At 41.0% G+C, this 248,743-nt stretch overlaps 1 protein-coding gene across 3 annotated transcripts; it reads right to left on the bottom strand.

The window, feature by feature from the left end:
- Positions 1 to 7,234: 7,234 nt before the first annotated feature.
- Positions 7,235 to 138,938, bottom strand: DLGAP1 (DLG associated protein 1). 3 transcript variants are annotated; one of them, XM_033154969.1, is made up of 11 exons: positions 138,814 to 138,938; positions 107,414 to 108,436; positions 88,419 to 88,633; positions 74,666 to 74,843; positions 70,086 to 70,326; positions 35,403 to 35,776; positions 32,429 to 32,517; positions 21,863 to 22,281; positions 14,287 to 14,378; positions 11,459 to 11,611; positions 7,235 to 7,606 (listed from the first exon to the last, which is right to left on the bottom strand). In XM_033154969.1, exons 2-11 carry the CDS (start codon positions 108,368 to 108,370, stop codon positions 7,397 to 7,399), a joined length of 2,928 nt encoding a protein of 975 aa, XP_033010860.1. In that variant the 5' UTR covers positions 108,371 to 108,436; positions 138,814 to 138,938; the 3' UTR covers positions 7,235 to 7,396. The 3 variants fall into 3 exon arrangements, with proteins under 3 accessions (XP_033010860.1, XP_033010861.1, XP_033010862.1); XM_033154970.1 differs by lacking the exon at positions 11,459 to 11,611; XM_033154971.1 differs by lacking the exons at positions 107,414 to 108,436; positions 138,814 to 138,938 and adding an exon at positions 106,482 to 106,837.
- Positions 138,939 to 248,743: the final 109,805 nt, after the last annotated feature.

The raw sequence follows: 248,743 nt of genomic DNA, 5'->3' as shown, positions 1-248,743 counted from the left end.
CTTGAAGATTGCGGCTGCAGTTATCTGCTCCTGCTGCTGTTGCACTTCCCTGTAAGAATAACTGGGTGGAATCTGATGTTACTGTGAGCAGAAGGCAAGTTCTTGCAATGGATAATTTCCATAGAACACAGTTCACTGTGTTCAGCAGATTCCTCCGACACTTTGGATATGTTTTTTTGGGAGCAGGGTACAGGGGGGCTGCAGTGGAAATGATGGGAAAGGAAAGATCCCTTGATGTGAGCTGTCGCCTGCTGCAAACAACCCACCAAATATCGTGAGTGTGCATCATAGAACAGCAAACCATAATATAAAGAAGCATTTATTGTATCTGTGCCCTCAGGAGACATTTCATACAGAATCCACCTTCCAACAAACTTGGTAGATTTCCCTTGGAACAGGTAAGTAATAATCTCTCCTGCTGGAAGTTTTGTAATTGGTAGTTGTCCTTCATGCAGCTTTGGGGAAATGGCATTGTGGGGATGGGGATGGGGTTGGGGTTAAGGAGGGGACTAATAGATAGAATTGTATTCACAGGGTGTCTTTGTGTGCACACAGGTATGTGTGTGCATAGGTATATCATAGTTGGGATTGTTGTAGATGGAGTAGGTATGTTACATTTTGAAATCCATTGTTGTGTGCAATGTATTGGAAGAAAGGGGGGAATGGTTGTGTTGTCAAAAGGTGGTTTCATCTGTGGTACATCTGAAATAGAAGGGGGGAGTAGGGTTTTTTGTGTGTGTGCTGTTGTCTGCCAACAGCCATTCAAGTGTCTAAGACTGAGTGCTGATGCTTCATTTCAATTCAGGACAAAGGTAAGTGGTTGGGGGGAGACAGGTTGGCATTTTTATGATATTGTGTGGATGTTGCAACAAGTACTATGTAAAGCAAAGCAATTTGAAACAGCAGCCAATAAAATAAAATCTGCAATAAAAGTGAAGCACATCCCAAGGGCACACACCAGAAGCACACTGCAAACAAGACAAGGGGCCCAATGGATCTTCATAGGAAGGATATTTAACAATCCTGCTCCTACCACTGAAAAGACACATGTATCAGCTCTCACATGGCAGTAGGACCGTGAGCACGCCAGTCTTAAGTGGTTGGCAGGCTCATGGGGGTGGGATGCGATGGTGTTGTAGGCAGTTCAGAATGCTAAACCTAATTTTAAGCATGTGCCACATTCAGCAGACCAGATACCCAAAGCTAGCTACTTGATTGCATACACAGATTTTTGTTAAAATCAATTTTTTGATTCATATTGTGAGAAGACTTCCAGTTTATATATCTGGAATATATTTTCAACAAAATAAGCATTTGCTCTGGATAAAAAAAAACGCTTGATGGCTGTGAACTGCATGACCAGACCACCCAGCCAAGCAGCCTTTTGTTGGGTGAGTATTTTCTGTGTTTGGATCATTCTCTTGATTGCTTCTTGCATATGATTTATGTGGTTGCTGACTCCCACTCAGATCTAAATCTTGAAGTTGTTCTTGGATGGGCTTAATTGGAGAGGGGGTTGATTTTCTAAGTGGTTCTCTACTGTGGGGGTAGATGGGTGGGTGATATCAAATATCACTTCCTAGAGGACAGTATGGTAATACACATTAGAATAAATGCACCAACACCACAAACAAGTAGAGGCTTCTCAGAAAACAGTCTAGCTTCTTTTGAATGATCCCCAACAAAACTTGTATATAAAAAGCTGATTACAAATGATCCAGTCATTTATCTCAGGGAGAACCTGTGGCCCTCCAGAGGTTACTGGACTACCACCCATTATCTCTAACTATTGTCCATGCTGGCTGGGATTTGACTGGAGTTGGGAGTCCAACAACATCTGGAGGTCCATAGGTTCTGGGATCCTAGCATATTTCCCATTATCTTGTCTATGGCCCTAAATAAATCCCTCTTCCTCATAATTAGCTTCAGTTTCCTGGGATATAATCCTAACCCCACATACCTTGAAGTGAGTCCCACTGAATACAATGGGATTCACTTCTCAGTACATTAGCTATATTAGGATGGAAGCCTGTCTGCAAAAATGTGAATAATGAAAAGGCAAAAGTGCAGAAAAGTTACCTCAACAACAATATAATCAGAAGTGGCCAACTCCCTCCCACCCCCTGCCAAGAGGAACACTCCACCCCCCCATCACTCCTAAGGCCTCAGGTTCAGGTTGCCCACGTTACAATAGAAATATTCAGCCACTTTGTTAAGTCATTGACCAAAATACTACCTGGACTTTATGACCCAAGAGTCAGTAACAATTACCCTGTAACATAAATCGCAAATAACACATGCAATGGGAACTTCTTGAAAAGATGCAATGCTGTGCAGTGTCCATGGAGGTGTTGTTGGCTTGAGCTACTCTCCCAAACGGTTCTGGTGATTTTGACCACATAATTGGAACCACATAAACTGCATACAGTTGCTTGTATCTTTGGATGTTATGATGACATCATGCTTGCCGTTTTTTACACTGTCATCAATACTAAGAGGCTGAAATATTTCTAGGGTAGGTAAAGGTAAAGGGACCACTGACCATTAGGTCCAGTAGTGTCTCATGTCACGTTACTAGCTGAGGGAGCCGGCGTACAGCTTCTGGGTCATGTGGCCAGCATGACTAAGCCGCTTCTGGCGAACCAGAGCAGCACACGGAAACACGGTTTACCTTCCCGCCAGAGCGGTACCTATTTATCTACTTGCACTTTGACGTGCTTTTGAACTGCTAGGTGGGCTGGAGCTGGGACCGAGCAATGGGAGCTCACCCCGTCACGGGGATTCGAACCGCCGACCTTCTGATCAGCAAGCCCTAAGGCTCTGTGGCACCAAATCAGCAAAGATGAAATATCTGAGCAGCTGTACACCCAAGGATACTCTGTGAACTCAGCACGACAGATCATGTAAGTGGCATTGTTGCTCATACAAGTCTTAGCAGAGTCAGTTGGAAATTCCACCCTATAATTGCCTCCACACTGTAATTGCCTCTCTGTGTTTTCCTTATGTCATTGTATATGACCTCGTCAAAAGGGCAATATTAATTTGCAAAGAGGGAACGAGAGTTTATATTGAAAAGCCACAGCTCTTACAAGCAGTGCATTATTTATTTTATTAATTTGCTCTTTTTTACATTATGGGAAACATTAATCTATTTACATTTTTTTTCTTGTCCACACACCAGATAAGTAGATAAACTTATGAAAACCCAATTCATAAAACCATACAATGCTCTCCATCTCTCCATCTAGAAGCTTTGCAAGTTGTACCACTTTTTTTTTCAAATAGAAAACATACTGATGATTATCATGATTGGGAATGCAGATAGAATGCATGTATGTCAGTGATTTACATTCTGGTTTAAATATGCATTATAAATTAGGGGGAAAAAATCAAACAGTAAGTTCACAAATACAATGTTTAAATTAAAGTGATAGTGCACACCAAAACCCTAATGGAGCACCCAATAAATAAACTGAAATATATTACAAATAACTTATTACCATTTCCCTTTTCACTATTAAAATGTTTAATCCATTTTCTCATTGGTCATTACAAAATGATTAACAGTATTTTATGGAAACATCTGCAAAAAAATATAATAAATACTTTTCAACTTTTGATGTAGGAAGCCATTTTTGTTCATATCCAAGCAGCCACAATACGCCCAACAATTTTGTAATTTAAAACCAAAGAAATCCTGGGAAGAACAGTTTCCCCACAGATTTGGACTTAAAGAACAAAAACAAAGCCAGCATGTCCAAATAAAATTAGAATAGGAAGCACTGATCCGGACAAAATTAAGCACTTTTAAATTCCATTCATTTCAGTGGCAGAAATTCAAAAACATGCTCAACTTTCCCATTGAAATTAATGGGACTTGAAAATGCTTAACATTGGCTGGATTGTGTCCTAACAGCATAATCCTATAATGCAGGCCTGGGAAACCTTTGCTCTCCCTTCCCAGTTGTTGCTTAACCACAACTCCCATCAGCCCCAACAAGCATGGCCAATAGCCAAGGATAATGGGAGTTGTAGTTCAGCAACACCTAGAAGGCCAAAGGTTCTCCACACCTGCTATAACATCTACCCAAAAGTAAAATCCCATTGAGCTTAATGGGACTTACTTCTTAGTAAGGATTCTGCATAGGATTGCATTGTAAATGTTATCACTGTAAGTTAACTTTTTTTCCTTCTGGTTTATGGTGCTCTGTAATTAGTCAAGTGATCAACGTGTGGCAACCATAACAAATATAACTTCACTTTCTAGCAGGTAGCCTGATCATAGACTTGAAATACATTGTCAAGATTGGGTTACTGCCCACTGTGCTCTCACACGCTCACAACATCCTCATGTTCTATGCAAGCATTGAGAATTTGGATGCCAGCTGAGTTTTGCTGAAAAACTAGGTAGAAGTTATTTTGGGTAGAAGAACCCATATAATATGAACGACCAGGCATAATGCTAACAGATTCTTTTGTATTTCATACCAAAATTATGATGTATAAATGCAACTATTCTAGAATAAAAAGTTCTGGCACCGATCCTCAACATATTTACCTAGGTGTAAACCCAAGGAAAATAATTGCATTTTACTAGAAAGTTCTGAGTGTATGTTCATAGCAGATGAAACAACCAGAATTATTGCATCGTTTTAATTATAATTATTTTCAAGCTGCTTGTCTTAATTCCCATTTCATGGGTTCAAATAAACAGAAATGTCGCTGTGAAAATGGCCTTTTGTTTGGGTGCTGTTGTGTGTACATTTTCATACAAAGAGTCCTCAAATCTTTTAAACAGAGAGCATGGCCATATATTTAAAGGTGGCAATTGGCACTATGTAGACTGAAACAGTGTGTGAGCCTTCATTGCTACTATAGTTTTAGAGAAAAGTGTTGTTCAGATAAAATAAAATTTATCCTAGCAAATACAATGTGATTGAAATCCGTGCAAGTCAGACTTTCCACGATCGGTTCCTGTGATGAGATACACTGGATTTTTTCATCCTACTGTTTAAAGTCTTTAAAATATTGAATTATTAGCCCTTTACTTGTAAAATATAGCAGTGATATTTTGTGCCCTGTTTATAAACATATAGCTTGGATATATCAATGGCTTTGAGAGGTAGCAAATTCTCTAGTGGCTTTATAAATGTTTTATGAAAGTTTTCCTTGCCAGAACATATTACCTCTCCCAAATTCTTGAATAAAATTAAAGCCCCTGACCAGGACACTGTGAAATGTGACACATCCTGATAGGATCATGTATATTTTAAAAAAAACTTTTTCCCCAATGCAAATTCTCATGTTTTGAAATGTGAACTATACAGTTATGTCAACCATGCAGTCAAGGATTCCACAGTTGGATTGTGTTAACGGTAAGGGCACTGAAAGCCAACTCTGGTAAGATGCAGAGTACAGATTATTAAGTCAATTGGGGTACTTTGTTACCGTACCATCTCTTGTTTGCAGAATGCAGAACTCTCCTGGTTTTGTGACAAGTGAGGGCCACTAACGGTAATGTTCAGTATGGGTGCCAAGGAAGATGCTCCAAAGACCAAATGGGCCAGGATTCTTAGCATGGCACATGGGAGAGCACTATGTACAGGCTAGATCCATGTTCTACTGACTTGAGTCAATAGATCTGAACACACCAGCTCCACAAGGGCATAATCAGCTAGCTCTATAATGCCTTATGGCAGCCTTTTTCAACCTTGGGTCCCCAGATGTCTTTGGCCTACAACTCCCATCATCCCTAGGCAGCAGGACCAGTGGTCAGGGATGATGGGAGTTGTAGGCCAAAAACATCTGGGGACCCAAGGTTGAGAAAGGCTGCCTTATGGCCAGGACTCATATCGTATCTGGTTTTCACCACTCCTCCTAGCAGGATATTGGATGCTAGCCTTAAAACATTGTGGTGCCTGGCAGGTCTTCATGCTCTCTGCTAGCATGATGGTTGGTAGTGGCATGGTCACTGTTGTTCCCACCGCACTCTGTTCCTGTTTCTGGGAATTGCTTTCTAGCCTTGGTTCCAAAGTGCCTACAATTAGGCATGGATCGCATTCTTAAAAGAATGCTCCACAGATAAAGAGATGTTCACCATCTGATGTGTTGCAACAATTCCTTGATTTTCCAGAATTTAAGTATTTTCTATTTGAAAGAAGAAACTAATGTAAGCAGTTTGATATGTAAGCAGTTTGATTCGTAGCATACAAATACAAATTTCATTTACAGCAGTGTTTTCAGCTTTGGGCCCCAGTTGCTGTTAGACTGTAATGCCCATCATCCCTGACCATTGGCTAAGCTAAGTGGGGATTATGAGAGTTGTAGTCCAACACAATCTGTGGACCAAAGGTTAAAGAACACTGATTTACAGCATTTCAACAGCAAATGTCTATGTGTATATGTGCAAGATCTGAAAGTCTTGTCAAGGCTTGGACATCAACAAGGCCAAAGGCTATTTTTGCTCCCCTTCTATAACCTGATATAATTCATATATTACCATAGGAGTTGGCAATATAGTACAATCATATAAATTTTACTAGTTAGTTCTAAGTTTTCTTTAATTTAACCTCCACCCATCTTTGCATCTAAGTTTCACTTTTATTGCCTTCCTTGGAAGATTGATTTTACAGTCTTCTGCTGATCCAAAAAAGGATTCTAAAGCAACACTGAGGAAATAAAAATCTGGCAGTTTGTGCAGCTGCAGGTCTCTTACATTTCATCTGAAAGGTTAACTTCAACTTTTACTGCAGCACACCTACCTCTCCAGCTCCTTCCGATCAGTCAGGTGAGAAGGTATGATTTCTTAGGAATGAAATAATGTGTGCCATCTTTTTTAAAATAATAATAATAATAATAATAATAATAATAATAATAATGGTAATAGCAAGAAGGGATTCTGAGCTAGATCTGCTTTCATCATTAATTAGGAAGACAACAGAATCCTAAAGGTTTACCCTGCAATACTGAATTTCCAAAATACTGTATAATTGAATATTGCTGTACACTAGATAACAGACTAGCTTTAAGGACCAAGAATGAATTAATTGGTGTATCTACTGTACAGAGGTGTGTGCATGTATGCTTGTTGTGTTTGTGTGTGACTTCAACTGTGTGTCTGTGGGAGTCTTTACATGAGGCAAGGTGGTAGCATCAGTACATGTGACAAAGCGTTAGGCTGACATGGGCAAACCTTTAGAAAGCAAGGGGAATTAGCGAAAAATCTCTTGGAGGATTGACAACTACGCCACAGAAGTGTTACTTCATTGGGAGAGAAGAGAGAGATAAAGGGAGAGGGGGATACAAATACTTATTGGTGTCTCTGAGCATGGACCTAGGAGGGCAGATTATACAAGAGATGTTTCTTGCCATTAAGAGTCCTCTTGGTTGGATCCCTTCATAGCCTGGTCTGGGCTTCGGGGATGTAAATCTCAATGCTTTCGGCGCTTTCAGTGGCTGAGTTCTGACGGACAGACGCAGCTCGTTTGGCAGCCATCAGCCGTTTCCGGGCCTCCTGACGCTGTGAGCTCTCCAAAGAGCGTTCCCGTATGAGTGGCACCTGACCTTTCGATGGCTTCTTTGGCACTGGAGGAGGGGCCCTTCTCTCCTGATCAAAGCAGAAGGTTAATGACATTATACAGCTTCTCAGGGGGAAAACAAAACAAAACAAAAAAAAAAGAGGTGGGTGTGGAAAAAAAACAAACTAGGATAGGTCAGTAGTTAGAACACACCTTTTTTTTTTTACCTAAAGTTTGTTAGTTCTTATCTGCATTTTTTCTTCTTCATTGAACTGACTTTTTATTGAAAGAATAACATAATCTTAAGGCAAAATAGGGAGGAACTGAGAGCAGTGCTAGTTCTTCATGGGTACAGTGTGTCAGCTACACACACTTGGTGCTGAAGCTCCCATCGCCTAAACATTGTGTGTGGTTCCCTCTGGGAAATCTAGACTCCTCTTCCTGGTACCAGAGACTAGAAAGGAGAGCATCTTAAGCAGGACTTGGGAACACTGCTTAAAGCAATACAATCTTAAGATACTAGATGCAATTTATGTCACCCAACAATTAATAAAAGAGTCTTGGGATTCTTAATAAAATTAACTCATCGTATTAGAATAGTGTGTAATAGGTATGAAAAGACACAAATAATGAGGTCCCCTCTCCCCCTTTATATACAATAAACATACACAAGACTAAATGGGCTTACAACACTGAGGACTTATGGATATATTTCACACAATCATATGAACTAGCAGCCTGATATTAGTTATCACAGCAAGAATTTTAAAAAAGGAAGAAAAAAAAAAGAGAGCATGTGCTTAGTGGCAGCTGACCCTGGTAACATGATACACTCTTTGGGTATTGCTATAAAAGTGCTTCTGAAAGTGTAGCATTGTGCTGAATTAGCACCATAAGTAAACAATTTAATTACAAACTCAAGAGTTAGTGGGGATTACTTAAAAGGTATTCTGAAAGCATACATTAGTCATTACTTTGGCATCCAAACAAGGTTAACAAGGAAAAAAAGGTGTATATATACACATGCTATATATACATATATACACACATATATATATATAAATTCAGAGATGGATATTTTCAAAGAAAAATGTATGTTACATCTAAACTTGCAGGGCTCTACAATACAAAGTGCATGTCTGCAGCCCCTAATTTTTAAACTGCATGGCCTTCCATCTTGCTCATGCTTTCTTAAAGAAGGGATTATTCATTCCATTACACTACATGAAGTTCATCCTAGCTTTTAACTTTACCATTGTTGATCAAAACAGCTTCAGTTGCTTACGTTGTAAGGTCATTTTAATTGAACTTAATTTGTTCAGAACATTCCATTTGTTTGGCATGCAAAAACTGATCTATGTTCTTTACCCAAGCTTAGGAAGTGGATGAAGGATAACAAGCACAAATACAAAATGAACTCACAAGTGTTGCCCATCTGTCTTTTAAATGCAGAAAATGAACCACTGTTTTAATTTAAGATCCTAAGCATTAACCTGCCAACACTATGGTTACTGTGTACCACAGAACCTCCCCCTGCCCCCATTACAGGTTGCAGAAACAGCCTCCTTTTAGGGAGCTTATCATTAAAACAATCATTTTCTTAATACTGTCAATAAGTACCGGTACCTTTTGCCTAATGTGTTATCTTGGCTTCTAATGACAAGTATTTGGTATGGTAGGAACACTAAGCTCAATGGGGCTTCTGAGTTGATGTCTCAATGGTTGTGCTGTAAGGAACTCATAGAGGCAATTGTTTGCCTCTATCTTAGTTTATCTTAGTTTATGAAAGAAATACTGGTAACCACTTGCAGTTAATACTATCATTTCAATGAGTAACTACTTTTTTTTGAAGGGTTCTCTTATAAAACCTGACTTTCCCCCAATGAAATCAAAACTAGCTAGCATCTTTCTTTCTCCTATTCTGCATCTGTAAGGGTTCAGCATTATTTGTCTTAAAAACGCAGCATGATGTTAGCCAACCACAAAACAGCAGAAAGGTTCCTGCATGAGGTGTAAAAATCTGAGCCTGCCTGTTATGTATATGGATATCATGCTCCTTCTCCCATTCTTTACTAATATTTTTTTCCTAGAAACACAGATAAATGTTCATTTTAATATTGAGTTTCTGAGGGAAAATCCCAGTTCTGAGAGGAAAACTAAAATGTTTGCAGTGTTTATTTGATGGCAATAATGAATATCCTTCAATAATAATATGTGAACATACCTGAATGCTATACTAATGACACCAACTTTGTTTTCAAAAAGAACAGACATAAGATGAAGTAACTGCAGACAAAACCGGTGGGAGTCTAGGTAAAGGTAAAGGGATCCCTGACCGTTAGGTCCAGTCTTGGACGACTCTGGGGTTGCGCTGCTCTTCTCGCTCTGTAGGCCGAGGGAGCCGGCATTTGTCCACAGACAGCTTCCGGGTCATGTGGCCAGCATGACTAAGCCGCTTCTGGCGAACCAGAGCAGCGCACGGAAACGCCGCTTACCTTCTTGCCGGAGTGGTACCTATTTATCTACTTGCACTTCACTAACTGAAGATAATTAAGAGCAGCTTCAAATGCCTTTTACAAATAGAGGGTGAGCAAATTGTCCTTCCTCTTCCAGAACTTGTTTAGAATGTGTGAAACTGAACCCCACTACATTTTCTTGTCTAAATGCAAATATACAGAACTTGTTCTCAGTTAGACAGTTGTGGTTTTTTTCCTAGAAGAACCCACAGCTCCCAGTTCTGAATTGCTATTTGCTGGTCATATACTTTTGAAAAGAAAGTTTTGAACACATTGAAATAAGCTTATCAACTGTTTCATATGTTTGCCTCTGCCTTAATTTTGTGGATAAGCTAATATTATTATGGCTATAAGGGCAAGAGTGTATTAGATATTTTATTTAAATATTACATTATTTTATGCCTTATTGTGGAAGAAAGTATTTTAGGAAAGAGATTCAGTTCTTTCCAAAATGTCCTTCCCTCCCCATTTTGGGCTTTGCGGGGTAAGAAGCAACATTTTTTTCACACAGAAGTTCTTCTATTTCTCCTCTACCTCTGCCCACATCACTACTTTTGTTGCATCATCTGAATATTTCTATTTTATATTAACTAATTAAATTTGTTCCTCTTTCACTGATGCCAATGTAAATTTGATGGGACGATGCCCAGCTTTTAAGTGCTTCTAGCGCATGGCAATAATAGATTTTTGACCAATGTCTTCTCTTGAAAACAAACGAATAAAAACAAAGCAAAGTGCCGAAGCACAATAAAAAAATAAAGCCCAACTTATTCTAGGAAACACAGCAGAACCTTCATTTACCATTCTGTTTAATGTTTCAGAACTAGATTGAGTTGAATTAAGTAAGGTGAACCCAGTTATGAGGTCTCCCTCGAGGTAAACAAACTAGATCAATGACATGAGAGGTTTACCATGTAACTTTTATGATGGTCCACTTTGAGAATACCCATACATTTATCCCTGGGAATGGGAACTGGTGATAAAGCCAGCAGTGATTACAGAACTTCCCTAGTTTACTTGCTGACACATTTCAGAGTGCATTAGTAAACAGAAGTCTTAGGCTAGGCAGTACTACGTACTGTCTATAGTATTTATTTAAAATTTAAGAATCAGTATATGAGGCAGTTCCTTCCAACAATTGATTATCTAATATGATTATACGTTAAGTATAATAAGACAAATGAGCACATTCCCGTAATTCAATTCACAGAAACAAGTTTGCCTGAAAAATATGCCTGAAACATATTACAGAAAATATCTCAGGTGATTATTATGTAAACATTGTTTTTCTTTTACAATGAGATTAATCTGATATGAGCTCCATTTCATGTTTTTAACATCACTGCCGTATGCAGAGGCCTATTTAATCTGTCCAGTATTTGTGCAGGGCTTTAAATGAAGCATACAAAATCGACAATGTTCTACCTTCTTGTCATGTGGATCCATCTGTTTCCAATTATTGGCCTTTAACTGATGAAGTTCATCAAATTTCATACTAATATTTTCTATGGACAACTGCAGCATATCCCAAAACCCTGCTAAATCCTGGGAGGCTGGTCTCGGATGAGCATTGGGATTCTGTGCAACAGAAAAGAAGAAAGAAAGCATGAAAGAAAATATTTTGTTCAATTTTGGGGGTGGGGAAAAACTTGAAAGAGCCCATTGGAGTATGACTTTTTATATTTGTCTAATGACTCTGAGCTGCTATCTCTGACTCACCTGGTTTAGTGAGATTGGCTAATTATGCTAACTAAACTGTACATTTCACTGAGATAGCCACAGTGTTTAAAGTTTGTTAGGATTTCAGATTATCCTAGATGCAGTTTAGTAAAGAAGGCTTGTGAGTCACTCTGTCTTCAAAGTGAATTCTATAACGGAGGGTATTGTTTGATTCATAATAAGTTATAGTTGTCTTTACTGTTTCACTAACAGTGTGATGGATATGCTTGCTGATTGTTAACCTGTGTTTTTTAAATCTACAGTCGTACCTTGGAAGTCAAACGGAATCTGTTTTGTAAGTCCATTTGACTTCCAAAACGTTCGGAAACCGAAGTGCAGCTTCTGATTCTGAAGCTCCTGCAGCCAATGGGAAGCCATGGAAGCCCCGTGGGACGTTTGGTTTACAAAAATTGTTCGCAAACTGGAACAGTAACTTCCGGGTTTGCGGCATTCGGGAACCAAAACGTTCGAGAACTAAGCTGTTCGAAAACCAAGGTATGACTGTATATGTAATGTTTCTGTATTTTGCCCTAGCTTCATACCAAGAACAAACTAAGTTGGTCTTTAAGGTGCTACTGGACATTTTTTTAAAAAAAAAAACATATTTCTATTGCCCTAGCCTCAGTCATGCATTACTAGCTCCTTTTTAAAATGACCCAGAAACTTCAGCTGGCACAGAATGTGGCTGCTTATGTGCTATTTGGGGGCCAGATGGTCAAATCATATTACACCAAATCTCTACTAATTGTACTACTTAAAGGTAAAGGTAAAGGGACCCCTGACCATTAGGTCCAGTTGTGTCTGACTCTGGGGTTGCGGTGCTCATCTTGTGTTACTGGCCAAGGGAGCCAGCATACAGCTTCCAGGTCATGTGGGCAGCATGACTAAGCCGCTTCTGGCGAACCAGAACAGTGCACGGAAACGCCGTTTACCTTCCCGCCGGAGCGGTACCTATTTATCTACTTGCACTTTGATGTGCTTTCGAACTGCTAGGTGGGCAGGAGCTGGGACCAAGCCATAGCTGTCAACTTTTCCCTTTTCTTGCGAGGAATCCTATTCAGAATAAGGGAATTTCCCTTAAAAAAGGGGGAAGTTGACAGCTATGGACCAAGCAATGGGAGCTCACCCCATCACGGGGATTCAAACCGGCAACCTTCTGATCGGCAAGCCCTAGGCTCAGTGGTTTAACCCACAGCGCCACCCACGTCCCCCCATACTACTTACAAGCCTGTTTATAAAATGCTGCTTTTTACCATTGAAGGTAGTACCTGCACCCGAAACAAACCTGTCTGTGCTTTCAGATCAGCATCATAGGCCCTGCTCATTTGGTCCATCTTTAAGATCAATTTGACTGCCAGGTACTAGGGACAGGGCCTTCTCATCAGTTGGCCCTGCAACATCCTCCCAATGGATGTACTGTTGGCCCATTCAGTTGTAGTGTTCAAAAACTAAAAAAAAACCCATACTTCATTTGGCTTTTCACTAATGTGATTTTTGCACATGCTCCCATGTTGGTGTTTCATTGTTCTACTGCTGTGATTCAGCAACGGTTTTGTACTTATTTATAATATATTGTTAATTGTGTCTGGGTCTCCACTTGCCAATATTATAACCATCTGTTAAGTTTGTCGAAAAAGGCTCTATCTGCACTATACATTTAAAGCATCGTCATATCACTTTAGATAGTCATGAATTGTGTTTTAATTGGCTAAAAATGGCAGCAGTGATGGTGAGAGTATCTTGCTTTGGGAAGAATGTTCTGGTGGCAATGGAGACTAGGTAGAGAACCATGGCGCCTGGTGCTCAGGCACCATGATGGGGGAGGAAATGGCTATGGCTTGCCTTAAGTAAACCTGCTTTGTTCCTTTAAATTTGTGTGCTGGCTGAGTAGGATTATGCTCCCCCCCCCAAAAAAAAGAAATAAGAATTCTATTTTCACTAGAGTGCAAAGCCAAAAAGGCTAACCAACTACCACTATTCTATCAAGGGTCTTGGATTTTGCATTCACATAGCAGTGTTCCCCTAACTCCTGACACAATTCAGTTGTTTTATGTTCTGCTGCAATCCATCTGCAGCCCAAACAGTACCATCAAGCTTTAAATGTAGACTTTTCTTTTAGTCATGCCCTCAATCAAATGAATTTCTGTTGCATGGTATGTTGCATCATGTATATTGTCAACTGCTCACAGAAATGCTGTGAGACACAACTAATGTCACTTGGGAACACAGAGTAAAAGGTGTTATTAATGTCACTTAAGAAAACTCTTGAGGGTGTAAAGTGGCAAATTTTATGGAAGGAAAATCTCATGTTGTTATTAAAGTGGGTCCCTAGGCTTCATGGTAGCAAAGAAAAGCATGGCTGCAGAACGCTGTGTAAGTTAAAAAGCCAATGATAACAACAAGAAAGCCGTGCGCTCTAATCAAATTACACATACAAGCTGTAGGAAACCCTTCCATCTCTTTGTTTGTACATAGTGTCAATGTCTGGATCTAGTTAAGGTGGTGAAATGGTGCCCATAATACATGTTACATACCAGATTTTCTTCACACAGTTCTCTGAACTGATAAAATTTCTGAGCCATGAGAAGCTGTGCACTGCCAACGGCTGCTTGAATTTTACCTAGAACTTGAAAAGAAAAGAGAACATGAGAAAAGGCTTTTAACCCCCCCCCCCCACATTTAAGCACTGGTTTAGTAGGGGTGGAACATGGGGAAATACAGGTCTAGGATTTTTCTCAGCACAGAATCAATGGTGCCACTTGGTGGAAAACCAGGAGAGCTGATGGGGCTCCTGCTGCATGCTAGCAGCTTAAATCCTAATACTTCTTCGCAAGATTGTTTTTAATTTTTAATTATAACCTAAAGTTTGCATTTCAGCTGGCTGAGTAACTTTTGTTAAAGCTTGATGTATTTTACAAATTGAACTTAGAAGGGAGCACCACTAAAATAAATGGAACTTATTCTCTGCTAACTGTACATAGTATTGCAGCTATGCTGATCCTAATAAAAAGGATTTTATGCTATATACTGCTGCTCTTCTGGAAGTGGATATATATAATGGATCAGCACAGCTACTTGCATCTTTTGAACTCTGCTTGGATACATTGCTATGGATTTTCATTGGATAGGTGGCTGTCAGGATGAGCTCCTGAACTTCAAAACATATCAGTACACCACTGGGTTTGAAAGAAATCACAAAGACACCTGTACTTAGGGCTGAGAGGCCTGTGCAAGGATTCCAGGAGAACCCTTGAGGCAGTGTATTTTTGGGGTGTTCCACCACACCTTTGGTAAGAGGTAGATTGCAGTGGAAGAGAAAGAAGGCCTAGCAAAATTGCTACAGATGCTGGGATGGAGTTAGAGGATTTCACTCTTGTGCTGGCAACTGTGGCATGCAATTCAATAGATGGGCTTCAGGGTACCCTGTGACATCAAGAGAGATCCTGGGGCACAACCCTTTGACTGCATCAGCTACAGCTGTTTACAGTGGCAAAATTTTAGGGGCTGCTTTTACCCCAAAATATGTACCCCACATTTTCTGGGTCCATACCCAGTGCCGCCTAACCCCAAGTCTCTAAGCTGAAATATGACACAGGGCTGCAAATATAGAAAACTCTTGTATTCCCTTGCAATAGATAGAACAACAAAGAGCACAATATAGAGAGCAAAGCTAGGCTGTACTTTTAGTCAGACTAAATATGCAAGCATAAATCTAAAGCACATTCTTAGCCCAGTGTAGCAAAGATCAGCTGCTGGGGGGCAATTTCAGTAAACACTGAACATTAAATGTGTGAAGCATGAGTAGGGAGCTCTGTTACAGTCCATCCTCAGGAACATGCAAGAAGAGACCGACCTTTTCAGTTTGCTCCCTTGCTTTGGACAACTGTGAACTGCAAGATTTAAGTGGAATACATCCACTGTGCCACTCAGGGTATTCTACACACTACTATTATTGTTTGTAAGGCTTGCGTGTCTAATTCCCTGTGCACTGTGCTGAAAATGTACCCCTTGGTGTGTCTAGTCCTTTATTCATCCTAATGCGCAAACCACTCAACTGAAAAGAGCCTTCAATAGTGGGGAGGAGTTATTCTGAGAGCTTTCATGTGGTTCCCATTGTTATGAAAACTCTTCCCACTGCTTCTACTTCAGAACAGCTGCCTCAGCTGGAGCTGGGCCATCTGACACTTCACAAGGCATCTCAAGGACTGAAAGGCAGGATAACGGGGGAACTGGAAGGAGGCTGTCTCTCAACTTTGCCTCAGGAGAGAGTTTTTGCATAAAACAAAAATTGCTCTGGTGTTCATAACGGTCAGACAAGTTGCTTGAGAAGGCATTGTTTGGTGGTGCAGCGTTGGTTATACTTCACTGAAGAATAACTGAATAATCTTGATTAGAACAATCTATTCCAAAACCATAGAGAGAGTGGGAGAAGAGAAAGAATGCCTTGATCAGTGACTGGTTTATGACAACATCCCAGCTGATTTTGAGATGAATGCTGAGGCTGTTCTTTACAGAGGAAGCTGCCTTATTACTGAGTTAGACCATTGGCCCAACTGGATGAGTATTGTCTAAACTTGGTGTGGCTGATCTTCAAGCTTGAGGGATCAGCTGTGCTTTCCCCTGGAACCCTGAAGTCAAATGCAAAGTAGAAAGAGGGGTGGATTTACACTTAAGATTAAAGGCACAAGGTATACCATTGAGTGAGGGACGCGGGTGGCGCTGTGGTCTAAACCACAGAGTCTAGGGCTTGCCGATCAGAAGGTCAGCGGTTCGAATCCCCGCAATGGGATGAGCTCCTGTTGCTCGGTCCCTGCTCCTGCCAACCTAGCAGTTCGAAAGCATTCAAAGTTCAAGTAGATAAATAGGTACTGCTCCGGTGGGAAGATAAATGGCGTTTCTGTGCGCTGCTGTGGTTCGCCAGAAGTGGCTTAGTCATGCTGGCCACATGACCCAGAAGCTGGACGCCAGCTCCCTCGGCCAATAAAGCAAGATGAGCGCCGCAATCCCAGAGTCGTCCGCGACTGGACCTAATGGTCAGGGGTCCTTTTACCTTTACCACTGAGTGCACGCTCCACCCAGTACCAGAACTGTTCTGCTTGCAGTCATTACACACACAATATCAGTTCCTGGTCACCCACTTCAGCAGCTCAATTTGGAAAAACAAACAAACAAACCCACAAACAACCGTACTTGTTGCTGTTGTTAAACAACTGGGAGTCAGAAATTATGGGTGATCCAACTGCAAACCTACTGTTTTATTTATCCATCCATCCAGACTATATCCCACTCTTCCTCCCAATGAAGCCCAGGGAGCCATTAGGAAATCCTTGGTTTAAATTGCCTTACAGAGAGTAGTTCTGCATGATTTCAGACAGGAGTCTTTCCCTGCCTTACCTGGAGATGCCATGGAATGAACTTGGGGCTTTTGGCATGCAGTGATTTATCACTGAGCTATAGCTCCCCCCCCCCACTCTTTTGAGGGATGTGCTTCTCTTTCTGTTCCCAGTGTAGATCATACTCCCAAGTGAACCAGAGCAGTCTTCATTGCATAACCAGGTCTGGTAACACTGAAATGGATCGAAATAATCTGTCTCATCCAGGAACAACTAGAACTTGAGATGCCACTACATCCTCAAGCAGTGTGGCTCAGGATGGACACTGGTAATTATCCAATATTTAAGGGATATTTAAGGTTTAAGGGAGAATTTAAAAACTACCAACAGTAACAGAAGAGGTCTCACCCATAACCACTTAGGTCAGTCCGCCCTCCTACCCAGCAGCCATCTAAAATGTTAAGTTGTCACAATGAGCTATCAAATCATCTTCATTACAATCTCACAGGCTAACATATAGCAAGTATTTTACCCCCCCCCAAAAAAAAACTCCACTGGATGCCTCTGGTGGTCAGGAAGGGCCATTTCTTCACCAACCATCATATCCATGCAATAGGCCTCCAAAGGGATTCTAGCCTGCACTTGGTCAGACTGACTGGGACATTTCTCCATTCTACAGATCAAGCAGAGCTTCAACAGAAGTGCCTGCCAAGACAACAGGCAAACCCGCAAGGGCCATCAAGAAACCAATTACCTCCATCTTTCTCCTGGGGTGTACAGTGGTACCTCTGGTTACAAACAGGATCCATTCCAGGAGCCCTGTTCATAACCTGAAAGGTCTGCACCCTGAAGCAGTGCGCATGGGCAAACCACCGAACCCGGAAGTAACCCGTTCCGGTACTTCCAGGTTTGGCGGGTTCGTAACCCGTGACGAACATAACACGCAGCGTTCGTAACACGAGGTACAACTGTACAATTTTAATTGTCTTATACCCTTTCAGCATATCTGGGGTTCTGTAACCCTATCAGGTCCCATCACAGATGTTCCATGCCCAGATCACTATCATTCCACCCATCAAAGAAAACAGAACCTATGCTTTGTGCGTTGAAGGATGGTCTGGAAGAGAGAACAACTGGAACATGGTTGAAGTTACTTCCCATGCAATCACCTGGCCATCTCCCAAAACCGTATCTCCCTCTTCTCTCCATTACTAAAATGGCCACTCACAGATTTGGCCATGTCTCCATCCGCTCTTAAAATGTGTATTTTGCACCAGCAGGGGATAGGAATAAAGTCCCAACTGGGCTGTGTATTAAGGAACCATCCAACAGGAAAGAGCTAAGAGTAATCATGGGAGAGAAATGGAAGCTGCTGTGCATAGTGGAAGGTGCAAATCTTGCAAGATTCAAGTAATTTAAGAGGACTTAATTAGCTTGGGTTGTGCCTGGTCAAAAAAGGGTATCAGGGTAAATCAAAAGAAGCAGGAAGAGAGCAGTATTACTAATTTCTCAACACGTAAAAGTTGATGTATAAAAATATAATGCACTACTACTGTTAAAAAATTAAATGGCAACAAGTGTGAATTAAATACAAAGTTAATGTATTAGTTGCTATAAATATGTTAAACAGATATGACATGCAAAAACAAAAGTATACAAAGCTCCACCCCTAAGTAGGTAGCAAAGTTGCAGCAAATTTCTATGCTAGCTAGCTAACTAATCTGTAATCTCTCTAGCTAGAGGACACCAGGTGAGCAATCAGAAATGTACCAATTAGGTGGTATCCTTAAATTCATTTGTAGGGCAGGGGATGGAAGAAAAATGTATACCTATTAAAAAGTGCCCCAGCTACGGGCAACTTAAGCAAAGAGGCAGGCTTCCATGTTGGAAATATACTAGTGTGAAGTTCTCCTTTCCAGTCCAACAGTGTGGCTGTGTGTACACCTTTACACAAAGCTGAAATCCTGACAATCAGCTGCTCAGGATGCTACTTTCAGCTCTCTTTCTCTCCTGCTCCCCCTTCTGTACCAAACGGACGATTAGAGTGGTTTCAGCTTTTAAATGTGTGTGCAGCTCCTGTCACTCTGTGCACATGCCCTTGTATCAAGAACAGATCCCTTCTTTTAATTCAATCATTTGCAAAGGTTCACACTCTTGCATGCACACAAATCCCAGGCGGTAGATTTGTGTTCATGAACAGATGTTGCAGTTTTGATCTTAACAGAACGATCTGCGTTCATATTGTTTGTGCAGAAAGACCTGGCTTTAATTTGCTTACTGCTCCTGTTACAGATAAGTGAATTTGGAGGAAACCAGCAAATTTTAATATAATACAATTCGTGCATAATTAGCTAAAGAAATATCTCCTGCTGTTACTGTCTCAGCCTGAAGCCACTGACAGGTCTAGCTTGTTTTTATGTGCAGCAGCAAATTGCATTCCTAACTAGAAACATTCAGTCCCATCTGACAGTGTCGTTCTCGGTTAGATAATACCAAACGTGTCTATGTAACATACAAGCCTCTGTCAAGCAGCCCTGAGACTTCTCCTCCAGACAGCTGTTCTAGACAAGGGAGCATTGTCTGAGTAAAGCTTGTATCATCTTACTTTTAGGAGCAGGGGAGCAACTGTTCTCTCAGCTGCCAGGATGTTGAGGAAACTTCAGCCTCTCTCTGCAGATTTCTCATTAGTTTATTATCTGACTAGTTAAACCTGCAAACATTCTGAAGCTGTGAAAATCATTTGTGGGCCCACTAACAACTCTCCACAACTTCAGCATAATTTGTATGGCAATTGCACATGCTGCTAAAGTTTAAAGCAACAGACATTTCAGCTGTCAGTGCTGGGCTTTACCATAAACTCTTATTTAGCTGCCCTTTCAAAATGATGTGCTTGTGGCAAGCATCCGTAATCCTACAGCTTCCTTGAGAAAGGAATTGGTTACCATAATAATTATTAAGTAGATAGGGAGTTGAAATGGTGAGCTGTATGGCCTGAGGCTAGAGTATCTCAAGGACTACCACTTCTCATATGAACCTGCGGCAGTGTATAATTACAGTGGTACCTTGGTTCCCAAATGGCTTAGTTGTTGAACAAACCAGTTCCCAAATGCCACAAACCTGGAAGTGTTCCAGTTTGCGAACACTTCTCAGAAGCCGAATGTCTGACACAGCTTCTGATTGAGTGCAGGAAGTTCCTGAAGCCAATCGGAAGCCACACCTTGATTTTCTAACTGTTTCAAGAGTTGAACAGACTCCTGGAATGGCTTAAGTTTGAGAACCAAGGTACCACTGTATACCAATTCAGACTATTGTTCCACCAAGCTCAGCATTCTTTACACCAGGGGTCAGCAAACATTTTCAGCCGTGGGCCGGTCCACCATCCCTCAGACCATGTGGTGGGCCGGACTATGCCCCACAGATAACCCAGAGGTGCATTTTAAATAAAAACACATATTCTACTCATGTAAAAACACCAGGCAGGCACCACAAATAACCCAGAGATGCATTTTAAATAAAAGGACACATTCTACTCATGTAAAAACATGCTGATTCCCAGACCATCTGCGGGCTGGATTGAGAAGGCGATTGGGCCGCATCCGGCCCATGGGCCTTAGTTTGCCTACCCCTGCTCTACACTGTTTGGAAGCAGCTCTTCAACGTCTATCCAGCTCCATGGTCTATGCCAGTGGTAGCCAAGGTACCTGGCAGATACTGTTGGAGCCCAGCTCCCATGAGCTTCAGCCAGCATGGCTAATGGTCAGCAAGGATGACCGGCAACATTTTGAGGGTACCACATTGGTATCATCGCTAATGTACACTGACTGTCAGTGGCTCTCTGGGGTATGAGCCTGCCCATACTGGAACTTCTGCCATTGTGGTGTTATTTGCCACTTCGTTAGCATGCCAAATACAGGATACAATGGGATAGAAATTTTTAATCATCATCTGGAGTGACTCTTCTTCATGTGTCTCTGCCAATGCATATTAGGTGACTGAGAACTGGGCATTCATAGCAGTGATGGCATGGACGTTGGGTTTTTATTTGCTGGCAGGTTTAAATGTTCACAAGTCTTCTCTCTCTCTCTCTCTCTCTCTCTCTCACACACACACACACACACACACACACACACACACAGTATTTGAAGTCATTGTTCTGTATTTTCCACCTACTTAGAGGCAACCAATCCCAATGTTGTATTTCATAACCATCGTAATATAATTTTAGGGGGACTTTCTCCAATTTATATATGGTCTTCTTGACAAGACTGCAAGTCTTGGAGTGTAGCAACAACCTAGATCAGGGGTCAGCAACCTTCGGCTCTCCAGATGTTTCGGACTACAATTCCCATCATCCCTGACCACTGGTCCTGTTAGCTAGGGATCATGGGAGTTGTAAGCCAAAACATCTGGAGAGCCGAAGGTTGCCTATGCCTGACCTAGATGAATCCTCAGATTATTTGCATGATTGGTTACAGATGTGAAATCAGAAAATATATGAAGCTGATGCCCAGTTGTTTTCAGCAGCCATAAGGAATATCTGGGAATTAAAAGTTTTTGACATTCAAATCATTAGACCAGGGATGTGAATGCTCTGCCCTCCAGATGTTTTCCAGCTATAACTCTCATAATCCCTGGCCATTGGCTGAATGGGTCTGGTGGGAGCTGGAGTCTAGCAACAACTTAGAGGGCCACATATTCTTTACCCCTATGATAGACTTAGATGGGGGGAAATGGCAGAATAAATGTCTCTTTGTATATCGGTATTTGAACTACTTACTTTCTTCAGGCAGGTGATTTTCTTGTTCTTCGCTCTCCATTTGTTGGCACCAACCTTCCATACGCTCTCTCTCTGCTTGAAGAAGCTTCAAGAACCAGTGTCCATCTCTGTGACACACTGACCTTTGAACAGCTTCAATTGGATCTTCTGTTATAGAGTCAATCCAGGGATCCGGAGGAGGTAAAATGGAAGGATCAAAATCTCCATCAAAGTCATCGTCCACTGCACATGCGTGATAATGGTTTCCAGAGCCCTGTATGCTTACAGTGGAAGTGCTGGCATCTCGAGAGTACTGTCTTGATATTTGCCCAGGATAACTATCTTCTTGAGGGTCCATAGACATTTCAAAGTTCTCATGGAAATCCATGTCTGCTTGAACGGCTGCTGTAACACTGTTTGACCTCGTGAACCTGCGGAAACTGAACAACACCATATAAAAAGCTGTGGGAGAAATTCAACATTGTGCTGTTGCAAATGATCCATCACTGCAAACATTTCTGCTTGCCTGGTTAAACAATTGCCCCCTTCCTCCCCCTGTTCACTGTTCTGGTGGTCTCTCCCAATGCAACCCCCCCCCCAGCCAACTGGGGGTGAGGGGTAAGCCCTACAGTGGTACCTCAGGTTACATACGCTTCAGGTTACATACTCCACTAACCCAGAAATAACGCTTCAGGTTAAGAACTTTGCTTCAGGATAAGAACAGAAATCGTGCTCTGGCAGCGCAGTGGCAGTAGGAGGTCCCACTAGCTAATGTGGTGCTTCAGGTTAAGAACAGTTTCAGGTTAAGAACGGACCTCCGGAACAAATTAAGTACGTAACCAGAGGTACCACTGTACTGTGCTAGCAGAAGCTTTTTGAGGTCTTCCACTAATGCCAACTGTTAGTTGAATCTGGCCCTTAGACAACATAGATAAAAACAGGTGAGAATATAGAACAATGTTAAAATTCTTTATATTCACATGTAGATTTGCCAGATGTTAGCAAAGAAATGTGCTGCTTTTTAAAGATTATTGAATCCATATCTCATCAGATTTGCAGGCTGACTTAATTTTGTGGAAGGTTTTGAACAGACAGGTACATAGCTCCTTTTTATAATCCCGCACATTTGTTTCATTGGTTAATAAAGGCAGTACATGTAACTAAGGGCATTTCCACATGGCAGTTTATTGTGGACTTGGTGTTGTTGGTGCATGCAACTTTTCTGCAGTGCCTACACAATATCACGCTCATCAAAATGTCATCTCACCTGTTTGCTCCCCTTTTAAGTTGGATGTATCATTTCCTGTGTTAGTTTTTTGTTTGTACATGTTGGATTTTTACGGACATGGCAAATCCGGATTAAACAGGGAACAAAGATATGGGATGGTGTTTTAATGAACATGATGTGTTGACACAGCAAAAGTCCTGCATTCATGAGCCGCACTGAGCCCGCAATAAACTCTCATGTGGAAGTACCATAAGTTCCAGTCTGGTCACAGTGATGTTCCTCCTGGACCTCCCAGCATATCAGATGATACTCCTCTTAGCAGCTTGTGTGTATGTGTGTGTGTGATTTTATCAGAGAAAGGGTTTAAACACCTTTTGCCAGGATAAAACATGGATCTTCTACCTTCCTCCAAACCTTAGCTTTCTGTTTGGTTTCTCCTGAAGTTGGCCAAGAATTGGAGTACTGACCTGCTTCCCCACATGAATGCTCTGCCATCATTAGTGCAACATGACAGCTGTGAAGATTACACACTCCATCCTTGTGCAGAAAGCCTCCACAGTCAATAGCTCCCTGTCTATGGATACACCCCCCCCCCAGAGTAGCCTTCTCCAGCCTGGTGCCTTCCAGACTACCAGCTCCCACCAGCCCTAGCTGGAGGGCATCAGGTTGGTGAAGGCTTCCCAAGGCTCCCAACACTGTTCAGCTATAGATGCCAACTGAAGCCCCACCCTTTCCAACAGGAATTTTGATGTTGGGGGGGGGGCGCCTAAATCCCAGGTGTTGACAAATTGCTTTCATTTTATTAGCGTTGATAGTTTTTTATTGCTTTACTGTCTATGGTTTTATATATTTATTGTTGTAACCTACCCTGAGGCCCTAGGATGAAGGGCAGGATATAAATTCTAAAAATAAATAAAGTACTCTGACTTTACTGATGGCCAAAGTGTTAGATTTGTGTGTGTGGCATCTTACACAGAACATTCTCTCTTTGCTGTGATTTGTTTTGTTCTGGGCACAGAAGAAACACTAGCACCTCTGCTCATTTTAATTTTTCATTTGAATACTAGAGTTATCCAAAGGCCGAAATAGCTCTTATTTCAGTGAAGTGCAATAGTAGATAGAATGTGTTTCTTCCCTTTGCCCTTATTTAAATCACACATTCAAAAGGAGAAGAAAGTTGCAGTGCAAAACAAGGGTAGGTTTTCCTGGAACAGGCCATTTTCACCTGAACAGGAGAAGTGTGACATGGAAGTACAGCATGTGTTCTTCCTTCTCAACTTGTTTTAGCTCTACAGTATGGAGAAATTCCAGGCTGGCCTAGGTGGGACAAAGAGGCAGTGCTGATAAGGGATAGATAACCTGGCTGTTTAGTTCTAGAGAAATAGTACAATGATAAGCGGCAGCAGGCCCAAAAGAAAGCCTTGCCTACTTTGAGGCATGACTCATCCTGCTGATGAAAAGCAGTATTGGCAGACTTCAAACGCTAATCTCACAGGGCAAAAGAGCAGGGGCCAGGAATGTGGATCTTTAGAGCTGTTGTAAACATGGAGCAATGCGCCATGGTGGTGGGAAGGAAGGAGTTACTGATCAGTATTGTACAAGGCAAGGGAAATCTCTGGCAGCAAAGCTGTTTCCAGCAGAATAAATGTATCAGACATACACAAACTCAGCCCCGCCCCCTTTGCTCAATAGCATAGACTGAAGCCTTTATCATGCTGCTGCATGCTTTGAAGCACAGTGTCAAGTAGTGCAAAAATAGATTATGTAACTTCCATTTGTACAGACATGCTGCAGGTTTGGCGTAGGAGGCTTCTCTTTGTTTCGTGTCGCTCGTATTTGTGGTGTGCTGCTAATGCTGCACTCCTTCCTCCTTCCCAGGATCCATAGGTGGTATGAAAACTCAGTGAACAATTATGTTTCTTTAATAACAGCAATCTTAAAAGAATTGGTGTGCATGCAATGCCTCTCACATAAAATGAACTCTTTTTGTGCCCCACCCCAACCCCCCCATTGTATATCTCGCAGTCTCTTTCTGTTTGACAAGTTCAAACACATAGTTTCTGAGTAAGCCACTCAGGGGTTCCTTCTCACAGCACCTATTCTTACAGAGGTTAATAATCGCGTTCGAAAAACAACATAGGAACGAGGTCTTGGGGGCTGCTTTCTTGGCATATATGCATGTACATTACTGGGCATTTTGCTTTTTCATCAAACCACAACTCCTCAGTTGTGAAACTATAAAGCTCTGCTTTAAGGAGGGGATGATACAGGGCCAAAGGCACTGCATTTTAAAGTTTAGGGATACACCCTCTCACTCTGTTCTAAGGCTAAATTAGTATTATCAAAGAAGTTTTTGTTCAGCACATAATAATGAGTGACCTAGTTTTTTTGTTCCTTTATGTTTATTTAGACAGCTCTGTGGTGCAACCTTGCTGGGTGGACTACTCTTGGCACTGGCCTGTGTAAACATATATGCCTTCAAAAGAAGCAGGGATCTACAGTGGAGATTAATGAATAGTTCAAAGGAATGGGAGTTCAATGACAATGTCTTCAGATGCACTGCCTTGGCAACCATAACGTTCAGAGCTCCTTTGCTCGCTAATTTATACTCCAAGAAAGCAGCAGTCCTCCAGCCACTTCTAAGATGGCCATCCTACACTGTTATTGCCATTTTATGGCTAAAAAAATAAGACAGTTGAGCAGCTGAATAAGAATCAGACAGCTGCTGCTACTTACAACAAGCTGCTATTTGAATTGCTCCACAATGACTTGCTCCCTGATCTAGAATTGTTCCTGAGCAATCCTACGCTGAGGCCAATGGTGAGGGAATTCAAGAGGCTGCTTAATGTAGAAAGCAACAGCAGCCCAGCACTATGCATTTCTGGGATTCGTTGCTGCCACGTTCCCCATCGCATCCCACCCCACTGCTGGGCTGCCCAATAAACCTAACACAGTCCAGCCTTCCAATATCTTTAAGAGGAAGGGGGAGAGTCAGGTGCTCAGCAAGGAGGAGGGGAAGGGGAGAGGGGGTATTGTGCTCAGCAGCAAGGATGGGGAGTAGAGGGGGTCAGCCAGGTCCCCCTGAAAGCTGGAGCTAGCCATGGCATAAACAGCACATAAATAGTTCTATGGGGAAGGTCCCTCAGTTTCCTTGCTTACGTGTGTTAAACCTCAGTCGCTTTGTGCTCATTTGTGCCCTGCAGGCACAAGGTGTAATAATTACACTCTCAGAGAACTATGACAGTTACCTGGCCTAAGGTGCACAAAACCATGAAACCGTAGACTGGCTGAACCAGTACACAACACAATACAGCGTCTGTTCTGAACAGCAGCCGCTGGTTTATTTGCATGTATTTAGTTCTCTGCCTCTCCTTTTGTATCCCTTTTGAGAACCTTGTTTACCTTTTTAGTCAAAGGAGATTTTCCTTTGCACAACAGGTGCTGAACAACTTGCAGATGGTTTTGATTGTATTAATTATACACTGTTTATCTTGTTACCTTGAAATTTTAATTATGTACAAATTTATGTAAACTGGCTATGGGTTATAGCTGAAACAAATACATTTGAACTGAACTGATCTTACAGATGGCAAGTAGGAATTGTACTGGAGGGTAGGATCAGCCTGCTTCATTACTACTTAGAACAGACGGTTGTTGCTGGATTGATACCAGATAATGAGAGAAACAAAACAGGTAATGCAAAACTTTTTATTGGGGAAACTTCAGTTGGTGAAAGATTTGCAAGCTGCTGAGATGTCTACAGTTCTTTCATTTGATGTAGCCAAAGGCCAAACTAGATGCGATGCTAAATGCAGAATTAAAAACACCAGCAGGTGTGTGTGTGTGTTTAAAAAATAAAAACAAAGGGCTCATGTGATATGTGTATATGTGATTTTTATCAGGATCAGAGCATGCAAGGAGGGGAGGTTTACCTCTTCTATCCTCAGCTGTGTGACCCAGTTTATTAACAAACAGGGAATAATATACTATAAACATACCTACTTGTACATCCACCAAATCATTGAGACTTACTTTTGAGGACTAGACTGTAAGATAGGACTGCTAAGCACACATAAGCACCTTAGAAACCTTTGGGACTAGATAGTTCAGTTGGTTCAGGGTGTCATTCTGTGATTCTAAGCACAGTCAATTGGAAGTATGTGCCACTGAAATGGAAGCACTGAGGGTCACTGGGAACTCAAGCTGTCTTGATTGCCCAGGAGAGCTGAAAGCAGGATATGAATGGAATAAATACATAAATTTGTCAGTGCAAAAGTACAGTGCAAAATATGGTACCAGCTAGTCATGACTATCTCACTTTCACAGATACTTTTTAAAAAAAGTATTTATGTGGTAAAACACTGTTAAATTGTTTACACTTTCAAGTGTTGAGATAGCTCTTATTTCCCTGAAATACATGGCAGTGGGAAAAGACTGCAACTAGATAGAAGGTATTTATATCCAGATAACTTGTAGCTGGTAGAAATAATTTATCATCTAATGAACTTAAGACTGCAGACGTACAAGTTTCAACAAAGAGGTGATATGCAAGAAGGTAACAGGTCACACTCTGACAGATTAACTCTTATGATTGAATCAGTATATGCAGGAAATAATTTAAGTCTTGTTCAGTGGAAGACTACTGTTATAAACAAAATCTGCTCTTATTCCCTTATGGGGTACACAAGAGCCCTTGTAGAGTCCTTTGCAGGTTCTCCATCGGTAGGAGTAAATAACAGAGGCCAACCAGAGAATATTTAGAAGCAAAGCAGCTAGTAAGCTTGATCTTTATTAAAGCTGTTGCAACAGGGTGTTTTTCCCACATACAGGAGAGCAGGGAAAAGACCCAGAACAAAGGAGCGCCTGCCCTTAAAAAGAAATTTGAAATTGCCCATGCTGCCATTCAAGACCACCCCCAGAAACATCACACATACATCACAGAAGGGGTGTAACCCAAGACCACCACCCCCAGATACATCATACCTACATCACAAAAAGGCGGTCTCCAACAAATTTCAACAGAAATATGAGAAGTTTGTTTTCCCCTACCTGCCAGTTTATATGATAATGCATTATCTGATTGCCTTTCCTGGGTAGCCCGGCCATTCCTTTAAGATGGTAAATACTTAGTTCCTGAATCTCTTACGCATATTGATAGTGTGCTCAGCTTAACAGATACTTGCCAGACTGCATTTACAGGGAGGTGTAAGTGCCAAAGAGATTTGGTAAGCTTTTCCTATTGTCTTCTCTCCTTGCAGAGAAATACTTGGTCAGCTGGAGTCCAAATGGTGCTGCTTCAGACATGTGGCCCATACATTCATGTACATGTTTGCTTGGTACACTTATGAACAATTATTATATACAGTATATATATAAGACCTTAATATTCTTACAGCACTACCAACATTTTTCATCAGAGATGTTCTTTTGTTCCAAGCAAGGTGTTTTTTTTAAACAAACAAACAAACCACCTAATTTTTAAATAAATAAAAAAAAACAAGGAGTCAGCAAGAAAACAAAAAGGAAAGGAAAGGAAAGGAAAAATAGAGAGTCCCACATTGATCACATGTGGGTGATCATACAATGGCCAACATTTTTGCTTACCTTTTGAAAATATATGTTTCCTAAAGTGTGATGTAGTGATTATATAGTGATAGACTAAGTCTGGGAAGATTCAGGGAACTTCCAGACAGTTGCTATTTTAAGGTGGGTTCCATCATACTCTGGGTGCACAATTAAAATTTATTGAGACGTCACCATTATACTGGTAATTTATTGGATGGTCTTGTGCAACCAACCTGCTTCCTCAAAAGATCAGATGCTTTTGTGAGAAGGAAAATAATGGGATCATGCACTGGAAATCTGGTGAAATGCCACCTAACCTCTACACACAAATGTAACAGAATGAATGCTCAATAAACAGATCATCTGGAAATCCCCCCCCCCACAGTTCAAATCTCCACTCTGCTATGAAGGTAACTGGATGACCACGAGTCATCCATTATCTGTCAGATTAATCTACCTCACAGGATTGTGGTGAGGGAGAAAACTATGTACACCTCCAGCACTGGAGGCATGGGAGAATATAAAAATCCATTGTGTAAGTTCTTTCTTTCTTTAACCATCAATATAGCTTGCCATACTCATCTTAACCAATTCTTTTTAAGGCTTACTTTTCTTCTTCTTGCCTTCAGCAAAAGGCTGTGTATCTTAGGAAAGGAAGTCTAGAGCAAACAGGACTGTTATTTTACTATGTCTCTGAATACTAGTTTCTGGGAATCCCAGTTGGACAGAGTGCTGTTGCTCTCATGTCCTACTTACCAGCCTCTAGTGGGCCACTGTGAGAATAGGATGCCTGAACATGAAAAGAAAAAGGACCAAAAGGGGCCTGGCTGAACAGCTCAGCTTCTATTAACTGGCCATTGACCCCTCCCCCGGCCGGCTGTACTTTGTCCTACCTGGCTGAGGGCAGGGCAAAGGGGGCCTACCTAACCTGGTGGATGGCACCCGCCCAGGTGACCCCCGCTTGGTGCTGCAAACCCTGCCCACCTGGGGAAGGGAGGGCGGAAATTGCCGTGATCCAGCAGACTCTTCCTATGTTCTTATGTACTACTTTGGGAAAGGGAAAGTCAAAATGAGCTAAGAAAAACTTGTTTTTCATCTGTAATATATGAAAATTAAGGTGGAAGGGTTGAATCAACTCATGATGATATCACCTCCACACCATCTTCAAAATATAGACTTAGGAATCAGTTTTTAGGCAGCCAGATGTAGGCTAGCCTGTAGCATCTAAAATACTTTCATTTCCTGGCTGAAGATCAGTAACACAGGAACCTCCAGGCCCGGCCCACCCATGAGGCAAGCTGAAGAGACTGCCTCAGGCATCAGGGTCCACCAGGGCAGCAGATCCTGAAGTTCATCTTTCTTTCCCCAATGTAAATATTCCCTCAACTCTTCTTCCCTGGCAGGAAGGAGGATGCCAAAATATATTGGGCTGGCACTGGGAACCTCCCACATTTCTGTTTAAGCACTTCAGTGCTCAGTCGTATGTACAATAAACAGTATCTCGTCATACCCAAGGTAGGTGTGATGGTGCATGTGGGTTGATGCAGTGTTCCACTGCATGGGCATTACACTTACACTTAAAAGCGATAGGGGAAATGTACAAAGCCACAGAACAAACATACACCATATTGCTGAAATTCCTCAAAAGAAGAACAGAGGCTAAGAAGAAGATGTGATAAGGCAGCCCGTAGGGGAGGACCAAGTAGAAAGCTAAAAATGGCAAAGCCTGTGAAATTATTGCATTGTTACCCTAAAGTTAAAATAAGACCAACATGGCTACCTTACCTGAACCCTAAAGTTAGACTGCAAATGCCTTGGTTACAGTAACCTGTTTCCTCCCTTGCTTCTGTTTGGTGATTTACATAGTGATTTTCTAAACACGGTTGTGTTTGGACCAAAGGCAACCTGAAGACCATTCTCTCTGGACCCATATTGATGGAATCTGGTTGTCATTACTGGGGCAGGAGGTGGACATGTATTCTACACATGTCCTAGGGCAGAGCCCAACACTTAAAGCAAATTCTGGAGCTAAATGCTGGCTCAATACAAGTCCCTGTTGGCAACTTTGTGCATAATGAAAAGCCACCTGATCAATATACGACTGTATTGAAACAGCGAGGTTTTCTAACATATTTCCTTTATTAAATATGCACCCAAAGTGGCCTTGCGCTGTGTCTGTCTGTACATGTTTTATTTGAGGCAAGGAAAATACATTCCACTTACAAGTCTATTATTTTAAGCGACAGTGATTTAAATTCATTCTGCTGTGCTAACAAAATGCATGAGACACCTAAGTGGCAATGATAAGCTCTCTGTGTACTGGAGGAGCTCATCTTCTGACAAGCCAGCTTCAGTCCCTCATCAATCAGTAGTTCCCTTATGGAAGTACATGGCTGGTTACAATTTGTCTCTGTGCTTAATTATAGCACTAAATCCCCCGTTTATCACCACTATCTAAAATAACAACTCTTTAAAGAGACTGTATAAAAACAAATCATTTTAAAGGGCCCAAAAGGCAGCTCTCGCTTCTTGAATTCATTACTTAAAACGTTATAAATAGCAATACAAAGAACACAAGAACAGGCCTGCTGGGTCAGAGCAAAGGCCTGTCTAGTCCTGCTTCCTGTTTCCCACAGCGGAGAACCAAATGCCTATGAGAAGCCCACTAGCAAGGCATGAGTACATGAGCTCTTTCCTGCTGTCATGCTCCACAGATGCTAGTTTCCAAGGCATACTTGCCTCTGATCCTAGTGGAAACATACAGATACCATGAGTAGTGTCCACTGATAGCATTTTCGTACAATAATATATCTAATCCCCCTTTAAAGCTATCCAAGTTAGTAGCCATCTCCACATTTTGTAGCAGCAAATTCTATAGCTTGGCTATGCCATTTGTGATGAAGTACATGTTTGTAATCTCCTACCCTTTAGTTTCCTTGAATAAGCGAGGTTTCTAACATTATGGGAGAGCGAGAAAAGATTCTCTCTATCCACTTCCACTTTCCCAACACCCCATAATGCTGCACGCTGCACAACCTTATTTGCCCTTTTTTCCCCTAAGCCAAAAAGAACAGGTGACATAACCCATATCATACTGCTAACTACACTGTATTTTTCTGTGTATAACATGCCTCTGTGTATAAGATGACCTCTATTTTTTGGGACTCCGAATTTAGGAAATGGGGGAGCTTTTTTGGGGGGGAATTCTCAGAGTTGTTGAGCTTTATGGGGGGGTTTTGACAACAATCACTTACCTGCCTGAGCACCACTGCCAATCACACACCTCAATGAAGCCACCAATCGTCTGCCCACTCGCTGCCAACAACCGCCAATCGCCCATCCATTTGCTGCAGCAGCAGCCAATCGCCAGTAGGCCACCAACCACCTGGCCAATCACTGATTACAATCTCCTGCTCGTGGCTGCCACCAAACGTCTCCCCTCTGCACTATCGGTGTATAAGACGACCCCCAATTTTTAATAATTATATTTAATTTTAAAAACAACAACTAATCTTATACATGGGAAAATACGGTATTTGGGAAGGGCTACAGTGTGCTTTCATTATGTATGTTGTGTCTTTGTTTCTTTATTTTACCATAGGATCATGTCACTACTTGCTTTTTGCCAAGGGTGCACATATTAAAGAATGTCCATCAGAAACTTATCGTCTTATGAAAGCACAGTTGATTAGTGTGTTTGTGTAATTTAACACCAACATTAAATTGCTTCCCACACCAACAATATTACTGAAAAGACAGTGGACTGTAAAATATCAAATTAATATTTTGCTTACCACTTCTCCTCCTCTACTTGAACACCTATGGATTGGAACTTACTGGTTGCTCTGTTTTCGCTTGAGCTAGAAGACTCCTCTCCATCAACCTAATAGAATAACCAAATGAAAACAAAATTAATGGCACGTGCATATTATTTTCCAAGGGCTTTAATGTGTTTCACCACTTTTCCCTCAAAGTATCATTAAAATTCCTTTAAAGGATCTCTGCATCAGATTGGCTGAAATCTATGAAAACTTTGGAGTAGCCCTCCTTGTCACGATCCAATAGCACCTCCAGAAGATCCAATAGCATCTTCACTCATTATCCTTATCTGTGTCAAGAGGCAGTATGGTTGGGCACCTGCGGAAGGCCGACACCACAGCAGGGCCCTACTGACAAGAGCTATCTGGAACTGCTGCCCCTCTGCTTCACCATTGCAACCTGTGCATTCACCTGCTTCTTACTCTGACCAAGAGGAAATAAAGAAGCAAATAACAGCAGTGAGGAAAAAGAGGAGGAGTAGCTGACACTGCCTGCTTGTTCATTTGCTCTGTCACACTTTGCATTTTGCTAGTATATTACTACCCTGTGTATTGTTTGTTGAAGTGATCATTTGCTCTGGCAGGCAAGCATGTGACAGAAATGATGTGGCAGAGGAGGGGAGGAGGAGCAGCAGTAGCTGTCAACAGGCATAGGCAAACTCCAGCCCTCCAGATGTTTCAGAACTACAATTCACATCATCCCTAGCTAACAGGACCAGTGGTCAGGGATGATGGGAATTGTAGTCTCAAAACATCTGGTGGGCCGGAGTTTGCCTATGCCTGAGGTAAACTCACTGAGCTCAGGGTGCCTTGCCCAAAGACCCCTACAACCCAGATCCATTACTGGTCTGTCTCCTGACGAAATTTGCTCAGAGACTGTACAGAACTTGTAGCAGGATCCTTAAAACTGCCTGGTACCTTTCTTAAAACTTATTTCCTCCACTCTGCTGCTTCCAAAGTCTGGGAGGGCCTTCTCGGTGCCTGCTTTCTCTAGAGAAGTAAGGCCTTGTTATCCTTCTGCAGGCAGGTGAAGACTTCCTTATTCCAACAGGCTTTTGGGAACTGACTGCTTTTAATTAAAGGGCAGGTGCTGTGCTATTTTTATGGCAATAGAGTTTTTTTCTACTTCCTTCTTTCCAGTGTTGTCACTTGTGTGCTACTGTAAAGCTTGGCTTAACTGGAATGCTGCAAATGGCCTGGAATTATGGGTTTATTTACCACATCTAATGCAAGGTGACACCCTTATTTAGTTATTAGTTAACATGAGAATTTTTAGTTAAAGAGCATCTCCCAACAGGTCACTTTCTACTGGTAATTGGATTAAGTCTAAACTTACATTTCCTGAGACACATATTCACCTTTCCCCATGAGTCATCTGCTGACAGTTCCCTCAGTCATCCAGCTGTGAATTCTGACCCCTGTGATCTCCCTGCCACTCTTCAGTGGTAAAATTGTGCTGTGGACAGTTCAGTACCCTGACCATTTGTCCCTTTAATGTTCCATCTATCCTATCCTCTCTTTTTAAACAAGATCACCCTTTTGTGTTACAGTGAACACACATCCTTACACGTGGGCACCATTCAGCACCCACTTTGTTCAGTTCTGTGGTTAACTGTGCTCACTAAACTGTTGCTTCTCCAAGGAAGCAAGAATTCTTCTTCAACGTAGCTAGGACCCTAACCATTTGCCTCCACAATGTACCAGTGTGCTTAGAGTCCCAGACTAGAACTGGAGAGACCCGATTCAAGTCCTCACTGAGCCATGAAACTCACTGGTTGACTTTGGCTCTGAGCTTATCCACACTTATTCCTTTGCCCTGCTCTTTCCAGGTTTTTGTTTGTTTGTTTGTTTTTTTGCTCTGGAGCTTTCCCCGTGAAAACTTGCTCTTTTGAATTGAAGCAAAAGTCAATTCGGTTTTTCCGTGGATTGACATTTGCTCTGTTGAGCTTTACAGAGTGAGTTTTTGTGGAGCAAAAAAGGGAAAAAGGAAAGGGTCCTATTTTCTAATACAAGGTTACTTTGGACGTGAAGTTGGAGGCAGGGAGGGGGAGGGGGAGGATGAAAGAATAAATAACATACTACAACCGTACCATGCAGGGGAAGAGTCCCATATATAAAAGCACCCCCAGGTGAAAACTGCATCTGACATTACAGCTGGCCACTTCGGAGAGAATGCTAGTCCCTGCACATTTATTGAATCATAGAATGGAAGCATTGGAAGGGACCCTGATCAGATGAAAGTTTAATTTATTTTAAACAAGGGTGAATCAGACAGATCTTATCCTTGTGACCTCCCCTGCTGATTTAACAGCTAAATGGAACAATGCTGCTGCATTCAAGTGAGTAACAGTTGTTATGTGATGCATGAATAAGCAGTGACAATTCAGCTAAACTGGCTGAAAACATTTCTCTGGTGATAGTGCAGTGTAAATCATTGTTCTACACATTCTCTTTCAGTGATTTCATTCATGCTTTCCTGACTCCTGCTGCGTTATGAATCAGAGCTTTAGGCTTCTGTGTGCTAATTCAAATAAGCAGTGTGTGTGTGTGTGTGTGTGTGTGTGTGTGTGTGTGTGTACAGTGGTACCTCAGGTTAAGTACTTTGTTCCGGAGGTCCATTCTTAACCTGAAGCACCACTTTAGCTAATGGGACCTCCTGCTGCCGCTGCGCCGCCAGAGCACGATTTCTGTTCTTAGCGGAGTTCTTAACCTGAAGCGTACTTAACCCGAGGTACCACTGTATTAAAAAACAACAACCCAGAAACCACACATATAAAATCCCTGCATCTTATATGCTTAAAGTTTAGTTAATCAGACCTGAAGGTTTGTAATGTCAGATGCAGTTATATAAAATACAGCAGAAATAGAAAAGGATTAACAGCTGAACTATTCTGCAGATCAAATAACGGCACTACCAGTTACGGTGCAAGCATCTGCATTTTATCTGTACCTGTATTCCAATGGATAGACATCTGTTTTTCTTGAAATGATCTCTCTTTCTGTCATCTGCAGTAACAGTGGCAACAGTGGTGGTGGTGGTGACAGTAGTGGTGTTGTTGCCCATATGCTGGCTGGCAGGGCCATGGATCTGTGCGTTAGCTGCTTCAATAGCAGCTGTCAGTGCCTTCATACTGTCCAAGCTTTCTGTAGAGTTGCTAAGTCCCGACTGACTGATAATATCTCCCCTTTGCCCATGTCCGTCCATGTAGGCATCTTGAGCAGATTCTGTGCTGCTCTGGGCTGTGATGGAGATAAAAGGTTTGGTGGAGGTTCTTGGTGGAACAGGAGGTGGTGTCTTCTTATAAGTGGTAATGCAAGAGGAAACTACACAAAATGAAAACAAATCATAATGTAGGTAGAAAAGCTAAGGTGCTAGTTATTTGTTCTCTTTCTTCATTTTAAACCCACAGTACTGACTCAAAGCAATCAAGCTTCACATCAGAAAGAATTTTGCTATTCAGTTTTAAGAAACAAAATTATTCCTAGGTTTATTTTTTTGCATCTGACCATATGAAAAGTTCCAAAGACAGACACATCATTTCCTTGGTTTAGCAGCTGCTTGTATTCCTATATAATTGGTTGATACAGTATTAAGAAAGGGAGAAAGCCGCAATCATTAAAATCCTTCCTCTAAATTATGAGTAGCTAACCTGTGCCCCTCTAAGATGTCATTGGACTCCAACTTCCTTCATTCCAAGTCAGCTGAACTCAATGGGTCTTACTTCTTAATAGACATGAATAGGATTGCAGTGTTAGAAGCGAAACATCTTATTTATTGGGTAGTCCAAGATATTACTAGGTTCAAGACCTAGCAGAAAAGAACTTGGTTAAATGTCAGGAATTATGGGAGTTGTAGTCCAATAGCATCTGAAAGGCCACTGATTCCCCATCTCTGAACCATAGCATTTATACCTTTTGTGTGCAAATTAAACTTAGATAGACATCATCTATACTGTATATATTGCTGGAAAGGAAAATTAAGTCTTGCATATTCATAAGTAACACACTACACAAATTGCAACACATCAGTACTTTTGAACATTGGGCAATGAATTAGCAGGAAAATCCACTATTGGGGAAATGGGTTGTAAGACTGTCAGAATGTGGCATGCTTTAACTTGCAAAAACAGGATTCAAGCCATGGAGCACTATGAAGAAAAGCTATCAGCACTGCAATCCTATAAATACAAACTCAGAAGTCAGTTTCATTGAGTTCAATGGGGTTTATTCCCAAGTAAATATGTCCAGGATTGCAACTTTAGATGCATAATTCCATGTGAGTGATGTGGTGGCTTAGAATTCTACACCAGCCTGGCCTCAGTCATGTGAGCAGATAGTTTAAATGCTGTAACTGGAAAAATATGCAGATGAGGCAAATTACCATAAATTTGTTGTAATTACAAAGGCATATTCATTTCCAACTCAAAATATGCCATGTAGGTGAAGGCCAGATACAGACAATTTTTGAATTCCATTCTCTGAATGTCCCCTGCACTCTCTGGAGAGTCTCCCACATTTTGCTCCTTCCACTTCTATTTTCATCTTCCACAACACTTTCCCCGGTACAAAAGCCTTGGTCAAATATTCAAAAGTAGAGAAGATGACCTTGAACTCTGGCAGTTAGCATGCATTCTCCCACCCATGGTAATCTTTCCCCAAAAGGTGGCTTTGAACTCACCTCCTCCTGCTAAAGTGTTTTCCTGGTTTATAAATTTATTATGACAAGAGTACAAGGAAAGGACGGAAAAAGGTGAATCTAACAGACTCTCCAGATTGCCTCTCAGCGATATAATCAGGCATGGATTAGCTTTCATAAATAATATGTTCAATAAATTTTACATGCTAAAACAAGGAAACAGGGAGGGGGAAGACACAAAGGAAAGATTGTTTGAAACAAGTTAATGCAAAACCTTTCTTTCCTTGGAGTCGAGTCACATTTGTGCAGACTGAACCAACAGCAGAAGCAGGCAGGCTGCGAATCATAGGTGGGTGGGTGGGGGGAGCCCCAGGCTCCTCATTACTGGAAATGATGTAAACTACTTGCCACTCCTTTGCTGAAACTACAACAAAACAAAGCTAAAGACAGGGCCTTCAGCACATGCTTCTAAATGTCAGCGCTAACCGGAGGTCTTAAAGTGTTCCTGGTGAGCCAGTGAGCTGCGTGCTTCGGTTTTATTTCCAAACACTCCAAGAGCCTAGCAACTTGAGACATGGCAACATGTCGGTTCTTTAAAAGGCATTTCGTTTTATGTTAACTGCAACATTTTGAGGGGAAAAATAGGGTTTTACCACAGAGACCAAAAGAAGAAAATATTTGATAACTTGACACTTTATGTTTCTGGGCCAACAGCAGTTGCCAAGTCCTGCAAGGCAATGTGCAGTCTGCAAAGAATAAAGAGTTTTATAGGGAAAAGACAGTGGCAACGGTGGTCAAAACAAATGCCAGCCAGACTGATTTGGCTATAACAGGTAGCCTCGGCAGAGAAAACTGGGTTCCACTTCAGTTTGGTATGTGGCCTCCAATTGAAGAACCTTAACCAATTCTGCCTCATCTCCTAATTAATAAATTGAGAACGTCAGCAGTCTGCTTCAGTGGTTGTTGCAATGATAAAAGAGGTTAGGAACAGCCCTTCAAATGTTGAAAAGGGGAGAGGGGTACACTTGACTTTGCCTCTGCTACCATGCCTGCCAGCCCTGCCCCCTCACCCTGCACTCTGAGCATGTTGGCCCAGGATTCTTCCTTCTTCATAGCTCAAAAATCTAGTTTGAGCTTTATTAAGAAAGATAATGTAAACATTAGCTTTGACTTAACGAGGAACCTTTGTCACACTTCTGTTACCTGATGGGAGAATATTTATCCCAACGGAAAAAGGGGAGAGGGTTTCTTTTAGCAACTAATGGTTGCAAAGCAATAAGTCATGGAACAGGAATTTAAAACAAGGAGTGCCAGCCATAAAGCAAAGAAGGAAGTGAAAGAGCAAACCACTTCCAGGCTCGCTTAATAGTTAATAACAAGAGTTAGTAACAAAGGCTGCACTGTAAGTGTGTTTCAGCATGTTGTACAAGCTCCAGGAAGTAAAGAAAAAATATGATTTTGGAGTCATATTTTTTTAAAATTATTTTTTTTAAAAAAAAATGCAGTGAAAATCTCCCAGAGGTAAGTATCACCTCCTTAATTCATATCTATACTTCTGTTGTAGCACAACTTGTTTCCTGATTGTGAGCTTAGGCTGGTATCCTTTCCTCAGAGATGTCCATCGAGACTTCTCTCGGGTTCTGACTGTGGTTGTGGCCAGCTTCACAGCCTCTATGAACTCAATATGGATAAGATAAGGACTGTGGGTTGAATCTAGCAATACCATATCTTTTTTTAAAAAAGAAAAAGTTCTGCTAATTAGCAAATCACTATTTGAAATATACTTTAGGCTTTTTTCATACAAACATTTCAGTTGATTTATGCATATCCAGTACTTGTAAAATCAAATGTGACTGGAATGCCTCCTTCCATCCTGCTTTTACAATACACATAAATTATACATTTCACACTGAAATAAATTCTTCCAGTCACTTGCAAAAACATACAAATGCAAGTGCATTTCCAGGTGGCTTCTCTCCCTATCCCCTTTAATTTACACCTAACACACAAGAACAGTCTTAAGGGTGCAACAAACTAGGCTCTACCTGAAATATTATCTCTATCTATCTATCTATCTATCTATCTATCTATCTATCTATCTTCATTTCAGAGTTCCTTCCAAAGAAAAGAGGAGAGGATGACTTCACAGCCAATCAGGGTGCAAGGCAAGAAGGCAATAGGAAACCTGTGTTCCTCAGGTCAGGAAAATATTATCTCTATTTTTGATCCATAACTTGCCTTCTGGAAGAGCAAGAGACTTGCTTTACTTTTATTTATTTTTTAAAATGAAAGCTCAGACTATGGGGCCCCTTGCAGCCATGGGCTGAGGTGCAATTACTCCAATTGTGCCATGGATAATCTGATGTTGTAATGAAACAAATGTAAGAAAAGAATTGAGACAATATTAGGAAAACAGATTTTGTCATGTTCTCAAGTCAAAGTTCCCTTGTGATGCATATCTGAAAAACGAAAAAAAAAAAAACCAACGAAAAATTGGAGCTTGATGTATTGCAAGGGGGAAAAAATGTTTACAGCATCTCTCCTATAAAGAATTTTTTGACCACTACTATTAATTTTTGTAGGCAATCCTGTTCCCCTTTCCTGAATAAGAAACATGCACATGTAATCATGAGTCCTGATGGCACAAAAATAAGTTGCAAATAGTTGCCAGGGCAACAAATTCCTAGCTATCAGATTGAATACCATCTGCCCCCAAAGGAGTCCTGTTGACAATACATTTACAATCACCCTGGGGCCCAGATAAAACCATTGCAATAAATCAGGGATACCAAACACCTATTGTCTAAAGTCTTTGGCTAATGCCAAGTCAGTAGCACTCATTGTTTCACAAAGTAAAGGATTAAGAAAAGGAAGGGAAAGGGGGGGAGGAGGAGGTCCTGGGATACATGAAAGTTGAGAGACTGCCAGGCCAAGCTTGTGCTTTAAACAAATGAACTAAGTGAAAAGCATTCTATTCCTCCCCCCCTTAGTGCCACATATCCCTGGACACAATAAATAAATGTATTTGGCCTGGGTCATGTAATGGGGTGTGAAGGTGTCTCTAAGGACAGTTTTGCTGCATGTGAGACTTCAGACATAGAATGTGCTGATTCTAGGGCATACTGTGCACAGTCAAGCCCTGGGCTCACTTTGTATGTTATTATGGGGCTTCAGATTACATTTCTTTACTTGAATTATTCTGGGCCTGTCAACAGCTTAAAGACTTCATAGCTGGACAACTGCCTGGCTTTTTAACTGTTTAATTGATCAATGAAATGATAAAAAAATTACTATACTAGTATCTCAGTGCAGGTGCTATTTTGAGGATAAAGAATTAAAGACAACATGTTTGCTTAGTTCAATAGCTACATGCCTTTCTTTTTTGGGATGGCAGTGAAGTATTTTGAAACGCATTCTTGACTTGTGTGATTTACTGTACAAAAAGTCCCCTCAGCAGTGAAATAAGTCCTGAATAGGCCTTCCATAGAGAAATATTTTTAATTACAAGCTGGTTACAAAATCTGCACTGTAAAAGTTGAGTCTCAAAAGCCTGGCACCCCATTTCTAAATCCCTCATTCTGCTATGGGTGCACTTATGCTTGAGGGGCATAATATAGTGTTCATAAGATTTAACATTTAGAAAAGCTGCACTGAAAGAATAATGGTAAATGAATGAATGAATGAATGAATGAATGAGCTATGTTGCTCAAGAAGAACACTGGCTAGTGGTAAGATAGGTATCCTAACAAAAACAAGGCAAAATACATTTCTTTGTTTTTAACTGGTAGACAGTAAAATAATTTGTTTGTAAAAAAAAAAAAAAAGCATGTGTGTAAAAAAATACATGATAGTAAATTTGTTGATCATGGTGCTCAACTCACAGTGGAGAGGTTTCATATTTATACAAATTTAAATGTGCCTTTTCAAGCTTAGTTGAATACTACCTGTAATATTTTGTCATTATTTGGAAGAGAGATCACTGGGTTTATAATCAGAATCTACCTACTCTTCATTGAAAAATGTCTTCTAAATTACATAAACCATTTTAGACTGCAATGCTAAGCATGGTTATTTAGAACTATGTGGGTGGTGCTGTGGTCTAAACCACTAAGCCGGTTGGCGGTTCAAATCCTCCCAACGGGGTGAGCTCCTGTTGCTCGGTCCCAGCTCCTGCCAACCTAGCAGTTCAAAAGCACGCCAAAAAGTGCAAGTAGATTAATAGGTACCACTCCGGCGGGAAGGTAAACAGTGTTTCCGTGCGCTGCTCTGGTTTCGGTGTTCTGTTGCGCCAGAAGTGGCTTAGTCATGCTGGCCACATGACTCTGAAAAACTGTCTGTGGAGTGGGCCTGTAAAGCAAGATGAGCACCGCAACCCTAGAGTCATTTGCAACTGGACTTAACTGCCAGGGGTCCCTTTACCTTTTATGCGATACTAACATGAGTTTGGGGACGTGGGTGGCACTGTGGGTTAAACCACAGAGCCTAGGGCTTGTTAATCAGAAAGTCGGCGGTTTGAATCCCCGTGACGGGGTGAGCTCCCGTTGCTCGATCCCTGTTCCTGCCAACCAACAGTTCGAAAGGATGTCAAAGTGCAAGTAGATAAATAGGTACTGCTCCAGCGGGAAGGTAAACAGCGTTTCCATGCGCTGCTCTGGTTCACCAGAAGCGGCTTAGTCATGCTGGCCACATGATCCGGAAGCTGTACGCCGGCTCCCTCGGCCAGTAATGCGAGATGAGTGCCGCAACCCCAGAGTCGGACACAACTGGACCTAATGGTCAGGGGTCCCTTTACCTTTACCTTTAATATGTGTTTGACCAAACTGCAGGAGACAGTGGAAGACAGGAGTGCCTGTCATGCTTTGGTCCATGGGGTCACGAGGAGTCGGACATGACTAAATGACTAAATAACAACAATAATGTGATACTGAAATCCACAGGACAAGTCTTAAGAATATATGTTTGTAAGCTTAAAATGTATGTACTAAAATAGCTTACATGAGAGTGGCATGTAACAATATTTTGACTGCAAACAATAAGAATGAAAATTGCTTCTTATAGTCAAAGTGTACAAAAATTTATTTATTACCTTTCATTGTTCCCTAGATGAGTGGAATACATTTTGTCAAGTACACAGCATCATGATTAACTTGCCATTTCCTGAACAGGCCTAAATGGTGGGATCACATCAGTGTGAGATGGATTCTGTTACTTTAAGAGAATTTACATTGTCTCTCAAGCTAGCAATTCCTTTTATCTTTGCTGAACAAAAGGAGAAAAGAAAGCCTACAGGAGGTCTTTACTACTTGGGTTTGTGCTCTTTACCAATTGAGTCAAGCCAGTACATATTAAACAGAATCTAAATTTCAAATGTGTAAAAATGTTCTCTTTGTGTTAACTAAAGATGATACTTATTATTCAGGCTTAGATCTCTATCAGATGATATAGTGAATGCAGGTTTCCCCCTTGAATTTCTGCATAATGGCTTTTTAAAGTATCTGCCACACAGTGGCTGGAGTTCCAAGGGCTGCATTCATATTCCAGCAAAGTTGTTGCTGTTTAGTCCTTTAGTTGTGTCCTACTCTTTGTGAGTACTCTTCAGTTTGGCCAAACTACTCTTCGTGAGTACTCTTCAGTTTGGCCAAACTGCGAGAGGCAGTGAAGGATAGGTGTGCCTGGCGTGCTGTGGTCCATGGGGTCACAAAGAGTCGGACACGACTGAACGACTGAACAACAACAACTCTTCGTGACCCCATGGACCAGAGCACGCAAGGCACTCCTGACTTCCACTGCCTCCCGCAGTTTAGTCAGACTCTTGTTGGTAGCTTCGAGAACACTGTCCAACCATCTCGTCCTCTGTCGTCCCCTTCTCCTTGTGCCCTCAATCTTTCCCAACATCAGGGTCTTTTCTGGGGAGTCTTCTCTTTTCATGAGGTGGCCAAAGTATTGGAGTCTCAGCTTCAGGATCTGTCCTTCCAGTGAGCACTCAGGGCTGATTTCTTTGAGAATGGATAGGTTTGATCTTCTTGCAGTCCATGGGACTCTCAAGAGTCTCCTCCAGCACCATAATTCAAAAGCATCAATTCTTCGGTGATCAGCCTTCTTTATGGTCCAGCTCTCACTTCCATACATCACTACTGGGAAAACCATAGCTTTAACCATAAGGACCTTTGTCGGCAAGGTGATGTCTCTGCTTTTTAAGATGCTGCCCTGTTCCAGTGATAGCCTCCCAAGTCCCCTGGAACACCAAGAGCCCTCCAAATAAGGCACAGGAGGGCCTGCTAGGAACAATTAAGTGTAGCCAGGTGGCAGTGCAGAGAGCGGTAAGAACATTCAGAGGAAGGAAACTGGGTTCATGACTGCCTCTGTCTATCACAGCCATACTTCTTCCCCAGGTGGCCAGAAGCAAAAGAGGGATAAATTGTGAAATTATTTGCATATTCGGGAGAATATCCCACTGATCTTACTGCCAGATTAATATATATATAGTCTTGAACTATTAAGCAGCAGCTCCTACTTGGGAACAAGTCCCACAGAAGTACATGGGACATAAATCTGAGCAAATATGGATGGGGTGAACGGTAATATAAATCAACTTAATAGTTTTTTGGCATGCTGGTTTGGCAGTCATGATAGGTGATGTGTGACACATTCTCCACACAGGAACAACAACAACTTCTTAATCTATTTCTCTGTAAATCTCTAGAGTCCACATAAAAGTTCATTTGTACTGTCCTACTGTGTGTGTGTGTGTGTGTGTGTGTGTGTGTACACGTGTTGAGAATTCTGCATTTGTGACAGATTTCAGTGTGCATTATATACTAGATAGGATTATAAAGTATGGGCTGTATATACTGTATATTCATCTGTACTGATTTTTCTGTGCATGTATTATTATGAATAATAATAATAATAATAATAATAATAATAATATACCGCTCTATACCCAGAGGTCTCAGGATGGGTCACAGAATAAAATCAGAATATAAAACCACAAAATACATAATCAAAATAAAAGTAAGGTAAAGGTACCCCTGACCATTAGGTCCAGTCGCGGAAGACTCTGGGGTTGCGACGCTTCGCTTTACTGGCCGAGGGAAGCCAGCGTTTGTCCGCAGACAAGTTTTTCCGGGTCATGTGGCCAGCATGACTAAGCCGCTTCTGGCAAACCAGAGCAGCGCACGGAAACGCCGTTTCCAATCAAAATAAAAACAACACAATAACCCCAAACTCCCCCATAACTACTTTATGAATCCCATACACTATGTTCTCATGAAAATTTTTCTAGGTTTATTGTGTGAAATCATGGGGAGCCTTATGCATTTGTGGAGACCCTGGTTTGTGGTGTTTGGGGACACTGAAGGGGGTTGCAGGTCCCTCCAATTCACTGAATTGTGTTTTCCATGGAGTACAGGGCAAATGTAAACATTGTAACTGGAGGCACATCCCATGGTAAATTTGTGGCAAACTGCCAGCTGCTTAAGCAGCTTCTTCTGAAGTTACAAAGTATACTGTATTGCCACATTGCTCTTTGTTTAAGAGCATGGGGTTGTGAAACTTAAAATCTTTGTGAAGTCCTCTCAAAAGGCAATTTTCAAACGGAAAGGTATCACCTAATCTATTTTGTGTCTTTTACTTCCTCCTCAAACAAGTAATACTCACTGACCTGCTAGATAACCTTCCAACTGAGCTAATGCAGCTGCGTCAACAGATAAGGACATAAAAGAACCCTGCTGGATCAGAACAAAGACCCATCTAGTCCAGCATCCCGTTCTCCCAGTGCCAACCAGAGGTCTATGGGATGCCCCAAAACAGGAGCTGAGAGCGACACCAAACTCCCAGTTTGTACTTCCCAGCAACCTGTACTTAGAGGTGGTGGCATTCATGATGCAAGGTCCTTTCCACCTGGCCTAGGGGGCGGAGCCCACACTCCCCAGCCCTACTATGTTAAATATGTATTCTGTAGTTGACCTATGTAAAAAAATTTTTAAAAAAATCTTTAGGATAATATTTTAGTTTTCTGTTATGTTGCTTTGACTGTATACTCCATATTTGACTTTCTTCATACAGTGGTACCTCGGGTTAAGGACCACTGTAACTTGAGCGGTGATATTGCACTTCTGCGCATGCGTGAACTGCGCAGAACATTTCTGCGCACGCACAGACCACACAGAACGCTTCTGCGCATATGCGCATGATGAAACCCGGAGGTAAACACTTCCGGGTTTGCTGCATTCAGAACCTGAAAAAACGCAACCCGCAGCTATCGTAACCCAAGGTATAACTGTATTGTTTTATTTATGTTTTATTCATTTAATATGCTGTAAACCGCTTTGAGATTTTTCTTAAAAATATAAAGTGGTATAGAAATTAAATAAATAAATAAAAATGATGTGTGATGGAAAAAAACTGATGTAATCTTAAAAGGGGGAGAACCACTTGAAACCAGGCAAATATTCAGAGATGCAATTTTAAACTGGTAGCACAAGATATGTGACAGCAACCCCTGCTTGTGGTTGTGAAATTTTACTTGTATTGCTTGATTTCACAGTATCATCAGTGCCAGAAACAATTTGGGAAAGTCTCCAGATGTTCAGCAACATCTGGGTCTTGGATCAATGAGCCCCTCCTGGAGCTCTTCACCATCACCTTCACTTCCCAAACCTACTTGTATGAACAATCTGGAGATTCCCAGAATTGCAGTCAAAGAAATTACATTCCTCATGGTTTCTGGTAGCCCTGGATATGCATGCAGCACATGCCTGAAACAGTATCTATGGCTGAAATGGGTGGTATGAAAGGGATTTATTTTGCGTAAAGCCTGGTGCCTGGAGGAGATTGGACATAATTTCTGTCATCATGCTTTTAGCATACATAGGCTGCTGTCTGGGATTTCTGTTGCAGCCAGTGGCAAACCTCTGGTTCAGTGCAGACCAACAGTGCCACCTAGAGTGTCAGGAATTGTGCGCCCTGCACAGTGCAGCCTTAATCGACAGCTATTCATTGCTTTGCTTCTGAATAAACACCAGCAAGATAGTCCCTTTCTCCCAAACGCTAGCTGGCTAGCTCTTTCGTCATGTAAGTGCAGAGTTATTACAAAGGTGGAGCTGGCCCTTAAGTAATTTTCTAACTGGATAACAAGCTGGCTAGCATGAGAAACATCTTCTCTCCTCAGTAGTACATACAACAATCCATCTTCGCAAAGGAGTAGACTTTTGCAAGCTGATTTCCATTAAACTGTGAGGATTCACTTTAGATGGTGCCAATGGATTGATACATAATCAGAAATCTGCTTTATCTGAGGATATCGTGGACTGGCTGGATGCAGAGGAGTGGTGGAGGCACCAGCTGGGAAATCCCCATGGGAACCCCCAAGGGAAGAAGGCTCAGAGCCAGGGGATTGGTGGTAGGATGCTGATGAATGATAAGAGTGAGAAGAGGGAGCAGACTGGGAGGAGAAGGTGTCAGAAGCTCAAGAGGTAACAGGGTTTAGTTAGCAGGAAGAGGCTGTGGCCGAGAGCAGTCCAGAATCAGAGGCAGAAGCGGAGACTGGAGAGGAAGGGGGCCAAGAGGCAGAGATCAGGCAGGCTGCTGAAAAAGCCAGGGAATTTTTCCTCCTGCTGTGACCTGCTCCCTTTCCCCCTGGTCTTCCAGAACCCATAGAGCAGGCATGTCCAAAGTCTGTTTCAGGGGCCTAATCCGACCCGCCAGTCAGTTTATTTCCTGGGGTAAAATCCTAAAAAAACCTCAACAACGCCAATCCTTAAGAAAACATCAATCCTAAAAAGAGGTCAACAACTTTCACTTCATCAAATCTGGCCCTCTTTGAAAAAAGTTTGGACCCCATTGCCGTAGAGGTATGAAGAGGGAAGAGCAGAGACAGGAAAGATTAAGCAGCCTCAGGTTGCTTGGGAAGAAACTGGGAGGGTGAGCCTTAGTGGGAAGGCGGGGATCTTCAGTCCTTGCAACTGCCTCATTGACTAAGATCTACTAGGAAGAGTTGCTGTGCTCACTAGGCCCGAGCTGTTTTGTTTCTTTCAATTAAGAGATAACTTCATTAGCGAGGAGTTACTGCTGACCTGCCCCTGACACCTGTCCTGACAGATTCTCTCTTCTGCAAGGAACTGTGCCACGTGCTCTGAAACCTATGACTCTGCTCATGCGGGTAACATGTAAGAAGATAAATTAGGGTGATTATTTTTTTTGAGTTGCAAGTCTCTCGGCATGATTGTTGCCTTCCTTTCCTCCTCCTTTTCCCACTGGTTCGCCAAACAAACATTATTTTATATTTGGACATTTGGCTTCATTTGTTTGAAAATGTTTTTTGTTTTTTTTTAAATACTAAAACTCTCCCCATCTGCTAAGGCTGTGTGGTTACACTACACCCATGTGTTATCAAAATATTTCACAAGGTTTTGTTAAGTACTGTGCCCTCTGGTAAAATAAATCCAAAGCTTCTCTCTTTGTTTAGAGTTGAGCTGAAGGGAGGAGCCCTTTGTAGTAGGGCTCAGAAGCTTCCCAAGCAGCTGAACAGCTTAGACTGCGGTAGGTACAAAGTTCACCGTGTCTGGTGGGAGCCTACTGCAGTTCTTTCTTTGGGGAAACTTTTATACAAAAAAAGGGGTATGCCAGTAACAGCCTTCCCCTGCCAGATGCATCACAGAACCCTAGGAGAAAGGCAGAAACTACTAGATGTCCACATTCCCACCACTGTAGTGATAGTGGGAAGAAAGGAGAAGCGGGCCACCATATTTTCCACATTGTATTACAGTCCTACTTGGGCCACATTTACACCATACATTTAAAGCACTATGGTACCACTTTCAACAGTTGTGATTCCCCCCAGGGAATCCTGGCAGCTGTGATTTCTTAGGGGTGCAGAGAGTTGTTAGGAGACCCCTATTCCCTTCTCAGAGCTACAATTCCCAGAATTCTTTATATATATATATATATATAAAATTTTTATTCATTTTACAAAAAATACTACAAACAAATCATAACATACACAAATACAAACACAAATACAACATATCAAAAAAACCAAACAAACATATATCCCTGACATAGTTCCACTTACATCTTCTCGGTGACTTCCCTCGATCTCCTCCCCTCTGGATTTCATTGTCCCATCTTTGTTGGCAGTTCCATATACATACTATCACCTCCTATTATCTTATCTCTCTATTTTATACAATTCATTTCAATACCGAAGACCTATAACTAACTCCCTAAGGGTATATCAATTTAAATAAAACAATATTTTTTCAAATAACAAATAACATCTAAATTACAATTCCCAGAATTCTATGGGAAAAGGGGTTAACTGTTAAACCACTCTGGGAATTATAGCTGTGGAAGGGAAATAGGGATCTCTTAACAACTCTCAGCACCGTTATGCTTTGGGGGAAGCCATGACTGTGGTATCATGGTGTACGCCGTGAATGTGGCCTTGGCGAGAACTTCGCCACAGAGGAGAGGGGACAGCTTCAGGTTCGAGCAGCCAGCTTGCTTATTGTGTGTGGGTGCCCACATAAGTTAAGATTTCTCTCTTACCCACACAAGCTAACTAAGGTTGAGGATAAGGATGTACTTAAAAGAAAGAATAATGGTAAAATAACAAAAATATACATAATTCTCTCCCCCCCCCCAAGTTAGTAGTAGCTTTGATGCTATATGGAACTAATCTGATGCTGCTCTTCCTCATCAGAAAACGGATGGTCAAATTCTGGCAAGGCACTCATTTTTGGAAGTGATATATTACAAGTTGGTTGGACCTGCTGCAAAAAGTCAAAGGAAATAACCTTTGTGATCTCATGACACCAGAGAACTGATTACCTCTGCTTGGACACCCCCACTTCACTTTGGTTTACTAAAATCTTGGTACACTGTATTCACCTATCTCTGAATTGTCTCTGCAATCCATGCATGTCCCCACAGATGATATAATATTTTTCTTCACAGGAAGCACACACTGCGTGGTTTATACACACTAGGATTTGAGGACAAAAAACACTGATCACTGGAAAGACTCAAACTTAAAAGAATTCACTAGCAGGGGCATCTGCCAATGTTTGCATCTCTCATAGTGAATACATCTGGCAGCATAACTCAGTTTTGCATGTATTATAATTGTACATATGGGATACTCTAATTTCTCTTCAGATCGTATAAATCTTTCGCCTTTTACCCTTCTACAGATGGGATTATCCCCAGTCACCTTTTGAGGTTACTGACAACTTCTAATCTACATGACAACTTCTAATCAAACCATTCCAGGAAATCAAAGAAACACTCAGACCCTTGAAGCTTGTGCTGGAATTTCTGCCAAATAGTTTATCTTGGTCGAGCCAAGTCCTCAATGGTACAACAAAATAGGCAGATGTGGTTAAGGCACATTTGTGTGTTTGTGTGGGGGGGGAATAATAAAAAGTAAGGGTTAAGCAAGAATTTTTAAAACCATTTTTATTCAAGTCTGCCTGAATGTAGCTCAATTCCTGTATTCACACACATTTTCATGAAAACAGACTAAACAAAACCCATCAAACGTATTTTATATTGGGAGTGGAGCAGAAACAGCCATGCTATTTGCAACCTTTTCTCTCTTCTCCCTGAGGACATGCAGGAAATAGCTCCATATTCTACACATGGCTTTTAGCTGTCACCAGTTTTGCTCCTTCCAGAGTATTGTAATGTTCAGGACATCCAGCACTGGGTCAACTTCCTTTGGAAGAGGCAGATCGCTAGAAACCCATGCTGAATTCTGAAATAAGAGGAAGTTTTGGGGGGCTTGCAAATTACTCATGAAGATTGGTTATAATCCGATAAAGTGCTAGGCTTAAAGCACACAGTTATTTTACGTTTTCCATTAACTTCAATAGAAGTTACACACAGCCAGCTTTCTGTGGACTGCATTCCTGACTAGTTGGTGTGATAAATACTCCATAGTATTATGTAGCATTATATAGCACTTTTCAGGTGTTCAGAGCACTTCATGTACATCATCTCTGTTTATTCTCACTGTAAGGGTAATAGACAAGTAATTAATATTACCCCTGTGTTACGGTTGGGGTGGCTGAGCCTGAGAACCAGGGCCTGCCTAAGGCAGAGGTGAGATTTATGCAGCAATGTCTTGATTTATAGCTTATCCTCTTTCCTAGAAGGACTGTAGCTCTGGGGTAGTTTACATGCTTGCATGCAAAATGCCCCAGGTTCAATCCCTAGCATCTTCAGGTTGAGGTTGGAAAGACTGTAGTGAGCTGTTGCAAGTCATTGTAGTAGGCCAGGGGTGGGAAATCTATGTTTCTCCAGAGGTATTGGACTTCCAACTACCATCTGTCCCAGCCAACATGATCAATGATGTGGAGGGTCACAGGTTTTCCCTTTCCTTGTGTAGATAATGCAGAGATAAAAGGCCTAATGGGCTGGACTTGTAATAAGGCAGTATCCTATATTCACCTTACAAACAGCAGCTCTTAGCAGGAGACTGGATTAGCCATATGACAGAAGTGATGAAATGTAACCAAAACACTGGCCTAGAAACAGCCCTACATCCCAATCAACAACTTTTCCTTCTGAGAACACTGTTTATAAATATTGCGACTGTGACATACAGAGGAATCAAAATCAACCCATATACCAAATAATTCTGTGACATAAAGACCGACCAGGCCAACCATAAAAACTGCTGCAACAGCAGAATCCTTTAGAAATGTGGGGATTGCATTAAAGAGAACACTTTGAAGAGCAGAGCACCAAGTACCAGCAGAAGGAAGATGCAGAGACAATTTAATAGCTGACATGGGAAGGAAAGGGAACCAGCTGGCTGCTGTCAGGGGAGGAAGGGGAAAAGGGGAGTAGAGATGCTGACAAGCTACTGGGCAGCTGCTCTTCCAATTGCACCATAAGCCAAGCAAAGAGCCTTTGATCTACTGACCAAGCCTGGGCTTGCAGCCAGGAGTCATATCCTTTCCACAGTAGTTGAAGCCAGTTTCCCCTCACCAGATCTTCTCCTGCTAGCTGATCACAGGACAGACCTTTAATGAAAGTTTCCCAGTCAGTGAAGAAATAAGATCCCACAGCCTTCCTATGCCTAAGCATTTATTTTCTCAGATGAAAAAGTACGACACACTGCTCTGCTTTCCCATCTTGAAAGGAGATGAACAAAGAAGACTACCCTGAAGTATGTGGATTATAAACTGGTGACTTCATATACAGATGCTGTATGTACAGTTGCAATACCATGACTGGATAAACAGCCCAGCTGAAAGCAGCAGACATTACGCTAACGTGGAAGGAGACTGATACTTGCAGATAAATCTTGGCTGGTGTTATAAACTGGATTCGACTCCCATTTCCAGCCAAAATTTCACATTATAAAGAGATTACTAAAATCTTATAAATAACAGCATTTCTCCACAGAGAATGTGGCTTTGGTAATCTCAGTGAGACAATATGGGCCACATTCTGAACTGTATTTCTGAATGGCACTGCCCAGGAAAAGAAAGGGGTCAAGGTGCATGCACACTATTGTGGACCACTTCAAAGTTCACAGAACATTCAGAGACCAGCCCTGGTGTTATTGTATTAGGAAAAACAGAAGCACAGAATAGTAAAAATGCTGTGAGCAGCTGTAAATTGCTCATAAAGTTTAGGAAAGAAGGCCAGCAATCTACACTTTCCAGTTATTCCTTCTTATTTTCTTTATTTTTAAAAATATCTACCGTATATACCCGAATATAAGCCGACCCGAATATAAACCGAGGCACCTAATTTTCCCACAAAAAACTGGGAAAGCTTATTGACTCAAGTATAAACTGGTTCACCTTTGCCGCTGTGGAGGAGGAGGAGGAACGAGCAGCCCGAAAGCAGCCCTTTGGGCTGCTCCTTCCTCTTCCTCCTTTGGCAAGTTTGCATTTATGCGAGCAGTTCAGGAATGGAACAAGCTGCCTGGGGAGAGTAAAGAACCGCTGTTCTTAAGGAATGGTTGACTGGGGAGAGCGGGTGGCAGCACGAGCGGAGAGAAAGGGCTTCTTTCTCGCCGCCGCCCCACCGCCTGCCTCACTCAAGTATAAGCCGAGGGCAGCTTTTTCAGCACAAAAAATGTGCTGAAAAACTAGGCTTATACTCAAGTATATAAGTACTTCTTCCCCTGAGAATTTTGTTGGGCTGCTGGGTGGGTGTGTTAGAGAAGTCTCACAGAATTCTTAAAGCCATATGAAACCACTCCTAGAATTATTAGGAGGGAAGCCATGACAGTTAAACTAAGATAAAATGAGATTTACATGTGCAATTGAGATTTGGCCCAACAATGCCTTATTGCAATTCACAGATACTGCTCCTTACAATAATGTGGGTGTGGGTGACACTGTGTGCATTACTATTGATGTTGGCACAGGGATGGGGAACTTCCTCATTTGGTCTGTGAGGCCATTTTCTTCAAACCATGTCCACCTTGCCCCAAAGCCTGACTGCATGTGTGACATCAGTTGTGGGGCACGTCGAAGCACAGCTAGATCCTGCTGGGAGAAAGCAGAATTGAACTCTTCCTGCTTCGGCTGATGGGTAACGAGTTCAATGCTGCTTGTTTTGGGTGCCTGGATGAATTCTTCACAGGAAACTTGCTGCCATACCTGAACCCTGTAGAAAGCAGGATTGAATTCACTGAGTATCAGCGGATGTGCAGGTAGTTGACTCCTGCTTAGTTACCACATTTTACTGCACACAGAATTCAGTGCCAGGCATAAAATGTAGATCAACAAGTGGGAAATGGACAGCCACACACCTTAGAAGGAACCCCCCACTTATCCTCCCAATTGACCAATTCAGAAAACACAAGCCACCCCTGTGCGGTGGTTGGGTGGGGTGGGGAGATTCAGAAAAGCCAAATCTTTTCAGTACCAAGAATTTAAAGCTGAAGAGCACTACTTGTGTCATTTTTATATTTTGGACTTTCAAAAGAAAAAAAGCAGGTTTTCAGGTAAAAGCAAACCACATCACACAGGACATGCCACCGTGTCAGTTCAAAGAGCTCAGTCAGCTCAGTTGCAAATGCTGTTTTTCATCATGTCTCTTGGAGGTCAGGCAAGGCACTGGAACTCCAAAAATAAACACATCCTGTATTCCAAAGGCTTTGGGCTTGTTTTGTTTCTTCCCTCTAAAACAATCTTCTGCTTGTAACATTATTTATTTATTTTTAAAAATCAAGTACAGACTTGGCATAGTGTAAGATTGAGCATGATTCATACATTAAGTACTTTCTTGAGAGTGGGTGTTCTGTGTGAATTATACGTTATGTGCAAACTTCACTTTACACTGCACTGCTGTCTTGGTGCAACAGATAATTATTCAAAGTTATTCATGAGTTCCATGAAATTTTTTATCCACGTTCCCTTGCCCCCTGCACTTTATACTGGCCCATAGTCTCCTGAAACCCTGGACCCAGCAAGTGTTAAACTATAAGCCAGGCTAGTTTCCTGCTGAGGTGATGTCTGGGTGATGGGCCATTAGGAGAACAAAGAAAGACTCAGAAGGCTGTTATAACTTGTGTACCTTTTTCAGGTACACTTCTCGAAGTAAAGAGACAGATTTTCCTGCTACTCTGAACCAAATGAAGTTTCTGAAACATCTTCAAAGCAACCCCATGAAGAGTTCATTGGATAGGTCAAGCCTGCTGGATTTATTGCGGTCACATGTGCCAAACCCCTGCCCAAGGTGCCCAACCCTTCACCAAGAACGTGAGACGAGACCAGAGTATGGGTTCAAATTGGCCACAACTTTATTGAACCTCAGAAGTGGGAAAACTTGGCATGGGCCTTGGCAGGCAACCCTCTCAGCCCGTGAGCTGAGGATATGCAGGATGTAGAGGCGGAGTGGGAGGGGACTGCAAAGCACACACTTACACAGCATGCCCACCCACTAGCCTCGGTCCGGGAGTTTGACTTACGTGCTGCCGCAGGTCAAGGGGCCAACCTGAGCTGGGGGGGGGGGAAACCCGCCCAGGTGATTGTGCCCGGTGCCGCAAACCCCGCCCACCTGAGGAAGGGAGGGCGGAAATTAACGTCGTGAGTTTTATAGGAGATATTGCATTGTGGCTCGAAATTTTATCTCATCTGTTACTGCATAAGCTTTGCCTATAAAGGTGATCTATACTAATTTTTCAAACAAATAGATAAGTAGCTAACAGAAACTGTAAGAATCCCATGTTTTAAATGAAAGGAAACAAATTTAAAGGAATCTTGCCAATCTTGAAACTGTAAAACACTCTGGAAGTCCTTTCAGTTTATAAGCAGGTGCACATTTAATTATTTTTTAAAAACCATATAGAGGTGTTACTTTTTCTACCAAGGAACTTAAATTCCTTGATCAGAAAAGGCAGACTTTGTAATGTCTGAACAGATAGACCTGTGTCTTTTTTACACATCTGAAGCCTAAACAAAAATTAACTAAAGAGCTAATTCTAAACATGTTTCTTTTCCACAATGAATCTTGGTGCAGATATGAACTATTTATCAGTATTCACCAGAGCAGGATCCCCCTCCCAATATATGGCATTGCCACAATTTCCTACATGTGCCAAGTATTTGGGACTGGCTGTGTCTTCTCTGCACCATGTACACACGGTGGAAACTAAATTTGCCTCTGCGTAATGTGTGAAGTTGCTAGTCTTTCTACCAGGAAATGTGAGCACAAAATAATTATGTTATGTTTGAAACAGAATCTTGTCTCCAAAGCTGTGCTATGAACATTATTTAAAAGAACAACATCACCCTCTAGTGTTCAACCACTCTCATTATTTCCATATTCATAATGCCTGGTGTTAAGACACCAATTGACGAAGATAAGTACTGTAACAGCAATTGCTTCCCATAACCTAGGAGTGCTTCCAGCAAACTATTCCATGTCTCCTCCATGAAATGTCGCCATCCAATTGTAAATGTCCCATGTTTTCCCATGACTTTTTGTGCCTTTTTTCTGACAGTAGAAATCCATAAAGGAGAGAAAGAGTGGGGAAATACCAAGACAATTTGCTTTACAGAGTTGGATTGAGGCATGGTGGGAGTTGTCCATGGGGGAGGTGGATATGGTGTTGAGAATGCCCCTCATTTCTCCATGGCTTGCTCTGTATTTCCCACCACTGAGCCAGTTTGTGCCCTTTTCCTGGAAATATAACTAGCCCCACTAGCTAATCGCTCCTTGGAATGAGATATCATCAATCCCACACTTCAATTAATTCTTTAATTAGGGAATTCAACTATGCCTTTTAAAAAAAGTTATTGTATACATTGTTTGGGGCTGCTTGGTAATGCCATTGAAAAATGCAGCAGTTCAACCTCAACCCGTTAGCTGCCATCCATCCTCCAACCGCCTCCAGACACTCACACAGGACCTTCACTGCCCTCACTGGTTCCAATTTATAAGAGGGGTAGAGCTGGGTATCATCCGCATATTGATGATCACCCAGCCCAAACCCCCTGATAATCTCTCCCAGAGGCTTCATGTAGATGTTAAAAAGCATGGGGGAGAGGACGGAACCACGAGGCACGCAGCTAGTGGTTAACGTCTCTCTTCCTTAAACTAGCAGCAACCACTTTCCTCCTCCAATTCCCTGCTTTAAAAGAGTACCCTACGGAATTTGACTGTATCTGGAGAAATGAAAATGTCTGAAGGGTGGGGGGAAATGACTGTATTTTCACTGGGAACCTGATTCTGAAAACTTGCTTCCACACATGTCAAATAGTACTGATAAGAGAAAAAATAATAATGTTGCCGGAGTGCAACAGTCTCCCTTGATGGTCAAACACTTACATGCTGCTTCACTCAAAACACTGACCACGTTTGGCCAGTTTCTCTCTCTCTCACTCATTAGAATAATTTGCAATAAACCTTAAATTGATGTACTTTTTTAGTATTCAAGCTTCACTTAAGTAGAACCTGTAGGGCAGGCTCACACGGTCACCCAGTCGGGCATCCACACTCAGGGCTTAATCTGTGGTCAGTTCAGACCCAGCTCCTCTTTGTGATGGCCAGGCTCAACTTGTAGCATATAAAGTAAGAGCACATGAAAATGTTCCTGAAGAGGCACAGAATGCATTTCCTTCACCACAGAGCGAATTTAGAGAGTTTTCACACAATAGTGATTAAGGGGAAAGCACTTTCAGATGAGCAGGTATTACTATTCCCCCCTCCCCCCCAAAACTAGTGTTTTTCTTCCATGTATGAAAACTATTTTGCTTTTGCTCTACATTTTTAGATTTTAACACTTTTATAAAGTACATAACAGATGAAGAATCTGGAGACAGATTGCTTTATTGCTGTCATTCTTTTATCATTTATTATTTAGTCTGCTTCAAATGCTGATGCATAAAGCTAAAAGTGCAGGACAAAAAGTTACGTTTTATGTTTAAAAACTTCTCCCAAATCCCTGCAGCTTAATATAACGATCTCTTTTGCAAATAACAGAGTAAACCTCTTTTATTGGGCCAAGAGTGCGACCCACAATGTATATACTGTATCAGATATAATATACTTCTGTATACTAAGTAACTCCCCTTAAATGTCCTGTGGGATCTTTTTTGTTTCTACAGTAACCATCTTTTCCATGTCCGTGTAATCTTTCTAAAATAATGCACATGCTTTCAAGCTCTTACTTCATATCCTACATGTCAATTTCCCTGGATCTAGTTCAAAGCACAAGTGGGGAATCTGTGGCCCTCCAGATGTTGTTGGACCACAACTCTCACCATCACTGACTACTGGTCATACTTAGTGGAGTTTACTTCTGAGTAACTATGCTTAGGATTGCACTGTTATTTCCATTACAAAGAAAATGATATAATATTTGTTTCCTTGAGGATGCTAATCAGCATAGCTCATAGTTAAAACTGCCTAGACTCTATGAAGTGCTTGTTGAACATCCATTGAACCAAAGTATTTACTTTTCATAGGCAGATAATGGTCTGGGTTCACATGTCACAGTAAACCCAGTTATGGCTTATGGGGACAATGCAAGTAAGCAGGCTCCCAAAGAGGAGTTTGCAGCACCATTGCTCCTTCCCAGTCTTTTTACCTCCCATGCATCACTGTGCTAAGTCAACTCTTTGTGCCATCCAAACCCAAGCTTGTGGTTAAGCCCTTTCCTCGCTAACCACGAGCTTTAAACTTTGGTCTTAGTTTATGCTCGGTATGGTATGCCATAGCATTATGTCTGTGTTGACAAAGCACACTACAGCCAATGCTCTTCTTCCAGAGGTTGCTGTACCATGGAGAAGGAGTAAACTGTGAAGCTCAGGGTAGAGAGGACATCAAACAAAAGTAGGCAAGGAGTTCCGTGTCATGGTATGCATTTTGTATGTCTGGAAGCTCAAAACACGCTTTGGGTTCTAAGCTATGGTTAAGACAAATCATTGTTTGGGGGGCGGCGGACTGAATCCTCTATTTCTGGCTTGTTGGGAAAGTGTCCTCAGGTTTCTAAGATGGAAGTAATTATGTACAGTTTCCATTTTCAGTTGAGCTATGCTTAGACTTTATACTATTTTCACTACTCAATATATTTGAGTATATCTTTCTGAAATGGGCTGTTTCTAGACCTCTTAATCTCCACTCTACAAGACAACATTCTAGTTTGTCAACTGAAGAGCCAGATATACACCTGCCGGTCTCCTGCATAAAAGTCTAATAGTTTCCACCCTTGTTCACATACACAATATATTACCATATATTGTTGAGCTACAGAAAGTGAAATGTTTGGCAAGCATAACTTTCCTATTCAGCTTTTTACTGGCAAGATGCCAGAGAAAGAGCCCAGATGTTTTGGATTAATGTTTATATTAATTTGACAAAGGAATAACATTTGTTTGCCTTTCTTTTTTATTGGTTTATTCTGTTTCAGATTAGGTCACACCCTAAACCACCCTAAGTTTGTAGGAAACTTCACAGCAGAACATTCCTTTCATTTATTTATTCACTCAGTTTATTTGGTCTACATATGCACCTATCTTTTTCCTTTCTGGGGGGAAAAAGCAGTGGCAGGGTGATGTTTGTTAGGAAAACTGCAGCAGACAAGAGTGAGAGAGAAAGAAGAAGAAGAAGAAGAAGAAGAAGAAGAAGAAGAAGAAGAGGAGGAGGAGGAGGAGGAGGAGTTTGGATTTGATATCCCGCTTAACACTACCCGAAGGAGTCTCAAAGCTCTAACATTCTCCTTTGCCTTCCTCCCCCACAACAAACACTCTGTGAGGTGAGTGGGGCTGAGAGACTTCAGAGAAGGCCCAAGGTCACCCAACAGCTGCATGTGGAGGAGCGGAGACGCGAACCCGGTTCCCCAGATTACGAGTCTATCACTTTTAACCACTACACCACACTGGGGGTGTACCAGTGACTAGCAAGACTGCTGCATCACTTTCTACAAAAGAGGCAAGATTGGGGTGGCAGGTTAGGGAGGGAGTAGCTCTGGAACACAAACACGGAACACAAACACCAGAATGGCTTAGTGTTTGTGTTCCCTGACCATTTTCTGAGAAAATGAGATTGTTGTTATTATGGTTGCAGTTAGTGCTACCTTTTCAGTGCAGTTAGCAATACCAATCTTCAGTTGTATTTGTTTTGAGTTCACAGCTCAAAAACAATTTAAGCAATAGCATTCACTACACAATTCTCTTTATTTCAGCCTCAAATCCATTTATAGCTACAGAAGTGGCCTGCTCCTTTCAAATTCAGCTGAAGTGTTTATACATATCCTGAAAGCCTTTTCATTGGCCTCAACCCTGCACAACAGCATAATAATAAGAAACAACAACTGTATTTTTTTATTATTGTAATCTACATGTTAATCTTTTTAAAACCATATATTATATGCTGCCATTGGAAAACCAATGTTTTTAGAAAGGTGTCAAACAAGTGCAACAAATAAATAAAAAGCAGCATTTCTAAAAGTTAATTTTTTAAAACCAACCAACCAACAAACACTAATGTATTTGATGGTTCAATATTTTAATTTTTTTCCATGATTTTTCACAATTGTTGCAATTGAGAATCAATGACAATTTTAAAATACTGACATTGGGTGATAGCCAATGTTAGTCATGCCTGGAGTGGACTCACTGAAATCAATTTGACTTAACTTCATTAAAGACATAGTCTCCTGTGACTTTGACTTAGTTGGGTTAAAGATCTTATGCGTGGACTGCAATCCATGAAAGCTTTTGCCACAATCAATTTCTTACTCTTTAAGGTGCTGCAAGACTCCAGTGTTGCTTATGGAATAAGTAGAACACCCTCCTTTCCTCAAACGTTACTTAACTTTTAAAGCTGTTTTTATATTGTCACAAACATAGTGACTGCAGGCACCTGCGTGCTCACCAGTACTTCCTATGACACCAGTGAAAGGCAACAGGAAATATCTCCTCAGAAATCCACACTGCATGAGAGATTCTTGCTCTTTCTTCTCAGTTCACACCAGCTTGGCCTCTCCTACATTGAAAACATGCCCTTTCACATAGCCACATTTCATTGGATGCCAGGATTGGATACCCGCCCTCCCATCTGTTCTGAATGGAGGAGAGGTGCAAAGGGTTTCACTCTCTGAGCAAGCCTGACAGTGGCTGATATTAAGTATCCTGCCCCCCCCCCCCGTTGATGTGTCAAGTTAAATGGGAGGCACGCCAGGACCATGTTTTAGCTCTATTGCCTTTTCGGTTCTTATAGATGTAGTAGTCAATTTGGGTAATGTTACCCCCCCCACACACACACAGCAGCCATTTTGCGACTGGTGCCTATGGCACTTTCTCAATACTCCAGATGTGTCTGTTTGTCCCAAAAGGTTTGTGTGAGAGAAAGAGACACAGCCAGTCAGTCCTTACCCAGAGGTGCAGTAGACTGCACAGGAATTTGGGTCTTTCAGGGCCCTTGTGACCTATGTGGAAGAGTCGACACACTGCCCTCCAAATGCATAAGTGAGACAGGGTTGCTTTGCAGTAATTATTAAACAAACTGCTCCAATTCTTTCATGCTAGACAGGTATTATTTATTTTTAAACATAAAGTGGTGCATGCTAATTCTGCATTTGGTATCTAAAACATTTAGAATACTGAGTGGATTTGAGAAGAGGGTGCTGCCTCTGGACAATTCAAGAGAGATGTGGAAAATCCACTTTAGCAGCTTTGCCTGCAATTACAAAGTTATGCCATTTCCCATTTGAGAGGCTGAGATATAAAAGAGGCTAGATGGTGCCGATATCAGATGACTATCTCCATCTCAATATTTTCTAATCTGAAAGTTGAAGGCAGGCAACCTTTGATTACTCTGCATTTGTAGCATCTTGTTGAGGAATCCATTTTCAGGGTAAAGCCAATCTAAACTTGGGCCTGTGCCAGTCAGATTACTGGCAAGGCTTTATGTAATGCAGGATGCAATTAGAAAAAGGGAAATCGGAAACTCACAATACCAGGGATAACTGACCCTCTCTAGCTCAACTTGATAGGGATTAATGGCAATTTTGCAGCTGAAGTCTGGGTCAATCACATACTACCCTTCAGGATGAACATGAAAAAGGGACGATGAAGGATATTAAGGTCCCCCCACATATACCAAAACTATGCAGATTCTTGTGGAAAGATGCCACACTGTCACTTCCTCTGTGGCTTTATCATTAGAAAAAAAAATCAACCTAAAGTTTTAAGAATAATTTACATAAGCAAGCCTGCAGTTCAATACTTCTCCAGACAGAGTCACTAAGAAGAGGGCACCGTGGTTACTGATGTTCCAGACTCACAGTCAGCAGAGTCCTCAGATTCCTTCCCTCAGATTCTCTAGCCCTCCTAGAAGGAAAGTTATGAAGCAAAATGTGCAGGTACCCTTCTAAGCGATTTCTGTGAGATGAGCCAACCTGGCTGCTCCTGCCTGTTAAGTGAGAGCTGTGACTGATGAGTGAATTGTTTGGACACCAGCCAATAGGAATCCCTGCAGTCCCAAAGAGCTGCTGTTTCCCCCCTCCCCTTTAGTACACTTTTTTTTTTGCTTCTTTCTCATTTTCTAGACCTTGGAATATATATACTTTGCTCTTCCTTTTAGCCCAGCAACCAGGAGGCTTCTTTCCTCTGGTGGGTTTGCTTGAGATCAAGTACTCCTTAAATGTTTTCTGCGAGTCTTACTACATAATATGCGTGGATGGATGTTAAAGACCTTCCCATGCCAGGTGCATTATGTAAAAACTTTTTGCAAAGAGGCTTAGGCATGTCTACTCAGAAGTAAGCCTCTTTGTGTTCAGTTGGGCTTACTTCCAGGTTAGTGGGTACAAGATTGCAACCTCAGCTTTGGTTTAGGGTTGGCAGTGAGAGCAAGCAGGTTTCTTGCAAAATAAAATAAAAAATTCCTTCCGAAGTGTGCATGCACACCAAAGCTCATACCAAGAACAAACTTAGTTGGTCTCTAAGGTGCTACTGGAAGGAATTTTTTATTTTATTTTGTTTTGACTATGGCAGACCAACACGGCTACCACTACCTGTAACTACAGCTGTTATTGGTTATGCCTTTTCTAGTATGGAAATATAATGGGAGGGGGGAAGCATTACTTGTTCATTTTCTGTCTGTTACAGACAGTATTATATGCATGGTCACTGATTTATTTTTGGGTCCTCCACTCCAGTTGCAAAAGAGGACATAAATTTGCATATGACACAAAGCCCAATCCACATACAGTATGCTGAGCCTGGAAAATCTTGTTAGCACCCCTGATCAAAGTCAGTGCATTTCAACTCAAGCTGTGTATTCTAGCCTTCCTCTTTAATGCACATAAACTCTTGAAATTGCATTGAAAAACATTCAGTTAACAGAGACTTCAAGAAAAAGAAGTATTTGGGGACCATTTCTGTGAACAAGGTCTCTCAGAGTAGAGACTTGGGTTAAACATTCTCCACTAGATTAAAAGCATTCTGAGTAAAGCTAACGATAAGGTTTCCCTAGATGTACAGAGTATTATACACTGACTAAGTGGATGGCTATAAATTTAGCTAAAAAACAACACTAAGAACAAACGAACTGTCACAACATTTTGAATTAGCCCTTTGGACAATTCCTTCATATTGAAAATTAACTGACATCAGAGGCTTGTAAGCACAGAGTAAGTCTCTTTGTGGGCCTCGTAGTTCTTGGAGACAAATTTAGAAGTAGCAAGTTGCCACTCACACCCGGCACTGCCTTTTCAATGGGGCTAACACTGCTGCTGAACTGCATATTTCCTGTCCTGGAAATAGAAATGCTTGTGGGCTCACAACACTCTCGCCAAGACCCAAAGGTTATTCTCTGCCTTAAGACTGAAATGTGAGCCAGAAGATAATACAAGCCAGTGCACTGAGCCTCATTCCAACCTAGTCCACTTCCCTCATTTCCCAACTCCCACTAAGCTTTGCTGATGCAATGGTGAAGGAGGAAAAGAGCGAGGCTTCCCCCTTCCCCTCTGTGACAACTGAGCTACTGATGGTTTCCCATAGTCCCTGGTGCTTGCTATGCTGCCTTAAGTTGGGGAGAGACTTCCTTCTCCACCTCCATCCACTACTGCCACAGCAGAAATAAATGTAAATGGGAAAGAAGATATTTGGAGATAGGGAAGCAGGCAGGGTTGGTTTGGAGGCTCACTGGGGATTTGCAGGTAGGGCTCTGACCCTGCTGAGGTCCCGGTGATATCAATGTCTGAGTACAAGAGGGGCTGATTCAGGGTTGGATTTGTGAGTTTCTGAAGCACAGTTTAGTTTGCCTGACTCTAGCTTGGAATGTGGTAAGGGTACCCTCTTTCTACATACATGAAAGTTATATGTAGAATGATTATGAGCAGCGACACCTCTACAGTATTACCGCAAACAACCTATTAAGCTCTCATCTGTACATGGTCACATCGAGGCTGGAACTACACAACTTTGTGTCCTTGCCATCTTCTGCAGCCTTTTCATTTGCACAGTGCTGGTTCATGGCACATACCTTGTCCTTCACAAGACTCTTAACAAGAAAAGGAAAGGCATTTATTTTGAGAAAGATGCAGAGTGGGTAGTTAAACCCTTAGCTCTGTCAAAGGATACTTCATACTCAAAAATCACCCTTATGTAATCCAGACTACAGTATGTCTCAAGCTAAGAGAAGAAGGGCCAAGCTAAGAATGCCTGTGGCACAAGGAATATCCTTTTTTAATGACAAGACTTTGAGAAAGCAGAGATTTTAAGTAGTGGTACAAAACTATGGTAAAACAATGCTCAAAAAAATTTGCTGACAAGGAAACAAATGACAGCTTACAGCTCGCCTTTTGAGATTTAAGCTTTCATTAGCGCAAGAGCCGCAATTGACATTTATATGAGAAGGATATCGAAAGGTGGCCTATATAGACTCCAGTTGTTTGATAAGTTCCCTTCCCATTCTCAAACCACCTGCAGCTAGAGAGGAGGAGAATGTCTTTGTAACACCAGGTGCAAGCAAATTATGTTCCAAGCATGTACAGCTGGAAGTTAAGGACACTCAACGTATTCACTAGAACAGCATAATTTGCAAAAACATAAAAACACAAAACCAGAAAAACCCAACAGAACAAAAACTTCACCCGCTCTGCCAAAAAGAGAGACACACACCAGAGAATGAATAAATAGTTATACAGTAACTGGTTTGAGGACCAGAAGGTGGAGGCCCTAATGATTTCAGTCTCAGGTATGTTTACGATCTTGGGGCAAGATAAATAGACCTGCAGCAACTATAGCTTCCTCCAGCCATAGAGGTCATCTTGTTGACTGGCTACATTTAATATAATAACAATTTTACTCCCTCTCAAACAAATACCCAGCTCAATGCAGCAGTTATCATGTGGTTCTGAGAATGAGGTTAACATCTGCAGAAATCAGATGAACTGGTTAATCAAAATTAAGTCTATAGCACACAACAGATATTGCTGGTATCTGCCTGTTACGACTTTAACTAGGGATGCTTCCAGCTTTAATAATAATGCTACATTTTCCTGCATAAACAATAACTTGAGAGGATTTCCTCCATGCATTAATTAAAAAAACAACCCACCACCTTGTTATGTCTTTTTTATTGCAGGGATCCGAAACAGCTTCAAAATTATACTTGAGTACTATGTTGCAATTTCAAGGCAGGAGAGTAGGGACACATTTATCATTTCTGGGATGTAGAATAACGGGTTTTGTTGTTGTTGTATGTTTCCTCTGAGTTTTCTTTTATGGCATAAGAAAAACAAATGAAAATGTTTGCTCTGAGAACTGCTTAATAATGCATGGACCCAATAGCCCACAGCATCTCATTGGGGCAATTAGTGTTATGGACTGTTGCATAAAGTCATATTTAAGTGGTCTGAAAATCTGTGGCATGCCCTGTATCAGGTAAATAAATATGTAACATGGGAACTCTGAATTGGGAATTGCTGACGTGATGAAACAGTGATAACTTCAAATGTATTATTTGTGCACAGGAAAGCAATGCAGAAGCGTTGAGTGCATTAAATCTACTTCTTTAAAAAACTCACAAAATTTTTATTTCAATTACAATGTTATCCACCACCAAAGTGGTCCTAAGTATGGTACTACTATAATTATGGATACTGAGCCCAACCTCTTTTTCCAAACCCTGGTTCCCCAAAGGCTAGGCCCTTCTGTCTGCACAAAATTGAATTTTGGTTGTCCACTGCTAAGTCTACAGAGCTGACTGCTTTTGGGAAATTGCTCTTGTTGCCATCTTATAATATGTATCATTTCATACATCACTGAATTGGCCCCAGGATTCCTGAACTGGGTGTTTCTGGAGTGATTTTATGACATGTTAAGCCATGGCAGGTGCTTCATTAGGAGGAAAAAAAGAAAAGAAACCTTTCCTGTCTGTGGCTACAATTACAAAGAAAAGAAAAGAAAAGAAAGCCATTCAAAGAAATACACTAAGAATAGTCACTGAATATGGAATGCTATTATGTGAAACCACTGATACACTTTTGTCTTGAACAGAGTGTTCTGTTTTGGAACACAGGAAACATAAAGGTCAACAAAATCAATTAAGAGTCTGCCCTGAAAGATGAAATTGAAAAAGTACTAGCTTGCAAGAATTATCTCCAGAGGAAGGACATTTTCTGAAACCGGAGTCCTATCAGAGCAGAAACTTAAGAGACACTTTATGTTGTGCATGTGCATGATTACTCAAAAGGGGGTGGTTCATTAAGGAATATGTGACTTAACCAGCAAAAAGTAATGTATTTGCTGCTATGTGGAGAGGTATGATTCTGTCCGTGGTGCTGGAACACCTGCAAGTTGTTGCTTGATGATAAATATGCAGAACATATGGGGATTCTCAGCCACCGGGACCAAATATGCCCCTCCAAACCTTTCCCCTACTGATGGCTTCTCCCAAGGCCACACTCCTCACCCAGCCTGCTCTGAACTCTTGAGTGCTTTTGCCTGGCTTGAAAGTGTCCTAGTACTGTGATAATGCATTTTGCTGCCTAGATGAGGGGTAGAGAATCTCCAGTCTATGGGTCTGATCTGATCTGCCAGGCCTCCCAGTTTGGCCTGCTAGGCTATTTTAGACAAGCCACACCCACCCAGTCGACTCCTGACATCAAATATGATGCCATGTAAAGATGGCTTGGTCAAAAGGAGCTTTGCAGGCACTGCAAAAAACAGCTGGCTGTCAGGTGCTTGGGAAATGCTGCCCTACCAGTCAGCACTGCCTTGTTGTGCAGCATTTCCCAAGCACCTGACAGCCAGCTGTTTATCTAGCACTTGAGAACTGCTCTGCAAAGTTTTTTTGCCAGCCCTATGCTTAGCTGGCTGACTGTTGTGCATTTTGGAACTTTGATAGCTGTCAATCACCTTATGTTATTATGCCTTCAGAAGATTGGCAGGTTGTGCCGTGTGAACTATCACTGCCTCCCACTGGAGATGTCAGAACAGAGCCTAGGCCTTCCTTTGGCAACTATCCACATTTCCCAAAAGAGCCCCAACTCACACTTTGACTCTACCAGATTCAATAAAGCTAGTTGTGTTCAAACTAATAGACTTTGAAATACAATTGCTCCACTCAGTATCTGTGGCCAGCTCACAGTAGAGTGTACCAAGCAGGTGGAATACCCAGGGAAATAAATTATTATTATTATTATTATTTTGTACCCCGCACATCTGGCTGGGTCTCCCCAGCCACACAGGGAAAGAGAGGGCATAAAATAGTTTATTACAGCTTTCATGCAAAGTAAGGGTAAAACTTTAAGATAAGTTCAGAGGAAGCTGAAAAACTGTTTGTCAAAAGAGTCTGCATGGTTCAGTTGCTCCTGTCTTTTCATGTAAGTCCAAGAAGTGATCTGCTCCGTGGGTTCATTATATAGTTGTTTCAAACTATATTTGAAAACGCATTCCTCCTTACTAATGAGTAGGTGACCTTGGAAAGGTCGTTCTATTTTAGATTCAATGGCAACACATTGTAATCATGATGGATAGTTGCTGAAAATCTCTCAGTTCAGGAAATTTGAAACTTTGTCTTGTTTATCTCCAAAAGCCAATGTATGTCAGTTGGGGGAGGCTACCACATATAATCTCTCTCAATTTTGTGTTATTTTAGCTAGACCTGTATAAAACTTTTCCTGCATTCATTTATATTAAGTCTCAGTGGACACAGATAACTATTTTGTTACAGGCTCGAGCCCAAGTTCCTTTTATGCTTCATTGTAAACCAGATGCACTTCTCTGCTGCTGCTGCTTACTCTTCAACACTGAAGCAGTAATGATGTCAAGACCACTAGGACTAGTACTATAGCTTTGCCTGCTATATTCCTAGAAAGCACTTCCTTGGAGCAATTATGCAGAGCCTAATGTTGCCAGCATTTTCCTGCACAGCTTCTGTGTCACAACTCATTAAAAGCCTGCATGGAAATGCAGTGATGGGGAAAACTGCATCTGTTGATTCCCCACTCCTCACCTGTTAATGAAGAAATTAAAAGCGCCTAAAAATAAAAAAAAGTGGTAGTCTTAATGGGGTCCTTAACTGAAGGTAGAATCAGTGGAGATAGCACCGGGCAAGCATGAGTCAGTATGACTGAGCCTGTATGCATGTGAGAAAAGGCAACTAAACTGCTGTCCTTTCTTTCAGATGCAGACATTATGTGCCTTTGCCACTTCTGGCCTGAAGTACTACAGCAAGCCACATGGGGATGCACTTGAAGCTCGTTCAGCAATCACATCTGGTTCAGATTGCAGCTGCCACCCTGCTAAGTGGTGCTAGGAAGCTGAAGGTATTAAGCTAATTTTTCAACAACTGCATTGACTTCCTATTCCCTCTGAGCCAAGTTCAACATGATGAGTTTAGTCTATAAAGCTCTAAGCAATTTCAGTTTGAGCATTTTCTGCCCACAGGAGCCTGGAGCAAAACCTATGCTTTTCCATTTCCAATTATATTTCTACAGTAACAGGCCAATAATCCTCTTCTTTCCAATTGCTTTGATGTGGGAAGAGCAACAAACGTTTTAGGGTGATGACCGCCTTTTGCACACACCCATATGGCATCACACACATTTTCTTTTGAACAGCAACAATGGAGACTTTATAGGTGCTTTGTTGCTTAAAGATATAAGCAGTGTTTTACTATGTTTTTTTAATTTTTATATTGCAAAAGGTCTTTCACCGAAAATCTGTTGCTGCAAGGCATCACTGAATCCAACAAACCTCGATAATGTCAGAAATCTGTTGCAAAGCTCATCAGCCACAACCTCTCTCCCAAACCTGGGAACAATTGACCAGGAATGTAAATGGTGCCTATATGTTTAAGGGCTCTGAGGCAGTGATACTGCGACTGCCCCATTGAACAGCCTCCTGCTGAACCTGCTATGGTAGAAAATTAAGAGTCTTGCTGACCACGGTAGATGGGGAGGAAAGTAGGGGAAAGGACTGTTAGAAGAACAAGGCACCAGAGTACAGCAGTGACATCATCTCTTTGTGCTTCAGCACATCTACAAAGTAGATCTCCAGGTAAGGCACCAGCACTGATGGGACTGATGCCTGTGGGTTGATAGTGTGCATGGTTCCTCCCCACTTCCTGACTCATCTTCGCTCATGGGCGCATTTCCCCTTGCCTTTTATCCTCAGGATGTTATTGTCATTATACTGTGGGTGGAATCCACAGCACAAGATCTGTCTTCAGATCTGTGTTGAGAAACGTTCTCAAATCACTTTCATTGCCGTGCAAAAGAGCAATTCCAGAATGCACCTAAACACAGAGGGTGGAATTCAACTAAGCTTCACTCAGTCATTAATTTAAATGTGTCTGCTCTAAGTTACCGGTAGGTCCATTAATTTAAGTAGGTCTACTCTGAGTAAAACTTAGTTGACCACCACCCAGAAACTTATTTTCCTTTTCTCTCTCTCCTAACAGGAAAGAAGCCAAGTGGGCACCATGTAGATGTTGTGATATTATTACAAGCTGAGCTGCGAACGCTGCAGCAGCGAGGTCAGCATGACTATTGTGTCTGTTTTCATCCTGTGGGAAAGCTACCAGTCCTACCAGCTTTCTCACACACGTGATGTTTTGTTTGTTTGTACTATTGTACTTTACTTTCAGTTCTGGCTCGAGAGATGCCAGACGCCATTACAGACAGCTCTGAACTCATGAGCTGGCTAGCAGAAACATATTCTGCATTTTAACTGCAATAAAGTAGTTTTAGCCTTCATGGCTTGTGTGTGTTGTTCTTCAAGCTGGGGAACAATCACATATTACTAATGTGCCCCTGGACTCGAGTAGCCAGGAGGGCACGCAAGCTTCGTTCCTGCCTGGGGGTCAGTCTAACAACTTGCCCCCCCCCCCGGGACGTATCATAACAGTAGCAACTCTGCAGTGTAGGTTGTTAGAAGACATTATTATTATGACTTACTAGTCACTTTTTAAACAAAATGTAAGCTCAAAGCAACTTGCAACACAACACAAAAATTAAACTAGAATATATTCTAGTTTATATATCTCAATCAGTCTAACACAGGCATAAGCAAACTCCGGCCCTCCAGGTGTCATCCTTAGCTAACAGGACCAGTGGTCAGGGATGATGGGAATTGTAGTCCCAAACATCTGGAGGGCTGGAGTTTGTCTATGCCTGGTCTAACATATCCTTCCCACTAAAAGAGGCCACAATATTTAAACCTCTCTAAGTTGAATGCAAAAAGCCTGGATGGAAAAATGCACCATGATGATAATGCGTACCACGTACCTTACAATGAATCTATGAAGTGTCATTATTGAATGATGAAATCACGCAAACCTTTTTAAATTCTGCATTTGTATTTGAGTTTCAAAGAGCAAGGTCATTGCCAAAGTGCAAACTAATTTATCCCACATATAAAAGTTACACAAGTGTGAGTACTTCATGCATTCCTACAGCTGAGTAGAAAGACAAACAAACCCTTTCTTTTGTTCTGAACTATCATTGTTTTCTGTTCACCACAACAGGCTCAATTTTTGTCTGAAACAATCTGATTTGAAGGATTTGTACATACCAAACACAGGCTTGCAATGCTGAGAATTGATTGGGGGGGTGGGATAACTGATATTGCTGTCACACACTCTGTACAGTTTTCACATGCATTTGTTGGGCTAGTCAGTGTGAAAATTTCTATATATTGCACATTTCCAAACTATACAATAATCTGAAATTCAGTCTGAAAGGCATTTAATGCACAGCAGTACACAGAGAGCTACAATTCCTATATTGTACATACAATGTGGGCATTCAGAAAACACAACACTAAGTTTGTGTGCCAACAGCACGAAGACGCAATCTGGAACTCATCATATATGGAACGTGTGTTATGAAAGTGATAGGAAATTGCCAAGAATAAATGTGTATTTATGAAATGTTATTAGTGAGAAATACTGTTCCAAGCAAAACAGTGGAAGGCTGCAAGCAGTCTCCAGGGGCAATGCTGGGAATCAGTGTTAAATGGTATCTCAGTTCAACCCACTTCTGTCTTGTTTATTTCGTAAGTTACTCACCAGTGCTGCTTTGGATGGTCCTCACAGTGGTGGTTGTGCGTGGGGGGGACGAGGACCTCAGTGACAAACATTCATCATCTTGGGAACAGCCCTTTTCGATGGCTCTCACATAGCTGTGGCTCCTCATGCGGAAGCAGCCTGGCATTGGCAGATCCAGGGCCTCTACTGCTTGAGACTCTAGCTCACTGAATACAGACTCGCAGACTGATTCAAACTGACCATTTACTTCCATCTCACTCACCTGTAGGCAAAGAGAAGGCAGTTTAATTATATCCAACAGAGCCGTCTAGCTTGCGTTACCATCTAATACCAAAGGGAAAAAGACAGAACAAAACTTTACATCCCCATGATAAAGCATCACAAAACAGGTAAGAAGATATATTTTACCAGACTCATTTCCACTTGGATCACTCCAGCTTTCAAAACATACATACATATCAATGAAACACTTGTATGATCCAGCACCAAAGAGTATAAGCTTAACTATTTTGCATTTTTTATTCTCTAGTGTCTAGAATATGGTGGAAACTGCCTATATCAAGCACAAAAGATCTATCCTGGCAAAGTAGCAAAGAACCAGCTGAAAGCTTAATTATGCAAAGCCACAGTTAAGTCCCCCAAGCTTTTAAAGTCATATTCCAGCACTGGTGTCAGCTTTAATTAAATTAAAAGGATAATTTCTAATATGAAATTTGTAGAGAATAAAATCTCAAAGCACCATCATGTGAGAGAGGAGGAGAGAAAAGGTTCTTTAAAAGTTTCTTTTTTTAAAAAAACAAACAAACGGAGTATCATACTTGGTTTCTAAGATGCCTAAATAGCCTGAATTTTATTAAAGCATTTGACACAACAGCATGTAAAGTTGCTCAGTCAGCTGTTTATTATGGTGAAACAACCAATAAGACAAAATGCAAAGTATCACAGCTTCAGTAAAACAAACTGGGTTGTATTGAGCAAAGTCACCCTGCTAGTGTAAGGTCTTCTGCCTGTGCAATGGGACTTCCTCTTCCTCCAATCTGCTTTGGAGGGTTGTGGGGAAACCCAGAACTGATTTGGGGTGTGTGTGTGCAGGTGGAACGAGGAAAGGAGAGGGAGATGTCCTGTTATACACGCAGAAGTTCTTGAGTTAATGGGATGTTTGTTGGATAAAACTTGATTGTACATAAAAAAACGACAAGCTAAGAACTAAAAATCATACCAGATTTAAGAGACATTATAACATTCACATATTTTGCTACCTGCACTGGCTACTCAAGGAAGAAGGGTCTCTCTTACCAACTGGTAAGAGATTGTGCTTGTTTTAACTCCCTGATAAAGGCTGTGTACACAGTACTCCATCAGCACTGTCATTGGAGGTTCAGGTGGCGCCAGTGGCTAGGAGTGTCTTTTTTCTGCTCTTGCTGGTTCACCAGCAAGAGCAGAAAAGAGTGGTAACATGGACAGCAACGTCTTTTAAAGAGAACTCTGACTTAGCTAGTGGTTCCTTTGCAATACAATTTAGTAGCATATAAATCTATTAAATAAGTGTAATTAAAAAGGGAACTGATAAGAGGGTGAAAGAAAGGTGACTATGCATAGTCTTTTTAGGAAAGTTGCTGGTGGACTTCATTATATATGCTATTCTGTTATCACATTCATAGCCTCACAACAACCCTATGATTTAAGTGAGTCAGCTTCAATATGACTCAGTGGGGATTTGAACATGGATTTACCACATTCAAGTCAAGCATGTTAGCCACAATGGCTCATGACTCTGTCCTGATGAACACATTATCTTGGCCTTGTTTCATTTCTCATCCTTTCACTGTCTACTGCAGTGTGCAAATGTTTTACTCAGATACACTCCAGTCTTTAATTGCCTGCCCGTTAGCATTTTCCTTTGCCATAATTTGCACGTTATGGGTTCTTCCTGGGAAGGAATTGGGGTTCTTTTGCCTCTGGGCCCAAATTTCAAAGCAAGCAAACAAACAAATAATAAAGGGCCAAACAGGATGTAATGGAAAACGCATATCTGCTGCTGAAAATCACTGGCACACATCCGTTTCTATATTTCCCATCTGTAACATCTAGAAATGTTGCTTCACCACAAGAACCATGTCTCACAGCAACATCACTATCAGCCTATGTTGTGATGCAGGAGTGAGGGACACAGAATGCTGTGATGTTACAATGGATATAACATCTATCTGTTACCTAGTGGTAGAAGGAGAATGAAATGCAATGCAATGTGGTTGCTTTTGATGATACATTTTCCATAACATCTATCTTGGCCCTAAATCTAAATGCTTGATATCAATGAAAGAATTTCTGACTGCTCTGCTAAGACCCACTAGTGATCCTCTAAAAACCCACAAGCAAGCTAAAAGCTGCCAACCATTGCCACTAGTGACACAAACAGCTATTAAATGACTGAGTTTTGAGCTGACAGATGGTTTCTATTCAAAGAAAAAACAGAATTCAACCATTTAATAAGTCGTTGTGTCACATTGTGTTCAAAAAGCAAGGCTGGCAACTACATTGTGGCCCCAAAGGTTTACAGGTAGGTTGTAGCTTAGCAGGGAAAAATTATCCTGCACCATCATAGAAGAATCCATTTGCGAATATGTATGTGCACACACACACACTTAGATTCCTTAAATAAAAATGCCTCTCTCTTCAGTGTTTTGTGCCAGCTGGCTTTCAAGCTTCCGCCTTCTACACTAGCAGTGGGTGTATTGGTAAAGTAGGAATGAATTCATTTAGTACTGCCAACTTTAAGTACTCAGAAACCATGTGTCAGCCTACCCAGAGAGAGAGAAATGGTCTTGATGATAAGGTTTGAAATATACATTTGAATCATTTATCCTCTGACTTTTAAAATGTAGGAATCTTCTTTTCCAAGCCTCCAGTCATAAGTGAAAACAAGCTTGTTCTGTTTAACATGGAAGTGAATGAATCATATTGCAGCCATAAGAAAAACATACAGATAATATTATAGTATTCACACATAAAATCACAAGTAACTGTACACAACCACAGATAATAAACAGGCTACTTATTTTCAAGCTATAAATGTATTGCAACTGAATACCTTTAAAACACTCATTTTACTTAAGTCTTTTATTTTTATCATTTCTTTACATTGGGGGTGGGGTAAGAAATTAACAAAAACAAAATAGTTAAAATCTAGACATAAAACAAGCACAACAAGGGTGAACAATGATGAATATGGCACATTGTTATGAAAACTTCAGATAGTGAAAGTAAGCCACACAAAATAATTGAGAGGGAGAAATCACAAGGCTTCAACATTTATACTCTTGTAGTTTTGGGCTTGTGCTGCTGGCATATCAAGATCCCAGGTATATTCCACCTTGGCTGTGAGTCCTGAAAGACCTGCTCTCTGCCTTGCAGGCCTTTTCCCACCTGGCGTGGGAAGGCAGGGCCCTGACTGACTCCAGCTACAAAAACTGAGGCTGCTGAACAGACTTTTAGGTTGGCTCTGTCCACAGTAACTTCAACTGGGCGCATCATTTTCTCAAAGAGAAAAGCTCATACTTCGGGAGGAAGTCTCAAACATATTTCAAATTACCCAGGGATGGGGTGCTGGGTTGTGTATGTGTGTGATCACAGGGAGAGAATCTGCAACTCACTCCATGGCTGAAACAGTTCATTTTTCCTTGTAAAGTTGGCGACACTTACCCACGCGGCCAGTGTTGCATTGACCTTGGTTGTTGTTTTTAGAAACAATAACTGTGGGAATATTTGTGACATCATTGCCCATTCCGCTAATGTGAGAGACTGAACAGATCCATGCATGGAATTTTTTCACCTTATATTATACCGATCAAACATGCATGCAAATCATGCATCAGTCTTGAAATGGGCTACAAATGGAATAAAGAAGCAAGTTATCTAAAAGATGAACAAATGGAGGGGGAACCAAATATATTACCTATTTCCCTGGAGCGCCACCACCTGTGGCTTCTCCTGCACCAACTACAAAACTTTTCTTCAAAGTGGTTTACTTTTCTCAATACCTTGGATCCCAAATGCCTTGGTACTCGGACGTTTTGGCTTCCAAACACCAGAAACCCAGAAGTGAGTGTTCTGGTTGGCAAACGTTCTTTGGAACCCGAACATCCGATGGGGCTTCCACGGCTTCTGATTGGCTGCAGGAGCTTCCTGCAGCCAATCAGAAGCCGCACTTTGGTTTCCGAACGTTTTAGAAGTCAAACGGACTTCCGGAATGGATTCTGTTCGACTTCCAAGGTACGACTGTAGATGTAAATGGCAACTGTGAACATTTCAAAGAAAGTAAAGGGGGAAATAGTGAAGAAGCACAATTATGAACTACATTCAGATGGTGGTTAAACCTCTTTGCTGCCCCTGGTCAACCCACCCATTGAAATCCAGTCTGTTTGTATCAGCATACCCCCATCATGAGAATGGAAAAATGTGGATTTGGTTTTAAACAAGTGTTTTTTTTTAAAAAAAATCAAGCCATGCAATTAGTCACATATTTGCTTTCACTTGAGAACTACACAGGCTGGCAACTGATGCCAACCTTGTTTTCTCAGTTTTGCACGCATGTCACTCACCTGACTAATAGTGCTCATGGCCCTCATGTAGCTCTCATTCCGGGAACGGAATTTGGGAGAAGTAAGCAGAGCTGCAGGGTCCAGGCTATCCAAACTCCTATTGATTGAAACTTCGCTCACTGCCCTCAAGTAACTGTGGCTCCGGATCTGAAGCTTTGGAGAATGTTCACTAGATATCCTTGAAGGAAAAAAAGCAGGAAGAAGTCATCCCATCATATCTACATTTCTAACCGCTGATCAGCACTGACAATATTTTGCAACATGAGTGAACATAGATAGGTTCCAAGCAAAATAATGTGCAGCCCCCCAACACACACACACACACAGCACACGAAATAAACAAGTATCCCCATGTCATTTATAAATTCAGCACAGTACAGTAGAGGAAGTGGGCTGTTCCAGTTCGTTTGCTCAAGTCATCTTCCTTCTAATTCTAAGGACAAGCCTGTCACAACAGCATCATCTGCATTACACTTATTGACAGCACAGTCTAAAGCAAGGCTTCTTGTTGTAATAACCGCCCAAGTGGTTAGTTCCATCATGGCATCTTGACAAGCAGTGCAACAGCATCAATTTAACACAAGGAGACTGCAATAGGTGCCTCTTTTTTTAAGCGAGGGAAGTATAAAAATAAACTGACTTTTTAAAAAGCATTATTTTTTTAAGTTTTTGAGAAGCGAACTGTATTCAGTTCTTAAAGTGTGATCCATCTTCCTGTGATTTTGATCACTGCTCTGAGAAAATAAAGAGGAGCACAGTTGCAGAAACAAGTCATGAACCCTTAAAGAATATGATAGAGGTAACTTCCATGGAATTCTGAACTGATGGAACGGGATGCAGTAGAACTGAGCAGCTAACGGAAACTGTGGCATATTAAGTCAATTCCTGAAGGACATGGGGCAGAAATAGACATTTGGTAGCATATATATGGAACAGCCAATCCTGTGTTTTATAAACATTATTAATATAAAATATTAATGTTTCTAAAGGCTATGCCATGAATACTTGTCTTGCTGAATACCTTTTTATTATTTCTTGGCACTGATGTAGCAAGGTCATTCTACGCTAGAGAAGCATCCTTTTGCTAAGTTCATGTCAAAAGGCTCGTGATGTACTTATCTACGCCCTCACAGCAGCAGTCGATGGCACATACCTGCAAAAATTTTGTAGCTATACTTGCATATGAATTGTAGCTTATATAACAGATGCAATTATTTGTACAGGTAGCAGATGGGGTCTTTGCTACTTATTGATTCATTCTGTTCTTAAATTATGGGATACATCCTAAACAGAAGAATCAATAAGTGCTGGAGATGGTGATCATCATCATCATTTTATTTGTAATCCGCCTTTCCACAGTTAAAACAATGCTCAAGGCGGCTTACAATATGAAAAGATTTACATAATTGCAAACATAGCAATGCAGTCATAAAAATAAATAAAACACATTAAAAACTACATAACCAAACTGAACAATGATACCAGTTATCACAGGTGAAATGATGCCCATGACCAAGTAACTTTGTCTGGTAAAGTGTCTCATTAAATGAATTTGGTAAGAAACCAATGTGTTTCTTGGATAGGTTCTTCTGACAAGTATACAAGGGACTGAAGTGGAGATAATCAATATGCTTCTATCTGCAGGGAAATGTAGAGCGCAGATAATTGTGAGAACCAAGTTTTACATGAAAGGGAAAGCTTCTAGATGAGGATGAACTTCCTCGGGAAAACATCAAAGCTGATTGGCACATGCTAATCCAGAGGTAATCCACAGGTAGTCCTTAGAGATAGTTACTACAAAACAATGATCCAAGACCACTGAGTGAAACCTGGCAAGTGCATTTGAGTGGGGCTCACTCTATTCTTTAAGCAGAGCCCGTCTGCCCTTGAGCCAAGGTAAAGTGAGGTGGCTGTCCTGCAAGGCAGGATCCACAAAGCGGGTGGGCACATCCAACCTCCAAGGAATGCATTGCCCGCAGGCAGTGCCACACATTCCCTGGAGTCCAGAAATGCCTCCTCAATTGCATCCCCACTGTCAGTGCAGGCACACCAGCACTGCAGTGGCTGGCCTGTGCTGTGGTGGGTTATGGGGAGAGATGGGGAGATGGCACAGGTGGAAGGCACTACTGCAAGGGATGATGAGAAGGCTGCAGGGAGGGAGGAAGTGAGGGGAAAGCACCTCAGCCTCAATGGATCCTGTCCCCATTCGGCTCTAGCCTCCTCCCCCTCAGTTTGCATTGGAAACGGAGCATAGGAAAGAAATGCTGAAATATTAGAAACACTTTTGTTTTTCTTAAAAACCTTTTCTCTGCATCTTGGTTAAAACTTGGTAGGGCTGCAAAATGGCAGGCTAAAACAGCTACCCCGTAACTCATTCATCAGCTTTATCCATCTTCCCTATGTTCCAATGGCTTTGTTTTGTTTAGAACATATTTGGGTGCAATCATGACGGTAGATGGTAGGCTTGGTAGAGCTCCTGCATGGAGGCAGGATAAAGTTGCCACATCTAGCCTGTGGCTATTCGTCACCTGTTGGTCATACCCCATTCACCATTAATGATGGAATTGTGGCTGGAAACGACCCAAATATATTCTAAACAAAAAAGGATTGCCACTGATACAGAGGGAGGATTCAAATCTAAGCAATTTTAATCGCTGATTTAGTTTTTGTTTTAAATCAAGTTTTCCATTTGCAATTCATATATTTCCGGAACAAATATGCCTACTAATTGTACATTTTAAAATGTGCATACTAATCAGTGGCCATGACAAGTAAAAACATGTTTGTTTGCAATGCATTTCAAAAACCGTTGATCATTCTGCCCACTTGTCTTTTCCGCTACAGAATTATATCTGGTTGGGGAGAAGAGGGGGAATTAATTGATTTCTGTTTGTCTCTCTCTCTCTTCCTGTGCACACATGCAAGGATCCAAAGAATTAAGATAGGCACTGTATTAAGTATTATGGAGGTGGTCTGAACACATTTTATCTCTCTTGAAATGAAATCATAACACAGAAAATGTACAGTATATTCAAACTACTCCCAACTCACTTTAAAATGACTGTCTGCCTTCACCCCAGGAAAATTGTCAAGTAATCATTTGAAGAGCCCAAAACTTTCCAGAAGTGCAGAACTTTCAAGAGCAACAAAAGACACAACAGCTGGAATAAGCCTAAAGTTTACTAGTCACGCTGGCTTCATACAACAGAGTGATCAAATGAACTCCCTTAGGGATTGAGGGAGAAAGTGGGGTGATGTCAAGTGATCAGGCCCTCAGCCAATCAATTCAGCAAATATGAGAAGAGGATGCCTATACACAAGAGCTTGACTATGCAAAGGGACTTCTATGGAGGAAGTCTACATGCATGTCAATATGCGCACAGGACCCCTTTGCACAGGTGGCTGAGGATAATGGCCGCCAGTTGCATCAGCGATGGGGTGAGCCCATGTTATGCTCTCTTACATTATTTTAACATGTGCCTGGGTTCCTCTGACCCCCCTAACTTTTAGGAGAACCAGTGTGAAAAAGTTGGGCTTGAGAAGATGATTCACACCCAAGCTCATGACTTGAAATCCAGTTAAGGAGAACACTCTCCTCTAGGAAGAAGTCTGTGCAGTATGATGAATATGTATTCCACCGAATCTAATCACTGAACATACTATTCATTGAAGTCCTGCAAGAAAAGAGAGGCTAATGACTGATCCGACACTCAACAAAGGAAGAAATGCAGAGAAGAACCCTGTACAAAGGGTTTATGGAACAACCCTTGACATTCAACTAGTATTTTGGGTTTTTTGTTCTTACCATATTACTACAGCAACAAATATTAGACTAATTTCTTCAGTAGCTGCTCAATAGTCAAATGTTTAGCCCAAAGCTGAGCCTCAAGGGGCATCTAATGTGAATTGTCAAGAGGCAACAGCCACAGATATATGCCTGAATAATTCCCTGCTGTGGGTGTCTTTTGTGGGAGCCAATTACAAACATGCTGTCTAAAAGTATCCAGAGAGAAAACTGTTCTTGAAGCAGGAACATCACACTTTTGTTTAACCTTTAAAATCTGTTCTGTCTATCCTCCCTGGAATTGCAGGGGACCATCTGCTCATGTCTTAACTGCTCATCCTTTCAACACTCAGTATGCAGGTCAAACTATGGCAAACGCAGAATATGCCTCACAAGCACTTTAAAGGTATGCAGAAGAGGAGCATACTGTCCTGAATGTAAATAATGTAAACAAACACCTCAAAAGGAATGGCGAGTGTTACAAGGGAGCGTTTACATTAAGGGCAAAACTACATGCAACTAAAGGCTGCTTTTCTATCCAGAGATGATATATGATATGATATAAAATAAAATAAAATATAGGGACTTGTATCTTTTATCTCTCAGATAAAAATAGTTTTGGAGAGCTCTCTCCAATATGAAAGAACTCTGTCTCTCTCTCTCTCTTTGCATATCTGGCAGTTAGTACTGCAAATCTTCAGCAATAATATTTTGCTCTGATGCAAGTATTTCTCGAAAAGCAAGGTATAGATTTACAAAATAAAAAATGTTTTTTTTATTCTATAATTTTGTCAGTAACAAATGAAGGGAGAGGATTAATGGCTGCCAATGGCCCTCCTGCAATTTGCACTTGAGGTTAAAGAACCTCCATTGAACTTCTGAAAGCAATCTATAAACTCCTCTATATGAAAACATAAGAGATCTTTATCAACCCTCTTGGACCTTGACACAGACTTGTACTACACAGGTGACAACTTGCAACTTACATGCATTTAACTTGTGCACATTCAGCTTTATGCACTTGGCAATTAAAAAAAGGAAAGGGGGCAGGGTTCTGGGGAAAATGACTTTGGCAATTCCACCCAACATTGAAGCTAATGTGTTATGACCATATGCAATTTTGGCTTCATGCACAATCCCTGGAACATAACCCCTGTGGAAGTTGAGAGTCGCCCGTATTGCTATTTCACAAGAGAAATAAAAGCCCCACATGGAATCACCTTCCCTATAGTTGCATGGGAGATTTCAAGGAGAGAAAAGAACAGAAGGGAAACAAAAGTCTTTCCATTTGTACCCCTTTGTTCAAATCAGTCTTTCCACTTCTCTTGTTTTATGCTACGTTCAAAATCTAGGTGTATTGCTTCTGCTCTTTTTAAGATGTGGCAGATGCTGGGCAAGCAAACTCTACCTTCTAGTGCTCTTACACTATAATTAACTTTGGTGGATCGTTTTATGGAACAAGTAGCTATTAAAGTTGCTTGCAATGAAAAGAACAAACCCCCCCAATATTATTCTCTGTGTGATTTGGCCAGTGGGGGGTGGGGAGTGAAACAAGGATATTCAATATCCCAATCCCTTTTCGAGTTAACTTTTTGTTTTTTTAACAATCCGTACTTTTACGGTTTTCAAGTAGTCTTCCCCAGCCAGATGCCTTTCAGGCATGTCAGCTGGGACTGACAGCAGTTGTAGTCCCAAACATCTGAGGGATGGGAAAGGCTGTACTAAAGGAAATTATATGATGGCCATAAAGAAGCTCCTGTATAAAGTGCTATTTCAGCATTTAATTAAGCATTTAATGTATTTATTTCAAGTAACATTTTGTAAAGTATATCTGATAACACACACAAAAAAAAATTATTCCATCTTCTTGGCAACATGAGGAAGATAAAAACCCAAGTTTTTATTGCCCGGAGCACTACAAAAACCTGCAAACATGCTTGACCAGAGATCACAGAGCAGGCCAGTTTCTAAAAATCATTGTCTATATAATACCTTAGAGAGTCTGTACTGAATGATACCCATGTTCTTCAAACAAAAACTTTTCATGCCCCACTGCTAAAAACATTGCTACTTATTCATCTATTGTTTTGGTGTGCCTTAATAATTCAGCTGCATTATTTATGGCATTATTTATTAATTATTTAAATATTTTACGTCAATGACAAATGCCATTTTGAAACTCCTTCTGAAAAGCATTATATTTGTTGAAGTAAAAAAGAAGCAGCCCGGAACCAAAAATTATCTCAGCATACCAAGGGGAAATGCCACTTCAGTTTTAATTTTGGGAGGAATGAAAGCAAGATGCATGAGGTCCTGGGAGTTATTTTACACTTGCAATTCTTCAATTTTGCCAAGCAAAAGATCACAAGAAGATTCTGAATTATTACTGGAAGGGGAGTTTGGCAGGCAAGTGCCTAATTTAACACAGACTTCATTATCACTATTTTTGTGTGGAATAATAATAATAATAATAATAATAATAATAATAATAATGTCCTTGAATTTAATTCCAGGATTGTTTGCAGGGTAGTATTCTTGACAGGGTAAAGGTGAGCATGCATTAAGACATTATTCAAAACTGCATCAAAGCAAAATATTATTGCTGAAGATCTGCAGTACTACCTGCCAGATATGCAAAGAGAGAGAGAGAGAGAGAGAGAGAGAGAGAGAGAGAGAGAGAGAGACTGAGAGAGAGTTCTTTCATATTAGAGACAGCTCTCAAAACATGTAATGTACAGAGAGCTTCTCTGTCACCCTGCTGAGTAAAAAACAAACATGGTTGCCAATCTGGTTTCATTAAAATAAAAAAGAGGTTTCAGGGATTGTTCTGGACAAGACTACAAGCACTCACAGATGACAAAGTCAATTAAAATTAGCTGGACTCTGTGGACTCCCATAGGCATAGCTTTGGGGATCACAAGCAATAGCCTTACCAGGTATTATGATATGTCAGGATAATAGCCCTGACAACCGAAGATTATTTACAGTTTCATTTCTTTTCAAAGCCAGTTTTTAAATCCTTTAGACAACCAATAATATTTTTTTGTGATCTTTGTTTGGCAATATCAAGGAATTTTCTAGTTTGTATATGAAGTGGGTGTTTACTGTATAATACCCGCATCATATACAAACTAGAAAATTCTTGAATATTTTTTTAAACTCTATTTAAAAAGCAAATAACAAATACCACATGCCACTCTGCAAAGAACACAAATGTATTACAGTGCTTGGAAATTAATACTGTGCCTGCTGCTATGGTTGCTAATCAGAAAAATACATTTATGGTCAGATAATGTTTTCAGCGCAGCCACCAATGCTTCACCATGTAAAAACCTTAGAAATCAAAATTTCCAGCATCCTGTTTTCTTGGATCACAGCTGACATCTTGATCTCATTGTATATCATTCTATATCTGCATATTGTTACAGATCTGTGGGTGCTAAATGTAAAGATTTAATTAGAACTGGTATGTTAGGACTTACTTGTAACAGCCAAACTCATGTGGATTTGAGATGTGTGTTAAAAAGGTAAAGGGACCCCTGACCATTAGGTCCAGTCGCAGATGACTCTGGGGTTGCGGTGCTCATCTCGCTTTACTAGCTGAGGGAGCCAGCATACAGCTTCCGGGTCATGTGGCCAGCATGACTAAGCCGCTTCTGGCAAACCAGAGCAGTACATGGAAATGCTGTTTACCTTCCCGCCGGAGTGGTACCTATTTATCTACTTGCACTTTGATGTGCTTTCGAACTGCTAGGTTGGCAGGAGCAGGGACTGAGCAACGGGAGCTCACCCCGTCGCAGGGATTCGAACCGCTGACCTTCTGATCGGCAAGGCTCTGTGGTTTAACCCACAGTGCCACCCGCGTCCCAATGAACAACCAATAAATGTAAATAAATGTTTAATAAATGTAAGGATTTAATTAGAACTGGTATTTAGGACTTGTAACAGCCAGACTCATGTGGATTTGAGATGTGGGTTAGCCACTGTTAATATGTGAATAACCTAGGCACACTTCCTGGGTTGTGTGTTGGACATTATAATCCCATAGAATCAACAAGTGTAGCTGCTAATTAACTCAGGTAATTTCCTCGTGAGGTGACACCCTGGAGATAAGCCATTTAGGCAATGCAAAGGGATGAAAGGGGCAAATCTCATTTGCAAATGTGTTGGTTTCTTCCCTCTCTCAAGGGCTAAGTGTGAATAGGTGTGACAAGCTAATCCACTTTGAAGTAATGAGCTTTAGCACATAAAAGGAGGGACATTACCCTGGGTTAAAAGAGAGACCAGAAATTAGGCTAGCGCAGAAGCTATGGGGTTAGGGTTGGGGAAATATAACCAGCAAGCACAGAGGGAACCATTATGGTGGGTAGTGCCCCTGCAGTGCAAGAGAGGTTGCAGAGAAAGAATGGTGCTGGGCTTATTGTTGCCGCCATGATTTCCTCCACTGAAAGCTCCAGGTTGTATATATGTGTAAATAAATCATATATCAGAAAGACACTAGCTTCTGCATAGTATTTCGAAGGAAACACTAACCCTCGGTAGCATGCCTGCAACCTCTGTAACTTCATCCAGCTGCTAGGCAGCTATTGGGGTGGCATGTAACGCTATGTTTGTATTTGCTTGGGCAAATACAGCAGCATCTCCATGGAAACATATACTTCACAGTGTATTTCTCACAAGCAGAAGACTGAAGAAGTAAACTCTTGCATTTTCAGAATTTCAATAACGCATAAATGAGCAGGGGTGTTGCATGCCACGCAGCTTATGCCTCACTGCCTCAAGAAGCCCTGCCCACAGCCACAGCCTGCTTAAAGATCTCCCTGCCCAACCCTTTTAGTTAATTGCTAGAGAGATGGTGGCAGTAGAAACAGAGGATTCCTATTCACTTGGCCCTGCAGCCTCTGCTACCCCCTAACCCCCAAGCCAACTAGTAAGCATAGGGATTTTGGCAGCCATGCTTTCCCCTCCTGATGGATTCATTAACATTTTCAGTCAGGCTGCTAAACTGGAAATGTCTCTCCAACTTACACTAGGCCCTGCAAATCCTAAAGAAGCCCTCCTCATAGTGTTGGTTCACCTAAGATATAACCTAATGCTAACACAAAACATAGCATCCATTTCTTTAGTACCTTGCCATAAATGGGGACATCTGCCAAGGGGTGATAATCATTTATAATCATGGGTCCAGTGAGGTCTCCTTAAGGAGAATTCTTCGGGGGAAGACATGTACATTAAATGTACTGCATAATATGTATGCAGCCCATGTCTTTTCAGATGGTCTGTTGGCAACCAATCTGTTGCCTTTTGCATAATTATCAAGAATTCTTTTGACCGACTTTGTTCATTGCATCCAAGAAGCCATTAGTAGCCATGATTGCCCTCTAAAGTGTTCTGATTTTGTGGGATGGGTTTTAATGGGTAGGAGAGAATACATTAACTGCAATTTATCCCTCCAGGCACCCATGTGTGTGAGTTGAACAAGAGTTTCAAAATTCCATCCTTGCAAGCAAAATTAAAAACATAGGAATTAGGTTGTAAAACCTTATTCTGAGCAAGTCCAGATATGAATTAAGATGGCTTCTGCCTTCTTACCCCACTTAACAAAGAATCAGACAACAGCCTGAGAAGTAAGTGTAAAAATATGACTTACGGTAGGCTACTTCCTTATAACCTTGCATTGCTCCTAGGGCCGTCGTAGAGGGATCGGCTGCCGTGGCATGGCGATCCCTCAGCGCCCCCGGCATGCCGCCTCTCCGCCCACCTCCCTCCCTGGCCGCCCCTCGGGAAGGGGGTGGGCGAGCGGGGGATGAGGGGCTTTGCGCTGGAGCGGCGTGGGGCTTTGCACGCCCTTCCAGCGCTCCAGCTGGGGCTCTGGGAGGCGAGGGCGGCCGGCTTGCAGCCCGCTCGCCCGCCAGCGTGCGAGCACCCGCCCGCCCGCCCATGGGTGCGGGGACGGGTTGGGGAGGGGGCGCCCGGTATGCCGGTGGGCTCGTGGGGCACCCCTGGGAGGCCCGGCGCCCTGGCACGCCACGCCACCAGCCCCTATGGACGAGACGGCCCTGATTGCTCCACAGCCATGACAGCAGTAAAAACCATGCAGGTAAAATACTTATATTTACAGTATAACAAACTTCAGGCATGTGCTGAAAGCTGGAGCAAATCTACATCCAATGCTGGTCAAAGGAAGAGAGAGAGGAACAGAAAGTTCTACATGCTCCTTCCTCTCCAGGAGAGGAGGGGAAATTACATCACACAGAGCCATCTATGCCAACTGGATTTCTATGGTCTGAATATCTGCCTATCAGAAATACAGTTCTGTGGACTTAGTCCCTTCTCATGCTAACTAGCAAGTATATAAATTTGTTAGGTTTGGCTGCTAATCTCCCAGAGATTTTTATGCTACTCCTATAAATTGGTATATATTAATAGAGTGCCTTTTTTAAAGGAAATACCGGTAGTTTTAGACATAATTTTGTTAATACTGGTTAACATGCTTTGCTCATCTATTTATATAATGATACCCCACCCCACCCCCCACCCCGGTAACTAATTTTTGAATCCTGGACAGATTTTTTTTTACAAATCAATTTTAATTATAACAGCTTTCTTGTTTGAAAAACATTTTTAAAAACCCACCACAGGCAAATTTTGCCAGTTGAAAGAAAGAAACAACTTCTCATTTCCTAGTAGGATAATAGGAGCAGAGCAGCGGAGGTGTGGATTTCATGATCAGAGCAAGCTGTGTTTTATTCAGAATTTTAACCACAACGTTCAAAATGTGTTCTTTAACCACATGGAAACGATGGCATGGTGAACAGCTTGTAGGAGGGAGATTGTGAGGTAGGATTAGAAAGGGATGGGGGTGAAATTCAGGAGAAACAGCTTCTTCTTATATAAGCTGACTATTGCAGAGCTGGTTCTATAGTTTGCTACTCATATATAAAGCAGCAACAATACAGGAATTTTCTGTTTCCCCACCATTCCCCAGAAAAGAATGAACAAGAAGAACAACAACTGGATTGGGGGGGGGGGTGAAAGCATGACATTTAGTACCTTTATGGGGCAGAAATTCTTGTAAGAACAGGAGAGAATATTCCTACAGTGGATGAAAAAAAAATGTGGGTTCTTTACTCATGGCTTAATTATTATTTTTTTTAAAAAGTATTAAAAGGACAGAGAGGGCAGTGTACAATAATACACTTCCCATCCAAAGTTTTACAGTAAATATACTTAAAACAAAATAAAAAATAAAAAAATCCTTCCAATAGCACCTTAGAGACCAACTAAGTTTGTTCTTGGTATGAGCTTTCGTGTGCATGCACACTTCTTCAGATACTTCTTCAGATACTTGTAATATATCTAATACAGTGAGTTCTAACTAGGAAAGTAAGATCCAACCCCAGTGGATTTAGGAAGTTCTGTGAACAAATGATAAGAGCTATGCATGATTTGTCCCCTCTTTTGAGATCAAGAAGGGATGCTCCATTTGTATGTGGCAGAATCTTCTCAATGGAAGCCCAACTCATAAGGAATGAGAACCAGAAAAAGCATTCAAGTCCAAACAGAGTATAGAACATGGGTCGGCAAACTAAGGCCCGGGGGCTGGATCCGGCCCAACTGCCTTCTGGATCCGGCCCCCTGATGGTCCGGGAATCGCCGCGTGGATTGGCATGGGGATTCTGATCGGGCTGTGTCATTTCCCCCCCTCCTTCACACACACCCCGGCGGCGCCTCCTCCCTCCTCCTGGCTTCTCCCCGCACTGCCTAGAGGAGGAAGCGGGCTGGGCTTTGTTGAGCCACGGTTGGCTGAGCGCCATTTTAAGCAGCCCCTCTCCGGAGCCAGCCCTTTCGCGCTGCTCATCATCCCGCTGCCGCCAGCCCCTGCCGCTCGCAAGGCACAGGTAAGCAGCCACCGGGGCTCATCCGGTGCTCCCCCAAAAATATAGTCCGGCCCCCCACAAGGTCTGAGGGACAGTGGACCAGCCCCCTGCAGAAAAAGTTTGCTGACCCCTGGTATATAATATAGTATAAGGTTTCTGGAAGTATTCCCTCCATGCTCATAGCTGCAGAGTATACTTCTGTTCAGCATAGCCATCTTTCCTAGAATCTATTCTGGACACCATGTGCTTCACTGTTTGGCAATGGCAAACTAGAAATTAAACGAACAAGCACACTTTTATTAACCTGAGGCTTGCTGATAGAACAACTTGACACTGTTTCTGGGAAAGACAATTCACCTACTGTAGGACTTGTTTAACCAGCAAACTACTTTATTTTAAACACTAGAGTAGGTATATTGTGGAACACTGAAGAACACAGACCATATCCCGTTGCTGTGAGATTATATAATTGTGATAACACAAGGATTTTGCATCTACCTTTTTGCTGGGCATTTTTGATTACTATCTTTTTCAAAATGAACAACTTTGGGCCATGCAAAAATGACCCGAATAACATTCTGCTTTACTCTATTTTGGGGGAATACCCAACCTGAAACGTGGCAGAGCCTTATGGCATGCTTCTTAATCATTAGGTAGAGTGAGAAGGTCGGGGAGGTGCTGGAAGCCATCCATCCAGACCGTGCCCTCTAAGCTAGTCTCTGCCCTCAGGAAGATGTTGTCTTGTTGCTAATGTTGAAATAAGTTTCAAATGCCAATCTGATCAGCTTCTGTACCTGGAATGTGGGGAAGGGATCTTGTCCATTGCTCAAGGCAGACAAAATGTCTCGGGTCAGCCATGCCCAAGAAACTAGATAGACAGCTGTCAGCAAGCAGCTACCTTAACTCATACAGCACAAACTAGAGAAACAAGGTTAGCAGTATAAGGCATGACAGCCAAATTTAGCTTCCTAAAGTTTCCTCCTCAGTGGGCTGATTCAGCAAGGGCTGATTCACTTCAGTCTCATGGTGAAAAGAGGAAAAAGCAGGGATAATCTGAATATACAGGCCTTGTCTTGCTTAAATTCCTCCTACCAGAAGAGGGAAGCTGATCATCCTGAACATTTGTCTCTAGGGTCAAGGGTACAACAGTTGTTTTTTTTAAGTGCTTCTGCCTACAGCCTACTTAAACCTAAAATGTGAAGTGTTACCGGTAATTTTATTCATTTATAAAACGAGCTCAGGTGGATCCTTTGAGGCAGCTTACAGTCACAAATTGAAAAGATAATGCAGCCATCTACAAACATAACAGAGCAACAGAGGGGAAGATTAAACCATTTCAAAAAGCTATGGAGGGGGTTGTCCACCAGGTCTTTCAAGGTAGGAAATTCTACAGCCTGAGCGCTGCAAAGGCCTCTATCAACTGCTACGGCCTCTATTCTGATTCCCAGGCAACTTGCCTTGGACAAATGATAATAGTATAAAAACGCATACACAATTGAACCAACCTGTATATCATTTATATGACTTATCAAGGAGCTGTGATTCGATGTAACCAAGCTGGGTGCGCATACAAAACATATACTATAACACTCAAGGAAGAGGTAATTTTTAGGGGTGGTATGCTGCTGTCTAACAGGCCTAGAATACATATGATTAGGTCTAATTTCACATTCCTTACTCATGCTAAGTGCTGCTAGAATAGTAGTAGAAATGGTATTTAAGGGTTTCAGAATGTGGCAGACCCCACCTCCCTATCTCTGCAAGGTATTATGACACCTAGTCTGAAATATACTGAAATGTACGGTATTGGTAAGGGAGGCATACCAACACATAGTTGGGACACCATAGTTGATACCTCCTACTCACATGGGCATAGCCAGGACTTTTTTTGGGGGGGGGCAGAACTGATGTGATTGGTCAGTTAGTTAAATATTTCTATTGTTTTACTTCATCTATGGGGACAGCTGCCCCCCCCCCCCCAGTTACGCCCATGCCTACTCAATCCCTATTTGTTAGTGCAGAAATGTTGAATTGGTCATAGTTTGAATTTCACTATTGTTAATAATGGTTCGTTCTTAACATGTCTCACTTGAGAGTGGTGAGTTCTGTAAGCGATGGCTGGGTGGCCTTGAGATAACTCTCCCTTCGCGCAGCAATCTTTGGAGATGGCTTTGGGCTCGTGTCTGAGTCCCCGCTGTCTTCATCTCCCATGGCTTTGATGTAACTGCCACTACGCATTCGCCGGCATGGGATCTCATCATCTTTGCCATGTGGAGTATACCCAGACCATTCATCTTGAGGAACCTGTAATACAAACAAAATGCAATGCTTTTAAAAAAAATCCCCCATATTATATGGATTTTTTAAAATTTTGAAATAAAGTTAAAAATACAGGCAACAAAAAGGAAGAGCACACCTAACAGTATATCAAGTTAACTAATTTAGGGGAGAAAGAGAACTGACTACAGCCCTTAATATATCATGAGGGAGCTTGTGCAGCATTTAGAGCAAAACCAAAGAGAAGCGCACTAAATGTGGGGTATTCACTTGTATAAATAATGTAGCCAAATAATATTAAGGAAAAAATGTACATATAAGCAGTTGTATATAAATGGAACATGATCATATGCTTGAAGTGCCTTTACACAGGAAAAAAACAAAAACAAACTATAAACCCTGGCATTATAACATCTTTAAAAACTGGGAGCAAGTTTATTTATATTACTCTACTGCTCTTTAGAAGGTTGTTTGGGAGTCCTCTAATTGTGTGCTCTACATGACTGCTGTTGTAAACAATTGCTTCAGAAAGTCTTTATGCAGGAATCCCATGTCATTAGATCCAAAATGATGAAGAAGCATAGTTTTATTAGAAGTTAAAGAGAACGTGGAGAAATTCCTCACAGTAAAAAACAACCATGCACTGTTGGACATTCCCACCAAAAGTGAAAGTACGAACCTATCTATTCACATACCCTTCCAACAATACTGATGGTAGTTTGGATATATTGGATGAAGCCTTGCAGGGCTAATGTAGCACCTACTGGTGACCTTGTACTGCTCTTCCTTCGTATTTTTATTGATTGATATGTCTGCAAAATAGGTGCAGATACAACACCAACCATCTTATTCCAAAGATTCACTCAAGTCATTTCCCTATGCTCCCACATAGGATGGATTGTCATCTGCAAATGGCATTTGGAGGGTATTATAAATAGATTATGTCAGAGCTTTAGCTGAAGAAACAGCAGCTTCTGGGAAGGATTCAAAAGAAGTGAGTGGGTGCTTGGTTGCCTGCTGGATGCGAGTCTAGCTAAGAAAGTGACGTAATTGCAGGTACTGCTACAAAGACAGAGAAAATTGGCTTAGCTTTTCTCAAGACCTGTATAGGAGAGATTTCCCTTTATCCAATAAATCAAACAATCCTTATCCTCTCACAACTATTCAAGTGTGACGTACTTGGAGACTGTTGTGTGCTGCACGGGATGATGCAGAACTGACATTAGCAGAGATAATTCCTCTTCTTTCTCAATTTATAACAAAATTCAGTCATATTGAAAGAAGAGCTACTCTGTAAGCAAGAGGAGTGCTTGCAAAATATAGGCTCAGTTTGCAAATAGGTCTAAACCAAACCATGGCTTAACACAAATGAGGAAATGTGTGGGTGCTTCCTCCAGTCCTGCTGCTGCTGCTGCTGCTCTGTCTGGGTCTATGCCACAGTTTGGCTCAGCATCATGTCGAAACCAGGGCTCATGAGCCTGGCAGCACTGGGTAGCACAGTGGCAGGGGTATGGGAATGTGCTGCAGCTGCAATCCTAAATCCAGGAATCTACATGTTTGCTCATTTGTGCTAAGCCATGGTTTGGCTTAGTGTTACCTGTAAACTGTAAATGTTACAGTTCTGGATGCACTCAAAAAGCTCTAGATGAAGAGTGGTTGCCCTGTTCCTTGGAATTATAAAACATGCAATTCTTGTACAATATGACTCTCCAATGCATGCGTGGAAGATTTCCTTAAAAAACAAAGGAATTGAGTAGCCGCAGCTTTCATTAGCCAGTCCTTACATGGAGACTTATAATGCTCTTTACACAAAATAGTTAATTTATAAATTTTTTGGTTAAGCAGATATCTAAGATATGAAGATTCTACTAATCCAAAAGCTACATCAGTCTGGCATTCCAATATCTTAGTTGCTGCTTCTATTAGCCAGGAACCACTTCACAATCTTGGAGAGGCTATGGAGAGGCAATGAGATGCTCCCTTGCAGCTGTAGCCATCACTACCTCCATTGTCAGGGAGAAGCGCCGGCTCATCCTCCTGCTGTACTCAGCAGCAGCAGCACTGGTGGAGGAAACAGGGACATTCCTGGATCAAATCAGAAGCTGGGGTGGCTTTTGTAACTCTGGGACTGTCCTTGAAAAATCAGGACACTTGGAGGGTATGCATTTCTTCTCACACGTTTTCAGCTTACAAGGCAACTAAAGCAAACTCATGGTAGTTCACAAAGAAAATATGCTACTTCATCTTTTGATCAGAGGGCAGGAGAAAGGTATGCAAAGAGGTCCTTGTGCCGATCAACATTCAGTCACTTCTGCAACAACTGTGCTAACCCTTTGAGACAACATTAGGTGACTTCTTCTTCTTCTTCGTTGTTTACTTTTCTAAGAATCCCAAAATGAACAGCAGTGGAAACACGGACACATCTTTGTTTCCTCTAACTTGAATTTTACAGTTATCTTATTTGATTTACACTGCTGGGATTAAAGCAACAACACTTGCAATAAACTACCCGAAGCAGGGGTGGGGGAAGACAGACAGAACGGAAACCTGTTTTTCATCGTCTCTGATTCCTTCTCCTTCAGGAACTACTTGTTGGTAAAGTAGAGTGGAGTTTTCTTGGCAGGGATACTGGGGTGGCTTGCTGGTTCCTGCTCCAGGTGGATCACGTTTAGTCAAAACTCTCCACTATGACCTGTCCATCTTGGGTGGCCTGCATGGCAAAGCTCATAGCTTCTCTGAGTTATTCAAGCCCCTTTGCCATGACAAAGCAGTGATCCATGAAGAGTCCCATGGACTGCAAGAAGATCAAACCTATCCATTCTGAAGGAAATCAGCCCTGAGTGCTCACTGAAAGGACAGATCCTGAAGCTGAGGTTCCAATACTTTGGCCACCTCATGAGAAGAGAAGACTCCCTGGAAAAGACCCTGATGTTGGGAAAGATGGAGGGCACAAGGAGAAGGTGATGACAGAGGACAAGATGGATGGACAGTGTTCTCGAAGCTACCTATATGTGTCTGATCAAACTGAGGGAGGCAGTGGAAGAAGGAGTGCCTGGCGTGCTCTGGTCCATGGGGTCACGAAGAGTTGGACATGACTAAACGACTAAACAACAACAACGAAGTAGATTACCTCCTTTCAGGCTTTTACTTCCTTATGTTACATGCACATTAATGCTTTTAAAAAACCTGAATCAAACCTCTCAAATGCTATGTTATTCTTTCATTATTAGTAAAGCTGGGTTTGTTTTAAATTTAGCAAAAAGATTGGATCATAGAGTTGGAAGGATAATCTAGTCCAACCCCCTGCAATGCAAGTATACGCAGCTGTCCCATACAGGGATCAAACTTGCAACTTTGGCATCATCATCAGCATGATCTAACTAACTGAGATATCCATATTTAGCCTTTAAGTTTTAGTTATGTCTCAAGAACAACAGACAAAGTCTAAGAAAGGCAATTGGCCTTCTTGATAGTCGAGCCCACCCTATAGAACACCCTCCCGTCAGATGTCAAGGAAATAAACAACTATCTGACTTTTAGAAGACTTCTGAAGGCAGCCCTGTTCAGAGAAGTTTTTAATGTTTGATGTCGTATTGTGTTTTAATTTGTTGGAAGCTGCCCAGAGTAGCTAGGGGAACCCAGTCAGATGAGTGGCATATAAATGATTGATGATGATGATGATGATGATGATAATAATAATAATAAGTCCAAACTTCAGTAGCTGCATGGCAACCAGAACAAAACAATTACATTTGTGTGTGTCTTTGTGTCAATAGTTTTGCTTACGGGGGGCTAAAAAGCAGGTTTGGCTTAGCAGACAAGCAATGTCAGCATTCTGGACTTTTGTTGCTTTAAACTTTGGGCCTATGCAAAGACAGGATGTTACCATGCACATGAAGAGGAAAATATTGAGACAAACTTGGGTTTTGGCTGTATTACTTTCACAACTCAGTGGCATTCTAGAGCCACTGGTATAGGACAGTGCTTCACCATCCCATAAAAAGGTAGCTCTGTCTCAGTATCTATTTGGAGAAGGCAATTTGTGTGGAGAAGCCAACTGAGGAGAAGCCCTAGCAGAACCGAGAAGACCAAGAAAACCAATTGGAAACAGATTACAATTCACAAAAAGGATTACATTTCAGAGATTTATTTGAAGTTTTCACTGTCCTCCATATTTTTGCTTGTTACAGGATCCCTAGCCCGGTTCCTTGGTATGTGTACTTGTATGAGTATACATTTTGTGTGTGTACTCTATGAAGAAAGGTTTATTGGTAGGATTATTCCTTCATTCCAATTTCTATTCCTCATTTCCAGGGTCATTCATTGGGGAGAGATCACCCTTGCTGTAACACTTTGGCAGTAAATAAAGCTTTGAACCCTTATTTCTTGTCTGGTATTCTTGCTTTCCCTTTTTGCAAAGAAAGGATCCTGCACTAAGTGTCTCAGACCTGGTCAACCTTGGCATGCATAGCAAGCCTGTTGTTTAAAGTTCACAACCCAATTCCACTACAAACTGGGTCTGTAACAGCATGTGCTAGTAGTGTTAACCTGTTGGCTCCATCTTGGCCATAGGTAAAACCTATACTCAGAATGGCTGTGTCTGTCATGGGATACCTTGCCTTTTTATCCTTTCAACCAGAAGTCACACCAGACTGTTTCTGTACACTGCTGTAATTTATTCCAACATACACAGTAGCTACCTGGACCAACATACACAGTAGCTACCAACTCCAACATACACAGTAGCTACCTGGACCAAATGTGGACCATTCCAAAATAAAGCAGAGAGTATGGACAGCAAGTGATGGAATTTATTTGTGGACAGCTCTCATTTTCAGTTGGTTTTTGAAAAAGCCCTGACGGCAAAATCATGAAACCAATGGTTGCTAATGAAAACCACTGTCCAGGCTTTATAAGCCAGGCCCACAACACTGGAGAGCAGAAATAATGGGAAATGGGGATATAGAGAGGCCCAGGAGGCAATGCACTGGGAATGACTGTGTTTAATTCTGGTCTGAATGAAAAGCAGAGAAGCCTGCAAAAGAGGAGACATGCAAGGCCTCAGCCCTATAAAAGTGGAATCGGCTGATTGTCAGGAATCACCAGCCTCTTTAAACTACCTGAAGCCTGTAGAATGGCATGGAAAATGGCCCCAGTTTTATGGATTCCTATGAGGATACCCCTTCAAGCAATAATAAAGGCTAGTAGCTAGAAGCTACCAATGTAACATGGTCACAGCAGCCAGCTGTTGGATGTATCTCTACACCCCCCCTCACAAACTCAGTTCTGTGATTGTTACACTGCAGAACACAGATCTATCTAAAAGAGGCTACTGTGAGCAAATTATGGATTTCATTGTACATCCGTTGTTGTTGTTGTTGTTGTTGTTGTTGTTGTTGTTGTTGTTGTTGTTGTTGTCTTTTATTAGCAGGTCCTGGCCCTGGCTATGACCCTTGACAGACATACCCTGGTTATCCTCACCCTGATACAGGCTAATTAAAGCAGTGACTGCTGTAAAACCAATAGACAAATGGGGAAAACAAGCCGCTTAACAGTGGCTGAATTTAGGATTCAATGTGTGTATAACATTTTAACCTACCCTTCTTCTAAAGAGCTCATGGGTTTCACCTCCCATCTTTCATAAGGATCATTATGAGATAGATTAGGCAGAGAAAGCATGAATCTGGGTCTTCTTGATTCTAGCTCAACACTCCTATACTAGCTCATTAGAGCAAGAATGAAATTAAAATCAGAGTACATTACAAGAGGGCTATAGCACTGCTGGCAGAAAAAGAGAATTAGAAAGAGAGAGAAAAGTAAGGCTAAAATTAACAGATTAAATAGCTGTATTAAATTTAATCTATTTCAAAAATGAATATTGGCAGCTTTATTAAAATATTGTTTTGATCACTTATTAAATTGCGTTGAGACTATTCCGGTTTCCCCTCAAGAGATCATTAATAGAAATTGATGTGCAGTCTTCTTGTGGTGTTTTCTGACTCATTGTAGAGTTAATGTACCAGCATATGTTTTAATTCAACCAAAGCATTTAATAGTTCACATTTTCCAAAATAAAAATTGGTCACTTACTGTAAAACCTTTTCCATAGCATACACATACTGATAGATTTATAATATACTTCACAAGAATGAAAATCGTAAAAGGAATTCTCTACTGCCTGCTCAAATTATCTATTTGGTTTCCTGTTACACACAATAGACAAATTACCATATGAAATATCATCAACAGCCAATGCCTTAATAATATCCCCAGGAGAACAAGCATGGACTCATCTTCCACTATTTCATGTTGGTTTAGTGCAGATAAAATCAAATAGTTACCTGAGAACAACAAAAAAGTATATACATATACATATATTCACTATATGCAAGCGTACATTTAATAAAGTCACATAAATGAAATGTATAATACATAGTAACGTCTTCTAATTTTTTAAAAAAGTTGTCCTAGTCTTATGATCACTATGAGCTTACCTCGTAAGGTGAAAAAGCAAATAGACTGTCCTTATGGCAAAATACATTCATTATTCATCTCATTTTTGCCATAGTTTATTGCAGCCGAGAGCATTTAAGCTTCTTTGGGGCTTTGCCTAGGCAAATGTGGGTGAGTTTACAAGTAAACACTAGGTCTGGGGAGGGAGGGAGGGAGTGGTTAGCCATCACTCACAATGGGAGACATGTAACCAAAGCTTCCTATTAGTATGCAAATACTTAATGAAATGAAATTACACAAGTGAAGAACAATGCTTAATGACTGCTCTGTGCAGATCTTCAAACTTATGCAATTTGGGATTTCTTAGTTGATCTTATGGCTGCTTTACATACCACTACAACACCATTCATTTGCTGAATTTCACTTGCTATGGTCTTTTATCATGAACATACATTAATTCAGCCAAATAGAATGGCTATGATTTATGCTTACTGCTAAGATGCCAAAAGATCCCAAAGGGGCTGAAGAAACATAATTTTAGACATGTGTATTTGGTCACTGTCAAAACAGGAGATTTTTAAGTCATGTGAGCCAAGAATTTAAGAAAGCACATGTAAGTGCATGAACGTGATCACCTTCTGAGAAATAATGATCAGAAATGTCTGACTGATTATAATTATTGTATGATGTGTGCAAGTATGAGGTGCTTCCTATACAACATTTTAAAACTAGGGCCGTCTTAGAGGGATCGGCTGCCGTGGCGCGGTGATCCCTCGGTGCCCCCAGCGTGCCGCCTCTCCGCCTGCCTCCCTCCCGCGCTTGAGTTTTGTCAACTATCACAGGTGATAATCACGTCTTGTAGCACATGCAAGCACTCTTTAGAAGCCTATACAGGATGTTTCCAATTAAAACACATCAACATTTTAAGTATTTCTAAAATCTGTCATTAACTTTTGTGGAATTTTAATGGTGATCTACTTCAGCTTAGTCAATCTGACTGATAATTTCGAACATATCTTTATATTCTGGTAAGATAAATTTTAATGTCCAAGAAAAGTTAAGTTTTATTTATTAAAGGTATTTATACTCTGCTTTTCAAATTGTTTTCTGTAAGGAGCTTATGTTAAAAGGAACACAACAATAAAAAATAGAACATTTGGAAAAGCTCTGAAATAAGACTCAAGGATAGAACAGATTGGTTTGGATCCATGGATCTGCCCACGGAGGGGAGTGGGTGGAACATGAGCTTCCTAACTCTTCCCAGCATCCCCCAATGAGAGAGAGAGAGAGAGAGAGAGAGAGAGAGAGAGAGAGAGAGAGAGAGAGACTGCTGCATGTCTAGTGACTCTTCTGCAACAGGTAGCCTGAAGTGTGGGGCTGGAGGAAAAGGGTGCAAGTCATTAAAATTAGGAATAGGATATTAGAGCTGTAATATCATCTAGTTTGATAACCTGGTTCATGTTATCATCCTGGCAGCCTCTTTTTATCAATTGTAATTTCTAAACTGCATTTAAAGTCAGCCACCTGTAGTGAGCATTGCAGAGGCAGATTTAGGGCAGCACGACCAGTCCACTGCACTGAGTCTAGGGGACACCGCATGGCATCACAACTACAACATAGTCAACTGAGCAGAACAGAAAACAAAAGGCACTCCTTCCTTCACCCAACCACCTGATCTTGGCACTACCCACCCTGCCCCACCTTTGTGCTCCTTCGCTCACCCAGCCACCCACCATATCTCTGCACTACCCGCCCCATCTCTGCACTTCTTCCTTCACCCCCCCGCCCCATCTCTGCTCCTTCACTCATGCTGCTCACCCCATCTCCTGCCTTTGGCTGCAACCACCTCCTCCTCTGCTGGCCCAGCAGACCTATTTCCAGAAGCCAGCTTCCGGAATTGCTGTGACAGAAGGAGGAAGAAGAGTAGCGACACAAGGGGACATGGTAGGCTTCGCAGCTGTTTTCTGGTTCTGTGCTCTGGTGTGAGCCAATTGACTCATGTCACAGCGAGGAACCAAAAAGCGCCCGTCTTTGTGTCCCACGCTCTGGCATAGCTGGAGCATGGAAGCCAAAAATAAATAAAAAACTCTTCCATTATCTGAATAAAAAGCCAGATTTTGGACATTCTCATCCTCTTTGCAAATGGTATACTGATGGCATTGAGACAGAGCAAATCCAGAAGGTTTAAATAGGCACTAAATTTCCATAGAAACATTTGAATTCTCTTTAAGTTGACCATAAAATTCAAAAATATTAGTAGCATTCCTGTTCTAGCTTTTAAGAGATAGAAAGGACAATCTGGTTTCACCAGCATTAAAAATATCCAGAGAAAAGTCAATTGCTTTTTATTTGGCAGCATCATGATAGGGAATTCCTAGAATCAATCCAAAATAAATTAATCAGATATATTAGCTTTTCTGCTTAATGCTCCAGCTTGATAATTGGGTCAGAGGTACGTCTTTTATCTTTTGCCTTTGAAAAATATTAGATCATTATGAAGTGTTACTGCAAGCTTACATGTAATGTATAACAAGATTGCCAACATTAAAACATTGCCCCATCAAAATGTGAGCAGTTAAATGATCTCTGTTGTTTTGCTCAATCAAGTTTATCAACTTGGATTTTGTTACTTGTGGCAATCTTATCCCTTGGCCACCAAAATTCAAATCAATTACTAGGTTGATTGTTTTATTATCCCAAAATTCTTTTGTAAAGGGTGGCTGTACTTCTTTTATATACATTTTAGCTAATTTGCTACAAAATGTTTTAAGATTATCCTGTATTAAAATCCCCAGGGAAAAACTAGTCAACATGCAGGATAGAGTTTTTCAGACCCAGTGATATATTTGTAAATTTGTAAACCACAATGTTGTGTCACAGCCAATAAAGTAAACTATGGTAGGATTCTTATTCCAAACAAAAACCTTTATTTCTGGCTTTATTTGGCACTTGGTTGTTGTGTTGTGGTTTATTATATTTGTTTTACTATTTTATAATATAGTTTTTTTGTTTAAAAAATGTAGACTTTAACAATAGCTAAAATTGGGTATTCCTTGTTTAACTAAGACTGAGGGACTTGTATTATTTAAAGAAGTGTTTCTGAATGCTAATATTGCTGTGTTACACATTTATTACCGGTATATTATATTCCTCTTATAATTATAATTATTTTTTTCTTAATTTTTATACCTACCCAGATGTCTGTAGATCTACTAGCAATATGTAGTGATCATTAACTTTCCACATGCACAGCACAGTTTTTTAAGCTTTTCATACATATTTTTCTATGCATCTAAATAGGGTTCACACCATACTTACTCATATGGAAGCATATCTAATATAGTGATGACATCTTTTAAATCTTTTAACATCTTGTAAATGAACGACAACAACAAAATGGTACAAGGTTACTTGCTGCCACAGAACAATAACCAAACACTTAAAAGACTGATTTTATTCTTCTTTGACCTGCGTATGCTATCTTTCCCCAGTGTGTCTAAGGTATGTAATGAAGGTGCTAGGTGAGAATCCTTGGGGAGAGCATTCCAGAAATGGGGAATCACCGCAGAAAAGACCCATTATTGTGTTTGATGGATAATATGGGCAAGGCTGGTCAATATTTCTTGGCTCATTGCAGAATGAAGATAATCGTTTATCAACTTAAGTTTGCTAAAGCTGCATTCACAAAATGCCACAATCACTACTAAGGTTACATAATTTGAAGTGCAGTCTTGATATTTGGAGAAATATCATCCAGATAGTACTCTTGTATTGACAGTGCTCAGCAAATCCAGGGGAGCTGCTGACTCTGATTCCTTGTTCAGCTCCTGCACTTGTGCTTTGAACACTTCCAATTCAGACACATGCTTCACAATGTCTATAATGAGTAGTGAAGTCCAAAGTCAGCAGCACTTTTTCCCAGCTCACTTAAACTCAGATTCTTCAAGTTCTTTCCAGACAAAAAAAAAAGAGAGAGAGAGAGACTTCTGATGATAAAGCTGACATGGCCTCATATCATGGCTTCATTTCTGTTAAAATTGTGTCATAAACTGTATCTATTTCTTTTCTAAAGCTCTGTTCAGGAGGAATATACGGGCCTTCGTTGGATGCACTTTCGTGAAACCTTTTAAATTTCTTTTTAACTGGCAGAGTTCAGTCAGTTAATCCCATCACTGCGCAAGGTGAAATCTCTGGCTTAACTGACTGAACTCTGCCAGTTAAAAAACTGGGGCAAGATTATTGGGAAGATGGAGAAGACATGGGGGAAGGGAAGAGAAAGGGTGTACTGTTTGCGTCCAATACACACTTGCACCCTTCACTACAGAAGGGTAGCTCAGGGAGCAGGTGGAGAAAGAATTAGGTACACACCCACACTCACACGTGCAAATGGGGAGAGTAGAAATGCACTCTTCTCTCTCCCAGCCCCGCATTTAACAGCAACAAGAACTCCTTAGAGAAAGAAAGGTGGAGAGGCCCATCACTCCTCCACCATTTCATTTCTCTCTCTCTCTCTCTCTCTCTCTCTCTCTCTCTCTCTCTCTCTCTCTGCCTCTCCCTCCCTCCCTCCCTCTCTGTCTGTCTGTCTGTCTGTGTCATCAAGATGGGCTTGGAGGAGTTAAAAGCCTCCACCACTGCCTCCAGGGTCCCCTCCCCTGCACCCAGTTGGCAAGCGGGCATCAAAAAGATGGTGGTAGCAACACCTGCCATCCAGTCACCCAACCCCTCCACACCCTAATCTCAAATTCTTCCAAGGCAAGTGTCATCCAGGCAATCTCTATCAGCAATCTGGGATGATTTCTGCATCCTCTGTGGGCCTGCACCCTTGGGGGGGGCGTTTTGCCAACCCCCAGGTACACACCTGGAAGTACCCCTAAAGTATGTACCCAAGCCTTCAGAGAGAGTGTAACCCCATCAAGAGCAGACTATCTCCCATCCATCTGGGAATCACCCACTTACAGTGCCTCAGTGTTATCCGGCTTGAGCTGCACTTTGTTGGCTCTCATCGATTCCATTAATGAGGCAAGACAATGGTCCAGCATATCCACTGCCTCAACTGCAGATGTAAAGGTGAAGTAAAGTGGTGTGTCATCAGCATATTGCTGACAACATATTCCAAAACTCTGGAATACCCCACTCAGTGGGTTCATGTAGATGCCAAACAGCATGGGGGATAAAATAAAACCATGTCTAAGTTTTCAGTGGTTCCCCAGAGCATGTAGGGCCCTGTATATGGGCTCTACTGGTAGGGGAGGAACCTGTTTTAAAGTAAACAAGCTGCAACTTGGTCAAAGGCCAAAGCTAGGACAGAAGGAAATCAGCCCTGAGTGCTCACTGGAAGGACAGATCCTTAAGGAAATCAGCCCTGAGTGCTCACTGGAAGGACAGATCCTTAAGGAAATCAGCCCTGAGTGCTCACTGGAAGGACAGATCCTGAAGCTGAGGTTCCAATACTTTGGCCACCTCATGAGAAGAGAAGACTCCCTGGAAAATACCCTGATGTTAGGAAAGATTGAGGGCACAAGGAGAAGGGGACGACAGAGGACGAGATGGTTGGACACTGTTCTCGAAGCTACCAACATGAGTCTGACCAAACTGAGGGAGGAAGTGGAAGACAGGAGTGCCTGGCGTGCTCTGGCCATGGGGTCACGAAGAGTCGGACACGACTAAACGTCTAAACAACAACAAGGACAGAAGCAGTTCAGAATGGAAAGGAGGCAGCAATGTTCCCTCCGCTCTTTTCAACATGGCTTCATTCAGCACCAGAAACATATTGTCCCTTTTCCCACAGCACCTGGAGTTGTCTTTAACTGAAAGAGGAGAGACCTGCTCCCCACCATAGTGCTCCTATCAGTGGCTTAGATAAAGAAGTGATAGAGGTAATGGATGGGAGTTGCTCCACAGCAATATTATCCACAAAGGTCAACACTTTACTTTTCCTGGTAGGAGTTTATGCTATTCATATAGTTGGGAGACACCATTATACTTATTTAAGTTATTAATATATAGCTTTTTCCTGCCAAGTTTTCAGAGTGGTTTATAACTGCTACATTATAAAAGCTGCATTTCAAAGTTAAAATAGCAACAACAGGAGGGAAAAGTGTTCCGAAAAATAGAATAGGGGACCAACCCCCCCCCCACAAATCAGCACTAAATGAACGTTTCATAAGTGGCCAACACACATCTTTGGTTGCCAGCCTTCTCAGCTCAGGAACACCTGAAGAAAGACCTCAGAAAAGGCTTTTAACTAAGGAAGAGATTTGTATGGTCCTTTGTATGGAAGATTTGTATGGAAGACAGTAATGAACTTTTAACACCAGTTTGATATGGTCAGACTAGCAAGTTATTATATTAAAGCAAGCAGCCATATTCTGAAGCGGTTCCCTTACCCCTGGCTGTAACAGATTATTTATTGAACAGATTCATAAGTTGCTCTTCAAAAGACATTTGACACAAAGCAGCATTATAAAATACATGGCAAAACATAAACAGAATGTAAGATACAAAATATTAAAGGTCTACTAAAAGTAGGCCAACTGGCAGGTAAACGGTCACAGTTGCTCCCTGTTGCCAAGGGGATGGCAGAAGTATACATGCTTGGCTTTTGTTTACGTAAGAGCTGTAACAGCCAAATGTCAGTTTATGATTGGCCATTTGGTGAACATTCCATTCACAACTATTGGTCCATAACAATGGCTTGGAATTCTTTCAGAAACAAATAGATTGGTTGGAAGATCCTGGCTGAACAGTATATAAGGCCAGGTTTTCCATTGTTTGGGGTCAGTTGAACAGTCTTTGGTGGACTATGAAGAGGACTGGCAAGGGACTCAAGAAGAGGCTATAAGGGCAGAAGGAGGGACAGGGACAGGCTAAAGCCAAAGCAGCAATGGTGGCAGGCATGTGAAGAAGACTGAGGAGCACATCAGAAAGTTAAAATCAGAAGAACGGCAAGAGAGTACCCTAACCAGCTATCATATTATCATGGTATATAACCTGTATAGTACTTATTTAGAAAACTGTATCATTACACATGTGTAGAGTGCCACTGTCTCCTCACATCTATGAATGGAAGAAGAGCTTCCATGTAAGGAGGGCCAAGTCAATTTTTTATATAACACTGACACCATATGATACATTTTATTTAGAAATTAGTCCATACAACATGACATACATTTTTTAATTCATGTATTGTTTATACCTACACCAGTGTTTTTCAACCACTGTTCCGCGGCACACTAGTCCTACACAATCATTGCTAAAAAAAACTAAACAAACACATCCTTTTTAATGTTAGGAAAACTTGCTTCCAATTGTATGCAGTCTCCTCTGTCCCACCCCCTTTTTTTTAAAAAAAAACTATTTTTCATTATAAAAATAATGTTTTTCCTTTAAATTAAGAGAACAAATTGTTCCAACCAATAGACAAAAAAGTGATTGTTTCATTTGAGCCAGGGCACAGCAGAACATATTTGCAATGCATGGTGCAGTTCTGAAAACATGAAGCAATAATCTGTGCTCATCTTTAGAGTACATCACCCCAGACTTATCATAATCAGCCTCTGTTATGTCTGAGATGAGGGAGAATATCTTCCAGGTTTGGGGAAGGATGTGGAGTGATAGCTAAACAGCCAAAGGGCCCAAATTTTTCATTGTAGAAATTCACTAACAAACTCACAAAAAACCAGCTAGAAATAATAGTGGCAGCATTTTTTCCATCCCAAGATATACCAAATTAAAGCTAGGGAAGGGGTTTCTTGGAAGCAGATCCAGTGGCGGAGGAAGCCTCTCCGGCACCCGGTGCGGTGCAAAACGCCCATAGGGGTGGGGCAAACTGCTTGGTGGTGCAACACAGCGCCCATACGGTGGGCGGTGCTTGCATCCCCGGTGGGCGGATTTTTGCGATTGGCTCGATCGTTGTCATGAAAATCCGCCTACTGATCGCACAAATACGCCTGGTGTGCCGCGCTGCCGGGCAGGGTGCGAGCACTGCCTGCCAGGGGTGCCAGCGCTGCCTGCTGATCATGAAAATCCGACCGCCGATTGCATAAAACTGCCCACCAAGGATGCAAGCGCCCCCGTTGGGGGGTGCCAGGCTGATCGCCGGGTGTATTTGCTCGACCAGTGGGCAGATTTTCACCACGGCAATCGCACCAATCGTGAAAATCCACCCACCAGGGGTGTGAGTGCCACCACACTGACCTGCCCAGGGGTATTTTGTCACACCCCCCCCCCAAAGCATGACACCCAGGGCGAACTGCACCCCCCTTGTAATGCCCCTGAACAGATCCACACAAGTTTTCTGGAAATACTCTAGGAAAGTACCCTGGAATTGCTCACGATTCAGATCTACCTGCCCTGCCTCACCCAGCAGTTCTTATTGAGTGAATGCAGGGAAATGGTTTATATAGAGTCTACTGTAACATACACACAAGCCATCCACTATTGCACCTTCTAATTCCTCAATTAAAAAACAAATAAATGCAAAATGATTCAGCAAAACAAATTTTGGAAAGAGACTCACAGTTGCTTGCTAGCAAGGTCTCACACACACACACCCCTAAACAGAATGAAGAAATTCCTAAAAGTAGGAACCACTTCCTGTTGCTTCTCTGATTACCTGTGAGATCAGGGAAACAGCTCTGAGCATTCTTAGAACCAATGTAGTCTAAGTGAATTAGACGAATATGTTCTATGTGGGGCTGCCCTTGGGCCTAGTTCAGAAGCTCCAGTTGCTGCAGAGTGAAGTAGTCGGGGCGGGGGCATGCTGCCAACAACATGTGGCACCATTGTTAAAACATCTGCACTGGCTGCCCATCTACTACAAACCAAGGTCCAAGCTCCTTGTATTAACCTACAAAGCTCCAAACAACTTAGATCCAGGGTACCGCAGGGATTGCCTGAACCCTTATACCTCAGCTCAATCACCGATATCATCTACAGGAGCACCATTGGCCATTCCCTGAATTGGTGAGGCTCATTTGACAGCAACAAGAAATTAAGCCTTTAGTGTCATTGGCCCAGTTCTGTGGAATGTTCTGCTAATAGAGATTCAGCAAGTTTTAAGTGCCTGCTGAATTATTTTCTATTTTGCCAGGCTTATGCAGGTAATGAACAATACATCTCATAATAGTTACCGGTAGTTGATTTCTGATTTTTTTTATTTATTTTTATTGCATTATGTATAACTGTTGTGAACCACTCTGTTCTCCTTTTTTTAATTAACAGAGGTATATAAATATTTTTATAAATAAAATAAAAAAGCAAATAAGAGTGTGTGTGGCTTTGAGATTTTTGAAAAGGAATTTTTCAAAAATTGTTTGACATTTTCAGTGGGAGGGCTGAGCCCCAGCAGGTCCAGTGGGTGAGCCTCCACCGACTAGAAGACTTATCAGAGATGAACAATACACACATAAGCACACACAATTCTTCTCTCTTTATTTTAGATTATAAGGTTGCATTCCTATTCACTCTTACTAGGGAGTAAGTATTTACTCGAATGTAATGTGCATCTATTTTGGCCAAATGACGTCACAAAAATTAGGATGTGCATCAGATTTGGTGGTGCATATATATGCACCAGCAAATACTTTTTTTGGTTTCAAGGTTTTGAAATTTGAGGTGCACATGAGGTTTGATGGCACATTAGATTTCTGTAAATACAATACTTCAGAATGGATGCATTTAGGACTGTGCTATCAAGCGTTGTTGGTATGACACATTGCCTTAGTCAAAGGTAAAAGTGTTCAGATCTTAGGTAACATTTAGCATCCTTTGCAAAGTCTGCCTAACTATTTGTATTTTGGATTGTATGCAAAACGGAAAGCAGATTAGACCTTGAGCGTAATGCAGTGATTTCTGTAATTTCTACTAAAGACATTCTCCAGAATGTTATAGCTAGCTTCTTGGTTCTTGCCCTAACCAAGAGGTCACACCCTCTTAAACTTTTAAATTGATTCATAGTTTTGCATTGTGCTGAAAAGTTATCCAATTTAGATGTTACCCCCTCCAGGTGAATTACGTATTGTTTGAAAAATTAATAATTCTCATTGATCAACACATTTTATGTAAGCATTGGATGGCATTCAACTAAGTTAACAACAACAACAACAACATTTATACCCCGTCCATCTGGCTGGGTTGCCTCAGCCACTCTGGGTGGCTTCCAACACACATATAAACAATCAAACATTAAAAACTCAGAGTAGACCCACATAAATTAATGAACTAGGTTAGGTCCATTAATTTCAACAGGACTACTGAGAGGAAAACTTAGCTGATTACAACCCATTGCCATCATCTGTGCATCATCACTGTACACATGGGTCAGCACCAAGAGGATGAGCGATGCATGAGTTTTTAAGTGTGCACACTTTACGTTTGTATAGCTTTTTAAAGAATTGGTGGGGGGAAACTATGCTCATGTAACGCCTCTTCAACCTGGTATTTTTATTTGACTGAAATTCAGGATTTAGTAGCATGTATAATAGTATTAATCACATTCAGGGCATTTGTTTGGTTCTTTTTAAAAAACAATCTTAATATATCGACATTATGGTGATTTGTTTCAAATTTGGCAAGTGCTAATTTAAGTCAAGGTAGACATAGCATGATAAATATGTAAGAGTATACTTAGTCATTCTGCATAATGTTTTAGAGGACTGATGGACATTTATCCATGCAGACACTGATAATGCCCTCTAATTCTACTTCACAAGTCTATTCCTGTCAAATATTATCTGCAAAGTCCCTGTGGAAGGGCTCATGCAAGGATGAAGCTGGTATAATTTTTTCACTTCTTTTCCCACCACCTGGTCACATATTGGGTCAAGAGTTATTTAAGTGCCAAGTGCCTGCTGTTAGAGAGCTAATAAAAAACAACAAGAATCTTCCAATCTTCTTCTGACCTGACATCCAAAACATCGTTCTCCCCTGCTACGGTACCATTATTTTGCTACCTTCAAGTACATCTCCCTAAATTTCCACTTTTTAATGTATAGGAATCCTATATGAACACAGAGATATGTGCAGGGAAGCATTCATATTTACTTTTTAATGTATAGGAATTTTGTATGAACAGAGACACATGTGCATTATTACGTGAAATAATTCTTATTTGGATGTAAACTGGTGTTCAAAGTATATATTAAAAGCAGAACCTCTTAAAGACTTGGTACCCCAGATTCATTTGTAGGTCACCTGGGTTTCAACTAAGCTGGACATCTTCAGAGGACAGTAGAATCCTCCCCTCTATCTGACTCTAGACTCATCCAAAATACCCCATAAAGCTGAGCACAAGAGAAAACTACCCTGCAACATATGATGCATAGAAATAGAACTAAATAGCAGGTAAACCAAACAGCAGAGCAATCATTCACTATTTTTTAAACAACAACAACAGCAAGAAGAAGGATATCTTGGATCAAACCTCTTTTTTCCTCATGGTCTTTTCTCTTCTTTGTTTGACATTACTCCACTGTCCATGCACAGTCAGATGTGCCATTTCTGCTTCAAAATAAAATTCATAAAAAGCAATCCACAGATCTTGCAAGCTTGAAACTGTGTTAATTTTCTGATCCACGTTCTTGCCACAAACATTAACCGGCAGTATGATAGCTCCAAGAGCAGACATCTGATTCTTGACATTTAAAGATACAATACTGATGAAAAATAGTGACGCTTTATTAACTGCAAACAGCTTGTGAGGGAGTCAGTGATGTACTCTTAAAGAGTATAATCGGAACATTCAATAATTTCAGTCTTTCAACTTTGCGTCCCCCCCCCCCAGTTAGAGCTTTCTCTTTTTTTAAAGGAATAACAGCTAGATACACCAATCTGGTCACTTCATGTAATTATTTCGTAAGGGTTTTCTATATGTGACAAAAATGGGATAGTAGGTTGGTTCACAGTGTACAAAACAGAATTGCATTACTAAGTGTTCCAAGGGACTCCAGTTTTCATCACAAAATAATAAAATGAAGGCAAATCCTAAGATTATAGAAGCTAATGAATGTCTGTTCTGGTAATATCAGGTTCATTGAGATTGTGGTGCTAAATGAAAGCTTACTACCTCTAGCTCCCTTGTGACCCTGCTGTGCCTTATTGTGTGTCTTGAGTGCCTTTTTAATCCCCAATTATTCAGAAAGCTCTTGTTCTTTTCACATGTTAAGAAAGTGAACCAGTTCGTCATTGTATCCATTCTTTTAACACTGACTCTTAGCAACCAAAATGCAGATTTATTCATAATTTGCATTAACTCCCACCTTCATCTCCCCATTTGGAGTCTCATCTCAGTGTAAGGCATATGGTATTTGGAACCAGAGGCAATGTAAGTAATGCAAGCAATAACACATACGATACCTGAAGATACTGGCAAGACCGCTCTTGTTGACAAGTCTCTGCTTTCACCACTGTCTGGTCCATGTTCATGGAAGCCTTTTGGTAGACCTCACGGGCTCTGCTCACCGTCAGCGTAGAGGACCAAGAGCTTTTTTTCATTAACTGAGCATCCAGATTTACTGGCAGGTTTGCACAAGTGGAACATTTGACATCATTATTGCTTCTGGAAGGCTTCACCGCATGTTCACTTAGAGTGTTGTAGGCTTCCATAAAGTACTGAGAAGCAGAACGGTCAGGGCATCTCCCCATAGTCATAACCCCACTTGGTCCATGGTAAATGCAAACATCATTGTCTAGGTTGTCATCTGAGCTCCACCACCCTGAAGCATTTGACCTGGATTTTCCTTCTGACCGCCGGTCTTTGCTCTTGCTACGTTTGCCATACCTCATAGTCTGTGTCTCCTCTGGGCTTGATTTGCCTCCATTGATGCTTCCTTTTGATGGGCCTTCGAGAGAATGAGACTTTGTGAAAAGCTTCTGAACAGAGTGAACCAAATGACGGATCCTCCCTGGACTATCGCTACGATGTTCTACAGCAGTCCTTTTGTACTGTAAAGTATGGTAGCCATCTCGATTTAGAGGAAGCTGCCTTTCAAACTGGTCCAAAAGATTGGCAGGAATGCGATTACTTTTACTGGCTGTTCCGTGCGGCACCAAAGCACACTCATCTTTAAGCTCATTATGGGAATTGTAATGTCTCCGAGGGAACGTGCTGCTAGCAATCTGATCGTTGTAGGGAACCATGCATTCTCCCTGAAAAGAGTTCCTCTGAGTGTAGTAAGAGTGATCTGCAGGATGATGTTCCACAGGATTTAACAAATATGGCTTCCTGTCAGAGTGATGTACCAGAGAGTCACATGCTGGTTCACACGCAACCCCATGATGGTGGCTGCGGCTGCTAGATAATCCTTTCATCATTGAAGTGAAAAATTTCCCAGAGTCATCTGAATATGCTTATGTTACTGAAAGATCATCATGAAAGACCTAGAAAAATGGAGAATAAAAAAAAATGTGAAATGGTTTGGTAATGCACATTTGGTTGGGGGTTATTATAATTGTTGCTACTACTGAATGGCTGGCTCCAGACTAAGTCAATGAGACTTATGTTAGTCACTACTAACTTTTCACATTCATTTCAGTGGAACTTAACTGCAACTAACGTAATCTGATCTGACCCACTGAATGCTGTGCTGTGCTTCAGTTAGTGGGTAAGGTAGAAACAGTCCAAATAAATACAAAGTCATGCCACAACTGGATACAACGTGTTAAAAATGTATATTCCTGGGATTTAGTCATAAGTCATACATATATTTTGAGATGGTCACCTTTGTAATTTGGAGCAGAGTGGGAATGGATGGGAGGGCAGGAGCTAACAAACAGCATCTGCAGAGCATGTTTTTGAACCCCTTGCTAGGAGACACTTGAAATGCCTGTTACACTCAGTTTTCACCCTTATTACAAAGCCATGTCTTTGTTATAGTTTAATCACTAAAACACAATCTCCTAATAGAAATTTGGGGACTGACAACAAATGGCAATGCTGGGCTGATGTCTCCCTCCTGCTTCTTCCTGCTAATACCGGCCTAGGGGGCTAATTCCTGTCAAGCCATAGGCATACTTGAACTCTGGGTCAACACATAAACCTAGTGGCAGTGCAACAAACATTGGTGCTATGGTTACTAGCTGAGAGAGTCACAACGGCTCCTGACTTCCAAGGCAGCACCAGAAGCTTGTGATTCTTTGGCTACATGGAATTCTGACTTCTGCCACAGGTTACAGTAGAGTTAGAGGCTGTTTCTTGGCTGTGGGATGTCTAGACCCTAGGAGTGTCTGGTGCCAGGAGGATTATAGCACAGTGCAGTGTATCAGGTTTGCAGATCACAAAGGCACTATACAGAGAAAACAACACACTAAAGTCTCATTGAACATCTAGTTCAGCCTTTAAATCTTATGGGATAAAATTGGATTGAACCAAGACTGCACAGTGATATTTCCAAACAGTTATTTGCTTCCGAAATTTTATATCTACTTGCTCCTAAATTTTATATTTTCTCATGATAGCAACATATGCCTTGGTATATTTATTTGGAAATAAGGTCCACTGAAATTGGAATTGAAGGTAAATATATTAAAAGACGCCTGCTTCTTGGGAGGAAAGCAATGACAAACCTAGACAGCATCTTAAAAAGCAGAGACATCACCTTGCCGACAAAGGTCCATATAGTTAAAGCTATGGTTTTCCCAGTAGTAATGTATGGAAGTGAGAGCTGGACCATAAAGAAGACTGATCGCCGAAGAATTGATGCTTTTGAATTATGGTGCTGGAGGAGACTCTTGAGAGTCCCATGGACTGCAAAAAGATCAAAGTTATCCCTCCTTAAAGAAATCAGCCCTGAGTGCTCACTGGAAGGACAGATCCTAAAGTTGAAGCTCCAGTACTTTGGCCACCTCATGAGATGAGAAGACTCCCTAGAAAAGACCCTGATGTTGGGAAAGATGGAGGGCACAAGGAGAAGGGGACGACAGAAGATGAGACGGTTGGACAGTGTTCTCGAAGCGACTAGCATGAGTTTGGCCAAACTGTGGGAGGCAGTGAAAGATAGGCGTGCCTGGCGTGCTCTGGTCCATGGGGTCATGAAGAGTTGGACACGACTGAACGACTGAACAACAACATATCTAAGACTAGAACATCATTAACTTAAAGAAAGAAGTATGTCTCAGGAGTTAAAATATAACCAACTCAAAATTATTTTTCCAGTCTTTAATGCAGTGTTTTTCAACCTTTTTTGGGCAAAGGCACACTTGTTTCATGAAAAAAATCACGAGGCACACCACCATTAGAAAATGTTAAAAAAATTAACTCCATGCCTATATTGACTATATATAAAGTAATTCTTTTGAATTTTTCAATTTTTCCCACGGCACACCAGGCAACATCTCGCGGCACACTAGTGTGCCGTGGAACAGTGGTTGAAAAACACTGCTTTAATGCATGTCAATAACTGTAGAATGTGTGGTTCTCTGCTTTTTACAAGACATATTGCCAAGTAAGCTAAAAAAAAAGTATTTTATTTTACAGTGAATAGCATTTGGAACATACAATCAAGTTGAACTCAGTGCTTTATCCAAATAAAAAAAACAGAATTGTATAGAATTGTAGAGCTGAAAGGGACCCCAAGGGTCATCTAGTCCAAGGATGGCCCGAAACACTTAAGAAACATTGTAAAGTGCCATAGCAATGAGTCAGATTTTGCCATATACAGAGTACTTAGTGTTTCTGGCAGCGTTGAAAAATATTTTACAACTTTACAAGTTATTCTGGAAACACGGGGCTGGATTCAGCTCCCCCATTCTGTGAGCAGAAGCCATTGCAAGGGTTTCTGCTAGCAAAACAGGGCTCCCCCTGCTGCTTCTTCCCCAAAGCCACTTTGGAAGAACCCCCAGGAGAGTGCATGGGTGGAAGAGAGAGCGGAATGAGCAAGCAGAAGTGCTGGCACTGACAGAATGAATTCCACACATTCCATATTATGCCGAGGAATAGTTCCTATTCCAAGAGAAGTGCAAGTGTCTATATTACCTGAATCGTTTTGGCTGCAATCCTATAAACCCTTAGCTGAGAGTAAGTCCCATTGAACTCAGTGGGATTTAATTATGAATAGTCATGCAAAAGATAGCACTGTTAAATTTTTTATAGCCGTACTGTCAAGGCTAGTCCCATTCTGTTCACTTTTTTGTTCTGGGTCCAAATGTATGAACTGCTAGCAAGGCATGGGCGTCTGTCTTTTCCTTTTGCAAAGCACTACAGAATATGCTTATGACTTAGAGTACAAGTAGTCCCATTGACTTCTAGCTCAGCATGTTGTAGGATCACTTTAGCTAATGATAAATTAATCCTTAACAGAGAGTGTCACTAAGATTGCAGACACTGCAGGAGCCGTCTTCTAACACACAATTAATCTGAGTCATATCCAAACACCACTTCAAGGTCTGTAAGTACTGAAGCAGCACTAGGTCTCTGAGACATGCCAGCATACTTAGAGCAATGTTTAATCAATTCAGCATACAGCTACCATGACAGCAGTCTTTTTTTAAAAAAAGAAAGAAAAGGGGAAAGGGGGGGGGGAGCACAGAAATGATTCATGAAAATGGTGGATTGTAATAATTGAACTCCTACTGATTTGACATGCACACAAATTGATCTTTATGAAAATGCCAGACCAACAGGCCATTTATAATCAATAATCTTGGTATAAGAATAGTTATACGTATATGCGTTTGCTATTGCCTGATTTTGTTTGCTCTTCAGTGTTAGTATCTAGTGTTCCTTTGGAGGAACGACATAATTCCAAAAAAATACAGTTATACAGTATCAGGCCACTTTGGTACCCATATTCTGCGAGCCCTTACCATGTCCTTAGAGGGAATGAAAACCTGAATAATCTTCCAGTTTCCTTGTAGCACAGATCTCATGCAAGATGTAGGTGAAGGTCTCACATTCATTCAGGACCACATTTTGGAAAGGAAAAAGCTGGCTGCAAGACCACCCAAAGTACTTTGAAGTTACTGTGAACATGATTTTTTCTGTCATTATGCAAAGAACAGATGAACAGCTAAATATATTCACTTACAAAACATGAGCTCCAACGGCCCACACAGCTCACTGTGAATGAGATTGGGGAAAGATTTAACCTGACTATGCTACGAGAAATAAAGTGTTGCACTGCTGCTCGATCTATTCCGCCAGATTATGGCCAGCCCCATTCAGACAAAACACAAAGCAGAAGGCATGTGATGATATTGCAGAGGTTTTCAACCTTTTTAAGTCCACGGCTCCCTTAACTAACTACATTCTTTCTGCAGCACCCGTGTGGGGCTGCCGAGTGCAGTTATGTCACCACTTGCTCTCAGAGCTGGGAGCCTCTCACCCTTTTCCCAACACCCTCCCTTGTGGAGTCTTCCCTCAGGCTCCTCTACTTCCCCCTCTCCTTGGGAGTTCGGGCAGCTGCTGCTGCCATCACTGGTCTCCAAGCTGCCCCCTCTGCCTCAAAGAGAGGTGCCTCCCTGAGGCACCTTTTGCCAGCAGAGCTTAGCGCCAGGGCTGCTGCAATCAACAGCTGTGCAAGCCTTTGGGAGGCAGAGATGCAAGAGGGCATCAGAGGAGGGAGGGAAGGAAAGAGGGACAGAGGCCAGTGTTGTCATTCAAGGCACCCCAGGGTGCCACACACACTGGTTAAAAACCACTGCAATATGGTGATGGGCCATAGCTCAGTTGTAGAGCACATGCTATGCATGTGGAAGGTTCTGAAATCTCCCAGTAGGGCAGGAAGCTGTACTACTTGTCAGCCCAGCTGTGGGGAACAAATAGGGCCCTGCTGACTTCATGTAGCTGCTGTCTCACTAGTTACCCTATGGATTCCTGTTTTAGCCCAGGCCATGTGTTTGCCAGTACTGGACCTTGTCACTTGCTTTTGGAACTTCAGTTGCTGCTTTGGGACTTTGATGTCTTTGACTACGTTTCCTGCCTCTGGCACCTTGGCTACTACCACTAAAACATGACCTGTGAACGCCTGCACCACTCACCTCTAGCAGTTGTACTGACAACCAATACCCCCAAGGGCCCTGAAAGATCATCACTCAGGAGAGTGACTTAACTGGATCCTGCTACAATATTAGCAAGGATTCAGCCCCTTTCACAAGTGGAAAGCAGTTTTGTGCATTCATGCATGCCGGCCGGTGTCTTGGAATGCTTCTCTAGAGGGCCATTGACTTCACAGAGTCCATTTCAGGGTTTCCCATAGGAAAGGAGAGCTGACCAATTTTCTGAACATGGATGCAACATAACTTCTGGCACTTTGGATCGTTTGCAGGAATGCTTTCAAAGTGATCAACACAGCCACTGCAGGTATTCAGGTCTTCCTTCTCCCATCCTCTTCCCCCATCTAAATCTACAGTATATCATTTCAAAAACTTAAAAGAGGTATCTCTAAAGCCAAAGCCTTTCTGTGCATTTTAATGTCAACTGCTTAATCAGAAAACCCCTTAATTTGTCTGAACACAACGATTTTCCAGAACAAACAATATCCCCCTCCGTACTGTTTGTATGTCCTCTTTATGTTTGCTTTTCAGGAAAATTCCAATTTAATGTACACTGCATAAATTCATGTGCATTAAAAGGAGGAAACTATGAAATACGTTTATGGAAACTAATTTTGTTCTAGAACCGAGTGTCACTTTTTGTTAGGTAACAAAGAATGCTGCATAACATATGACTCATATGTCACATCAAAATGATTGGTATTCAAAGCTTGGAAAGCTTTCAATGAAATAGATCACTTATGGAAATAATAGAAACTGTGAATAAATTTGGAATAATGAATAAGAAATTTTCTTGTGATCTATTTGTGAATGAAAAAGGGAAACATTCATTGATCAAATAATTTGGTTTTAAAATCGTTTTATTTTTATCTTCACTACCACTACTACTACTGTCACCTGGCCATTTCATCAGACCACCTGAACTGTTTCCATCCCAGCTGGTCATTATAAGAATAGTAACTTTAAGAACTGGCGCCTGAGCTTTCTTTCTTCCTCTTCCCTCCCTATCCGTTTCCCCTTGTAAGCCCGAGGGCAGGGACTGCCTTATTACAGATCTTTGTCAAGGGGCTCTTGAAGCAGAAGAAGAGAAGGGCAGATGAAAACTATCTATATAAACAATACATACAGCTACAATTCAGCTAATGTAGGACAGTGGACAAACTAGCCCCCTGGACTGCCTGCATGGACTTTAAATAAAAACAATATTGTTCAGTTCATTAATTACTGCTTAATTAAGGAAATATCATTAATAAAATTAGTGAAGCTACTCATGGACAACTGGGAAACACAGTTTTAGCAAATAAAAAGGAACAGTATTATGAGGTTTTGGGTGTGTGTGTGTGTGTGTGTGTGTGTGTTAAAAATCTAATTGAGCCTTCTGTTTCCTGGAAATAGCCAAACTAGCTTTCTGGTGAAGTGATGGGGGATTATGGTGCTTGGTGCAAGATGGCAAATGGCTGGGGCACTGTCCCTCAGTGATTTGACCTAGAAGTAAAGTTGCAAGATGGACAGAGAGTAAGAGCAATGCCTGGGAGCAATGTTTGAGTTCTGTTTGAATTCAAGGCTTTGGCTCTGGGAGAAACAAGACCCTTCTGTGGTGTTAATGCTATAAACCCCTCCATTGTAGGCTCACGTTGCATATATGTGTAAGCAAACCATATATCATAAAGACACCACATTGTGGTGAAACCCGAACCCTGGGTAAATGCCTGGAAGCCCATGAATCTTTGCTTTGTGTAGTTTGATAGAAAGATGGAGTATAGATTAAATAACAAAAGCAATGTATATTTTTAACTGTCTGGGTGGATTCTACTGTAGTTATATCTCACCACACATATGCTGCCTCTATGGATGTAAAAATATAACGGGAGAGTCCTGGTGCTTTCTGTAAGTCAATTGGTGGTGGCAGAAGGAATTTTAAAGGGTGCCTGGGCTTAGCAGGGTAGCTCAGTGATTGACCTGAATGACCCCCTAGGGACAGGCCCCAGGGGACCCCAGAAACTTCACAGCCCCACTGATACCAATGGGACTATACCAAAGGTATAGTTTATTTTCTCCAGCTTGCCTCTACTGAGTGAGATCATCCTTGACTATGATCTGAGCAATAAGGAGCCAGTTGCTACCTTAAAAAGACTGGAAAATGTGTCAGATGCTACTTCTATGTAAATTCTTTTTTGCTTCACAAGATCAAAGTAAAATTAGACCTAGATACAGATTATATTCAAGGATGTTCTGCTGGGGATAGTGAAAATAATGATGCCCTAGAAAAGAATTACAGCTATACATTGCAAGTAATGAATTTATTAACTCTTCACCAAGAGCTGCTTCAAGTTCCAGATCAAATTACTCAATCATGTTTGAGTCCAGCCCTTCCAATTTAGGGAGGCAGATGCAGGGCTATTTACCATCTCCTGTTACAGGCAATACAGCTATACATTTAATGCAAGAAATGCTATTAAGAACACTTCAACAAATTTGTTTACAGCAGAATCTGAAGCAGATAGCATTTATCAGCAGGCAAGTGGATGAGAGTTGTTGTTTTTTAAATTTAAAATCTCCTAGCTTACCCCATCTTAAAAGTTCTAGGGCAAGTAAGAACACTTCAAGCTGCATATTCTTGGTGCAATGTGACATACAGTATAATCCAGCAACTGTTTCTCACATGTTATGTTAAGTCAGCTAAGTTATGTTAAAATGGGCACGTGAGAAGTGAAATGTTCCACTGTTCCAGGCCTTTCCCCAACTCTACTCCACATTCATATACACCCCTCCAACTATCTTACTTCTCCATCCACCAAAGGATAAAACAAACATCATTAGCTGTACTCCCTGCTATTCATAGAATCAAAGAATTGTAGAGTTGGAAAGGACCCCATGGGGAATCTAGTTCAACCCCTTGCAATGCAGGAAATCATCAATAAAGATACTGCAATGGGTGAAGCATGGCCCATTTCCCCAAATTTGCCCTATTCTATTTTCCCACTATTCTAAGACAGAAATCATATTGCTCAATTACTACCACTACCCCTACACACACACACACACATACACGAGAAATTATGGGTGAATTATGTAGTGCCAAACACATGGGGGGGGGGGGGTTCCTTAGTGGTAGAAGTGTGGACACTTATTGCACAATTAACCACACAGTCCACAAGTACAGTACTTCACTTTCCCCCCATATATATGAATGACAATCATTAAACGGCATTATAGAAAATAAAGATATCCATTCAGGAACATAATGGGGCAGGATTATAATCATGACATGCCCCTGATTTTATCTAATGCCCAGAGCAAGAAACAGATTTTACGCCCTCTCAGTTGTGTGTCAAACTGCAACCTATTTATTACTCTGCCCCATAAAACTTGGTAGGAATATCTGAAACCTTAGAGTCACAGTGCTGTTAGGCTAGGAATGTCCAGAGTGAGGAATTAATTCTTTATCGCCAAAAGTACACTTACAAGTTAGGAAAAGTCATGTCTATCTGTCTTCAGCTTTAAATAGCTGATGTATTCTTATTTACGATCTGTTTGATTCCTGTTGTATCGTGCTTTCCCGGCCCCCTTCTTATTGCTGCTTCATTAGCTATTTTGGGCTCACTTTTAATTTATTGTTTTAGCAGATCAGTTCCTTGTGGTTGCAACGCCTTGCATCTCATGGGGCATCTCTCACCTGGGAAGTTTTATACTGTACTGAAAAGTAGGATATAAATCTGTTGAACAAACACATAATAAGTAATATACTGCAATCAACCCTGGTTGACTATAAATCCCCAGAAATGCTGAAGTTTACAAACTGATCTAGCAGTTATTTCTCTAGATGTAAAGACAATGCAGTAAAGACGGCAGCATTCAGCTTAATATGAAAAGACAATGAGCCAAGTTATTGTTTTTTTTTAAAATATTCCATTAGCTACTTTAAAAAAAAAATGCCTTGCAAGAGCTTTCTCTAGCTATATATTTATCTTTCTCTCCATCATCTCTGTAGCAGTTACTATGGTCTTTAATGTCTTGTCGACCTAGTCATGATCAATGGCACAAATCTATCTTTAATAAAGAAGCCGTTCTTCCGATCTTTCTTCCTGTCACCAGTGTCACTGAACCCCAGAAGCTTCTGAGTATTCTTTACACCTGACTTATCTAGAGGGTTTATTTATGTTTCTCATGTTTCTTTTGTAACCTGCAGTACAGAATATTGGAGAAAGCAGGAAAAGGAGATAAAGCCATTTATTACTTTCCAACAAGCTCAACTTTAAACAACATTTGCCATAGGTTTTCATTCCAGGAATATTTACTGGAGGATTTTGTCTAGCTGCTAAATGATCCTCTCCATCTTTCATCAGGATTTGAATGTTACTCTGATAGTTGAATATTACTGTTTTAACAAAAGTCATCTAAGACTGGCAAATATAATTACTTCCACTGTAATAAAATGAAACCATTTTTATTGCCCAAGAGACTAGCAATAGTGAATAACAGCAGATGATAACAGGAGGCTGTTGAATATTTCATTTAACCCAAGACTGTTTATCAAAGCTGCCAGGTGGATTTTAGGCAATATGCTCTCAACAATACTACATTTGCATATTTTTGGGATTCAAGGATTAGAACTACAGCAAAAAAGGAGAAGTTACTTCAGCCCCACTCTCACATTCTTAATCAAGTGCCTAAATCTTTCCGCTTTACAGATCTTGTTAGTTTGAACCTGAATGTTATCATATTTAATCAGACCTCCTTTTAAAATGTTGTATCATTGTACATGAAAAGAACATATAGAGGTAATAGTATAATAATTTATAGTCTTCAAACAATAAGGGTCCTTTTCACACTAGGACCCTTTGGTATGCAGGAAGCTGCTTCATACACTGTCAGAAAACCGGTCCAACTTAGTGATGCATGGATCTGCCAGTTTCAGTTCTCTCAAGTTTCTCAGTTTTCCATTCTTAAATTCAAATTTCCACATTTCTGCAGTAATTTGTGAATTTTCTTTTTTTAAATCCTCATAAAAACCCTTCAGCATTTTAGTGCAAATTTCTCTTACTACATTGACTAACAGACACATTTTTGTAAGCAACTTCTATTTAATATAATGCATTTTGTATATTATTTTCAATTATTTTTAGGGACATTTTTGCCTAACATGCATATTTTTGTAAACATGGCCTGGCCTAGCTGGAGAACTGCATTGCAAAAATTGGGTAAGTGTGGTTCTCACATTGTTTAGAAAAGTACAAATTTGATAAATTTAGCTTTAATTTCTCCCCCATCCTTAGTCCACTTCACTTGTTGTTGTTGTTCAGTCGTTCAGTCATGTCCGACTCTTTGTGACCCCATGGACCAGAGCACGCCAGGCACGCCTATCCTTCACTGCCTCTCGCAGTTTGGCCAAACTCATGTTAGTAGCTTCGAGAACACTGTCCAACCATCTCATCCTTTGTCGTCTCCTTCTCCTTGTGCCCTCCATCTTTCCCAACATCAGGGTCTTTTCTAGGGAGTCTTCTCTTCTCATGAGGTGGCCAAAGTACTGGAGCCTCAACTTCAGGATCTGTCCTTCTAGTGAGAACTCAGGGCTGATTCCTTTGAGAATGGATAGGTTTGATCTTCTTGCAGTCCATGGGACTCTCAAGAGTCTCCTCCAGCACCATAATTCAAAAGCATCAATTCTATGGCGATCAGCCTTCTTTATGGTCCAGCTCTCACTTCCGTACATTACTACTGGGAAAACCATAGCTTTAACTATACAGACCTTTGTCGGCAAGGTGATGTCTTTGCTTTTTAAGATGCTGTCTAGGTTTGTCATTGCTTTTCTCCCAAGAAGCAGGCACCACTTCACTTAGTGTCACTAAATAGGAGAAGTTCCCCAGGGGTTCTCCCAGGCCTAACCGGAGATGCCAGGGATTGAACCCGGGACCTTGCACATGCTAAGCATGAACTCTGTGTACTTTATCACTTCTGATAATTGCCTTTTTGTATCCAGCTCTCAGAAATGGAATTAGTGCTGTGGTTCCATGCAGATTTCATATAGCACTGTATTTCCCATAACAATCTCATAATGCCCATCTCCATGGATGAAGGCCTAAGTAGGTTTCCTTAGAAGTTAGTCCCATTTGGTTCAATACAGCTTACTCTTTAGAAATGGACACTGAGGGCTGCAGCCTTCATTTAGCAAGTGGTCTCCCCATTTGGTTTTTTAAAAGCAGCTTTTGCTTATACTGGCTTATCAGCCCTTTTGTTATCTGTTTCTTAGACTAGTTCCCTTCTGGCCTGGTTTACGAAATTACTAATTTCCTGCTAACAGCCCCACAGAGAGCAGTGATGAAGCCCTACAGAAATACTGAACTCCATACTCATTTGCACTGGATAGTAATATCATTTATTTAATATATAAATTATCCCAAGGAGATTCACAATAAGAAATTAAAATAAAATACATTTACATTAAAACCACATTCAAAACAAAAACACTTTAAAAATTCACAACCTCAAAACCACTTCGGACAGCAGAATGACTGACGCAAATGAAGTGTTTAAAATATAGTTTCCTTTCCCATCATATCTGAAGAAGTCATTTCATTGGAAGTGCTTGAGAGAATCAAAATGTCTTAACCTAGAATCTAGAATAGGCATGGGGCCAAATGCAGGAGCCAAATGCAGTCCTCCAGGCTCTCTCACCCTTGGGACTGTCCCCATTGTCCCCTATCCACACTACTCCCTGAGTGATTTTGCCTGGCAGGAATGAAAGCCACCACACGTGTGAGAGACTAGTATTCTATTCTGGACTGGCCATGCAACAGTCAGGAGATCAACCCGTGAATATGTGTGTGTGTGTGTGCATGCATGCATACCTGTACATGCCTGTGTTGTGTGTGCAGTATCACTTAATAAGGCATGCCAGCCTTTTTACTGACTCCTCCTCCTGCTCCTTCAACAACAACTTTATCTGTAAGATATTAATAGGCAACAGTGGTTATCTCTGTAGGCTACTGTGGAATGCTTTACCTGCTGATTTTTGCTGATCAGCCTGGTGTTAAAAGTACAGAAACAGACTGGACCAGGGTTCCCTCCCTTCTTTTTTCTGCTTCAGTTAATAACCTTTCATCCAATGCACTCTGTAAAATAGTGACAACCACTTTCTATGTTGGGCTGCTAAATTATATGTGGCAGCACAGACTGCATGCACTTACATTCATAACAGCGTCAGCATATTGCCACTAGTGATGTTTCTGCATTACCTGCTTTGGAATATCAATTTACCCAGCTTGTAATGTTTGGCTCTATTACAAATTTGAGATGCATCTCCCCCCAAACTGCTCCAGCTCAGAATGTCAAATGAGATTCCTCATTCTATGAGATTATGCACATGTGCAGTCAGAATTAACAGATCAGGCATCCAAATGTCAATTGCTTTGTAACACATGCACAAACATTTTTAAATGTTAACCTCCTTCCTCTAATTGCTTTGAACTATGCAAACCCTGCTTTTGTTTTTTTTTGGCTTGATTCACACATCACTTCAAAACACAGTTAAACTTAACAATGGTTTAAAGGTGTACATGCAGTATTCTGGTGCATGGGTTGAAAATAATGGGTGCTTCAATCTTCTCTCACTCTCACCGTTGTCACATAGCCAGGAATAAAGGCATGGTTTGGTTTGACATTACATCCAGACCTAGGCTCATGGTTTGTGTGTTTGCAGGGACAAATGCACACATAGGCTGATGCTTTGCATCCTCCAAATCTTCCACTTCAGGATAAAAATGTGAGACCCAAACAATTACAGCTGGGTGGTAATCTTTTATGAAACATGGTAGTTTAAAATTTTGGAAATATGATGTTCTGTAGTAAAAACAAAACAAAAAACAAAACTGTTCCAGTATAAGCTTGTTGCTATTTCCTCATTTGTTCTAGCTCAGTCCAGTGGAAATTAACATGAGCTTCTCAAGTGCATGCTAACCAATTTAGTGGTTAAAGGTTTATTGGAATTGGCTAAATAATATTATATTTGCTATGGACATCAGATTCCTCATGATCCACCTTCCAAATCATTTTGCATAATTTACCATGTAAATCAGTGCTACATAGAAACATAGCATTTCCCTGTTCTTAATCTAAATAATTAGATGACATAGCATAGAAACTCACTTGATTAAGGTTTTACCTACATGTGAATTCTACTGAACATTGTGGGCAACTCACCAGAGGTCTACTGATCCCTGTGATGCATGCAAACATCTAGCTGAGATCTAAGTTGGCTATCATTAGTGCTCTTGACATAAAACATGCAGCCTGCATTTCTTATTAAGCCATGTATTTTAAAGGCTCTACAAAACACACAGTGAAAACGCACAAGTTAAACAACTATGAAAGTAGTAACCCAAAGTAACGTGTTGCTGAGCATTGACAATAGGACTGTTCAAAATGGAAGGATACACAGGTTTCCACAAACCTGCTCAGCGGCTTATCAAGGTTATTCCCTTTTATAAGCGGGATGTTGAGTAGTGCATGGACGCTCTCCCTTGGCTTCTCGTTTATGCTGCGGTTTTGGACCAGATGAGAAAACAGCAGGACTTTTTTCAAAGCAGCGGGAAACATTCCTCCTGCTGTTTGCATTCTTTGAACTGCAGCACTAATACAAACTCCTCCCCCCCCCAGCTGCAATATTATGCCATTACTAGAGGTACGAGGGAACACAGAATTTTAAAATAAGTTACACTATACACCCGCCAACCCCTGTTTTTGGTGTTTTAACTGGCAGAACAGGGATCAGCAAACTTTTTCAGCAGGGGGCCGGTCCACCGTCCCTCAGACCTTGTGGGTGGCCGGACTATATTTTGAAAAAAAATTATGAACAAATTCCTATGCCCCACAAATAACCCAGAGATGCATTTTAAATAAAAGGACACATTCTACTCATGTAAAAACACACTGGTTCCTGAACTGTCCGCGGGCCAGATTTAGAAGGCGATTGGGCCGCATCCGGCCCCCGGGCCTTAGTTTGGGGACCCCTGTGGTAGAACAATACCGGCACCACAGTTATGCTGTTGCCAGGCCTGAAGAGTGGAATATCTTCAGAATCTGCTGGTACAAGGGATATTAGTCACATCCTGCTGTCCTTTAGCAGAGCTGGCCCAACATATTTTTCTGCCTGAGGTGGAGCAACAAATGCATAGTACCCAAGGCCAGCTAAGTTATTTTAGCATATGAAGAGCTGCTTCCCCTCATGGCAGTATAAATGATGATGATGATGATAAGAGCAAATAGCAATAATAATACCTAACTATGTTCTGCCGTTTCATGAACCCAAAATCAGTTGCCCCTCTCTTCCTGATGGTAGAAAGTAGAGAATAATATGGCACTGTCAATCATTCTTTAGAGAAAAATGTTGCTATGGCATTTTGCAGAAGTGGCCATCTGTGTGTGGTTTTTAAAAAATAATTATTAAGCTTTCTTTTCCCCATGAATGAATTAAATCTTCATCACTATGGTCTGCACACCACTAAACAAGTGTTCTTCATACATGCCAGTTGTTTCCATCATAATATACATCATCATTCTGTCTAATTACCCTTCTCTCTTCACCCATCAAATTGCAACTTTCAATAGAAATAAAACAGCTTCTTTTCTGCTTTTTGAATGAAGCATGAGCTCATGCTTAACAAAAATACTAGCCGGACATAACATAAATTTACTGCTCACTTGCTGTCAGTACTAGGAAGTATTTAAACAGATCCTGCTACTTTAACATCCTATGAAACTGAGGAAAAGAAATTTCTTCCTTCTGATTCTGCACTTTCAGCATACTTATTTGCTAATTCAGATTATAATTTTCTTTCTACACCTATAGTGTAGTCACCATCCATGTCTGGGAAAAGAGTATCATATGGTAATTCTGACTAATTGAAATAAGCCACTGTGGTTACCGTATATACTCGAGTATAAGTCGACCCAAATATAAGCCGAGGCACCTAATTTCCCTACAAAAATGTGGGAAAGCTTATTGACTCAAGTATAAGCCGGTTCACCTTTGCCACTGTGGTAGAGGAGGAACGAGCAGCCCAAAGCAGCCCTTTGGGCTGCTCCTTCCTCTTCCTCCTTTGCTGCTGTGGAGCTCACCCCGTCGCAGGGTTTCGAACCGCCATTCTTCTGATCAGCAAGCCCTAGGGCTCTGTGGTTTAACCCACAGTGCAATGTTCCCTTGTGTTATACAGAGAAGGCTGGGATCCTGTCCTGTTTAAGCAGGAGCCAGGGAAAGTGAGCACCTGTGGGGTTTTAATACTTCCTTAACTGATAGGCTTTCTGCCTTCTGGGGTCTAAAGTTTGCATTTATGTGAGCAGTTCAGGAATGGAACAAGCTGCCTGGGGAGAGTAAATAACCACCGTTCTTGTACACTTCTTAAGGAATGGTTGACTTGAGTATAAGCCGAGGGCAGCTTTTAAAGCACAAAAAGTGTGCTGAAAAACTAGGCTTATACTCAAGTATATACGGTACTTTAATTATGGAAATCATACAATTATAGAATGTATCAAAATTATAAAATATATTAAATTGCTGTGCAAAAGGTTACATTCATACGCTGAATAGATTTTAGATAATTGCCCTGTGCTCTATATAAAACTTCTGAAGAACTTATTCAAACCTGCTGCCCATTATTCTCTGCAGAATTATTCCCAACCTATTGCTCTCCAGATGTCGTAAGGCTCCTGGCTCTCAGCCTCAGCAAGCATGGCCAATGATGGGGAAATTGTACTCCAATAGTACCAGGTTGGGGAAGGCTGCCTTAGAACAAATTCACCAATTGGGTATCGTCCAGGTATTCTTGACTAGAACTCCTATCAGTGCCAGACCTGATCCTCTGTCCTCACCAGATACTTACAAAAAGCAATATTTCAGAAGAGCCTAGTATTGAATAGCTGGCTGTAGCATGGATGGTTCATAAATATATATATATCGTTTTACCTGTGGAAAACAACACTACATGCATTTGCAAGTAAGTCTTGCAGAGTCCCAGGATTGCAGCCAGGGATTGATAGCTTCATCGGTGATAATAGGTTTATAATGCAAGATGTTTATCAGTGGCTAAGAAAACAGTCTATTTATCTTGCTTCTTCTTCTCTGTGGACACTTATGAAAATAGGGCCCTGAGAAAAATGTACTTTTTAATTGTAAATTCTGCTATTTTTTTTACTTGATATTACAGTATATAGGCTAAATACAATGCAAAGAGGAAAGGCCTAAAGCTAAGAGTAAGGGCAGGGCTTTTTTCAGCCAGAACTCAGTTCTGACACCTCTCTGCTAGGCTCCATTGCCATTATAAGAGAACAAGAGTGGCATTCATGGTGAGTTCTGGCACCTCTTTTTCTAGAGAAACAGCACTGCCAAACTGATGAAGTTGTAGCAAGCTTGTGCTGTGGGAGGTTTAGCAACAGCCAACAATACAGAAGATGTTGCAAGCTAAGGTTTCAGTAGGGATTTATTTAAAGGAAACAAAGTGTCTAGGAGAAGCAAGACAAAAATGGGGGGATAACAACGGAATGACAGAAGTACACAAAGGGATCCCACTGAATTTGTCACAGATACTGAAAGAAATCAGGTTTACTAGGTATTTAAAAAAACCCTTCAAAATATAATAAAATGAAAACTGGCAAGATTTTAAGCATTCCTACTTACTGATGTGCATCCAGAGTGTCTCTATTTGGACACAAATGGATAAGAGATGTAAATGTCAGTATTTCATCAGCATAAAACCATGTGAAACCCACACAAAATTTCATACTGTGATCAGTGCCTGTTCAATACCCAAAAAACCCCTCATCAGTGCTGAAATGAAATGAAGCACAGCACTTTGCAGAATCTGGAATAGACGGAAGGAGATGTCTTCCCCCCAGTGCTTACTTTACATGGCAAAATCTGACTCCCACAATTGTTATCAAAAGTGTAGCAGTTTAAAATAGAACACAAAAATCTAAAGAACATAATTTTGAAATGGAAGCTAAAGATGTCACCGTGACATCTGTATTTTACCACAGTCACCCCTCTTTCTTTTTTTAACGTCTCTGCAGTGCCTCTTTCAAATATCACAGAATGAGTTTCAGCTGAACTGATCTGGAATGATTTTTTTAAAAATAAAAAATATTTATAGACTGCACCTCATACAGAAAAACTCAGGGTGCTATACAATATTTACAAAATTACAAAATAGATAAAATGCCATTATAAACAATACTGAATGATCACAAAAATGACTGCCTTATCTCAAAAAGTTTAAACCACTAAATAGGCCTGTCAACACAAAAAAAGTCCAAGAGATGGCTGGAGGTTAGGATACCTGCCAAGTATCTGCTGGGAGAGTATTCTACAGCATGGGATTGGGGAACTAAATGCCCAACTTTAAGCCGATTTGCTTTCTTAAACACAGGAGAATACTAACAGCACCCCCTCCAGATCTGTATGGTTTTATATCATTTGAAACAACATGTTCTAGTTTGAATATGGAGGGTCCGCCTAATTACACTAGAACAGGGGTAGCCAATGCGATGTCCTCCAACTGTTGTGGACTCCAGCTTCTATTAGCCCCAGCCAGCATGGCCAATGGTCAGGGATGATGGAAGTTACAGTCCAACAGGGCACCACATTGACTACTCAGCTAACACAGACTTGATTGGTCTGTTTGGATGATCAAATTGTGGCTTAATATATGGTAAGTTAGTATATGACCGAGCCCATTTGCATTTACCTTTGCATGAGCTAGAAAAGAAACAAGACATCTTTCATTAACTATAGTTTGAAGCTGCTTTTTATATCTTCTTAACCATTACTTATTTTCTTGGACAAAATGGGAAATTAAAGTTAATGGAATACTTCTGCTGGTTTGTTTGCTGGCTCACGAAATGAGAGGAGCAAAGGTGCTATGTGCACAGGCAAAAGTGTCATTAGTATAATAATAATAATAATAATAATAATAATAATAATAATAATAATAATAATAAATAAATAATTTGTATCCCATAACTCTCTGGCCAAAGCCGGGCTCAGAGTAGCTAACAACAGGTAAAAATAGCACAGTGTACATAAAATTGCACAGTCAATCAATTAACGTTTGAATGCAGTCAATTTTGCCCCATTTCCTAACCATGGACAAGAGATCAGGGATGCCACATGAGCTTGGCATTTTCTTTATCCCATGAAAGCCCCTCCTTCCATTCTAGAATTAAACAGTTACATAACACTACATTAAGTCACGGGGAACAATTTGTACCCTTTAACTTAAATTTACATTCAAGTCAATGTAATGCAGCCTATGCAATAATAGTGAATGAAAGCGACAAATGCAAATTAAGCCCACAGTTGCAAAAATTAATATAGCAATGTCCCAGACACTTTGAGAGCTTTGTGCTCTGCTCTAAGAGAGGATTGGGAGGGCCAGAAAGAGTGTGGCAAAGCTGCATGTCGGAGTAAACAGAGATGCACAATCAGCAGCAAGAGATAAAGACACCTGCCAGTGTGTCTGATGCAGGTCTCAGGGAGGAATAGTGAAGAGAGAAAGTGTGTGAGAGCGAGATGTCAGAAGGAGCTTATGAGAAAAAGGACAGAGTTAGAATGAAACAGGGAGAGAAGGAGGTGAGGAAGAGCCTAAAGTAAAAAGGGCATAGATAAGCATAGTAACCAGGGAGACAGAGGTCCCCAGAAGGGGTGGCATAATTACAGAGGAAGCCAACAAGGATAAAGAAGGTAGGAAGGAGGGAGAACAGAGTGGAAGGTCGAGAAGAATTAGAATAATAGAACTGTAGAATTGGAAGGGACCCCACAGTTCATCTAATCCAACCCCTTGCAATGCAGGAATTGGTAAGCACTTTTCCAAGGGAGCCATTAAAAGTGGGCAAGATGAAGAAGGAAGGGCTGAGAGGTGACAAGTGCACCTTAGCAGGAAAGCAGGTTTTGGCAGGGATATAGCAGGCAGAACATGTGTGTGATGTTGTCCAATGGAAATACTGTAGAGGGGATCCGATGATGACAAGAGCCCTAATCTCAGTCTGACTGCCATGCTCACCATACATCTCTGAATATAAGAAACCTCCTGGCATTGTGAGAATCCTTGGGAGCCAGGGATGAAGGTTTCGAGGAGTTTGTACCCCATAAGTTTGCCTATTATGTTTGTCTGTTTCCTTTAAACATCGGCTTTCTTCAAGAATCTTCTGAAATTATACAGCTTGCCTGATTCCAACATGTCATGAATTCTATGTTTGTTTTTGGAGGTTCTGCACTAATTTAGAGAATTTACAGAAAGTGGTAGAGGAATGTTCAAGTGCTTTCCTTTTGCAGCTCATGAGACTGCAATACCATGCAGCTATAACCATGTATAATGGAGCCATAAACTGAGATGAAGAATGTGAACCAGGGAGATGGGGCAAAGTGGAAACAGCCTCTTTGATCTTTCCGCCCTTCCATCCCTTCCCACCCACTGCTGCTGTCTTTGCAGCAAAGAGCAGGACCACCCCTAAGGAGCACAGCAGCAATGGACTCATAAGGGTAGTAGGAGGCACTATGAGAAAACTGGTTCAACATTCTAAGCAAAGAAAGAGGCAAAGGTACTCAAAAATAAAATATTTTTTATTAAAAATACTTTCTTCAGCAGCAAAGGACCAACTTATAGTGATCTGGTCACAGCATGCTATTGTTGTTTGTTGTTTTCATTATTATTACTGTATTACTAATATTGATGTTATTATTTATTGATTGCCTTCTATACAAGCCCCCCTAGGGGTGCTTTGAATAGCTGTCTGTGGTGAAAGTGAGTAGTTGCAAATGATCTCCTTGTGCAGGGACTCTTCAACTTGCCTAAACAAGAAGGGCTCTTTTTAAAATAAATACATTTTGAGATGTGTGTTAAATTGGTCTGGGAAATGATCCAGTTTTGGGGGATGATCTCAGATAATTTCCTGGTTAATGTGCAGCAAGCAGGAGAAAAATTCACCCATTCTAGTCAGAGCAGCGGCTGTCGTTACCTGCAGGCATACCTTAACAACTACCGTGACCTATGTGTACCATAAGCTGTTACATCCAAGAGAAGTAACTGCCCTTTCACAAACACACACTAAACTTCACATAATACATCAAAAGCTAGAAACAATATAGATGAGACCAGTCACTCACTGTACTCCTAATCCCTAAAGGGAAAATGTTATAGGATAAGAACAGTCAAAGCCCTGTAGTTGAAACAGTTTTTCACATCTGTGGAAGACTACTTGGTTCTTATTTTTAAATGCAACATAAAACGTCTTCAAGCCAGGTAACTCAAATTATACCGGACAGCATAAAACAAGGGAACAAACACAGTATCTAGCCCACCAGCATAATGTATTTTTCCACCCCATTCCTGCATCCAAATATTGTAAGTATATTATATGAGCTGTGATGCTTTACTGTCATTGTTACTCGTTAATGCAGACAACTGCATCTGTGAAAATGCTTATAACTGCGGCATTATCAATGGTTACTACTTATGATGGCTGTATTACCTCTAGGATCATATCCTGTTAGTGGGCATCCCATAGACATCTGGCTGGCCACTGTGAGAACAGAATGCTGGACTAGGTTAGTCTGATCCAGCAGGGCTGGTCTTACAGGTATATTCTTATGCTGGAGTACTGACTGTCTCACCAAAGTGGTGCATGCTCTGGTTATCTCCCGCTTGGATTACTACAATGCACTCTACATGAGGCTACCTTTGAAGGTGACCTGGAAACTACAACTAATCCAGAATGTGGCACCTAGACTGGTGACTGGGAGTGGCTGCCGAGACCATATAACGCTGGTCCTGAAAGACCTACATTGCATCCCAGTACGTTTCTGAGCACAATTCCAAGTGTTTGTGCTGACCTTTAAAGCCCTAAACAGCCCTGGTCCAGTATACCTGAAGGAGCGTCTCTCTCCCCCCCCCATTTTCTGCCCAGACACTGAGGTCAAGCACCGAGGGCCTTCTGGTGGTTCCTTAACTGAGAGAAGTGAAGTTACAGGGAACCAGGCAGAGGGCCTTCTCGGTAGTGGCACCTGGCCTGTGGAACGCCTTCCCTTCAGATGTCAAAGAAATAAACAACTACCTGAAGTTTAGAAGACATCTGAAGGCAGCCCTGTTTAGGCAGGTGTTTAACAGCTGGTGTTTTAATGTATGTCTAATCTTCTGTTGGAAGCTGCCCAGAGTGGCTGGGGAAACTCAGCCAGATGGGCGGAGTAGAAATAAGTTGTTGTTGTTGTTGTTGTTGTTGTTGTTGTTGTTGTTGTTGTTGTTGTTATACTAGCGGCAAATGTCATGAAATGTTCTTTTACTATGTTTCTTCAGGGAGCCTCCTACCTCCTCTTTATGATTCTACAGCATACTTTTACCTCCTTGAATTGTCAACATGTCAACACACTGTAAATCTCTATTTTGTTCCTTTTGAAAAATACAGCAATATAACAGTATTATATGACATGTAACACCAGAACTTTCCCTAACCCATGATAAAAAAGTGACACACATAAAATCACTTGGGGGAAAAGTGAACGAGGAAGAAAAACAGGCAAAGAAATTACCTTTCTTAATTTTTGCATGAAGCTGTTATAATGTGCAAAGACAACTTGAGTAAGAATCCTTGGGGTGGAAACAAATTGCAGAAAATGTTTAGAGCCATATTTGCAATTTCTAAATCATTCTAATGAGCAGCCTCATATTTTATAAACCTTTGCTCTCTTGATGAAGAATTGCAGGCTGCATTATACTTTAAAGGAGGCAAGCAAAACAGCCTCTTGAGGCAACAGATGAATAAAAGATGATGTTTTCCCAAGGGGAAGCATTAAACACTTTATAGCACAACAAAACTGAGAAACCCCAAGCAAGGAAGGGAGACACTGCTGGAATTCAGCAGGGGGTGGGGGAGACTGATATTAGTTTTGGCATCTGCATTATTTTAATTCCCATTGGGGTGCAAGCAGATCCATAACTTTTTATTGAAGGCAAACAAGGCAGGGCTACATAGCTTCAACCAACCCACCCCCCCAAAAAGTCCAAGGTTCATCCCACAGATTCAAAGTAGGTTTGTCATCAAGCATACACACAACAGGAGTCATTAGCCAATGCTTGACAACTGTATATGATACTGATGGTCCTCAATATTGTTATAGATCTAGGGCACCAAAGCCTGGTAGAAATTAATAAATGGTAGTATTTAGATAATATTTGGAATATGAAGGGAAATACAAGCTGTGTCAGACTGGAATTTTTGGGGTAATCTTATGCAAAACAGCCTGGTCAGTCTGGCTAAGCGCAGGACTGTTAAGGAACAATGGAGAACCAGGCACAGAGCCATTAAGGAGCATTGGCAATGCAAAAGAAACGTCTTCCTCCCCCCCCCCATCGTCCAGCTCTGAGGAGTGGACACAGAGAGGAGAATTGGCATGTTGCCAAGGTGACATGTGTGTGTGTGTGTGTGTGTGTGTGATGATGCCACAGGAACAGAAGTAAAACTTTGGAAAGAGAGATACTGCAATGAAATCTACTCTTTCTTACTCCCTGTTGTTCAAACACAATTCAATTGATTCTGGCTTCTAAATTTAGAACACATTAAGCTCAGTGATTTTTATGAAAGCAAATGAATGCATAATCATAGTCAGGTACACACAAAATTGAATTACAATCTCAATATTTGCAATGGTACTGATTTACGTTTGTCAAACTGGTATGCTTAATTGCAGTTCCAATATTATAACAGGGTGTCTATCAACATTCCTTATACCTTGGGTAAATATAACAGCTCACTTTGAATCACGTTTAAAATGAATAGAGAAATATGAGCAAAACATCCACCCAAAAGACTGAGCAACCCAATCTTGACCACTTAATGTAGCATGAAGGTCCCAAAGGGCACAGCCACACAAATGCTTTTCAGTACTTTCAGATAAGCAAATGATGCATTTCCAGATAAGCAAGGCTAAAGAAGCTTTGACTCTGCAGACAGCTTGCCTAGACCTTTAAGTCCCAATATATTCATGAGAAATGGATCTCCCTAATGTTCCCATATGAAAACTGTCACTCTTGTAGATGTTGCCTCCTTCTGATAAACTGTTTCCGAAGTGAATACCAGCAATAATTTTCCACGTGGAAACTTACTAGAGCATGCAAACAACTTCCTGCTCAGCTGACCAGCTATATTCCCCCATCAAAGTTTCCCAAATCTTGGCTTCTTCAGATTTCAAATGAGATGCAGGTGTATGGTAGCATTTTTGTCACTACTTGATGGAACATTGCAGATGAAACCTTACCAAGTGGTTGCATGCACTGCATGGCAAATCACTACTAGGTAAATGATTCCTTCATAATCATTCACAAGGGGACTCTTTCTTTCAGTTGTCCAGTGAACTGATCAAAATGTATTTAATTGATGGGATGGACAGTCTATTTCAATAAATTAGTAATTTTTTCTTTTAAGAATAGACAAAGGTATGAAAGAATACAGAAAGAGCAGGCACATATTGGTCAACATAAGGGAAGTCAGGGCTGTCTTAAGCATATGTGGTGCCGGGGTGCAAAGATCCACCTCGCGCCCCCCCCCTGGTTGCCCAGTCCCAGGCACGCAGGAGGGCGGAACTGGCCAGCAACTCGCTGGCTCAGTTGCCCCCAAACTCATGGCACAGAGCCGCCCACAGCAGAAGAGCCCACCGCGGTGCTCCGACCAATGGGCAGGCTCTCCCCCAGACTCAACTCTCGGGCCCTGGACTCTTGGCCTGGTGCCCATGAGAACCTGGCACCCGGATGCCCCGCACCCCTAGCGCCTATGGGTAAGATGGCCCTGAGGGAAGTGGAGCCACCATCAGCTGTACCAAGAAGATAGTTCCATCAGAGTCCTCTCTCCATCAGCTGATACCTAGCAACAGCCATCACATCAAGTTGCAGCAGAGGGAGAGAATCAAAGCAAGCCAATGATGATGATGATATTTATATTTATTTACATCCTGCCTTTTTCCCAGACAGGGACTCAAGGCGGCTTACAGATAAATTAGAAAAGCTAAAAAGATAGCAAAGGTAATCATTAAAAAGTAATTAAACGCTAGTAGAATTAAAATCATATAAAAAGACCTATTTAAAAAACAGAGAACAAGAAGAAGCAGAAACAAAACAAAACAAAACATCACAGCACTAGGCCTTTCCAGTCATTTCATCATATCATCATCATCATCATCATCATCATCATCATCATAATTTTGCCTTGTCCTAAAGATATTATCAAGACACAAAATTGCCCTAAATTTAATGTGACTCAATGTACCAATTTGTGGACTTCAGCGCTAGAATTTTCCAAATGCTTTGCCCAGGTTCAAATGTACGCCTGAACACAGAGCATAAAGAAGAAGTTTATAAAATGAATATGGCTGAGGACATAATAGATCTGTCTCAGTGCACAGTAACTCGCTTATAAATGAAAACAAAATATAAAACCAGAAAATCAGAAAATCCTTCCAGCAGCACGTTAGAGACCAACTAAGTTTGTTCTTGGTATGAGCTTTCGTGTGCATGCACACTTCTTCAGATACGTATTCTTCAGGTATCTGAAGAAGTGTGCATGCACACGAAAGCTCATACCAAGAACAAACTTAGTTGGTCTATAACGTGCTGCTGGAAGGATTTTTATTTTTATTTTTTATATTTTGTTTTGACTATGGCAGACCAACACGGCTACCTACCTGTAACTCGTTTATAAATGATCACCTTTTCCTCAAAATATTATTCAAATTATATTTCAGGCAAGAAATTGTGAATTATAAATTTAGGATGCATTCTATGAAGCCACGAATATAATCTGCATTTTCCCCACAAGCCAGAAAAGCTTCTTTGAACAGTGCTGCCAGGGTCTTAACAAAGGAGCCTTCTTGGTTGTTTGTGACTGTGCCAAGTTTATTAAAAACTACTGCAATTAGTCAGAGCAGCCATTACACTTTGGACTGTGGGTGTGCTATAGCAATGTGGCATGTGCCACAGTGGGAGATGTTCAGAAAGGCAGCTTTCACTTGTGTGACTATATTGCCCTCTAATGCCTGATTTAATCAATATTTTCAGACTCCAAATATATTCCCTTAGACAAGGATGTGAAGCATGGCTGGGAGAGACTTCTGCTTCAGACCTTGACAGCTGCTGCCTTAAAAATATTTGGTTAGCAGGTCCAATCCTCTGACTCAGTTTCACATGTTCATATGATATTGGGGGTGGGGCGTGAGTAGTTTTATTAACAATAAATTGAAAGAAGGAAAGGATAAAAAGAAATCACTCGTGCATGCAAAGCTGAGAGCGATTTTAATACAATGGAGGAAAAGTCTGGTTTGCAGACATTGCCTAAGACATCAAATTCTGTTGATGTTATTCCAGTTAAATAAGATGATACAATTTGATGTGAAATAGAACACCTATGCATGTAAAAAATAGAGAATTCATCTCTGAAATGTTGAAAATAGAAATGATGTTCAAAAGTATACATAGAACTCATACTTGGAGAGACTTGATCATATGCCAATTCATGTAACCAGATTTCCAGACAAGGCATTCTGTCCATTCATGATTTCCCTTTATACAGGGACATACCGTACTTTTCCGTGTATAAGACAATGTTTTTTTACCTGAAAACAATGCTTAAAAATTGGAGTCATCTTATACACGGGTAGTGCAGGGGGGATGGGACGGTGGAAATGATTTCTGTCTTGAGTAGTAGATTGTCACTGGCATTACTGCGGGTGATAGGCTGCTGCGGCAATGTCCGCTTGCGATTGGGTGCTGCTGCGACAATGTCCGCTTGCGATTGGTCGCTGCTGCGAGAATGTCCGCTTGTGATTGGGTGTTGCTACAGCAATGTCCGTTTGTGATTGGTCACTGCTGCGGCAATGGCTGCTGGTGATTGGGCTCTGCTGCAGCAATTGGGCGTGTGTTTGGTGGTAGCTGGTGTCAATGGGAAATAGGATAGGAGGCTTCTGTGTTGCATTCAATCGCAAGCGTTTGGAATTTGGGTGAGCTTCTTCTTTTCTTTTTTTGCATTCCTCCCATTCTGGACAATCTCCCTCCATTTTCTTAATATTGAGTCCCCAAAGTTAGGGGGCGTCTTATCCATGGGGGCATCTTATAGACAGAAAAGTACGGTACATATACTGACCAGATTTTTTTCGCTGAAAGTTCCATGAACAGCAGATTGGATTGAATTCCACAGGATTATCAGAAAGCAGAGTTGTCCTTGTAAGCTGGCCAGACTCAAGTTGCACACCAGAATCACAATATTCATTATGTTTATATACACCAAAATGTGATTCCCTCCCCCTGCCCCCATTTCATAAATGAAATTGGGAGACTAGCGTGTGTTGCATATTCTTATGTTTCAATTTTTTGATAAAAATGTATTCTCCCTCACTCTGAAGTTCTGCTTCTAATTATTTGTCCAAATAGGAAACCCCTGAAAAAGAGGTATATCTGATTCATTAATACTTTAATTTATGTGCAGCATATTCCAGAGCATTTATAGTTAACTGTTGCCATCAGTTAACCACCTTCTGACTTTCTCAATCAAATCCTAATAAGGTCATGTTATATCCAGTTATCTGGGTTTTTGCACAGAGTCAAAATTAGCACAGTAAATTACAGTGAACATATTTTACATGATCTGTGAAATCAAGATCAATAGTTCCAGTCTTCCAAATATTTCCTTTTGAAGCCTACATCAATGTTTTTCTCCTTTCTGATTTTGCCGGGCAGGCATAAATTCTGTTTCCAACAGAAATAGCAGCTATAATGTCAATTGCATACTTGGATAGTGAGCATCATGCCTCCCACAGAAGATAGTACCAAGTGAATCAGAAGACGAATTTTACTTTAAACAAATGGTTACATAATGACAAAACACTTACACTGTCAGTCTCTGACTTGGAGGTGCCACAGTGCAAAATCCAATATATTTTCATTAATAATTTAGAGTGATTTGTGATCTCTGCCACAAAGCACTCTATTTTGCTAACTCAGTAAATATACTTCTATGCTTCTGTGGGAGGGGGCAGGGGAAGGTAATCAACTTGAGATAATCAGAGCACTGGATATGTTTTAGCCTCTATGGACCTAAGTACACAATCTATGCAATCAGGGTTGGAGAACCCAAGGCCCAGGGACTGTACCATGGCAGGCCACACACTCTTTCATTGGTCCTGCTCTATACACATCTTCAAGTGCTCTAGCCTAACTGGAACATGTCCTTGGACTTTGATGATGCCTCTTGCTTAACTGGACAGAAAGAGGTGTAAAGACCTTTGTCTTTTGCATGGCTGGAATAATAAACTACGATACCCAGAAAATAGATGCCCCCATTCACTTTTGCCCCTGGCCACACACACTACTGTCCTATGGCCTCACGGAGGTTCTTCACGAGGGAACGCAACCATTGGGTTGCAAATGGCTCCTCACCCCTTGCTCTTATCTTTTACTCTTGTTACACGGAGGAGCCTGCAGCAAGGCAGCTCAGTTGTTGCAGCACCATGGAGAGTTCTGAGTGAGCGACAAGGACTGGAAGTGAACTGAGTTCTTGCGAGTCTGTCTCCAGTCCACATCACCTAGGCTCTTTCCCTGTTTCCAGGACTAGAGTCTTTAAAGGCCTAACCCTCTGTCTTGAAGAAAGGCACCCCTTCACACAAAAGCCATGCATATTTCAAGGCTAATGAATTAATTAATTTATGCAGAATAATTCACAGCAACATACAGCTCATGTTTCAATACAGCTTATGAAGTAGCATTTTCTTCTACTAAAAGAGGGAGAGAACATCCTGGATGCATTCAAGACTCCTAAAAATCAGATGGACAGACACAAACATGAACAAGGGATGCATAAGCATCCTGCAGCTTGCACCCAAAGTTTCAGCTTTTTGTGAGTGTTCAATCTGAACACACAGAAAGTTCAATGGTGCTCAAAAACTTTCACTGTCATTACTATCTCCTCTTTCCTCTGTCCCTAAAGATCCTAAATGCACCTCTACCCTGCTCACAAGCTTTCAATCAGAGGTGCTCACTTTTGTTATTCTTTCTGCTCAAATTCTTGCAGCATCCCTAACAGGAATACAAAAGTTACGCCAATACTCATAAACTCATAGCAAGAAGATAATCACTTTTGGATCTGAGCATAACGATAAGTCAATCAATTATGTTGGAAAGAAAGACTTCACAACCTGTCTCCTAACTTGGGCAGATTGAGAAATCATGGAACCAGTGGCAATGTGATGTGGCAACACCTCTTCACATTATGGTATTGAAACTTTGGTAATAGAACCATTTGCTTATGTTGTGAATTTTGGCTCTGGCAAGTCACTATACGGTGATCTGGAAGCACTCACCCTCTTGTCTCTGGCCATTCACTGCATAACATGCCAGTGCAAGGTGAGTAAATGGGCAGATCACATAAGGTCAATATGCAATGACTAGCATTGCCCTGATCCTTCTTGCTTACCACTTTGGAGCTCTAAGCTGAATGTAGCCAGGGACAGGAGACAATAGGATATGGCTTAGTTCCCTCCCCTTGGCCAAGGATAACCAGGAATGGAAGTAAGCCTATACTGTACCACTAGCCCATCTGGATAGGGAGCAGGAGAGAGAAATCCCTCAGCTGACAGTGGAAACTTCAGGCAGTCAGGTACAGAGAAACAGCCTCAAGGAATAGGTCTCACAGACCTTTACCAACATGAGGTTGAAATTTATGGTGCCCACTTGCAGTGACCTATCCCTGCAGGGAGCGAAGCCTGAGCCAAGAAGGGAACAAACTGGACAAGACAAACTTCTGGGATTTTGAAATTGGCCACAACTTTATTGATTCCAGATGTAGGTTGGATTTGGCTTAGGCACTGGGTATATATCCCTCACAGCCCCCTGGAGGAGGCCTGTCTCAAGATTTCTATACTGCAAAGTGTTGGAGCGTCTATACTGTCTTAAACAGAGAGTTACAGTTCTGTGATAGTTCACTGGCAGGACGTGGACTTTTTCTGGTGTGGGGGCTCCACCCCTTCCATTTCATGTTACTCTTTGTCTGATCCTCCCCATCATTACATTTACTCTGTTTCCTTGAATAGGACAAGTGGGATACGTCAGATAAAAAGGAAATTGTATGGGGTGATTTCTGTATGCTTCTACATTTTTAAAGCTTACATATAAATAGAATCGTTCACAATTTCAAAAACATATAAAAGCATTATCCTTACATAAGAATATGACAAAATTAAATGGAACTGCTCAGTAGTCTAATAGTCTAGAGTGCTACTTTGCAGAAGATAGCACTTCAATAGTCCTACAAATCTTAAATTAGCAGCCACTATTTACAACATATGGCTTTGCAGAAGTGAGTCAGAAAAAGACAACAAAAGTAATTAAATTTCCATGTTCGCCCTTGGTCCTATTGTCTCATAGTTTCAAGTATATAAAGCTCATTGCTCAAGAATCTTGGAAAAGCAACACAATATTTTCTATACTACCCTCTTACTGGCTTACTATTGCACTATTTTATTAACAAGCATTTAACCAGAATCATTGGAGAGTGGGTACTTAATAACAGCAGTCATCATCCTGCTTGTTTTCAGAACAACCCTGGAACTGGTGGCACGTGCATGGCAAGTAACTATGTAAATCACACACACATATTCTTATCCTTCAGCTGTTACAAGAACAGCAGTGGGGTTGGGGTGAATAGAGAAGCCAGGTCACAGTAACCCCCACACTATTGAGGTAACGTATGAAACAGCCTAAGGCCTCCCAACGAATTTGTATCACTGTTCCAATCTGAATCAGGAATATCCCAGCTCATTGCTTATTATCTTAGTCATTTCACGGCATGAGCAATCAATGGCTATGGTTAAAGAAAACCTAGTGGATTACATGATGAATTCAATGACTTGAACTAATGGGGAGTGAGTTAACTCCCATGAATGCTACTCAAACCATCCCTCCATTCACAGTGGACTCATGCCTAGATTCAATTGCCAGTATCCCAGAACAAGGGCATGACATAATGATGAAAGCTCATTGATCAGGCTGCATTTGTGGATCCAAATCCACTGAGGTTCTAGATTCAGCCAGCCATTTACATGGATAGCATCCATTTCCATAGAGAGTTCTCATTCCAAGAGGAGATGCTTCCACACACTCATCCAGTTAGATCAGGGCAAGTATATATTAAAAATATTTATCATTTTAATACCACATGTTTTAAAGAAACATGGGGGCAGGGAACTGAGAAGAACTAAAACCAGAAATGTGGTCCTCCACTGAGGAGACAAAACCACAACGTTTCTAAACATTAACAGTGTGATGGATAATAAAATTTTCATTACTTGAAATTATGAGATGATGAGCTACATAAAATACAGAACCATGAAGAAAGTGAAGGACATCCAAAACAACACCATTTCAATGATCGAGATTTTCCTGCTTTTTATTATGTTTTGAAAGATAAGATAGTCAAAATAAGTGGGACCCAGCATTCACTTTCCAGTAACTTAATTATGAGTGCTGTAACAAAACATCTGCTCCATCTTCATTTTTCTTTTGGACTTTCTACAGGCTTGAAAAATAGTTATGTACCATAAATATCCCTCTATGAGTCATTTCCTTGAGTGAACAGCTGCCTTCTAATTAGCCAAATGTTCTTCATTTTAAATCATACAGCTAAATGAACAACCTGCAACAGGCTGAAATCCAATGATTTTTTAAAAACATTGAAACAGCACAAACCTGCCATTTGTAGCAATCTGTAGAGGTCGATACACTGACTTCTGTTCCAATGGGTTTAAAATAATCTTCTCAATTGTTTGAACTGAAGAATGTTCTCCAGTACAAGATGAATCTAAAACAATGGAAAAAGCACAGCTTTCAGAAAGTCTTGAATACAAACATGATCGGAAATTCTTTAGATTTAGTGATAATAATGGGATTATGAATGGGAATAAAAGATACCACTCAGACAAATGTGGAGCACAATCATAATGCACATCTACTCGGAAGTAAGCCCTGCTGATTTCAAGTGCTGATTAGTTCTAAGTAACTGTCAACAGGATGGCAATTTTGAGCACATTAACTCATGTCAACAGGAGAGTTAAGTACACGCTTACCTCTCTCCCAGCATAGCTAAACTATGTAACTCGCTCCCTCAGGAGGCTTCAACAAGAGGTTCAACAATGGGGAATATGACTATCAATGGCTACTAGCCACAAAGGCTATATTCTACCTCCATTGTTAGAACCATTACACCTCTGAATACCAGCAGCAGGGCATCATAGGTGGGCAGAGTCCTTTTGCTTGCAGGCTTCCCACAAGCATCTGGTCAGCTGCTGTGAAAACAGGATGCTGGACCAGATGACCATTGGCCTCAGCCAGAAGGCTTGTCTTGTGTTCTATCTCTAATTGAAGTGCATTGTGTTTCAGATGAGGTAACAGCAAATCTGGTCAATCTAGCCCACACAAAACATGAACATGAAAATTTTAGGTTGTGCTTTTGTTTTGAATGATATGCAGCATTGTCTAGAGTCTGTACACACTTTTTTTTGAAATGTTAAATGGTATTATAGTGCCAATAAATAAATAAATAAATAAATGCTTGTATTATAAATTTATTTATGACATTTGCATGCCACCTCAAAAAAAGTTACAATAAATAATTTTAAATAATTGAAATATAAAGTAAAACCTAAAACCATTAAAGGGGGGGGCACATAAACACAACACAATAGAACTCAACAAGCTCCCTTAAAAAAAGCACATACAGTGGTACCTCGGGTTACAAACACTTTGGGTTGCAAACTCTGCTAACCCAGAAGTAGTATCTCAGGTTGTGAACTTTGCCACAGGATGAGAACGGAAATCGCGCGGCGGCAGCGGGAGGCCCTATTAGTGAAAGCGCACCTCAGGTTAAGAACGGTTTCCGGTTAAACGGACCTCTGGAACAAATTAAGTTCGTAACCTGAGGTACCACTGTAAAAAGGAAACAGAGGCCTAGGCTGCTGAAGTTATTTTAAGGGACGGAGTGAACAGAAAGGTCTTAACCCAGCACCACAAATACTACAAAGATGGAGGCAGGCAAGCCTCCATGAAAAGTATGTTCCATAATTGGAGTGCCACTACTAAAAAAGCCCTCTCTGGCAGAGGCATTTGGCAAGTCATCTGAAGCAGTGCGTCCAAAGAGAGCTTTAATGTTTGGTTGGCTACATAAATGTGAAAGCAGTCTTTCAGATAGACTGGTCCCAAGCAGGTTAGAGCTTTAAAGGGTGAAACGAGTGGTTCAAAATGTGCTTAAGGTCTGACCCAAGTTTCCTTTCTTTTCCAAATAAAAATTATGAAGCAGTCATTAATGTTCATTGAAAAATGAATCACATTATTAGCTTCTTCACTGTGACAGAGGACACAGTTTCTTCTTTCAAAAGCACAAAGTGAACCCTAATGTAAATCACTCAATTTAGATCAGCATATATATCAGGGAAAGTTAATATTTTGTGGAATATTTCATTTTTGAGCTTATTGCAATTTGACCAAACCCCAAAGCACATCTACTAAGAAATGATGATGATAATGATGATGATGATGATAATTTATTTATACCCCGCCCATCTGGCTGGGTTTCCCCAGCCACTCTGGGCGGCTTCCAACAAAATATTAAAATACAATAGTCTGTTAAACATTAAAAGCTTCCCTAAACAGGGCTGCCTTCAGATATCTTCTAAAAGTCTGGTAGTTTTTTCTCTCTTTGACATCTGGTGGGAGGGCGTTCCACAGGGCGGGTGCCACTACCGAGAAGGCCCTCTGTCTGGTTCCCTGTAACTTGGCTTCTCACAGCGAAGGAACCGCCAGAAGGCCCTCGGCGCTGGACCTCAGTGTCCAGACAAAACGATGGGGGTGGAGACGCTCCTTCAGGTATACTGGACCAGGGCTGTTTAGGGCTTTAAAGGTCAGCACCAACACTTTGAATTGTGTTCGGAAATGTACTGGGAGCCAATTTAGATCTTTCAAGACAGGTGTTATGTGGTCTCGGCAGCGCTCCCAGTCACCAGTTGAGCTGCTACATTCTGGATTAGTTGTAGTTTATGGGTCACCTTCAAAGGTAGCCCCACATAGAGTGCATTGCAGTAGTCCAAGCAAGAGATAACTAGAGCATGCACCATTTTGGCGAGACAGTCCACGGGCAGATAGGGTCTCAGCCTGCGTACCAGATGGAGCTGGTAAACAGCTGCCCTGGGCACAGAATTGACCTGCACCTCCATGGACAGCTGCAAGTCCAAAATGACTCCCAGGCTGCGCACCTGGTCCTTCAGGGGCACAGCTACCCCATTCAGGACCAGGGAGTCCTCCACACCTGCCTGCCTCCTGTCCCCAAAAAACAGTACTTCTGTCTTGTCAGGATTCAACCTCAATCTGTTAGCTGCCATCCATCCTCCTACTGCCTCCGGACACTCACACAGGACCTTCACCGTCTTCACTGGTTCTGGTTTGAAAGTGAGGTAGAGCTGGGTATCATCTGCATACTGATGAACACCCAGCCCAAACCCCCTGATGATCTCTCCCAGCGGCTGCATGTAGATGTTGAAAAGCATGGGGGAGAGGACAGAACCCTGAGGCACCCCACAAGTGAGAGTCCAGGGGTCTGAACACTCATCCCCCACCAGCACTTTCTGAACACGGCCCAGGAGGAAGGAGCGGAACCACTGTATAACAGTGCCCCCAGCTCCCAGCCCCTCTAGACGGTCCAGAAGGATGTTATGGTCGATGGTATCAAAAGCCGCATGTGGGAAATTAAAATTGTGACCCATTTCTACCCACTGGATATGTTAGAGGCATTGTTCATGGATCACTGCCTTGTCGTGATGAAGGGACTTGAATAATTCAGAGAAGCTATGAGCTATGCCATGCAAGGCCACCCAAGATGGACAGGTCATAGTGGAGAGTTTTGACTAAACGTGATCCACCTGGAGCAGGAACCAGCAAGCCACCCCAGTATCCCTGCCAAGAAAACTCCATGGACAAAAACATCACCTTGCCGACAAAGGTCCATATAGTTAAAGCTATAGTTTCCCCAGTAGTGATGTATGGAAGTGAGAGCTGGAGCATAAAGAAGGTTGATCGCCGAAGAATTGATGCTTTTGAATTATGGTGCTGGAGGAGACTCTTGAGAGTCCCATGGACTGCAAGAAGATCAAACCTATCCATTCTGAAGTAAATCAGCCCTGAGTGCTCACTGGAAGGACAGATCCTGAAGCTGAGGCTCCAATACCATGGCCAGGAGAAGGGGATGGCAAAAGATGAGACGGTCGGACAGTGTTCTCAAAGCTACTAACATGAGTTTGACCAAACTGCAGGAGGCAGTGTAAGACAGGAGTGCCTGGCATGCTCTGATCCATGGGGTCACGAAGAGTTGGACACGACTTAGCAACAACAACAAGGAAGGTACCTGAGTGGCTTAGTAATTTGGAAGCTTCAGCACTGACATGTATCTCTCTTTACGTGAATAATCTGTTGCAGCAATTCTCTTGTCAAGAGAAGAGTATTATAGAAAAGTGATTTGTCATCTTTTGGCATCAGAAAATTACTGACCTCAGTTAGTTATATGTCATTCAGCTATGTAAGGTACCGGCAACCCTTCAATTCTTGATGGAAGCTTTACGGGGGGTGGGGGGGGACTGGACTTTTAATTTTTTTTAATTATGAGAACTCATTGTTACAATATCTACTTGGCAAAAATTTGCTGTCACAATCCAGAAACAAAATGTTTACCAAACCCCTCCTCCAAACAACTGATTATGAAGTGCACCTCAAATTTAGACTGTGTTGCTTTCCTTTGAGCAAAGCCATCAGAAGGAATCACAAGTTATTGCTCATGGATGACAAGTATAAGATTGCAGTAAAGAAACCTCAAGGCTCACGTTGTCATTTGGAGTTAAGATTAAATAACTTCAAATGTTGGTTTGTTTCCAACAGTATTCCCATTTAGCTCTCCATCATTCACTAAGCATGGGAACATGCTCCTCTAAAGCTGAAATGTATTTCACTCCATCTTCACTAGCAGGAGACAATAACTTGATGTGGTAATTTGTTCATATAGGAGCTGAATTGCTTCACTAAAGATTCACAGTACAAAATGTGTTATTAAAATCCTGCAGCTACCATCTGTTAACTGGGAAAATAAGCTGAATCATAAACCTGTTAGGACTTTCATCCTTGCCAGTATCCATGATTCAATCACAAGGCTCATGGTTTTATGATGAATATTTTCACTGCTGATGTATTATACGATCTGCCCCTTTAGCAGAGGCATTCCCTTCAGAGACAAGGGCCTGCAGCAAGGTCAGGCTCTTCCTTGATCAGGTCCTCTCAGGATGCCAAGTGCTCCTCTAATCAGTTCTTCCTTTTGTGCTCTTCCTTCGGCACATGCAGAGTGCTAATTAGGCAAGCACTTCCAGACATAGCCTGGCTCAGGGAGAGGCAGGTGGAGGAAATGGGAAAGAGACAGCAATGTAAGCCTCAAGGCTCAGGAAAGAGAGAAGAACACGAAAGAAATGACTAAGAAGAAGAATGCAAGGGAAAACAGAGTGGGTGGCTTCAGAAGGATTTTTCAAGAAGACTATCAACCTTACCATACTTAAAACGACCCACAATATATTCCCTTTTTACACAGAATGACCACGAGCACTGTAGGGGGCTTAAAGTGGAAGCATTACCTTAATGGCATTATTTATTTAAGGGAGCCATTCATTATATAAGTAGGTGAAAGTTTCCAAACCCCAAAATAACTGTTCTTATTCAGCTCATACATTTTTGACACATACAATTTGTACATTACATTATCCAAAGGTGCCTGGCAGAAGTTTTTTTTTTTGCTGGCTCTGACAAAAGTCACGGTTTCCCCCATTCATTTCTTTGAAGCACCATGTAGAAAGGTGGAAGCTCTGCCTTGTAAGGAAAGCTGGCTATGGTTCTACCATCAGCATACACTATAGTAAGCCGAAATCAAAGATATAAAGTTATAAAGATATAAAGTCCCACACACATTACATGTGAATGCTAGTTCCACCTTTCAATAAAGACCAGCTACTAAATCAAGGCAGATTTAACAGTTTTTGCTTGGGGCAGCAGAAGATTTCCACTGTAATTAATTCACCACACTGTCAGGTCAAATCCTTTGTCATCCAGTTAGACCTCAGTAGGAAGAACCTCCACACACTGTATTTTTAACGTGTGCCCATATTCTACAGGTTAGAAACCTCCTAAAGTTTGTGTTCAAGACATACATGTTAAAACATGGTTGTGATACAGTTAAGCTTTGTAGGCTACTGCCAGGGCTGCCTCATATACCCATGTGGGAATATGTGTGCCTTCTCAATTTCATGTACAAAGTGGACATACGACTGAAACAACGAGAGAATTGGAAAAGCACATAGTATAGTCTGATGGAGCTCTTGACACACCAGAATTTAGGTGGAGACTGCACATTTGAAGATATCTCCATTGCAAAATCCACCCTGGACATGAACAAAGCAAGCTGTATTTGCTCCGAGACACAAACTGCCCAAGTGCAGGAAGCTTTTGACAAAAAACAACAACACAGGTACCACACCAGCGTGCTGAGGTGGTGCAATCCCACACAAGCTGTAACACATCATTTCCCCCATATGTTTTCATTGGCTCAAAATCACTTAAGTTTGTTGCATTTCAAAAGGCTGTATTTGGAACATGCCCCTGTTGTTAACCATGCTTCGCCATCCCCCACCTCCTGTGTTCTTGCCCTTTAATGCTAAATTTGTATACTGTACATCCATTGTGTGTCACAAAGGACATGAAGAAAAGCTTCTCAGCCAGAGAATCGGGGGGGGGGGGAGTATCGCTGGAGCTTACTTTGCCATGGCAACGAATGGAATTTAGAAAAGAAGCCAAATATAGATGACTGAATAAGGCTTGCTTGGTAACGTCACTAGATTTTTATTTTGTTTCTGTAAGCCAGGGGCTTCTACCAAAAAAGGTTGGAGTCCTTAATTCATCTCTTATAATTATTTGAGGGAGAATAACACACACACACACTAATTTCCAACTCCCACATTTCTGGTTCAAGCAGATTTTTGCTACAGTGTCATCTTACATGAGGCAAGAAAGGAAGAACAACTATTCATTTGCCTCACAACCCCAACATTTCCAACAACCTTCCCCAACCTTTCCAACAACAAGCATGCACATATTTGTCCTAGTACTAGGGAAACTAGACTGCACTCACAGTCTAAGGACAAAGAGCCCCCCACTTCCTCTTTTTATTGATGCTTCACTTTCCAAGAACTTTCCCCTCATGTCAAGATGGGAGTTCAGAGTGGGTCAGGAATAACTCACAAGGTGACAGTAAAGTTAACTCTTTATTCAAAGAAACAAAACAGCTCAGGCCTAGCGAGCACAGCAACTTCCCCCAGCAACTCAGCATACTGCATGTCTGCAAATACTAGTATGGGCATTTAACTATAGAATTAATAACATTATTTTATGATTTACTAAAGAAAAGAGACTGAATAGTTTTGTATGTTTAAATGGGTGAATAATTACTGGTTTAAAAAATCCTGGAAAACACTGATTGAATCTTAAGTAATGCAGTAGTTAATAAGGCATTTAAAATCATGATTATGTTATTAAATAGATTTCTTATTATGAATTCACAGGAGACATTCATTATCACTAACTGATTAAGGGGAAATTGTGAGTAAATTGAGCAAGCTGGCATAGGACAGATGACTTTAAGTCCGCTAGATTTTTAAGGCTGCAGTCTTTTAGCCACTTACCTGGGCAAAAGTCCCCTTAAATTCAATGGGGCTTACTATGGAATAGACATATTTAGGATTGCACTGTCAGCCAAATCTAAATAATAAGTGGTTTTATTTTATATTATTTTATTATAAGCAACTGATATAAAGTCCGCTAGTGATTTTATATATATTGATTGATCATATGATCTTATCCTCAAGCTACACCCAATAGGCAGGACAGGATTCCCCCGTACAGCCATACCTCTGGTTGCATTCGCTGTGGGTTGCGTTTGCTACAGGTTACGAACGTGCTAAACCTGGAAGTACTGGAACGGGTTACTTCCGGGTTCCGGCACACATATGTGCAGAAGCGCCAAATCACGTCGCGCGCATGCGCAGATATGGCGCTTCAGGTTTGCGCTCTTTTCATGTTGCGAATGGGCCTCCGGAACGGATCCTGTTCGCAAACAGAGGTACCACTGTACTAGTGGAATCCAATGCTATGTTGGAGGGAGGAGGATGTAACACTACTTTTGGCTTCTGGGATTCCAACAGCAGAAGGGGTGGAGGTGGGAGGACTTGGCCAAGTTAGCAGAATGGCAGGAAAAGAATGAAAGTTAGAATTCGATGCTTGTTCTGGGATTACTTCTAACAACAGAAGATAGAATAGATTGATACCTACTAAAAAGGTGCTGCTGCTTCCCTTTTCTTCATATAAGTAAAACACTCACTGGAGTCAGCCAGGAGCCAGAAAGCTGCCCCTTCCATTGCATTCCCAAGTACCATCACGACCAGAACAGGATTCTGATGCAATTTGCAGCAAAAAGACTACATAAGGCCTAGCAATGAACGCAGACCTTATACATCAAAAAGTGCACCATGGGCACATGTATCCTTGCCCCCTTGTCTCAAGAAACATGAATGCACAAGTTAGAGTGTGGTGATGTATTGTTGTTGTTCAGTCGTGTCCGACTCTTCGTGACCCCATGGACCAGAGCACGCCGGGCACGCCTATCCTTCATTGCCTCTCGCAGTTTGGCCAAACTCATGTTAGTAGCTTCGAGAACACTGTCCAACCATCTCATCCTCTGTCGTCCCCTTCTCCTTGTGCCCTCCATCTTTCCCAACATCAGGGACTTTTCTAGGGAGTCTTCTCTTCTCATGAGGTGGCCAAAGTACTGGAGCCTCAACTTCAGGATCTGTCCTTCTAGTGAGCACTCAGGGCTGATTTCTTTGAGAATGGATAGGTTTGATCTTCTTGCAGTCCATGGGACTCTCAAGAGTCTCCTCCAGCACCATAATTCAAAAGCATCAATTCTTCGGCGATCAGCCTTCTTGATGGTCCAGTTCTCACTTCCGTACATTACTACTGGGAAAACCATAGCTTTAACTATATGGACCTTTGTCGGCAAGGTGATGTCTTTGCTTTTTAAGATGCTGTCTAGGTTTGTCATTGCTTTTCTCCCAAGAAGCAGGCGTCTTCTAATTTCGTGACTGCTGTCACCATCTGCAGTGATCATGGAACCCAAGAAAGTGAAATCCCTCACTGCCTCCATTTCTTCCCCTTCTATTTGCCAGGAGGTGATGGGACCAGTGGCCATGATCTTAGTTTTTTTTGATGTTGAGCTTCAGGCCATATCTTGCGCTTTCCTCTTTCACCCTCATTAAAAGGTTCTTTAATTCCTCCTCACTTTCTGCCATCAGGTGATGTATTAGCTCATACAAATAGAATGGGTCAACAGGATCAACTGAAGCATAGCAAAAAGACTTAATAATCCTAGAAATATAGTTATAAAGCTATTAAAACAGACATGTAGGATAAAGGCAGTGTGCATAATTCTTATTATACAGAAAAAATGAATAACTGAAGGCATTAAGTAGGTAGATTCAGACTGCAATCCTAGCCCCGTGAACTTTCTCCTGGCCACTGACACCATGGAAAGCACGCTGGATGGAATGGTACCATGGGGAATGTTGCCTCCAGCAGTAGGAAGCAGAGGGCCCCAAACTGGGTTGCTACAGGGTGAAGTAGAATAGGACTAGTCACAGATCTCCTGGATCTTAAGCACTCCATTCCCCTCAGAGAGGTCACCAACTGGGCCCACTAACTATTCCAGCCTGAAGCAGGCACAACAAAGAGTAATGAAATGAACTGCCTCCTGCCATTTTCTCAGCTGGGTTGAGGATCGCTCGGCCCCTCACTTATGAAACAGTCAAGAAAATCTATATTGAGAAAAAAAGTTACATATCTGATAAAAACAGCGAATGCTAGTAAACATTGAAAGTGTTTCTTTTAAAAATGTGGTTAGTGGTTAGAAGTGTAACAGAGGCTCAGTAACATCTGAAGAAATTATTAAGGTCTATATCAAGTCTTTTCAGCTCATTTTAATTGGTTATATATGGTTTTATCAATATTGTATCTGTAATATGTGTTTGTTTTTTTTTTTTTTTGATGCAACGGCCTGTGGGCTATGCAAATAAATAAAGTTTGTTGTTTTTATCAAGTCTTTTCTTTGGCCACCTCATGAGAAGAAAATTCTCCCTAGAAAAGACCCTGATGTTGGGAAAGATGGAGGGCACAAGGAGAAGGGGACGACAGAGGATGAGATGGTTGGACAGTGGTCTCGAAGCGACTAGCATGAGTTTGGCCAAACTGTGGGAGGCAGTGAAAGATAGGCGTGCCTTGTGTGCTCTGGTCCATGGGGTCACGAAGAGTCGGACACGACTGAACGACTGAACGACAACATCAAGTACATTTTCATGAAAAGCCCAGGAGCTAAAGTGTTAAAGAATCTGCAGGATTTGCCTCCATCCATTTTATTTTATTACTTTCCTCGTTATGGTGCAACAGAAGGCTATTAGCTTTCCCCTAATTAGCTATTAATAGATTAAATAGTCCACTAATACCCCAATAAAGAGACTAAATAGCAAGGCTGATTCTTTCCTCCCTGCTTTTAAAATAAAAAATCTTGTTGATAATATTTTCATTCAAGGTATACATAGAAAGTTATCTGACAAAAATATCTCCAAGCCATTTTTAAAGGGTGCATGTACTTCATCTTGTGCAGTCAAGTGTAAGGGAACTTTAGCTGGAGTGGACTCAGTAAATTGGCAATGTGTGGTATTAAAAGAGATGCAATGAGTAGATATGTTCTTTGAAAAGGTTATCTAGAAGCTGTTATCTAGATGGACCACAGAAATAATTTTGCAAAAGATATATGAACAAATGAATGCACTAAGGAATGCTCCCCCCGGCATTTAACTGTAATTATAAATTCAGGGTTTTCTGAGTGCAACTGAACACAGGAAGCAGCTTCATTCTGAGTCATGCCATTATTCCATTTAGCTCAGAATTATCTCCACTGTGTGGCAGCAGCTGCCCAGGGTTTCCAATAGAGATCTTTTCCAGTCCTTTCTGGAGATGATGGGGACTTAACTGTGAACCATTTGAATACAAAACCTGTGCTCTACCAGTTAGCTTCTCCAAAAACATATTTACTTGGATATTGAGAACTGTGAATATTAGGAAGTTCGCGGAAAAGAAATGTCCTGACTCCTCTTCCTGTTGCAGCCCTTGAAAAGCCTCTACATAGAGTTGGTGGGGGATTCTCTAGAACAGGTTAAGAATGGCACAGAAAGTTGCAGGAAGGGAATATTAAAAGCCCTCTTCTATCTACTTACTTCTGTTCTGAGGTTCCATGTTATTATACCTTCTACTCAGTAGAATTAATTGGCCAGAGTATTATATTAGACATACAGTATTATAATTTATTACATGCAATAGACAAAGGAACTGCCACTCAGTCATTTTCAGATTACTCAGAATAATGCAACTCAGCACTAGAGAAATCCAATGCAATGTTCCAACATGCTTGCTAGCAGAGTGGGATAAAGATGGTTTGCTGAATCATCATGTGAATGAACTAGATGGTTCTAAATGTTTGAAAGGGCAATTATAAGATCTGTTAGAATAAACTGATCCAGAGTGACAGATAGACACACAGGTATGGCTAGGAAAGGTTAATAAAACTTAATATTAATTACTGTTTTTACTGAAACTAGTTTTTTTTTTTTAATTCACTACTAAGTCTTGCAAACTGGCTAGCACGGGATAGTGCAAAACATGACATTATTAACAATATACAAAAAGCAGATAACTCCATGCTCAGGAACAAAAGTGAGAGGACAATGTCTTTAAATTAGTCACTAATGTGAAAGATACAGAACAATAACAAGTCTACTTACAATGAGTGCAATCCCCTAGGTAAAGGGACCCCTGACCATTAGGTCCAGTCATGGACGACTCTGGGGTTGCGGCGCTCATCTCACTTTACTGGCCGAGGGAGCCGGCATACAGCTTCCGGGTCATGTGGCCAGCATGACTAAGCCACTTCTGGTGAACCAGAGCAGCGCACGGAAACACCATTTACCTTCCCACCGGAGCAGTACCTATTTATCTACTTGCACTTGACGTGCTTTCGAACTGCTAGGTTGGCAGGAGCAGGGACTGAGCAATGGGAGCTCACCCTGTCGCGGGGATTCGAACCGCTGACCTTCTGATTGGCAAGCCCTAGGCTCTGTGGTTTAACCCACAGCGCCACCTGCGTCCCCTACCTACCGTTAAGTATGGCTAAGGGGCCTCAGGATGTGGTCTAAGTGCTCTTCCACTGGTTGAGATGGAGGTACACTGGCAGGATGATGCTTACACTACCAGATGCCCCTTGCCATGCTGACAGAAAACATTGCTCCTGTAGCTGTTCCACCAGCAAAGTTCTGCTGGCAGAATGGGGAGTGGGGCACAATGGGGTGGGTGCTGATGCACCACACCCCAAAGCCCCCTCATTTCCCTCAGGAACCAATGTGATTCTATGCCAGCAAGTTTGTTGCTCTTTACTGAAAATAGAAGCAATTTATAGGAAATAGCAAACATTGGTACAACCAATAAGGTTTGAGTGATAATAATGCACCATAGCCCAGATAGCACAAATGTTTTGAATGCTTCAAATGCCTATGAATTAATAAACCCATGGTATTTAGCATCTTACTGTATATGATAAACTGTATCACATAATGTTGGAAATGCAAGGTACAAAATGCAGACCATTATCTCTGTTAGTGGTCTTGTCGCGGTATTGTAAAGTTCAGGAATAAAATGCTGAGTTTAATGGATGTAAATGGGAACATGTTCTCATTGGACCCAAAGGTGATGTTATTGTGTAATTTAAATAGTAAAACAGATGAAAGTGATATAGTTTTGGTGCTAAATGTATTAACTGTAGCACAAACAGAAATTGTTATGGCAGAAAAGACAATGAAATAGCATTAAAAAATGGATATGCTTTGGAAAAAAATGTAGAACATAGAACCAATAATAATAATAATAATAATAATAATAATATTTATTATTTGTACCCCGCCCATCTGGCTGGATTTCCCCAGCCACTCTGGGCGGCTTCCAACAGAAATCAAATACAAAAATATCAAACATTAAAAACTTCCCTAAAAAGGGCTGCCTTCAGGTTTTTTCTGAATGTCAGGTAGTTGTTTATTTCCCTGACCTGTGATGGGAGGGCGTTCCACAGGGCGGGCGCCACTACCGAGAAGGCCCTCTGCCTGGTTCCCTGTAGTTTTGCTTCTCGCAGTGAGGGAACCGACAGAAGGCCCTCGGCGCTGGATCTCAGTGTCCGGGCTGAATGATGGGGGTGGAGACGCTCCTTCAGGTATACAGGACCGAGGCCGTTTAGGGCTTTAAAGGTCAGCACCAACACTTTGAATTGTGCTCGGAAACGTACTGGGAGCCAATGCAGATCTCTCAGGACCGGTGTTATGTGGTCCCGGCGGCCACTCCCAGTCACCAGTCTAGCTGCCGCATTTTGGATTAATTGCAGTTTCCGGGTCACCTTCAAAGGTAGCCCCACATAGAGCGCATTGCAGTAGTCCAAGCGGGAGATAACCAGAGCATGCACCACCTTGGTGAGACAGTCCGCGGGCAGGTAGGGTCTCAGCCTGCGTACCAGGTGGAGCTGGTAGACAGCTGCCCTGGATACAGAATTAACCTGCGCTTCCATGGACAGCTGTGAGTCCAAAATGACTCCCAGGCTGCGCACCTGGTCCTTCAGGGGCACAGTTACCCCATTCAGGACCAGGGAATCCTCCACACCTGCCCTCCTCCCCCAAAAACAGTACTTCTGTCTTGTCAGGATTCAACCTCAATCTGTTAGCCGCCATCCATCCTCCAACCGCCTCCAGGCACTCACACAGGACCTTCACGGCCTTCACTGGTTCTGATTTGAAAGAGAGGTAGAGCTGGGTATCATCTGCATACTGATGAACACCCAGCCCAAACCCCCTGATGATCTCTCCCAGCGGCTTCATATAGATATTAAAAAGCATGGGGGAGAGGACAGAACCCTGAGGCACCCCACAAGTGAGAGCCCAGGGGTCTGAACACTCATCCCCCACCACCACTTTCTGAACACGGCCCAGGAGGAAGGAGCGGAACCACTGTATAACAGTGCCTCCAGCTCCCAACCCCTCTAGCCGGTCTAGAAGGATGTTATGGTCGATGGTGTCAAAGGCCGCTGAGAGATCCAGCAGAACTAGGAAACAGCTCTCACCTTTGTCCCTAGCCCGCCGGAGATCATCGACCAGCGCGACCAAGGCGGTTTCAGTCCCATGGTGAGGCCTGAATCCCGATTGGAAGGGATCCAAATGGTCCGCTTCTTCCAGGCGTGCCTGGAGTTGTTCAGCAACCACTCGCTCAATCACCTTGCCCAAGAATGGTAGATTTGAGACTGGGCGATAGTTGGCCATATTGGCCGGGTCTAAAGATGTTTTTTTAAGAAGCGGTTTAATAACCGCCTCTTTCAGCGGGGCTGGGAAGGCTCCCTCACAGAGGGAAGCATTCACCACCCCGCGCAGCCCATCGCCCAGCCCCTCCCGGCTAGCTTTTATAAGCCAGGATGGGCAAGGATCAAGGAGACAGGTGGTTGGTTTCACTCGTCCAAGCAGCCTGTCCACATCCTCGGAGGTAACAGACTGAAATTGATCCCACGCAACTGGACTAGACAGGACTCTGGCACTCTCCCGCCCTGGCCCTGCTCCCACGGTGGAGTCTATCTCTTTCCGAATCTGAGCGATTTTATCCGCAAAAAACTTTGCAAACGCATTGCAGGAGATCTTGGGGTCCCTACCAGGCCCCGATGACGAAGGTGGCTCCGATAGATTCCGAACCACCTGAAAGAGTCTCCTGCTGCTATTTTCCGCAGATGCAATAGAGGCGGTGAAGAAAGTCTTCTTTGCCGTCGCTATCGCCACTTGGTAGGCTCGACGTTGAGCTCTAACCTGTGTTCGGTCGGATTCAGAATGGGTTTTCTGCCACCGGCGCTCTAGCCGTCTCAACGATTGTTTCATCGTTGATATTAAAAGTCCAAGAAGAAAAGGTATCATATTTTTTATTATTAATTTGAAATACAGGGTAACCAATTTTCCTCTATTTTATGATTCTATAACATTGGTTTGAAATTTGTATTATTATTTTTTTAAAAATAAACCAATAAAAAGGAGAACTCCTATTGCAGCCAAGAAAGAACAACCAAGTGAGTCACAGAAATGAGAATTGTGCGTAACTCATTAGGGCTTAATTTCTCTTAATTACAGATATATGATGTGACATGGAGTGATTGAGAGGACCACACTGTCAGTTTTCATCAACATAACCTTAAATAGGTCAATGTCAGGGAGCTTTTAAAGAAATCATGTTGCAGCTGAGGAGAAAATCTTTCTGATAAAGCAAAATATGTAAATTACCTTGTTTTGAGCTGCCTGATAAATCTATATGAATAATCTTAGGCAGCAGCAACTGAATAGGACAAAGGCAGCCGTAGTCATCTGTACAGCTACATTCTAACACACGTTAGCAAATATTTAGGAGCAGGTAAACTTCCCCACATAAAACCACTTGGTAAGTTGATCATGTGTATCCTCTCCCCAGTCCTAGCATATGAAGGAAGACTTATAGGTGTATAATGGGTACATCTTCCAAACTACCAATTCTAGCTGAATAAAGCCAGCTAGTCTGAAGGGTGGGACTCCACTAAGGGCTGTATTGCAATCACCCTCCTGCCTTGAAGGGATATGTGTCAGGGCGCTTAATAACACACACACACACACACACACACACACACACCACTTTCCTTTCTTGGCTTTTAGTAAGAAGGCAAACTTTTCATGCCTCCATAGGAGTAAAGTTAGGAGTAAAGTTTGCCAAATACTAATGAAAGCCATTGGCATTTCATTGTCCCTAGCAGCAACTTGTGCTGTAAGCTACATTTTGGTTTAAAACAGGGATAGAGAACTTGTGGCCTTCTAGATCCTGTTGACTGCAGCCCCCATCATCATTGGCCACTGGGAATGCTGGCTGGGTCTGATGGGAGCTGGAGACCAACAACACCTGGAGGGCCGCAAGTTCATCACCTCTGGTTTTCAGTGAGTGGGGAGATTGCTGAAAGAACTGGAATTGGGCAGACTGTGTGAACCTAAAAAGAAGTCAGTGGGTGAGGACAGTTGAGCCACAGAATGCTGAAGGTGTCTGCTGAATGAGCAGAAGGGAATAAGTGAAATAAAAGTGCTTTAAAGAGTAGAACCAGTACAAAGAGACAGGGGGATGGTGAAGATGATTAATAACTGACATAATATGATCATGACACACAGTGCTATTAATACATTTGAAGCTATATTATGTACCAGCCGAAGTTTCTGGACCATTTTCAAATACAATCCCACAACATTATTTAGTTGCATGTTCCTTATAAGACCATTATAATAATGCCTATTATTATTATTATTATTATTATTATTATTATTATTATTATTATATCATCTGGAGTACATGTATTTAACATTCCTTACTCTATTAGTGACACTATGTGGAAGTCTACCAAGAGTAGACACGTTTTTAAAAAGCTAAAATGACTTTTTCCAACTTGTATCCAAAAGAAAACTATCCACCCACAATGCCTTGTTCCAAGGCATCTCATAATTTGTGTTGACATATTCTCAGTGTATCTAGTTGTTCTATTTATAAACAGTATAACCAACATGGCTGTCTAAAAGGATTTGCAAAATTTAATTTCAAGAAAAACAAAACACCTTGTTTTTATTAACTTCAATTTTTGCTTCATCTCTGCATTTTTGCTTCAGTAGTTTCTCACACTGTTATTTCTAACACTTAAATAAGAACAGAGGTGCTTGCTTTTTTATATATAGAGGAAAAAAGGTTCCCTCCACTGAACCATTTTGATGCTGATAAAATGCTATTTCACCTCTGCTCATATTTCTTGCTAAAAAATGTTCCTTACTTTCTGAAGTACCTGCAGTATTTTGTTCACCATCAGTGCACATTGGAGCTTCAGCAGCTCTCTTTATTAAGGCTGTCAGCTCTGATCACCGCAGCTGCATTCCTCATCCTGTTCTTCCAGGGAATGTAAGCTTGAAAGTTAGCCTAAATGAACTGCTCTCAGCGGTAATAACGCATTGGCAATTTTTCATGCAGCCATCACAAGCAATTTGGGCAGCATGTTGTATTTAAATCTTTTATTCTCATTTAATGCTTTCCAAAAAAACACCTCGGAGGCATTCCTTCCACCTCAGAAAGTTTTGAAGTACTTGTTAATAAGAGGGCTCTACAGCAGACTACTAATTCCTTTGATGAGAGGCATGCTTTCAGAAAAGAATAACTCTTTTGTCTGTTAATAATAGGGAGCCTTTAACTTTTCAATTTGATCTCAGTGACAGGGAATTATAAAAAAATGAGAATCTTTCATACAGGATTCTTCCCTGTACAAATGTGAATGCTAAGTTTGCCGTGTCTGATCAGTTGTTTCAAATTACATCATCACAGGGATTCCACTAGTAGATCAGGACTATTTAAAAGCCCACCCCATTCAGAATAATCTTTGACCTATAAAAACAACCCTGCGGAACTTGTGACTTGCAAAGTCAAATGCAGCCCACTGGCTGTCTTCCATGAGTTTGATATCCCACGATCAACACTTCTACGTAAAATGGATTGTGCATTTAACATTGAAAAGTATCTATGGCAGACATGCACATTTTGTGACGCACCAGGCTCAACATAGGCTTCCAGCCATGATAACTTATTAATTGCTAAATAAGCTTCTTTGGTCACTGCTGCAAAAACTGGGTGGCATAAAATCTTTGTTCTGGTGCCTGGTCTATGCTGTAATGATTGCTCCCCACATCATATGGGGGGCGACGTCTGCCTGGTCGCGCACAGCTCCTGGGCGACACCTGGTAGTTTGGACTGGCTTTGCCTTCACTTCACTTTGTCTCCACTCCCCCACATGCAGCTGCTGGGTGACCTTGGGCTAGTCACACTTCTCTGAAGCCTCTCAGCCCCACTCACCTCACAGAGTGTTTGTTGTGGGGGAGGAAGGGAAAGGAGAATGTTAGCCGCTTTGAGACTCCTTCGGGTAGTGAAAAGCGGGATATCAAATCCAAACTCTTCTTCTTCTTCTTCTTCCCCCAGGGGGGATACCTGATACTTGGGGTCTCCGCCTACCCCAGCTAGGTGCCCAATCCCGCCTGGGGGAGGTGTTGCCATGGGATTGGCCAGGTAAGGGGAGGGACTACCTAGCCCACACAATAGAAGGTGTAGCTTACCAGGAAGCAGCAGTCGGGCTCCAGAGCTTCTCCCACCCTCCACTCCCTCAATTAATGCTTATTTTGCAGGTTAACCTCTTCTCTACAGGTACGCAGCCGCTGCTATGTCAAGGCCGCTGTTGAAGGGCCGGAAAGGAATTTCCCTGCATTGGCAGGTTTTGCCTTTCCCATAGCAATTCGTCACAACTTTGGCGGTTTCAGGCCTTGGGCAGAATCCTTTAGTCATCTTCCTAAATGGGGGGGGCATGGGGCAGTGACTCCACGCCCCCAGTGTTGCAGCGATATCAGGGTTCCCGTTAAAGGGGTATTGGGGGGAGGCATTGACCATACGCCGAGAGGTTGTCATTGCTCTCCCTCACCAGTGGTGGCAAATGAGGGGCGGGCTATCTGCTTGAACATATGTTCTCCAGAGCTAGCCCAATCCCCGCACATTCTGGATAACCCTGAAGGTTCCCAGATCCCCGGTTTGGGGCTGGGAAGGATAAACGCCCAAATGCCTGAGCCAAGGTCTCCCTACATCTGAATCTTAATAAAGTTGTAGCCAATTTTAATACCATAGCACGTTGTCTTGTGTCATTATTCCACTCGGGGGGGGGTCACCTGGGGGTCGGGGGACTCCGCCTGTCCACGCAATATACAGTACATGCAAGTACCACTCCATGTTGCAGTTGTTGAGTAATATGGATGCATGCATGAAGCTACCCCAAGCTGTACTCACACATTAGCAAGGATTAACTGAGGCAGTTTTAGTTATGTGATGCTCAAGAAGAAATGTGGAACATTCCTCCCAGGATTGTACCCTTCAGAATACAGGTCAGGGATTGTGCGTTTCCACACTATCCAGTCTAGCAAGTTAGGGAGAAATCTGAACGGGAATGCTTCTCCTGACTGAATGACTCTCTAGATTCACAGACATACATAGCAGCCAAACATGAAATTGCCCCCATCGCTGTTGGGACCGTAGCATGTGCATTTCTCCTAATCTAGTTTTTCAGTTCTTGGAATTGCAAAGAATACTGAAATAAGATTCTGCTCTGACAACTGAGATCCACAGCACATTGAGAGCCACTGAAAAGCACCAGTACTTACGAGTATTAAAAATACTCTGAGCACAAAAACCAAGTGCTGGGGAGTGCATGAGGGGTTAATAAGTAAGTACCTAGATATCTGAACTTTGTCAAAACCTACTCAAAACAGCTTCTGTGTGCATCTTTTTCTCCCACATAATCCTTTTGATAGATTGAAGAATAACTCCTGTTTAGACACAAGGAAAGCTGTTTTTCACAAGTATAAATATCACCACTAATTATTTCGGTCAGTAGAAAGAACAAGGTTGACAATAACAGTGACATTTAGAAAAAAAGCTGCAGTAACCAACTATTATCCTTTTCACCATGTTATAGAAATAACACTTGCCATATAAAATAGGAGTGCAGAATCCAAAGCTGAAAATGGACCAAAAGGCTATGTCATCAAAACTTCTTAATATAATGCAGGACCATTATATGTCATCTTGGCATAGATCAATCCGCACTATTCCCAGCACAGCACCCAACATTTAGAGAGTGTGTACACTGCATAGCAATGTCAGAGACACCAGGCATAGCACAGCAAAACAAACAAACAAACAAACAAACACAAAAATGCATACAATTAAATATAAATTTCACAATTACTAGTCAATTTCACATAAGGAAGAATTCTTTTACACCCCATGACTATGATAATTCAAATTCAAATGCACATAACAAAAACTCATTTTCTGCTTAATCCCAAGGAAACTCAGATCCTATGTCTGCCCTACTCACAGCCAGTTTTTATAGATAATGGCACAATCCGAACCATGTCTAATCAGAAGTAAGTCTTATTACTCTTAATGTAGATCCAGTTTAAGTGAGATGTTGAAGTTGGTATTACCAAGTGGAAACTAGCAGAGAAATGGAGTGCAAATCTCCAGTCTAGCAGGCTATCCGTTACAACCTCTCTGCTCCTAAGGTGATAGAATCTGAGAGGAGTAGTCAAGCCAATAGAGCCATAGCTGTCAACCCTCCCTGCTGTTTCCCAATGCTATAATAATGGAATTTCCCACAAAAAAGGAGAAGGTTGACAGCTATGAATAGAGCAGGGGTCGCCAAACTAGGGCCCGCACGGCCCGAGTGAGCCACTTATCCGGCCCCCGACAACCCCCGCCGCCCACTCTTACCGGTGCAGCGTGGCACGGTTGCCCATCTCCGGGTCAGCGCGGCAACAGAAATAGCTTGTGCACATGTGCAAGCATCATTTCCGGTGCACTTCCGGGTCTGCGGAGGCCCGTGCACATGTGCACAAGCTATTTCCGGTGCCACACTGTGGCAGAAGTGCGCCGGAAATACGCACAAGCTATTTCCGGTGATGTGCCATGCCAGAAGTGCGCCGGAAAAAGCGAGGAACCAGCCCGAGGCCGGGTAAGTTTGCTGACCCCTGCCATAGAGGATAGAAGGGTTCTGTTGGACCCAGACGTCTGCTAGGTATTTGCTCCCTTGGATCAGTCCAGATTCCTTTATCACTAATCTCTGATGCCCTTGTCTTCAGTCAATGCTTCTTGCTCTTGGACTAATAAAATGATAATAAATTGGACTAGATAAGGCCCTGCTTGCTTGCCGACTCCTTTCACCCTTCAGCTCAAGACCTGAACTCAGAACTGCTTCCATAACCAAGCTAGGACAGGAAGGATGCAAGCCTTTTCTACGCCAAGTGTAAAGAATGTGATATATTTAGTGAGGAACTCCAATGAAAATATTTTTACATGGCTGTTTATTTGTATATATTTTAAATTTTTATATATGGATGTTTTATACTTGTAATGTCTAATAAAGATTTGGCGAAGTAAGTAGATATATTTAGTGCAAGTGAAACTTCAGGAATATATACTGTAAGGAAGCCCCCAAATGGACAAGAGGAGATCCCACTTCTCTGATGTAAAACGTCAGTTCAAAGTGAAAAATGAAAATATGGCAAATATATGAACTGTAAGACAAATTAACTTAACTGCCTTCAGACAAAAAGTACCACAAGCAAAGAACCAGGTACAGTAGTATCCTTAATTTAAATTGAATCCAGGAGTTTTGGCTCCAGGGAGCTTATACCAGACCTGTTATGATTTTAAAACATTTATATGTTTGAAACTACAATTTGCTTAAAAGCCAATGCATGTCCACTCATGTCCACAGCCTTCTTTGGTATAAAAAGCTCTCTCCCATCAAAAGTGTTACATTCTTAGGGTGCAACCTAGACATAGAAACACTGTCCCGGTTACTTCAATGGAATATAGAATATACCATAAATAATTTATAGAGACAATGCAAAATAAGTTTTTTATGTATCACCCCAATAACATCCCTGCTCCTATTTAACGAGCATGACCACTGTCCCTGGCTTGCGATGTCTAAATCTATTGAATATGAACAGGTCACAGACAACTATGCACACAGTTTCTCACAGTGACAAATTGGGGAGATCACATGTTTGGCAGCCTTTGTAACATCAATCCTAATATCCAACTGCTATGTTCCTCCTGCCTTTCCTTGTGTTAACTTGATCTGCTCAGATGGAACAGTGAGCTCTGGCAAGAAGATCATTGCTGACTGTTGGACGGACTAGTTGACCCTTGGGGACCTTTCCAACTCTACAATTCTATGATTCTATGGCAGGGCCCAATATTATGGACCAGGGACACCCTGGGCAAAAAGATATTTACAAGATGCCTGAAGCAAATTGTAGTTGCTGCTTCACATATGGAAGAGGAAAGGGCATTTCACAGTAGAGGAGCAAAAACAGAAAATGTCCATCTTCAGGTCACCTGTGATATTCTCTAGGGTCTAGTAGAATTTCCCCAGAAGGATCTAAGTGATCTTACATGTTTATACAGAGGCAGGCAGCCTTTCAGGTAACCTGGTCCCAAGTTGTTCAGGGCTTGTACGTGTTTACAACAAGACCTTGGAAAATGGCCTGGTAGCTGATCCGCAGCCAGAACAGCTCCCTCAGCACAGGTGTAGTATGTGTGCTGCCAGGTGCTCCAGTCAACAGCTTGACACAGCATTCTGTACCAGCTGCAGATTCTGGGCCAAGGCCAAGAGAAGCCCCACACAGAGTGCATTACACCATGATCATATGCCAGTTTTGCCCGAATCTCACATCAGCACTGCAAACAGATACATTATGCAAATTGGGGAGGGGGGGTCAGGCTCCATTTTGGCACCCAGTGCCTTTGTTTAGAGCTTAATTAATCATTTCAGCAATGGTGCAGTATGATTTCAAATTGAGGACACAGTATGCCTGTGTTCTTTCAGATTAGCTGTTAAGGCCTCAAAGGTTCTTTAATCGTGTTTTGGGATTGCTGTGATTCGTATCTCAGCCTTCCTGAAAGTTGTTAGATACTTGAAGTGCCAGGTTATATATAGATAATGCTTATCATCCAAACTGCAAAATAGTTTAAGGAAAGGGGACATTAGAAGATCTGTTTGGCTACAAAACAGCAATCACAGTCCATCAGAGCAAAAAGATTAAAAAGTGACGTATATTATGGTTGATTTAGACATTAACCTAGGACCTCTGGATTTAGTTTCCTTTGGATGAGAAATTTCTAGTGTCTTGTGTAATATTCGGTTTATTTTATTTTAAATAAATGAAGAGCACAGAGGAGGGAAAACAAAAAATCATTCAGCAAGTAACTCCTTGAGTTGTAATAGAGAAACTGAGGGCAATGCAGGGCCCCAACTACAGGTCAAAATCACTGCCATCAATCATTTTGCCTCAATCTGTCTCTGATAATTCAAACCTACTGTACTTATATACATACACATTGAGCTGCTGATTTGCTCATTTAGGAAAAATCTGTAGTTATTAAACAAAGGTTATTTTGTAAAATCCTTGCCTCAATAGCTGAGGCAAAACAATAGGGATAGACAAGTTCACATCAATCAAATGGCCGAACTCACATTATTTCATACCAGTATAAAACATTTTAGAAAGAAGCTAATGATATTGATTAAGAAAGGTGAAATGTGTTTGTATAACTTCAGGTGTAAGGCAAGTAAAGACCTGGTTGAGCTGAAATAAGTTTGCAGGCACTGCTAATCAGCTGGCTGGTGGTACCCACAATGGCCTATAAACAACTGAACATTGTGTCTTGCAGAGTGCTTTGAAAATCACTTTGCAGGCTGTACATTTGTCTGCAGCATTTGATTAAAAACCATTCAAGTAAAAAAGATTCACCTGATGTCATTGCAGGTAGCCCCACTTACACATCAAATTTGGTCAATGTTGGGTGAGGGAGATAACAACCTGGATAGATTCTGTTGCCAGTGGTGGACTTTGGAGTCTCAAATATCAGTGGCACCTTATGCCAGGGTTTAGGGGTTGCACACAGGCACAAAGCAAAATGAACGGCCTCTTGGGCACAGCAAAAGGTCTCTAGGTTTCCAAGGCAGAAAAAGAATAAGTTAACTCATGAACCAAGGAGGAAAGTCATTTAGACGATGGTCCTTGGAATATGAAAAGGGAAACTGAGGGTTATAATAAACTGAAAACTATGTATGGCTTGAAACCTCTCTTTTTGTTAGAACATATTTGACTTTTGCCATCAGAGGGAACAACGTGTTCCATTCTTAATTTGGATGGTTCTTTGTACAGGAGCAATAAGCCAGTTTTTAAAAGCAGCTTTCCCTCTTTCCCTTGGGAATGTTTTTGGCAGCTGTATTTATAGAGGGTCTGATTGAAAACCCACTGAAGCTCATGGCTTATTATTCCCAATAGGTTTTTTGGCTTCAAAACAGAAATGGAGGCAGCTGTCAGTAAAGGCATTGATTCTGGTCAATCATCAAAATCATTAAGAAAAAGGCATAGTATAAAAAGCATGCTTAATAATATTTGGCATTTATATGATGATTTATAGCGTGTTGCATTCATGATCTTGTAATGTTTACAACAATAATGTAAGGTAGGCGAGTATTATTATTCTCATATTATATTATTATATATCACAGTGCTGTGAGAGAAGGACATGCTCAAGGTGAGGCAACGTTTGAATCAAGGAGCTGCTGATTTTTAGCTCAGGCTGCAATTCTATACACACTTACCTGGAAGTAGACATGCATAGGATTACACAGCCTATCTCCTAGCTACTTTAATATAAAAGTTGCTTCAGTGTCAGCCTACAGAAGTAGCTAGGAGATAGGTAGATGGGTCTTAGAAAATGCTATCCATTATATTGCTGAAGAAGTTACATCGAAACAGTGATGTTTATCCGGAAACGCTGTCCTGTCCACTTCAGCCTTGTTGGAATCCATACTTTTTACAGCTTCTTCACCACTACAGCTTCGTGGGAATATTATACTTTATGGTTTAGCAGAGACGTTCCAGACGCATTGTCATGAACCTATATTTTATATACCGCCTACATTCATTTACTATATTATAGCAGTTACGTACGAGTTATCTCAACTTTATAAATCGCTTATATTCATTTATTACATTATAGAAGTTACGTACGAGTTTTCTTGACAAAATATTTGCCTGTGGTCTGGTGTTGCTTTGTTTTTTGATTCAGCATTCAAGTTGCAACACAGGGTTTTTTGATTTACCTGCAAAAGATACTGGCTTGGAGCCACAGAAAAGGCCATGGAAGAGGGCTGGCGGAAGCCAATATTCCTTTCCCTAGATTCCCCACAACACCTGAAAATCCAACCCCCAAGAGTCTGAGGGCACTACTCAATGGGGTGAGCTGTTGTTCAGTGGACTGAGCAAAAAGCAAGACCCCCCAAGAAAAAGCTAGAGGCACCTTCTGTGAATGGGAATCAGCTTCTGTCAACCTCCTTTTGTGGTATTCTCTGTGGATCCAGTCTATCCTATCCATACATGCCTAGATGCTGATGTGAGAAAGCCACATTATTTCACTTCTCTCAAAGCAATGAACAAAAATTTACCCAGTGAAATTGCATTTTGCATGTTATAAAAGTAACTACTAATGTATGCAGTGTTTTGATACCTTGTCAATAACTCTCTCTCTCTCTCTCTCTCTCCAGTAAGTGAAATACAGTAAAAACATACAATTTTTTTGAGAGCAAGACAATGTTTTTTCAATAATGATTGTTACTATAAAGAATAACTGCATACTATTGTTTGAATATACCACGGGCTGTAAATCAGAGACTATTCAACAGACTACAATATGTGGTACAACACAATTTGCTAAAAAGGCAACATTAATTGGGGAAAGCTGAAGATCTTTAATGAAGATGGGGGTTTAATAGCAGAAAAAGAATATGAAAGAATGACAATCTCAATAAGAATTAACTTTCTTAAGACCCCTATTCAGCAAGGGTGCAAACAAATGTGAGCAGCTTTGACTACACACTCACATTTGTTTGCACATCAGAGCTTAGGCTTTATCCTGTACAAGGTTCTAGGCAGCAGCAAGGCTGATGGGGCAGGAGCGTTTCAGAGGTATAAACAAAGTAGCTGCCAGAGAATGTGTCCCAAAGGCCCAGGGTGTGAACCAAACTCCTCTCAATTTGAATAGTAATTGGCTTAACAATCGCCAGCATCATCATCTATGAATGGTATTTTTTTATTTTAGAAAGTTGCATTTCCACACTGGTACTGTACTGCAAGTGTTAAGTTGTGGGTGGACACAGCAGACGACACAGTGATTTCCAAACAGCTCTTGTTTATTCTCAGGCTGGAACAGAAGTGAGCTGAAGGCCTCAGCAGCCTGCTTATATAGAACTCAGCTACAAAGCAACAGTAACAACTTTCTGCAGTTACCCAATCCCTGAACGTCTCTTTTCAATCCCTCCTTTGCATATGCGGACCTGAGTGAAAACTGCAGCAGCATGAACTATATACACACACCCCTAGTGGCCTAGGGTGAGAACTTCAATACATAACAGCAAGAGTCTTACATTGCCTGGGCAACCACTAGTCACAAAGGTGTATCTGTTTATATTACGTCAATTTTTTGTTTTCCCTTTATGCTTTCTTGCTCCCAGAATGAAATTCATTTCATGCTGTATAGCTGATATAAATATACAAGTTGTCTCCTATGCTGTTCATTGTGTTCTTTGTTCTGTTGTTCTGTTATTTATGTTCTCTGTTTAGTGATTTTTAAACGTTATAGGTTTGTCTATTGGAATGATCTGAAGTTTTTGTATTCCCAGCAGCTAAGAAAGAGAAAGACATGCAGACGAAAACCAAACCAGAAACCTGCTCTGGTTGGAATGTCTCCTCCTACAAAATGGCAGCCTTCGTAAGCTACTGCCCTCCAGTTGTTTTGCGCTACAACTGCCAACAGCCTCAGTCCTCATGGACACTGGGATGATCAGAGTCCCACAATATTTGAGGGAACCAGGTTGGGTAAGCCTTATCTATGGGAACGCATTCAGGAGAAAGAGGTGGGAAGGTTAAGACAACACCAGACACCTAGTCTAGGTGGGCTGGTTTTATTTTGTTTTAAATGGGTAGTTTTGGATAACTACACTGCATTTTATAAATCTTGTGACCCACTTTAAGAACTCCTGTTAAAAATTGGAATATACATCTACCAGATAAATAAAAATAATACATTTGTTTTTTGTAAAAGTCACATTTAATTATGCATACTCTGTCCTTCCCTTTTATATTACAATCCCCCCCCAAAGTTCTAGCAGTTCGATTTTAGCAATCTATGAACATGCACCAAAATGTCTTTCTTCAGCACCTGAAAAATGCAGATGTAAAAAAGGTATAAATAAATAATATTAATTATTATAATTGCAAGCGGAAAACTACTTTCTTTGAAATAAAGTCACACAGCAAATTTGACTTGTGGATCAGGTATTCTTGAATTTAGAATTTTGCATTGGTGAGTGTAAATGTGAGAAAAAGCAAAATCCTGGAAAAGCAAAGGAGTTACAGAATCAAAGCAAGCAAAAAGGAGACAGGAATGAGAAGTACTGAGCGATGGAGACACCACCCAAAATTAGCTGACACCACAAGCAGGTTGTTCTGAAAGTATTTGTATTCCACCAACCAATTTCTTAGCACAGAAGTTGCAAGCTGCAGCCAAAGTGAGAACGTCTGGTTGGGACACCGGAACACCAAGTCCCAGTTGAAATCCTACATTCTTCTATATGTCATAACTAAATCTACAACTTATAATTCTCTTGACAGCCTTTGCAATACATAGTCTTCCTCCTTAGTTCTGAACTTTTTGAGTATGAAACCACTTTTTTGAGTATTCTCCACTCCTATGAGAGCCAGTGTGGTATAGTGGTTAAGAGCGGTAGACTCGTAATCTGGGGAACCAGGTTCACGTCTCCGCTCCTCCACATGCAGCTGCTGGGTGACCTTGGGCTAGTCACACTTCTCTGAAGTCTCTCAGCCCCACTCACCTCACAGAGTGTTTGTTGTGGGGGAAGAAGGAAAAGGAGAATGTTAGCCGCTTTGAGACTCCTTTGGGTAGTGATAAAGCGGGATATCAAATCCAAACTCCTCCTCCTCCTCCTCTATGTTAGAACAACAGCAAATTGTTCAAAGAAATATCAACAGAGCATCATGTATTGGGTGCTCTGTTCTTGGTTTTTTAAAAATGGTTTTGTTTTTGTTTTACATAAAGGGGCGTAAGATGTTCCTGGGAACAGAGGAGCTGGGGAGAGCAGGGCAGCCCAATCACAGTGGGTCAGGGTAAGGGGAGGTATAGTGCGGGGGGGGGGGGGCAGGCTGCGTAACAGGCATACAGCACTAGCGCAAGGGGATGACCCTTATCTTTACCCCTGCACACACTTCACACACTCCCCAGATCTGCTCTGAAGGTTGGGGGAAAACCCCTGAATGGTTTTAGGGGGCACATGGAAGGAGGAGAGGGGGAGATAATTCCACTGAGCAAGGAGAAATCCTTGCACTTGTAGAACAAGCTGCTTAGTGCTACACTGAATGCAACTCCTGGTTACAAAAGCTATGCATACTACAGTATGTTTATACAACTTTACAGTTCTAGAGTTCCACTATTCTTTTGTCCACAACAACACTGAAAATTGTCTGTCATGCTATTAAACCTGCTTGAATCTTAAGATGAGCACTCCTTTCAAGATAGTGGAGTAGTGGATGATCTGCTTGAACAGGATGCTAATTTTAGACATGGCCTACATGCATTTTTTTCCTTGCCACTAGGATGATTCATGCTTCTTCAAATGCAAAGCTCCAGCTTCAAGTTCTCATATATATCTCATGATACAGAAGTCAAAGGACAGAAGATGAGAAATTCCCGCAAGGAATATTTTTACATATTCATTGTGACAAAGGCTCCAAGCCACTTGCCAGACCTGAAAACTCTCACTGACGAAATAACAATCTCGATACACTCTTTCCCCATCTCTGTAGTAGTCTTGGAAAAGTTACCCATGAGGTAGGATGCAGACAAAATTACAAGTGTGGCTTTGGATGTTGTGAAGCTGTGTGGGAGAGGAAACACACCCAAGCGCAAATTGTATCTTGCTTCAGGGCTGGAGAAGGGAAGAAAGGACAAGTTCCAGAATCAGTAACAAGTGCTCATTTCCCATCAGAAAAGTGCTTAGCTGGGTTTTTGGAATGAGCTATTAAAAAGAATGGTTCTGGGGTTGACAGCCCTTGATTGGTCCAACAGACAAACTGAAGAACTATGAGGACATGTGCCACTGCTGCAAATCCACACCAGTGCATCAATAACACTGAAATATGTAGACTAGTCATGGGATGTGTAAAATACCAGGAAAGATTAGGAACATTCCATGGAGAAAAGTAGTATGAACATAGAAAAGGGGAAAGAGACACACAGATCATTGAATGTCAGCTCAAGGCTTGTTTTAGTGTCTGATAAGATTTCTGAACTTCTGTGTAGTCATGAACATTGCCATTAAAAAATAAATAAATCCACATTTTTCACAGCTCCAGATTATCTAAGTAAAGCTCTGCCAATTGATTCCTAACCAGAACAAAGGCAACATAATTGCACCATGGCCCCTTCTATGTTGTGATGGCAAGGACAAAAAAGAATAATCTTATTCATATGCAATTCCAGAAAATGTAGGCTATGGATATAATGTGCTGTTGATTTCCTGCATCTCCAGTAAAACAGATTCAGTTAATATTTCTTATATAGTTTATGAGGAGTTAGGTACCATTGATATATGGATTTGAAAAGAAAAACCTTTCAGAATAGTGCTTGTGTTCTCAAAACTGATTTAAATAGCCAGGACCATTCTTCTTGTGAGATAGTAGGACTGTGATTTGCCAAGTTTTCCTCCCATTTCATTTTACATGTAGGCTGTAACTGAGTGTATGCAATGCCAGTGAGTAAGATACATTTTGCTAATTAGTTGTTGTTGTTTTTTGAGCTGGTGCTGAGTAAAAGATCTTCACAAACTGAATATTGACATAATAATCCATATTTAGTCATTTGTTCCACTAAGAGTCTAAATTGAAAGAAGTGGCACATCGGGGGTCTTATTTGATTTAGAGCTTCTACTGCTTGATCATACAAAATTACATATCCATCTCTGCACCATTTAACAAGATATAACATGTTTTGCTAAGCCCAAATTGATGAGTTTACGGTAGGATATAACTGATTCCCTATAAATTAATTTGGACATTATGGAGGTCATAGGGATGTAGCTGGTGCTAGTTTTTGAAGCTCATTTCAAATTTCCAGTACAGATTTGGTTAGTGAGGTAAGTTTGGGACCCAGAATTTGTGTTTTTGGCTTGTACCACAGAAATCCCCCAAATACATTTTGCTATTTTGATTTCTAACGGGAGTGTGTTAAGGATGTTTTTGGGGGTGGGGTGGGGTGGAGAATAGTTGGAACCTGCCTACCAGGGGGAGAGAGAATGTCTCCCAGTTTCCCAAATCTTTATTTCTGTTGTCATTTTATTACTGTTAGCCTATATTCTTTTATTATATATTTTCAGGATGTTGTCATATCCCCAAATATCTGACTGGATTGTTTTTCCATTGGAGGCCAATTTGTTCCAGGAGTTTCTTATGCCGTTTGGCACTAACTTTGATTCCAAAGAGTTCTGATTTAGAAGTGTTTGCTTTATATAAGTATTTAAGATCTTCACAGTCTCAGTGATTTTTCAGGATGTGTTAAGGAAATTATTGTATCATCAGCATATAGTGTGATTTTGAATTACAGGTGGGTAGCCGTGTTGGTCTGCCATAGTCAAAACAAAATTGAAAATTCTTTCTAGTAGCACCTTAGAGACCAACTGAGTTTGTTCCTGGTATGAGCTTTCGTGTGCATGCACACTTCTTCAGATACACTGAAACAGAAGTCACCAGATCCTTAAATATAGTGGGAGAGTGGGGAGGGGTATTACTCAGAGGGGTGGTGGGAATGGGTGATAGGCTGATATGTGGAAAACCTGTTGACGACTCTAGTGGCTGAATTGCAACTAATCACCAAACTTAAAACCATGGAGAAACCTGGTTTGAACAAAGACATTGGATTCTTATCTCATTATACATAACAAAGCTATCTTTAGCCATCTCACCCCTTGCCTTTCCCTGCAAGACTAATTGCAGCCGTTTAGAGTCGTCAACAGGTTTTCCACACTTATCAGCCTATCACCCATTCCCACCACCCCTCTGAGTAATACCCCTCCCCACTCTCCCACTATATTTAAGGATCTGGTGACTTCTGTTTCAGTGTATCTGAAGAAGTGTGCATGCACACGAAAGCTCATACCAGGAACAAACTCAGTTGGTCTCTAAGGTGCTACTAGAAAGAATTTTCGATTTTGTTGTGATTTTGAATGATTCTGTTATGTATATTATACCTGTGATATGATTATTCTTCCATATAGTAATGGGCAAGGGTTCTAGCTAGAGAGCAAACAGTACCAGTAATAATGGACACCACTCTTTTGTCTTTCCATTTTTATAGGTGAAGATAAATAGTTATTTGTATATACTTTGAGTATGCTATGCTATGCTATGTTATTTACTGGTATATCCTGCCTTTTTCCCTGTGCAGGACCCAGGAGCAAAAGAAACAAAAACAGATACAACTATATATATTTAAAAGTAACCTTATTAAAACAGCACAGAAAAAAAACTTAAAACCATTTAAAAGCACAAGAAAAAAACTTGATTACTGTAATGCAGATCCTTAAGTCTACATGCAAAGCATCTAATTTGGATTTAACACTGAAGTCTGTGGGAGCAATGTCTTTGGACTCACAAATAAACTAAAAAAAAAATCTCAAGAAAATAGAGCTGCAAGGAGGCTAATAGCAAAACATAAAAACCCCTTGGCTTAAGTTATAGGTACTTATATTCTTCATCTAAATGGAAAATATGTTTTAGTTACTAGAACATAGTCATGAAAATAGCTTTAAAAAAGATTTCACAATAGATTCTTGTTCACTACTGTGGTTTCCTGTTCTTTCCAGAAAAAAGTACATTTATTTCCAGTGAATTTATAACCTGCTTTATTCATCCAAAGATGTGAAGTTCAGCTATCTATCTATCTATCTATCTATTTATCTATCTATCTCGAATTGGTCACTTTCAAAATAAAATAAAAGCAAATTAATTTCTACTTCATAAGAATGAGAATAGAGGCATCTAAATTTCAGTGACTGAAGCTAGCTAAACAAGCTTTTATATTAATTTAGATGAATCATATCCATGCAGAAAAATGTAGAATGAGCAGCCTCTAAGAGTAGGCAAAGTAGGACATGTAGTCAGGTTGCGAAGAAAGGGAACTTGACTCCAGTCATTCATGGGATCCAGCTTCAGTCACCTGACTCTGGATTCTTGTTGCTCTACTCCAAGTAACCAGTGACGAGGGGCTGCTGAGGTTCAGGGAAAGTGGATTGCATAAGGCCACCTAGAGAGTTCACAGCGATGATGAGATTAGAACCGGGGGTTCCAGACTCATAGTTCCTTCTTAGAGCTGCTGTACTGCACTAGATCTCTAAACTTCTGTGAAAGAATAAATACGAATAAAAACAGAACATGAATTTATTTTATGCTAGTGAATCCATTCTGTGCGGAGGGACACAATACCTATGCATCTGAAAGTGTTTAGCGTTCATCATTACTGTATCAGTTCTGCTTGAGATAATAAAATAGTCTTGTGTAGGAATCGGCCATGGCCACGAGGCAAACCACCGCCCTCAGATAAGCCAAGGCTTGACCTCTGGGTGCGAGGCAAACCACTGCCCACATACAAGCTATGGCAGTCTGAACACCATGACCTCGGTTTCACCTTTCGCTTCCTTAGCAGCCTGTCATGCCCTGTCTGTGCGACCTTTGTCTGCTTTCGATTAAGCCTTGTTTAAGGGGAAAGTGATGCTGTGAAAACAGGTACCGAAATAACTTGGTGTCATCCTGCAACCTTGTGGTTGGAAAGGGCACAGTCCAAAATGTATCTGACTGGTTCTGCATTTTCTGCTAATAAAAAGAGCCTTGGCCAAGCTAGCCCTCAGCTTGCTTCCGGCTCACCTGCAACCAGCTCCTGACTACATGTCCTTCACTTCAGTCTTGCATCAGAAATACTTGCTTATGAGAATACATTTTCACCATCAGTGCTGAATGTCACTGTGACACACAACTGGCTTCCAATCAGTGTCTTCAAATCTTCAAATCTTAATACACAAATGCCAGAGAAACTGGATTTCATACTGAACTTATGGCTGATACGTAGCAGACTAGAATCGATGTAGTTGGGTGGTTGTCCTTTGCTGGCATGGTGCTTTAATATGTACATAGATCTGAATGATGCAATTGCATTTCTCAATTAACTCAATTGAAAACTTGGCAGTTAACTTTTTGGAAGAAACGTTGAGCAGGACCTGCACTTATGCATAAGAACATATTGTCCTTAGCTTTTTATTTCACTATATAATAGATTGTCTGCCTGGCACTATATGATAGCAGGCAATGTGGGAGTGTGCATTTCCTCAAATTCTACATTGTTTGATGTTCTATAATTTCCATTAACATATTTATGGCATTAATATATTAGAAATGTTACACTACTGACCTTATAAGGGTTATCTAATACAGAAAATTGAGGAGTTTGGATTTCCCCTGATACTATACTGTTAAAAGTTCTGTCATTTTTTATATTATACGAAGGTTCAAAGAAACATTTTTGACATTCATGGAATTTTGTCTTTTCAGTTGCTGGGGAGAAATGTCAATTGAAACCAAGTTATCTTTTTATTTGCTGATGATAACTGAAGGTTGTAAGATGGCTGGCATGTATGGAAGACCCTTGTTTTCTTAACAAATTCTATTTCATTTTGTAATTTTGTTTAATAAGCAAACAGTGAATGCATCTGTGGATGTGCCATCATGTACATATGGCTGTTTGTACAACTGTAAATAGGACTTGGAGAGTATAGTAAGCAAACTAGAGCAAAATGTATGTGAAGCACTTTAGAGTGTTCAAAGTGCTGATTCAATGCTAAGTATTATTATTAAAGTCCAGCAAGTATTATTATTATAAAATCCATTGTAATTTAATTATATGTCGACATTTTGCATTTAATTTATGCAAATTATCTCTTTGGGCAGTTCTGTTCCCTCTTTCTACTTCTGTTGTCTGCCAACTGAGAGCCAGAATTTAGATGAGCACAGAGACATATGCATCATGTCTACTTCAAGTACCATGTTACTTTCAATGGTGAAAAACTAAACATTTTCCTTTGGTATGCACTTTTTTACTATTTTGAAAAGCAACCTACAAACACCAATTCTGCTTTACTTAGGATTCCCTTGGAAGGAAGGTTTTCAAACTGGGTTAGAGGGGAATTTATCATCTCACTTTCAGGCCGAGGGAACCGGCGTTTGTCCACAGACAGCTTTCTGGGTCATGTGGCCAGCATGACTAAACCGCTCCCGGCGCAACGGAACACGGTGATGAAAACTAGTGTGCTTTCGAACTACTAGGTTGGGAGAAGCTGGGACAAAGCAATGGGGGCTTACCCCCATTGCACGGATTCGAACTGCTGACCTTCTGATCGGCAAGCCCAAGAGGATCAGTGGTTTAGACCACAGCGCCACTTATAAGGAGATCCTAAATGAGAAGAAGATCAGTAGTGGACCAACTTTTCTGAAACACAACTTTCCTACCAAAACAAATCTTCTCCCATAACATGCAGCCATGGGAGAATAGCAATGGTGCACTCTTCATGCCTGACATATGCCATCTTACATTTGTGTGACTTTGTCCTCAGCTGATTTGTTTCCCTTCCTGTTAATTTCACAAAGGAAAGCTCTTCCTCTGCTCTGCCCTTCTGCATTGGGATCCCTCAGGGATCTGTTCCCAGCCACCTGCTATTCTCTTTTTATACTTTGTTTCTAGTTGACCTCATCATATCCTACACTACAGATTGCAGTGCCAGCCAATGACAGTGCTCTACTGTAGAATTTTACCCCTACACCCAATGCTGCATTTCCAGTTCCAGCAATTAAGTCTACTTGGATATATCATTAGCAACTCAAACCCAACGTGTTCAAATTTAAATCTTCATTCCAAGCCATCCTCTCCTCATATCTACTATCTACCCGATAAGGTATTTAACCTTTATTTTATCTTTAAGTCTTCCTTCTCCAACACTACCAATATTAATTTTGCCATCAACTCATGTCACCTACCAATGTACAACATAGTGAAAATATGGCCCTTTCTCTCTACCACATCAGCAAAAACTTCTACTTGAAATCTCTATCCTAAAGTTCTGGAGACCAGCCCATAGCCAAGAGTGGGAATTCGTAGAAAGCCACCCAAAAACTTCAAACTAGATTTTCCTATATCTCTACTGTGTTGAAATCTTTTTGTTCCACAACTCTGCAAAATATGTAAATGTGTTCCACTTCCCAGATTATACCCCGTGAACAGTACAGTCATGCCTCATGTTATGGCCACTGTGGGTTACGTATTTTCAGGTTGCACTCTGTGCCGAACCCGGAAGTACCGGAACGGGTTACTTCCGGGTTTCGGCACATGCGCAGAAGCGCTAAATCATGCTTCGCACATGCGCAGAAGCACCAAATTACGTCGTGCGCGTGCGCAGACACGGCGCTGCGGGATACGAACGCTGCGGGTTGCGGACGTGCCTCCACCACGGATTATATCCACAACCCGAGCATCCACTGTAATTCATTTCTCTTTCTCTCTCACACACACAACCCTCCACAATTCTCTTATAGTTGTTCGGAGTTTCGCATACCTAATTTACTAAAGGATAAAGCCAAGGTGATTTATGCCAGCATCATTAGATACCAGTCAGCATCAGAGATAATCTCTGTAGCACAACAATGCAAAACAAAATTTAATGACAGTATTAAATTAGTCCCAAATGAACTGTATATCAGCACTTGTCCACCAGTGACTTTTATTACAGGATAATACATACCTATTTTATTAAAGTTGCTTTGAATTATCGCTTGTTTATGCAACACCTATGCCTGCATCAAGATAGCACAGAGCATACCAAGGGAGCTTTTTATTTTAAAGGCCTAAAACATGAGATGATGAAATTGGTCTGAGCAGACAAATACCTGAAACAATCCTCATATTATGGTAAAGTTATTCACATTCAATAGCTTATAAGGCTGTCTCATAAATAAAACACACACTGTATTTTATTCTTTTTTTCTCCTATGGGTTCACAATATGAAATGCTAGACAATAATGTTTACACTTTCACCTCAAATAAAATATCTACCTATTTGAAACGTAAGAGAAATAATGCAAACATATACCCTAAATTCTGTGATTAACAGGCATATAGGGCTAGCTTATTTACTTATGTTCATTGGGATAAATCCTTATATGGAGCTCCTCATGTGGAATCTTTCTGAGCTCCTGTTTTCATTCTTTATCACAAACCCAGAATAGTGGGGCACGGTGAAAAAAAGAGATAGGATGCTGTGTGGAGCCTTCACATAATAAAACTTCTCCTTCTATGCAATTTCCATTGACTGTGTTAAGCATACAATCAGTGTATTTATTGTGTGCATAGGAGGGAAATCAATGTACTGTAGATGCCAGGGGTCAGCAAACTTTTTCAGCAGGGGTCCAGTCCACTGTCCCTCAGACCTTGTAGGGGCCCGGCTATATTTTGAAAAATAAAATGAATGAATTCCTATGCCCCACAAATAACCGATAGATGCATTTTAATAAAAGGACATATTCTACTCATGTAAAAACACGCTGATTCCCAAACCGTCCACGGGCCAGATTTAGAAGGCGATTGGGCTGGATCCGACCCCCTGGCTTTAGTTTGCTTACCCATGGTATATGCTATGTACAGTTGGCATTTGGTTTCTGAGGCAGGATGGGCTGTTGAGAACCCAAAAAGGCCCTCTGTGAAAGCATCTTTTGTCAACCAACTTAGCCACTGTTCAGGATAGTAGATATAAAGCGCAGCAAACACAACGGCAACGATCCAAGGAGCTACTTTAGGCATGTTCAAGGGCTTGGGCATGCCCAGTGAGATTCTGGGTGTTTTTACTTCTTTTCTTTGACTAGCAGGTGCTCCCTGTGCTATATCACAAACTGTTTTGAATGCCCTCTTGTTTCAAAAGTGATTTGCTCTGTAACATGGGAAGCTGCTGCTCAAGAAACACAAGGCACTTGCGTATGCAGAGCTAGCTATGTAGTAATCTGGTCTGTGGCTCCCCAACAAATGTAGTCTGCTTTGGAACAAGTGCTGATCACTGACTATAGGTTATAGCTATGTAATACTGTCCAGATATTCTATCAGATGACATGCAACAAGGACCAGGAACCTCAGGCTAGGTCCTTCTGTCTGGCCCTCAAGACTCTTCCCAGGCCACATACCTCACCCAGCCTGTTTTGCAATCTCCTCAGGTGTTTTTACTTGGCTTGAATGTGCTCTTGAACTCTAATACTGCCTCTCTCTTTTTTACTGGACGGAGAACAGAGACAGATCTGTGAAGTGTGTGAAGAAATTAGCTGTAGGTTACAAAGGTAAACATTCTCATTCACAGCTCCACCCACTTTTGCCTTTGGCCCTGCCGATGAAGGGCATGTGCCCCTCAGGAGGTGGTGGTGGTGGTTAAATTCATTTATACCTCATTTCTCCTAACAGGGACTCAATGTGGCTTAGTAGGGCTGCCATACATCTGCATAAAATCAGAACAGTCAGAAACATAGGAAAAAACCCACTAAAAACAATGAAACATTAACATAATTAAAGCACAACAAAAGCAGCACAGCACCAGCCCCCTCATGAAAAGCAGTCCATTTTCAAAAACCCTTGTTGGAATAAGGAGATCTTCACCTGCTGGTGGAAGGTTCCCTATTCCTCACATGCAATATAAAGTTTAAGCTATAGGTTGGAGCAAGTTGAGTTGGTTCTCTCTGAAGAAAAGTTTTATGACTAAACTTTTAGATCTCCCCTTTTCATCTGCTACCTAAGACAGAAAATATAGAATTACCATGCAATTACAAGGTGTCCAGAATAGCTGAACACTCCAGTTCTTAATAGCAATACAAGGAAGACAAGCTTTTCAAAGACAACTCTTTTGCCTTCTCATCATTTAATATTGTCTTGAAATTCTCTTTGCTGTGTGTTTTGAAGACTAGCTATTAATCTGTCAATAATTCATGCAGAGCCAGGAAATATCAAACTGTGGGTTTAGAAAATAGCACAGGCACTGCGCTGTCTTGGTAGCCTGTCGAGAGATTATTTTTAATTCAGAGAAATGTCCAAGTCTTATATGTGACTATTCTCTTTCAGCAAGAAGGTACAGCAGATTCAGATGGGAAATCTCAGCTGGAGCTAAATTTGCCGTCAGAGCAATCCATAAACAGGGAAACAAGTGAACTTTCCCCAGCTGTTCCACATAGAAATGTGGGAAATATGTAGAAGGAAACACAATGCAAGCTGTAGCTTTAATCACATAAGCACTAAGCAACAGCTATTGTCAATGGGTCTTTGAATATCCATTACAAAAGAGAAAGGTGGAGACATCCAAATCAGACCAAACAAATGAAGTACAAGATCTACAGTTTGAAACCCTTGTTCAGTGACTGCCTATACCCCCACAGAGAATTACATTCTTCACTAAAGTCTCAGAATCTCCCTGGTTTAAAGTGGTCTTTGTGCTCCAGACATGTACCTTCTCTTCCCCTTCCTTTTTGCTTCTGGCCTTAGTTCACACTCTTTGCAGTTTTATATCTCCAAATCTGAAATAACTACAAATCTGAAATATCCTCAGGCTCCGAATTGGCTTCTGCTTTCTGACAGTATAGTTATCTACACAGCTATCTGGTTTTTGACATTGCTTGTGCCACCTGGTTGCTGAGGTTCTATATTCTTCTATCAAATGAAGCCTTGGGTGAAAGACAGTCATGCTAACTTGCTTTGTGATGTTGCATCAAGTCAAGCATACGTAAGTTGTAATGTTCTTTGAAAGTACAGTAATGCACAAACTACAGGAAACAGAAGCAGCAGCAAAGGAAAACCATAGTTTAGGATCACAATACCTCAAGGACCACCTCTCCCCATATGGACCAGCCTGGACCCTACAGTCCTCAATGGAGGTCCTTCTTTGTGTGCCCCACCCAAGGAAAGCATGGAGGGTGGTCAGACATGAGGGGGCCTTTTAAGTAGGGGCCTACCATCTGTGGAATGTTCTCCTCAGGGACCTGTGCCTGGCACCATCCTTGTCAGTTCTTTAGGCTGACAATATATAGAGACCAATTGCTTTCTTAAGTCAGGATTATAAATCCTTGACTATTTTAGCAAAATAAAAAGTGGTAGGAAAATATACTGGGGAAACCTTGGTCCCATGGCATAGGCTTATGCTGACTACTGCCTGGTCTCTTTTAAACCCATTTCTGGACAAGTTGAGTAGAAGGGAAACTTAGTGGTTGCTGAAAAAGAATGGATTAATGGAGGGGGGACCATTCATCAATGCATTCCTTTGAATGTGTGGATTATCCACTCCGTTAAGGAAGTACATATATAAGAAGTGCCAAGCAGGACAGTTTCATGAACTTTGCACAAGCAAATGCACATGAAATTTCTTTAAAAAACAACAACATTATGACCATCATCACGATAATGACATGAGATTACCAGAATGCAACTTCTACGCAAGGTATGAGATACGCAGAAAATTGTCCACGTAAGGCAGTGTAACATAAAACCAGCCTTGGCTTCTTCAGCTTCTTCAGCCTAAGCCTAAGTGATTACTGCATCACTACTTTATGAACCTCATTAAAAGCTGCCTACATTTAATAAGTACCATTTCCTTTATGTACTTTATCCAGGTTTAACTACTTGCTTACCTTAAGTTAGAGAGAATATATGTTCCACATTTATTTCAAATACTGATTTTCTAAAATTCTAGATTTCTATTTCTCTTTTTAAATGCTTGTTGGCTTCTAGAAAAAGTTCTTATTGGGATGATGAAATGTGATCCCGGTGTACTTTTATCAATCTTGAGCCCCTATTATAAACATAGGTCGTGTTGCCTTGACTATAAAAGAGTGTTTTAAAAGACAAAATTCAATCTAGCCATTTTATCTTGTGTCTATGCTCAAGATCTGGCATCAATCTGGCATAAAGACCCTGACCTGCTTTTATAAATTCTTCTATTGCTTAAGTCACTTACAAATAAAATAGTCATTCAACATATATAACATTGCAATGTGTTTAAGTGGGAATGAATTTCCATAGACCTTTTTGTTGAAATACAATAGGTCATACTATAAAAGCTTCTCTTTGTACCAAATGCATCAAGAACTGCACAGTGTTCATTAGAGTAAAGTGCACAAATGGTAATAGGAAGCCACAAACAACTGCTTGCACATGGAATCATTTGTGACTGAAGTTATTTAATATTTGCTGGCTCTCAGTGTGCTGTGCAAAATTACTGAAGCACACAAAAGTAGCTCTTTGGCCTGGGGGTGAAAGAGCACAGCAGATTGAACAGGCTTGTTGCTATCTCTGAAAGAAAAAATAAAACAAACTATTTTAAGACGCTTTCCCCAAGTCAGCATTAAAACAAAGAACCCCCCCCCAAAAAAAACTGTTTTTGGATTTCTTTAATTAAACTGGGTGGGGAAGGGATTGCAGAAGTAGAGTAGAAAGCAAGTACAATTTCACAGAAACTTATTTTTCTGCTTCTTGGAAACTTTAGGTGGAGGGGCGGGGGTGGGGTGGGGAAAGTAGGTCTATACTCTTAACAGAAATGAGATGAAAAGAAAACTTCAGTTAGAAATAAAAGCAGCGGGAAACAGAAATAAAAAATGGTGCAATGCTGTGTAAGCTGGAACAAAAAGAGAGAGAAAAAGAGAGAAGAGTTAAAATCATAAGCAGGCATGAAATTTCAGTTAGGTAACAGAGCATTTAAATTCAATGAAATATAAGGATAACTGTGGGAATCATTTGGATGAAATTATGTAAGTTTTGAAGCTCTATCCTCCCATAGTTTAAATGTGTGTTGGCCCAAACTAATTGAAATTAAAAATACATTTAGTTGGGACAAAATTATTTAAACACTTTAGCAGACTTTCTAATCAAACATTTTAGCATCAGATTTAGGTATTATCCTTATTTAATCACCACTGCATCTGCCCACCCTTCAACATGTTATCATATTAGCTGTAGAGTGGGAGAGGAGAAATATGGGTACCTGCAGTGTCTAATATAGTGGGGTGAGGGGAAAGTGGGGTGGTTAGGCCAGACTCAAAAGAAGTGGGATAAAGAGAAGTGGGGTGGCATCCTATTCCATCACATCTCACTTTGAGTATGAGGTGTAGTGGTTAAGAGCGGTAGACTCGTAATCTGGGGAAATGGGTTCGCGTCTCTGCTCCTCCACATGCAGCTGCTCGAATCCCGATTCAGCTCATTTTATTGGTTTATATAGGGTTTTTATCAGTATCTGTAATATGTGTCTTTTTTATGCAATGGCCTGTAGGCTATGCAAATAAAGTTTGTTGTTGTTGTTGTTGTTGTTGTTCATGCCATGCAGCTGCTGGGTGACCTTGGGCTAGTCACACTTCTTTGAAGTCTCTCACCCCACTCACCTCACAGAGTGTTTGTTGTGAGAGAGGAAGGGAAAGGAGAATGTTAGCCGCTTTGAGACTCCTTTGGGTAGTGATAAAGCGGGATACCAAATCCAAACTCCTTCTCCTCCTACCTGTATTATTTCATCTCAGTGAAGAATAGGACCTTCAGGGAAGAAGAAATGTCAATCAGGACTACAGCACAGGGGGAAAGGTTTTTGTTCCTGTCACATCTGGAACTTAGTGCAGTGGATAGCAGTTGAAATAAATTCAAATTCAAATATAAGCCACAGTTACCGAAGTGTTACCAAACATCAGGACACCCCACCCTTTACATGCAGGTGCAGCCATTTCCTGTTCCTCTGTTTTCACCACAAAGGTCAATAGTAAATCAAATGTACAACCTCATTCTTCTAATTTTTGTTTAATATTTTGGCAGCTGATATGAAGGGTAGGATTTCCCATTGTACATGAGGAATTTTTTTAGAGATAGGCAAGATCACCTGAGCTCCCCTGAAATCACACACATTCACCACCCCTGAATTCTGAACCAGGATGGAAGGCCCATTAAATTCACTGGAAGAAGGTTTGGGGGTTTGCTAGAGTGGCTCTATCAAATCCCTGCAGTTTGTTTCTGAGCCATGCTCAGAACTTTGCTGGCATCCTTAGGCATTTCCAAACTCACACAAAGTAAGAAGGAAAGTCAAGAGTTGCATGGAACTTCATATATGCAACTAAGCCCCATGGATCTATGGACTCTGGCTACAAGAATTTGTTATAGGTTCATTGATGGAAATCCTCCGAGCATTTTAAATATTTATCTTAAAATGTTATTTTAGTTGTGTTTCCTGAAAAACCAAAACCAAAAAATACAGTGGAGCAAAACTACAACCAACCAAGCTTCTTCCTCAAAATTCCCAGAACATTTTGCACCTACTAGGTCAGGATTTAGATTCCAATGAATGAAGGCAAACAAGGTTTGCTCAGGGGCAGATAGCTTTCATTTCTATGAAACATTTAAAAATCTGAAAATGTTTACGTCCTGTTTCCTACAGCAGTGACGCCTTGGGTGAGTCTTTAGTGGACAGTCCTGCTCCTGCCTCACTTTAACACCTCTGTAAAGGAGCAGAAAATAAAAGAATATGAATGGATTGTTAAACTGAAGTAACATGCTTGTGTGAACATTCTCTCCACACCTTCCCAGACAGAGACTGGCATCTCCACAAAAATCAAGTGCCACAAACACGTCAGACCTACCAATACAAGCAGTGTCTTGCCTTACATTGTGGACCAATGTTGGTAACCAACATTGCTGCCCCTTCCATTTGCACTTTGGGAAGATTTCCCTATAAGGTTTTTTTTGGGGGGGGGGTGTTAAAGCAAATTTGCTCATTCTGTACATAAGATTGACAACTCCTGATTGCTTTCTGTGGAGCCCAAAGAGCAAAAGTGACAAACCACCCGAGGAAAAGATTTAAGGTGTTCTCAACACAGCTTTCCTTTTCTATTCAGGGTATTGAGATCTAAAAAGAAACCTGCAGCAAACTGAACAAACCACATTTCACTGTACTGCCCCTGATTCTGGGTCAAACTCAACAACCCAACAGCATGCAGGAGCCAGGTGCTTTTCTCTGGTTCACAAATCCACTAGAATTTAATTCTTATATCACAATTGGCACTTCAAGCATATAGACTTCTAAAGCCCAGCATTAAGGAACCTACTCTTATTCTCAGCCTTTCAACATTTTCTGTTGAAATTTCTTTTGTCAGAAGAACCTTCTTTTCTGAAAGGTTTTATTTGTTACTTTTTTGTGTAGCCCTTTAAGCTGCTGCAAAGGTAGAGATGAGTACTGGATGCAGTGCTGCTGCTGCGCAGAGTAACTCAAGTGGACCCAAGAAGTTATAGTAGTGGATCTCTGTATGCCAAGCCCCTGAGTGAATGAGCGCTGTCAGGGGAATTTTGGGGTGAAGGGATGGTGGTGTTTCATGGCACAGATGCTAGTGAAAAGAAATCAGGTGTAGGAAAAGATGCACGAGGTGGCTGGTACATTATTCATCTATTTATTATACTCATTTCTATACCACAAAGCTCAGATAAAATTCACCTATGCGACGGTGGTATAAAAAACCCTCAATTAAAATCACAACGTAGAACTGAAACCAAAGCAAAACACATTAAGGAAACAGAAATAAAGAATGGGTCATCTTACAAGATGGTTATTTAAAATGGTAAATAATTTTTGTAAGAAGCCTTGCTGAAAGAAAGAAGTCTGAAGCTGGCACCTAGAACACATTGCAGATGGTGCCAGCTTAATCTGATTACACAGAGAGTTCCATAACCGATGTGCCAAACACACCAAACACACAGTTTCTTTTTGAGGACAGTCAGGTGTACCAGGCAAAAGGTCAAAATAAGGTGATCTTATAAGCATATTGGCCCCATATAGTTTAGGACTTTATATGTTGTTATGAGTTTGGGGTGTTAACTTGAGTGCCAGACTCCTCTAACTGTTGGATCCATCAAGTGTTTAAATCCACTCAAGGCTTCTATTTTTTTATTTTTATTCTTTTTAAAAAGCCAGGCTAGCTTCCTAGTAAGGTGGAAGGAGAACCAAGGTGTATCAAGGGGCTTGGTGTGAGAAGGCAGATGGGTGGGGCCGCTCCCTCAACAGATAAAGCCGGAAGTTAGAGCAAAGAGTTTTAGAGGTGACCTGGAAGTAGAGCTGCAAGCAAGAGAGCCATGCCAGATCTCTGCTTGAATCCAAGGTTGTGGCTATGGGAGAAGCAAGAATTTATTAGGGTGTTAATGCTGCAAACCCCTCCTTCATGGGCTCAAGTTGTATATATGAGTAAATAAATCATATATCCTAAAATCACCATAGTCTCCTCTGTGCCTCATTCCAAATGGAAACACAAACCCTGGGTAAGCACTGGGAACCTCTGGAATCTCGCACCACTTGGAAGACTGGGGTGGAGTGCAACTATACTATAAGTAAGACCATGAAGGGTGTTGCCAACCAGTGCAGGTCCATCAGTACTGATATTATATGTTGTTGGTAGTCAACGCCTGATAAGAATCAGGATAAGAAAGCAGCCTCAAGGGTAATCCTACATAGAACACATTACAATGGTCTATTCTTTTTAGGTTACCCATGCCAAACTATCCTGATTCAAGAATGGTCGCAGCCTGAAAGGCACTTAGGTAACCTGAGCCTCAAACAACAAAGCTGGGTCAATATGTCCCCCACCCCAACTGTGAACTTCACACAAGAATTCAGAACAAGAAACTGGCCAATCTTCTGAACACAGGAACCACTCACACACAATGTTTTCATCCTGCAAGTGTTTACACTCAATTTAAACTGAATTAATTGGCCCTCATCCAGCCCACAACTGCATCCAGGTTCTGTTCCAGAACTGGCACAGACTCACCTAATTTTGATGTTATGGAGAAACAGAGCTGGGTGTCACCAGCATATTCATTACACCATCCCCTAAAACCCCTAATGACCATTTAAACATTTTAATAATAGTAATTTTGTTTAGTGACCACTTCTGCAGATCCCCTGTGATGCCAAATGGTTCTTGATCCATTCAGGACCACTGTCCCATGTGTTCTTTTTAAAGAAAAATAGTAATTAATTAATTAATTAACTGAAAACAGGCCACACCTACTTTTATACTTTGACCATTGCACTTCAGCAACACCAACACCCTGTGGCCCCCCCAAAGGGTTGGCCATGAATAAGTAAGGCCCCCCAGATGCTGGTCATCTGCCTTACAACAACAAATCAACTAGATGGTAAAAGCTCATTCAGAATAAAAATGTTTTCAGAAGCCATCCAATGCAGACCTCCAAAGGTAAGATACTCCACAGTCGTGCCACAACGAGTGAACAGGCTCTGTCTCTTGTTCTGACATGTCTACTCCAGTGCTACTGTGAGGAGAAAATTCTTGAGGTTTAAATGTTAGCATTTGCACTTTTAAATGAAAAATGAATAGGCAGTTAGCATAGACGAATTGAGTTTAGAGCTTTATGCTTCATTCTTCATGCCCCAGTTAATAATCTGGTGACTGCATTTTGGAAGTTTTCAGAATATTTTAAAAGATAGCAATGTGTAGAGAATATTGTACTATCTAGTCAGGAAGTGACTAATGCTGCGATCTTAAGAAACATGCCAGGAATAAGCCCCATTGAACAAAATAGGACTTGCTTTGGGATAAACAAGCATGGGATTATGATGTGAGGTATGGATAACTAACAGCATTTCAATTTCCTCCATGAAAGACCAAAGTTCTAAATGCTTGCAGCAGCAACTTTATTTTTAGAGGGGGTTTTTTTAAAACAAAAAACCCAAAAAAACCATGTCTGAATGACAAATCAATTGTTCCCTTAAGAGAAAATATTCAAAACTGTTTGAATTTGGATGCCAATCTAAAATGTGTAGACTATAGTAAACCTTGTGGTTTACTTTCATTGCACCATCTTAATTCACCTGTTTCATCAACATAAAATTCAGTACTCAAGATCAGTCATACCTGTCTACATCATACCTGTCTGTTTATAAACTAAGCTAAAATATTATTGCTTTAGCTCCAACATTTCTGGCAAGAAAGCACTCTTTTCAAAACCAGCAAAGAAACCGCCAAGCACGTCCCTAATTACTTTGTACCATACCTTTCAAAGAAGTCTTAGCACAGATTTAAGAATGGTTGGCTAGCTGAGATCTGATCCATACATTTTGGACTACCATTGCTGACTGGGCTGATGAGACTGGCACTCCAAATAATTAGAGCACACCAGGTTGCAAAAGCTAGCTCCTGGTGGAACCTAAAGCATAGGAGGTTATTGTATACTGGGAAAAATAACTACCAATAAATGTTAACTGACAACTCTCTCACAGTCAAGTTCCAGCTGGACACTACAAATCTCTACCCTGAGGCAAAGAAAAACTGCCTGGGGGGAAATGCTACTGCAAGTGATTGTGACATACTGCCTTGTTTGGATGAAAATTCCAATGTCATCTTCCAGAAGCTACCAATAGAGCGAACACAGCATCAAATATTTAAACCATCTCATACAAATATGAAAAATCATTTTTGATTTTCTTATTTATTTTACCTTCTTTTATGCTTTTGCATAAAAGCATTCATTTATTGGAATCTTTGGAATTCAACAGGAAACACTACTGATGTTTTTGATCTACCCCAACAGATCTGAAAAGCAAAATTTAAAAACAATAACTAAAATTTCCTACCTTTTCTGATCCTATTTCAGTTGAGGAACTCAAAGTATAAAAGAGAACTCAAATAATCTTAGCTACTGTCTGAGGTATAATAATAGAACATTTTAGGCTCTGGTTTCAGTCTAGCCTGACTCCTTCATGTTCTTGCTACTGTTTAGAAAGTTCTTCTAAAATAGGAAAAAATGCCAGGGTTCAGGACCAAAGTCTATAATTGTTTAAGGGCTTTTCCACTAACAGACTATGTTTTCAGACTTTATGTTTTCAGTCTTGAGTCTTCTAGCTATTGTCTGCATTGAATTCTTTTCAATGTATTAGCAAACTGCAGAACTTGCATCCCTAATTATGCATGTTATCTCAGAAGAAGAAGAAGAAGAAGAGTTTGGATTTGATATCCCGCTTTTCACTACCCGAAGGAGTCTCAAAGCGGCTAACATTCTCCTTTCCCTTCCTCCCCCACAACAAACACTCTGTGAGGTGAGTGGGGCTGAGAGACTTCAGAGAAGTGTGACTAGCCCAAGGTCACCCAGCAGCTGCACGTGGAGGAGTGGAGATGCGAACCTGGTTCCCCAGATAACGAGTCTACCACTCCTAACCACTACACCACACTGGCTCTCAGATGTTCTGCAAGAACTTTCAAGGTAAGAGGTGGTAAGAGCAAACTTATCCCCTTAATTATATACTGGTATGTAACCAACACTGCATGCGTGGAAGGCTAGCATGTGCAATGAATTCCCCCTCCCTCTCCTCCCCCAACAGCCCTCAAAAAGCATCTCCAGAAGGTTGGGAGGTCCTAACAAACCCTGTGAACTGTGTCACCCAGGACCACAGGTAGTAGGGTGGAATGTCCTGAAATCAGGCAGAGGAATCTTGTGCTCTGATGGCACAAGAGCCACCCAGTTTCAGGCCATTGTCCCCCTCCCCCTACAACCCCATATGACCCAACATGCAATGTTTGCTAGGTCCTCCTGATCTTCTGCAGAGGTTTTAACGCTACAGGGACCTGCATGGGGAAGAAGGAGAAGGGAAAGGTCTGTTACACACTGCCCTTTCTTTGCACAATAATGGATGCCATCCACAGTATATAAGTCTAACTGAATGAGGAGATATATATTTTTGGAAGCAAGTGCAATATCTCATGTTGCACAAACAAATGTTTAAATCATAGCAGAACATCACAGTTTCCAGAAAAGGTATATGTCTGCCCCCTAGACCTTCCTGATAGATTTAAAAGAAGGTCATAACTGCCAGAACACTTCTAATGGAAATGAGAATCTTATTCAAACTAGTATTCTGCCACTCCTCTCCTACAATAAACAAAGAATGCATGTTTTGTCAGGTCTAGAATCAAACAACTGGCTATTAAAATGCATTTTTGTTACCAAGAGGCTCTTACAGCATCCTCTACATTTAAATAATGCTGACAAAACAATTCTACTTGTTTTGTTGGCATTTATCTTAACAACTGTCATAAAGAATGCACCATGCCTGCAAAAAAGTGCCCTATTAAATTGTAACAGTCTATCAAAGGGTGTCATTGATTGTTAGAAGGAGATTCTTGTCTTCACTGTAAACGGATAAACCAAAGAACAATAAAAGCTGTATACGGTATGTGTTTACTACTGGCCATGACAGCCAGTCAATATGTTAAACTACTGATGTGTTTGCTGCCCTGGTCTCCTGCACCTTGACTTGACTCACTGCCCAGCAGTCTCCCTGCCTTAGCTGACAGAGCTGGTTTTGTAGGCGGTGTTGATGACTCCCAGACTGCTGGTTCTGAGGGACTTCAGCATCCATGCCAAGGTGGCTGATGTGGGGTGTCTCATGACTTTATGGCTGCCATGACGACCATGGGGCTGTCCCAACAAGCCACTGGCCACCTCTTGTTCACCACCATTAATTCACCATATTTAATCAGATCCCCACCCCACCCCTCAGATCCATAGACACAGCTTGGAAATATTATGATATGCTTGTGTTTGATTTGTGTATGTTATATAATGACCTCTTGCCAACCTGACTGTGTGTGTTGATTCCTTGGCCATGGCTGTACACTGGCACAGTTTCCGACTGGTAGATACTGAAAGTGTTCCCAGGGATGCCTGGTGTATGCCTGTCATGTTTACACCATTTTGAAATTCCTGGTTTAGTTTTCTCACTTCCCAGACTGAACATGCATGGAAAATGGCAACCACTCCATCAATGTAGCAGCAGTTTCTCTCTCCTTCCATCAGCAAAAATAGAATTGCACTTATGAAAGCCCTTATTGCCTCAGGTTCCAGGTTAAATTCCATTAACAGTTGATAATGATGTAACACAGAGAATTCAATCTGTTCAACAAATCTTAGGAAGAATACTGAGAATATCAGGAATAATATAGAAATAATTATGAAGAAACATATTATCACAAAATACAGCCCCATTACAAAGAGCTCTTGGAATCTTAACTGTAAGGATACAGTATATGATTTCAAGTTTGGTGAAAGCTACCTGAACCCACAGTATTCTCGAAGCTACTAACATGAGTTTGGCCAAACTGCGGGAGGCAGTGAAGGATAGGCGTGCCTGGCGTGCTCTGGTCCATGGGGTCACGAAGAGTCGGACATGACTGAACGACTGAACAACAACAACCTGAACCCACATTCACAACCTGAAAACAAACACTTCAGAATGCAGCAAGTATGTGCACACTTAAAATGCTATATCTGTCTTCATCCTAAGGAGCTGAGATAAAACAGCTGGAAGACAAGAGAAGAATAATAAGATGGGGTAATGAAATACCTTTTGCCATCCAAATGTTGTCTCAATGTTTGACTAGAGATAATTCAATATAATAGGAAACCAGATAATTTCATCCCGTACCAGGTATTTGGTCAAACTGTTATTTGCACAGTAGGAGCAAAGTTTAAAAAGAAGAAATAATTTGCCATTTCATTTGTCCTCTCTTCCACATGAAATGAAAACAAAACATTTAGAAAATCGAGGTAATATTAGAGTCACTTTTTGCTTAGTCCAAAATGTGTGCATAGAAAGATATTATTGCTATGAATTCTCCAAGAATGTTGATTAGATAGAAATTGCAAAGAATATTTTCCTCTCCAAAGATATAGCAATAGCAAATAATATATAAAACGAGGTTATGCTTAATGTCAAGATAACACTGCTGTTAGAAAAGGCCATAGTCCTCCTTTAAAAAAACACAAAATTAATAGCCTAGTTAGCTTTCTAAAGTGTTGTGCCTAGTTGGCTGCTAAACTGGACTAGTACTAACAGTAGGCTGTCAAAATCCTTCTTCTTCCTCCCTCCTCCAGAACACCCTTGAAGCCAATGCCCTTGTAAGAGGTTAGCACTTTTCATGATCATTTAAGAAATCTAATCAATTGGTGCCATCATGTATTACATACAAAGTGACACTGTAAGTGTGGCTGCAGGACTAAACTGATCCATTTGTTATGCCATCTCTCTCTCTAAAAAGGAAGGATTGCTGGACTGTCTTGAAGAATTTGACTTAAGGGCTCTAATTTAGTACTAGGTCTAAAAGGTCACTAATAACGAGCTATATTCTGGCACTTCAATTACAAACGCTTTTCAGGCATAAACAGTGGTTTGTGGCACTCTAGCTGCGGCCTTTACCTGGGATTAGCAGCAGAACCACCACCACCCCCAGCCTCCCCAAAAAGCTCACAAGGAAGATGAAATAGAGGAGCTGTCAACATCCCAAAAGGCAGGATGCCCTGGAATGACTCTTATCTTCTTCCTACTGTGCCAGTGGCTCTGTTACATGTGGCAGGAATTGACTGCTGCCGCCATCACCATACTGCCTGACAGCGCTGGGCAAGGTTTCTTCTGAATTCCAGCACAAGGCTATGGATGCCAGCACAAGGCTATTATACCCATTCACAGGGCTTTAGAAGACAAGAGTACCAATTATTAGATTAAGCTGCACTGAAAGTGATAAAATAATACATCTAATTTTAAATCCACGCAGGAGGCTTTCTGCAGTCTCCTTCCAGTTATTATATCCTCTTACTGCCCCCTCCCAACAATTACATAAATGTAAGTTTTGAAGGTAGAGTTTGGACTCTATACTTTACCCATACATGCCATATTAAAACCAATTTTCATAGGAACAAGTTAACCACATTCATTTTCTTCCATTCAGAATTACGTACATCCAACGGCCTTTTAGCAGTCGAATGCAGGCTCCAACTTTTTATAAGACACACAAGCAGGTGTCAGTAACAATTTGCTTCAAATACATGCTGCTACATCTCTTTGCTGGAATTGATGGCCCATGGAAAGCAGCTACACCGTAACAATGAAAACTGCAGCAATCTCGTCAGGATAATTTTCCTTCTGTTGGTGATGTATGGTTCTTTAGGATGACAAATAGCCGCTGCAGCAATGTCAGAGCCCCGGCAATTCAGGAAAGGATCTTGTTTGTCAAGCAGATGCCTTGTACAATCAGAATTGCAAAATATCCAGAACAGAGCAGCTAGGGTATCAGAAGTCACAATTAATTTATATAATGAATTTAAAATACTGGACTCTGCAAGGATTTCACTAAAGATATTTGACTTGATCCAATGCTTTATTGCAGGCATGAATATTCTGATGGGCATGCAAAGCTCTTCAACAATGAAGAGCTTCCCCATTCATTGCAGTAGAAGAAACAATTCTGCACATGCTAAGAGATGGGGAAAATATTTGCCTCTACCAAAGTGGATGGTGAATCCTGCTTGCAGAGGAGTTCAGCATGTGGGCCAAGGCAGCTGTGTGTATCTTTATGCTTTTCACCACATTTGAGAATACAGTCTACAAGGGAGTGGAAAGAGGGCCTTTTCAGTGGTGGCACCCCAGCTTTTGAATGCTCTCTCCAAAGAGGCTCACCTGTCTACCAACACCTCTTTATTTCCCCAAGCTTTGTATCTTTCATTGAGCTGTTTAGCTTTTCAAAATCTGTTTTTTCTCTCTGAACATCACAGGATATGGCTAATGCACAAGCAGCCATGCTTACCAAAGATGAAAGAGAGCTGAGAGCAAAGTGACAGAAGAACAAGCCACAGAAGACAAATGAGCAAGCGCAAACAACCACTTACAAAGTCTATTAATCGACTGGCATGTGTGGGATTCCAAACAATTTGAGGAACAGTTGCACATGTGTAACTGTGAACTACAGCCTATGATTAAAGTTCTGTAATCAAACAATGCAAGGATACAAAATGGGCAGTCACTTTTTAAATCCTGACTATGATATATAAATAATTTGAGAGGAAATATGAGCAAAGGAAGGGTGGGGAAGTGATGTCATGCAAAGAAAAAGGAATCTTTCAAAATCTTGGGTGAACAGATGGGAAAGATTCTTTACAGAGAACCAAATTAGCAGCTGCCACATCAGTGCAACTTTATACGATCTTGAAAGGATTTTTGCGTGAACTTTAGGTCTGGCAGCTGCTTTTGAACAATGGCACAGATTTCTCTTTTAACACTTACATAAAATCATATACTTATTTGAGCTTACAGACCTCAGAGAGCTCTCTAATCATTATATACAATCACAAACATTTAGACTGATGTGTGCCTCCAGAGAGCTAATGCAGTTTTCATGATAGCAGATCAACAAACATCAACATGACTTCAGAGTTAAGGCAATTTCCAGAAGAGTGACAAAATTAAGGGTCTCTCCTATTTTCTAGAACCAGTTACCCGCCTTTCTCAAAATTGTCTATGACTGATTTGACCCTTCCATTAAATTTGCAGTTCAATACAATCTTTTTTTTTTTTTTTTGCAGTTCAATACAATCTAGTAGCTGCTGTTCTCTAAGGACCCAGAGTGCATGTGCATAGTATAGGAGTATGACTTTGCATGTGAAGCTTAGGCAGTAGGAAAGCCATTCATGTCTCCATCATTCTTGCTGTTGGTGACCTATACTACTTGTGCCTGAAGCAAAGACAGCCACTTTACTGTGTATTTCTTTCCCAGGTGGCATGAAGGCCAATTATGAACTGGAAAACAGAGTGAACAAAACACCAACAACTGAGTCCAATTAATCCAGAACCAATGACCGCTTGTTGAATGAGATACCATTTCCTGCCTGTTCAGTGGCAACTAGAAAGATTATAGAGTGAACGCACCAATTCCAGAGAAGGAAGCATGTCTCGGTATAGCCAGAAAGAAGCTGTCTACAAAATACTATGTTGGCCCAATAATTTCCACCATGACTGCCTTTAGCACAGTTTACAGTTAATCCAAAATATATGTTCTTCGGCAAACAGCTTCCTTCTGAGCCCTACCGAAGTGAGGAAGTTGACAATGGGGGCTTCCAGCATGTGTCTGAATACTCTATAAGCACCCACTGTCATTGTCTCCTAAGTGCAATGGTGAAGGGATTTCTTCTGTACAGGATGCCTTCTAAAACATATAGTCCAGTAGAAAGTAAAGAGCAGGTCTCAGTTATCAGAGAAGCTTCTTCAAGGAAAACCTACAAGACTTGAATACTGCTAGAGTCAGAATCACAGGTGCTTTGAAGGCATCCATACATATCAGGGGTCAGCAGACTTTTTCAGCAGAGGGCCGGTCCACTGTCCCTCAGACCTTGTGGGGGGGGCTGGACTATATTTTTTTGGGGGGGGGGGGATGAAGGAATTCCTTTGCACCACAAATAACCCAGAGATGCATTTTAAATAAAAGCACACATTCTACTCATGTAAAAACACGCTGATTCCTGGACCACTTACGGGCCGGATTTAGAAGGCGATTGGGCTGGATTCGGCCCCCAGGCCTTAGTTTGCCTATCCATTATATATATGGACCGGGAATGTGTATGAAATCACCAGCAGTAGCCACCCACAAAGAGCTTGAGCACTGCATGGGTGATGGACTGAAGCTAAACTCTTACCCCAAAAAACCCACCTTTCTCCTTTTGTAATTGAGGTAACTCCAAGATGGCTTCTGAAAGCAAACCCTGAATCCAAGATGTGTCAGAACAGTGAGGTCAGGGTTATGCCATCATTTAGCCTGTTCTTCCTTTCTTATCAGATAGTCCACAGCTAAATCAACCTATCAGTGGTAATAAAATTCATTTCAAAATACTGCATATCCAATTTCATTTTGCAACACAGAGTTTGTGTTTCAAAATCTGCTTCCATAATAATTTTATTAAATGTATTCATGATTTATACTTAACTATGCAAGTTTGTATTTACTTATTTTAAAAATTTATATCTTGCCTCCTTTCTGAGGAACTCATGGTGGCTAAGAAGTCAGAAAACAAAAGCATTATTTAAAATATAAAACAATATCCCCCATTAAATTTCATCATGAAAACCAATAAAACCACACATCCACAGTAGCAGACAAAAAGAAAACGCAACCATCCTCATATATACATTTGAAACCATCCCCCAGTAACCACTCTCCCTCAAACAGAGCTAAACACATCCATTGCATCTTGTTTCCAGTCAATATACAAGCAACAAAGTGAAAGCAAACCTATTCTTTGATAGCAAAACCAACTCCCTTATCTAGGAAAAAATCCTGTGACTCAGCTATACAGCAGCAAATAAAATGTTTTGAATGTATTGTGAAGTGCAATATACAATTGTGACATTAGATGGGGAATGTGGGCTATAGCAAATTCAATGCATTTTTCAAAGCGGTTTTTTTTTTAAAAGCATTTTCACAACCTTTTTAACATGTGTGTAGATTAAACTAAGTAAAGAGAACTGGGTGTAAATAGATTTTTCAATAACTTGACAAAACTGCCTGTAGTGGATTGCCTGAGAATAACCCAATAACTTGTTTTGTCATGCTATGCCATCAAAGGCATCATTATGTGGACTGCTCATAGCACCTCAGGTATATATGTGTGTGTTATGATGGTACTGAAGAAGACTGGATACTTATCTGTCTTAACCTTATCTTTCTGAGATTGGGCAAGTTTCAGTTTATATCCAATTCTGGCAGAAAATAAAAAATAGAGACTTTTTCTTTAAAGGAAAACAACAACAGTCAGTTTTAAAAGTTTGCTGCTCAAAAAAACCCTGGAGATGGATCTGCCTGAAATTTGGCATCCTTACACTTCTAATCTCCTGCTAACCTAGCAGTTCGAAAGTACGTCAAAGTGCAAGTAGATAAATAGGAACCGCTCCGGCGGAAAGGTAAACGGTGTTTCCGTGCACTGCTCTGGTTCGCCAGAAGCGCCTTAGTCATGCTGACCACATGACCCGGAAAAACTGTCTGCGGACAAACATCAGCTCCTTTGACCTGTAAAGCGAGATGAGCGCCGCAACCCCAGAGTCGTTCGCGACTGGACCTAACGGTCAGGGGTACCTTTACCTTTACACTTCTAATGGAGACATCCAAAATGTGTTGCCATTTTTAAATAGCGGGGACAAAATAGAGCTTCAGCTTTAAGAGATCAGATCTGGAACCAAATAACAAATAGAATCAAAATGACACAGAGAGAAACTGCAACTGATCAGCTGCTCCCACACACTACAGTTACAAGGGGAATAAGGTAGTTGCTTCACATTCCTAATATGTACTGTACAAGATTCCTGATCATGAATATTTTTCAAAGGCTGGAACACACTTTTCAGTTGCCATGTACAGCTGCTGCTGAAAATGGTCTCCCCATGGCAACTGATTCTTATCTGGCCTGTGACATTTAGAATTACTTACCATGTGGAGATCAACCCACACATGTGCATACTTGGTAGGCACTAGAATACGGATACTCAGTAGACACTGGAAATGACAGGGAGGCTGACAATATGATGGCCAGCTTGATTATGGAATAGCCTCCAACATTATAAGCAAGAAGACATCAAGCACCACAGGAAGGAGGGTTTCGCTGCCATCCCTCTGACAAGCTACATTTTCTCCAGCCTTTAGAACTAAAACAGCAAGGTTCATACTATGTCCAACACTAACTTAAATTATTCATTACTGGCGGCCTAAGTTTTTATTTCTGCATTTAAAACAACACTACTCATAATCCGCACCATCAGTCCTTCTGATATAAGGATATCTGTGCCGTCAATTAAGAAAATCTATTGGACCTTGTTAGGCAGCAAGGTAAAATAATTAGCATTAAGAATGCTCCCGAGACTGTTAAATGGTGCCTTTGATGAATGCAGCTCATTGTCTACCAAAGGAAATCCCCAAGGTGAAATAAAACACCACACAGATCTAATGCGGATGTTTTTATTGGCTGAAGGGAGACTATAATGCATATAAACTTAAATGCTGTTGCCTCTTCAGGGACATAATTTGTATAGGTGCATTAAAAGCAAATTCAAAGAATTATGTTTTATGGGCTTACATGCTGCTGTGCAGGAAAATAGATGCTTTGGATCTGGTACAATGAATGTCAGGCCAGTGCAATGCCATAAGCCGCAGCAATGTGTTAACATCACAAAACCACAAACAGCCTCAAAGAATAAGAAACATCAAACATTGATCACATCTAGGGATGATCCACGATGAATAATAATGAGAAATTATCAAATGCCAATAAATGTAACCTTTAGACTAGGCATGATTACATTATAAATGTGCCTGCGGCAACTAAAAACAACACCATGAAACCAGACCAGGTGGTTGTGGAATGTGATCATCAATCACTCCATGTTCATAAGATGCAAGGCATGTCTTAGGCAGGCACTGAATGAAGCTGGGGCTAGAGTCCTTCTGGCCTTGATGACAGTATGTTAGCTAGACATCTTCTGTCAAATTTCTGAACAAACATATGCAGTGAAAGAAATAAAAGAAACCATACCTCCAGTAGTCAGTTTTCCATTTTCACTTGTTGCGTCTTTGGGAGATGAAAATGGTGCACAGTTCTCAGTGCAGAATGTCACTTGTGATGTTTGATTCTTGGCTGTTCTGAAATGCAACGAAATATAACAATTAATGCTGCTAGCCTATAAGCAACGTCTAAACCAGCAATCTTTCCAACTTGTTTCATTCAGCCTTAAATGGCACTTCAACAATGAGGAATTTTGATGGCAGTACTTCCACATACAGCAACTTCATTTGACCTGGGAAAGGGGGAGGGGTTAAATGTTGATAGTGTTGCATAATGTAATTGTCCTTAGGCTTAAATCCAGCGTGGTTCTTTTTTCTTGATTGGAGGAAAGCAAACCGTCACCACGTAAACAGGCCCAAACAAATTGCACCTGCCTAGGAAGATTTAAGCACCAATAGCATGGGAAGCATAAGTGAAATCTGCATGCAAGGTGAACCATATTCCAAAAGGAGTATGGCTCCTTTTATTGCGAGAGCTCTTGAGAAGACAGGCATTCTGCAGGTGTTGATTCTAAAACTTCTGCTGTAAGCAGCTAAAGAAAGGTGTTTAATAGGATCAAGTTGAAAATCAATTCAAATGTGCCGCGGAACGATACGGAAGAAGAGCAAGTGTATGGTTGTCCAAACACGAGTTTTTACAACACTTGTGCTATCAAGGTATGTTGTTTATTTTGTATTGCTTTGGTAGCATTCTGGAGCCCAAAGGGCTACAACTGATGTACTGCTGTTTCCCTGTTGTACTAATCACTTACTTTTAATTCCTAAAAAGGCATCTGTATATCATCTCTTCCTTTCTCTACTGATAACAGTTAAGGACCAATGCATAGCAATAATCACATAGAGAAAATATTAATGCATCACGATCCTTGAATACAAGTGGCAGTGAAACTGAACTTCTGTAGTTCACCAATAGTATAAATCAGGTCAAAAGCATATGCATTACCAGAGATATACCATCAGCATATCTGACCCATTTATTTTTGTGTTAACTAGTCTGCATAAGTTACTCATGTTTTCAGATGGAAACTAAAAGTTTCCAATCTCAGAAAAGACTGAAGGGGAACATCAAATCACATATCCAGATCTCATAAATTTAAAGATAAACTAGTCATGCAGATACCTGACATACCCTCTTGCTGCTGAAAAGCAACACTGAAAGTCGTGAATGGGAGTGCAAGAGCAGTGGCATAGTGTGCCTTTAAGCTGTTCCTACTAACCCCCCCCCAAAAAAAAACTGGCATGGGGCTTCCATACCATTTCTTCTGCAGAGGGGGGGGAAAGCCTCAGCTAGTGCAAGATGATTTTGAGGGGACAAATGTGGAAAGGGAAAGTCCTAAGCAGCCTCTTTCCGTGTCATTACTCTGCTCAACATAGGGCTCATCTAGTCTTCCTTTTGTGCTGCATTTCTAGACACAGATCTGGGCTTTAAATCTCCATGTCTGAGAGGTTTCGTTTTTGTTGTTTCCTTGGGAAAACCCACATTTTACCACTGTATCAGAGCAAATGGCAATAAGGTTTTTTGCAGAAGTGTTTCCCACATCAACTTCTCCTCTGCTATAAAAAGATACCACTCATCTGCCTCCCATACACAGTGAGTTAAGAAAGTGTTACAAATACCCAAACAATTCTGGTATATGTCCCTGTAATCAACTACTGTACAAGGTTGCAGAATTATGACATGCTATTTCAGAGTTCTTTTTTCCAAAGCGTTCAGATTTTCGTATTAAATCCCACAATAATGTACTGCAAAATCACATTCCTTGCTGCTGTATTCACGCAGTCATATTTCTCTACACCCACACACCTCTTTACCTTAAAAACACACATATTCAGTTTTTCTTCTCTATAATTAATATGACCAGAATAGCTCTTTAAACCATAGTCAGGCAATTACTTATTCTGCTAGCCAACTGAATTTAAACTCTGTTGGTCAGCATGACTCACAGCACAAACTTGCATCCTTTAATACTATAATTTACTTACACCCATTTCAATATCCTTAAAGTCAACAACAGAGTATTATGGTTCACGTAATTATCAGGCTACTATTTATACACCGACAATAATTATTCTTTCGCATCATCCCTTTGCCACAATGTGCACACACAACTTTTATCTGAAAGTGCTTCACAATTCATATAAAAGCCATTCAACATGGAACTCAGGAGAAAATTAATTAATAAATCCCATTCTAACCCCCTTCTGCCGTTAAAATAAATTTTACCCATGTAACAGCAATTGACATGTCTCTGGTTTGTCACACATCAATGGAAGAAAAGGGCTTAGTGACAGTTGGGTGCCGCCAAATATGCTTTACTCAGAGTAGACCCATTGATATTAATGGATCTAAGTTAGTCATGTCAACTAACTTAAATGGGTTTACTTTATTTGTGCTGGTGACCCCTTTATTTCTGGAACAAAGAGGGTCCAGCAGAGCAATACTGATAATGGTAACTTTATTTAAACTTCATTTCATGGATAGCTGTTGGTAGAGCCATAGTTCAGCATGCTGGTTGCCACTACGAGTGATTTCAATGAGAAAATGAAACAGCACGTTGATTCCTCAGCCAGGAAGTATACAAACTTTTAATAATGTACCTTCTTTCTGTGAACACAGATATTTCTCTCTGTCACCTTTTGGAGCTGTCATACAGAGTTAACAATTGGTTAATCTCCTCAAGTAAGGTTAGATGTCATATTCAAAGTATTATAAAATTCTCCAGTGCACTTTTGGGTGAGAAGAGCAAGGAGAGGGCCGCAGAGTCTGGGCGAGGAAGTGAATGAGCAGCCATGAGCCCAAAGTCCTCTCCAGTCTCTTCCTGGGGTGAATCGCAGGGGAAGTAACAAGAATTCCTCATGTTACAGAATTCCTCATGTTACAGCTGAAAGCTTCCTTTCAATTATGGCTGAAAGGTAAAGTTGCACTGATCAACAAACTGCATCAAACTGTTAGGATTTATTATTCTTTTTTCAGTTTAAAAGTTGGTTGGAAAAAAACACCAGAGAGTTAGGTGTAAAAAAACAACAACACACATGGCAAAAATAACCATACAACAAAACTGTGCATTGGCAATGCAATGGATAATCTTAAATTAGGTTGTGGTATACTGTTGAGGGAGGATATGGTGGCTGGAAAGAATGCATAATTGGGACGAGGAGCCCAATAAGTCATAGGCAGCAGTGGATGGAGTGGGGTTGCAGCAACCTTTTTATTTCTATCTGGCTGGGCTGGATGGATGGGGGAGGGGCACAGCAATGGTGAGGTCAGTGCAATGCAGATGTGCCAGCAGGAGCACCAGATTGTCTCTGCTGGCATGTTTGCACCACACCAACCACACTGCGGTGCCCCTTCCACTCTCCATCCCAGTATGCCACAGTGATTCAGCAAGGCAGAGGTCAGCAAACCCTTCCGCTGTAAGCCATTTCCCCCATCCATAAGACCACCAAGCATGCATCATCTATTACTCTGTATGAATCATGCTAAGCCAATTCTCAACATTCCAACTTGAAAGGAAATAGCATGGCTCACACTGATTACATGTGCCTCTAAAACTAATTTCCTGTAAGAAAACATTTATGGATTTCATTACCCTAACAAGCTGTTTATCTTCTTCAGGATTGCCAGGAGCAGGTGGATAGACAGTTTTAGCATTTGGGAACATGAAGTGAATGTCCTGGTGTTCTCTTCCAAAAAAAAAAAAAATCATAACATACATCATAGATCAAGTTTTAGTCAGTATGCTCAAATTATGGCAGCCGACTTTTCATTCATTCAATCTATCATTTATTTAATCTAGCATAAGGTCGAATAACATTAATGGGAACTCCTGGAAAATAGTTTTAATTTTATGCTTTGGGATATTTTTAGAATACAAAGTCACAGCAATGTCCAACTGGTCCACTGGTGGTGGTGGTGATAATAATATACTCCCCTTCATCAAGAAATCCCAGAGCAGCTCACAGAATAAAATACAAGACAAAACACAAGTAAATAATTAAACCAAACACCAAAACAATAACCCAATAATTACACCAAAACAAAACAACAATAAAGAATGGTTGCTTATTCTGGTTATTTAGATTAATGTTGTATCACAGTTCCATGTAGTCTTGGGAATGTCAGCCTTAATGTCCCCTCTGCAAAAAGAGACCATGCAATTGGGGAATGATATTATGACTAAAAATGCTTGTCCACTAAATCTGTGCTGACTTGAGAATAAAAATACTACAAATGAACCAGCACAGATTGAACACAAATGTTTCCACCTTAATCACAAGACTGAACTATTCACATGTTCATCCTAGAAATCGCTTCCGCCTCACAGCGGGGACATGTTGCATGGCCTCCTGGGCACACTTCCTGCCACCTCCACGTGGGCGGGACAATGTTCCACATCACGGCAAGGTGTCCTGACCATGTCACAGCACCAAGCGCCCAATCAGGAGGCTTGAGGGCATGGTCGGGACAATTTAAACCCCGGCGCGACGCCATTTTTTTCCCTTTTGCCTCACACCGCAGTTCTCATGCCCTTCCATCCCTTTTTCAGGTTTCGCTATTGGCCTTGCTTTGGACTTCATTCGGTTGCCCCTTTTGAAACCGGGGCCAGGTAGGATTTTTTTTCCATTTGGCAGACTGGCATTCGGCCCCTTGGTTTTTGCCTACCTCTCAGCGATCGTCACAACTTTTTAAGTTTTGGCGGTTAGGTATTGGAATAGCGGTGTGTGGGGGAGGGGAGGTGTAGCTATGACCTGCCCCTCCATGCTCTAGGATATTCCATTAAAGGAATCTGGGGGTCTGGATCTTGTCTGAAGCCCATGGAGGGGCCAGGGCCATGCCACGACCCCAGGGAACCCAGGGGATGCTCGAGTTGGTTCGCGTCAGCAGGGCTCCCCCTTTGGGGTTTACCCTTAGCAGACTTCCAGCAAAATGGGCCGGAAGTCAGATATAGTCTTGTTTGCCAATGCCTAAGCCAAAACCGCTCACATTCTATAATCAATAAAGTTGTGGCCTAAATTACACCCATTAACATTAACCTTAATTACTGTGTCATCTTGGATTTATTTTGGGGAGTGGGTTTGAGGGGCCTTAAGGCACAATTATCCACTGCTGAACAATGGGCATATGCATGTGTAAATAAACCCTGAAAGCATTTGTCTCAAACCAACCTTGGGAGAAAGAGTAGAAATTTATAAAATAACTACAAATGCCATGGGTGTCCATTTTGCATTTTTAAAAACACACACTGTTGTTTTCTGTTTTTAAACAAAATATTTTAAACTGCTTTTATTTTATCCTGCACATGACCTTGAATTGCATAATAACGTCCCCCCTCCCCACCACCACTTTTTTACCCTCTCCTCTCTTCATTATTAAATTTTTTTTTTTAAAGGAATTGCATAATAACAACAACACCACAAATGAAATAAAAATTGTATCAGATTGGAACCTGCAAGTCACTACTATGACCATCCATGCTCTTATTATCACCACTCTTATAGCTTTATTCTATAAAAATAATTATGAATGACCACAGCTGGAAAAAATATGCAAGCTAAAAACTATAGAAATCAGCTATAGACAGGGCTGTCCTGTTTAACATTTAAATTAAGAGGGTATGGTTGTTTTTGCTAAAAGCATTTATGATAAATATACTTCCAGGATAAATTGCACAAAACAGCCGTCCCCAAACTGTGGCCTTCCAGATGTTGTTAATATTATAGCACCTATCATCCCTGACCATTGGTCATGCTGGCTGAGGATGATGGAAGTTGCAGGTCAGTTTGGGAAAGGCTAACATAAAACATTAAGAGAATATTAAAGCATTAGGCAACATTGTTGCTCCCATAAATTTAGATTTACAATATTTAAACTAACAATACCATGTCAGTTTACTGCTGATGGTCTATCCTTTCTGTGTATATAGACTGATGGCTGATAGAAACTGTTGAGCATATAATTAAAGTGATCAGCATATGTGATACCTCATTAATTGTAAATATCTACATTACATCAAGTTTTCTGAATGATTAAAGAATGCTGTCCCTCATCCTGTGCTAATACTGTATTCATTTCCCCATAAACATCTTAGAGCACTTGTCATGTATGAATGACTCAACAGTCTGGTGCAATTGAGTCTGCCTTGTAACCACTTTAGCAGTCAAAGAATAAGGATTTGGTGCTAAATTTACATTACAGGTTACTGTTCATATGAAACAACGATGCTATATGATTAGAACAAACATTTATACAGGGTGTGTGTATATACATAAATAAATATATTACTAATGGCTACATCACACAGCAATTAATATGTCTTTAAGGGCCTTTAATCAAGATATTCTACAAATTATCAAGACAAATAACTCTTGATTAACTATGGTACACACACTGAGCTGTTTCTCACTCTCCTTCTAAGCTCCACCTTCAGGGGGCAGCCTTGAACCAGGAACTACCTTCACACTTATCGATGGATTATGTTGATGTGAGATGTCCTCAGAAACATTTTAGAAAATTTTCAGGTCTTCTGCATTTTCCTTAATTTATTGACAATTGATCTGTTACTTGAGTAAGAGGGAAGTTGTGTGTGTGTGGCCTCGTTTACACACAGCACTGTACTATACCACTGCTAAGCATGAATGAGGAAGCATGATCGTATGCAAATAGAAAAAAGGGCCATTCTGCCCCACACTATCCCTCTTTTAACAGGCATGCTACCAGAAGCTAAGTTATAGTTTGGCTTAGTGTTCAAACCTGGGCTCATAGTTTGCTTTCTCCAAACTAAAAGCAGTAAGCCCAGAACAAAATTTAGTTACAGCTTGTGGTTTGGAGCAAGACAAATCACTTGAAGGCCAGTGTATGGGTTCAGATGCAACACTAAGTCAAACCATGGCTTAGCTCCCAGCAACATGGTGGCAGCAGGAGCAGGGGAGCAGTGAAGCAGCCAGAGTTTTCTAACTATAGTTAAGGCATAGTTGGCAAAGCTACGGCTCAGTTTAGCAATACGTGGAAACCAGATGTACATTTTTACAGTTCCCTTATCCCTATGACTAAATAAAATGGACTGCAGTGTTTCAGCTGGAGTTTTGTTTTGGAAACCATCTCAACATATAAAGTAATGTTTTTGCTTTACTGAAAGCAAGATTAAAAAAATAAATGATTTTCTTCATTCAATTTCAAAATGACATCTTACAGTATTTTGAAAATAAAATTTTGCCCACTAGCCAAACAATGCTAGTATAATCAACATGAAAAAGAAATTGTTAATGGATTCTTGCGCACCTAAAAACTATCCGTGTTCAGACACCCTTTGCTGTTTTCATATCCATTTTATCTAGAATGGTGGTCCTTTGTGCCATTGCCCTATGGTATATCCCACAGTTGTGGAATCTGTTCTTTATAGATATTTGTATTTCTTCTTTCCTTTTCAAATTAAAAAAGTGTCTGAAAGCTTTTTATTCCCTAGGTACTGGTACTTTAAAATATATTACTGATTCCTCATAGCACATTCTTCTGTTCACTTTGAAAAATGTGTTTTGTGCTTCCCAATCTCCGTAGCGGCAGGAAGTTCCAAAGTACAGACCTTTACAATGTAGTTTTCCCTTGAGAAAAGACTTGTATCTTAAAAACAAAACAAAACAAAACAAAAAACAAAACCCTTCTATCCAGCAACACCTAGATTGTATTGCAAAGGCTTCATTTTCACAGCCAAACATTTATTTCAATAGTATAGGCATCTTGCAGAAAACAGTTCTTCTACCATACAGAATGAATCAGCTTAGTGGCATACTAAGGCTATGATCCTATGTACACTCATCTGGGAGTAAATCCTATTGAACAGAACTTATAACTGCAACATCCAGAGGCGGAGCTAGCTGGCACCTGGAGCGGCACACATGCTGTTCAGCTGGGGGCAGGGCTAGCTGCCCACGGGGGTGCCGCCCACGTGGGTGCCGCCCATGGCAAGCATCCAGGGGATGGCACAGCAATGTCAACCCCCCCCCTCAGGGATGACACATGGGGCGGACCGACCCCACAGACTCCCCTTCCTCTGCCACTAGCAACATCTTACGCATTTTCCATGCTCAGAACTGTGAAACAGAGAATAACAACCAACAGAACCAAGGTCACGAACAACACTATGTTAACCACACAAAAATCGTAACCTGCTGATAAAGTAGTCTCAATTTTACATCACTTTTACATATAAACAGATATAATATAGAACTAGAACATAATTATACACGAGTACAACTATTCAACTGAAAATATGTGACATCAAATGTCAATACGTATCACGAGATCCACATAATACAGATAAAGGTCCCAAGGCACACAAAAGTCAAGCGTAAATGTGATTAATATAGTCTTGCCAGTCTGCAACATGAGAGTTGCCACAGGGGGTATGATAGATGTTGTAGAGCATGAAAAATGTTGTAGAGGCTGGCGATGGCACTGTAGTCTCGCCACTCCAAAAGATACAGGTGAAGTTGCCACGAAGAAACAACGGAAACCAAAGAAGGACAAGGTTACCCGGATTACAGTCCTTGTTTCGCCAAATTGGCTTAATCAGCAACAAGTATGCACTCAAAGAGTAGAACCCTCTATACTCCTGATGGTCTGTGTTTGTACATTCTCTTCGAGGAAGAACCTATTCCTGCACAGTTGCAAATACAGTCTACACAGCCTGTTCTGTCCAATATTTCAAATGTAGTTATTGTTCTTCCAAGTCAGTTATATGCCTGCACACACACACACACACACACAATACAGTGGAACCTCGGGTTACGTACCGTCCTCCTTACGAATGCTTCAGGTAACGAGTTCTGCTAACCCAGAAGTAGATGCTCCTGGTTGTGAACTTTGCCCTGGGATGCGAGCGGAAGTCACATGGTGGCAGCGGGAGGCCCCATTAGCGAAAGCGCACCTCATGTTAAGAACGGTTTCAGGTTAAGAATGGCTCTCCAGAAGGAATTAAGTTTGTAACCAGAGGTGCCACTGTATGTCTAAAGTGCTCATAAAAATGCATATATTGGATAAAATAGCACACAAACAAGCATTATATTAGAGGAAATTGCATTGCAAAAATGTGTATACTGGGCAAAATTGCAAACCAATATTTGCATATTAGGAAAAGTTTGTACTGAAATGCTGATAAAAATTCACGAGGATTTTTTTTTAAGGTAAACTGATATGAACATGTGGAAAGTGGAAAGAGCAGAAAAATGAGAAACCACGAGAAAGCAAAATCAATATACTCGCCCATCCTTACATGGGAGGAGGCAATATTTTAGATATCCTGGTCCTAAATTGTTTAAGCCCTTGATGGCTAGGAACCAGCACTTTGATTTGAGCTTGGAGGTTAATCAGAAACCCATGCAACTGATGAAAGAGCAGCATAATATGATCTGAAAAGCACAAATCATAAACCATCCTGGTGGCTACTTTATCTCTACCAGCTGTAGTTTCCAATGAGAAACCATCATTAGGTATTCAGTTATTTGTTACAAATTCTAAACTGCCCTTCAACCAACTGAATTCCAGGATGATATCCCATTAAAAAAAAAATGTAAAATAAAAACAAACCATCAGCCTTCACAGAAAAAAACAAACAAACCCTGATGCGGCAATCAGGCATTTGAAGAGGCTGATACTTTGTATTTTGCTGTGGGTTTTTTAATGTGTTGATTTTATGATGAATATATTTGTATTTTTATGATCCACACTGGTATTTTGATGAAAGGCAGCACAGTAATTTTTAAATGATCCAAACTATAGAACGTTTAGCTAACCATTGCAATAAAACCAATTCAACGGTAGAATTTGTGTGTGTGTGTGTGTGTGTGTGTGTGTGTACACACACACCTGAAAAAAAGTAATTTACATAGGATTCCTTGCCAGAGTAGGACCAAGAAGGTATCATGCTTATGCTGAACAACAGTTTGTTTTTAAGGCACTTAAAATATTAATTGTTATGGTTTATTAGACTAATACCCTAGGATGTGAGAGGGCTTGAATAAGGAGCCCTAACTTGACAGAATAATGAATTTCGTCTTGATTGAGGTTTTCTGCTGATAATTACTTCTCTGAAACAGTAATTACTTCCAGCAAAAACAGTACTACACAGAGGATGTCTAATGGAAGAGGAAATATGTTTTATAGACATGAAAGCTATTCAGACACCCATTTAATGCAAAATGATAGCAAACAAAGAGAATAATAGCTTTTCTTTCTAAACAGGAAGCCACAATGCCATTTATACTGGGTTTTTTCTGAAATCTTACTTTTCAAATATGTTTTCAGCTGCCTTAAAATTATTCAGTTGAGCTATCTCTTTTTACAAGTTAACAGCAGCTACGGTAACTTAAAAAATGTGCAAGTGCATGAGGAACCCTTTACACACACACACCCCTCGCCCCCCACAATTATAAAAAACCATACATAATTAAAATACAAAATAACAATTTTATCAGAACATTAAAACAACCTTAATCAAAAGATACAATAAAACAAGTCAGTTAAAAACAGTTAAAACATTAGGATCAGTTCAAGATAAGATTTAAGTTCAGGGGAATGCTTGCCTAAGCAACTGTGCCTTCAGGTGCTAGTGGAATGCCAATAGTGACGGGGCCTCTTGTATTTAAATAGAAAGGGCATTCCAAAACACTGGTGCCACCACTGAAAAGCCTACCTCCATTTTGCCACAAGCCGATAACCACCAGGCTGCGGCAAAGCTAACCAGGTTTCATTTGCTGATTTGCTTACTGGGCAGTGGAGAAGATGTTGTGGAGTTGTAGCATATACAGTGGTACCTCGGGTTAAGAACCTAAATCGTTCTGGAGGTCAGTTCTTAACCTGAAACTTCTTAACCTGAAGCACCACTTTAGCTAATGGGGCCTCCCACTGTCGCTGCGCCTCCAGAGCATAATTTCTGTTCTTATCCTGAAGCAAAGTTCTTAACCTGAAGCGTTATTTCTGGGTTAGCAGAGTATGTAAACTGAAGCGTATGTAACCTGAAGCGTATGTAACCTGAGGTACCACTGTATACTTATAGGTTGTCTGAATCAAGCTCAAAATGGCATAGGTAGGTAACCTTCCAGTACATTTCTGAGCACAATTCAAAGTGTTGGTCTTGACCTTTAAAGCCCTAAATGCCTCAGCCCTGTATACCTGAAGGAGGTCTCCACACCCCCCATCGTTCAGCACAGACACTGAGGTCCAGCACGGAGGGCCTTCTGGCAGTTCCCTCACTGTGAGAAGTGAAGCTACAGGGAACCAGGCAGGGGGCGTTCTCGGTAGTAGCGCCCTCCCTGTGGAACGTCCTCCCATCAGATGTCAAGGAGGAATAACAAGGAGGGAAGCTTTTTAAACTTTAATGTTTAATTGTGTTTTAATATAAGTTGGAAGCCACCCAGAGTGGCTAGGGCAACCCAGTCAGATGGGTGGGGTACGAATAATAAATTATTATTATTCCCATAAGGAATGTTCAGTTTTGTGACAAGGTGCAATCATCTTTCTATTTCCACTTAAGTAAGTTTAACAGATACATATGCTGGATAACTTTAACCAACAACTGGTTAGGGTACTAATATGCTCTCGCCAGCCCTAAATCCTAATCTCATGTACTGGTCTTGTCAGACTAATAGCAGATACACTTTCAGAAGTGCTCAGGAGATCTGTGTGTATGTTAAGTCTTCAATTTTGCAAGACAATTGCAGAAATAAGTGTGAGCATTTGGCAATGTGCAGAAGAAGGCAGTTTCTAAATACCTTTTTGCTCTAAATACCTTTTTGATTAGTGTAAACTGTAAGGCTTGTTCCCCCACCCTACCAAAGTCTGAGTGCCTGGGCTCAAATGTCTATTTTTTATAGATAATTTCTTTCATTTATCTAGCACTCTGTAAATGAAAGTTTATCACCAGTTTAAAAGAGGAAATACTTTTTCCCCCTAGTTACCTCAGGATTTAGAGATGGTACTCTTTGTGATGTGATAAGCCTTTTTTTCAGTATGAATAGGTTTTATTGTTAAGGTTAAGCCCTATAATACAGCAAACAGCTGCCCCACAATATCAACTCATCTTCACCATCTGAATGGCAATGTAAGTTAATATATAGACTGCACTGCTTTGTTGTTGAAGGTTTTACTTTTGCTTTAAAGTGCTCTCATAATGCAAGACAAATTCCATTTCTCCCTAATCCTGCTTGCTGATAATGCTTGACCGTTTATTGGTTTTTTGTGTCATGTAATCTCCAGCCTGCATTTTGCTTATCAAACCTTTTATCTAAGACTACAAGACTACTTTAACCATACACATGTCCTAATAAGTTCATGGCACTTACTCCTGGGTAAGACTGTATATGAATGCCATCTACATGGGTTTCTTCAACAGCTTTTTGCCACTAACCCAGTAAAATGTTTGGCATGGCAATGACCAAGGCCGTTAGAGGCCACATTCCAAATTATAGATTGGAAACTGACATTGGGTATTCATCAATGTTTGGGGCAAGGGAGAGGAATGGGATCCCAACTGGCCTGGAGTAGAAGAAATTAATGGCAGGAAAAGCAAAGTGGAAAAGAATTATATATTAACAATTTTGCCCCTTCAGGTTTAAGAGGGGGCTCATCAGTAAAATTCTTCCAGGTTTATGCTGTAGGATTAGGCTATGTTGCAGAGTCCTTGAATTTTATAAAACGTGAAAAGCTCGTGTTTCTAATCTCTCACAAGTTCCCTTGATGTAAATATGGCTTCCACCAGCATCCTGCTCATATGGGGACTGTCTGCAGAACCCCCTCCCCTGCTTATCTTAACTAGTCAGCTGATATTGGCAAGACATTTCTGCAGATACTTGAAGCTGTTGAATATTGGCTCAGTTTTCTTTAACAATTCTGTGTTAACTTTTCTCAATGATCTAATCTTTACAGGTTGGAAAGGTGGGGCTGTTTGTTCATGGAGTGGTTGTGTTTTCTACAAAACATTCAGCATTTTATCTGCAAGGACAGAAAAAACTCAAATGTCATGAGCTACTGTGAACACACTGCTTGATAAATGCAGCAATACAACAAATTAGGCCAAATTCTTTTCTGGCCTAATCGGGAAATAATCCTCCTGTATAAATATTTAGATCTGCATGTCTGAAATGAGAGCCATTCTGCTTCCTCTCTTAGGAACGGAAGGCAAATTATCCAAGGAGTGTTCTATATTTGTTGAACTCTGCTGAGAGTGGGTGAGTTGCAGACAATTTTTCTTCAGAACACTGGAAAAAAAGGAACTTGGAATTCTCAGTGCTGAATATTTTCACACCATTTGCATACGTTCCTATGCAGAATGTCTGAATCACTATAAGTGGGTGATCAAATTCAATTTCAGAGCTGGCATTATGGCTCAAGTCCTAATGGAATATTTATAGTTTATTTTATCACTAGATTTATATCTCACTTCTTATACTATGTGTTCAAGGTAATTAAGAAAATAACAGGCCATCATAATATATAACATAATCATTATGAATTTTTAAAAGCCCATGTAGGAAAAAATAAAAAGCAGAGCATGTAAAACAGCAAAGCAGGATAGAGCAACCACTGAAAAGAGAGGGCCCAATAAGGAGCAGCAACAGCCGTTTAGTGAGTCTATTTGATTTCTTTTTAAAATAAGGCCATTAGATGTGCTCACCTGATGGAAGGCAGAGCATAATGAGTCACTTAGGAATTATTTTTAAGATATGGTAGTTACGGGAGCCTTCATACTAGAGTCCTCCTTCCACCTTTCTAAAGCCTAGTTAGTGCTTGTCCAACTTTGGGAAGAAGGAGGGAGGGCTCTAGGATCCTGCCAGAGCCTCAAACCTCCTTCCCAAAGCCCCACACTAGCTGGGGAAGGTGGAGCGGAATCAGCCTAGAATAGCAACTACCCCTGGTTCTTCACTTCCACTTGCTAAAGCGGATTCAAATTCCTATCTCCCTGGTAAGCTTGCATTCTCCTTTAATTAGCCAAATTAGCAGGACGGATAGAGCACTAAAACATCAACTGCCCACAAAGCATGCAGATTCTGTGCAGGCTTATCAAGAGCAAGTCTCTGTCAGTTTGATGGCATTTGTCATCCAGAGGGAGCGTATGCCACCTAGCAGCTACAATGCAGTTTACTATTGCTCTGGGTGTGGTAAACAGGGCAGTTTGTTCAATTCTGAATCTACATGAAATCTGAAATTCGAAGGAATTATATTGAAGTTATGCATCAAGGTGACAAGTAATTGCTTAAGAGTTTGGTACACGGGCTGATAAACCTCGTGTTCAAAACTCAGTCCTGTAATCTGTTTTCAGTAGCAGGACCCACATCTTCAACACTCTGATGTATAATTACGACAAGATTTCCAGAATTGGCCTTTATATCGTGTGAAAGATCAAATAATGAGGAAATTATCTGGTAAGGTAACACTATGAAAATGGAATAAAGTGCTGTCTGAAGGCAGCCTAAGTGTTTCTGGCATTAGTCGTTGTGCAAGTATGCAAAACAGAGTTCAGGGAAGAGTACAAGTTTTGTTTATCTATGAGGTTGACTCTTAAGGGAAGAGGGGATTTCTTGGCATCCCTGCTGCTTTCTTTCATCATTTATAGAAGCCATGGCATATATATTATCTAACTCTAGACAGAGTTCATAGAAGTACACTGTACATATAGTACATAGGATGCACTATAAACTAAGATGGACTACAAACATTTTACTAATTTAAAAAGAGACCATAAGCATTTCACTGTCACATCCATTTTGAAGAGGAAGAAATTGGCTGGCGATTAAACCGCTAAAAGCTTCTGCCTTCACATATCACTTACAATTAAGCACAGGTGGACAAAGGAGCCTGGTGGTGTATACAAGAAATCATAGCCAGGCTGACTTTACATTACCAAGTGTGTGTTAGTCAAACACTTGAGATTCATGAAGGTAGCTCGCACATTTATTTTGTTTTCTAGTATCTCAGCAGTCCTTGAAAACAGTTTGCTTGAAAATTCTGCAAAAGCCAACTGGGAGTTATGTAAGAATATAATTGCCCTGCTTAGGACCAGCTCCTGTTTGTTATTAGAATTTGCTCAGAAACTCTCAGGGCAGATTTACCTTTAGCACTGCCCTTTTAACAAAAGGTCTCACAATAACCACAAGAGACCACCAATCTTAAAAAATAGCCTTGCAAGTCATATGATTTCCAATTCGGCTTTTCAAAACATATGCTAAATGTCCGTGTATGTAGAATTATCTGCCAAAGTGAAGCAATTGACGTTGATAACAGACTAGTTGTCTTTTTAAATGACCTCTGCTGCAGGTTGAGTAAAAAATATCTACTGCTATTCAAAAGAAATTACTATGGATTAGCAAGCCTCTTTCACCAACTTTTAAAGAGAGCCCAAGCTACTGTCATCCCCCCACCATCCTTTTGAGTATTCACAATTACTGATCTTTCTCTAATTAATTACATGCTTAATTTTATTTCAATTTTGTTTTTATTAAAAATAAACTAGAGAACCAGAACGCAAGATTTATACATATTCATCAGCCAAAACCAAAACCACAGAGCTATATATTCAAATGGCAAACAACAACAACAAAATCACCCTGAAGCCTGGCCAACGTACATGCTACATTGATATTAATCTAAAATGTCTGAAAGTTAATTATTTGTGACCCAGTTATAAGCCATCTAAGAATCACATGCAGGCCAATTCTCATGCTTACACGCACTTTGTGCAACTTCATTAAGTTCAGAGAGACTTAATGGCTTATAATGTATCAGCATATGGTCCATCTTCCCAGGATTACCAGGTACAGGAGAAATCAATATAAATGAAGCCTGAAACTTTTAAGCAGTGCAATTGTAAATTAATTGTTGATATTAAGAGACAAAGTAACTAGAGCAGCAACCCAACAGTGTCAGGTGAATGCCAATTTATTTCCCAACACACACACACACACACACACACGTATGTGCTGTTTTCCTTAGTTTCTGTCTGGCTCTACACATGGCACACAGAATGAGGTAGGTGAATATTTAACATTTTTAAACAAAATGTGTAAACTGCTATTTGTTACAAGTAAAATCACAGGACAGTTTCCAATATATTATCTAAAATCAGAAGAAGAAGAAGAAGAAGAAGAAGAAGAAGAAGAAGAAGAAGAAGAAGAAGAAGAGTTTGGATTTGATATCCTGCTTTTCACTACCCGAAGGAGTCTCAAAGCGGCTAACATTCTCCTTTCCCTTCCTCCCCCACAACAAACACTCTGTGAGGTGAGTGGGGCTGAGAGACTTCAGAGAAGTGTGACTAGCCCAAGGTCACCCAGCAGCTGCATGTGGAGGAGTGGAGACGCGAACCCGGTTCCCCAGATAATGAGTCTACCGCTCCTAACCACTACACCACACTGGCATAATGCAAATAAATGAAACCATACAATTCTAAAAGCAACAACATCAAATTTAAAGATAAACGGCGGCAGAATAAACTGCTTCAGACTACAAGTGGGATACTATTTTTGAATTCTCCCCCACATAACAGATGGAAAACTAGAAGATTTTTTTGACAAAGACACTGTTGTGCTGGTTTTGTGTCTACATGTTTTGCTCCCCACCTGCAGTCTGAAGTCGTACAGTTCATTCTACCATCTCATTGTGATGTGTGTATAGACCAACTCTTTTCTTCTCTATCTGAAAAAGAAATAGCATCAAGTGCTTTGAAGATTGCAAACTGACCTTAGATGACAATTGATTTAAAAGCAGTATTAATAATTCAACAGCTGGCACTGCCTTGCTTCATTCAGTTGAGATGCAACAGTGAAGTCATATATACATATCGGGTCCTCCATGAAAAGAGGGCACGTGTTGCAGTGCGACTGGCAACCCGACCCAGTGTTGTGGGGGTAATTGGAAACCATGGCCACAACCCCTGATTAGGTCGGTCCCGTGTTGCTGGGGTGAAATCTGACCAACGGGGCGTCATAAAATACAGCAACGTGGGACCTATTTAAGCCCATGCGAGGCTGCTGAGCTTCTTCTTTGGGGCCTTTCGCATCGGAACACCCACCCACCTCACCCTATATTTATTTATTTTTATTTATTTTTTTAAAGAATTTTTATTTTCTACAATAAACAACAGATACATCAAACAAATAAACAAAAACAATTGTGCTTGACAATTAGGGCTTGTGCTTGACCTTGCTATGCCGTCGTGTGTCATCTGTCGTTGGGACAGGGGCACGGCAGGAATTTTCCCCACTTGGCTGATTGGCTGGTGCCATTTGGGTTTCGCCTGCCACGTAGCAATAGGCTCTGGTTCAGGTGATAGGCGTGGCACGTGATGTGGCCACGCCTATGCAAATGTAGGATATTCCGGTACAGGAATCCAGGGACGCATTGGTTTGTCGGTCCCCAAATGGGGTCCGGCTGGTGCCCAAGTCCAAGGGACATCAGGACAGCTGATAGGTACCCCTACCAGCAGCTGTTCCTGGTGTTCATCCTTGTCTGTCCTACGAACGTGGCTCTGGGACAGTGCTGTCTGCAAGGGTGCAGGGAGATAGTCGAACCAGAACCTATGCAACCACTCACTTGGTTGTAATCAATAAAGTTGTGGCCTAAATTCTGCCAAAAACCAAACCAAATATCTGTCTCTTGTGTGAATTTATTTGGGGAGGGTTAAAGGTCTAAACATGCAAATATACATTCTGAAAAACACTGAAGGTTGTTTTTTTCAGGTGTTGATATGCAGCAAATACGGATTATGTGATCTAAAATTTGAAGTGGTGTGGTGGCTGAGAGTGGGGAAGTTCTTACTTTAAAGCTCAGTACCTAGCCATATTCAAGCCATGATGTCTTAACATACCTGACCAAATGTTGCAGCATGTGGACTCCTATTCTTGAGAAGTCTGATGCTGGAGTGTCCCATGGGCTACCCAGTGATTCAGGGGGCGATACCATGTCTCTACCTAAACTCTGGCCTGGGAATCAAGTAACAAGCAAGGGAGGACCAGCAGTACTTGGCTGAATCAGTGGCTGAATCAGTGAAGAAAAGCAGGGACAGCACCTCTAGGCTCAAATGCCAGAACCAGAAGCTTGATTGCTCTCAGCAGTCAGCAGAAACTCCCTGGAGACCAAGCTCCACTTACTAGAGGAGTCCACATTGCACCAATATTATTTTGGAAACCAGGTGTAGAACTCCCACCTGTCAGGCCTCCCCATTTTCCATGTGAGGCTATTTGGCCCCCATATATATCATATGTGATGTTATGTGTGGGATAGGCAAGGATTGGTGGGAAGGGTCACTGCAGGCACTGCTAATTACATGGCACTTCCCAAGTGCCTGACAACCAGCTGATGGTTGGGTGCTTCAGAAGCACTGCGCAAAGCACTGTGCTTAGTGTAGAGAATGTAAATGCTATATCAAATCATAAAGGTAAAAATAAAGGGACCCCTGACCGTTAGGTCCAGTTGCGGACGACTCTGGGGTTGCGGTGCTCATCTCGCTTTATTGGCTGAGGGAGCCGGCATACAGCTTCCAGGTCATGTGGCCAGCATGACTAAGCCGCTTCTGGTGAACCAGAGCAGCGCACTGAAACGCCATTTACCTTCCCCCTGGAGCAGTACCTATTTATCTGCTTGCACTTTGACATGCTTTCAAACTGCTAGGTTGGCAGGAGCAGGGACCGAGCAACGGGAGCTCACCCTGTCATGGGGATTCAAACCGCCAGCCTTCTGACTGGCAAGCCCTAGGCTCTGTGGTTTAGACCACAGCGCCACCCGCGTCCCTATGTCAAATCATAGCACTGGTAAAAGCTACCACCAGGAAATTATTAACTGCAGAAAATTGAATAATAAAGATGTATCTTTCAAAGATAACAGTAGTTTACTTCTTGTATACATCTCTAAATAAATGGATCCATAGAAGATGTTTAAAGGGTTAGGATGCCAATAAACAGGGGGGGAAATTAACATATACTTTTGCACTAAGGAAGTATTACACCACAGCATGGATTGGCAAGAAACATCAAAGTGTTGATTAACTCAGCCTTCTGAAGCAGCTGGCAAGATGCCTGGATATTTCAGATTACTGCTTCTACAGTAACTCCCTTGGGTGACTGCATTGCTTTTCTTTCTTCCGCTTTCCAAAATGATACTTTCTCCCCCCCCCTTTTGTGTGTACTCGTCAATAAAAATGCTGTGCTCTACTTGGCAGGAAGTTCTCCTCCAACGAACCAGTCCCCATTCAGTGACTGCTGCCGCCACACATATCATTACAGGAAAAATAAAAATATCTTCCATATGTTTTATCATCTGGACAAACTTGACAATAGTTCATTTTATAGCAAGCAAGGTAATTCATATGAGAACTGTACAAACTTGGCAGGTTTTGAATCACTTGTGTAACCTTTGTGCATAACATTTCTAAAACAGTTGTGTGGACGGAATGAGAAAATTAGAAGCCAAAAATAAATAAAGGCTATCTCGATTCAAAATGAGCAACTGACATTTATTTGTAAATATTTAAAGGATCACTAGAGTTACTATAAAGCTCCTCCTAGGGTTCTTCCAGGTAACTTGTTTATTGACCATTCATCCTGATTTGCTTGCACTAGGCTTACACTGAGGTTAGACGTTGTGTAGTCTTTACTAGGGATTAATTCTGATTGCTTGTGGGTAGGTTATATAACAATGAGTATTCATCCTGATTTGTGATGATAAATCTTGCTGTTAATCATTCATCCATTCCATACTTTTTAGTGCATTTCCCAGCCACATTTTTAACTGCAAAAAGTGTGTTCTTTAAAAAGTGAATTTGTTTTGCTATGGTGGCAGGCTGCTTTAATCCACTTTAATTGTGAAAACCTAAATTTATCAGCCTTTTTGGCTCTGTGGGCCAAATCCTTATCAGGTTGGCCTCATGGGCCAAAATTTGACATGTATGGGGGGTCAAAACCCTGTTCATCACTGACATCAGATGATTTGGTGGGACTTCAAAGCACCATGAAGCCAGAAAGACTTGCCTACCCCATCAGAAAGCAGAGTTGGCTCTCTTGTTCATCAGCAGTTTCTACAGGGTGGTGAAATGAGGAAACCTTTCATTTAAGGAGGGCTGCCCAATCAGAAAGGGGTTTGCATTGAAACCCCTGCAAAAATGAAGCCTTACCATGTGGAGGGAAGTTCTACAGGAAACAATTAAAGCTGCATCCATTAAAGGGCTACTCCAGGAGTTATTGAAGAGCAGGTGTCTTCAAATCCAATAACATGTCTATCTGCGCACAGATTCCCTCTCCATTTGCACTGCAGTGTGGAGAAAGTAAGAACAGGGGATGTTTTCAAGCAGTAGAAGCGACTCCCCCTGTTTCTTGCCTTCTTCAGCCCCAGCCAATTGAGAAAAGATCACATTGTGTGTGTGTGTAGGTCACGGGGAGAGAATCGGTGGTGATCACAAATAAGGGTTGGAAAGTAAACCAGGATTGTTGACCAGGCTGCTGCTGAAGAAAGCGGAATAACTTTGTCCTTGAATTAGAGGGGAAACTCTTTTGCAGTTGACTGTTGATTCATTGTACATGCTGTACTTTTAGCTCCTGAAGACCAGAAATGGTAATTTTATTTTAGCTCAGTAATTGACTGAAAAACTAGGCCTGTGGTACAACACTGTGATGTCATGGACAACAGTAGCAATCGACTCTGCCCAAGCAATTGAGTAGTGCTTAGCTTTACTTTCTAAAGTTACACATGTCAGGACTGAAGCCTACCTAGAATTGACATCTTTTAAGTGTTGATTATCCCAAACATACAGTTGCTTAAAGATAAGGGAAATTAACTCAACTCATGTTCAGGGAAACACATATTATGACTTTAACCTACTTTTAAAAACATATCCTATGACTGATCTTCAGTGAGCCATGACACAAATTAAGCCCTAAATGGGATAAGATGTAGCAGAGAACAGAAAGCTCAGAGGAAATAAAGCCCAGTGTATGTTGGTCAGGGGGAAAAGAAATACAAAAACAGTAGCTTTCCTTTCTTTTTTCCAAGGAACGTGAGCGTTCAGGAGAATGTCTGTATGAAACAGTCATGCTGCAATAGGCAGCTTAGATACACAGTGTTATGTATTGAAGTTCTCACCCTAGGCCACTAGGGGTGTGTGTATATAGTTCATTCTGCTTCAGTTTTCACTCAGGTCCAGTTTTCACTCAGGTCCGCACATACAAATGAAGGATTGAAAAGTGATGTTCAGGGATTGGGTAACTACAGAAAGTTGTTACTGTTGCATTGTAGCTGAGTTCTATATAAGCAGGCTGCTGAGCCCTTCAACTCACTTCTGTTCCAGCCTGAGAATAAACAAGAGCTGCCTGAAAATCACTGTGTCGTCTGCTGTATCCACCCACAACTTAACACACAGTCTGAGGGTTCTTAGCCCTGACACAAGAAACTGTAGAGTCTTGTTGTGTAGTACACAAAAATTATAGGGGGGGATTAATCAGCAGTTGTGCTTGGACAATGCAAGCTGCTATTGCATCCATGTGGCACTGAATACTACCGTCTCCACAGAGGAGAGTAACTTAGTTATGCTTGGGCCAGTAATGTAGGGCATAGTAGATGTCACAGAACATGACAACACAGGGTCATACAAGGAGACTGACTAACTTTCACTCACTTGCTCTCAAGCAGTGGCAATCTGTAGAGGCACAGACCTTCCCTTCCTTGGCTGCCATTCAGTATAACAATAATCTATTTTTATTTGTATGCTGCTTCCCCACAAAACTGTGCCCACAACATATCAAGTGAACAAGTATAAGAAAGATATATTAGAAACAATTAGAAATAATAAATAATATCATATTTTTAAAAAAGAATCAATCTATACAAGTCTGCATAAAATAAGACAAATAAACCAACAGCTTAAAGCTAAACGGGAGATAACATTGCCTAACACAGAAAAAAAAATTAGTATCCCAAACATTCATACACTCCAGATGCATCGGTTTCTAATAGTTTGGACCCAAGACACAATCTTCATATATTCAGGGGTGCCACACTACTTCCCACCTGGGATACTGCAGGCACTACCACTTAGGGCCACTATTATCAAGTATTTTACTCCACACAGGGGCCAATAACCTTCATTCCACATTCTACAACCAGCATACATTCACCAGGGCTAGAGGCCATAAACAAACTTTTGTTGGGGCGGGGGAATAGCATGCTTGTTAAGGGCTGGGGATTAGCACTGTGGGCCAACATAAAAGATGCTGCTGAGATTCTGTATGGACAGCGCAGTGCTGAGATGTCACTAGCCCTGGCTAGCTAAGATTACTTTATAACTCTTTACAGCTAGAGAGATTTTGTGCACACTCCCCTGAACTTTTGCTTCCTTCCATTTTAGTTTGCTGGCTTAAAACCCCAGCTCTGTAGCAGAGGTCCTCCTAACAGTAGCTGAGAATGGTTGGGAGTAATGGGAGGGAGAGGAGGAGATAATGAGAGAGAAAGAAGAGAATTCTCAGGATGAGAAATGATGTGCTTAGAAGATACACCTTTTTTTACTTGAACGAAAGGGTTTGAGTCTCAGGAAGAATAAAAAATAATGACGGGGAAATGAAAGTATAATAAAGCTTGAGAAAGATGATGACTCTTGTAAAACACTCCACTGTGCTAGATTTATGGCAAATGTCACTCATAGGCATTCAGCACCAATAAAACATAATATTTAGAAGCAGTGCTTTTTGCAATATTTCCCTCTCCTTGGAAATATTTGCTAAAATAATGTTGCTAACATAATTATTAAACACTTCTGAAAAACTAGGTTTTCTTAACCCATTGTGTCATATTCAGCCCTTTGGCAATATTGTTGCCAAAGGGCTGACAATATTACACCAGTTGTTAATTTGTGTCCAGGGTAAATGAAGCACTGATGATTAGCTCTGAAATTCTAAAGGCTTGGGACCAGGTTATTTGAAGGACTTCATATTCCTGCATTAACTTGCCCAGGCCCTAAGAATAATCACAATGGCTCAAATGTCCACCGGTAAGGTCTATCAGATTGGTGGGAATAATACAAGGGCCTTTTCTGTGGTGGCCCCATACTTATGAAATGCCCTTCCTTGGGAGGTATGCCTGTTTCCTTCTTTATTTTTAAAGTCTGATTTTTAATTCTGCATTTCAGCCTGCTTTTAATTTCTGCTGTCTTTATTTTAATAAAGCATTTGTGAACCATTCAATAGTCTAGAAATCTAAGTGGTGTGCAATATTTTTTAAAAAACAGTATCATTAAAAATACAGTCTAAAACAAATAATACAACAATACAATAGCTTCTGAAAAGAAATAAAAAAGGAATTTGGGCAGTCAAACACATAAAACAAGGTCTGGTCTTATAAGTCAGGGAAAGCCTGAGCAAAAGGATAAGTCTTCACAAAACACATGAAGCAACTGATGGTTGCTGCCTCAAAAATGATAGGAGTGCATTCTGTAGAAAACACAGGTGCAACTGCAGAAAATGCCCCTGTTTCAGGTCACAGTTCTGCCACAAGCAGAGTCCCCCCAAGTGATCTTACAGGTCTATGGGAGGGGGGAACGGTCTTTCAGGTAATGTGGTTATGAGTTTATAGTTTGCATTTGTGGTATTAATGCCTACTCTTCTTTTGGTTTTGACTTGGAATGTTATTTTTATGCTTTCATTTTAATGGTTTAATTGTATTTCATCTGTATTTTTGCTGTTGCATATTTTTAAAAGTCTTTTATTTTCTAAATTGCCTTGAGAAGGTTTTTTTTATATTTAAAGGTGATATGAATGTATTTTAAATAAATAAGAGCTGTACTGGATCAGGCTGGATTTAGCTCAGCAGCCTCCTTCCCACACTGTGAAAACGAGAAACCCACAAGCAGGAAATGAGCACAACAGCCCTCTTGCGCTGTTCCTCTAATTAACATCAACCATATTGTTTTCAGTTTTAATGCACATAAAGGGTTGTACTCAATGTAGTGTTAAGCAGATCACTCCATCAGTGCAAGGATTTATTCTTGCACAACAGAACCATCTCCCCCTCCTCCTCCTTTGGGGTTCCCTCAACCTTCCTGAGCAGATTTGGGGATGCTATGGGGCATGCATAGGCCAGGGGAGGAGATATGGGGCATGCATAGGCCAGGGGAGGAGAGGGCAGAATACCGTTGCAGTAATATTATTATTATAAACAATAATTTATTCTTTATATGCCGCCCATCCAACTGGGTTACCCCAGCCACTGGGTGGCTTCCAACAAATAAAAACACAGTAAGACATCAAACATTAGAAACATTAGTAATGCTAATCCTTGTGGCAGTACATCTATAGCTATATACCACCCAAAGAGTTCCAATTAAAAAGTCCTTTGAACAGCTTTTTCACTTTTTCCTCCTGTCCTTGACATAGCCAACAGCACCAACTATACATATATACTAAAATTTCAGTATCTACTAAGTTCGGTAAGCCTTCCTTCCAGTGCAATCCTAAACATGTCTGCTGAAAGTAAAGTCCAGTGCTCCCAGGTTAGGGAGTATAGATGTACTTCTTTGCTCTGGCAAAGTTTTTAAATCATTGTAACCTTCCCTGGGACCTTATGATAAAGGATGGGTCAAAAGGAGGAGGAGAAAAGAGCATGCCAGAGAACTGGGAATCCAAGTCCCCTCCCCCTTAGTTCTCTCCCACTACACCCTCAAACCACCCTGGCATGCCCCCTCTTCAGCCCCGCTGGTGACAGAGCTTCAAGAGTAGTACAGCAAAGTATATTGACGCTTTTGCTGTGGCTGAGCAAATGAAATCTGACACTGGAATCCCCCTCTCCCGACAAATGCCTCCTATTTTCCCTGGAGCACCCTTGCAGGTTGTAGGTTTGCTGGGCCTGTCACCTAATCAACTTGTCTGCTCTGCATGCCAGCTCCCTTCAGTAAAGTAATTACACTGAACAGTCAGCACAGACCCACAAGGTAAAGTGCACCTTCCACTGCCCCATTTGTTTTAATAGATGTAGTGCTGGTTAGTAGATAGAGGGTTGCACATCATGCTGAATTGGGTAATGGAGCTAGAAGAAGAAGAAGAAGAAGAAGAAGAAGAAGAAACAATATGGCTATGTTTATTGATCCTTTTGTACAAGGTGAAGTTCTACCATTCAAGCTGGGCAAAAGGCATTTTCATTGAGGTTTGTGTGAATGTTCCTGAACAGTTTTTTGCCTTGAGTGGCTAGTAGAGAAAAATTCATGAACAGCTAATCTCCCAAAAGTGAATGCGTAATTGGAACACTGCATCACCATAGCTTTTGGACTGTAATGGATGTTTTATCAACACATTCTGTAAAAATTAATTAGATGCTTCGCATGCGTGCGTGGGAGAAGCTTCCTGAAAATATTCTGTTGATAAAAAGGTTGCATTTAACTCTATGTTGTGTGCAAGCTTATATCATGCTTCAACAAAATATGCACACCAGTTTCAAGACCCAAATGCCCATCTTGGCCCAAAGTAAATCTAAAATGAACAGTTCATTTTGGAATAGTAAAGTAGTGCTGCAGTAGAATGAAACTTTTTGTGCCAAGACAGACAGTTACTTAGGATGAAGTGGGCATCTCAAGAGCTTCAAAAACAAAAGAATCAGAGCAGGTTTCATTCAGCGTATGAAACAAATGTCTCAGGAAAAGCCATATTACAACAGTTTGACCCATCAAACAATCAATCAACCTTTATTTTAAAGCTGCATTACCCAACCTGTAGTGTAACACCAGCTGCAAAGACACAGCATTTCAGCATACTGTTGACCTAATACTGTGATTAATGCTGTGAGCTACACCCAGCCTAGCTTTTCTAATCTCTAGGCTTTCTAATTTATACCAGAGATGGATAGGCTATCAGTAGGGAATTATGAGGATTAGTTGCTGTTTATCTCTCCCTTGCAGAGACACTTCTCTGCTTATGGAATTATCATAAACCCTCCAGCTACATTGCTACTTCCGTACTTACTCAGAAGTCTGGCTGCTTACTACAAAGGTTGAAAAATGGTGACCAAATTGTTATTAAAATGTTATAGTGGGCAAACGAGCTTTTGGAATTCATTTGTGTACCTTTGCCAAAATGTTATGTTGCTTCACTAGAAGTGTGTGTGGTTTGCAAACCAGCTTGCGTTTATCCCAAATCCATCAACACCATCTTCTTCATATCAATTAAAATGTAACGCAATGCTTGAAGATTTCCCAAAGCATAATCATAGGTAAAATTGCTAACCAAGCATACATACCAGTGTTTTATCAGTTGTTAAGTTATACAAGTACCTTTAATTTTAGTGCTATACCAAATGGAAATATTATGGCTAATTATAACAATACAATTAGCTGTATTAAAATAAATTTTATTGAGCATACAGCAGTCACTTTATTTTATAACTCCAAACCAGTGATCTATGGACAAAACATAGATGAAGCAAGAACTTTAAAAGACTAATTTTATCTATTTCTTTCCATTAGTTCCTTTCTGATATTTTATTCTTTTTATTTCTTTCTGCTCCCTTCTCTGAAAATGAATCCCGACCTTTTGCCCCTTGCCTTATGGAGGTTAAGAAATAACACAAGTGCTGATGGTGGAGTATACAGTAGTATATATAAAAGGAACTTGGATCATATGGTGAAAATAAAACAATTCATCTCAACTTCCCATTGTGCCCAGCTTTCAAGATGCTTGATATGGCACCCTAAAAACTTTTCGTTTACACTTCAAGGTCAGAACACGGTGTTTGTATACACACACACTTAGGCAAAGAGAGAGCCGTGTTTTTCTGTTTCACATCCAGGCATATCAAGCGAAACATGTTGTTAGCTGTGCAAAAGAAGAAGAAGAACCTTTCTCTTACCATTCTGCTTGCCATAGAACTTGGAAAATGTCTTTGCGTTATCAAGACAGGTATGTTCCTATTGATCTATGGAAGATCTGGCAACTTTCCCACAGAATTGCTTCAAGCATAATAATCTATTAATATAAATTGCAAATCTCTCCCCATCCCCTTCTCTCTCTCTAAGAATGTAAGTACACATTATTGGATCAGACATGGAAAAGGATTCCTTAAAGATGCACATATATTTCTAAATAACTGAAGACTGTTATAACTGCTGCACTTGCTGGTTAAAGCTCTTCAAATGACATAGAAACTTAAAAAACTTTAAAGTTCCTGACAAACAGAGAGATAGACACCGAATTCCTATTTGACCTCTGCATAGAGAGTCAAAAAGCCAATAGGGGTGATTTTCATGGGGAACATGACTTGGGAAAAGGGTTAACCAATCCTCACACAGCAGAATGGTCCTGATAAGGCCTTAATATTCATCCTCATGGCTGCTATTCAATTTGTGGATATGGGAGGTCCAATCAAGACTATCATGGCTCTTATATGTTCATTATCCTTTACACACACACACACACACAGAGAGAGAGAGAGAGAGAGAGAGAGACTAGATAGTGCTTTTTCATGTCATGGTCAGCATATTTAAATGTAATTTCTTTATGTTTTATAAGCCACATTAAATTATTCAGTATGCATACTCTGAAAATTAAACCTGCTACTACTCTACCCCATTTTCCAATGCAATAGTCTGAAAAAGTATGGCTATTCTTGCATTTTCCAAAGCCAAGCTGGTTTATACTGTGGTGTTCTTGTCTTTCTCCAATGATGTGCAAGAGAGATCTCTGTTTCTATAAGAAGCATACATTCTCAGCAAGCATGTTAGTTTCATCCTATTAGGAAAACACTTATCTGAACGGGAGCCAATCACAAAACTTTTGCCATTCCCGGCTAAAAGGGAAGTAGGATTCTAATTACACTTCTGAACTCTTAATTGTTTATTTTCAAAGTGGTACTTGAAATTACCCCTCTCACTATTTGCACAAAATTCAAAGTCCAGCCCAGGCACGTGGAACAATTAATTCAAACTGACACTTTCAATTTATGTTGCTCAACTGTGTTACACAGCGACATCCTCCCAGTAGTCTCTTTATGACATCCTTCAATGTGAATACAAAAATAAGGAACAACTATATATTCTCAGTCAAATATTTTGGGGAAATACCTCTAATGTGTGCAACGTTGGGTGGCCAGCTGTTATGAAAGAGCTTTCCTAAGACAATGCTGTGGTTAAGTCGGATTTTCACCAACACGAGCTACAAAAATCCGCCCTTGGCTTAGACTCTAGACATTGCATAAAGATCACCACTTGCTTTAAATACAAAGTCCAGGCACTGATCCTCTCCCAGCTGAGACCTTCACGAAGCTATTCTTGCTTTCAGATTACCGATAGATCTTAGCTCTGAATGTAATTGTGTCATTCTATAAATACCTGTGGGAGTATATTCTGTTGCACATTTGGAAATGCTTCTTCTTCACCTCCATCATTATCCCCTCCCTCCTTTTTAGTTGAAAGTTCTGGGATAAAGCTACGCAGTTAAAAGGGCAAATGTGGAAATGATTACACTTGCACTGCTTTCAAACTGCTTTTCCTTCTACAGATAAAAACGAGAACATTCTCTCAGGAATCACTATGTTTTAAAGCTTCAGACAATGCTTATAAAGACACTAAAGGGAGCTTTGATGTCCTGCATGCTAATAGCAAAGGAAACGTTGCAGAGATTTCAACATGTTATCGTCATCAGCTAGTTACTGGAACGAAATTAAGTCAAGCATATATCAACGCTGTGGACTTTGAATAAGAAAAACTGAAGAAAGAGGTCTGGAAGAGTGGAGAGAGAGAGAGAGAGAACACCAAACTAAGCACAGCAGCTGTGGGAAAAGTGAGAGCTACTCATGTTGATGACATAATGCTATACCATCAATCTTAAAAAGATGGCACTGAAAGTTGGGAAGTGACTGTCCAGTGCTGAACTCATCTGGAGTAAAGGGGCAAGCATTTTGTCGTACATAAAGGATGCAGAGTGAAAAATGGCATATGCTCTTCTTGCTCTCTGTATTTTACACACACACACACAAAATGGGAAGTTGCATTTTCTTCATAAAGCTTCCATGCACACACACAAACACATGCACCACATGCTGATACAACCCAGTATTCAAAAATATTACCTAATGAAGTTTACTGTGAGAAAGAAACGCACCCAGATTCTCAGGAGCCCAATGCCTTTGAAGTTTGCTTGAGAGCTTAAGGTACTGCAGCAGGTTAATCACAGCAGCCTGTCTGTTGAGGGACTGGATTGGTTTCTGTTGGGTGGGCTGGAAGCACTCACCTGACCCTCCCCAATCAGCTGGATCCCTGTGGTATATTGGGAAGGAGAGGAGCAAAGTGGCAGCGAGGTGAGGTGGCGGCAGTGCAAACACACTAGTGGAGCCACACTAGCACTCCTGCCAATGCATTTGTACTGCACTTCCTCATCTCCTCCCCACCCCTTTCCCTCCCAGTTCACTGCAGCAATGAGGGTGGATGGGAGTTCAGGTAAGTGCTGCTGCCTCACACCACCGACTGCCACTGCTTGAGTGCTTGCATACCCTGCAGCCTAGCAATATATATATTGCTCAAGCTGATCTTGAGTTTAAAACTGGGTGCTTGTTCTGGAGTTCTCTTAACAGTTTCCTCATTCTTTCAGATCCAGGATATTATTGTACTGATTTCTTCTCCTTTAGTTTAAATATAACTGCCATTATCGTTAACATGTTTAAGCACCTATAAAAAACAACCACCCCTAAACCTAGCAAATATTAAAAATTCTACTTCAGTATGCGGGAAATGTGATTGTGGAGAATGTGATGGGGAATTGAAACTTATCAGAGAGGACCCAGATTTTCAGTGTGTTTTCATTCTCCTGTTATTCATGCTCACTGCTCTCTCTCTCACTACGTATCTTGCACTAAGAAGGATGCTGCAGGCGATGCAGCAAGCAAGAGTGGAAACATTCACCTTACAATCCTTAGTTTCTTAAGAAAAGTGCTGTTGAAGCTTCCATATCTAATGCAGACATGTCACATGGGTACACTGGAAAGAAAAACCCTAAGGGGGACCTCTCTTTTTGAATACTCTGCCCCATATTCTGCTACACTGAATCTAACAACATTCTGTAACTACATTTAACAAAGAGGAGGAGGAGGAGGAAAAAGGGCTACTGATAAAAAGGTTCCTTAAAATGGAAGCAATTTGATGCTGTAAACAAGTTGCATTATTACTTCCCGTGGCAGATACTATATTTGAGATTATGTACAACATTGTGAAGGAAAAAACAATCTTTCACTTTTCTTTTACAATAGAATACAAAGTATTGCTACTGAACATTGATTTACCTATGCCAGGACCTATGCAGAATCTAGAATTGGCATAGCATCTCTACTAAGACAGTAGGAGATAACGGCAAGGAATTCACAAACATATTAAGCAATGAAGGGCAGGTATCATGGGGAAATGGTGGTTCAAAAAGACAATGAAGTATCTCCTTGATACTTGTTAATGTACAAGAACAGAAGCATGCCAACTATTCAGCCATGAACTACTAAACATTATTAGAATACACACATATTAGGGATGTAGGACCCAAATAATGAGGCAAATCAGGATGATTCAGGGGTCTCCTGACCTCCCAAATCAAAGTGTGATTTAATCCCCTGCTCCAAACACACAAAAATAAAACCCGGTTGGATCAGGGCCCTCACAAAGCCCTGTGTCAATCTATCACTTTCTGTGCTTTTCTGTGCCATATACCTTTATTTTCTGGTCTATACACTTGTCTAAACTGATGGGTTTTGGAAGAAATGAGGCAGCCCCAATTGCTGCCTGAATAGCGTTGGATTACTATTATTATTTTTGTAAAGCACAGCAGCGGAGGATTTTTTTTTTTACATCTTACATTGCTCTTCCTGCTTTAACAACAACAGCTTCTCTCTCTTACCCCAACCCTTACCCCATAAGAGCTCTTCAGAAGTCCACAGGCAGCATTCTAGATATCCTCATTCTGTAAGGCCTATCATAGGTAAAGGGACCCCTGACGATTAGGTCCAGTCGCAAACAACTCTGGGGGTTGCGGCGCTCATCTTGCTTTACTGGCCGAGGGAGCCGGCGTACAGCTTCTGGGTCATGTGGCCAGCATGACTAAGCCACTTCTGGTGAACCAGAGCAGCGCACAGAAACGCCGTTTACCTTCCCGCTGGAGCGGTACCTATTTATCTACTTGCACTTTGACATGCTTTCGAACTGCTAGGTTAGCAGGAGCAGGGACCGAGCAACGGGAGCTCACGCCGCCGTGGGGATTTGAACCGCCGACATTCTGATCGGCAAGCCCTAGGCTCAGTGATTTAGACCACAGCGCCACCCACATCGTAAGGCCTATTAGAGACCTGTAAGAACTACTGCATGGTCTAGGCTTGCATTAGAGGACACAATCAACTACCAGAAAGAAAAGCTAGAGTGAAGTAGCAGGTTTTTGTTTTTTTAAATACAAACTAAAATGCACACCACTTAATCGTTTTAAGCTAAGAAAGAAAGAAACTATCACTCCCTTTTTAGTCCCCCATCCTACAAAAATAAGCCCATGGGCCTATTGCTTGAAGTTCTATGAACCTCCCTGAGACCTTTGGGTATATAAATTCAATAAATAATAATAATAATAATAATAATAATAATAATAATAATAATCTGGCAGGCTTAATAAACTTTGTGGAAGGTCTCCTCTTACTGTCACACAATATGTTTCAGAGTTAAACACTCCTTCAGGAGCTTGAAAAGCTTGCAAGTTCCTTAAAATCAAATCAATTCAAGAACCAGCTCAAAGAAGTAGCAGAGCAAATAATACTATTTTCATTCTTTACACTTCTGTGTTGAACCTCTGCAGATACCCACTAAGCTACAGCAAAAAGTACTGCATCATTGAGCACTGGGTCCTGTTTACCTTTTCATTTTCTTTCTTTTCAACATGGCCAATGTGTAGGGTTTACAGATGGTTTGCTTATTAAGTTGTGATCAGCTCCAATATGCTGGAGAGCACCCCTTTTTTTAAAAAAAAAAACACCAATGACATGCATTCCCCACCTCATTTTCATGCAGGCTTAGTTTACCACAAAGTAACTACAATGAAATGCTTTAAAAAGACCCATTAAATATTCCTTTTGAATTAGTGCGAGAGCACCAGAGCTCCTCTAAATGAAGTTATTAAAAAAAGCAAGATAGACATTTATATAATGTGAGGGCTGGCACAAATTGCAACATGTTGAGAGTGAAAGTTATGTAAAACCTTTTGAAATATGTCACTTCTCACCACTTCAGAATATGTATATATAAGCCTGACCAGAATATCTTTTACAAGCTAGTAATTCGCAAGTGACAGTTCCAGATAGTCATTCTTGGCCCAACATATGATGTGGCTAGTACCCTCTGGTGTTCCCCAAGGGACCACAATGTTATTAGTCCTCTTAGAAGACATGGCCTAGAGTGGCTCTTGGTCTCTGCCCAAGAGCCGCAACTCATTATCAACGATTCTCACAAGGTGCTTTCACATTTCTTTCTGCTCCGCTCTTCAGTACATCACCTGTGTGTGGCCCTCTGCTTTCTCTGATACTTATAAAGCAGAAACAGCCCTTCTACATCTCTGCTCTACCATGCCTGTATTCCCTCAGTATATCCCTGGACTCCTTCCCTATTCCTGCGCCAGTGTTTATTCCAGCTTCAAAGCACATCTGTTGCCAAATTTGCTTTTGCTACACCTATCCTTATCTTACAAGGCCCCACCCTCCACTCAGCACAGTGTGCCTTCATTGCTGTTCCTTTATTTATGTGGAACTTATATAATCTAGGTGATGCGTTAAACCTGCCTTGGTGTGCAGCAGACTGGATGACAAACTACTTCTATCTCAGCAACTCTATAATTTCCAAGAACGTACAGTGTTTTACAAGGATATTTAACTCAAATCAAAATTTATGCTATGGATGGGAAACCCACTAAACTTAACAGCTGGACAAGAAGTTCAGAACACAACTCAGTTATATCGACTTCATTATAAATTCTTCGACACCACAATGGGTTTTTAAATAGAGAATTTAGTGAAAAACAGTTATCTAATTAAGGGTCCAAACAATCCAACAAATGAACATGCAGATGTTTTATTCTAATGCAGAGACCTCCAAACAAAAGACCTGAATCATTATGCACATCGTAGACATAACTATGCCCCACTAAATGACGTGCTGAAGAATTTTACAAAGAGGAGGTAGAAACATAGCAATTTTCAAAGGTGGATAACGTGCAACTGGCGTGCAAGTGTGTGTGTGTGTGTGTAGAGGAAGACAGTACAGTGGTACCTCAGGTTACAGACGCTTCAGGTTACAGACGCTTCAGGTTACAGACTTCGCTAACCCAGAAATAGTACCTCGGGTTAAGAACTTTGCTTCAGGATGAGAACAGAAATTGTGTGGCGGTGGCACGGTGGCAGCGGGAGGCCCCATTAGCTAAAGTGGTACCTCAGGTTAAGAACAGGTTCAGGTTAAGAACGGACCTCCAGAACGAATTAAGTTCTTAACCCGAGGTACCACTGTACTTACATGCCATGTGAAAGTAACCCCCTCAAAATGCTCTCATACAGTGGTACCCCGGGTTATGTACTTAATCCATTCTGGATTACAATACGTAACCCGAAAAGGACATAACCCGAACAATTTGTTCTGCGCATGCACAGACCGAAAAACCCCCAAACCCAAAAAACCGCAAAAAATGCTCTGCACATGCGCAAATCGCGTGCACGTCGGGTTGTGCTTCTAAGTTAGCGGAGTTCGTAACCCGAAAAGTACGCAAACCGGAGCGTACATAACCCGAGGTACGACTGTATATGTATAATTCCTTTACTAAAAAATGCAAGAAGGAATTTCCTCAGCTCCAAATAAAATGCTATTGTTATTTTTGTTGTTATTGCTATGAAGAATAAAATGCTTCTGGAATAGTCCTAGTTCCATTTGGGCACTATGCAATTTCTATTCCAGTACTAAATTTGTGTGATTTTCCCATGATAATTTATAAGCTGCTCTCAGGGCTATAAACTTGAATATATTTAATCAAGATATATCAGGCAAAGAATTAGCCCATTATCAGAGAATGAATTTGTGTGTGGACAGTGTACTTTCCAGATCAAGAATCCAACCAACTGCTTAATTGTTCATCTTCATGAAAATAAATGAATGAACAAACTCTATGTTGAGTAATACACTAAAGTACATTTATTTTGCTTCCAATGCTGCAGTACTAAACACACCAGGGTGTAAGTTTAGTTGAAATCAGAGTATAATTTCTTAGTAAACACATATTGGATTGTGCTGCATGTCATTTTATATAGAGAAGAGGGTTACCATTCTGGGATTAGCTATTTTCAATTCTCCTCAAAATGTAAATGCTAACAATATATGCAGAATTTTCATAGTGTAGAAGGAGTTGGATTTTAAAATACAGGTTAAAAATATTCTGGCCATCTGCAGAAGTTACATTACTTTTCATGATGTTTCCACGGCTGACTTTTTCCTCAAAAAGCTTGAACAGATGGTTAGAGCACCATTGTCTACTTGCTTGTATCCATGAAGATAATTTAGAGCCTTTTGAAATCCTCAGAAATATGGCCCTTGTTTTTTTCTGAAGGAAGTCTGTCTGCAAAAAGAATTTCAAATAAACACAAATCCACTGAGTACACATATTCATTAGGAATTTATGAATACAAACTCTGAATTACAGGATAACCTTTTATAAAAGCAATAATTTTTATGAGGTAACAAAAAAGTGACAGACCTGATAGAAAAAAAATAAAATATTGTAGTTATGGCAGTGCTGCTCAGAGTTACAATATGCATATTTATATTATTGATGTATTTATAGATTTTATACATGGTCATCTTAGTAAAAGTAAAATCTCAAATTCATAAATCATAATGCAAAGATTAATATAAAATGATTCTCACAGCATCATAACTGACATGAAGCTTGTCTGCTAACTCTTAACTGCACTCTATGAAGGAAAAAAGAAATGAAAAAAATTATAACATATCCCTCTTGAAAATATTCACAGATACTAGCAAAAATAGTTTTCAGTGGGCAGCCATGTAGTTGAAGCATGGGACTTGAGATGTTTTTAATGACTAAAAAAGGGTCACTTCATCAGATTTGTGGAATGCTATCCTGAGTTGGCAAGTACAGGTAACATGCAACTTACACATATTTAACTTGCATGCATTCAATTTTACACACTTGCCAAAAATAAAAATCACAAAAAATAAAGAGGGTAGAAAGACTTTGGGCTATCAATTGTCTGGCTGCGAAGCACCCTCTCCAATTGCATGAAGCCTGGACAGCCCCGTGGTTTTCCCTGAAGCTGAGGGCAAGGAAACAACCGCTGAGACGGCTAGAGCGCCGGTGGCGGAAAACTCATTCTGAATCGGATCGGACACGGGTTAGAGCTCAATGCTGAGCCTACCAAGTGGCGATAGTGACGGCGATGAGGACTTCGGAAGAAGGTAGACTCCACTGTGGGAGCAGGGCCAGGGTGGGAGAGTGCTAGAGTCCTGTCTAGTCTAGTTGCATGGAATCAATTCCAATCTGTTACCTCCGAGGATGTGGACAGGCTGCTTGGACAAGTGAAACCAACCACCTGTCTCCTTGATCCTTGGCCACCCTGGGTAATAAAAGTGAGCTGGGAAGGGCTGGGCAATCGGCTCTGTGGGGTTGGAGGACGGATGGAAGATTGAAGTTGAATCATGACAAGACAGAAGTACTGTTTTGGGGGGACAGAGGGTGGGTGGGTGTGGGGGACTCCCTGGTCCTGAATGGGGCAACTGTATCCCTGAAGGAGCAGGTGCGCAGCCTGGGAGTCATTTTGGACTTACAGCTGTCCATGGAGGTGCAGGTCAATTCTGTGTCCAGGACAGCTGTTTACCAGCTCCATCCAGTACGCAGGCTGAAACCCTACCAGGCTGCGGACTGTCTCACCAGAGTGGTGCATGCTCTAGTTATCTCCCGCTTGGACTACTGCAACATGCTCTATGTGGGGCTACCTTAGAAGGTGACCCGGAAACTACAATTAATCCAGAATGTGGCAGCTCAACTGGTTACTGGGATCGGTCACCGAGACCACATAACACTGGTCTTGAAAGATCTACATTGGATCCCAGTACATTTCCGGGCACAATTCAAAGTGTTGGTGCTGACCTTTAAAGCCCTAAACGGCTTCGGCCCAGTATACCTGAAGGAGTGTCTCCACCCCCATCATTCTGCCCGGACACTGAGGTCCAGTGCCAAGGGCCTTCTGGTGGTTCCCTCACTGCGAGAAGTGAAGTTACAGGGAACCAGGCAGAGGGCCTTCTCAGTAGTGGCTCCCACCCTGTGGAACGCCCCCCCCCCACCAGATGTCAAAGGAATAAACTGTTATAAAAACTTCCCGCGGGGGCAAGTTGAGAGACTGACCCCAAGACGGACGAAGCTTCCGTGCCCTCTGGCTCCTAGAGTCCAGGGGCACAATGTAATATGCAGTTGTTCCCAGCTTGAAAACAACATACACAAGCCATTTGGCTAAGATCTACTTTATTGTAGATAAAGAGCAGAGTATGCCTCTGCGCAGCAGCTCATTATTTCAGAGCTGTCTGTAAATGCTTCTGCATCTCCTGGTGCAAAAACTGAAAGTAAGGAAATACAATAGTAAAATACAATGACATCACATGTGAGTGGGCTACTATGGCCAGTGTGTTTCTCACAGAGAGGAAACATGACTCTTGAGTCTTGTGACCTTGCTGCAGCGTTCGCAGCTCGTCATGTCATAATATCACAACATCCTCCCCCGATATTAGACAATGTAAGAGCGGCAAAAGTTAAGGCATTATTAACAGAAGTAAACAAACAGTTATCATATACACAGTATGAATCTGTTGTCTTTGTTCCATCCTTGGAACTCTCTGAGACTGGTTCTACCAGTTGGAGCCTTTGATAACCAACTCTCCAGGGGACCAGAGCACTTGCTCTGTGTGTGTTGGCAGAAACAGTGTTGAACTTTGCAACCTGTTGCTGTGGCTTTCTCACATCTGTGAGGTGAGCCTGAGTGTCTCTGTTTTGAGTGCAAACTACAGCTACATTTGCAACAGCTGAGATTGCAAACTCTTTGGAGTAGCGTTTGGGCGCCTGACCCTTTGTTACTCTCTCAGATCTACGCACAAGATGTAGATCCTCTTTGCTGAGTTTCTCCTGAACAGGACTTTTTGGAGAAACTTTACCAATTGTAAACAGTGGCTCTAAAGATCCTAGCACATCATCATCTGTAGATGGCCTGGTACTATCATGAGCTCCTCTCTCAATGACAGTTTCACCTGTGTCGGAACTAGCCGTGGTTGAACTTGCACTGCTACTGCTGGTGTCAGTGTCCTCATATGTATTGACATCAATGGGAAAGCTTTGGAGAACACGTGTCTCCGGCTTTACAGTAGGTTCTACCTCCTGAGTAAGAATTACTGTGTTTGAGGAAGGCAATAGAATTCTGTATTGACCTTTCTCATAGCCCATAAAAATGCCTTGGATGGTTGCACCTTCAAGTGATTCCACCCACATCTGAGAACCAAAAACCTTAAGATGCTTAACAGACGGTTTTCTGCTAAACAGTATCTCATAAGGTGAGCATTCCATTCCTTTTGGAATACTCCTGACCCATGCATATGTGAAGGCAGATAGGCTTTCAGCCCAATTCTGGTCAGACAGCTTTGCACTTAGCAATTGCGCCTGCATACCCTCACGTAATATTGTGTTAATTTTAACACACAAATCTTTGTTCCATGATGATTGACTGACAGCAACTTTGTGCTGAATGCAATGTTGACTTAGGAACTCTTGGAACTCCTGTGAATCAAACACTGGTAATTGATTAGTATACAAACATTCAATTTTGCCATCATGCATGAAATCTATCTTAGCACAAAATTCAGTGAACTTGGCCAATACTTGCTGCGGACTTTTCATAGTATAAATCCAAGAAAATTTAGAGAAATGATCAGACAGCAATAAATAACAGGTAGCTCCGCCTCTAGATTGTGGCAAAAGTCCTATTACATCAGCAGAAACCTGCTGGAAACATTTTGTGACCTTTTCTCTGCGTGGCTGTTTGGTAGTCTCCTTGGACTTAGCAGCACCTGCAAAATAAGAGTCAACAACATCATAACAACAGTCAGTAGAATCAAAAGACAGTAAAAACAGTCCATCTTTGTTCTTCTGAGCTGTAAGGATCACCTGTCCATCTTTAAAAATTGTGCAAAGTCCTTTGCGCAGCCTGAGCTCGCAGTCCTTCTCGGTAAGCTGCGGTACACTTAGCAGGTTGTAGGCAATTTCTGGGACATATAGCACGTTGCTGATAGACAGCTGGAGACTTTGAAGATAAACAGTTCCAACTCCAGTCGATTTCAGGTGTGTTCCACTCACCTGCGACACGGTGGATTCCAGCTTCTTAAAAGTCTTAAACAAACACTTGTTTGTGGTCATGTGGTGGCTGGCAGCTGAATCAATAACAAAAGCCAGGTCAATGTTAATGTCATCCTGCTCCTGCACGCCTTGTGTAAGCAGTGCCACTGTGCGCCCTTTGTAGACTTTGGCTTGCGCCTTGCCTGTAGATCCACCGGCTTGTTGGGTAGATCCTTTCTTGGGCTTTCTGCAGGTCTGGAAACTGTGTCCTCTCATTCCACAGTTTGTGCAGCATATGACTTTAAGAGCTTGCACATGCTCTATTGGACCACTAGGAGGTTTAGAGGACGCTTCACTCCCCCTTCCATTAGCCTCATTTTGAGCAGCACAACGATCTTGCTCATTTAGCAAAGTTGAGAAGACTCTGGCAACGGTTAAGTTTTGAGCATCCAGGGCACCTAGCTGTGATGCAATAGCACTATAACCGGCATGGAGGCTATTCAAAACCATGAAACAAAACACATCTTCGTTTAATTGCACGTTGCGTTGTGCGAGTTCACTTCGCAATTCTTTCATATGGTTAAGATGCGAACGCAAATTGTCTCCCTCCTTTAACCTAAGGTTGGTGAGACGTTGGAAATGCAGCATGGAACTCCCTGCTGCTATCCTCAAATGTTCATTTTGCAAAACAACCCAATAATCATTAGCGTGAAGCAAATCCCTGATGTGTATTAACTGGGATTGGTCAAGATGCAAAACAATGGTCGCCTTCGCCTGATTGTCCCTGTTCAGCCATCGAGGGCCTGGGAAAGGTGGAGGGGCATTAGTGACCACATCAAGCAAATTCTGCCTGGTAAGCACAGCTTCCATTTTAATACGCCATGTCTGATAATTTTCATCAGTGAGAAGTGGACAAAGGGAGCTGCTGCTGTGCTTGCTATCCTTTGCCATTGTGGCAAAAAAGCAGGCTTTTTACTCTCTGTCTTCAGAAAGCAATTTAAGCAAACAAACCTAGCCTTCTGAGGTTTATTGCCTCGTAAATCAGTCCGGTACTACTCACAGTCAATTAACGCGTCTTCTCACAGTGGGAAACGGCCGTCTTCAGCACGAAAAAACTCCCCCGGAATGAAGCACGCAGTTTGAGGCTGCTTTCTTTGCCGGCAGATAAACATCAGGCAGAAGTCATCAAAGGTCCGATGTTCGGAAACCATCCTCTGCTACCAATGTTATAAAAACTTCCCGCGGGGGCAAGTTGAGAGACTGACCCCAAGACGGACGAAGCTTCCGTGCCCTCTGGCTCCTAGAGTCCAGGGGCACAATGTAATATGCAGTTGTTCCCAGCTTGAAAACAACATACACAAGCCATTTGGCTAAGATCTACTTTATTGTAGATAAAGAGCAGAGTATGCCTCTGCGCAGCAGCTCATTATTTCAGAGCTGTCTGTAAATGCTTCTGCATCTCCTGGTGCAAAAACTGAAAGTAAGGAAATACAATAGTAAAATACAATGACATCACATGTGAGTGGGCTACTATGGCCAGTGTGTTTCTCACAGAGAGGAAACATGACTCTTGAGTCTTGTGACCTTGCTGCAGCGTTCGCAGCTCGTCATGTCATAATATCACAACATAAACAACTATCTGCCGTTTAGAAGACATCTGAAGGCAGCCCTGTTTAGGGAAGCTTTTTAATGGCTGATGTTTTAATGTATTTTTACAGATGGGTGGGATATAAGTAATAAAATATTATTATTATTATTATTATTATTATTATTATTATTATTATTATTATTATTATTTGGCAGTTTCACCTGCTACTGAACCCAACATGTTTTGACCATACACAATTTTGGCTTTGAACACTATCCCTGGGACGTTTCCTCCATGTAAGTTTAGAGTTGCCTGTGTATAAACTTGGTGTAGAGCAGGATTTCCCATAGTGGTTGATATTAATTGCCTGGGGTCAACAGGATTATGTAGTGGGTTGATAAAGACCTAGGGATTCAAAGGGGGGGGGGTTGATGGGGTTTGGGAAGAGAAGTTTACAAAGTATAGTGTGAAAAGTTTAATGAGGAACTATAAGTCTCAAAAATAAAGAGTATGGGGAACTACAGAAAGCACTCCCTTTCCAATGAGTATTTAATATGATACAATGGTATTCCCAGGCCATGCTTCTTTATTAATAAGAAAACTGTATACAGAAACCATTATTTTCACTTTTTTTACTTCCTTTTATTGTTATTTTTACATCTTATGATTCCTTGTACTGGTGATTGATTATGAATAGATTACATATTGATATTGATATTTCTTGACTTTATTTCATTTACATTCCTAGGAATTTTGGTTGGAGCCAAGGACAACTTTATAAGCTCATCAAGGAGTCAATGAACTCAGAATATGGGAGACCCTGATAACGAGGTCAGAGAGAAATTAAATTCAAGACATATGAATTGTGATACGTCTGCTAAAGCTTAGATGAATGTAAAATAATCACAAAGATCATTCATAAAGCAGTGTTGATAATACCATAAACATCCTGAAATTTGTCAACTAATTAACAGATGTATATTATGCCATAATAAAGGTGTTAATCTAAGGTGTCACAAGAGTCTTTGTTGTTATACTAAAAATAAGTAGACCATCTTGAAATTGCATCACTACTGGACACTAATACATAAAAATGCAAAAATTAGATGTATATATTCTATGGACATTTGTTGCAGAGTACTGGAATATTTGTCAAGGTCATAAATTTGTCTCACTTCAAGAAAGCTTTTCACCACCCACAACTGCTTATTTGCAGGTTGTTCCTAGGCAACAGCATTTAAATTAGTGAATGTTGGCAAAGAAATTTAAGATCTTTACAATAAAAGAACTGCATTGGTGGACTAGATCAAATATTATTTCAGTATAGCATTCAATCTCCAACAATGGTCTACCAATGCATGCAGCAGGCCAGCTTACTTCAACAGATGTATTGGACTACAACTCCGACAATCTCTGACTATGCTGGTTGGGGCAGAGTTGTAGATGTAGTCCAGCAACATCTAGAGGGCATCACATTGGGGCAGGCTGCAAAAGAAATGTACAAGCAGAGCCTGATTAAAGAGTCCTTTTTCCAGACCAACAAACCTAGATGGTTCACTACAGGCCCATTTCCTCTTAGGGTAAAAAAAGAAAAAAGATTAAGATTAATTGAAGATGAAACATGGATTTCATTCAAATGAGAATTCCAAAATATAACTAAGTTCTCTCTCTCTCTCTCTCTCACACACACACAGCATGTCACACTTCTATTGCAACTGCAACAGTAGTGAACTGTTAAGATGACACCAAATTCTGCAAGCAGGAAACTCTGAATTACAAGTAAACCATTTCCAGGTGCAATTTTTTTTGGGGGGGGGAGGGACAACTTCAAAATGCTGCAACTCTGTCTGGTACTTTCAATCCTCAGTTGTTTCAGAGCACAGTTCCAGTTGCCGTATCTTCTAAATCCTTGAGTTAAATCTACGTTCAGCTGACTGCTCTGATTAATAGCTCTAAAATGTTAGCTCTCTCTGTTGACTAAAACGTTTTTGTTCAAAGCAAATCCTTTTCCCCTTGATGGAATTTCAGCACTGGAACAATGAGTCATCAAAGCTTGGTTTTGCCAGTGTAAGCTGCATGGAAAGTGCAATTGTTTTAAGAAATTTCTTATCCACCTTAACTAACTGTGAATTACAGCACTAGAGGGACTAACCTGACATATGGCTCACATGATATTTGTTATACCTACAACAACAGGAACAACAAGCTATGAGATCCCACAAATATAAATTTTTGCTAAGTGTTTCTGTGTGAACACTAAAAAGGCAGAGATCCATACTACCTTAATTCATGCATTGTTAGCTTTTGTCTGCTGGAAATACTGAGTATTTTAAGAATGTAAGAATCATGGCTGTGATAATTCATTTCAAATTAAAAATGCAAATGTTAGCAAAAAGCTATTTTCCCCTTAATTAAGGAGTTAATCTTTGTCTGTGACTACTTCAGCATTGGATTTCCGCAAAGCCAATAACTCCTTACTGTTTAGAACCAGGGGCGGAGTTTGGTCTTTAAAATTTCAGCAGGACCCTGTGAGAGGCCAAAATTTGGTGCCCTCCACCTCCTGCCTTCCATTCTGCTTAATTCATTATGTCATAGTTGTGCCCCCTAGGCTTGGTGCCCAGTGTGGCAGAACCAGTCATGGTGCCCTTAATCCACCTCTGCTATAACCCTCAAGTTCTAGGCTAAAAATGTTATTTTCCTAGTTAAGTTCAGCCAAGTAAAATTAATTTGCTTTTTTATATATATCTCCCAACTAGTTTACTTAACAAACTGAGACACTTAAAAGAATTAAGTGTAAGTAAATAAAACTTGGGAATCCTTGGGGCTTCTTTTTTATGGAAATCAAAGTATTTGAAGTGTGTATAGTTACATAATTTTAAGACGTTGTGTATGTATATAAACAAAGTAAGAAATCACAAGCACCCAGGATGGTGGTGATGTGGTGATGATAATTATAGCAACAACTGTGTGCATGCGCGCAGACACACAATAAATATAATTACACATCTAAGAGTGCATATTATACTACTACCACATTTTCAATTCTGGGTATTCATTAAAGTGGCACCCTACAATTTGGGCTTGGATTCGGATTCATTTCGGGTTCGGTCATTTCACATTGGTGCTATATCTACCACAGCTCACCTAAGTTCCAGCCATGGTAGTGCTGGAACCTCCCCAGTTGCTGGTGTCCACCTGGGTGGCAACAATCTGGAATTTAGTCAGTTGACTGCAGTTCAGTGGTTGGGGCTGCTGAGACATGCATTGGGACCAGTTGCTCCCTTTGTGGTTCCAGCCAGGACAGTGCTAGAACCTCCCCAGTTGCCGATGTCCACCTGGGCAGTCAATGAGCTGGGTCTACTGAAAGGAAAGGCTCTGTGCCTGCAAGCCATGTTGGATTTTCAAGTTTTCCGGCTACGTTGGCTGGCTGTTCCATTTGATGGATGTCAATAATGACATCTTCCTACTGACCTGCAGAGGTGGCTGCAAGAGCATCTCTTGGGAGTGGGGGAAGGGGACTAAATAGAGAATTGTCCCCTTTCAGTGGCAGTTTAGGTGCAGGAAAAGAAACTGTTTAGCCTAGTGACATCCTTTAGGCACCTTTCAGGTGATGGGTTAGCCCCAGGGCTCACTTCTCAGATTCTGCTGTTCTGAGGGTGAGATTGGGGCCTCCTTTGAGGCCAAACTCCCTCATCCACCTGTGGTTCTGCGGTCCCAGGAGGTGATGACAAGGTATGGCCTCGCTTCTCACCTTCAGCTTGAGATTCGGGACAGGCTAAGAAGCCATGCTATAATTCCTCAGGCAAAGGCGGGTCACCCAATGGCTATAGTTATACAGTGAAGTTAGTTCCCGTCCCATAGTCACCCCCCTCTGCTGATTTCAATATGAGGTTTAAATAAAAGTTGCCCAGTTCAACCCCAGCTTATGTGTCTACCTCTTTACAAATGTAAGTGTGATTAAATCCTAGAGTATTTGTTATTCACACATTCCAGAGACATGGGATACATCTAAATCAACCTTATATCTATATCTATGGGTTATATGTAATGAACTCATACTCAAAGCAAACCCATTGAAATTAATGGACTGAAGTGTATGAGCTAGACAGGTTATTGGAAACAAACAGGAAAGAGCTGTAATTGGTCGGGAAGAGAGAATCGGCTGGTACGTCTCCAAGCTGCATCCCCTTCTCAGAATCTTAGTAACATACAAAAGAAGTGAGGATGATAATTGTATGGAAATCCTTACAAAGAAAATGTATCGGCTTCTATTTAGGGAAGAAAAACAAGGCTCGCAGCAAATAGATTTCACATCTTCAAAGCTTTCTGCCAAGTAAAAGCAATAATAAACAACAAGAAAACCTACATGACGACAGTAAAGCTAGTTATCATTCTCTCTATATATATCTCTCAATCTCTTTCAGCCTGATTTACCTGGAATAGATACAAGTTAATACAGTCCAACAGACCCTGCTCAATATTAATAAAACTTGGGAACACAAAAAATGTTTTCTGATATGTATGTTTAGACTTCGTGAGTGCTAACAAACAACAGAGCAATGGTAAAATTCAGTTATCGTTCTTACTACTTCCGGCATAACAACTCACAGCCAGTTCTAACAGACATATTGTTCCTAAATGGGAGGCGTCAACAACAAGCAATACAAGATTGGGGAAGGAAGCTTTCTCAACAATGTTGCTGTCTTTACACTAAAGAGGGGCAGAAACCATGGTTATGGTATCTTATCATCAATACTGGTCAACACATAGCTTTCATTAGATTATAAATTTCTATATGCACCTTGATAGATATTTGATTTTGGTTAACACAACAAATGCTAGTTACAGGTAGGTAGCCATATTGCTCTGCCGTAGTCAAAACAAAATTTTAAAAAATCCTTCCAGTAGCACCTTAGAGACCAACTAAGTTTGTTATTGGTATGAACTTTCGTGTGCATGCGAAAATCTGAAGAAGTATCTGAAAAAGTGTGCATGCACACGAAAGCTCATACCAATAACAACAAATGCTGAATTATAACACCTCAGGAACTGTAAAATGGTTCCCTTTTGCTTTTCCATTATTTAAACATACTTTGCAAATGTCAGTAAAACAAAGATGGAAGCAATCAATGATTATCAACAACATGTTGCGAGATATAACTCCAGGAGACAACTAAAACAGTGATAAAATTATAGCTGAGTGGCTCCTCCTTTCTCTCACTTCCCCCCACCCCACCCCCACATATTAATCCTTCTAGACATACTATTGTTACTTTGGGATGCCTCCTTTTTATGAGCTAATCAGCATCTCATCAAGTCAGTTTTTTATCTGACTTTGAATGACATTCTAATGGCTTAATGTCAATTCACAGTAAAAACTCGATTAGCAGAAGGAGAAAATAGCAGTGAATTAGAGTATGTGGGCACTGTCTTTTGCATTTAAAAATAACTGCAAGGAAAATGCTGTCCGTCCATCATCGTCGTCCCCATACCCTCATATTCTTGCTTCTGTGAATCACCAGAAGAACCACCAAACATTGCATTTAGCAACTCTATGGGAGGTCAGTTTGATCTCACCTAAACAGAAGACATTCTTCCCCTTTACTCCTGCATAGGGAGTTGAAAATGATCCATTGCTGTTAGGCATCAGGTCCTACCTGTGGTATAGTGTGGTATAGTGATTAGAGTCTTGGACCAGGACCTGGAAGACTGGAGTTGAAATCCCCATTCAGCTATGGAAGCCAGTTTCTCAGATCAAACTACCTCACAGGGTTGTTGCCAGCATAAAATGGAAAAGGAGGGAAACCATGTATGCCACTTGGAGCCTCTTGGAGGAAAGGTGGAATATAAGTATAACAAAGGAATGTAATGTAATGTAATTATTTTATTTTATTTTTATTTTATTTTTTATTAAAGATTTTCTTGATTTACAAATGTGTGTGCAATGTCTCTCTCGTATTTTTCCATGTAACATTTTTACAAATCAGTTGGTTGTTGAGACATTAGGAAGAGAAGGGGGAAAGAGGTGGGGAGACAATGTTTCTATTTTCCTTAATATATGTAGGGTTTGGTGTCAGCATCGTTTGCGTAGGTTCTCTGTTGTTCACTTGTGTTTCTTTGGCGGTGAGAGGTCAGGATTGGCGTAGGGTGTGATTGTTCATTTGTGGTTGGCTGTGGTGATCTTTGGTTTCCTGCGTGAGTGGGGTGGTGAGTGTTTTTGGTCAGGTTAGCCATATTGATTTGTATGCTGTTGGTAAGTTTTTGTCATTGTCTTGTTGGGCTGTGTGTGTGATGAAGGGGAACCATATGGGGGTGAAGGTCTCTTCTTCTGTTTGTCCCCGTGTTAGTTTTAGGTTGCTGGTTAGATTTTCTAGTAGGGCTATTTCCCATACTACTTGGTACCACTGGTCCATGCTTACTCCTGACAGGTCTTTCCAATGTCTGGTTATAATGTTTCTGGCTGCTGAGAGTAGATGGGTTATGAGTTCTTTGTGTTGTAAGTGGGCATTATTGTCTTGGAAGATGTTTAGTAAGACCAATTCTGGGGTGGTTTCTAGCACTTGTTTGGTTATTTTACATATTTCTCGTATGGTTGCTGTCCAGAATGTTTGGATTTGGGGGCACTCCCACCACATATGGAAGTATGTGCCTGTGGAGGTTCACCCTCTCCAGCATTTTGGTGAGGCTCCTGGGCGTATTAGCGCCAATTTTCTTGGCGTTAGATACCACCTGTAGGTTAGTTTTAGGGTGAGTTCTCTTCGTTGATATGGATTTAAAGGGGGGTTTAGACCACATTCTGGTCCATTGGGTGGGGTTGATTTTGTATCTTACGTCCTCCTCCCATTGTTTTTTGATTGTGTCTAGGGGGTTCGTGGGATTCTTTAGTAGTATTTTGTATATCACGGATACTATCCCTCTACCATGTCCCTTTGTCATTAGGATAAGGTTTTCGAAGGTTGTCAGGGGTCTAGTTGCTGCTGATTTTACTGTTGGGTTGTTTAAGAGGGCATGTAATTGGTGTTATGTAATTATCTTATGAGAATAACCAGGACGCTGGTGCATGCTGTTCAAAAGTTCCCACAGTGCTCCTCTTTGACATCTGCTGTTACTGCCCCATAAGCAAAAACAAACCAGAGTCTGTCTTGACACTTCATCCCAAGGTTCGCTTTCCCTCCCTTGTTCACATGACACATTAAGTTAGGCCACCACACTACATATTCACATTAAACCACTGTTTTAAAACAAACTAGCTTAAGTTTACAAATCCCATGATGAAGGTATTAGCATTCCTATTTTACAGTTCACATACTGGGGGTACAAAGCCATAAAGTTTTTTTTTGTTTTTTTAACCCACATATACACATCTGTATCTCAACAATGACAATCATAGTTCTTTCCTAAAGGACAAATAAACTAAATGGAAATGCAGGAAATATGCTTAGCAGACTCTGGCCTTTATGTGTCAGATGGTCATAGTCTACTGAAAGTGAAACACCATGATCTATAGTTATTTCCCGTAATACTTTATCCATGTCCTCCTACCAAGGAACATACAATCTGAGCCAAATCTCAGTAGATCTTAAGCACTTGGATTTAATTCAGTTTAATCATTTTAACGGGGTGGGGGGGTATAAGTGTATCCAAGTACTTCAACTTAAAATTGTTTGTCATTGTACCAAATACTTTCAGTAACAATATCTGAACCAAAATATTACATTCATAATGTATGCTACTTCAACACATTCTGTCTATTAGGGATAATTCTATTCTTCTTTGTTACTCCTTTTACATGTTTGATGTGCCTCAGGTCTCCTTGCTTTCATCAAAATACAGTAATAATTAATGTTCCTTCTGCCATCATTAAAATGAATTCTGAGCATAGCTTTTTACAGAGTGGGTTGGGTAACACAAGCCATCCCATTGATCAGGGATTTGGGAAACAAATAAGAAGAGTGAATCTACATTTCAGATCTATATCCAAAACTCATTTTTGCACTCAATGTTATGAATTTGGTTGCAAGAGGAATTTTTTAATTATTATTATGAAAAAGTTATACAGGAGACAATACAAAATTTACATTAAATGAAGCTCCATTAAAAAAAAAGACTAAACTAGTTGAAGGAAGCCAGATGGGTGGGGTATAAATAATAAATTATATATAATAATTATAATTTTCCCCTGAGTGTTCATACAGCACCTAACACATTTTCAGTATTTCACAAAAATAAGCTACCAGTCAAGACAACAGGGCATTTTTAGATTTATATCTCTAACAAGTCTTATACAGATACTTTAAAAATATGTGCTCCAACACATACATAATCCTTAATAGTTGTTTTATTTCCCTAAAATAAGATGTCACCCATTATGCACATAATAACTTAATCTGAAATGTAATTATGTTGCAGTTCTAGGAGAAAAAGTCATATGAAGGTTAACTAGATTCAAAATAAGCTGGTTCTCATCAGGGAGTTGCACTTGATTCAATTACATCAATTGATTTAGCAAGCTTTTTATTTTTTTATTTTTAAAAATGACAACAACCCCCTCCCCCCAAAAAAGTCTAATACTTTAAGCAAAGGCAATTTACTGAAAAGCATAAACAGTGTGATTATGGATATGATGCCTGGCAAACCCCAGGGGAAACATATTCTGTGTTCTGTGCATGAGCAGAGAGCACCCTCACATGGAGGGGTCCCTCTTGGCTAAGATACGAATTTCCTCCTCCTTGGCTCAGCACACATTCAAGTATTGCAATAGGCTGTTACATGGACATGGGAGGGCTGCAGGTGTTTCCTAATCCCAGTCCAGCACTTCTATTCCACTTGATCAAGAGCAGAAACTTCAGGACTTGTGCAACTTGGCAGAGTAATGGGGACAGGTGAGTGGAGTGTACACTGGTAGCAAGCAGGGAGGAGAAAGATTACTGATAAGGAACTTTCTATATATGGGTGTTCTGCCTCCTATGAGGAAAGGATGTAGCACTTGGGACTTTTTAGTTCAGAGAAGAGGTGATCAAGATGGGACATGATAGAAGTTTATTAAAATTATGCACGGTATGAGAAAGTAGATAAATAAACCTTTCTCTCTTTCTCATAATACTAGAACTCATGGACATCCAGTGAAGATGAATTTTAGAAGATCCGGGACAGAGAGAAAAGAAAGTGCTTCTTCACACAGCCCATAAACTATGGAACTTGCTCTCCCAGGAGGCAGTGATGATCACCAAACTGAATGGCTCTAAAAGAGACCTAGACAAGTTCATGGAGGATTCCAGCCATGATAGCTATACTCTGCCTCCAAAGCTGGAGACAGTAATGCTTCTGAGTACCAGTTGCTGGAAAACATTGGGGTGGGAGGTCCTGCTTGTGGGTTTTCTACAGGCATCTGGCTGGCCACCATGAGAACAGGATGCTGGATTAGATGGGTCTGGATCAGCAGGCTCTTATTACAAATAATCAGAGCAAGTTACGCTTTGTTCGTTCTGATGCCCAGAAAGATACATGGTACCACATGGTGTCAAAGCGAGGGCTACAGCAGTAGCAGTGCTTCCTGCCCTCACTCAGGCATCTTGTTGACAGGAAGCTGAACTTGTGTTGAAGAAAACAGCTCTGACAGTAAGAGTTGTTCGACAGTGGAACGGACTCCCTCAGAAGGTGGTGGACTCTCCATCACCTTTAAGCAGAGGTTGGCTGGGCATCTGTCATGGATGATTTAGCTAAGATTCCTACATTGCAAGGGGATGGAACAGATGAGCCTCGAGGCCCTTTCCAACTCTACAATTCTATGATTCTATGAAAAATGTCACCCACAAGCGGCTGGGTATTTGATTACCACTACCAGTATACACTGCATAAGTCTCCATATGAAAAATATTATTAATTATAAGATATATTATACCTCTTTGCTGAGGCTTTTGGGTGGAATTGAAGTAATAAAGCCAGGTGCCTAGTGATGTGTTGCCTGCTGTGTTGTTATGATCATTTGAGGCATTTTTATGTGATGTTTTGCATTTTTATATTGCAATGGTTATTATGATTTTGAAGGGAATTGCTGGGTAAGAATCGTTGGCTGATGAAGGGTGAGTTCTAAGTGGAAGCAAATAAATAAAAAACAAATAAACTATGCAGTCCCCTGTTATTATCAGACCTTTCCAAACACCAATTTGCTTCAACCCTTCACACATTTGTATTGTAGGAAACTTCGCATTTATCAGAAAACGATAAAAATTCCAAGGGTTCCTGGATCTATAATTTTTATGAAAAGAATTGTTTGCTACAGGAAGCTCTTCTTTTTCTGCTGTAACGAAATCAACAGTCTGATGGCACTGAAGTCCATCAAATTTATTATGGTGTAAGCTTTCATGGACAATGAACTGTGGTACACAAGAGTTTTAGGAAAGATACCTGTTAGGCAAATTATGACAAACTTTATATATTTTAGTTACATAATTGCTAGACCACCCTTCATAAAACCAAGTGGTTTACAAACATTATACAAGCAATCTGGAAAACACCATTAAAATTATAAAACCTACCCCCCCAACCCCCCCAAAGACACCAAATTTTTGAAAAGCCTTTATGAACAATAAAACAAGGCAGCAGCAGGTCCTAATAACTCTAAGAACTTGGGCTATGTAATTAAATCCCACCAAATGCCTGCGTATAAACAGATGTGTCTTAACCTGGCACTGGAAGGCCTAGCGATGAAGTAGACACCCACACCTCTAGCTAGGACAGAATTCCTAATCCAGATTCTACTGAATGTCCCACACAGCAAGCCACCAGCGGCAGCAGGACAAATAGGGTCTTCACTTGCCAATCCTAGCACATATATAGAGGTGCTCCGTCCAATGCGCTTACAGTTTAAGGCTTTATATGTCCAATACAGAACTTTCTGCTCTACTTAATTTTATCTGATTTCATACGCAGAATATTGCCTGACCAAAGTATTTTCTCTCTTTGATCAAGTGTTTTATTTCCTTATAAACAACTAAAAGGACTGTCACAAGACACTAGCACCTTAAACTTAAAAACATAATAATTCTATGTGTAAAATACACAGAACGTGTGCTATGCAGGCACCCCTCATTCTTTCCAGTAATGTAGGTTGACATTTTCTTTTTTCTGCTTCACATGCAGCACACTCATGTTTCTTTTATGCAATGCAGCAGGGCAGCAATAAAAGTGTGTAGGTGGTAAACACATGCAGGAACTGGATGATTTGCTGATTGCAAAGCTTAGTTTGCTTTCTGAGTGTTCCCAGCTCTCCCTTCCTCCTATAAATGCCATGTAGGAATTAAAATTATTCTTGATCTCACTTCAAAAACCATATCAGGTGTGCTAAAGAAGCTTAACAAAAGGACTGAAAGAACCCCTTATGATATCTAAAGAAATCATTCAATAGCATGATATATTTCTGGCAAAGCTAAGAGATTCTGCTTATTTACAACAAAAAAAGTCAAGAAGTCTGTTCAATGACACTTTTCACTAAACAAAAACTTCAGAATGTAAGTAGGCAAAACTAATTCTCTCAGGTCAAGTGAATCCCAATATGGGGGCTGATTCATCAACCTCCCTTTTTTCTTTCCCTTTTAAGTGTTACCGGTAATAAAAACAAATGATCTCATCATTGCCTTGTGGGTATCCCAAACTGTTAACCTTGAGAGTTCTCACAATCCACTTTTCTGATGTGAGAGCACACACTTCAACATCTGTCAGCACTTTGACTTTCCAGCCTAGCTTGATCTGGGGTTGTGGAAAATAGCAACCACATTATAGCATTAACTGCAGTGTATAGTAAGATATAAAAAGCACTGAGAACAGAATTGGGCAAGTGTTCTCAGGCAGTGTTCAGAGTCAAAGTTGGGACCATCATGAACTCTAAGGATATGTAATGGAGAGGCCAGACAAATCTTAGACTAATGGAGAACAGCCAGAAAAGAGGAGAACCACTGTTGGGATTTTCCATTCCACCTTTAGTTGCAGACATGGGATTACTATGTGTCACATGTCTGTTTACATTCCAGCACAGTTTGCTGGCGTTGCTTTTGCTTTTGACTCTCTCTCCGAGGAAACGGCAAAGAGAGATGACATGTTTCTTTGTCTTGATTTATGTTTAATAAATCCGTAGCTAATAGTATGTATTCACAAGCCTCAGCCTCATCTGTTGTGCAGTTACACTGCTAAGTAAAGTGTGCCCAAGTCTGGGAGGCTTGGGTCACTGATTAATGTCGGTGCCAGAGGTTGACAGCTGGAAGGAGACGATCCAGCTGGGGGCTAGCCAGCTGGCCTTTCGACTCCCGGATGCCAACAAATGCAAGGAACAACTGCACACCTAAACAATTTTAGAATAATAATAATAATAATAATAATAATAATAATAATAATAATAATTTATTATGTGTACCCTGCCTATTTGGCTGGGTTTCCCCAGCTATTCTGGGGGACTTACAACATATATCAAAATATAATAACTGAAGAAGTGTGCATGCACACGAAAGCTCACACCAAGAACAAACTCAGTTGGTCTCTAAGGTGCTACTGGAAAGAATTTTCTATTTTGTTTCAAAATATAATAAATCATCAAACATTTAAAAACTTCCCAATACAGGGCTGCCTTCAGATGTCTTCTAAAAGTTATGTAGTTCTTTATCTCCTTGACATCTGAAGGGAGGGTGTTCCACAAGGAGGGTGCCACCACCAAGAAGGCCCTCTGCCTGGTTCTCTGTTGACCACGAAGAGTGAATGCGAGTTTCATATTTAGTTCTGACAAACCAGAGACCCTTGCCTGCCAGTCTATTGGGGCTCCTGTCTCTAGGAATTTCTGCTCCTCACTCACCTGAAGAGGTATCCAATTCAAGATCTCATATTGCAATGCATGCCTCTTAGATCCTTGCCTCAGCTTTGAAGATCCCTGATGCTAGACCTACAACCCCCGCTAACCACCACCTATAGTCTCAGCCTGCATTTTTTAGGTGATATGCTGCACCATCAACACACGTACCAGAACATTCTGGCACTGCATCTAACAGAAGCAGCCAAGATGTTCAAAGGTCCATCCTTCTTTTAAAAAGCTCAACAACTCTGGTCTCTCCCACTAAAAAAAAAGCTCAACAACTCTGGGGAATGACAATGGGTAGATCACTACCAGTTTTATTATACCGGGAGTAGATCGCAGTCTCCAGAGAGTTGTATGTGCCTGCTTTAGACAAATAACTTTCTCAGCACCCCACCTGCAACATAGCAGTGGCCTACATGACAGACTATTTTAAGGATTAATGAAGTAATATATAAGAAACGGTTTGAAAACTTTGGAGATGCATTAGATTAAACATTTTGGAGAAAGGGTAGGATAAAAACTGAATGAATGAATAAATAAATAAGTAAATATGCTATATGAAGATCACAGTATTTGAGATTATGAGATCATATCAACTTAAATGACCATGTTACTGTTGCTATAGTCCTTTTCTCCATTACAGTACTGTTAAAAAATAACATACTATAATAAATATACTACCCGTGCTGTCCTAACCTCATGTAAAAACATCTCCAAAATATCAGTCACATCTTACCCTGAGAACAAGAATGTGGATATACACAATCAATACAGACACATTAGTTAGGTGTATTTTTTTTAATACGCTTTGCTTTGTGGCAAGACAGATTCAGATACAAGCCACTAAAATAAACATATTTATTTAGTCCCATCAAGCAACCTAAAGAAAAACAGCAGCTAAATCCATTACCTGCCTACAAATTCATATGAAATTCAAAAATATGTATTTGGGAAATCAGCATTATCAACGTGAGCTATAATTCCAGCAGGTTTGTAGATTAGAAAGCTTGTAAATATTTATCAGTAGAAAAAGTTTGCAGAATTTTATTTAAAAGCATTTCTAACCCTCTTAATATTTTTAAATTTCTAAATGTTAAGATACAGTATAAAGATTTTAGCAGAATGCGCTCAAGTTTCAGGCCGCAGTGTTTAAAACTTTCAGAGTAGGAATAAACTGATGTATTATGATAATAATCCTTGGCTTTTCCTCACTTTCACTTAGATTCAAGAGAAGAATACCATGGACAAATTTTCAGCATAATCCTCTGTTACAACTGATGTGG

This window comes from Lacerta agilis, chromosome 7 (assembly GCF_009819535.1).
Source record: "Lacerta agilis isolate rLacAgi1 chromosome 7, rLacAgi1.pri, whole genome shotgun sequence".
NCBI lineage: Eukaryota > Metazoa > Chordata > Lepidosauria > Squamata > Lacertidae > Lacerta > Lacerta agilis.
Note: the sequence above shows the minus strand (reverse complement) of the source record. Positions and strands in the feature narration are given on the sequence as shown.

Coding starts and splice junctions, on each gene's coding strand:
- DLGAP1 (XM_033154969.1), bottom strand. CDS start 108,370: ATGATGAAAGGATTATCTAGCAGCCGCAGCCACCATCATGGGGTTGCG. Junction 32,518..35,402: donor GTCTATCCATTGGAATACAG/GTACAGATAAAA, acceptor TTATTCTATTAG/GTTGATGGAGAGGAGTCTTC. Junction 11,612..14,286: donor AACTGTGTGAAGAAAATCTG/GTATGTAACATG, acceptor TCTGTTGCACAG/AATCCCAATGCTCATCCGAG.